General features: G+C 57.9%; 8 protein-coding genes across 23 annotated transcripts; 5 read left to right on the forward strand and 3 right to left on the reverse strand.

Annotated features, from left to right (window-relative positions):
- Window positions 1-8945: 8945 nt before the first annotated feature.
- SRCIN1 (SRC kinase signaling inhibitor 1) lies at window positions 8946-68211 on the forward strand. Of its 11 annotated transcripts, none has more exons than XM_055697783.1 (21): window positions 8946-9287; window positions 9508-9683; window positions 20083-20366; window positions 33828-33851; window positions 49851-50043; window positions 50391-50589; window positions 50771-50864; window positions 51293-52122; window positions 52488-52580; window positions 52780-52823; window positions 53183-53361; window positions 53516-53691; window positions 53966-54096; window positions 55509-55656; window positions 56504-56816; window positions 57161-57410; window positions 57616-57770; window positions 57891-58043; window positions 60715-61944; window positions 63848-63988; window positions 67143-68211. In XM_055697783.1, exons 2-21 carry the CDS (start codon window positions 9566-9568, stop codon window positions 67650-67652), a joined length of 5265 nt encoding a protein of 1754 aa, XP_055553758.1. In that variant the 5' UTR covers window positions 8946-9287; window positions 9508-9565; the 3' UTR covers window positions 67653-68211. The 11 variants fall into 11 exon arrangements, with proteins under 11 accessions (XP_055553758.1, XP_055553760.1, XP_055553761.1 ...); XM_055697785.1 differs by having other exon boundaries at window positions 66605-67261; XM_055697786.1 differs by lacking the exon at window positions 67143-68211 and adding an exon at window positions 66346-66716.
- Window positions 68212-70542: 2331 nt separating this feature from the next.
- Window positions 70543-108999, reverse strand: ARHGAP23 (Rho GTPase activating protein 23). 2 transcript variants are annotated; one of them, XM_055697693.1, is made up of 24 exons: window positions 108874-108999; window positions 88148-88327; window positions 84661-84685; window positions 83688-83780; window positions 83222-83300; window positions 82851-82905; window positions 80385-81846; window positions 79507-79662; window positions 79255-79366; window positions 79104-79161; window positions 78816-78953; window positions 78415-78714; window positions 77106-77167; window positions 76680-76807; window positions 76382-76500; window positions 76145-76300; window positions 75561-75639; window positions 75157-75230; window positions 74954-75043; window positions 74624-74749; window positions 74463-74504; window positions 74255-74348; window positions 72684-72715; window positions 70543-72570 (listed from the first exon to the last, which is right to left on the reverse strand). In XM_055697693.1, the coding sequence occupies exons 1-24, from the start codon at window positions 108880-108882 to the stop codon at window positions 71557-71559; spliced, it is 4683 nt and encodes a 1560-aa protein (XP_055553668.1). In that variant the 5' UTR covers window positions 108883-108999; the 3' UTR covers window positions 70543-71556. The 2 variants fall into 2 exon arrangements, with proteins under 2 accessions (XP_055553668.1, XP_055553667.1); XM_055697692.1 differs by lacking the exon at window positions 108874-108999 and adding an exon at window positions 101339-101989.
- A 4130-nt stretch (window positions 109000-113129) lies between these two features.
- On the reverse strand, window positions 113130-136189 carry SOCS7 (suppressor of cytokine signaling 7). 4 transcript variants are annotated; one of them, XM_055697572.1, is made up of 10 exons: window positions 135236-136183; window positions 129815-129879; window positions 126545-126649; window positions 125612-125713; window positions 124689-124819; window positions 124093-124261; window positions 120888-121016; window positions 117862-117997; window positions 117394-117551; window positions 113130-117091 (listed from the first exon to the last, which is right to left on the reverse strand). In XM_055697572.1, exons 1-9 carry the CDS (start codon window positions 136093-136095, stop codon window positions 117431-117433), a joined length of 1818 nt encoding a protein of 605 aa, XP_055553547.1. In that variant the 5' UTR covers window positions 136096-136183; the 3' UTR covers window positions 113130-117091; window positions 117394-117430. The 4 variants fall into 4 exon arrangements, with proteins under 4 accessions (XP_055553547.1, XP_055553548.1, XP_055553550.1 ...); XM_055697573.1 differs by lacking the exon at window positions 125612-125713 and having other exon boundaries at window positions 135236-136184; XM_055697575.1 differs by lacking the exons at window positions 125612-125713; window positions 126545-126649 and having other exon boundaries at window positions 135236-136184.
- Window positions 136190-137136: 947 nt separating this feature from the next.
- GPR179 (G protein-coupled receptor 179) lies at window positions 137137-150820 on the forward strand. Its single transcript, XM_055697695.1, is given in 13 exon segments — window positions 137137-138187; window positions 138965-139073; window positions 139958-140060; window positions 140217-140413; window positions 140610-140678; window positions 141101-141210; window positions 141291-141529; window positions 141958-142096; window positions 142310-142415; window positions 142503-142649; window positions 143005-143820; window positions 143822-145279; window positions 145281-150820. Coding segments are annotated over 13 exon segments (8088 nt in total). The 5' UTR covers window positions 137137-137345; the 3' UTR covers window positions 149034-150820.
- A 1060-nt stretch (window positions 150821-151880) lies between these two features.
- MRPL45 (mitochondrial ribosomal protein L45) lies at window positions 151881-156095 on the reverse strand. Its single transcript, XM_055697694.1, has 8 exons — window positions 155978-156095; window positions 155515-155710; window positions 154912-155029; window positions 154427-154525; window positions 153748-153796; window positions 153371-153520; window positions 153114-153287; window positions 151881-152593 (listed from the first exon to the last, which is right to left on the reverse strand). Exons 1-8 carry the CDS (start codon window positions 156032-156034, stop codon window positions 152534-152536), a joined length of 903 nt encoding a protein of 300 aa, XP_055553669.1. The 5' UTR covers window positions 156035-156095; the 3' UTR covers window positions 151881-152533.
- A 5716-nt stretch (window positions 156096-161811) lies between these two features.
- NPEPPS (aminopeptidase puromycin sensitive) lies at window positions 161812-201544 on the forward strand. Its single transcript, XM_055697448.1, has 23 exons — window positions 161812-162117; window positions 171550-171634; window positions 180250-180327; window positions 181372-181493; window positions 182390-182497; window positions 183441-183641; window positions 184094-184190; window positions 184296-184329; window positions 185789-185903; window positions 188266-188430; window positions 189208-189312; window positions 189621-189681; window positions 190496-190605; window positions 191227-191290; window positions 191909-192048; window positions 193571-193705; window positions 195254-195473; window positions 196092-196234; window positions 197067-197123; window positions 197610-197717; window positions 197975-198130; window positions 198238-198285; window positions 200142-201544. The coding sequence occupies exons 1-23, from the start codon at window positions 161995-161997 to the stop codon at window positions 200292-200294; spliced, it is 2628 nt and encodes an 875-aa protein (XP_055553423.1). The 5' UTR covers window positions 161812-161994; the 3' UTR covers window positions 200295-201544.
- A 7241-nt stretch (window positions 201545-208785) lies between these two features.
- KPNB1 (karyopherin subunit beta 1) lies at window positions 208786-234018 on the forward strand. Of its 2 annotated transcripts, XM_055697507.1 has the most exons (22): window positions 208788-209098; window positions 209360-209418; window positions 212665-212847; window positions 214269-214469; window positions 216110-216262; window positions 217374-217433; window positions 217754-217843; window positions 218250-218360; window positions 219841-219942; window positions 221136-221360; window positions 221765-221956; window positions 223234-223364; window positions 224586-224733; window positions 225062-225133; window positions 227539-227683; window positions 229375-229457; window positions 230055-230162; window positions 230421-230564; window positions 230667-230772; window positions 231111-231225; window positions 231855-232016; window positions 232671-234018. In XM_055697507.1, coding segments are annotated over exons 1-22 (2631 nt in total). In that variant the 5' UTR covers window positions 208788-209058; the 3' UTR covers window positions 232672-234018. The 2 variants fall into 2 exon arrangements, with proteins under 2 accessions (XP_055553481.1, XP_055553482.1); XM_055697506.1 differs by lacking the exon at window positions 232671-234018 and having other exon boundaries at window positions 208786-209098; window positions 231855-232020.
- A 6845-nt stretch (window positions 234019-240863) lies between these two features.
- TBKBP1 (TBK1 binding protein 1) lies at window positions 240864-254745 on the forward strand. Its single transcript, XM_055697794.1, has 11 exons — window positions 240864-241005; window positions 243184-243448; window positions 245024-245248; window positions 245322-245444; window positions 245524-245628; window positions 246138-246291; window positions 246379-246539; window positions 246628-246677; window positions 251654-251772; window positions 252645-253390; window positions 253621-254745. The coding sequence occupies exons 3-11, from the start codon at window positions 245027-245029 to the stop codon at window positions 253747-253749; spliced, it is 1809 nt and encodes a 602-aa protein (XP_055553769.1). The 5' UTR covers window positions 240864-241005; window positions 243184-243448; window positions 245024-245026; the 3' UTR covers window positions 253750-254745.
- Window positions 254746-268291: the final 13546 nt, after the last annotated feature.

Genomic DNA, 268291 nt, shown 5'->3' on the forward strand with positions numbered 1-268291 from the left:
CATAACTCCTGGCTGAGTGGGCATTTATCTTTCGGAAGGACACCCTGCCTCGGTGCAAAGGTGGGAAATGATGGAGAAGCCACCCGGCTCGGCGCAGGCTCTCCCCAGCCTCGTTCAGCACATTTGCCTTCTCTTGTCTGCGTTTCTGACGCTTCAGCTTCCAGCTATCAGATCTTGTTCTGCCTTTGTCTGAACAAGATTAAAGAGCCCCCGCTCTCAGAAGCTGCATCCTCACGGAGGGGAACATACAGACAGTTATAAGGTCATCCCGCAGCCGTGCAATGATGCCAGTTAATAAGCTTGTCTCCCATGGAAAAAAGGTGGTTTTGACCCCTTCTGAAAGGTTGCTAGCACCTGCTTAGGCTAACAGACCTGTGGCTCAGCGACGGAAATCAGCACCGTTCTTTCATCCCATTCAGGTTCCGGCAGTGACCGGGTTCAGGGTAACCCTGGAGGCAACTGTGGAGGTTTTTGAGCTGTCTCAGTAGCGTGGAGGTTTGGCTTTTGTGTCCTAAGTCTTGTTGCAATCCAACAGGATGCAACAGGGACTTATTAGGTAGAGCTGAGCCCTGGGACTGAGCGGGGAGAAGTGGGGGATCATCTGTGACGGGGCTGAGCCGTGCAGCCGGGATGCTGGGCTTGTTGCTTGCCCAGGTGAAGGGGCAGTAGCTGCGGGCAGGGATGGTGCTGGGTCAGACAGACCGGAGGGCAGGGGCTCCCAGCTGCCATCGTGTCCCCCTGGGACGGGGGAAGGGGCTGCCCAGCGGTTCCCACTCGCCTCTCCCCCAGCCAGGCTCCCCAGGTCAGGACGCTAAACCAGCTTGTGTTACCTAAACGCTTCTCCCTGTCAAGCAGCCCTGGGAGGAATAATTCAGAGCCAACAGCTTTTTAATATCTCCGTGCTTCAAGTCAATTTTCAATGCAGTCATTTGCCTTTTAATTAAAATTATTGCTTCTCCCCCTACATGCATCTTCTTCCTCCCTTTTAAAATCAGCAAACAGCCAACCTGCTTCCCCCCCCCCCCCACCTCCTCCTCCTCCTCACTCGTGCTGTCTGGGCTTCCCAGGCTCCTGGGCTGGAGCCTTACCGGCTCTTGGCCCTGGTTGCTGCCCGGCCACCGCTCTGGCTCGCCGGCAGCTGGGGATGCTCTCACCTCTGGTTTCCTGCCTGCTTTAATAAAAGAAGTGTGATGGAAACAGATGCACCGAGATCCTTCCCTGGTGTAAATCAGGGCAGAGCCACTGTGGTAAGCCAAGCCACGGTGATTTACACCAGGCAAAGGTCTGCCTTGCTGCCCTTTGTGGTCAGGGGATGTTGCCAGGATCAGTGCGTGGGCTGTGGGCAGCCTTCTCCTGGGTGCTGGGGGCAAGTGGCAGATGCCTGTTCTTCCCTCAGCACCAGTGAAATCCCAGTGTCAAACCCAGCAGATGCAAGAGCAGCCTCCTAAGCACGGTCTGGGGCTGTGGAGACCCACAGGTGATGACATTCCCCCCCCTCTTTCCAAACAGCACCCAGAGAGGGATGGAGCTGGCGGTGGCAAGATGAGCCCCGGTGTAACGGGGGGTGCTGGGGGACCAGGCAGTGCAGAGTGATCCCCAAAATAGAGCTGGAGGTGGGTGGGAGAGGATGTGGCCCCTCTGGGCTCCCAGTGGGGTGTCTGCAGCGCAGTGCTGACAGGTGCCGGGCTGACGAGCTCCAGACTTGTCAGCGCTGGTGATGTACCTATAATTACTGTCTGATGTGCCAGAATTAGACTGGGAGCTGAGTAGTTTGATGCAGACGTGAGTGTCCTTGGCTGCCAGCAAGAGGTTTAACAAGTGCGAGGCTGCGGGCAGAACAGATCCCCACCCCCCCACCCTTGCTGGCATGGCCGCTCTCCTCCCCTGTTGGGATCCAGCCTTTGGGAAGGGTGGGATGGTGAGGAGTAGGGTGGGATGGGGGAGGAGCATCCCAGGATGGCGGTGGTGGTGGCAGGAGGGCTGGAGGCTGCTGCTGGGGAATGGGCTGTTGTATTCAACCGGCTGTTCTGTCGTGTGGTGCGCGACCACCCAGCTCCTTGCCGTAACGGAGGGTGACTGAGCCGCACGGGGGGCAGAACAGGGGTGCCTCTCCCTGGCACCCACCAACCACAGGGCTGAACTTCCCCATCCTCCAAACTGCATCCCAGCACCAACTGCTCCCCAGAACTTGATCTGTGCAACCCCCTCAGCCCCTTATTCAGAGCTGTGTAAACCCCCCTGGGATGGCTGCATGCCCTGTAGCATCCCTCGGCTCGAGGCAATTCTCCCAACCACCCTTTGCTCCAGCATCACTCGCCTGTTTCTTGTCGAGATTTCTGGTTTCTGTGCTCCCGTCCGTGGCTCTGGCTGTCACTAGCCATGCTCGGCGTGACGGGTACCCCCAGCCTGCGCCAAGGTATTAAAGCCTTTATCGTAGTCCAGGGCCTGTAATTCACAGCACAAGAACCAATAAATAGGAATGATTCAGAATCATTTAGCAGCTTCTGCTTGGGAAGAGAGAGACCAGGACCTCAATTAAGCTATTTGTAAATTGTTAATTTAAGCATTTCACTCAGATGCCTTAAATTGTTCCCTCCTGCAGTTTACAAATGGGTAAAGAGCACAGAAATATAAATGGAGCGGTGGGGAAATGCCATTTAGTTACTGTTTTTGGCAGTGGTAATAGCATTGTAGCTAACAGCGCTTTGATTTAAATCAAAGTAAACCAGGGCCGCCTTTAAAGAAAGATCGATGGGGGACCAGTGGTCTCCAGGTAATGGGGGACCCAGCGTGGGGGTGTCAAGGGTGTGATGCTGCTGTGGGATGAGGAGCTGGGAGCTGCCAAAAAGCCTGGGCAGCCCTGGGATCGCTAAGCCCCCATGCCAGGGGTGCTTGCTTGCATTTTTATTTTTTTTTTCTATGCCCTGCAAAGTAATTGTTAAAAACCCCTTTATTTTTTCTCTGGATTTAAGCTGGGTGACTGCTTCCCTTCTGGCACGGCAGTCCTGGAGAGGTTTGGCTCCCCAGGTGGGTGGGCAGCAGCATCGTTGGCCGGTCCCAATGGGTGCAGCTCCCAGGGGCTGGTGCAACCCCCCTGATTTCCACACCCTCCCCCCCTTGTTCTGCCCCCAAGCACTGGAAGCACAGGACAGGAATGGTTTGCCAGCAGCACAGCTTGGCAATGCCAAAAGGTTTGAGGAGCTCTGAACCTCGTCAGTGGCACTTGGGAAAGCTGCCCCACCTCAAGCGGTGCTGGGGAGGGGGGAGCTTGTGGCCCCCCCAAAGCCAGCGCTGCTCTCGCCGCGCAGGAGGGTTGCTTTCTGTCTGCAGAGCTAAAGCCCAAAGCTCCTTCCAGGGACCTGGCCCAGGACCTGGCCCTGCATCAGCCACTGCTGCAGCTGGTCCTGGTGTATGTGCCTTCGTGTTTCGGGGTGGCAGCTATTTTAAAGCAGGAACAGGGCACATCTCCCCATCTCCTGTAACGCCCCCCCCCCCCCAGCTGGGGTGGGACAAAGCTCAGCTCCGAATCCTGCCCTGGGGAGTGGGATTTGCTGCATCTGCGCTCAGCAAGTGAGCAAAGGGAGAAGGATGCTGAAGGACTTGGTGCTGTGCCACAGCGCCGGGTGGGAGCTGGGTGCTGCGGGCGCCAGCCTGGCCCCGGGAGGTGTTGCTGCAGCAGCTCGGGGCCGGGCTGCGCTGCCAGGCATCGCTCGGGTTGTGCCATTTGGGGAACAAATTCTCGCTTGCCGCTTCTCCAGGCAGGTTTTGGCTTCCTCACCAGCTGGGGAGCAAAGCCCCAGCCCCACGGGCTTGCCGAGCGGGTGCCGGGGCGGCCGCGGGAACAGCTTGGGCTGTGAGTGGAGCCGAGCCCCGAATGCGCGGTGGCACTGGTCCCCGTGGGAGGCTGGCGGGGCCCTCCCGGTGCCAAGTTCTCCCTTCGGCTCCACCTGCCACCACTTGGCAGATCCCGGCCGGGATCCGGGCGATGCCAGCCTCGGCAGATGTTGCCGCAGCCTCGGCAGGCGGCACGGCCACGTGGCCCTGGTTTCTCTCCCGCAGATCCGTTCCCTTCACTCCTCCGAGGAGGCTGAGCCATCTTCTGAGCTGCCTTGACACCTCTGGGTTCGTGCTGGGGTTTAAGGAGTTTTTATTACTCGAGAACTTATCAGCCATCAGTTGGCTGAGTTTAATAAGAAATTACGCTCCGTGGCCCTTCAGCTGTGAAATGCATTGAGCTGTGTGATGTCAAAAGGTCTCCAATGGATTTTTTTTTTTTTTTTCCCTTAATCTGGTTTCCTCCCCATTTCTGATAGTAGCAGATACGTCTGCCAGCACGGTACAACCACCAGCCTCTGAAATGGAAAAGGCTTTTCTGTCCACTGAGCTCTAAGCTACCCTGAGGCCAGTGCTCTGTCGTGCCTGGGCGAGAGTCCTATTCCCGCTTGCAGCACCTGGAGGATTGGGATAAAGTCTGACCCACAGACAGTCCCCACAGCCGCCAGCCATCCCACCCCTCTGATTTGAGGCAGAGCTCGTGTCCTGATGTGCCCTTTTCTGGCCCAGCAACGAGCGTTGTCAGGTGAGGTGGGGAACTCGAGCACGGGAAAGCGTTTCCTGATGAGACACTGATTTCCCATCAGGTCTCCGCTGCAGCAGCTCGGTGTCGTGCTTGGGTGGGTGCTGTTAGCAGAGGCTCCTTCTCCTGATCCCCCTGGTACTTCAGACGCCTGGCTGCAAGCAGGAAAAGGCTGGCTGGCTGGCCGTGCCCCTGCTCGTGAGGATGGGCAGACCAAAAAGCCCAAATCCTGCATCTTGTTCGCCCCAGCCATGGGGAAAGAGCACATCCATTCACACGGGGGGTGGGGGGTGGGGTGGGGTCCTGGGTCCTGCAGCCCAGCACAGGGCGTGCAGGTGATGCTGAGCGTCCATCGCACAGGCAGATTGAACTACCCGCAGCACAGCTGGTTTTCTTGCAAGACCCACTCCTGCTTAACTCTTCCTTGCCTCTCTGAGCATCCTTGGCCACTCGGCACGGCAGGTCCCCGCTCCTCTTTCCAGCGCTGGAACTCGGTGTTGCTGCCGGCTCCCGAGCAGCATTGCTCGCCCCAGGAGCGGAGTGCTCCGTTAGCCCCCGATGGCTTGGCATCTGAATGATGTACAATAGACCTACTGTGTGCGGTGTGTTAGGGCACTGCATGCGTGAATATTGCTGTATAGACTGCGTGCCCTGAGCCCGGCTGCGAGCAGACACAAAGCTGTGCTGTCTGTCCCGGCTTGGGGTGGGCGGGGGGAAAGCAGCCATAATTCCCACTCAATGACTGTCCCACTGTTGGGATTGTAACGGCAAAGAGCGAGGCTTCATTGTGCTGGGGGCTTTAGGCAGGTGTTGTGAGAAGCCGTTGTATGTCTGAAGGGCTTACAGCTGAAGCAGGAGCATGGAGAGGTAGCGGGGAGGAATTGGCAGGTGTGTGGGGAGGGGAAAGTGCTGCCCAGCAAGGGGAAGGGGGCAAGGGGGCACGGAGCAGGGCACCAGGCATCCTTCTCCCCTGCAGGCAGGTCAGGCGCTGGTGCTGTCTGGAAACAGCTCCTTGAGCAGCTGCTGAGAGCAAAACCATGTCTGGTGTTGCAGGTGTAAATGCAATGTCTTACTCCGACGTGTTAGCTGCTTTTACCAGCCTCTCACTGGGAATTGCCTGGCTGACACACAGCTGCTCTGCCCGGCTGATCCCGGCCCGGGTGAGGACAAGGTGTCACCTAGCAATGGGATTTTTTGCGTGCACAAGTGACTCTTGCCACCACCCTGCCAGCTCAGGTTTGCGCTGCAGGCAAGTCATAGCCTTGGAAATCCCCAAAGTGGGAAGACCTACCTTCGGACTTAAAAGCTGGAGTTTGTTACTGAGCAAGCCTAGGTGGGCTTTTGGGGTGCAAGTGTAAAGGTGCCCCTGCCCACGGCGACATCAGGACCATCCCTGTGGTGTTGCTGCCCCAGTGCCAGGCACAGGGGATGCTGCTGGGACCTGGGATGGTGCCTGGCACCCGCCGTCCCTGCAGTAAGGGAGGTGGTGGAAGGGTCCTGGGATAAACCTGGGTGCTCGGTGCTGCCTCTGGCTCCTGCCCCCATCCTGCGGCACCTTAGTACCCTGTGTGATGGGGATGTGCTCCTCTGCCCCCCAGGATGCTCAGCATCACCTGCATGCCCCATGCTGGGCTGCGGGACCCAGGACCCCCTCATGTGAATGGATGTGCCCCTCAGGGCGAGGGATGTGAGACAGCGATGGCTGTGCAGGCGAGCCCTTCCGAGCAGCTCTTAAACTGCAATAATGCTTATTTACTCATCATCGGCAGAGCAATCAGAATTGAAAGGTCACCCCATCCTCTGGCCCTCCCTGCAGCGGGACTGCGGGAGTGAGCCAGGTTTCAGGGATCAGCAGGAAGGACAATTAATCCTTGCTGCCAGCGGTAATCATGTTTGCTTTTTTTCCAGCATAGCATCCTCCCATCACTAGATGCTCCTTGTGTTTCCAAACCTTCAGCTTTAGCTCTAGCAGCCCTGTACTGTCCCTGTGGCAGGGAGCACAGTGCATCTTCCCTGCTGCTCTGGGTCCTGTCATGGCTTGGCGAGCTTCCCAGCCCTACCACTGACCTGCCCTTTGGCCTTGGTCATGTCTCCTCACCTCTCTCCTCCCAGCTGCGTTGCCTGCATCGACTCAAAGCTCTTTGGAGCAATCCTACCTCTTCCCCATGGTGTTGGCCCAGCGCAAGGTGCACTGATTCACATAGCGCACAGGCTACAGGTAATATAGTCACAATATAAATGCAGAAGGAGAGATGCCCTTGGCCCCAGGCTAAGGGAGGGAGGGGGAAAAAGCTCACCCTGTGTGTGTGCGGTGTGCGGGAGCCAGCTCAGCGCTCTCCAGAAGTGCTCAGCAAAAAGAAGCGTCATTTTCTGGGGGGGGGTCGTCATGGCAGAGCATGCAATGAATCCTTGCCTGCCTGTGCCAGCCGTGACTCATGGCTGCGGCTGTTGGAGAGCCTGGAAGGGCTCCAGTCAGGAGCTCAGGGCTCTGGAGTTTCTCCCTTCTTGCCCTGCCACTGTGGGGCTCTGAGTCAGGAGCACTTCTGTCACCCCATCTCCATCTGTGCCTCAGTTTCCCCATCTGCAAAATGGGAATCAAGCCTACCTGTGGGTCTTTGGAGTGAGGTTTCCTGAGCCCTACAGTCCTTCCTACCCAGGGCTGTCCGGGCTGCGGTGTCAAGGCTTGAGTGGTTGCAAGTCCCTGAGATAACTCTTAGGACACCAGGATGAGCTGGCTGGAGAGAAACACTGGGAATGGGGGACAGATTAAAAAAGAGGTGAGTTTGCAAAGCCAGCACTGGAATAGAGGGGAGAGACCTAGAAAAGTGGGAAGGACTGAGGCAGGGGGGGCTCCATGGCACGAGGGACCGGCGCTGGGCAGAGCACACGCTGCCACAAGCTGGAATTGCTCTGCTGCGGGTGTCGGGAGAAACTCCCTGGATAGGCAGGCAGCGTGCAGGCAGCACACAGGCAGCAGAGAGCCATCGCCTGAGCAGGTGAGCCATTTCTCTCCAAACAAGGTGGTTTAATTGGCTTCCATCTAGTTGACGAGCAAAGAGCCCTTCGGTGGGTTTTTAAATCTGGGCAAGTTTGGATTCTCAGAGCAATGCAGAGGCCACCGTGCTTTCAGCTGGATATTTAATACTTTTGGCAGGTAGAAAGGCAGCTCTTGGCTCTCCAGTAATTGTGACTGGACACCAGGGTGTAAGTGTCCCCACAAATGCATGTGCAGGTGGTTTTGGGGTGCAGCTGGCATTGCTGCTGCCCGGGGGGCTGCTGGAGTTTGCTCTTAATTGCATTGCATCGGCGTTTGGGTGCTGTGCGGTGGCAGCTCAGCTGAAGAGGATCCTTGCAGGACAGGTCAGGGCTGTGCCGGGGCGTCGTGGTCCTGCAGGACTGCCGTGGGTTGTGCTATGTCTGAGTTTTGGGGTACCCGTGGCTGGGTCAGCATCTCCCCAGGACTTTGGGGGAAGAGACATGTAAAACCATGGGCACAGCAACTGTCTTCATTAGCTTGGATGGATGAAGAGCAGCTGGCTTGTGTCTCCAGCATCTTTCAGGTCTTCATTCCTGTTCCTCCCTCCCTGGGGGCAACCTGGGCAGCCCCCCCCCAGGGCCAGCCTGGCCACGGGGATTTCTGGGCAGCTTTGAGAAGGGTCACTCCAAGCCGTACAAGACCCCTTTTGAGCCAAGTCAGGTCACGGCATCGTCAAGGGCCAGATCCAGCGTCGTGTCCTGGGGACAAGACTTTTGCAGAGGGGTTTTTCTGTGAGCCCTGGGCGGCAGCTTCGGGTTTTCCTTCACCTGAGCCCCCCAGGGCTGGCACAGGAGCAGCTGTGGGCCGCCCTTGCAGACAGAGTGGGACTCAGGGTGGCCGTGCCCAGAGCTGGGCAGCTTGGTGGCATCGGGGAGGCAAATGTGCTCTCATGTCCCCAGCACCACGCGGTCCTGGTGCCCTGTACACGTACACCCTCCAGGCTTGCACCCAGGGCCGGGGGGGGTTGGGAGCATGGGAAGGGCTCAGTGAGTGGCACCGGCAGCCCGTGGCACGCCGATAGCCGGTGGCACGTTGCTGGTTGGTCCTTGGTTTGGCAGGGCAGGGAGGGGGCAGCGCGGCAAGCTGCAGGCAGTGATGGCTGTGCATGGCTGTGCACTGGCTCCTGGCTCCCAGCCCATGTGATGTGTTTGAGGGGGCACAGTGACATTTCAAGAGGAAGAAAAAAAAAAAAAATACCCAGAGACCCACTGGGAGCTCTGAAAAGCCTGAGCCAGAAAAGAAAGCAAGAGAGACAGACATCCGCGCAGAGCGGAGGAATAAAACTGGGCAGGGGGGGAAAAGTTGCCAGGGCAGGGAAAGGATGTGAGCGAAAGTGCTGGCTTGGAGCCGGGAGGATGCGATGGCCGCTGGCAGGGGAACTGTGGCGGTGAATGTCAGCCATGGAGACAGCCCTGCTGCCCACCCGCCGGCCGTGCGCCCCTCGCTAACCCGGGCACAGAGCGGGGGACCAGCAGCCACAGGGAACCGGGGGGCAGCAGGCTGCTGGCTCGGGATCTTCTGCATCCATCCGCCCGCCCGGGCACCGGCACCGCTCCGGCTCCGCTTTCCCGTGCGGAGGATTCGGCGCTGGATGTAAGGGGACAGTTGCCGCACGGTTGAGCGCCGACCGATTGCTGCGCGCAGGCTTCCTGGAGGTCACTGCCGTGTAATAAGGTCGGTAACAATCCACCTAGCTGCTCACTTGCGCTGCATACATGTTTAATAATGAACTGGTTCTGTATTTAATTAACATAAACAGCTAACGCAACTTGATACGTCTCCTTAGATTTAACTTGACAGAGACGGCATGTTGCTTTAAATACCAAGTGATTAGTAAAACCATCTTTCATTTGGTTTAAACATATGCAATAAGATGCATGTGTTTGTCACACAGATTTTGGAGCCGTGCTCCGAGCTGTCTCCCAGTTCCTCTCGGCTGCCTGGGTACCACCATGCTTCCTCGCTGGGCAAAGCATCCCTTTGGCGCTTCCCCCAGAGCGGTGCCGAGGCTGCCGGAGCAGCAGAGACCCGCCGAGCCCGGGGACTACAGGCTCTCTCCGTTGCTCATGGGTATGGACTTGGGGGGGGACACGGGGGGGATGCAGGCTCCGGAGCCACCGGGGGATGCTGGTCCCTTGGGGATGGTCCCAGCCCTACGCAGGTGGGCTTTTCCCCGGGAAGCGATGGCGAGGGCTGGGGTGGATGCTCGGCGCTGGTGGGAGGAGGCGGGCAGGGCTGCAGGCAGCTGCTGCTGCCCTCCTTTTGCTTGAATAAACCTCGTTGCCTGCACCGCTTCTGACTGGCGCTGGTGGAAGGGCTGCGGGGCGGAGGGGCTGAGCTCTCCCTCCGACGTGCCCCGGTGTGGGGGTTAGGAAGGGCAGGAGGGGGCACGAGGGTTTGCTCAGCGCCAGCAGGAACAGGCAGGGGGATGGCATCTGCCTCTGGGGACGGTGCGGTGGCCTTGGCCTGGTGTCACCCACAGCATCCCACTCTGAGCTGGGGTGTACTGGGGGATGCGGTGCCAGCCGGGGAGCCCTGCGGGGGCTGGGCACCTCGGTGTCCTCACGCCTGCAGATGCGGAGGGACACGTCCCAGCAGCACCCCTGTGCCACGGTCTGTGCACCCGGGGTCTCTGATCAGCTGACAGTGAAGCCCCGTCTGATCTTACCACCATGTTTTCCAATTGTGAGTGCGTTTTCCTGCATTGTAAGAGGCTTTAGACGCAAATCTGAGCAATTTTTTCCCCAGTATTTTTGATTTTTAACTAGCTGTGACTAACCAGGCTGGCACAGCAGGCTGTGACCAAACGCCTACATGCTACCTGTGCGCTTATAAATAGGGTCTGTTCTCCATACCCCATTCGGAGTGTTCCTGGGCTCCTGACCCCCTCCATAACACCAAAACAGCTTCTTCCAGCCTCTCCCCCGCAGCCGCCAGAGCAAAGCATCACCCCATCTCCTGGCAGGAGTCACCCAAAAAGGCACTGCCCCCCCAATTCCTGCCCAGAGGCTGCGGGAGCAGGGCTTGGTGCTGTGGCCAGACCTGCTGAGCTCCAGGCTGTGTCCAAGTACCTCGCGATGGCAGCAGGAGCCAAGTCTTCAGAAGAGTTGGCTCCCCCCGTGCCAAGGCAGAGATGGGCTGAGGGTGGCTCTCCCTGCAGCAGCCGGCATCGCTGCAGCCCCCGACATGCCGAGCCGGGGAAAATCCCCCTCCCAGGTGCTTTCTCCTGGAGCTGAGCACTTCGGTGACTCCAGCTGGAGGCTGTAACCCTGAGCTGCAGGGCAAGGGCTGGAAAAGCCATAGGTTTGGCTTGAATTCTTGCCTTAGTGGCTTTCTTCAAGCCCCTCTCCCAGCAGGGATGCTGGAGGGGTGGTTCCCTCCCTCAGCCCTGCCGTGCTCTTACAGATGAATTTGCTTTTGACGAGGTTGCAGCATGTAGTCAAAGCTCCTGTCAGGCGGTTTCGGCCTCCCGCCGGCGAGCGAGCGGTTAGCATGGCTGCACTAATGGCAGGAGATGAGAGGAAGTGATTAGCTTGCTTGAAAAATTGCACCAAGTGCATTTCGCCAAACTGCAGGGCTGGCGCGGTGCATCGCCGCACGCCGGGCAGGAGCATTGCCTGCTCTGCCAGCCTGGCCCTGGGCTGCTCTGCCCGCATCTTTCCCCTGCGTGGGAGCTTTGTGTCTCGTCCTGCAGCCTTCCTCTCCATCGACTTGTTGCGTTTTGTCTCTGCCTTTGATCTCCAGCTCTCCGAAGCAACGCTTGCCCGTGTTTCCAAGCCAGGGCTGCTGGCGTGCATCCCTCGTGGCCGTCCCCAGGAGTGGGATGTAGCCCCGTGCCCAGCTCTGGGCTTTCACCCCACCAGGCTGGAGGGTCCTACCGACAAAGCCCCTCTCCCACTGCCAGACCCACTGCTCCTTCGCCTTTCTCCGGTCATGGAAGCGACAGTGGTGGCCTTGCTCTGTTGAGTGACTTCGCTCAGGGGCTCATTAGAGGAAGAAATAATCCTGGCAGGAGTTGGGTCTTGACCTCAATGTGTGTCCCCTCCAGCTCACTTTCCTCCTCCTCTCTGCCAGCCCCCCTCATGGCTACTCCCCACGCCTCTGCCCTCTTGCTCTGCTTGCAGAGAGATGAGAATAAGAAACGAACCCAAAGCCCAGCTTGTGGGCTCGGATGAATTCCTGCCTCCAACCGAGCAAACCCACGCAGCTGCAGGTGATGGGTGAAGGCTGGAGCAGGAGCCTCCTGCTCCCAGGGCACCGGCAGCCGCTTTCCCGAGCAGTTTTGCACAGCATGCGGACACACATCTTCCCTGCCCTCTGCCACATGGAGAGCTGGTTTTGGGGCCGTTTCCTTCGAACCAGCCCCAGCCCCCCATCATCACCATCACCCCGCCGTGCTCTCTGTCCTCCTGCTGACTCTCCCCACGTCCCTCCCTCTGCTCTGGGCTAAGAGGAACCATCGATTTGATGTCTTGAGAGGGCAGTTTATCGCTTTCCTGATGCCTGATAGATTGGAATTGATTTCCAGAGCAATTTGCTCGAGCAGCTCAAGGCGGGAGTGCTGGGAGCCGTGCTGAGACCCGGCTTTGCAGGAGCGCGGTGGGGACGGCGTTGTCTCTGGGGCCGTTTGGGAGCTGTGGCACTGGTCAGTGTGGGAATCCTCCAGAAGGACCCGTGGGGCAGGGAGGGTTCTCAGAGCAGCATGAATTCACCTGCCTGCAGGGGAAGAAGGGATGGATGGAGACGGCAGCTCTGCACGTGATGGGGGCTGCAGGGTTCCAGGGCCCACTGTTGCCTTGGGCTCATCCCAAGGCTTTGCCCCCCAGGCTGAACAAAAGGGGGGACCCGGCTTCGCAGGGAGACTTGGCTCTGCTTCGCTGCATGACTGCGGGTGAGTCACTGCCCCGTGTCCACGCACACCCCACATGGAGGCAGACGCTGCACTCGCCTGTCTCGGTGAGGCCGTGGGAGTCAGCAGGTACTGCCAAGATGCTGGGAAAACTCTGGGTCCTTTCAGGAGACTGTAAATACTGATCCAGCCAGGGCACCGTGCTGGACACGGCGGTGGCATGTGGCTCTGCTGGTGCTTTCCTGCTGCTCCAACCCTGGGTTTGACCTCCTCACGCCTCAGCATCCCCATCTGCAGCATCCTCAGACTCGTGCTGTCTGCACGTACCTTCCTCCGGGGCAGAGCCTTTCCTCCCCCAGCCCCGTGCCTCAGTTTCCCTCTCCCATTCAGGGTTAAGGGGGATCCCCAGCCTTGGACCTGCCTGGCACAGCCTGGGCTAATCCCATCCCAGTTGCCAGGCTGCCGGCTGCGCCGCCTCGAATTGCTGCTGCTGCGTGGGTGGGAGACGAGACCACAATGTGGCTTGTGTTTATGCTGTGAAGAGCCTGGTCCCTTCAATCCTCCCCTCTTCTTTATTTTTATCTGGCGTCCCGGAGCTGCTGGCATCTCCCCAGCCACTGTGCCATCCCCGCCAGCTGAGGATGCGGCCTCTTGCCAGGACACACGGGGCTCCTTTCTCCTCTGGTCCCCGGTGGGGAGGCTCTGCCTGGCTCTGCCCTGGGCAGGGATGCTCTCCACGTGCAGAGGATGCCACTGTCATCGGCTTCCTGCCAAAGGTTGGGGATGAAGCTGATGGCAGGGGAAAGATTTGCCCCAGCTCTCCCAGCTGTGAGGCAACATTCACACGCCGCTTCACCCTCTACCCATCTTCCTTTCTTTTGCCTAAGTGAGGGCAGGTCCTTTCTGCCTCCCACTGCAGTAGGGATTCATGCTTCCCACCGCTGGGGTGTCCGAGGGGGCCAGGACAGGTGGGGAGGAACCTTCACTGAGGATGCCCTTCCCGCAGGATGACGAGGGCATTCCCAGCCCCCGGCTACATCCTGAGTGATGCCTGATGCTGCCAAGCTCTGCTTGCTGGGCCCATGGCACAGGTCAGGTCACATCTGTGCCACCACGTGTGTTTGGAGTGACCCGGCTCTGCTCTATCCCGGAGCTCGCCCTGGCATTTGTAGATTTGCCAGCTGCTGAGCTCAGCGCTGCAAGGTGGAAGCAGAGCCGTGTAGCCACCGTATGATCAGTCACACAAGGCTTGTGCACTTACGGACCCCCCGATAGCATTGTCAGCAGAGCCCACCCCACCGGGCCTTTGCTCTTCAGCACCACAGCCATCTCCTGACCCTCAGGGCCATCTGCCAGACAGCCACCATGCGAGAGAGCTGGGACGGGGCTGCCTTGGTGCTGTCCCCTCTGGTCCCTGCCCTCCTGCAAGGAAGCACTCAGCTGAGGGTAGGGATGGCGCCCAGTTGGGGCTGGCAGAAGATGTTGAGCAGAGGAGATGGTGCGAGGAGGAGGAGGGACAGGGGCCAGTTCGTGCTTTTCAGCTGCTGCTGCAGTGGGATGACCACGCTGCGAGTGGGCAGGGGACAGGCAGCGTGGTGGCAGGGAGCCCTGCCTGCAAAAGCAACCCCCAGGGCAGCTGCAGGCTGAGGTGGGCAAGGCTGGAGGAGCTCCCAGGGTGTCGAGTCCCCCTTCCCTGGGTGACAGCATGGGAGCCAGCCTGGCGCATGTGTCCTGTCTCAAAGGAGGGATGTGGGGATGGAGCTCTGGGCAGGAAGGTGTTGGTCCCGATCCTGAGCACAAAACGAGCAGTCGGGCGTGCTGGCTCTGCTTTTGGTACTGCTGTCCATGGGAGTTAGGAGGTGAACTCATCTCCCATTTCCCTGTGCACGCGTGGGTGTGATAACACCCGGCGAGGTGGGAAGCAACTGCTGCTTTTTACAGGGCTGGCCAGATGGGATTTCTCCTTCAGTTTGGGTTTTGACAATGACATGGGAATTTATCGGGTTGTTTCTCTGCTCCCAAAGTAAAGGACCTGCTTGTCAGGGCAGTGTGGCAGAGAGATGCCAGCTGGACCTCCCCAAGCTCCAGCCGGGGAGCAACCAGTGTGCACCAAAGCATTGCATGGCTTGTCCCCGCGCAGCTCCTTGTCCCCGCGCAGCTCCAGCAGCATTGGCAGGGCTGGCACTAGCGGGGTGCAGGCAGGGTCCAGGGCACATAGAGGCTGGGGACAAACAGAGCTGGGTCTGCAGGGTCGCATCCAGACTGGCATCGTGCGTGGGCACCGTGCCCCTGCCCGCCATCGAGGAGCCAAGCAGTGTCCTGGCTGTGGGGCCGTGGGGTCTGCGCTAGCCCAGCTGGGAAGTTCCCAATGAGGCGGTCGGCGGGTGGTGTTTTATTTTCCTCGGTTCCACTTGAATTTGGGAGTGAAAGGCACGGCGGGGAGCCCGCTGCCTGCTGCTGAGCCCAGGCTAAACAGCAGGATGGTGCTGCAGGGAGGGATGCTCAGGGATGGGGAGCGGAGATGGGGGAGCCACAGCCCCCACCTCCCAGGGGCTGCCAGGCACAGCGCGGGCATGGGGGCGATTTGTCCCAGGACTGATGTTAATGGTCCCTCGTGGGCAGCTTTGGCGTCACCCGGCTTTTCCCAGCAATATGGTGCCCAGTCTTCATCAGCCTGGGAGCAAGAGGATGGGATGGTGGGGAAGCTTCTGCCCGGCCACCCGCCAGCTTTCGCTCCCCGTGTTGCTCCCTGTGCGAGGGATGAGGAGGGCGTGCAGTGCCCTCGCATTGGCAACGCTGGGTCTGTCCCACTGCCGGCATTCCCATGGGACAGGGACATCGGCCGCCCATGGGCTGGGGCCAAAACAGGGGTGCATTTGATTTTAAATGAACAGATCTGGCTGTGTAAAGCACTGGTGATGGTCGAACCCGTTCGGCACGTGGCGGTGGTGTGGGCAGGGGGTGCGTGGGTCCCCCCACAGTGTGCCGGCTGCCTTGCCGCTGCTGCTGGGCACGGCTTCAGTAGAACACTGGTGGCTGTGCAGCTCCCAGTGCCTCTCGCCGGTGTTTGCTGGCCCCATCATGGGGGTGAGATGGGAACCTGGGGCAGGTCGCTTGACCACCATGCCCCCCATCCCGAAATTAGTACAAATAGAGTGTGGTTGAGCCAAGGACAGGGACCCCCCAGGCAGCAATGCCTCTGAAGGCCCCTTTGCCCCAGCAGGTCCCGGCTCGGGCAGGGGTGGGGGATTTCTGGGGTCCCCCACCGATGTCAGCTGTGCAGCACGACAGGAGTTAAGCACAGCAGGAGCCGTGTGGGCTCTCCCTGCGCTGCCCAGCTATCGCTTCTGTGGCGTGGCAGGGAAGGGGTTAGTGCCGAGCAGGGCTCTGGGTGCTGGGCAGCCTCTGTGGGTGCTGTGCAGGCAGCGGGCTGGCAGTGCGGCAGCCGCAGCCTCTGGGAGGAAGGCGAGAGCATCCTGCTCTTCCCACTGCCTTAATGGCTGGGTGCGGGGGAGGCGCATCGCTCCGAGGGGCTTCTATTCTTTCGCCTCCCTTTCTTCCCAAATGTACTCCCCCCGTCCCCTCCCCTCGCCCCTTTTTGTACAATTGCTTTCTTGGACTATTTTTCATGCTCCGCTAACTGCCATTGCTTTCACGACCCGCGTGAGCCTTGCTGCCTCATGAAGATTTATGAAACTGCAGTAATAAACTGTGTTTGAAAGATCCTTTTTATGATAAAACCCTACGAAGCTGCCGGAGGGGGGGATCCGAGCAGACTATGCCGCCGGCCCTGCGGCCGCTCTGACCCGGCGTGGCTCTCGGGGGGCAGCACCCCCAGCACGGGGCAGGTTTTTGGGGGCCTCTCCCACCCCTGGCTCCCGGAGAGGGAGCAGGGAGCTGGTGGGAAGCTGATACTTGGGCTGCAAAGCACCCGCCTGGAAGAGCATCACTCAAAGCACGGTTGGGTGCTGGTGCCGCTGCTTTCCCAGGAAGGAGGCGATGGCCGCATCCTGCTAGGAGCCTGGGCTGTGACCCTGGCGCGGGTGACACCTCTGCTGGCAGGTAAAGATGGCTGGATGAATCGGCAAAGAGAGCCTCGTTCCTTTCACTTCCCGCTGCTTGGAGAGGGGCTTGCCAGGATTTACCGTGGGATTTTGGCTGTCGTAGCGGCCCTGCACCCGGCCAAGGAGCCGCCTCCAGCCCCTGGAGACCTGGGGGCTGCCTCCCCCTCCCCACCGGAGCAGTCTGCCGGCCGCGGTGGAAGCTGTCCTGCGCCCCCGGGTAAGTGATGGGATGGTCCCTGTGCGGGGGACACGTCCCAGAGGGGCACCCCGTTTGGCTGGGCTGGGGCAGTGCCAAGATGGGCACCCCAGGCAGGATGCGGCCATTGGCTCTCCCACCCCAGTGACCTACTTGGAAGCAGCCCTGGGAAGCACTTTCCCGGGATCTGCTGTCGCTGGCAGCGGGGCAGCCCGTGTGGGTACCACTGCTCCAGCATCCCTGCACAGGCCCTGCCTGGGAGGAAGAGCAATAACTTGGGGAGGGGGGATTTTGGGGGGCAGGATGCGATGATGCCCTTGGGCTGAAGCCAGGAGGGAAGGATTAACACCCTTTTCCCGGGCGTAGCGCCAGGGAGGCATGACCCTGGGTGCTTTAAGGTCTCTTTCCAAAGGACCCCCCAGTTGTTGGCGGTTCCTGTATCAAATTGTCTCTGCCCGCTCCAGGCTGGGATATCTGGAGGGGAGAGGTGGCTGATGTGGGGACAGGTACACGTGTGTCTGTGGTGGCTTTTCCTCCTCTCGCCTTCGTGGGATTCATGGATCACGGGGTTTGTGATGCCGGCGCTGCTTCCCCCCGGCTTGCTCCAGAGCCCAGCAAGGGGTGCGGGAGCGGATGCAGCGCAGCCGGGGCTGGAAGAGCCCCCGATGGCATCCAGCTTTGCTCTGCCCCTGTGCAGATTGTGCAGGGCTTTTCAAATCATCCTTTTTAGTAGTCGGCAGAGAGACAGTGAGCTGGCGCGTTCCGCTCCCGGAGCATGTAATTAGGGAGCAGGGAGCTGCATGCTGATGCGTGGCTCGGCAGCAAGAGGAGGAGGAGGAGGGTGGGAAGGAGCCGGGAATGTGGACTCATCCCAGGGCTGATAAACCCGGGGTTGGTGGTGGCACCGAGGAGGCAGCTGCAGGGAACCAGCCCCTCTTGCAGCCCTCCGGCCCCCATCCGTGCACCTTGCTCCGGCTCAAGGCCGCAGCGCTGCTGCTCTCCCCAGCGAGAGAGAGGAGCTGCAGCTCCTTCCTCCCAGCCTTGCCCCTGCTGCAGCTGGAGGCTTTCAGGGTCCTCTTCATCCCTCTTTCACAGCTTTCCCAGACTTGCCATTCCGATGGGACGTGATAAGGCCTGGGGGTCCCGGTGGCACTCTGGATCCAGCACTGCAGAGGGGCTGGTTTGGTGGGGACGGGCCACGCTGGCACATTGCCTGTGCCAGGGGGATGCCAGGGGTCCTGCTGCCCCCAGTCCAAGCTGAGAGCTCCCTGCCCGCTCCCAAGGATGCTCTAGGGCACCGCCAATGGGCGCCCAATGCTGGGATGGGTGCTGGGTGCTGGATGTGTGCCCCCCCAGCACATCTCTGCTGCTTTGCTGTTGTAGAGCAAGTGCTTGAGCAACCGGCTGAGGGCAGGAAGGGGATTTCTGCCTGCTGGCAGCAAGCCCTCGGTGAGAAACGTGTGTTACAGGGAGCGTTACATGAAAAGAGAGGTGGGAAGGCAGCTGCTGGGGCTCAGCAGGGTGGTACAGGAGAAATTGCTCCGTCTGCGTTTCCCACCAGTGCTGGAGTTGAGCAGAGGCTCCTCAGCCAGTGGTGCCCGGGGACCCCAAGATGATGCTCTCAGCCCTGCACCACACTGCCTTCCCTGCTGGCAGAAGGACCGAGGTGTCCCCTCTGGCATCTCTCCTGTGCTGCTTTCCCTGGGGGATCTCTGGGTGTTTTGCACGTGGCAGATGTGCCACCTTGACCTCCCCTGTGCAGCGGTGGCACGGGGACCCAGCTGAGCGAAGCGGCAGGGTGGGGAGGGACCAGGAGCTTCAGCTCTTGCTCAAATTCTGCCGCCGTTTTCTGCATAAGGGGGTGACGGTCCCCTGGGTAAGGTTGCATTTGGTGATGGAGCAGTGGGGGACAGGAGCTGGACCGGTTGTTTTTTGGAGGAGGGAAGCGGGGACGGAGCTTTGGCGGGGGTAAGGATGTCCCCGTGGCACTTGCTGGGTGCGTGGTGTCCCCGCCTGGCTTGGAGCAAACCCCCTTGTATGACCTTGAGCAGAGGAGTTGTGTCTGTAGCACACGCTGGAGTCCTGTCCTACATTAATAACACAATCGGTTGATATAAAGCTAATATGTTGGGCTGATAAATAATTAAGGGAAAGGAAAAAACCCTCTGCGACTTGCTTAACAGGAGCTTGGGAAAGAAGGGAGGGGGGGAAAAAAAGGACAAGGAGGGAGATGAATAATGAATCAAGGTTAAATGGTGAGCGAAAAAGGGAAGCCTGAACGCGGTGAATCCCTCCAACACACATGCTGCAGTTGCCAAACTAGTTAGTGGCGGCTCGTGGCCTCGGTGCAGGCACGGCGGTGGCAGCTGGGACCAGCAGGGCTGTGTGACATGGGCTCAGACTGCGTGAGACCCTCAGAAGTGGTTTCTTGGGGTGGGGGCCGGTGCCCTGGGGTTGCTTTGCGGTGGGCGTGTGGGCTGGGTAGGGGCTGCGGGCTGGGGGGTGGCCTCATCCTGCAGCCACCGAGGAGGTGCCAGGCGCTGGCAGCGTGCGGGGACTTCCAGGCATTCATTACCACTCGCATTGTGCACGCTCGGCACAACTTCCCTGGAAATTAAAATCACCACATGAAGTTAATGAATTATTAGCAAAAGGGACAAGTCCCTTTCGCCTCACCGCACACAGGACTGCCTACCTGCCCCCTGCCTGCGCTCGCTGCCTGCTCTGCCTGCCCGGGATGGGGTGAGCTCTACGAGAGGGCTGGGATGGGGCAGAGCATCCCTGCGGTGCCCGGTGGTGGTGCTGGGTTTGGTGCCCACAGGCTGGACTGATCCCTGGGAGCAGCAGCTGCGGGGCGGGGGGCTGAGCCCTCCGGCGAGGGTCTTGATGGGCAGACATGAGCCTCCCCCCACCTTGGCCAGCATTTCATTTTCTTTTTGATTTGTCCGTGTGTCCGTGTCTCCCTGTCTGTCTGTGCTCCGGAGCGGTGTCCATCTCCTGTGTCTTGTCTGTGTCATTTTAATGACCCAACGCTGTTTTATTCATGTTTCAGCCTGAACATCGTGGTCTCGGTGACATCCCAGCCCCTTTGTCCCTCCCTCTGCCCCCTGCCCCATCCATCTCCTGCCACTGCCAGCCCCTTGCCCGGGAGCGGGGACACCGCTGCCATCGCAGGATGCTAAACCCTGCACCCACCAGCCCCCCGGTTGTACCCCGTTGAGGGGTGACCCTGCTCCCAGCTAGGCTCAGCTATCAATTCCAGCTTAAAACCCCCTCCCCATCCCCAAATCTTAGCACCCCACCTGTGCCCCACAGCAGCGGGGCTGGCCCTGACGCCGCTCTGCTCTCCCCCCCGTGCAGATCCCGAGAGGACAAGCACCCACATGATCTCGGCAGATGATGCCGAGTACCCACGGGAGTACCGGACCTTGGGCAACGGCACCCGGCGCTTCTCCAACGTAGGGCTGGTGCACACCTCGGAGCGCCGGCACACTGTCATCGCCGCCCAGAGCCTGGAAGCCCTCACTGGCCTCCAGAAGTCGGAGATGGAGCGCAAACGGGATGCCTTCATGGACCATCTAAAGAACAAGTACCCACAGCATGCGCTGGCGCTCCGTGGGCAGCAGGAGCGCATGCGGGACCAGGTAAGGGGCGTCTTCTCGGGGTAGCAGGGGGACATGGGGACCCCATCTCACCCTTTGGGGCTTTCTGGAGGAGAAGAGCCTCACGGGGGGCTCAGATGGTGCACAAAACGGGTGGCTGCTTGCAGCAGCCCTGGCAGGGAGCATCCTCCAGGTCTGAGGAAGAGCATCCCCCATCCCTGGTGGGGAGCATCCCCCAGCCCCAGGGGAGAGCACCCCCTGTATCGCCAGAGCTGGGGGGTCCCATGTGAATGTACCCTGCCATAGGGGGGGGTTGGCTCCTGCTGGCTGGTGGCAGCCATAGGGAGGAGAGGGATGTTCCTCCATACAAAGGACATGCAGAGGGGTGATGTGATGGCCATGAGGGGCAGCTGGCCTGTGGATTTGCCCCATGGGGGGGTGACACTCAGCTTAGCGCTCTGCAGGTTTTGGCTGGGCTGCAAACCCCAGCCTTGCTGGGAGAGGGACAGACTGACCCATGGACTGGTGTCTGCAAACCCTGCTGCATGCCTGGCGCTGCACGGCTCCGCAAGCCTCGGCCGCCCCACGCCGCACCTCTGCAGCCCCCCAGCCCTGAGGCAGTTGCTCCCTGCCTTAGCTCACATGGCACAAAAAGCCTAAATAAGTAGTTTGCCCAGGCAAAGCTTTGCCCCAGCCCGCCCTCACCCCCAGGCTGGCTCTGCGGCACATCCCAGTGCCAGCCCCTGGTGCCCCGGCACAGCCTGTCCCCGCGCGTCTGGGGTGAGGATTTAGCATTAATGGTGTTTTGGGCAGGCTGCTGGTGTGAACACAGGCTTAAATCCCCCCTGCCTGCCCAGCCCCAGCACTCTCCTCTGCGTCCTGGACCCCCCCAAACCGAGGACATTGGTGAAAACCCACAGCCAGCCCTGACCCAAGCAGCCCAATCACCAGGATGGGGATGCTCTCTCAGCCAGGGGGGGTCGGTGCAGCTCCTGGGGCAGAATATCTTCTCCCTCCACTGCCCAGCAAGGTGCCAGGCAGTCTGGTGAGCCTGGGGAGCAGGACGGCACAGGCGTGTGCTGCTGTGCCGTGTGGGATGCGGCAAGGTGTGCCTGGGGTTTAGTACCCACGTCCAGGCAGAGGTGGCCTTTGGTGGCCTGTTCCCAGGTCTCAATCCTACCCCAGGGACCAGCTGGTCCTCGGAGTGGGACAGCAAGTGACACATCCGAGCACCCTCACTGAAAGCAGCAGAGCCCACGGGCCGAAAGGTCCCCAGGGGCAACGTCCATCCCTCGTACCACGGGGTGCCCCCCAGGGCCAGGCAGCACCCCAGGGTGCTGAGGAGCCCACCCCCTCCCCCAGGCGACGGCGATGCCCCGGTGATGCTGTTAGGGCGGCAATAAATCCTCACCTCAAGTGACACTTTTTATAAAAAGGCACAGGGGAGGGTGAGCGCGGAGGAGCCGGAGGAAGTGGCTGGAAAGAAATCTTATATCATCTCCAACTAGACGCCTCCCCGAGGGACGGAGGCGACGGCTCCCAGCCCTAGCGCAGCAGAAAGAAATCCAGCTTTGTAAGGAAACCCAGCAGGCCCCCGGCATGCCGCCCGCGCCGAGGCGGCATCATCATCATCATCATCGCTGCCTCCTCTGAGCTGCTGCCCGCCTTGCACCCCCCCTCACCCATCGGGGCTGCTTTGGGGAGCACCAGGGGTCCCCCCCTGCTCTGCAGCCCCTCTCCTTGCAAAAAGCTCGTGGCTGGATGCAAAGAGGAGCGGCCAAATCCTGCACAGCTGCGGGGATTTGCACCAGCTGAGCATCCAGATTTTGGCTAAGGGCTAATTATGGATGGTGGCTTTGCCATCGCCGTCAGCCCAGGTGCTGCGCAGGGTGCACGGTCCCCATCCGTGTTGCCGCTTGTGAGACGGAGCCCTGACATTTCTAGCCGCAGAGTGATATTTCTCAGTAAATAACTAGGAATCTTTCTCCTATTATTGCAATGATTTAAAGACTTTTTTTTTTTTTTTTTTTTTTATAAGCTGCAGCTATAAAAAATCCAGCTTGTGTTGACTCGGGGTCTGATGAGCTTTGGAGGGTTTTTATAAGGTGAAGGAAAGATGATCTGGGTTCTGGAATTATCACCCGCAGGGCTGTGGGTGCCCAGTAGGACCAGAGAGGGGTCCAGGCATCTACTGGCACCGCTCCAAACCCAGCCAGGTTTTTTGGGGCTCGCTGGCGAGGGGTGAAGGTCACAGCCCTGGGCTGGCTCCCCCCTCCCTGCCCCAGGCAAGGTGCTGGGCAGGGGCACAGCTCCATCCATCAGCCCCAAGCATCTCCCGTTTGCAACTGGTGGGGAAAGAAAAAAAAAACCAACCAACCCAAAACCTATTTTTCTTCTTTTTTTTTTTTTCTCCTTTTTCCTTCTCCCTGCAGGTGGTAAATAATAATGGGGAGAAAATGAAACTAGAAACACAGGAAACCCCAGGTGTCAACCTTTAAATGACATTGGGATACAACACTCTGGGCCTGCCTGAAATGTTTGAAACTCGTTTTGCTATTCTAGGGGAGCCTGGCATGTATTTCAGATCACAGGCTTCGCTATTTTATTTTATTTTTTTTTTAAAATTACATATGAGAGAGTTTGCAAAATCAGAGGTGAATAGAAACATTTCATAAATGTCAACATCCCTTTCAGTGTGGCAAAGCCTGCAGCAAAACGCCATTGTACTCATGCATAGGAACTGGAAAGTGAGCGCAATATTAATTTTAATCATATGTATATATAACAGAGCAGGAAAAAAAAACAACAAAAAACCCAAGCAAATAATTGTACCAACACCCAACAGACTGCTAGCAAATCTGCGGAGAAGTCCAAGGCGGCAGCTAGCTAATTTAAAACCCAGATGGGAGAACACGCTAAATGGGCATGTTAACAATAAAGAGAGGAATGGGAATCGGGACGAGGTGGCTGATGGAGCACATCGGCTGCTAGGCTTTGGGTCTGCTTTTGGGGTAAATCCTGCCCTCGGGGGGGGTAAATCCAGCTGGAGAGGGATGGCATGGGCAGGTTTCTCATCTCTGTGTGCATCGGTGCTCTAGGATGTGCGATTCAGCCAGGGGCGCCCCCGTGGTGCCCAGTGATGAACGTACAGAAGTAAAAAAATAATATTAGAAAAATAATTATATGATGGTGTAAGGGGGTGACCCCATCACCCCTCCCTATTTCTCACTGTTATCCACATTCCTTTTGGATATGCTTTTCCGCACGGGACTCAGAGGGTGCGTTACCAACTGGGAACGCGCGGTTTTACACAGACAAATTATAAACCCCAGAAAATAAGGGATTACCAACCCTCCCTTGCCCGTGACCACCTATGCATGGCAGCTGTATTGCAATTCAGCCCTGTCTGCTCAGGCACCTTGCAGCTCGTAACCTGCAGCATGGGGTTAAATACCGCAGCGGAGCTGGAGCAGAACCGTGCCTCTTTCAGGTCTAAATAAAAGTATATAAAAGCTCGGATTGAAGCTTGTCCAGTTCTGCTGCAGGGGAAAAAAAAAAAAAAAAAAGAAAAAAAGGAAAAGGAAAAGGCTCGAGCTGAGTGTTAACGTGTTGGTGGCTGCCTGACAGCAGCAGATTTGCAGCTGCCCAGAATAAATCCGACTTTGGAATAAATAAATAACAGCCAGCACAGATGTACGTACCCCCAAAGCCCAGCCCTTGCTCTTTCTTGCCTCGCCAAGGCTGCCCTGCAGCATCGCTGCTGTGTAGGGCAGGAGTGATGGTGCAGGCAGGGGTGCAGGCAGGCTGGGGCGGTGCTGGTTTGCTGCAATTGGCTTTGTGCCTCAGTTTCCCTGAATAAAACAGGGGGTCTTGGCTGCTTCCCCGCTCCGCAGCAGGGTGTGCTGCCACATCGGGGACCTGGAGGTGTGGGGGGGCTGAAATGTGGGGCTGGGGGTTTGTGGGGCCAGGGCCGCAGGCAGGCAGGGCAGGGCAGGGGGAGCAGTAATTTTTTTGCATGGGTTATTCTCAAGAGTACTTTGCCCTTCTTGATAGCACTCAGTGCAGCAGCTCCTGGGGTTCGGGCCAGGTACGCAGCAGGGACCGGGGGGGGGCAGGCGGGATGCCTGGGTGCAGCATCACGGGGCTGCTGCAGCCCCCGCTCCTGCCTGCAGATGCTGGGACCCGGCTCCCACTGATTAAAGCGAATATTAACAAATCCTGGTGATTTTTATTAGCCTTGCAGTTGTCAAGCCTTTTGGGAAGCGTGCGCCAATGCATTTCTGCATAACTGGAGGAAAGAAAATCTCCTGGGGAAGTTGGGATGCCAGGGGCACTGACAAAGCCTTGCGGGTGGGCACCCCGGGTGCTGTGCACAGGATGGCACTGGGGCTCCTGCAGCTCCTGCATGGGCTGCAGAGCCCCCCCAGGGGTGCTGGCATGGGGTGGGGGGACCCCAGCGGCACCCTGTGCTGCAGCAGGGTCTTACAGGGGGTGTGCATGCGGGCTGCATGCATGCACGGTGCTGCCCATGGCCACCCCCCAGCCTGTCCACAGCCCACCCTGCCAGGGTGCATGGGGGTAAAAATGCTGCCAGGTTGCTGGGTCTGGGGGGCTGCCCCCACCCCTGCCCCCACAGCCCCCGAGCACGCACCCCTGTTCCAACTGCCCCATTGCACCCCCAGCACCCATCTCTGTCCTGTTGAACCCCAGCACCCACTCCTGTCCCATTGCACCCCCAGTTCTCCCCAGCACCCACCCTTACCCCACTGCACCCCTAGCACCCACCTCTGTCCCATTGCACCCCCAGCACCCACCCCTACCCCACTGCACCCCTAGCACCCACTCCTGTCCCATTGCACCCCCAGTTCTCCCCAGCACCCACCCTTACCCCACTGCACCCCTAGCACCCACCTCTGTCCCATTGCACCCCCAGCACCCACCCCTACCCCACTGCAACCCTAGCACCCACTCCTGTCCCATTGCACCCCCAGTTCTCCCCAGCACCCACCCTTACCCCACTGCACCCCTAGCACCCACCTCTGTCCCATTGCACCCCCAGCACCCACCCCTACCCCACTGCACCCCTAGCACCCACTCCTGTCCCATTGCACCCCCAGTTCTCCCCAGCACCCACCCCTGGCCCATTGCACCCCCAGCACCCACCCCTGCCCCATGGCACCCCCACCCCCCTCCCCCTGCCCCATGGCACCCCCCACCCCCCAGCACCGCCCCCGCCTCCCGTTGCAGCCCCCGCCTCGCCCCCCCCCCGGCAGCGCCCCCCAGCGGCCCGGCGCAGCGCGGCGGCAGGTGGAGTCGCCGTTGCCATGGCGACCGCGCCCCTATCAGGGCGGGCGCGCGGGGCCGGCGGCGGCCGCAGCGGCGGGAGGTGGTGGCTCCGCTCCGCGCTGCGCGCAGCGGCCGCGGCACCGCCCGCCCCCGAGCCGAGCCGAGCGGAGCCGAGCCGAGCCGAGCTCGTCGGCGCTGCGGATCCCGGCCCGGGCTCACCTGCCGCAGGTACCGGGTCGCGCGGGGTCCGGCGGGGCGGCGCGGGGCGCATCCCTCCGGTGGGGTGCGGGTCCGGTGTCGCGGTCCCCTCCTGCATCCCGGTGTCCGCCCTCCCCGTGCTGCGGCGGCCCGACCTCCCCTTCCCCAGACATCCCGCTGCCGCTCCCGCCCATCCCAGCATCCCCCTCCCCCCTCCCCGAGATCCCGGTCCCCCCGGTCCCTCACCCCGTCACCAACCCATGCCCCCGCCCGCGCCCATCCCCTGGCCGCGGGGCTCAGCCCCAGGGAGGGGGCAGCCCCCCTTTCCCTCCAGCCCCGCGCCGTTCCCTTTTCCCGGGGGTCTCCCGGCTCGCGGGTGGCGCTTTGTGGGTGCCACAGTCCCTGCGTTGCCCTTTGGTGCACCACCGGGGGCGGGGGGGCTTACCCTGCACCCCCCGGCTGCACATGGGGCTGTGCAAAGCCCCCGGTGGTGCCGGTGGCAGCCCTTCTGTGCAGCCCCCTTCCTCACAGGGTAGCCCTGCGTTGTCACCCGTGTCCCCTGCGCAGGGGACACCCATCCCCTCTGCCCTTCTCGGGCTGCGCTGCGGGCAGCCGGCGAGGGGCAGATGGTGGCCTGGGCACGCAGCATCCCTGCGCCATGCAGGGGCTTGTCTTGCCTCCGGTGCACTCAGTCCAGCATCCTTCCCGTGGGGGTCCTGCCGGCATCGCTAGGACCCCCCAGCCTGGACCTCCAGGACCTCCACCATGGGAGGAGCCGCTTGATACCATCTCCCTTCAGCCCCCCCATCCCCCCCCCCCCCCCCCCCCCCCCCCCCCCGTTTCCAAGAGGTGCTGGAGCCGGGCACATGGAGAGTGCCCATGGCCTTGGCATGAGTTTGGCATCGTCTTGTCCTCACAGGGTGCCTGACCGGGCTGGGGGTGCCAGCACAGGCACTGGGGACCAGGACACTCTGCTTTTTGTAAAACCAGTGGTGATGGTGGATTGTGGACGTTGCCCAGAGTGAGCCGGTCACTGGGAGCTCGTGGGAGCTAGAAGTGGGGCCTGTTGGTGCTTTGCCCAGGGTCTCATCCTGGTCTCCAGAGGTAGAGCGTGTTGTGAACCGTTGCAAACTGCTGTAATGGTGGAGGAGAGCGTGCGTGGCTGTCGGGAGTAATGTGAACGAGCGTGTGTGTGTGTGTGTCCCTATGACTGCAGCCAGAGCTGTCTCTATTGATTCTCTTGTTTTTCCCCTACCGGGAGCAATTCCTGGCTGATTAAAAGAGACCTGGCCTACGGTTTGCCTGGGAATCAGGTCCCCGGGAGCTGGGAGTCATGCAAAGCTCTGTAGGTCACCCCACTTCTCCTTGGCTTTAGGGGTGGAGCAGGTCTTGAAGTCCCTGAGAAGTGGGTAATAAATACGGCCGCACTGGTGACACTGATGGCATCCCTAGGGAGGGCATCCACGAGCCTGTGGTGTGGTCCAGCGGGGGGATACCCAGTGGATGCCCACCAGGAATTGGATCCAACTCCATTCCCTTGGCACCCTCACCGCGGTTCAGGGGAGCACAGTGCCAGCGCTGCTGTCGGCGAAGGGCTGTGCGTATTCCTGCCTCTCCGGCACAAACAGATGCCACGATGTGAAGGTGCGCATCCACCCCTGCCCTGCTGCCCAAAGTTTCCTGCTGTTCCTAACCCAAATTTGGCTCTTTTTTTGCTGGCAGCCTGGAGGGTCCTTGTGAGGCGGCTATGGGCTGCTGCTTGCCCCGATGTCATGGTGCTGGGCTGGCACTGAGCGGGGTGAGGAGGGAGAACACCAAAAAGCTGCAGCAGCCAGAGAGGCAGCTCCTGTCCCTGCTGCTAATGCAGCCCTGGCTCCGGCGGTGCTGGCAGCAGTAGGCAGGGAGTGCAGGAGAACAGGTCAGTCTCCGTCACCAGCTGCGTGCCAGTGCCCTCTGTGCCCAGCCCCCCCCCCCAAAAAAAAAAAAAAAAGCTCTGCTGCTGGCTGGCCAGGGTGGGAGCAGCACCTGTGCTGTACCCTGAGGTGCTGGTACTTGCTGGGGACCATGTGGTGGGAGGCAGGGCTTGCGGCATGGGGGGGATGTGGCTGCTGGACCCCACGGGGTGATGGTTGCAGTGCTGCTTTGCGGGTCCTAGAGGTCCAGGGGACCCTGGGCAGGATTTGTCCCTCCTCGCCCTTGGTGTGGGGTTTCTCTGGGATTTACCTGCAGGGATGAGCTTCCCTGGGTTTGGAGGCACCTGTTGGGGGAGGGGGGGAGCAGGTCCCCCCAAAGCTTTTGGGGGTCTGTGCGGGGGGGAGCGGATGGATGCTTGCTGCCTGCTTGCTGCCTGCTTGCCTCCGGGTTTACCTTGCACGTCCCTATTGTGTTGGTCCACCTACGCCGTGCCGTTGCCATAGCTACTCTGCAATCTGATCTGCCCAACTTCTGCCTGGTTTTCCTGCCTTCCCCCCCAAAACCTTTGGCCCTGCTCCCTGGCTGCCCACCCCCGCCCCCCCCCGCCATGCCCCAGGAGCAGGATGGAGACCTTGGCCCCTGTGCTGGTGTGCACAGCTGCTGCCGGTGTCGGACAACGATGGGGCAGAGACACCCCCATCCCCATCCCATCATGAGCAGGCTGGGGATGTGCTGAGCACCAAGTCCAGACCCCAGGGGAACCTGCAGCGCCAGAGGAGTCCCTGTCCTTGAACGTGGAGGCCACAGCAGGGAGATGTTCAAAGCCCAAGCCGGCTTTTGCATGGCTGATCCTCAGCAGAGCGTTTGTCCTGATGCGTCGCTACTTGGGGATGCATTGCTATAAACAGATGTTGCTGGTGTGCTTTGTATTGGCCTCAGGAAAGGAGAGGGCTTGAGGAAGTGTCAGGAGGGCAAATCACTGATGTCCAAAAGCATTTGTGCTCGGTAGCATCACCTGGGCTGCCCCGGAGGCACTGCATGGTCGGTCAAGGCTGTGATTGCTGCTGGAGAGCTGATGGATCTCACCTGGGGAGGGGGCTGGTACGTGGGACGCTGTGGTCCTGCAGCAAACTTCGAGCAGTGCATCTGGGCCACCGTCCTGTGGGTGATGCTTGCCATCCAGTCGCTGTGACAACCTGCTATGGCATCTCTGTAACATCTCTTGGTGGCCATCAGAGCCTCTTTGGGCGGGGGGGTGGAGAGAGGTGTAGTCAAACCCAAGTCACTGCCTAAAGATGCCGGTGCCTGAAAGAGGAGCAGCAAAACAAGCGTCTTGGTGCCCTTTGCGCCATGGGCTCTGGCTTGGGTGGCTCGCTGAGGCCCCTTAGGAGCCCAGGTCTGGTGGCAACTCACCCCAGTGCCCCTGCATCTTGTCTTGTCTTGCCTTGGCCTGTCTCCCGCACGCTGGGATGCTCAGCTTTGAGAGGTCCTTCCACAATAACTGCGAGACCTCAGATGACAGGACCTGCGGTGCACAGTGTCGGCGTCGCTCTTCACTCTGTCTGGCTACTGTTTGCATTCGCCTCTCTATCTTGTCATGTTGCTATTTCCACTTTAATCCAGTTTCTCTCGTACTGAAAAGCATTAAAAAAACCCTTAATAAGGGGAAACAGATTAAATTCACTTTACTGTTATTTTTCAAGGAGATTTTTGTTTGTCAAGACATTGTGCCGGAGGGGGACTCTATCGGAAAGTGGAACTCCTGAAAATGAGTTAATTAAAAAGCCAATGAAGCTGCCTCTGTCCCTCCCTTCGGTGGAGCGTGCTGGGGCTGCTGCTGCTGCCCATTTTGGAGGGACGCATTTGGTCCTGCCTTGTTAATCACTAACAGATTTGTGCTATAATTGCTAACCAGGGGAAGTCTGCCTTGGTCAAGGCAGTGACTCACTTGGATTTCATTTACCTCCTGTCTTTTCCTGGGACAATCACAAAGATTTTTTTTTTTTTTTTTCTTTTTCAAACTTCAAAATGTTCTTCACTCCATTCCCCCAGCGCTGGTTTTCCCCTCTGCTGCAGCATGTACATGTGTGTATGTGTGTGCATCCCTCCAAGCATTTGTGCATGCACGGGTCCCCTCACGGCTGTGGGTTCACAGGAGCATCTCAACCCCCCTTTTGCACTTGCACAAGCACTCCAGCTCCTCGGTGCACGCCTGTGCACACGCTTGTGCTTCGGAGGAGGGTGTGGGGGGCAGTCCTAGTTAGTCCATCATTTTGCAGCATCACAGACATGACTTTCATTGTAATTATAATCTCAGCCTTTGTAATTCTTCATACCTTCTGCACAGCTCTGCTGCAAGCGAGCTGCCTGTTTTATCGGTTGTAACAAGGCTGTCGCTTCAAATCCTCTCTCAGACCATTATCTCCCTTTGATGCTTCTGAAGAGCCAGCGATATGTTAATTCTACCTTGGCCCTCTCCTCTTCCCTTCTCCTTGCGCAAATCCACCCTTGCCAGCCTGGCCGGCTGCCGTGGTGCTGGCAGGGGTGCTGAGCACAGCGCTGGGGCTGTCCCTGCTCTGTCCCCTGCCTTTGGGGCAGCTGCTGGGGGGTGGCTGCGCTGAGGGCTGTGGCTGCTAGTGCTGCCCTGGTCCCCTGTCACTGCCATCTCCTTGGGCACAGCCTGTGCCCATGGCGGGGTACCTGAGCTGCGGGAACACGTCCTCTCTGCTCTGAGGGGGATTTGGGGTGGGTGGAGGACAAGCAAACGGCAGGACGTGCTGGGCAAAGCGCCGGTGCGGCAGCAGTGCCTGCAAGGACAGATGGAGCCCCCCCGAAAGGTCTGCGTGGGGGTGTCCATCGCCCACTTGGCCCTGGCAGACAGCACCAGATTGTCGGCTCTGGGCAGTCCTGCCTCCCGGCGGGATACAGGCAGGGCAGGCAGCGCATCCCCCATCCTGCCCACCGCCTGGCCAGCCCCAGGCAGAGCTTGGCTTGGGGGGGTCCCGCACCGCTCCTGGGGCTGCTGGAAAAGGGGCTGTTCAGGGGCCAGATCCAGGGACCTGGGAGAGGGTGGGTGCTGTGCCACCCTGGTGCATGCTCCAGGTCCCATTAAACAGCCCAAATCACTTCCAGAAGATTCTTGATTCCCTCCCATGGCACTTGGGGTTCAGACAAGCTCATCGCCAGTTTGATGTGGAGTGGTTGTGTGCAGTGGGGATGTAATTTATGGACTTTGTGATAAGCCTGTCCAGTCATCCTAAAATAATAAATAAAATACATACCAAGGGCTGGCATGAGATAGGATCAGTAATATCAGGGTCTGAGGAAAATTACTGAGACTCTTCAACAGCAAAATAAAGAGCGTGGAAGAAAAAAAAAAATCACAGAAGGAAAAAAGTCAGGAACGTCATCTCCTGGCACAGACAGGTTCAAGGCCCTTTGGGGACTGGGACAGACTGGTTTGGCTACAACTCTATGGAGTATTTGGCTAAAATATCCGATCCCATTGTGGAGGCCCATTGCAGCCATTCAAGCACAAATGAATGGAGAGGGGGGTGAGCATCCCCTCGGTGTGAAGGCAGTACATCCATGCCTCCAGGGACCTCCGGCGGGCCCCCCTGGGCAGGGGTCTCTGGCCCCCTTCCTTGCCTGGATGTACTGGTGGGGAGAAGCAGCTGATGGAGGCGACGGTGGGGGTGCTGGCAAGGCAAGGGGATGGAGGATTTCCTCCTGTCCCTTTGGAACGGGCTGTGATTTATGAAGGGTCCCTCACACAGACGTTCCTGGGAGCAGGAGCAGAGCCTGGCCTTGGGGAGTTTGGATGAGGGCTGCTGAGCAGAAGCGCAGTTACAAAACCCTGCGCAGCTTAAGAGACGTCTCCAACTCCGCAGCGTGCGGCATGGCATGTCAAACCCTTCAGGAGCTGATGCAATCCTGCTCACCTCTGGGAGACAGCGGGATGAGCTGTGCTTTCCTGCGGCTCCTCGAGCCGAGGAGGAGCACACAGCATCCTCACATCTACCTGGGATGAGATGCTTTGGCTTGACCCACGGCAGTGGTACAGCTTGGGCTGTGCCCTGGCACTGGGGGGGTTGTGCCCTGCCTTGCCTTGTGCCCAGCACCTCGCCCCGGCAGCTCGCCGAGCGCAGAGCGGCTGGTGCAGCTGATGTATTAATTACTGGGTGCGATGGATGGCTTCATTTAGTACCAAAAGGCGTTCTGAGGCGGTTTCTCACTGTCAAGCTCCTGGTGTTTTGGAAAAGCTTGACGTGCCCGGGATAGGCTTGGATCCTGCTGGTTGTTATCTAATAGTGCCTGGTAATCACAGCTCTGGGCTTCTATTTCTGGTTCTGCCTCTGAGTCATGGTGTGCCCTTGGAAAAGACCTTTGTGCCTTGAGGCTTGTCTGCATGAAAACGCTGTGCTCGTTTGACTTAAATCCCTTTTAAAAGTTTCGGTTTGGTTGAGGCAGAGCTTGGTTTGGGTCTCCTGATGTCCTATGGGATGTTCACGTGAACTGCATCTTGAATTGGAACGAGAGCATCCTGCTGATGCTTGAGACGAGTCTAAAAAGTGAATTTGTGTTTATACACATAGATCAGACCTCTATTTACCCTGTCAGCCGAAGGGTTAATATCCCAGCAGCACATCTGCTAAGCGGATATTTAAAGTCCTTGGATAAATACTCCGTGATGGTCTAAACTTATTGCAACTTCTTCTTCTGCTCCCTGAGCATTGCAATAGGAGGCTTCTTGGCAGCTACTGGGGCATCGCAGGGACTGGTGGGGACTGGGAGCTTGGTGTGGGAGCTTACTTTCTATTTAAAATAATGATTAAACCCAGCATCCTCTAAGTAACAAACTAGGTTTGCAGCCACGGTGATAGCGGTGGAGAAATAAATGCTGTAAAAAAGCAAGGCGGTAGGTGGGTGTGAGAGGGGAGAAAAGGGTGGTCAAGACCTTCGATCCCAGTAACAAGACCACTGGGACAAAAGCTGCTTTGCACCCGTTTCTCCCACCCCATCCATGATCCGCACATCTCAGCGATACTGAAATGCTTCCCCTTCCAGCAAGGTGGATCACCCTTCTTGTCACTAGATCCAACGTCCCTCCTGCTGCGCACACCACCTCCTCCAGCGCCGCCTCTGGGTGCTGCTGGAGCCAGGGTGCTGTGCTGGGGCTGGGCTGTGTGGGTGCTGGGGGACCGGCTGCGGGGTGGGATGGAGCTGCTTGCCGTGCTGCTGTGCCAGGTGCATGCCGTGCTCCGTAGCGCTTTGCTTTGCCCGCAGCGGTGGGGAGCTCGCCTGTCCCCATCCGGCGGTGCGATGTGCTGGGGTGCTCCATCCCAGTCGGGTCCTGAGTCCCTCTGAGCACTTGTTGGGCTCCTGCGGCCCCGTCCCAGCTGTCCGAGCCCACTGCTGCCCTGGGAAAGGTCCTGAGTCTCTAAGCCACTCACCGCTCCGCTGCCTCCGATATACCTGCTGGTGGGGATCGCAGTGAGCCGCAGCTCTGAGCATCCTCAGGACTTGCGGGGCAATCTCCCACTGGTGATTAGCAGTGGGTGGCTTGGGAGAAGGAAGCTCTCGAGCTCTCTGGCTGGCTGGGCTGCAAGCGATGCCAGCTCCTGTCATTCGCTGTAGCACATCAGCTTGACACCGGTGGAAACACTGTGAAGAAGCAACAGAGGGAGGTAGCGGGGACCAAGAGGGGAGATGGCAAGATCCCTTTAAAAATGAAAAATATTCCGGCTTCCAGCACTGATTCCCAGGGCAGCAGCCTGACCAGCACGGGCCAGGACAGTGTGGGCATACCGGTGACTCCAGTAGCGATGCTGGGCTGCCATCCCGCTACTCCCTTGAGTTACTTTGCACCCCAGTCTGCGCTGAGCACCCATCGCCATCCCTGCCCGCCTGCATGATCCTGCTTCCCCTTCGCCAGCCCTTCGCAGCATGAAACTTAAGCGACCCATTGGGAGGGGACATTAAGCAGAAACGAGAGCAGGTTTAATATCGCAGTTTAAAGTCAACAATTCTCAAAAGGAAAGCAAAAGTCAAACCAGAATCTTAATGGTATTTTTTGTTTTCTTTTGTTGTTTTATTTTTTGTTAGCAACCCAACTACTGGAGCTTTAAGGTCAGTATTTCTGATTTTTCATGCTTCTGTTTGAAATGCATGCACTTTGCCACCCTTGCCTCATCTCTGTGTCTGTGTAGGGGGGTGGGAGCTCGGGATTTTTTTTTTGTTGAGGATTCCTGTGCCACAGTAGTTTGTTCTCAGCTCAGCAGCAGTTTAAGCTTGTGAGAAGGATCTTAATGCTTTTCGGTCGAGTCGTTGTCAGATACAAACCTGTTCTCCGAGTGGAATGAATCTGTGTCCTGCCCTCGTTTCAACCACTGTCACCCCACAGCTCAGTCCTGCTGTGTGATTTATTTAGAGTGATTTATTTCATTGCAACAGGGACCTTAATTCTGGGAAAAGGACAGGAAAGAGCCTGTTCTAGGTGGGCTTGGAAGTCTTACCTGTGGAGCTGCATCCAGGTGCCTGCTCCCAGGCAGGGATACGAGGGTTGCTCTGATTTCCAGTCTCTGGGAAGGTGGCCCTGCTGGGACTTGCTGTGCTTCCCATCCCACAGGCCGTCGGTCACTTCTCCGACTTGACCCTTTGCCCAGCGTTGCTTCCCCCTCCAGGCTCCTCATCTCCCTCTCCCAAGCCCCTCGTTCCCTGGGGAGCCCAGGCTGATGCCACGCTGTCGGGCAGGAGAGGAGCTCGGGGATCTCGGGCCGGGGGTGCTGTGCTTGCCCCTTGCAGGAGGTGGTGTTGGCAGGGAGGGAGGAGGAACAGGCTCTCCAGTGCAAATGCCATGCCGGACCCCCCAAAACCAGTTTGTGTTTGGTGTGTTGAGGGATGTGGAGACCAGGCCGCAAAGTTTTTTGTTTGGCTGGTGGTGCTGAGCCCCGCAGGAGGGGAAGGGGCAGCTCTGTCCTGCGTTGGCCATCACATCTCTGTCTCCATCCCCTGCCCTGGTGCTTTGGCATGATGGTACCAGCTGCTTCGTCAGGCGGCTGCTGCCGGAGCGGCAGAACGGAGAAATCATTAGTGGTTGCTTTATTGCACCAGGATCCTCGTGCCTGAAGCCACCTTTTCCAGGTTACACAAAAGGGACCCTGACGGGAGCCTCCTGGCAGCGCCGAGGGTCGGTGCCTGCCTGGCGATTCCTGCCAGCACCTTGCAAACAGTTGCACTATTGTCTGGCAGGGTGAAGTACGCATGTCATCCCAGCTCCCCTTCCTCCCTCCTCCTCGCCCAGGGATGCGGTGGCAACACTTCAAGGTCAGGCATGTTGCTGGATGACCTTGGCGTGTCGTCCCCAGTGGGTTTGCTCTTCCTGTGGAAAAAACAGGCACTTTCCTTGGTTGGCAGCAGAGAGCGGAGGAGTCGTAAAATGCATAATATGTGCACTTGTCCCGAGTTTTCATTCTTGAAGTACTTGCAGCGTAAAACGCGTGTGAGCAGCGGCTCCCCAAATATTCAGCTGTCTTGAGCTCTCACCGGCTGGTTTCAGCCATGTGCTCTCGGGGACATTCCTGGGACTGGTGGAGTGGGGAAGGCACAAAAGCCTCGATTATTTTATTTTTTTCCATTTTTTGTGAGTAAGAAATAAAACGGGGGTGAACTTCAGGGCTCCACCCACCCCAGAGGGGTCCTCCTCAGCAGCGGCAGGGGGTTTGCAGCCACAGAGGTGGTGCGTTTTCTATAACTACATATTCTTCTGAGCCTGGAAGTACTTTGCATCGCAGGCAGGAGCATCTTTCCTGGCTGTGGGAATTGCATTACGGGTTAAATCACCCTCCAGCTTCCAGCTGCCTGACCCTGATACCCAGTGGGGCATGAGCCAGAGGCAGCTGGGGATGGCTTGTCACCAGGAGAGCCCTGTGGGGAGGCTGATCCTGCCAAGCAGGTGCTGGGGGCTTCCTTGAGGCCACCGCAGCCACCTGTGTCCCCTGGGGTCTTCTGTAGCTGCAGGCTTGGCATTCAGCTGGGAAAGCTGCTCCCACCTCCCCTGCTGTCTCCCCAGAATAAAACTTTCATGACCTTTTAGGTTCCCTGGCTGTGTCCAGCTGCTGTCCTGCGCTGCTGGGGGTGTGCAGCCAGCCCTTCTCCATCCCTCAGCCAAAGTGTGGGGGGGCTGTGGCCAGAGCCCCAGCTGGTGTGGGATGGAGGGGATCAGATGGTGGGAAGGGCTGTGCCAAATTCCCAGGGATGTGGAACGCTGCTGCTGGTGATGGGCCCCCAGGGCAGGACCTGCTCTCCTCTTGCCCTGGCATCCCTCATCTCCCTGTGGACAGGCAATGGGGGGTTCTGGCTGCGGTCGGGGGCTCTCCAGGCATGGGCTTTTGGGGAGGGGGGGGGGGGGGGCCTGCATTGCTGTGTTTGTTGGCCACGGTGCTGGAGATGAGCAGATGCACTTGTGTGGTGATGCTGTCATTGCAGAGAGGGGTTCAGGATATCGCGCTGTCCCCAGCCATTTCATCCTCCACATCCCCTGGTGTCTGCAGGTCCTGCCACAGCCGCTCCGTCCTCCTGCCCCGTGCCCCAGCGCATCCCTGGGATTCCTGCACTCACTCCTAGATTGAGCCAGCCACGCTCGGCTCATGAATGTCCCTTCCCAGCAGCTGGGTCAGGCAATGTGCTCACACGGAGCCATCGATCCAGCTGCTCCACGGCTATCGTCACGCTGCTGCCAGTCCCCGAGTCCCCAGGCAGATGCCCGAGTCCCTCAGCCAGGACAGCCTGACACCCACCTGCCTTTCCACCACCTAAACCGCGTCGCAGCTCACAGCCACCATCCTCCCGTTTTGGGGTCACCCAAACCCATCTTTCTGGGTTGTCAGCCTCTCCTGTGTGGCAGCATCTCAGCCCTGTGGTTTGCAGGATTTGGGGGGCTCCAGGGACGCATCCCTGGATCTGGCGGGGGTGGGGGGGGGCACATCCCCAGGGATGCAGCGGGGAGGGGGCTTCCCTGCAGCAAGGCAGTGCCAAGGGCTGGGGGCTCCAGCTGTGCTAACAGAAGGGTGGGCTGGCTCCTTGCTGTCACTCCTGGGCTGGGAGAGGAATGGGAAGAACCAAAGGTAAAGTCCTTTGGTGCCAGGACTTTAGAGAAACATCAAAGGGACTAAAGCAAAAGCTTCTGGGGAGAAAAATGACTGGGATGTGGAAGGGAGAAAGCGAGGGGGACAGGAGACATTTGTCTTTAGAACAAGTGTCTGGGGCTGTGCTGGAGCACACAGCTCTGGCTCCAGCAGTGGCTGGTGGTTTGACCAGGGCTCTGGGCTGTGGCACCGCGTCCTTCGCCCCAGCAGGGCTGCGGCACGGGGCTGGGCACCATTTTTCCCATTTCCATCGGCCAGCCGGGGAGTCGAGGCGTTTGCCCAGCCGGTATTATAGGCAGGCAGCGGTATTTACTTGCAGGAGACGAGCAAATGCCAGGCAGGCTTAGCTCCTGTAATCCTGCGGCTCCTGCACCAGCCCTCCTCCCTGCGCCCTCCCGGTGGCCTTGGCATCCGCCTGATCCTCGGGGACAGGCGTTTGCTGCGTAATATTTTATTGCTTGCTGGAGGAGGGCATTGGGGTGGACCCAGGAGTGGGGAGCAGCTGCTGAGCACTGGCTCCCACCTCCTCCCGCCGTTCTGCTCTTGGAGCACTCACTGGTTTTCTGACCTGTCCGCGGGAGCTGCTCTCCAGGGTTTGGTTATCTCTTGGTCCTGGGTGGTGTCAGTATTTTTATTACCGCAGCAGTGGTGAGAGTAGCATCCTTGGTGTAAGGATGGGGAAACTGAGGCACGGTGGGACTAGGTGACTCACCTGAGAGATGCATCAGCAGGACCTGCAGCAAGGTCTGGGCTGGCGTCCCATGTTGTGGCTGTTTTCCTCCGGCTGTTGCTGCTGAAGTTGGGGGTTCTTTTTTTGTTGTTTTTGCACTTTAAATCAGCCCCTTCGTGCCTTTTTCCCTGACAGGCGCCTGCACATGTTACCCGGAGCACGGCCTCCCCATGCACAGCTGTTAAAGCAAATCATGCTTCAGATACCAGAGAGCTGAGCCTTGTCACCTGTCACTGTGAAGTCCCTGTCACTAATGCAGCTACCCCGTGTCCCCACTGGTTTGCAGCCCGTACTCCCTCCCTGCAGCCCTGCGATACCCAGCAAGGGCTTGTCCCTTCTCCCCTCCGTCCCCTTTCTGCTGCTCTCTCGCACTTGGCTTTGCTTCCCATCCGCCAGCATCCCTGAAGGATGCAGTAATTTGCTTATTTTTGGAAGATGCTGTCACACAAGGCAGCATCGCCAGAAAACAGGGATTGAACGCGGCTGCCGCTCAGCCCCGGCGAGGAAGGGGATGGTTGGGGTGAACGTCCACGTGGGGTCGAGGTAGCAGGGATGGAGGCAGGACTGGCACCCTCACCCCCAAAAGTATCGCCACCCACATATCCCTACAAAATCCATCTCCTGTCTCAGGGAGGTGCTGGATCAGGCCTGTTTCTGGACCCTCCCTGCCTGTTTGCCTGGGATCTCATGGCAGGGATGCTCCTCTCCCCACAGATGCCAGGCTGGAGGTGCCTGTTTGAGGCACGGGGGGAAAAACAACTCCAGGAACAAAAGCACAGCTGCCTTTGCTGGGAGGTTAATGATTACACCCTCCCCAGGGGAGCCAAGGTTGCATCCAGCACCGGGAGATGAGGATGAGTGGGCATGACGTGTCCCCTCACCCGGGGCTGGTCCCAGCTCCAGCCCTGCCCGGGGCACCAGGACCTCCTGCTGCCCCACTGCTAGTGATGTGACTGCTCCACCCCTGCGCTTTTGGGAAGAAAGTGAGTATTTTGGGGACTGAACACAGCAGGGTCCTCAGCATGGCTGGATTCACAGCGCGGTGGGGACAGCCCTTTGGAGCTGCCATCTCCCGTGCGGGCATCCTGATCCCCTCTGCCAGGCAGGTGCTGATGCCCACCCGGCTGCCCATGCTGGGAGAGGGACCGAGGGACACTGCCACCCTGGAGGGCCACCAGCATCCGTCAATATTCATGAGGCTGCAGAGGATCCAGGCTTTTAAATATTCATCAGGCAGGCAAAGGCAGGAGGCTGTTGGTGCCAGTGGAAAAGGGGAAAAAATGCAGAGAGGGGGCCAGCAGCCCCCCCGTGTTCCCTGTGGAGCCAACTGGGACATGTCCGAGGGCAAAACGGTGTTTTCTGCTTGGAAATGGGACATCCGAGCGTCGGGCTCCTGCTTGTCACCTTCAGAGGGTGGCTGGTGGGCTGTGCAGGGCAGGCGCCACGGATGCTGGTGATGCTGGTGTCACGGAGATGCTGCTGTAGGGATCATACCATGGCAGGGCAGCGAGCTCCTGCCCGGCTCCCGCTCACAGCTGGCCGCCGGTAGCAGGCTGTGCACATCTGGTGGGGAAGGTCCCTTTCTTTAGTCAAGGGGTCCGGTTTAAAAAACTAATCCGATTTTAACGCTAATCCTGTTAACATTGAGATCAGGATTAATTCTGGGTTAATCGGGATAATCCTGACAAAATGTTGAGCATTAGACGTTGGATGAATTATTGCTGCCATGAGCGGTACGCTTTTAATTTGGCAGCAAGACACAGGCGGGGTGCGAGGGGTGGGTGCTGGTGGAAGGGGATGGATAGGCTACAACCCCCTTGGATGGGGGAGACTCGGATATATCCCTAGTATATCCCTTCATGTGATGCTCAGAGCACCCTGCACCTCTCATTTCTTCCACCTTTGCTGCTGCAGCCCCAGTTACCTCCAGTCTTTCTTCCTTTTCTTCCCAGCTGGGCATCTCCTGGCTCCTCCATGTCAGGATGCAGGAGCTGGGCTGCTGGAAGTCCCTCCCTGCATGGAGGCTTTGCTGAAGCTCAGCATTCCTGGCTGGTGGAGCTGGTGTGAAACGCTGCACAAGGATGCAGAAGGGTTCAGCTGCATCTGCTCGGCCCCCGCTGGCTGGGATCAAGTGCCTGAGCTGGGGTGTGCAGGAAGAACTCAGTGTGTGTGGTACTGGGGCAGCTGGGCTGCCCTCTCTGAAACTGGTTTGAAAGTTGAGAGCTGATACCTGGGCTGGGGGGGCTGGTGAGGTGATGCCCAGGTGCTGGGGAAGCCGTATCTTGGTCAGGGATGCTGTATCCCAGTTGGAGATGCTGCGTTCTAGTCGGGGATGCTGCATCCTGGTTAGGGATGCTGCATCCTGGTGAGGGATGCTGTATCCCGGTCAGAGATGCTGTGTTCTAGTTGGGGATGCTCCCCAGGAGTGATAAGCAGCCAGACCCGAGGTGAGATGTTGTCTGCTGGGGACGTGTCCTGTTACCTGGGCTCTGCTCCTCTTACAAAACAGCCGGCAGCTCTTCGCTGACTCACTCTCCGGGAGCATCAATAATTAAGGATGAGCAGAGTTTGTTAGGAATGAATGAATGAATGAATGGAACAGTTTGCGATGTACTGGCAGCTGTTTGTTTGCAGGGGGGTCAGTGCCACATTGGGTCACTCCTGATGTGAACTGAGGAGTCTCAGAGGGGTTGTCCAAACTGGAGTTCATTTGGCAAAGATCCACTGTCCCACACCCTGGGGCACTGACGTGTGCCCTCCGTTCCACAGGAGCCCCTCCAGCCATCACTGGGGCCCAGGAGGGGCCCGAGGTGGTGGGCTCTCAGCCCAGCATCTCGGAGAGAGGGATGGGCAGGTACCACTGTACTGAGAGCTGGGCTGAATGACCCCCAGGCAAAGAGATGGGACCAGGCTGGCCTGGCTGGAGCCCCCCAGTGATGTTGTGATGGGGGCAGGCAGGCAGAGAAATGGGGTGGGGGGTTGGGTGGGGTGTGACATTGCAGGACAAATACCTGGAAATCCCTCCCTCCCTCCCCTGCTTCTCTCACAGCTCTCAGAGCTGCTTCAAAAAAAAAAAAAAAAGTTTCAAATTTCAATTAAAATTTTCCTTGGAAATGTTGACAGAAGCAGAGCTGCAGGAGGGACAGATGTTGTTTTTCTCCCAGCTTTGCTAACGGCTTTATTCGCCGCTGACCCTCGCTGGCAGCGCAGGCGAGTGGCCAAGGCTCCAGCCCCACTTCCCAGCACATCCTAAGGGACCCCTCACCCAGGGGGGGTCCCAGGGGGGCCAGGGGCCCCAGCCCCTTCCTCTGGGCATTGAAAGCATCTCCACAGGCATCTCCCCGCTGTGCAGGGAGAGGCTTTCCCAGTCAAGCTCCCCTAACACAGACACAGATCTCTAACAGATGGATGGAGGAGGCTCGGCTGGGATGGAGGAGGCTCGGCTGTGTCCCTGAGCAGCCCGGCGAAGCAGCACTGAGCCTGTGTGTTTGGGGATGGGGGTCACACTGCAATGTCCATTGAAAGGCTTTTCCAGCTGTGAGGAGGCAAAGGGACCATGTTGACTGTTTTTTCCCCGCATCCCTTTGTTTCTGAGATCCATTTACCTTGGGAATGGTGCAGACTGGGAGCACTGGGCTGGGCCAGGCTTTCCGAGATGCTCCCCTTCAGCTCTGGCTTGTAAATATTGACTGTCCCCTACAGCTGTTGGCAGCTGGCCCTGGAGGAGGGTGGCCCTGGGGTGTGCTGCAGTGTCGCAGTCCTCACGCTGCCAGGAGGGATGGTCCCTGCTAGCTCCAGTGAGCCAAAGTCTGGGAATTCAGGACAGGAGGCCTGGAGCACCAGCATGAGGGAATGTGGACACGGGCAGGGGTAGAGATGCAGGTAATGCCTGAGAGAAATAGATATTTTTATTATTTTATATAGAAATATTTTTTTATAGGTAGGGAGACAGGCAGGGATGGAGAAGACTGATGGAGAGCAAGGGTCCAAGAAGCATCAGGTAGGACCTCACATGAGGGGTCCCGTTACCCTCTCCCGTGGCTCTTTCCCGATGCCGGCTCCAAGGGATGCTGTGCCAGGAGATGGCACAGGAAGGTGCAGTGGCTCACCCTGGTCCCACAGCAAGAGCACGGGGTGACTCCCAGCACAGCTCAGCAACAACTCGAGCATCTGCACAGCAGTGATGCCAAAACATCCTTCCCCACTCCCAGCATTGCAGCTGGAGGCTGCTGGGGTCTCCCCAGCCCCAGCACAGCCTGGACCATCAGGGTGCTGAGCTCCAGTGCCCATCCCAAGAGCTCAGCACACCACCAGATGGGACCTGTAGTCAGATGCTGGATTAAATGGTGAGAGGGGGATTATGAGGAATTAATCCAGATCAGTGTCCAACCAGGGGCTGGAGCCGGGGGTTTATGTACTTGGTAAATAAGCGGTTGCGTTGCTTTGCCAGGGCTGGGCTCGCCAGCACCATGCCAGCTGTTTCCCAAGCTGCCTGGGGTGGATTTTAGGGGGCCCTCGCCTTTATCCCCATCATGTGGCATGGCAGAGGAGATGCAAACAGGCAGGGGCTGGCAAGGTGGCAGCGTGGCAGAGCCGTGCGGTTGCCCAGGACCTTTGCAGGGCTCCATCCACCCGTGCAAGGGCGATGCCCGGCCAGCCCGGACACACTCCAGTGCATCATCCCTGCCAATGGGGCAGGATGGAGCGTGAGCTGGGGGGGGTCCGGGGGCTGCTGCCGGACCCAGCCCCGCAACAGCTGTCCGGCACAGCCCTGGCTGCTTTGCCTGGTGACAACGGGCTCGTGGGGAGAGGCTGAGCTCGGGGCCAGACGCTGCCTGTGGCATTAGGACAGCAAGGGCTTATCCATCCCAGCTGCGACTACAGGTCTGTATCGGCGCTTGTGGGCTGGGTTCTGGCTCTCCCAGCTGGTTTTTGAGGGGGAGAGGGGCTGCGGGGCTGGGGCTGAGCTGGGCTGGGTGCTGGGTTGAGGGAAGAGGAGCCGTGTGCCCTGCGCACGTCTCAGCAGGGTGCTCAGGCACCCCCTTCTGCTGCCCGTTGTCCTTGTTGCAAATAATATTCTTACCATGGCTGAAGCACCCCGGAGCACCACAGGTTACTGAGCGCTGGCGGGGTGTGATGTACAGAGGGGCCAAGCAGAAACGGGCCTGAGATGGCTGCTTTCTTCTCGGGTCAAGTCCAGCACCACCCTCGGAGCCCACTGTGGGTAGGAACGAGGGGCTGGCAGAGGCTCAGCTGCCTCCGCTGTGACAAACCCTTTGCTCCGTCTCCGAGGGTCCCTTCACCGGGTCAGGGTTGCTGCCTGTCTTAGCGAGTGAGTGGAAATACTAATGAGCTCCGGTGGCTTTGAGTTTTGCATGGGAACAGCTGCAGAGTGCCCTGCTCCATCCTGGAGCAGGATCCTTTCCCCACGCATTCTTTCTTGTTTTTTTGGTTGGTTTTTTTTTTTTTCCCCCTCCTAGCTTCTTTGAAGTGCCCTGCGGGAGGTCCAGAGCTGCTTCTCTGCCCCAGCTCCGCTCCCTCCAAACTCCTTCTGCCACGCTCCTTTGTGCCCCTGATCCCTCTGCTCAACTCCCTCCCTCTTCCCTGCAGCCACCTCTGCTCTCCATCCACACCCAGCAGCTCGGCTGCTCGCCCCCATTCCAGCGGGATAACGGGGGTGCCCATCACTGCCAGGTCCAGAGAGACAATCCCACTCCTCACCCGCATCCCCCAAACACTACTGGCTCCTTGGCTCCTTCCTTCCTTCCCTCCAGCTCTGCACATTCAGCCCTGCAAGCTGGGGAGGGTAAATAGGAGAGGGGTGTGGAAGGAGGGGAGGGGGGGATGAGGACAAGAAGGGAGGGGAGAGTAGAGAAGCATCCTTATCTAGCCAGGCAGATATAATGAAGCTGCTTCTGCACTGACAGTAAAGGGATTGTTGGGAGTTTTAGGAGCTAAAAGAATCGCTTAATTGTATCTTTTTTTAGCTCTGGGGAGATAAAAGACAAAGCCCCCAAGTCTCCCTCCATTCTCCATCCCACCTCTTTTATATAAGATTCCCCGGGAGGCACGGGGGGTGGGGGGGGCGGGGCTGGGGATGCTCCTGGCCCCACTGGTGTCAGGGGGGTTCCCAGTGCCGTTCGCAGCCTGGCTCCGCTGCCTTCCCCAGGAGGGGCTTGGGGGGAGCCGGGTGCGTTTGCACGGGGAGCATCACCCAGATCGCACCCGTGGTGCACTCCCAAGGTGCAAAGTTTTGCTGATGCTTCTCCGCCAGCGAGATTTCCGTGGCTGTAGCATGCAGAAGGCTCCCAGGGGGTTTGAAACTGCTCCCCGGCAGATAGCACGAGCAAGTTTTGTCCCCAGGGTGGGCTGCAGACACCCTGACCTTGGTGCCCGTCACCACATTCGCCGCAGCTCTGCGCTCCCAAAGGGGGCTGCTCGACGCCTTCCCTGCCAGCGGTGCCAGCTGGGGCCGGAGCTCCTGCCCCGCTGCCCCCTGGCCTTGAGCAGCTTTTGTTTTGTTTCTGGGCAGCCACATTCCTGCGCCTTCCCTTTGTGCTCTGCCCCTGAACCCGCTGCTTCCCACGCTGTCGTCCGCGGTGCGGGGCAGGTGTTGGGACCGTGGGCTTGGGGGTGCTGCTGCTGAGCCAGCCCCGCGATGCTCCCAGTACAGCTGCTGGGGCAGGAATCAGCCCAGCACAGTATTAACCCTGTGCTGTGATGCTGGCCCAGCAAGAAATGGGTCATCTCCCAGCGTGGCATCGCTGCGGTGCAGGGACAGCAAGCGGGAGAGCTGCGTCCCCTCCCCTCCAGCTCCTCACTGCCACCGTGGGTGGGTTTCAGATGCCACGGGGAAAGATCTCGGTGCCCACAGGGGGTGCTGGGCTCTTCTGAAGTTGCAGGAGCCCTTTGTGGGGGGGGTCTGGGCTTGGGCAAAACTGCCCCTGCCGGGGGGTGCAGCTGAGAAGCAGGAGGCAAAACACCCTTTTTTGCTGGCCACCTCCCTGCAAAGCACTGGGATTTATCCTGCACCCCAAGAGCCTTCCCCAGCTGGGAGCTGTGCGGGGTGGGATCTGCGTGGTCACAGCAGCGTGCAGAGCAGTGCCCTGGATAGGTGCCAGCATCACCCCTCGCCACGGGCTGGCCGTGGGGCTTTAATATGCAGCAGGCAGGCGGGAAGGTGAGGCGTTTGGGATGGAGGGTGCTCCCGAAACAGGAGGATTTTAGGATCGTTGTTGTCTGCTCAGTACTTGCCTGTTGCAGCCTTTGATATCCTCCTGGGCTGCGGTGCGTGGTACGGTCTGGGCCAGGCAGAGAACACCCTTTCCTTTCCAGAGATGGCGGCGAGGGTTTGATGTTTATTTATATCCTGCATCAGATTGAAAGCTCAGCCCACGCATCCTGAGCACGGGTCCTGGCCAGCACCTGGGGAGCCCCAGAGCCTTGCGTGCCCCCAGGACCAGGGAAGCACCTGCAGCCCCACATTTCCCCCTCCCCTGGATGGACAGCGCTCAATGAGGTGACATATTCCCCCGTGACACCAGGGGACATCCACCCTGTCAGTGTAGGCACTGGCACAGACAGGTCCAGGCACTGCTCATCCCGTGGTGGCACCCAGCAAAGCAGGATTGCCCCCCCCGCCCCAAGCATCTGTGGCAAAGCAGGGAGCTGAGCACCCCTTTTAAACTCCATGGTGATGGATGAAGCTACGTGAGTGTGTCAGGTCCTGACATGCTTGGGGTGAGCCGTGGCCTCGGTGACCAGGTCCCACCTGCTCCAGCAAGGCTGCAGGTGCTGTGAATGGGGCTGAGGGGCAAGCGGAGCTGCCCCAGGGCTACCAGCCGCTGGCAGGGGCAGGAGGCAGGATGCGGGGGAGCTGAGTTGTCAGTTAACCTATTATCTTATAGCAGCGTAAGTCATTAGTGAGGCAGAGCAATAAAAAACAATTCCCTCGGAATCAGCTCATTAATGGGCTGCACGGTGCAGCCGCCGTGCTCCCCCCCCCTCGCTGGGCATCCTGGCTCCCCGCCGTGGCAACGCTCCGTGGGCACCCGGCTGCACCCCCCGGCAAAGCCAGTGTGGCCAAAATGCCACAGGCAAGCAATGGCACAGACCCCCCTGCCACATAGCGCTTGGAGTCCCGTCCTGTGTCGTCCCCCCCCAGGGTCCGTCCTTTCCAGCTCGCCATCATCCTGCCTTGGCTGGGGTAGGCGGGGGTCCTGTGCCCAGCCACGGAGGGTCCCGTGCCCATGGAGGTGCCCTGCAGTGGGGGGTGCTGGGGAGGGGGGTACAGCGCTTCCCCTGGGGCCAGCCAGGGCTTTGTGGGGCTGCTGCATCCCTGCTCGGGCTGGGAGAGCACATTGTGCTGAGCGTCAGCCCAGAACTGTCCCTTCCAGGCTAAAAATCCATTAATTTCCATCTTGCCCTTTTTTGCCTCTTTTTTTTTTTTTTTTTTTTTTTTTTTTTTGATTGATACCATAATTAGCTCCATCAGGTAAACTTAATTACTTCAGGTCACCTGCAACCCTGGGGCAGAGGCAAAAGATGGGAGGGGTCTGGGCTCACCTGGAGCAGGGCAGCACTCCCCACTGCCCTGCTCCCACAGCCATCCTGCAGGCTACTATAGGGACAGCTGTGCACGGGGGTGTCGTGCTATAGGGGCTGTAGGGGCCGCTGTGCATGGGGGTGTCGTGCTGTAGGGGCTGTAGGGACCGCTGTGCATGGGGGTGTCGTGCTGTAGGGGCTGTAGGGGCTGCTGTGCATGGGGGTGTCGTGCTGTAGGGGCTGTAGGGACCACTGTGCACGGGGGTGTCGTGCTGTAGGGGCTGTAGGGGCTGCTGTGCATGGGGGTGTCATGCTGTAGGGGCTGTAGGGGCTGTAGGGACCGCTGTGCATGGGGGTGTCGTGCTGTAGGGGCTGTAGGGGCTGCTGTGCATGGGGGTGTCGTGCTGTAGGGGCTGTAGGGGCCGCTGTGCATGGGGGTGTCGTGCTGTAGGGGCTGTAGGGACCGCTGTGCATGGGGGTGTCGTGCTGTAGGGGCTGTAGGGGCCGCTGTGCATGGGGGTGTCGTGCTGTAGGGGCTGTAGGGGCCGCTGTGCATGGGGGTGTCGTGCTGTAGGGGCTGTAGGGACCGCTGTGCATGGGGGTGTCGTGCTGTAGGGGCTGTAGGGACCGCTGTGCATGGGGGTGTCGTGCTGTAGGGGCTGTAGGGGCCGCTGTGCATGGGGGTGTCGTGCTGTAGGGGCTGTAGGGGCTGCTGTGCATGGGGGTGTCGTGCTGTAGGGGCTGTAGGGACCGCTGTGCACGGGGGTGTCGTGCTGTAGGGGCTGTAGGGGCCGCTGTGCACGGGGGTGTCGTGCTGTAGGGGCTGTAGGGACCGCTGTGCACGGGGGTGTCGTGCTGTAGGGGCTGTAGGGACCGCTGTGCATGGGGGTGTCGTGCTGTAGGGGCTGTAGGGACCGCTGTGCATGGGGGTGTCGTGCTGTAGGGGCTGTAGGGGCCGCTGTGCATGGGGGTGTCGTGCTGTAGGGGCTGTAGGGACCGCTGTGCATGGGGGTGTCGTGCTGTAGGGGCTGTAGGGGCCGCTGTGCATGGGGGTGTCGTGCTGTAGGGGCTGTAGGGGCCGCTGTGCATGGGGGTGTCGTGCTGTAGGGGCTGTAGGGGCCGCTGTGCATGGGGGTGTCGTGCTGTAGGGGCTGTAGGGGCCGCTGTGCATGGGGGTGTCGTGCTGTAGGGGCTGTAGGGGCCGCTGTGCATGGGGGTGTCGTGCTGTAGGGGCTGTAGGGGCCGCTGTGCATGGGGGTGTCGTGCTGTAGGGGCTGTAGGGACCGTTGTGCATGGGGGTGTCGTGCTGTAGGGGCTGTAGGGACCGCTGTGCATGGGGGTGTCGTGCTGTAGGGACCGCTGTGCATGGGGGTGTCGTGCTGTAGGGGCTGTAGGGACCGCTGTGCATGGGGGTGTCGTGCTGTAGGGGCTGTAGGGGCTGCTGTGCATGGGGGTGTCGTGCTGTAGGGGCTGTAGGGGCCGCTGTGCATGGGGGTGTCGTGCTGTAGGGGCTGTAGGGACCGTTGTGCATGGGGGTGTCGTGCTGTAGGGGCTGTAGGGGCCGCTGTGCATGGGGGTGTCGTGCTGTAGGGGCTGTAGGGGCCGCTGTGCATGGGGGTGTCGTGCTGTAGGGGCTGTAGGGGCCGCTGTGCATGGGGGTGTCGTGCTGTAGGGGCTGTAGGGGCCGCTGTGCACGGGGGTGTCGTGCTGTAGGGGCTGTAGGGACCGCTGTGCACGGGGGTGTCGTGCTGTAGGGGCTGTAGGGACCACTGTGCACGGGGGTGTCGTGCTGTAGGGGCTGTAGGGGCCACTGTGCACGGGGGTGTCGTGCTGTAGGGGCTGTAGGGGCCGCTGTGCACGGGGGTGTCGTGCTGTAGGGGCTGTAGGGGCCGCTGTGCATGGGGGTGTCGTGCTGTAGGGGCTGGGGTGTTGTGCTATAGGGGCTGTAGGGACCAGGTGTGCTGGAGTGATGCACTGAAGCACGCACACTGGCACAGCCCTTAGCAACAAGGATGCTACATGGCAACACCGTCTCAGCCGCCCCATCATGCCACGAGGAGGGGGAGGCAGAAATCCACCCCCCCTCAGCTAAATCAATTTTTCTTATGATTATTGTCTCCAGACAAAACACGCCCTGGGGAGGGGGATGAGCCAGCACCTTTTGTCATCCCACCTGAAAGCTCAACAGCTGTTAAGGTCCAGCCAGATGTGGACTCTGGCTGGGGGGAGCAGGGAGGGATGGATGGGGCCGGGGCACGGTGAGACCCCGCTGGTACAGAGCACGAGGAAGGGGCTGCTGGGAGGGCAAAGCCAGGCTGAGGTGCAGCGCTGGCAGCGTGGGTCGTATCCTGCCCCATCCCTGCGCTTCCCTCTGGCCAAGGAGCCATCCTGCATCGGGAGCTGGGGGGCGGCACGGCAGCTGGAGATGGGGGACCACCAGCCCTCAAGCTTTCCCAGGGCTGTGCAAAGAGGGGGACCCCCAAAACCTGCGCGCCATGAACAGGGGGGAGAGGAGACCAAGTCCCTCCATCACCTGCTCACTGCAGCTCCCTCACCTGCTGCAAAGCCCCCCTGGCCCCCCGCGGCCGGCGCTGGTGGCTGCGCTGGCCCAGCTTCAGTCCAGCCCCGCTTCCCTTTCTTGATGTAAGACTTTAAGCATCTGCGCTGCCAGCATGCTTTGTGCTAAAACAACAACAACAAAACGAAGCAGTCAATTTTCCAGCAATTAGCTAGAGCGAGAACATTTCAAGTGCTAGAAAACCCCGCCCCACAGGATTAATTAAATCTTCCAATTAATGTCTAATTTGAATCATGATGATGGCTGTTATCATTTCATATTGATTTTTCTTTTTGGTGTTAAAATAGAGCTGTTGTCCCTTCCACGCCGCCTTTTCCACACCCCAGGAGCTGTTTGTTCTCCCCGTTTGATTTGCCAACGTTAAACATGAGTCTGGAAAATCGAGTATTCCCGAGTATCGGCGGGCAGCATTCGCGGGTACCTGTGGCAGGGGGGTCCAGCTGCCAGTTTGGAGATGTTTGTGCATAAATCCTGTGTCTGTAGCTTGAACTTTTTACGCAGTGGCTACACACTTGGCCGTGTGAGATTGGACTCCTGGCATATTACATTTTTACTGCTCTAAACCCAAACCCATTACTTTCCCCTTGGCTCAGGCAGCCATAAACCTTGCCGCTGCTTTGCTTCCAGAATAAGCCAGGCATTTATGTTTCCCGGGAGCTGGTTCATTGGTGTAATGGATGTGTAACCTCCTGTAATTGCTAAGGTTATTCCAGTGCTTGCATGTGAGCCCTGGCTCTGTCACCAGCTAGCTAGTGCTGGTTTGATTTCCAGTAGGTTGCTGGTGGGGGGGATTCAAAGGTGCCTGGAACGATGCTGGGAGGCTTGGAAATGCAGCGTGCTGCCAGCCTGACGCGGAAAACGTGAGCGAGCAATTGCAGGAGGCAAGGGGACCGTACAGGATTGTACCTGCCTAGAGCGGGAGGTGGAGGAAGCCTGGAGCTGGTGCTGTATCCGGACCACAGTGTGCTGACTCAGCCAGGGATCCAGGACTGAGCATCCCTGGATGCGGCTCAGCCTCACCCGAGCCTCTCCATCCTGGCACCGGGCTCCGGAGGAAAGGCAGGAGCAGCACACCGGGGCTGGGGTACCCAACGCCGCTCTCCCCTGACCTCTCTCCTCTCCCCTTCCAGACGAGGAGCTCCCGACACTCCCAGGGCTCCCAGCCCGGCTTGGCCGATCAAGCCAAACTCTCCTTCGCCTCGGCCGAATCCCTGGAAACCATGTCGGAAGCGGAGCTGCCCCTGGGGTTCAACAGGATGAACCGATTCCGGCAGAGCTTGCCCTTGTCCCGCTCCACCAGCCAGACGAAGCTGCGGTCGCCAGGTACCCTCGGGACCCCATGCCCCCGGGACGGGCAGCACGAACGTGCCCGGCCACCCCCAAACCCCTCTGCCTGCTGCTGCGGGCAGGTGCTGGCATGTGCCAGCAGTGGGATCGGTTTGTATCTGCCCAAATAACCAACCCCAGGAGGAGTGGGGGGCACCACACGCCGTGAAGGGTGGCTGAGGGGGATGAGCTGCCTTCGGCCTCGCTGCTCCAGGGTGACCAGAGGTCCCCAAGCCCTTGGCTGGGCGCACATGGCAAGCATCACTGGTCCCGGCACGTCTTCGGCGCTGCGTGGCGAAGGGATGCAGGCACACCTCACCGCTCTCTGCTCCCTCTCCTTCCAGGGGTCCTTTTCCTGCAGTTTGGGGATGAGACGAGGCGCGTCCACATCACCCACGAGATCAGCAGCATGGACACCCTGCACGCCCTCATTGTCCACATGTTCCCCCAGAAGCTCACCATGGGGATGCTGAAGTCCCCCAACACTGCCATCCTCATCAAGGACGAGTCGCGCAATGTCTTCTATGAGCTGGAGGATGTCCGGTGAGGATGGGGGGGGGGGCTCAGAAATCCACCGCAGGTTGATTGTCCTTTCTTGAAGGGCATCACAAATTAGTGGGATGAAAGCAGAAGGATGGGCACGGGTGCAGTCCGGTGGCTGGGACTTGCTGGGGGCTCGGTGGCTGCCTCTCCAGGATGCTCACGGCTCTGCCTCTCCTTGCAGCGACATCCAGGACAGAAGCATCATTAAAATCTACCGGAAAGAGCCGCTCTACGCCTCCTTCCCAGCCTCGCACATCACCAACGGGGACCTGAGGGTAAGGGGGAACAATGGGGTGTTGCGGGGAGAGCCCGCAGCGTGGGTGCACCCGGCGGGCTGGGACCAGTAAAGAGAGAAAGTGATGGAGACAGGGACTGGTAATTGCGTGTGTTTGTGGAAGGAGTAATGGCTGCGATTTGTCTTGCCAGGTTCCAGCATTGTTAAGTGTTACTTTAAGAGAATGGATGTTTGAAGCCTGACAGTAGGGTAATAAACATGATAATTAGGGGATTCATCAGAATAAATCATCCCACTCCTGGGTGGGAGTGAGGGAGCTGCTGTTTGCCAAGGCCAGGTGAAGGTGCAGGAGCTGGAGATCCGGGTGGTCGGAGGGGTGCAGCGAGGCAGGGTCCCAGCAGGGCAGGGCGAGGGCAGGGGGCCAGCCCGCAGGGACGTGGTGCTGACACCCCCTGCCCCTTTCCGCAGCGGGAGATGGTGTACACCTCCAGGGAGTCATCTCCCACCCGCCGGCTGAACAACATGTCCCCGGCTTCCCACCTCACCTCCGGCTCCCCTCCGCCGGTGCTCCAGTCCTCCTCCCCGTCCCGCTCCCGCATGTCCTACAGCGGGGGTCGCCCGCCCTCCTACGCCGGCAGCCCCGTCCACCACAGCGAGCGTCTCTCCAACCTGCCGCCCGCCCAGGGCGTCTCGCCCAGCCCCAGCGCCATCCTGGAGCGCCGGGACGTGAAGCCGGATGAGGACCTGGCTGGGAAGAACGTAGTGCTGGTGAAGAACGAGGGGCTGTACGCCGATCCCTACGGCATGGTGCATGAGGGGCGGCTCAGCATCACCTCCACCCAGTCCCTGGCTGGCATGGGAGACCCCTTCGGCTACTCGGGGGGGCTGTACAAGCGGGGCTCCGTTCGTTCCCTCAGCACCTACTCGGCGGCCGCCTTGCAGACGGAGCTGGAGGACAGCCTGTACAAGCCCAACGCGCCCATTTACAGCGAGACGTACGGACCTGGCCTGGGTTTCCGCATGCCCCCCTCCTCCCCCCAGAAGATGGCTGATGGCCGGCTCATGGACGTGCAGCCGGGGCAGAGCCCGCACAGCCCCTACTCGGGACCCCCCAGCCGCTCCTCACCCGTCCGTCAGTCCTTCCGCAAGGACTCCTGCTCCTCCGTCTTCATGGACAGCCCCGTCAACAAGCCGCGCAACCCCAGCTCCTCCGGCCCACCGGAGCTCTTCCCCGGCCCCGGCGACCGCCCGCTCTCGGGGTTCGGCTCCCCTGGACCGGCCAAGGACACCGAAACGAGGTGAGATGGGGCACAGGGGAACCCCCCACAGATATGAGCTTTGCTGCTCTGGTAGTCGCCCCTTGGTGCAGCTGGGGAGGGAGAGGAAGAGCAGAGGAAGGCTTGGCCCCATCACCACCGCTGCAGCGGTGCTGGGATGGGCAGTGAAGCACCGAATTGTGCTGAGGGGAGCGATGCGGCGGAGCCGGAGGCAAGGAGAGGGAACGAAGGAGGTGGATGTTGCTGGTGACAGCAGCGCTGCCACCTCCCCAGTGTCCCTCCGGGGACATGCAGGGACCCGGTGGGTGCAGGGCAGGATGACCCTGAGCGTGTTGGTGGTGCCGGAGCCACCTCCTGACCTGGCCTCTCTCCCTTCCCCACGGCAGGGAGCGGATGGAGGCGATGGAGAAGCAGATCGCCAGCCTGACAGGGCTGGTGCAGAGCGCGCTGCTCCGTGGCTCCGAGGCTGAGACCCCCAGGTATGGAGCGGGACAGCAGGCGTGGGACCCCGGATCTGTTGCGGGGAGGGGGATGCCTCCAGCTGGGCTGCTTGCTGTGAGGCTGGGGGCTCCTGCTCCCCTCCCAGGGGATGCCAGCCCCCCCCCATGCCCCTGCAGCCCCCTGAGCCGGTGAGGATGGAGGCGCCTGGTCCACCCTCGCTCCTCTCTTTCATTGCAGCGAGAAGACAGAAGCCACCAACGGTGGGACCCCCCCATCAGCGTGTAAGTGACTGGAGAGCCAGCCCCTCACCCTGCAGCACCCCCTCCCCCTGCCCCGCAGCTGCTGGGAGTCCTAGGGTGGGTGCAGGAGCAGGGGTCTGCAGCCCCCACCACCTGCCAACAACCAGCGGGACCCCCCCCGCCCCGTGATGCTAAGGGGCAGCTCTGGGGTGGCCTTTCTGTGGAGCCAGCCTGGGGGTGCTGTGGATGGGGTAGTTTTGGAGACCACCCCAGAACGGCTGGACTGAAGCAGGGGCTAGGGAAAGAGAGGTCTTTCCTGGGAAAAGCAGAGGAGCGGAGCCTGCAGCCTCCCCCGGGGTGGGATACCTTCCCTCAGCAGCCTCTGCTTGCCCTCCCCGCAGCGACCAGCCGCAGTGGCATGGGGACACCAGTGCCTGCACCCCCACCGCCCTCCGCCACCAGCACGCCGGCGGGGCAGCCCACCGCCATCACCCGCTTGCACATGCAGCTGCACCTCCACGACCTGCAGCAGAACACCAGCGACCTCCGCAACCAGCTGCAGCAGCTCAAGAAGCTGCAGGTGGGTCCCGGGGGTGGCGGCAGGGGGGTCCCCAACCTGGCCCAGCTCTTCTTGGCATGGACAAATCGCCCTTTCCTGGTGATTTTGCATGGGGTTGGTTATCCATCGCGGGGGGATCTTGCCCAGCCTGAATCCCCCCTCCTCATCCCTGCAGCTGCAGAACCAGGAGATGGTGAAGACGATGCTGCGGCGGACAGAGACGGAGATCAGTGTGCGGGTGACGGACACCATGCGCAAGCACGAGGACCCGCTGCAGCGCCAGCGCAGCTTGGTGGAAGAGGAACGGCTCCGTTACCTCAACGAGGAGGAGCTGATCACCCAGCAGCTCAAGTGAGCCAGGGCTGGCGGCAGAGCTGGGCACGCAACTGGGGAGGGGGGTCCTTGCCCACTGGCCTCAATGGGCCAGATCCTCCATGGGTGTAAATCATCAGCTCTGCACGGTGCCAGGTCACATCCTTGACAGCATGACTAGCATGAGGAGGGGTCCCCAGCCCAGCTGTCCTCTCCCCTCTGCTGCGTGAGGACCTGCAAAGCTGGCCACCCCTGGGGCTCCCCAGCATCCTGGAGCAGCAGTGACACCCCTGCCCTGCCTCTGTGCTCACAGTGACCTGGAGAAGTCGGTGGAGAAGATCCAGAAGGATTTGGCCCACAACCACCGGCTCATCCCTGTGCAGGAGCTGGAGGAGAAGGCGGTGGTGCTCAAGCAGCTGGGGGAGACACTGACAGACCTCAAGGGTGAGGATGTGGCTGGGGCCAGGGTGGGCAGCAAGCAGAGCTTTGTCTGCATCTCCTTGCTCCATCCTTACACGTGGGATGCTCCAGGTTGCCCATTCCCTCTGGGTTTGTGTGTTTGCACCTACTGGTGTGTTCGCCTGCATCCTCAGGGCAGGTTCCCCCGGTTCTTGGTGGGGTGTGCGTCCTGCAGGCTTTGGGCTGCTGCAGGGGTGAGGGCTGCACTCCGCACGCCTGTTGCCTGCCCGTTGCTCTGCTAGCTGTCCAATTCCGTCCTGCAGCCCCTGCCTGAGTCCCCCTGACATCTCACCATTGCTCGGAGCTGCTGCCTGCCTCTGTCCTGCAGGACCTTGTGCTTGCCCACCCCCATGCGTGCTGCCTGTGATTTTACTGCTCCTGCAGCCTCCCATCCCTGGGCTGCCCCCATCCTGCCTCCCGCAGACGGCCAGCACCTCGATTCGAAGTGGCAGAGCTCCTGCCTGCCAGAGCCAAGGCAGACAATAAACGGTGATGTGGCAGCAGTTGCTGAGGTGGCAAGAAGAGGGGCCATGGGGGGGCTGTGGGGAGGGCCGGGGGGCAGAGGCAGGAGCAGCTCCACTTTCCCACAGCATTTCCATAAAGTCAGGCTGATGCTGCGCAGCCGGGAGGGCGAGCAGAGTACCGGGCAGGGAGCCAGGAGCAACCTGCTCCACATCAGCCCCTGCCACCACGTCCCCGATGTCCTGGGTACCAAAGACCCAGCTCCACAGCAGTGTTTGGCACCCACAGATGTGGAGGGGACACCTGCAGGGGCGAAAATTGGTGCCTGCAGGTGGATGGAGAAGGGATGATGGGTATGGGGAGCCGAGGAGATGCTAGCCCAGGCTCCCCAGGATTCATCCTGCTCCGTTTGGCAGGGCACCCTTGCCATGGGTATGATGGCCATGAAGATGGTCAGAGGGCTCTCCTGTGAGGACAGGCTGAGAGAGTTGGGGTTGTTCAACCTGGAGAAGGCTCTGGGGGCACCTTAGAGCACCTTCCAGTACCTAAGGGGGCTTGTAAGAAAGATGGTGACAGACTTTTCAGTAGGGCTTGTAGTGACAGGACAAGGGGTAATGGTTTTAAACTAGAAAAGGGCAGATTAGATATTAGGAAGAAATTCTTCACTGTGAGGGTGGTGAGGTGCTGGCACAGGCTGCCCCAATAAGCTGTGGATGCCCCATCCCTGGAAGTGTCTAAGTCCAGGTTGGACAAGTCTTGGAGCACCCTGGTCGAGCAGCAGGTGTCCCTGCCCATGGCCAGATGGTCTTTAAGGTCCCTTCCAACCCAAACCATTCTATGATTCTGCGGTGGTTTTGGTGGGCGCGGGGTGCCCTGGCACTGCCAGCTGGGCACCGGGAGGGGCACCCTGGTGACCCCCACCTCTCCCACCCCAGCCCAGTTCCCCAGCCTGCAGAGCAAGATGCGGGTGGTGCTGCGGGTGGAGGTGGAAGCCGTCAAGTTCCTCAAGGAGGAGCCGAACCGCCTCGATGGCCTGCTCAAGCGCTGCAAGACGGTGACGGACACCCTCACCCAGATCCGCAGGTGAGCACCAAGCCCCCAGCCCAGTCCCCTGAGCACTTTGGAGGACACAGTTTGTCCCTTCAGTTGTCCCTGTGCCCCTGGCACGTGTGCCTTATGGATGCAAATCCCAAGGGCTGTTGAAAAACAGACTCATTTTTCTATTAAAGCATTAAAAAATGCCCTCGGTCCTTCGCAGTGTGTGTGTGGGAACCCCTTTCCAAACTGACTTTCCCTTATCACCTTGGAAAAAAGGTCTTTGTATATCCAGATAGAAAGGAGAGCTTGATCAGAAATCTCTTTCCTGAGGAGCGGAAAAACATTCAGCTGGAGAAATATCATCTTCCGTGTGTAATGATGGTGGCAGGCTGGGCCGTGCCCCCCGGCTGAGCCCACCTGCCTCTTCCTATTAGGAGACCTTTGGGGACGGCTTACGGCTCGGCCACGCTGCGGGGGGAGCGCCCGGCTGGGCTTGCCTCGGGCTCCTTGTAGCCTGGTTTTCTACGGGAAATGAGCTTGTATGATCACGCGGTGTCTGAATCTGCCTACCTGTCATTTCCCAGCCCTAATAACTCCTGAATCCAAAGGGCAATGCCAGGCAGACCCGACGGAGGGGCAGGATTCGGAGGGATCCGATTTCCTATAAGCTTCATGAAAGCGGACAGCCAGGTAGAGGAGCTCATTCATGTGCTCCCCCAAGACAGGCTGTAGCATCAACTCCAACCCCTTCCTAGACATCAGAGAATCTAAACCTTCAGCCGTATAACGCGGTGTTGCGGGAGAATAAGCTTTTTGTGACGGGGCTTGGAGAGGGGGCCGTAACCCCCCCATACCGTGCAGCCACCCAGCACCTTTGCTCTGTCCCTGGCAGGCAAGTGGACGAGGGCATGTGGACCTCCCCCAGCAACCTCAGCCAGTCCCCCAAGAAGGTGGCCCCCGAGACAGACTTCAGCAAAGGGCTGGATTTGGAGATGCCCACCAGCCCCCCAGTGAGCCTCCACCACCTGACGGCTGCCACCGAGACCCTGGGCATGCCCAGCTTTGGGCACAGCCCCCCTCAGACCCAGACCCACCCCTCCAAGAGCAATAACCCTTCCCGAGCTCCGGAGATGGTACCCGCCAAGACCCAGACGGGCCCGGAGACCCCCAGCAAGAAGAGTGCGGATAAAGCTGTATCTGTGGAGGTGAGAGCCTGGAATGGGGAGAGCTTTTCTAGGGGGTCTGCCCCTATGTCTCCCAACTGAAACTGGGAACAGGAGCTGGGTCCATCCTGCTCCTCTTTGCTGCGTTTGCAGCCGGTGGGTTGTCTGGAGGGGGGGCGGGGTTGCCAGGTGATGCAGCCTTGGGAGCACCCCCAATTGCACGCTGCCGGGGGGGCAGCTTGGGGATGGGGGCAGCACTGGCCTCCCTGCTCCTCCCCGGGGGAGGCTGGGGGGGGGCAGCAGGGCTGTGGGTCACATCCTGCCTGCAAGGGCAGGAGAAGCTGCGTGCGGCTGGGGGTGCAGCGGGCGCTGCCTGCCGTCCGCAGGCTGCCGAGCGGGACTGGGAGGAGAAGCGGGCAGCGCTGACCCAGTACAGTGCCAAGGACATCAACCGCCTCCTGGAGGAGACGCAAGCCGAGCTGATGAAGGCCATCCCGGACCTGGAGTTCGCTGCCAAGCACAAGCAAACCACGGGCAGCGGCAGCACCGCCTCCACGCCTGAGCACAAACCCTCCAAGCCGCAGCATGCACCGAAGTCGGGGGGCAAGGGGGACCCCAATGGCCGCAGGGGCTCAGGTACGGCGTGGGGAGGGCAGGGGTCCACCTCTGGATCCCAGGGCTGGGGGTGCCCTGGCTGTGCCATCGCTGGTGGGTCTCCCTGGGCTGAGCCGTGCTGCCGCAAGGGGAGGTTTACAGCTGGGGAGGCAGTGGGAGAGCCTCGGGTGTTGTATTAGAGGGGCAGGGAAAGGTCTCGTGCCCTCACAGCATCGTTTGTGCCCAGACGAACTGACGGTGCCGCGGTACCGGACCGAGAAACCCTCCAAATCACCACCGCCTCCCCCTCCGCGCCGCAGCTTCCCCTCGTCCCACGGGCTGACCACAACCCGCAGCGGCGAAGTCATCGTCACCAGCAAGAAGGAGCCCGGTTTTATGAAGGTAGGGAGCGGGGCCACAGGATGGCTGCGGGGCTGGGCTGAGGGGGTCACCGTCAGCAGGACCAGCCCTGCCTGGCCCCCAGTGCCCCCCACCCCTCACCACCCTGCTCCCCCCTGGCAGAAGGCCGAGTCGGAGGAGCTGGAAACCCAGAAGCCCCAGGTGAAGCTGAGAAGGACAGTGTCGGAGGTGGTCAGGCCAGCGTCCACCCCCCCCATCATCGCCTCTGCCATCAAAGACGACGACGACGAGGACCGCATCATTGCGGAGCTGGAGGTGAGCGCGGGAGGGGCTGCGGGATGCCCCAGCTTATCCGCATTGCAGGCGATGCCCACCCTGCCCTGTCCGCTCACACGTGGCTGTGCCCAGCTCCGGGCAGCTGTGGGGAACACCTTGGGATTGGGTCTGGGGAGTGACATCCCACACGTCGGCACAGCAGTGGGCTTCCCCCTCCTCACCTGTCTCCCAGCAGGAGCGCGGTGCTGTGGGACGGGCAGGATGGAGCGGTTGCACCCTGCCAGACCCCTCGCTGGGTCCAGGTGCTGCATGCCTGGTTCACCACCTGTCTTCAGCACTTCTACCCTGTCTTGAGCTTTAAGCCAAACTCATTTGGTTTTTAATGGTACGCAGCTTCAGCTGGAGGTTCGTTGGGGTTTGTGCACAGGGCGCTCTGCAGAGATCCCACCCGAGACGCCGTCCCCAGGCTCTGAACTCCCCCAGGCTGGCAGTGCCCCACGTCCTTGCCCTGTTTGCTATGGTCGAGGTGCCCAAGTGGGTAACAGATGGCTTTTCCTTGACTGGTTTCCCCAGGAGGCAGGGCACCGGCGACGCTGCTGGCAGCAGAGGACGGGGCTGCCCCTGGCTGATGAGAACAGCCCATGTTTCGCTCGCTGCCGAGCCCCGGTGCTGGCGTGACCATAGCAAGCATCCTTGCAGGCATGGGCTGCGTCATTGTTCCCCACAAGCCTCCCTCCTCCAACCCGCCCGTGTTTGACTCCCCAGGTGTTTCAGAGAAGCTCTGCCTCCCCTTTCCTTCCCAAGCTCCGTTACGATCCGCTCACGGCTGCCGTCTCCCCTGGGCACGTAGACTCGTGGCCCAACGGAGCCTCCGTTGCAGCCGAAGGATGGAAGGTAACAGCTCGCTCTGAGCACCGATCCTGCCGACGGGCTGCACTTTAACCACCTCCTCTGCTGCTTCTTTTTAACTCACTTCTGCTTCTTTCTCTGATTTAACAAACTAATGGCTTCTCTCCACTCCCTCGCTCACCGCCACTGCGCGTGCGGCACTGACATGGCACAGGACTGAGCACTAACCCATGCAACAGCAGCATGGGGCTGCTGCAGTTCCATCAGGGCCAGATCCTGCACCCACATGGATGGAAGGAAAGAAGGGGCCACCCCAGCACTGCACCAGGCAGGGCACGGAGGGGCCTCGCCACTCTCATAGTGCACTGGGTGCCTGAGGGGGGGTATCACTGGAAGGGGCAGTGGGGGGTGATGCATGTCGTGCCCTGTGCAGGGACACCTCGTTCCCCGTGCATGATATGGGTGGAAGGTGAAGGACTGGACCAGAAGCTTGTGGCTGCTGGGACTTGCTTTGGGCTTGGCCCCATCACCCCTCCTGGCTCCCTCCCAGCCGTCCTGCCCTCCATCCTGCCCTGGGCCCTGGGAGTGGAGAGAGCAGGAGGGAAGGAAGGTGCCTGAAGAGTGGATGGGATGGAGCAGGGGATGCCAGGGGAACAAGGGGGCAAAGAGCAGGATGGGGGGTGCTGCTGAGCCCCTCACCAGGAAGCATCTAGCGAGGGGAGCTCTGCCACATCCAGGGCGGCTCAGCTGCTGGTGAGGGTCTGGGGACATTGCAGGGGTCCCGCTGGGACCCTCCCTTCTCCTGAAGACCCAGCACCATGGCTGCCCCAGAGCAGCATCTCTTGTCCCTGCAGGCAAGGACCCCTGTCCCCAGAGGTCGGATGGGTCCAGCTCCAGACCCAGAGCTCTGTAGTCATCCCAGCACTTGTGTCTCCTTCCCTCTCTGCTGTGGGTGCTACTCAGACCCCCAGGGCTGGGGCACGAGTGAGACACACCGAGCCAGGGCACATGTCCCTGCTGCCCATCCTGTGCCAGCTGGCAGTGTGGCATAACCGCCATGCCACCCTGCTCTGCCGTGAGGGCAGGGGGCCAGGGACGGCTGCACGTGAAGCCCCTGCAGAGGTGGCAGCCCCCTTGGCCAGCACAGGGCTCGGGTGCCAGCAGCATCCCCATGGCTGCAGCTGCAGGGGGGCAACTTTTCTGCCAGAGCATCTCTCCAGCTCACCTTCCCTCCCCTCCATGGAGGGCATGGCCAGCTCTGGTTCCCTGGGCATTGCACAGCTCGTTGCGCTTCCCCTGGGACAGGAACAGAGAGGTGGGGGATGAAGGACATATTTTCTAGGTGTCTTCTCGCTACTCAGGGCTTTTAAGGTCTGATGCCCCTTGGCAGCTTGTTTGCGATGCCTCGTCCCTTGCCTTCAGCTCCGCTGGGAGCTGTGGTGTCCTGCGGGGCTGAGCAGGCTCTGCTCCTGCACCAGTGCCATACCAGTTTGCACCAGCATGGGAGAAATCCGAGGCGGATGGTGGCAGTCAGGTTTCCAAAGGCGTTCGGGAGGTGCAGCAACACCAAATCATTTTTGCTAATAAGTCCAGGCAAGTTATTTCCAAAGTCTCCTAGACCCAGGTTGCCTTCAGCGCAGTAGAAAACCGGTCCCTGTCCATGCTGCGGGTACCGATGGGACATCAGGGCTGGGCAGGAGGGAGCTGAGCATCCCCCTTCCTGGCTGAGCACCTCCCTGCAGCGCTACGATGCCCAGAGGCACCAGCAATGGGGGACCCCAGTAGTGTGTGCAGGCACATAGTGCCCCCCGGCAGCTCCTGCTCTCCCCTGGCTCTTAATCTGTCTGAATTCTCTACCTAGGAGCCGCCAGCCCTGGCAGCCCCGGGGAGCAGGGCTTTCTCCCTCCCGCAGATTGTGCTCACCGAGTGGGTGTCTGAACCGCCATCCCCCGAAGCTGAACCGGAGGTGTGGGTGGCAACTGGCTGCTCGGAGCACGGGGACCCCCAGAGCGGAGGAGCGGGAGGGGAGCGTGTACCCGAGGTGGGAAGGAAATGCCCTGTGTCTCCTGGCATCTCCGAAAAGTCCCCGTCCGCAGCGGGGTACCCTCCAGCCCCAGCCCCACACCCCCTGAACAGCCCATCTCAGGGCCATGCCCATGCAGCAGGAGAGACTCGGAGGTTCCCTCTAGTAGCCAGCAAGGTACCACCTATCTCAGGGCACAAACCGAGCCAGCCCGTGGTGGGAGGAGGAGGGGACACTGCTCCGAACGCTGCCAGCAGGCGAGAAGGTGGCAGCAAGACATCTCACCGAGGTCCCTTGGCTGCACAGCCTCCTCGTCCCCGGGGGGAAGCCAGGGGTCCTGGATCTGGAGAGGCAGCGCTCCCCTCCACCGGTGGCAGAACGCCCAGTGCCGTCCCCCAGCTTCCCAATGATGGGGACCCCCAAGGAGGAACCAGGCGGAGCACGCAGGAGGCATCACTCCCTCCTGGGCATTCTGCTGGGGCTTGCAGACAAGCCTGGAGGGAGGACAGCTCACCAGTGCCAAATCCCAGAGCTTTTCCAGGCAGGGATCCAGCCCCGCAGGGAAGCGGACAGTCCTGGGCTGAGCATCCCCAGGAGCAGGTTGCTGCTTTCTGGAGGCCAAACCACTGCGCAGCTCCTGCTGCCGGGGGAGGAGGTGGCACGGAGGACGCCGGGGTTGGGGGGAAGGCAGCGGAAGGGCTCTGCAAAGGGCAGGTGTCCCCTCGCCGCTCCATGGCTCCGTGCAGCAAGGAGATTTACGAAGGCACGTACCAAAGACTGGACAGCCTGGAAGAAACTATCCGTGAGCTGGAAATAACCATCAGTGAGATCAGCAGCCATCCCTTGGTTGAATTTGTATTCCCTAAAGAACTGCTAGGACAAGCGGGATCCAAGGATGCCGGCAAGGAGACCAAGGAAGGTCTGAGGGATCTCAGACACAGTCGCTGTGATGACGGGACTGCCCTGGACCTCAGTCAGGCCAAAGATGATGCTCGTGAGAGTCCATCTCCAAGCAAGACCAAGCCACCTCTGCTACCCAAGCCGCAGCTCTCCCTCGACACTCCGCAGGTTTATTTTCTATTATCCCTCTTGCTGTGCTCTGCCCCGGACTCACTCTGATGTCTCTCTTCCTCCACCTCTACCTGCTCCCTCTCTGTGACTCTACCTCCAGGCATAGCCAAGGTGGAAAACAAATCTCCGTTTCTCCCTGTGGCTTGAAGGGGTTTGGGAAGCGCAGGCAAGCAGGAGCGAGACTGCAGGCAGCAGTCGGCAGCGGAAAGGCAGGCTGGTGCCAAGGCAGAGCTGCCGTCTGCCCCTCGCCGGTGCTGGTGCCACCCAGTGCCATCCCTTGCTGTGCCCTAGCACCGAATTAGATCCCAGCTAAGCTGGTATCTTCTACCCTGGCAGGTCTGGGGGCTGAGCACGCTGCTGGTGATGAGTACAGGGCCAGTGATGAGCATCCCACGGGGCCGGCGAGGGCTGGGTGTGCTGGGTGACGAAGCAGCGTCCCTCGTTTTGCATAAGCACTTTTGTAACGAACTGTGGTTTGAGCGTGGCAGCTGTTTCTCCTAATTAAATCACAGCGCGGGCTCCCCGAAGCCATCCAAATTGGTTTCTGCCGGAATCTGTGGCAGCCGCTCGGCTGGCTGAATAGCTGGGAAAAGAGGGGAGAAAACGCCCCCAGCCGCTCCGATGTCAGCCTGCTCCTTTATTAACGCTCAGCACTGGGGAATAAATCTCCTTTTTCATTTGCAGCAATTATCTCAGCCCCGCTTCTCAGCACCGCCGCGGTGCTCTCACTGGGTGAATGGGCCGACAAGTGGGTGTCGCTGCCATTTCTCCCGTTGCTGGCTCCCGCTGCACCACTGGAGCCTGGCAAGCTAGGAGCAGGAGCTGCAGGATGGATTTGTGGCACGTGCACGGGTGCGCAGAAAGCAAAGCTCAGCTCGGGGTTCAGCAGGAGAGGCTGCGCAGCTCGGTCGGTGCTGAAAGCCGAGGCGGGAGAGGGCAGGTCTTGTGCCGCCTTTCAAGGATGCTGCGAGTTGGTTGCGAAGGCTGGGATCCAGTGCCTGCTTGTGCCAGGGATGCTGGGGCGCCGGGGAAGGTGCGGCGCAGGCAGGGGCTGGATTTGTGTGTGCTGTGGGGTACAGGAGTCCCCACGTCCCATCCGTGTGCCCACCGAGGGTCACAGGGCAGGGCAGGCAGGACAGGCAGCATGGAGAGCCACGTAGCCATCGCTACAATAACCCGTTGGCCTTCTCTCGTCGGAGGTGCAATCTGGGCAGCAATTGCACATCTCTGGGGCAGCGTCGGTGCTGCTGGTTTTTCTGCCTGCGGCAGCTGGTCCAGACTTGGTATGGGGCAGGCAGGAGGCAGCAGTGATGGCAGGGAGAGGATCCAGGGTGCCCCGGGCAGCGGGGGGACGCGTGCCGGGCACCGCTTTAGGGACCCACAGTGCCAGGGGATGTGTGTACAGGTACCGCTTCCCTCGCTGCAGCTCTTGCAAGTCTTTGTATCTCCACCTCTACACAGCTAGTTAATAAAACCCTCTGTATTCCCACTGCCGCCGTTTCCACCTGGAGTTTGCTTCTGCCTGCCGTCGCCTCTTTTCCTTTCTCTTGGCCGTGCAGCCCTGCCCTGGTGGGGATGCTCTCCTCCTGCCCTTGGTCTCCTGGTGTTTGCCGTGTCTGCCCCAAACTCCCTCTTTGCCTTGCAGTGGTGGCACTCAGTAAGTCCTGGCTGGTTTCTGAGCTCGCCAAAGCATTGCCCGGTGACAGCTCCTTTGGCACACAGAGCCGGTGACCTCGTCCTTGCCTGGGTTTGCCACCACGGGCTGGTCCGGGCAGGGATGGCATGGTGGTGCCGCAGGGGCTCGGCACAGCTCCAGGCATCCGATGCGCTGCCAACGGGGCCGGTGTGGGCTTTCATCTGCTGGTTTTAACCCCTTCCCCAAAATTCTCTGTCCCGACAGAGCGGTGGCGTTTCCATCCCAGCCATGAAGGTGGTGAACCCGGCATCCCGGCTGAAGCAGAGCCAGCAGCAGGGCAGTCCCGACAAAAGCAAGCACATAAAGCAGCGGATGGAGTACATGCGGATCCAGGGCCAGCAGCAGGTAGTCTATCGCTAGCACCGTCCCAGCCAGCTCTCCTGGCAGCAGAGCCAGCCAAAGGCTGCCCACAGCCCTGGCATCTCCCTCACTGCCTCCTACAGGGCCAGGGTGTGGGTGGTGGGCAGGGGAGACCCTACGGGTGCTGCTTTCAGGGGCTGGGCTTTCTCAGTGCCTTTCTTTGCTGAGCCTGGTGGGGCTGGGGGTGCAGGGACCCAGCTGTTGGGGTGCAGGAGGGGGGTCTTACTCCAGTCTGTGCCCAGCACGGTGGTTTCCACAGCTGGCTGCTGGGGATGGGGACATGACTTTGTGCTGAGAGTGGCAAACTCATCCCCAGTGTGGTGTGAGGCTGAAGCTGGAAGCATTTGTCCTCCAGCCCTGTCTGCCACTGCTGCCCTGAGGGACAGGGCTGAGCCCCAGCGTTGGTCCCCTCTCCCCGAGGGACCCCCCCAGGCCTCCTTGCAGAACGTCTTGGCCGTGGGGATGAGCACTGCAGCGCCGTGTGCTTGGCACGGGGGCCCCAAGGGGCTTCACTTACCCGGGGCTGGGGCTACCCAACCCATCCCGGGAGGTTTTGGAGAGCCAGGACCCTCCATGCACCGCGGCACCGCATCTGCAGAAGCAGCTCGTTCCGGGAGGGGGGTGTCACAGGCAGGGTGATCTACCGGGTCACCCAGCAGCATGGGGAGAGGGTAGGGGGGCCACAGCAGCTGGAAGAGGGGTGCTTTGGGATGGGATGGGATGGGATGGGATGGGATGGGATGGGATGGGATGGGATGGGATGGGATGGGATGGGATGGGATGGGATGGTGTGTGTCCCCTGCCCCAGCCCAGCACCCATCCCTTTCCCATCCCCTGGGACCACTCCTGCCGCAGGCAGCGGGGCTCCCTTCCCTCTGTCCTTGCCGACAGCGTGGTGCTGGCCCTGGCTCTCCAGCTTGCTCAGGTCACGGGCAAAGTAACCACGGCCAGCCCGCTGCCCTCCACCCCCCCTCGCCTCTCCTCTCCCCCTCCCAGCCCTCCCCTGCCACCTCCTGCCCCCGCGGTGGGCAGCAGCACCATGAGCAGGTTCACCCCATTCCCTCCTCCCCGCTCCCTGCTCTGTGTGTCAATCCCCTTCCCTGCGCCTGGCGTTACCGAACCATCCAAAAAACCCTGATTTTGCTCATTCTGTTGGATCCATAAACCCTGTCAGATAAAACAAAGGTTTTTCCCACCTACCTGGAGTTGGGTTTGGAGGGGGGATTTCATGCAATTTAGGCAAATGGCACATGAGCAAAACGGGCACCTTGCTCCCCCCTGGCTCCAGCAAGAGGGCTCAGCCCCCCCGCCCCCCCCCCCCCTTGACTGCCCCACTGCCAGGTCGGAGCCACGCAGGTGCTCTTTGTCGTGACCGCATCTGAGATGGTCCCAGGGTGGGCAAGATTTCCCCAGGCAAGGTCCATCCTTGAGGTCAGGGGTCTACCTGCCACCCCCTCCCCCAGCATACATGGGTGCACGTGGGTTTTCACACCCCCACAGACTCGGGGAGAGACAGGGGGGTTCCCTCTGCCCCCCATCCAGGGCTGTCCCATGGGCTGGGGAGCAGAGAAACACCGGCCAAAAGGGCTGTTACAGGAGCCCCGAGGGGCCAGGCAGCATCTCCTGACCCCAGGCACACCAGGGAGGCCACCAAGTCCCCTTCCCTGGAGGCCACACACCGGCACAACCCTGGCTGTCCAGCGTCACCATGCCCCTCGCCCCCACCGTGGGGCACAGCATTGGTCACCTGGCCCCTAGCACCCACCGGTGGCCTCACTGGGGTGGCCGGACCAAGAGTTTTCTGTGGCATTTTTGTCCTCGCTGCCCTCCTTATGCAGGATTTGGCCACCCCCCCTGACCCCAGCAGTCCACCCACCTTCCAGCGGGGACAAGGCAGGGCTGGTGGAGCCCACTCCCCATTCCGGGAGGGTTTCTGAGCACCCTTCCTTCCCGGCGCCCTGGCTCCCTTTGGACCAGCTTTTGCATGAGGAGGGTTGGATCATGTCAGTGCTGGTGGTGATGACGCCAGCACGGTGGGCACAGGGGGCCGGGGTGGGCACTGTCACCTCTCGGAGGAGCCGGGGGTGCCGCGGGGCTGCCGAGGCTCTGCCCGGCTCAGCTGGACGGCACCTCGGTGGCAGCCCCAGCGCCGGGCACTGTGCCGCGTGGCGTGCGTGCCCCGTCTAACGCTGCCCTTCTTGTCCCCCTCCCCACCTTTCTCCCCTCCCCCCTCCACCCCCCCGCCTCCGTATCTGTCTGTCTGTCCACGTCTCCGTCTGTCTGTCCATCCGTCTCTCTTGTCGCTCTCCTCCTCCTCTTGGGGACATCCCCTTCCCATCCAGTAACGCGTGGGACCAGCTCATCTCCTGCTCTTTGTGGTGGACCTTTTCCAGCTGCTTGACCTCAGGCCTAACTCAATGCTGCTTCTGAACAAACTCCTGTTTGGTTCTTGGTTGTTTCCTTTTGGTTTTTTCTCCCCTTTTTTTTTTTTCCCCCTTCTTTCTTTTTCGCCTTTCTTTTCTCTTTTCTTTAAGAAACTGTTTGACTTCCCTCCCCTTTCTCCTCCTCCTCCTCCTCCTTGAATCTTGCTTTTCTTTCTAGGCCGCTAGACCATCTAAAGAGGCTAGTGAGACTTCCCCCACGGTCTCAGAAAAACCCGCATCTGGCAGAACATCCATCCCCGTATTGACTTCCTTTGGGGCAAGGAACTCCTCCATCTCATTCTGAGCATCCTTGCCAGCTCCACCCAGCCGCTCTCCTGCTCCTGGGGCCGGGCTTCTCTCTTCCTTGGGCTCCTCCTCCCCGGGACTTGTCTTCTTGAGGCACCTGAAGGGATCGCCACCCGTCCCTCTCTTTCTGTTTTTTCAATGTCTTGCTCCAATGTGGCCGACCTCGTGTCTCGCCTCCGCTCCACCACGGCCCGACTTGTGTCTCGCCTCCGCTCCGCCACGGCCCGACTTCTGTCTCCCATCTCGCTCCGCAATGGCCAACCAGCCACTTTCTGTTTCTCTCTCTCTCTCTCTCTCTCCCTCTCTCCTCCCTTTTCCTTGACTTTCTCCTTTTCGTTTCGTGGGTTGCTGTTGGTTTGGGTTTTCTCCCTCCCTCCCTCTTGCACCCTGCCATTTTCTGTTTATTTAAGAGCTCTCAGAGCTTCACTCCACCAGTTTCACCAGCTTCGAGCAAGGAGGACACGGGGCAGTGCCGGACCCCGCTGCCTGCACCAGCAGCACCCCTTCCACCACAGAAAGGTGGGAAACAGCGGCTGCTGAAGATGCCCCTGACACCCCCAGACCCGACCGCTCGCCCGCCGCTGAGCATCCCGGCAGCCACGACACCCACCCGCCCGGAGGAGAGGATGCTCAGCGCTCCAGCCAGGTCCTGGCGGTGGGTGCTGGGCGGCACCGTGGCCGGGCTGCGTCCTTCGCTGGCCGAGGGGTCGGTGCCGTGCCAAGGGGGTGTCCCGCCAGCCCCCAGCCCCAGCTGTCCCCGGGGATGGGGTGCGATACGAAGGCTGGCGGGAGGGGGACCCGAGACCGGTGCCACGGGGTGTCCGGGCGTGCCAGAGGGGCTGAAGGCTGAGGGTGTAAAATGGGGAGGGGGTAGAGACGGGTTGAGTCGGGCTGCCCGTCGACCCGGGGTCGGAACGTAGCACTTTACATGGTCTCCGGGCGCGATGGCTGGGGCAGAGGGATGCTGTGATGCTGGGGGGGTGTCCGACAGCACAGGGACACCCTGCCAGACCCCTGTCCCCTTCCCGAGTGCCACGCGCCCTTGGGGACAAGCAGGCAGGACAGATCCCCGGACCCCCCTGCTCCGGCAGAGGTGCCGGCTGGGGACCCCACGCCGCAGCCAGCGCCCCGTGGTCCATCCCTGGGGGAACAGCCTCCTCCAACCTGGGGGACCTGGGGGGGTGTCCCCAGGGTGCGGATGCCCACCTGAGCTGGGTGTGCGTGTGCGTGTGTGTGCGTGTGCGCTGCGGGCGCCTGTACCCAGCGCTGCTGCCGGCGCAGACCAGCCGCAGTGCAACACGAGATCGAATCACTCCTTTCGTTGGCTAGTTCGTCCTTGGGTTGGTTTTTGGTTGGTTTTTTTTTCAAATTCTTTTTCTTCTTTGCCCCCCCCCTCTCTTTTTTTTGTATATCAATGATTTTTGTACAGAAGAACGAGCCTTTTTTGAATAACAAAGAGGAAAAAAAAAAAAACACAAAAAAAAAATAATAATCATGATGCAATTTCTTTGGATTGCAAAAAGCAACTCTTTACATTTAAGTGAAGTGTCTTAACATTTTATATTGTTTTAAAAAATATATTTACATATTATATATATATAATATACGTAATATAAATATATATAAAAATATTTAAAAAGAAAAGAAAAGAAATAAATCTCTTCACGTCTGGTATATTAGGGGGTGGATTTTCTTCCCTGGTTAGACTATAGGTCCTTGTGATTTTGAGAGGGTCGGTTCCCTGCGGCTTGTTAGCCCTCGTGCTGAGCTCGCATCATCCGTCCAGCACCTTCCTTATCCCATCCCCATCCCCCGCCGGAGCAGGGGGTGGAAGGGGCCGGGTGCCCCCCGGGGCCACTGACACCCATGGGTGACAGCCCCGGGGTCAGGATAGCACCCACCTCCCGGCAGCAATAGCAGTCACTTGATGCGTTTTATTTAATTTTTAATTATTTTTTCTTGGTACCAAAGTGAAACACTGTAGCAAAGCCGCAGCTTCTTATGGCCCCGGGAGGGGGGGGGGGGGGGGTACCCTCTCTCTCCCAGCCTTACCCCCCCCTCCCAACCCCCCACCCCCTCCCCGTCCCGGTGCTCCCACGGGGCTGGACATGGCACCCTCTGTCCTGCCAGCACCCATGGGGGGGAACCTGCAGACAGCCCCCCGCCCCCACCTTGCTGTCCCGGGGGTGTGAGGGGGACAGGTGCCACCGGACCCCTGGGGACATGCGGGTGCAAAGGGGTCAGGGGGGCTATAGTTAGTGCAGCCCCATCCCCGTAGCACCCATGGGTGTGCTGGGACACCCATCCCGCTGGGAGCAAGCTCGGGGTGTGTGGGGGTCCATGCTATTGCCCCGGGAGCCCCCTTGCAGGCATCACTGCTGGTGGGTGCCATGCTGGGGGCCCCCCCACCTCCAGACCACTGGGTGATGGGGTGCATGGTGCTGGGCGGAAGGGTGCTCGGCACTGGGGGAGGGGGTGCAAGGTGCTAGCTTGCACCCATTGCTCCCCGCCCCCACCCCCACCCCCCGCCCTGCTGCCCATCAGGCTGGTTTCTCTGTGAGCGTGTGTCTCTGCGTGCGTGTGCGTCCGTCCTTTCATGGCATCGTGCAAACGTCCGTGAGCACCGACCCTGGTGCCTTCGCTGAAGCAAGAGGACAAAAAAAAAAAGAAAAAAAAATTTAAAAACAAACAAACAAGCAAAAACTTGATTCTGGTTTAAACCAGGAAAAAAAATAATCAAATAAATAAATTAAAAAAAGGACAAAAAAAAGGAAAATGTTGCAAAAACGATCCCAAAAAAAAAGCGCTGCCTGCATCGTGCATGTGTCGGAGGCGCCCGCTGCATGCGCACCCCGCTTTACTCGTCTGGATGTTGTTTAAAAAAGGCTAAGACTTTTAAAAGGAAAAAAAAAATAGAAAAAAAAAAGAAAACAAAAATTCCTAATACTCTTTAGAGGCTGTTTTGGGGTTTCTACGACGTTGTGTGTCTCTTAGCATGAATTTTCTTGTGAACTGTTTTAAAAGAAAAAAATAATTAAAAAAAAAAAAAAAGGCCTTGCACAGGGCAGAGGCGGGGGCTGGGGGGGGGGGCTGGCCCCCCGCCGCCCCCACCCTGTGCCCATCGCTGTCCCTGTGTCGCTGTGGGTGCCATGGGTAGTTCTGTGCGCAACGTGACCATTGTAACTTGCAAACTCTGATGACAAAGGGTTGCTTTTTATTTTTTCTTTTCCCTTTATTACTTTTCTTTTCTATCAGAGTGTCTGGCTTTAATAAAATTACTTTTTTTTTTTTCTCTCTGGCACTTTTTTCCCCCCAGGTTTGGTCTCTTGTTGTGTCGCTGTGCCGGTGATGGGGTGGGACATCCCTGGTCCCAAGACCACCCCGGTGCCACATCCCCTGGGGAGGGTTATGGGTGCAGGGGGGGCAGCTCCTTCCCCCCAGGCTCATGGAAAAGCCAGGATAAATCCTGCCCCAGGTGCTGCTGGTGCTCCAGGACCTGCAGCGCAGGGAAACGGGGATCCGTGTACTGACACACACACACACACACACCCCGAGCAGGGGAAGCAATAACAGCAGCAAACCACCTCCTTGAATAACCAGTTTATTTCCAATATATAGACCAGGACTGGAAGGGGCAAAGCAGGGGGGGCTTGTTGGATTTTTTTTTTTTTTTTTTTTTTTTTTCAGTTTTGCATATACCGGCTCCACGGCCGACTCGTACAACACGCCGGGGGGGGCACATGCAGGAGGGTTTAAAAATTCAACACTGGTTCAGCACATCCCCTGCTCGGGGCTGGCCTTTCAGCTGAGCAAAACTTCTTAAAAAATCCTTATAAATCCTTTGGAATATGTTACACAGTCAGAGACGATATTTACAAAAAAAAAAAAAAAAAAACCAACAACAAAAAAAAAAAACTTTACAGCAAATATTTGCATAATGGATGAGAACGACACGGAGAAGAAACAGTGACGTGACTTGACAACCCCCCCCCAACCCCGCAGTGGCTGCCCAAGCCTGTGGCACCTGTGTGCCAGCAGGGTGAGGCTGGGGGTCCCCACATCCCCCCCGCCGCGTCCCCTCCGGTGGCTGCACCGCGTCCCCTTCCTAAAGTGCTTCTGGGATGGAGGGGTAGGAAGGGGAGCGGGGCTGGGGAGGGGGCTGCACCGTGCCGTGCTGTGCCATACCATGCCATGCCGTGCCACACGCCAGCTCCCCAGCTGCTGCCAGATGGTGGCTGCAGCTCGTGGGGGTGTGGGGGACAGCGGCGTCCCCCCGCCGCAGGGTGCCCCTTTACGCCAGCATCGCTCGGGTGCAAACACCCACCCCGTGGGGACCCCGTCCATCGTGCCAACGGCCAGGCCAGCTGGCACAGAGCCCGGCACGCGCGGCACAGAGCACGGCCACGCCAGGGCAACAGCACTGAGGTCCCCAAGGTCCCCAGCACAGGGAACATCCCCGGCGAGGGCAGCCGCAGCACCCAGGGAAGCGCCCGCACTTCGCACGGCTGCGGCTGGGGCCACCACCACCCTGGGTGGGGACAGTCCCCATGACCCCCCCCTCAACCCTCCTGGCACTGCCCGTGGGCCAGGGTACCGTGGGATGGGGCCAGGCTGCGGCATGGGACCACCGTGGGACCCTACTGGTCCCCAGAGCAAGGAGGACAGGGTGGCCTTGTCCCCCCACTGCGGCGTAGGGGGGGCCACAGGGACTTGTTAAATAACAGCAGCTTGTCCAGAGCACAATTAAATACGAGAACGAAGGCGAGTCCTTAAATTAAACACTGGCTGGGGAGGGGGGAGCCGCGGCGAGCACATCCTGGGAGGTCAGAGACACTGGGGGAAGCGCAGGGGGGCTGGGGGGCCGGGGCTGCCCGGGGGGGTCTTGGTGCCCGGCCCCGTGCCGGGCTGTGCCGTGGTGGGTGCCGGTGGCCGGGCTTTGGTGGACTCCAGGCTGCTGAGCCCCGAGTCCTTGTCACGGCAGGGTCCCGGGGCCACCTCCAGCCCCCGCGGCTCCTTCCACTCGTTGAAGTTGAGGTCCTTGAGGCCCCCCGGCACCACCACCGTGTGCCGGCGCCAGCTGCTCTTCTTGCGGCGGGTTTCGGGGGAGTGGGCTCGGCGCAGGTGGACCCCCATGTCGTCAGCAGAGACCCGCAGGTGCTGCCGGAGCTGCTCCCGCAGCGAGGGGCGCCCAGGGGGGGCCCAGCCCGGCTTCTCCCCGGTGGGTGCCGGGGTCTCGCTGGCCGGCCGCGGCCGCCCCAGCTTCCTCCGGGCCAGCGTGTCGCACTGGATCAGGCGGTGGGAGTTGAACGAGGGGCGGCCGAGGGGGGCCTTATCCCCATCCCCTGTCCCCCCATCCACCTGCCCCGGCCGAGGACCCTCCCGGCTCTCCGTGTCCGTCTCCATGTGGCTGAGCTCGCTGCGCTCGTCGTCCGCCTCCTCCCCGCGGCTCCCGGCCACCGACTGCACCTCGGAGCAGAGGCTGCGGTCCATGGTGGACAGCGTGGAGTAGCCCGACACGATGGAGCGGGCGTCCGGCGCCAGCTCAGCCCCAGCACCCCCAGGCTCCAGGGAGCTCTCCCGCTCCATCCTAGCTGGGCTGGGGTCTGCCGCCTTGGTGCCGGTGCCGCGGGGGGCTTTGCTGGGTCCTGGCAGGGCAGCCACGGTCCCCTCATCCTCCTGCTCCCGGCCCGGGGTGTCCCTGCGCTCTGCATCGTCATCGGTGCTGCTCCCGACACCCTCGGCCTCTCTCCTCTTCTTCCTCTTGCGGGCAGCGGCCGACACAAAGGGGATGGCGAGGAGCTCCCGGTGCGGCGGTGCCTTTCGCGACGGCCACGTGCCCTGGGAATACGGTGACACCGGGGTCAGGGATGGCGGTGCCAGGGTTTGGGCCAGGCACTGTGCCCCAGCCATCGCATCCCACCCCGCCAGCCCCCAGCCCGGGACCCTCTTACCTTTGGTTTGGCGGAGCCGCTGCGGGTTGAGCCTGTAAAGCAGAATGGAGAGGAGGGGGTTAGCCAGGTCACGGGGGTGGGTGCGTGCTGGGGAGGGGGGTTGGTGGGTAGAGCTGGGGGATGCTGCTCCGTTCCCCCAAACCAGGAGAGGAACAGAGCGGGGCAATCAGAGTGGCTGGCCCCTGGCAGGGATGCCAACACCGAGCAGGTTGGTGTGCCGGCAGCTGCAGGAGGGGCTGGGAGGCTTTGGGGGGTTGGGGGGGGGGTGTCCGGTGGTGCACAGGGGTCCCTGGCACTGCTTGCTGGCTGCAGAGCCCCAAGGTGAGGAGTGGGGATAAGGGGGAGGAGGGACACAGGCACACACAAGTGGGAAACACAGTCAGGACCCCACTGGCAGGACCCCAACCCTCCCACGGCCACAGGGCACGGAGGGGACTGGGGCTGGGCACTGGGCACGGCACTGCCACCGCCACCACCACGGCCCTGGGACAGGGCATGGGGATCCGGCTTGATACTACATCCAGCCTGGGAGTGGGGGCTGGGCCGGGCTGTGCCAGAGGGGCTGTGCCAGGCCATGGGGCTGCCCTGGCTCCACGGGGGGTTAGAGGGCAAGTGGGGACACAGGGGTGACAGGCAGCGCTGGCCCCGCTGCCCAGGTGTGAAGGACAAAGACAAGACAACAGGCACCCTCTCCCGCCCCGCACGCCCCGGGATGGGGTTAGCAGCCACTGACGACGAGAGAGGGGGAGGCAGAAAGGGGGTGCTGACCCTCCCTGGGGCACGGGGACCACCATACCCCGGCGTCAGAGCGCGCCGGTCCCGGGACACCCCGCACCCATCCCTGCCAAAGGATGCCAACTGCAGCCCCAGTGCCACCGCAGGCACCGGGCAACGATGTGGGCAAACCAGGGTTCAAGGATCTGGGGCTCCCCAGGGGCTCGGCAGCCCCTCCTCAAGCTGGGAACCCTGGGGACAGTGGCCAAGCAGGACAGGGTCCCCTTCCCTCCCGCCACCCCCTTGCTCCCGCTCTCTCGTGGTCACCCCGAGGAGTTAGTGCGTGAGCAATGCACCCAGCATCAACACTGTACCCGCTCTAGCTCTCGAGGAGGTCCGCTGGAGGAGGAAGAGGAGGAGGAGGAGGAAGAGGACAGCACAGAGAAGTTCAAGGAAAGAACGTAAGAAATCAGTCGAACATCAAAGTCTCCCAGTCTCTGAGTTGGCAGCGTGGGCTGGGGCAGGGGAGCGGGCGCAGGCAGGGGTCCCATGGGCCGCCAGTGTGCCGCAGCCGGCTGGGTTTGCAGAGGGATGAGGAGCAGCCACCGGAGAGAAGGGTGACGGGAGAGGGTGGGGAGGGGGCTACACTGGCACCCTCAGAGGGGGTGTCCCCGCTTTCCAGTGAGGAGGGTGCCGGGATGTCCCGCTCCAGCACGCAGGGGTTTGCCGTGGCCGCGGCGAGCCAGGCTGGTGCCCACGGCGGTGCAGGCACGGGGGGATGGAGCGGATGGAGCGTCGCCCTGGGGTGCCCCGGTGCCACGACCAGAGGGACCGTTGCCGTCGACACTGCTCCTCACCTGTGGCATCACCGGGCGCCGCGGTCCTGCCAATGTTGGGGAGCAGGTACTCGATGTTGGGCACAGACTGCGCCTCCTTCTCATCCACGGGGGTCTGCAAGGGGAGGGGGCACGGTGGTCAGGTGGCTGTCGACAGCACCCCTGCTCCCAGCCAGGGGTCTGCACCCCCCCTGTCCCACAGTGTGTCCCCCACGGGGACAGGACTCACCTTCTCACCCTTGTCCTCCTTGTCACTGAAGAACCAGTCCGACTGCGGGGGAGATGGCAGAGGGGTTAGGGACCGGCGAGGAGCGGTGGGAGGTCAGTGTGGCCGGATCAGCCCCTTCCCCCGGCCACGCCGCTGCCCACCCACCCACCGATGCCGCTTACGTGCTGGATGAGGGTCTCCACAATTTTGTAGCGGTCAGGCATGTGCGTCACCATGTCGGTCATGTTGTCCTCGGACGTCCGCACCAGTGTGGGGCCGAACACCAGCGCCAGGTTTCGGGGCTCCATCTGCAACCGGAGCCGGGGTCAGTGCCTGCCTGTGGCCACCCCTCACCATCCACCGCTCCATCGGGCACCATCTCCCTTCCCACCCCGCCGTCAGCTGCAGCTCAGCCCAAGCTGGGGGGCTCGAGGTGGGCCGGGGGTCCCGGAGAGCCTGCCTGGCACTGGGACGGTGCCCGGGGCTGGGTGCCCAGGGTGGGTGGACGGTACCTTGTTCTTCTCCGAGTGGTCAGCGATGGTCTTCAGGTGACCCACCAGGAATTTGAGTGTCTCGTAGTAGTGACCTGGCAGGTCCCGGATCTGTGGGGAGGCACTGGGTCACCTCTTTGCTTACCCTCCCCACCTTTCCCACCTGCACAGCCCCCAGGGTGGGGGTCCACAGCTGTGCCCCCCACCCCACCCCATCTCCCTACCAGCTTCCGCAGCGTCCTCATCCTCTCGCTGGCATCCTCTATCCGGTTGGCCTCGATAAAGTCGTTGTACTTATCTGAAAGCGAGACACGGGGTGGGGGGGATCAGAGCTGGCAGAGGGGAGAGGAACCCCCCAGGGCCAGGGACCCCTGGCTGGACCAGCTGGAGATGCTGGGGACAGGGCTGGGTGCTGGTGGGCCCCCACTGGGATGGGGCACAGATGGGCAAAGGAGGGACAAGGAGGGGTCGCAGGGTCTGGGGACCTGTCCCCAACATGGAGGGGAGGGCGGGGTATGGGCTCTGGGGCTGCCAGGCAGCCGGGTACCACCCATCAACACGCGGCCATCGGCACAGGGTCACCTGCGGCCACTCTGGGGGCTCCGCTGGCCGGGGTGCAGCGACTCACCGTCAGTGAAGAGGGGCTCGGGCAGCTTTCGGAAGAAGGATTTCAGCAGGCTGCTAATGACGTTCAGATCCTGCCAGCGCTGCGGGGGAAAGAAGGGGCTGCTCAGAGGGACCACGCCAGGCAAGGCAGGAGCCAGCAGGAGAATGTCCCCAAGCCGGGGGAGCCCCAGGCCACCAGCACCAGGGGGGACACCAGCCAGCACCACCACGACTGTGAGGATGGCAGGACAACTTTCCCCAGTCTGCGTCTGGCAGGGAAAGCCCTGTGCCACTGCAGCACCGTGGCGAGATGTGAGGGGACAAATGTGTCCCCAAGGTGCCACCGACACTGCTGCCACCGACCACTAGGCGGCCCTGCCACCCCAGGGACGGTCACGGCGATGGAGACAGGGATGGTGATGGAGACAGGGATGGTGATGGAGACAGGGATGGTGATGGAGACAGGGATGACCACGTTGGAGACAAGGATGATGTTGGAGACAGGGATGGAGACAGAGCCATGGACCAGGACAACAGCCCCAAGAGCATCCCAGAGGTGTAGGGATAGGGACGGGGACAAGGACACGAAGCCTGCCCTGCCCTCACCTCATCCTGCAGGTTGATCTCCGTGGCTCCCTTGTTGAGCTGCTCCTGCAGGCTGGACACCACGGCGTTGTTCCCGGGCACGCGGTAGATGCCCATGTACTCCAGCCCTCGGTCCTCCACCACCTTGCAGCAAGCTTCGACGATCAACGGGACGTTCTGCAGGGACAGGGAGGAGGTGACGGAGGTGTCAGGGCTGCACAGGGTCCCCGAGGGCTGGCACTGCCGGTGCGGCCGTACCTTATTGTCCGGGGCAGGCTGGCAGTCCTCCAGCCTCACGCCAAAAGCCCGGGGGGCAGATTTCTTGTTCTTCTTCATGATGTTGATGCCCCATGGGGCTTTTTGGGAGCTGCTCTCATCTGGGGAGAAAAACCCACAAGATCACTTGCTAACGAGCCGGGATAAATGGGAAGAGCATCCCTGCTGCCCTATGGGGACGAGCACAATGGCAGCCCTGGGGCGAGGCACCCCCTCCTTGCAAAGCCCCCAGGGGTGTTTGCCCTGCAGGGGTGCCCCCCACCGCAGGGGTAGGACCTACCTTTTGTGACGGCTGCATCCTGCCTGGGGGACCGGGGTGCGCTGGTTCCCGTCTGCTTCAGGAACTCGGCTCGGATCCCCAGCCCACGAGGGCCCTTGGGTGAGGAATCGGGCTTGGTGCCCGCGGGGCTGCGGGGAGAGCGGGGGGCTCAGGCAGGGCACCAGCCCGGCGCAAAACCTCCCGGCAAACCTCTTCCAGGCTGCCTGAATCCTACGGGAACCCCTGGGGAGCACTGAGCCGCTTTAAGCCTTTGCTTGGTACCAGTTTGGCCAAACCGGACCCTGCTGGCACCCTGAGTGATGCCGGGTGCCACCGGCACCTCCGGCACTGCCCCATCAAGGGAGGCACCGGCTTGGCTCCATCACCGTGAAACTGAGATGACTAAAGCACGTGGGGTCTCAGCGCCCACCGCCCCGGGGTCCGTACCTCACTTTCCGGTAGTCGTTTAACTTCTTGTTGATAAGCGCCTGGCTGGCAAAACCGGGGTCCTGGGGAGGCAGAGAGAAGAGGGGAAGGGAGAGCTTGAGCAGCGCGTCCACTGGAGGCCCCGGGCGAGTCCACGCTCTGCCGGGCACCACATAGGGCCAGGCAGGACCAGGCAAGGGCAGGATCGGGTCCCCACTGCCCCGAAACGGCTGGTGCCCGCCAGTGCTCGCCGCCCCGTTGGGGTCTCCGGTGCTCCGTGCTGCGGTGCGGGGCGGCACGCGGGGTCCGAGCCGGACGCAGAGGCTCAGGGACAGGCGCATCCCTCCGTGGCACACACACCTCGATCTGCCCACACCGGGCGCACCCGCTGCACCATGCAGTGTCCAAAGACACGCATCCATCCCTGCGGGACGCTGCCCACAGGGTCCTGCCTGGCAGCACCGTGGCCCCGGCAGGTACCCAGATGGCTCCACATGTTCTGACCTGGCAGTACCTTCCCTGTGCTGGCACTGCCAGCCCCACCGAGCCCCCTGCACCCTGCAGAGCGGGGCTGTGCCACAGAGAACCAGAGACCACTCCGAGCTCAACGCACCCTCCAGGGACGGAGCCTGCCACAACCCTGGCACGATCACCGCAACCACACTGAGGCCATCCCGGCACCACCGGGAGACGGCACGCAGCCAGCCCAGCATCGGCACATCCAGCCCCACGGACAATTCTCTGCTGGAGCCCGCAGCCCCACGGAGCAGCTCTCCCCATCTCAGACCCGACCGACCCATTGCACAGACCATGGCTGCCCAGCGCGGGCTCAGCCCTGACCCAGCACCAGCCCCGGCAGCCGGCAGCACCGCACGGGCACCGTGCCCAGCGCCGGCAGGGAGCTCCCTGCCAGATCTCTCTCCACAACAGGAACCACAACACGCCACGGCAAGAGCCACGACACAGCACGGCAGAGCCACGCGTGCTCCTCTCCCACTACACGACCAAATGCTGCCGGCGGATCCGGCACCGACCCTGCCTGGACGCGCTGCTGCGGCGCACGGGGAGCCACACCATCTCCACCAAGCATCCCGGCGCACCCTGCCCTGGCCGAGGCCAGCGGAGCCGCGCTCTTCTTGGACACCGCGGTGCCCACAAGCCCCCATGCACCCCTGGGAGCACGGCACGGGCCGGGCGAGCCCCACAGCAGCCGGCCGCGCAGGGGCTGGCCGTGGCCTGGGGAAGCAGCACAAGGCAAAGAGCCGGAGAGAGCCGAGGCGGTTAGTGCCGGGAGAGCCAGAGGCAGCCAGGAGCCCCATGTGGCTCTCACCTCGCCCTCAGCCTTGCTGTTCTCCCTGATGACTTTGATCCAGGCCAGCATGTCTTCCCGATCCTCTGCCTGAAAGAGATATTCACAGAAGTCAGCGGTCGTCAGGCGGAAGACGTGCTTCCTCTTGGTCTCGCTGTAGGAGATGTCCACCAGGCACGCTTGGATGCTGATCGGCGGCTCCTCCTCACCTGGGGCCGGGGCGCAGGTCACCGCCTCCCGCCTGTCCTTGCACAGGTACAGCGAGTGAGTGCGCAGCACGGCGAAGACGCGCTTCCACTGCCGGATGCCTCCACCGACCTTCTGCGGGGAGAAGGGATGGCGCACGGACCTCAGGGATGCTCGCGGCGGGGAGTCTCCCCTGCATCGCCGGCTGGGCGCGGGGAGGGGGGGCACCCGCCTACCTTCCCCTTTTTGGTGAGGATCTGCTTGCAGTGGAGCCAGCCCTCCTTCCTCACGGCGCTGAACGGGACGTCCGAGAGGTCGGAGGTTGAGTGTCTTTTGGAGCGGGCGTCTTCGGACGTGCCAAGGCTGTCCAGAGACTGCGGGAGGACCGGCGGGCACTGTTGGGGTGATGCCATCGGCACCCCCTGCTCCACCAGGCAGAGCAGCCCTGGGCTACCCTCCTATAGAGATGCCCAGGCAGGGGGCACCCCCGGGACCCCCAACCCTCACCCCCACACAGCACTCACCCCATCGGTGAAGAAGCTCCTCAGCATGCGGAGGCTGGGGACCCGGCTGGGCATCCTCCTGGGGGGAGAGCAGCCCCCGTGAGTGGGATGCTGGGGAGGCGATGGGAGCCAGACGGCGGCAGCACTGGGAAGGGGGGGGGTCCAGCCCTACCTTAGGATCTTCCCCTCATCCCGAAATGCATTCAGACCATCGTCGCAGGACTTGGAGCGCTCGGTGGTGATGGCCAGGAGGTAGGACGAGCGACGGCCGGCCTTGATGCTGCCTGCGAGGGTGCGAAGGGCGAAGCACATGCTGCTCAGCCCACTGGGCTTGAGGCACAGCTCCAGGGTGGGGGGCTGCTCCTCCCCATCCTTCTGCCCACTGTGGCCCCCAGGACCATTCTCCCCCCTCCCCAGCACTTACTGCAGTCCTGGGAGTAGTGCCGGTTCAGGGCAAAGGCAAAGGTGGGCGAGGAGGGGCTGGTGGCGACGGCAGGTGCGGAGTTCATGGCACTGGAGACCACCGAGGAGGCGGGGACGTGCTTGGCCTTCAGGTCAATGCTGGGGCTGGTGGGTTCATCTGCGAGATGGGTGGGCAGTTACAGGAGGGGTTGGGGCAGGACGGGGCTGGGGATGTCCCTGCTGGAACCCCCCCAGCACTTCTGGCAGCTGGTGGGTTTGTTGGTGGGGGGACATGCTCGCACCCCCAGCAAAGCCAGGGGCCACCAGTGCACCCGGAGCCTCGTGCAGAGCAACCCTGTGGCTCCCCCATCCCCACCCCGTCCCCTCCCTCCCCATCTGGCCCCAGGGTCCCTTCCTGGGAGCAGGCACGGGGCAGCCTGCGGTGCGGGAGGGGACAGAGCTGGCAGCTCCCCCCAGACCCATCTGGGTCCCCAGGGGCAGACGTGGCTGGGCGGGGAGGTCCCAAGTGAGACAGGGGAGGGTCATCCCGGACACATCCCTGTCAGGGCTCCAGTTTGCACCCAGCTGTGCCCAGTAAGAGGTACCAGGGGCTGGGCAGGGGGTGCAGGTCAGCAGAAGGATGAGGCTACTCAAGCCCGAACCCTGGCACCCCATCGCCAGCGCCTGTGGCCCTGCTCGGGGACAGCGTGCCCAGAAGGATGTGGGACACTGTGGGGTGCTGGGCACGGCAGGGTGCTGGGCACTGCGGGTGCTGCTGGCGCACATCCACGGATGGATGCTCTGGAATTGTGCAATTCACCCTGTCCCCCACATGTGCCCACCCTGGCACGGGACTTGCTAACGCCCTGTCCCGGGGGCAGCCACCCCCCACCGACTCACCGATGAAGGGGATCGATGCCAGCGAGTCTTCAGGGGCTGCCAAGGGAGCCACACGCCGGCCTGGCCGCTCGCCTGCCGGCCTGTCCCCTTTGCTGCTGGCCGATGGGGGGTCGCAAATGTCCGTCTCCTTCACCCCCTCGGGGAAGACAAAGTTCATCTGCCGCAGCGGGGGTGGCATCTTGCGGCCCGTGGGTGGCTTCTGCCGCAAAACCACCTCTTCCCTCCGCTCCTCTGGCTGCTCGGGCACCCGGCTGCTCTCTGGCCGCTGCTCCCTGGGCACGGTGGGGACCGGCGGGGGGCCGGTGGGTGGTGGGACGGCAGGGACCACGCTCTCTGGCAGTGGGGCTGCCGACCGCTGCGAGATGCTGAAGGTGGGCAGCCCACCGAAGGCTGGGTCACGGAAGGAGAGGGCGTGCAGCAGCCCGGTGCGGCGCTGGAAGGATGGGCTGTAGCTCCGGTAGCCGATGTAGCCCGAATCATCTGCGCTCTGCAGGTTGGGCTGCGACGGGTGCTTCTGCACCGGTGCTGGCTCCCGGGAGGAGGAGGAGGAGGAGGAGGAAGGCGCAAAGGAGGCATGCGGGATGGGTTGCCCGACGGCAGCGACGGTGGCCCGGCAGACCCTCTCAGGTGGCCATGCGGAGCGGTCGAGGTGGGGCGAGAGCAAGGCGCTGGGCTCCAGCGCCTCCATGGAGCGCCCGTAGCGCCCCAGGTAGTGATCGGAGCGGGCGCGGGGCGCCCAGCCCTCGCGGGAGGGCTGCAGCAGGGTGTCATGCGATGCGCTGTGGGGCCAGCCCCGGGGGGCCGCCGCCGAGACCCCCAGCCGGTCCTGGGACACGCTGCGGTAGCGGGGCGGCATGGCGTGCCGCCGCTCCTCCGAGGCGCTCCGCCGCGGCTCCTGGCTGCAAAACCAGCGGGACAGAGCCTGCTGGCACTCCTGCCGGCCCGGCACCCGCTGGCTGCCCGGCACCTCCCGGGGGGAGCGCCCAGCCCCCACCAGCCCCCCAACGCCCTCCTTGAAGCCACAGTGAGTCCGGTGCTCCGGGAGGTGCCTGGGGACTCCGTAGCAGGAGGCGGCGGCGGGGGGCATCCCATAGCGGTCAGGCAGAGACGATGCAACGTTGCTGGGGCAGCTGGTGCAGGAGAAGGAGCCGGGGTGCCCGTGGGGTGCGGTGGGGTGCGGTGGGGGAACCCCAGGCTGCGGCTCGTCAGGGCGGTGCGCAGGGCTGCCGCCCACCTCGCTCCGGGTGCTGGCAAGCGTGGCGGTGCCAAGCGGGGACGAGGGGCCCGCAGCAGTGGGGCGGTGGGCACGAGTGTCCGGCGGCTGGCCCGGAGGGGGCTCTGCACCCCGCGCCTGGAAGGGGTACGTCTTCCGCGGGTAGCAGATAGGAGGGGGCTCAGGGATGCTCTGCGCCCCACCGGAGTACGGCTCATTGCCCTTCAGGTAGGCATCCTGCGAATATGCCTGTGGGGGGACGGGGACGGGGGGGGGGTCAGCGTGGGGGGGCCAGAGCTGCAACCCCCCGTTGCCACCGCAGAGACGCTTCCCGCTCCTCCCAACCCACGAGCAAACCTCCCTGCCAGGGCGAGCTGGGCAGGGCTGGCTGCAGCCCCCCCGGGTCCCACTTTCCTCTGCCGCCCCCCCTCCCCAGCATTGAGCAACTGAGCACCAGCACCAGCCCCTCTGCTCTCCCCAGTGCCGTGCAGCACCCGGCCGCCCTCCCCTCCTTCCTGAAATGCCCCGGCACAGCTGGCCGCACAGCTGGCCGCACCGCTCTCCCTTCTCACTTTTCACAGGCACCTCCGACTCCACCCCCGGGGGATCCTCAGAGCCCGGGGCAGGTACAGACATGAGACACCCCACCCTTGCCAGGGCTGTAAGACCCCCCAGCCCCATGGCAGCGGGTCACCCAGGCTGGGGCCAAGCAGCGGTGCCAGCTTATAGCCAAGCCGGGGGTAGGTGCCGGTAGCTCCAGCAGCGGCACCACCGGGAGAGCCCTGGAAGGCAGCTGGGACCGGGGAAGCACCAGGCAAAGCCCCACGGACACCCCTCGGCTTGGGCCACCCTGCCGGGGCCATCACTGCCCCCAGACCCCAGTCCACCAACGGCAGAGCCACCTGGGGTGCTCCAAGGACAAGCCAGACCCTGAGAGCCAGAGCAACTGGCCCTCCAGCTACGCCCAAGGATGCCCCCCCCAAAAAAACAACCAGGGGCCACGTTCCCCATCCTTCCTGACCTGGACCCCCTGGTACCTCCATTTATGCTCCTCCAGGGATGCTGGTGGGGGTCCCCAGCAAGATAAGGGCACTTGGCCACCCCTACCCAAGGCACAGGAGGAGCAGGGGCAGGAACAGACTGGCCCCTCAGGTCTGGCAGGGCAGGAATGCTGGCACAGCCCGGGGGAGCCTTGGTGGGGAACCCAAGTCCTGGAATCAGCCTGGTCCCTCGCACCCGCCTGGCAAACTCACCAGCTGGAGGATGTCCTCGTCCTTGGGCATGATGGAGAGCTCCAGCACATCGTCGCTGTGGGCAGAGGGAACAGAAGGGTCAGGCTGGCCACGGTCGGTCCCCACCTGCCCCCAGCGAGGCCAATGTCACCCTCTGCCAGATCCCCCCCGAGGAGATGAATGTCCCCATCCCCACATGATGGTCCCAGCACACTGCTGCCTGTCCCTGGTCTCCTGCAGCACCGCTGCCTGCGAGTGCCCGAGTGGCTCGCAGCTCCTGCCAACCCCAGTGACACCCAGGGGGACAGCACCCGCTGCGACGTGTCCCCTCCACGTCACCTCCCCAGCTCTACTGTCCCTGTGCTCCTTCCAGCCCCAGGAAGGGAACTCACCTGTTCTGGATCAGTGCAATGACCTGCGAGTAGGTTTTCCCGATGATGCTCTCCCCGTTCACCTTGACCAGGCGGTCTCCTGCAGAGCAGGGGGAGAAGACAAGTGTCACCGCATGCGAGGGGGGAGGTGGTGGCACTTGGCTGTCCCCACGGTCGCTCACAGCTGGGTTTGAGCTTGGCCAGGGCTTTTGCCAGGGGCAGAGCCAGGTCCTGTGTGTCGCAAAGCCAGCCCGACCCACGGGGACCCCAATGCTGCTCTGAGCATCCCAGGCCAGGGACAGGAGAGCAGAGCCCTCACAGAGCCAGGGAGCAGAGGGAAGGGGGAGAAAAAAGAAGGAATGCAAGAAAAAGAGCAAAATAAGCAAAAAAGTCCCCGGCAGAGCATCACGTGCGTCCCATGAGCGGTCTGGAGCCATCTCCAGCTCCGAGACCCCACCAGCCCAGCTGCCCCAGTGCCCCCACTCACCAGTGCGCAGCCCAGCCTGGTGTGCCGGCCCGTCCTCCCGCACGTTCTTCACAAAGATGGTGTCCATGGGCTCCAGGCGGCTCCGGGGGGGACCTGCTCCCCAGGGACAGGGTGTCAGGGAGCCACTGGCACAGCCGGACCCGTCCCACAGCAAGAAGCATGCCTGGCCCCTTGCGGTGACCCCCTCGTGGGGACCCTCTCGCCACCCCAAGCCCAGGCGCGGCAGCCCAGCCTGCACCTGCAGAGCACACATCCTGCCCGGGGCACAGCCCTGCTCTCAGGGCAGCCCCCCGGCCCCCAGCTCCCCCAGCCGTGGCCACGCTCTTTGCAAGAGCAAAAGCCATCGGGTGCTGCAAGAAACCAGAGGGCAAGGGGGGCCGGGGGGGTGGCAGAGGGATGGTGCCAGCACGGGATGCTGAATGCCCCCCAGGACCACCCGGAGTGAGGGCAGTGTCCCCCCAGCCCCGCTGGGCTCTGGGTGGCAGGTCTGGCCACCGCTGCCTGGGGAGCACAGCCCCGGCGCCGTGTCACCCTGCCAGCGTGCCGATCCGTTCTGACACCTTCACATTCACTCATGTCACCAGCCTCCGGGAGGACAGCAGGGCCATGTCCCTGTCCCCAAAGACCCCGCGCTCAGCCGAGCCACCCGCCGCGGGGGGCCAGTGCTGGCCATGCCACAGCCCCTCCAGCGATGGGACAGACTCCCCCCTTGGGTGTGAGGTCCAGCAAACCTGCCAAGGGCTTTGGGGACAACAAGCCCACCTGCCGTGCCAAGTGCCACCGCGCTGCCACCGAAGCACCACGCCAGCCGATATCAGGGCTGCGGTGCCAGCCAGCGGAGACGGCAGGCTGTGTCCCCCAGCCACAACACCCACAGTGACCTGTGACAGCCGCGAGTCCCCCAGACTCCTGTGCCCACCGATCCCAGGGGGGTCCCCATGGGTCCCCACGGCGGCACAGCACCAGTGCTCACCTGCTCGGTTCCCGTTCTCCTCCTCCTGCCAAAAGAAGAGAAAAACATTTATTTGGGCAGCCGTGGCAGGGGACCGGGAGCGGACCGGAGGGGTGCCAGCCCCATGAAGCCCCTTGTGGGACCTGCGTGTCCCTCTGTCCTCCGCCGCCCCCGGCTAAAATTACCTCCTGACACCGGATCTGGCTGTGCCACCCTTGCAGCCTGGTGGGCAGGGAGAGACACCCACCGCAGCCCCCCCGGTCCCCAGCTGCTGGGGAAAGCGGCTGCTTTTGGGGCAGGGGAGCGGGAAGGTGCCCAGCCGCCCCTGTGGTGGCATCTCACCCTTCTCCTGGGTCACCAAGCCTGGCCAGGGAGAGCCTGAGCCTCCACAGGGGGGTCCCAGGGGAGGGACGGAGGGGTCTGCTGGCACCCAGGCAGCACCCAGGCAGCGGGTCCCAGTGGCAGGGACCCCTGGGAAGGGGACAGCTTTGCGCAGGCGTCCTCGAAGGGGCACCAGCCGCCAGCAGGGCTATATTTAGCCCTGCAATTATTCGGCAGCGGGGAGCGTGTCCCTGGGAGCGGGGGCACCTCTGCAGCCTCCTGCTGCACGGGGCAGGCTGGCAGGGCTGTGGTGCGCATTGCAGGGGGGGTGGCGGAGGGGTCCCAGCACCCCCTTCCCAGCCCTGGGCAGGGGACAGCCCTGGGAGCCACACGGATCTGTCTCTTGGGGTGGGAACTGCAGGGACCCCCCTGCAGAGCCCAGGGGGGTGCCCAAGCCAAGGCAGGGCACAGGGTGCTGGCACCCACGTGGGGCTGCACCCACACTGCCGAGCCCCCAGCGCCGCCACCCCGGGTGGCTCTGCCCCCTGCCCGTGTCCCAGGCAGGGACCCAGGCACCGGGAAGGGGATTCCTCACTTGGCGAGTGCCAGATGCTGCCGTCTCCGTGCTCGGCTCCAGCCGGTGCAGGGCAGCGGGGACACAGCCCTGACGTCCCCAGGGCAAGCAGGTCCCCCTAGGGTTCTGGGAAGGGACCAGTCTCCATCCTGGTGTGACAGGGGGACATTCCCAGTGAGGAGGATGAGGGGGCTGGTGGCATCTCTCCACAGCGCCCATCGCACGGTGGGAAGGAAAAGCCACATCCCGTGGCGTCGGCACACGGCCAGCACCGTTGCCTGTGCACCGAGTGGCTGCCACGGTGCCACGGCAGGAGCGTGGGGCCACCGAGGGCCCCTAAAGGCACAGAGTCACCCCGTCCCTGCCCCTCCCCGCCCTGTGGCACCTCGGAGCCCTTCCCGGCCCTCGGGCCAACCCAGCGGCCGCGCTCCCAGGGCTGAGGCCAAGGCTGGGTGCGGCGGTGCCAAAGCCCGGCACGGTGAAAGCAGCTCTGCCGTCACCTTCCCTTGCTGAGTCAACCCCACCGAAACTCAGCCCCCGGACCTGGCTGCCCGCCGGCACCCGCGGGTGCTGAGCCAGCCGCACCGCACCCTGCCCCGCCGGCCCGGGAGTGCCGGCTTCGCTCCGGTGAGTGCCGGGAGCTATTCCCAGCCTCTTTCCATCAGCATCTCCACCTCCCGGCGCTGATCTGGCTCCTTCCCACGCAGCCCCATGTGTTCCCGCCCTGGCGGGGCTCAGCCGTGGTGCCCAGCATCGCAGGGCAGGATTGGTCCCTTGTTCTTGGAGGATGAGGCTCAGCCCTGCTGCCCAGCATCATGGGTCAGGATCGGTCCCTTGTTCTTGGAGGATGAGCTTCAGCCCTGGTGCCCAGCATCACGGGGCAGGATCAGTCCCTTGTTCTTGGAGGATGAGGCTCAGCCCTGGTGCCCAGCATTGCAGGGCAGGATCGGTTCCTTGTTCTTGGAGTATGAGACTCAGCCCTGGTGCCCAGCATTGCAGGGCAGGATCGGTTCCTTGTTCTTGGAGGATGAGGCTCAGCCCTGGTGCCCAGCATCGCAGGGCAGGATCGGTCCCTTGTTCTTAGAGGATGAGGCTCAACCCTGGTGCCCAGCATCGCAGGGCAGGATCGGTCCCTTGTTCTTGGAGGATGCCATAGGAAGACAGTGGAGACATGGAAGCGAGTGGGTTCGGAGCAGCTTCGGACCATCCCCAGATGAAAGCTCCTTTGCAGAGTTAAGTCAGACGGGTCAGGTCCGTGTTCCCAGTGTGGGCAGGGAAGTGCAGGCAGGAAGGATCTGGGGAAGCAGAATCAGGAGCCTGGGAAAAGTGCCGTGACACTGAGCGGGGACTCCAGCAAGTTGCTTCTCTCCACCCTGTGACTCACTTCCCACTGCAGTTCCCAGCCTGCTGGGGAGGAGGCAGCCAACGCTGGAGCCGTGGGGCACCAGGAGCCGCGGGGCAGCCAACGCTGGAGCCGTGGGGCACCAGGAGCTGCGGGGCAGCCAACGCCAGCCCGTGGGGCAGCTGGGGCCATGGGCAGCTGTGAAGCTCCAGGGGTGATGGGAGCACCCAGGTCTGCCCACTGCGGAGCCGGGAATGGGCTGCGATGGACCACGCGCCTCACAGACACTTCTCCCTTCATCTGCACAAAGCTGCCGCTGCAGAAAACGGGGTGAGAGGGGGATTTCAAAGCCTGGGGGCTTGGAGCTGGCACAGCAGGAGCTGGCTCGTCACCTTGGGTGCAGGGGGCACGGTCCGTGCTGGAATCTGCTGGGTTTTGCATCCTGGAGGGGAAAGGTGCTACCTGGACCGGAGCTTCCGGACGGCTCAGTGGGTGCTGGAGGCGATGGCCAACACGGGGTTGTTTCCCCCCAAAAGGCAGCACCTGGGCAGGGTCCAGGCTGCTGCTGAGCCAAGATGTGATCGCAGCCACCGCATCCCGGGGCAGATCCAGCCCAAAGCCTCCCGCCACCAGCCAGGACACTGGGAGCCAAAAATGTGCTGCGCTAGAGGCGGTGAGCACCGGCGGGGCTGGGCATGTGCCCCTCGCTGGGTGAGGATCTGCCGGGAGGGGATGAGCTGATGCTGGTCAGAGAAGGAGGAGGACGGTTGCGATGAAGGGCTCAAACAGCATCCTCTGAAAGACCCTCTCCCAAGCTCAGCTTCCCGGTGGCTCTGCGCGGTTCGCTTCAGCTCGAGCAACATCCCACTGTGCCAAGCCTCTCCCAGGTCTCGGGGTTATGCAGTGCCTTTTCCTTTTCCTGCCATTCCCGGGGATGCTGGAGCTCTCGTTCGGCGCTGAGGGATTCTCCCCATTGCCACAGACAGCCGTGTCCCCACCAAAAGGCTCTGGGACATCTCCAAAGGCGCTGCTGGCTCGCTGCTGGCTCAGGGCACGTCTCCCAGCAGCTCTGTGGGGTCCTCCATCGCTGGGCCACCCATGGGTGGGGGCAGACCCAAGTACCCAACAAAACAGGTGATGGACGGTCCGCTCCCTGGATCCCCCCTGCCCAACCCCACCATCCTGCATCCAACCACAGCACCTCGGTGTCCCACTGCAGCAGCCCCGGGGGTCCCCATGCCCCCCCCCCCCCCCCCGGGTCCCAGCTGTACCTTGGTGGTGGAGTGCACGGCTGACTCCGGGGGGTAGACGATAAAGTGGCGGAGGGTGAAACCAAACCCCCCCTGCGAGCTCTTCCGCAGCACCACCGTCTTCGGGCCCACCCAGGGGAAGGGTCCCTCTGGGGGCACGTTGGCATTCGGGGACGCCCCATCTCTCCGGCCTGGTGTCGGCTGTAGGGGATGAGGAGGATGTCAGTTCTGGGGGGGCAGGGGGTGCAGGCAGGCAGCCCCCCCCTGCCTGCCCATCTGAAGCCCCATGCTGGGGGCTGAGATCTGCCCAAAAACCTACTCCACTCCTAGGAATCCCCCTCTGGACCCTACGGCAACAAATTCCAGTCCCCCTAGACCACCCCACCAGCATCCCCCAAGACTCCTCACATGGGACCTTGTGGGAGAAGATGCAGGGAAAGGAAATTTAAAAAAAAGGGGGGGGGGGGGTGAGGGGTGGGAATGAGCTGTGCCTGGAGGTCTGGATGGGACCCAGGAGGCAGTGTGGCAGGAGGAGATGGGGGGGACCGGGGAGTCAGGGACAAAAGGTCCCCTTCCGATGACGCTGCGGTAATAACCTCGGGCAAGCCGGAAAGAGCCGCCCGGGAGGTGGCTGGATGAGTGATGCTTCCCAAGACAGGGCAGGGACCTGGCACCACACTGGGCTCTGGCAAGGGACACTGCCCGGAGCGGCCGATGGGACCAAGAGGGACACGGCTCCATCCCGCAGCCCCCAGTGCTGGTGTAGGGAGGGGAAACGGGGCCGTGGCAGAGCCCGAGCGGCCGCTGGCATCTCGCCTGGCACAGGGAGCGTGGGGAAGCAGCAGGAATCCTGACACCTTGGCTGAGTTCGGAAGCGTTTAGCGAGGGATGTCGCTGCTCGGCTGTGGCTGCACATCTGGCTGCACATCTGCCAGCCCTGCTGAGGCAGGAGCAGCCCTGTGGCCCAAGCCCCATGCCCCAGCAGCACCGAGCTCTGCCAAAAACAAAAAAATGGCAACCTGGGAGCTGGTAGAGACAGGCAGGGCAGTGGCAGCGGGCAGGAGGGGATCTGCTGGGATCCTGCCCCAGCAGCTGGAGTCAGCCCATCCTGGGGCGAGGGTGTTAAAAATTCAGGCACTGTCTGGATGGAAGCGATGGATGGGGAGCGGGGAGGGCAGAGGGACGCACAAAGGGATGAGGCACAAAAAGCCTTTGTCTGCGCCTGTGCTGAGTGGGCCTTTTCGCTGCCGGTGGGGAAATCTGATGGCAGCTCAGGGGGGCCAGGCTGCACCCCCTGCGCCGGCACGTCCCGCATGGTGCCCGGCTGCAGGTGGGGCTGGGGGTCCCATCCGCCTGGGAACAGGGTCCCCGCGGTGAGGGCATGGCTCTGGCACTGCAGCCCAGGAGGCATCACGTTGGCACAGCACCTGCAGACCCACTCCATCACCGCACAGCACCTGCAGACCCACTCCACGACCACCAGAGCAAACCAGAGTGGGGATACAAGGACTTTGGGCGCTCACAGACACTATAGATAACCCCCAAAAAAACCCAGAGCTGCAATGCTCCCAACACCGGCCCAGGGGAACCAGAAAACCCCACTACCAGCACCATACGGGGGGGCAAAGCTCCCCACAAAGCCCTCCCTGCACCATGCACGCCCCAGAACCAGATGGCAACGGGCACCCCACGCTCCCACGGGGACCCCCATCCCTTCGCCCTGGGGCCATGAGCATCCCGACGCCGGCGCCTGTCCCCATCTGCGCCCTCCATTGTGTCTGGATTATTTTTAAGCTGACAGCTGAATGTGCCCTGCTGATTTTAACCGGCACAGACAAGCCTCGGAGAGGGGTAAGATCGGTGGAAACACCACCAGCAGCACCGACACGCAGGGATGGGGACGTGTCCCTGTGTCACAGGCTCCGGCACGCCTGTGACACAGGGACACGTCCCCAGGTGTGGTGTGACCATTGCAAGTGGTCCCCAAGCCTGAATCCAGCCTTCCATCCCAGCAAAAGGAGATTCCAAACAGCCCCCCTCAGGCTGCATCCCATCTCCATCCCAAGGTCCCGTAACGCACGGCGGAGGAGGGATCGCTTGGGAACGTTCCCATCCTGCAGGGACCCAGCACCCTGACCCCGCTGCCAAGGACATGCGTTCGCCTTGCCCTGGTTAAGTGTCCTTTGGGATTTTTACAGCCTCAACGTGGTGTCCCTCCCCCTCCGGATCCTGGCACACACACCCCCCCCCTTGTCCCGCTACAGAGACCCTGCAAAGGGCTGGGCAGAGCAAACCATCCCAGACCACCGTGCCTCAGTTTCCCTCTTCACCCAACCCTGGCTCGGAGTGTTTTGGGCTGCAAAGTCCCCAGCTGCGGGCTCGGACATCCCCCACGCTGGCTGATGGCCCCACAGATGCTCCAGCTCCTGACAGCAGGGTCAGCACCCGATTTGTCACCTCAGCCATTTGTCCCCAGCGCCTGTCCCTGCTCCCCACAGGGGGCCAGTTACCTCCCAGCTTTTTGGCTTTATTTTAACCTCAGCCTGGCCGTTCCTGTGCTCCCACCAGCCCGGCTCCCCCAAGCCCCCATCCCACCAGGGCTGCGGGCAAAGAGGATGGGGGGAGCCCCTTGCTCCCTGCAAGGTGTCACCGGGTCCCTGTACCCCACTGTCACCGAGCCACCTCACTACCCCTTGGCGACATGATGGGACGGGTAGCTCCCACTAGTGTCCCCCTCCCTGGGGGGAGGATCTGTCCCCCCTCCCGGACACGGTGAGCAAAACACCCCGGCACAACCCTGTCCTTGCTGGCGGCTGCCAGCCCTGCCTTTGCAACCACCAGCAGGAGCCCGGACCCCCACCCCCAGACCACGACCCCAGCAGAGGAGGGGACAAGGACGCACCCCAGGAGCTGTGACAGCCCCAGACCACAGCCCCCCTGCACCGGGGGAGTCCCCATCCCTCGCCCTCCCCTGCAAAGCCCCCCCCCCCCCCAAACAAGGCACAACACCCGGTGGCCCCTGCATGCGGTTCTCACCCGGCAGCACTTGTCGGTGCGGGGGGGCACACGGCCGGGCCGGGGGGCTGGGGGCTCTGGGGCAGCAGCGTGGCGGCGCAGGCTGCTCAGCCAGATGCAGCGGGGCTCGGGCGAGCTGCAGTCCACCCCCACGGCACGCTCGAAGCGCCAGCCCTTGCCGGCTCGCTCCACGCTCCACAACCCCTTGCTCACCACCGCCACGGGGCTGGGGGCTGCGGGGGGCCGGGGGGGACCTCGCAGCACCCGCCGAGCCCCCCGCTCCCCTCTGCTCACGCTCTCCTCCACCATGCGGCCGGCAATCCAGGCTTCGGCAGGTGGGGGCTCAGCCGGCGGCCATGGGCTCAGGGCCTCCTTCAGCCCCCCAGCTGGGCAGCGTGGCGGGGGGGGGCGGCGGCGGGGGGCGGCATGGCTGGGGTGCCGTGCGGTGCTCCCGGCCCGGCGACGCCGCTGGCTCGCACCCCGCTGCCAACACAGCCCCCCACCCAGCCGCCCGTGCGGGGCAGGGATGGGCGCAGGGTGGGATGGAGGGATGGAGGGATGGACGCAGGGGGGGGATGGACGAGGGCGGGCTGCCACACGCCCCGGCGGGCTGGGGCTCAGCTGCTGGCAGGGATCAGTGTGCCCAGCCCACCGGCCCCCCCGCGCCGAGCCAGCCCCCCCGCCCGCAGTGTCACTTTGCCCAGACTTCCCCTTTTTCCTTTCTGTCTTTCTTTCTTTCTTTCTTTCTTTCTTTCTTTCTTTCTTCTTTTTTTTTTTTAATCCACCCCCTTCTTCCTCCATCACCCCGGGCAGCATCCCACCCTCCCCGCTTCCTCCTCTCCCTCCTCCCGGCCCCTTCCTTCCTTCCTCCACTCACTCTCCACAGGGCACCGGGCGATGCCGGGGACAGGGAGGGGGACAGCCTGCGGGAGTGGCAAGTGTCCCCCCTGCTCGGCCAGGGAGCCACCGCCAGGCTCGGCAAGGGGGGAGCCAGTGGGGGCTCCGAGACACCCCTGGTCCCCTCTCCGTCCCTAGCACCCAGCAGAGTCCCTGCAGCAGAGACACGTATCCAGCCCCAGGCTCTGCTGATGCAACCCCCCAGGGACCGACACAGCCCCCCCAGGGACCAACACAGCCCCCTGGGGACTGACACAGCCCCTCCGGGACCAACACAGCCCCCCGACCCCCCTGCTCAGTGCCTGTGACAAAGGGCAACGGCTCCAAGGACACTTCTCAACAGCAGCCAAACCAAAATCCCCCCCAGCCCCATCTCCCATTTCGGGGGATACCCAGGGCTGCAGGCACAGCAGGTCCCTGTAGTCCCCAAGACACAGAGCCACCACCCCCCACGGTTCAATCCTGCCTCCCCAGTGCTGAGCCCACAGGCTGGGATGGCAAACCGCCCTCGTCACTGGTGCCTGGGGACCCCCACTGCTCCAGGGGGAAAAATGCCCCTTCCCCAGCCCACCCTGCACCCCTTCCATGCCCCCCGAGCCGCTCTCCACCACCAAAACGTGAGAGGAATAAGGCAAAAAGCAGCATCTTGGTGAGCCCAGCACCCACAGCCACCCAACCCAGGCAGGGTCTGTGGGTGGGCAGCGTCCCCCTGCCCTGCCTCCCCCCAACACTGCCCATCCCTGTCCCCACACGAAGGGGTCCCACGCCACATTCCTGCCGTGCTGGAGGCCGAGGAGAGGCACGTGCGGCCGCGCCGGGGAAATGCCGGGCATTACTGGGATTGCAGCCCGAAGCCTTGCGGCCGGCCGCCCCGCTGGCCCGCAGCCCCCTCCTCTCCTCTGCCCCCCTCCACCCCATCAGCAGGACCAGCCTGGCAGCACCGTGCCGTGCACCCACCTCCCGCAGCCACCAGCTGGGCTGGCAGCACCAGGGGACGGTCCCCGGGGTGCGATGCCACATGGGCCCCCTGCACGCTGCCGGTGCTCTGGTGTCCAGCACGTCCCCAGCGTCTACCCTGGCCAAGGTGCCATGGCTGTTTCCCAAAACAGCCCCAGCGCCTGCCCCAAGCCCCACTGCGGGGCTGGCTGGACTGGCTTGGTGGCAGCCGTGTCCCCAGGGACCCAGCTCACCCCACGACACCATCCCAATGACACCACACCAGCAGCCAAGGGAGAAACTGGGACGGGGAAACGTGGGAGCCAAATCCCTGCCATCGCCTTCCCACCCCCCAGGGCCACCCCGACGTCACCGGCTGCATGTGCTGGGGGGTCTCCCACGGGAGCCACCCCGGGGGCAGCCCCACACCCCTGTCCCCAGCCTGGGGACAGGCAGCCGGCAGAGCTGCTGGCATGTCCCAGCAGGCAGAGCTGCCCGGCCAGGACAGCGGGACGGGGCTGACACAGCTGTCGGTGCGAGCAGCACCCGGGGGGGGGCTTCGCTTTCCAGCTGAAAGGGGGCAAAGAGCAGCCTGTCGCAGTGGGCTGGGGGTCCCGGGGCAGCTGGAGCGATGCCAGCCGCCCTGGGCACGGCGGGTCTGATCCTGCCATCTCTGCTCACGCCTTTCCCAGGCAGTGCTGAGCAAGCAGTCAGGGGGGCTGGTTGGGGAAGGGGTCCCCAGCCCCCGGGAGGAGGGTTTTAAAGGGAGGACGGGCCCCAGGATTGTTCCTGCAGCCCAAAGCGGGAAAGGTCAGGCGGCGTTCGCGGGGGCAGATTCCACCCCGAGGAATGCGAGCGCGCCTGGACGCCTTCCAAAATACTTGTGTTTTGCACAGGAGTGTCCTAAATACGCAGCCAAACAGGAGCAAGGGGGAAGGCAGCGCGCTCCCGGCGTGCACCGCCGCTGCCAGCGTGCCGGGGCAGGCGTGGGGACATGTGCCCACACCAGCGGTGGGCTGCAGGGCCCTCTGCCGGCATCGCCTCCCTGCCCCCCGCCAAACCGCCGGGGAAACTGAGGCACGGAACAGCCACGCCAACCCCAGCCCCCCTGCACAACCCCCGCCCAACACCCCAGGCAGCGCTGCCTGCACTGGGGGTCTCTATTCAGCACCCCCCTGCCCCACGGCTGCTGCTCACAGCCTGGTGACACCCCCAGGATGGAGCCAGCGGTCCCAGCTGGGGGGTGACACCCCCGGGCCATGCCCTGGCCCCACCAGCTGCGGCCGTGGGTCCCTGCCAGCGCGGCCAGCGCAACCCCTGGCACGCAGCGGGGGTAACGTCACGCTGCGGGCAGGAACAGAGGACAGAGGGACAGGCAGCTGCCCGTCCTGCTGCCACCATGGCGTGCTGGGCTCGGCCCCACCGCCCTCCTCCGGCATCGCTTTCCATGTGGGAAGGAGGTTTCTCCAGCACGGAGCCAGCAGCGCTCAGGGCCAAGGGCTGAAGGGGGGGCAAACACTAATCCCTCCTGAACGGCGAGCTGAGATTAGGGTCAGAAAAATGAGGTTTTAATAGGATTTTTGGGGAGGGGAAAGCCATGTTGAGACAATAACCCGTTTCCAGCCCTTTACACAGCAAAGCTGTTGCTCGCTCCCACCTGCGGCAGGTCCTGGAAGGAAAGGGGGGGGACGGGGGTCCCACCCGCTCCCCTCGGTCCCAGCCAGCCCAGGCAGCATCTGGGAGGGCAGCACCCCCAAAGGGAGCAGGGACCTACGCGTTCTTAGGAGCAGGGGGTGCCTGCAGCCCCCCCCACACACACCAGGAACACGGGGATGCTCCAGCAGCGGGACCTGGCCTGGGGGACGTGGTGACAGAAGAAGGGGGGGCAGCCCCCAGGTGACCACGCCAGGAGCAGCCGGGCAGCCCGCCTGGCCGCGCCCCAGCCTGCGGGATTACGGCTCCGCAGGAGAAAGCATTTTAATTCTCTTTAACCCAACCCAGGGCTGAGGAGCTTTGCAGCTCAGCGGGGATTTGGGGACATGCTTGCTTGCTTGCACACAGCCAGCGCACGCTCCCCGGTCCCCTGGGACACCCCTGCCCCAGCACGGCACGGCTGCGTCCCCCAGGGAGCGGGAGGAGGCAAACTGGGAGCCACTGGGAGCGGATGCGCACCCCACGCAGGAGAGAGCTGGGAGCCACTGGGAGCGGATGCGCACCCCACACAGGAGAGAACTGGGAGCCACTGGGAGCAGATGCGCACCCCACGCAGGAGAGAACTGGGAGCCACTGGGAGCAGATGCGCACCCCACACAGGAGCAGCAGTGCTGGGAACAGGAGGCAGCAACACGGAACCACCACCACCCCCCAGCAGCCCCCATGCCACATCCCAGCCTGGGCAGGGACTTACTGGGATGGATGCACGGTCTGGTCCGTAGGCCAGGTGGGAATCCCGGGGACGGCTTTCGGCTGTCAGGATGGGGGATGCCAGCTGGGTTTGCTCTGAGCATCCACAAAGATGCTCAAGTCTCCTCTTTTCCCACTGGTCTCACAACTACTCGGCGGTGCGCAGCACCCAAGCACCCACTGCACCGCTGCACTCTGGAAAACCCCACGGACCCCCCAGGGACACCAGAGAGAGTCAGTGGGACCCACAGCTCGAGCAGAGGCGTGGGGTTCCCCGTCCTCACAGCCAGCGCTGGGGACGGCACAGGACAAGTCCCATGGGAGGTGCTGGGCTGGCAGCACCGAGCGGCTGGGTGGGCTCTGCCAGGGATGCTCCCAAATCCCACCCCATGCCAGAGCTACCTGCCCGGCTGGGGACCCCCACCTGAATCCCCATCATCCAAAGCAGCTGGGATGGAGGTAACACTGTCCAGGTGACACCGAGCCAAGTGCCAAAGAGAAGCGGAGGAGTAAGGAGGCCAGAGGAGCCGCAAACTGGCTCTCTGACATTCCTCCCGCTCCGGTTTGGGTGTTAACACGGGGAAGGAAATCGCCTTGTTCCTTCCCAACACAAACTTTTATCTTGACAGCGACTCCTTCACAGCCCGGTCGTCAGCCCATGCTGGGTCCCCGCTGGGCTTCGTGTGTCCCCCCCGGCTGGATGGTGACCAAAGCCAGCTCCCTTCTGGCAGCCTTCACACTGGGGACGCCAGCCCCGCATCTGCAGGGCCGTGTCTCAAAGCGGCACCTCCAGGGAGCTCCGGCTCACCCGGCCAAGGAGTCCCTGGTGCCACGTCAAGAGAAATTTGGGAATGCGGCCAGAGAGCCTCATCCCCTTTCCTGACCTCTCCTTGCGAGGCTGCCAGCCCTGGTGCCGCCGTGGCTCTCCGGCTGGTCCTCACCACTGCTGGCATCCCTGGCTGTGCTCCTGGGGCAGCATCGTCCCCGTTCACAGCCATGACAGCAGCCACGACGCCGGCTGATGCCACCGCATCGATGCAAGCACGTACACATGGAGCTGCCCACGCTGCCGGCTCATGTGCCACCTCCACTCACCGCCCCACATCATGATGCTGGGGCAGGATACGGCCCTCCCGAACGCCCAGCACCATGCTCTACCTGCGAAAGCCACCACAGCACCTCCAGCCCCAGAGCGGGGGCACCCACAGGGTGCAGACCTGCAGTGCTGGGGATGTTCACAGCTTCCCAGGGCAGCTCTGCCAGCCGGAGGCAGATTTGGCAACACCACATCCCCCATTAACGCAGCAGCTCCCTACGGCACCGATGGTGCCACTGTCCCTGCGGTGTCTTCCCTCAGGGCAGCCCCCAGCCACCCCCTCCGTGCCCCCAACCCCAGGTCCTCCGCACCCCCAGCCCACAGGGATCGTCCTTAACACGGGGCAAGTGGTGCTGAGGCAGGGACAAGGGCTGGCGACATGCACTGGAGCTCAGTGGGGACATGGCCAGTGGTCCCCATGCTGGACACCGAGCCGGCCCAACACCGAGGAGGAGTTTTATCTCCCATCCCACGAGGATGGGGGATGGAGAGGGCTCACCGCCGGTGCTGCCTTCATCCCCAGCTCCTCCTCCTCATTCTCTGTCCCGTCCTAAAAACGGTGTTATCGGCAGCAAGCCCTAGAAAAGTAACAGGATTCTGTTTCCTGTTTTTCCCATGGAAACCCTCAAATAGAAGCTGGCCTCATTATTGCAATTTTTTGGGTTTCTTTTTTTTCAGCAGGGCTAACAATGAGCCATTTCCTCTGGCGGCTCCGAGAGGCACCTTGCGCTCTGCTCCCGCTTCTCTACGGCGGAAAATCCTACCCGGGGAGGTCAGGGGAAGGCTGCCTGCTTCTTCCAGCCTCTGTCCCACTCAAGCCCGGGGGCCCGGGGTGGGGGCCACAGCCGTGCACCCCTTGCACACATGGGGGGAACCCCTCGCCCCTTCCAGGGGTGCTGCCTGTGGCCTAGGGCCAGACGGAGCGCAGGGGTGGGCGATGCTCGGATGAGGGGATGCACAGGAGAAGCACCGAATCCTGCATCCCTCGCTGGATGGGCGAAATAAAGAGCCGAGCAGGGTCCTGAACCTCCCTCCAGCCACAGCAAGGACAGGAGGCAGCTTTGGGGACACAGCTTTGGGGACAGCCATGCTCCTGCAGCACCTCCTGCCCCACTGCAGCCCCAGCACCGACACCCGATGACATTTTCCTGAGATTAGGAGCAGCCTAACATTTTTCCACAGCCCACATGCATCCATAAGCCAAAGACCCAGCCCATCTCCTCTCCATCACCGCCCCCCCCCCCCAGGGACATCAGTGTCCCACCACTGGTGCCACACCAGTCACCGCCAGCCCCGGCAGGGACCACGTTTCACCCCGAAAGCGCTGGCACCACAGCCCGGCCCCCCGCCTCGCACGGCAGAAAAAGAGCCCACTATGTGCCACAATAGCGCGATTGTCCCCCAGAGCCACCGGGCTCCATCCCACCCGCCCCGGGGCTGCCCCACGCGCTCGGCCCCATCAAGGGACCCACTGTTGCCATCGGGGTGGCTGGTGGGTAGGGGGGGCACGGCAACCACGGGCACCCCCACGCCTGCACCCCGCGGGTCTGTGGGTTCTGCCCCGGGGGTGCCACTGACGGCGGGTGTTTGATGGCAGAGCCAGTCCTGCCCGGTGGATGGCAGGGCATGGGGGGGCCACAGAGCGCCGGCACCTGCCTGGCTGCCCATCGTAGGGGGATCCAGCACCGCCGGGCTGTGCCAGCGGCTGGGCTCTGGCATTATGGCAGGAACCTATTGCCTGTCCCAGCCAGACACAGCTCACGGCAGCCCCGGCTGCCTCCTGCTGCAAGGGGGGCTGGTCTTGAGCGAGCAAAGCACTTGCAGGCACAGGCCTGGGGACCCCACTGGGTCCCATCCTGGCGTGAGAGCAGGATGGGTCCCCACAGTCACCACCGTTTGGCCACTTCGCGACGATTCTCAACCCCCCTTTTCCCTGGAGAGGACCCAGCTCCAGCTTTGCTCTCCAGCTCCCATTTTCCCAGCATGGCTGCGGAGTGGGACCGACCCCCCCATCCCAGCATCCTCCCACCTCAGAAAACTCAACTTGCTCCAGGGGCTGGGGACCCCCCGGGCTGCGTACGGTGGAGACCAAACCCACCGGGCACGTGGCCGGTTCCCACCGAGGCGGCAGCACCAACCTGCTGGACCACGCCGCCGCGGGTCTTGCAACATACGCAGCCGCGTCGGCGGAGGTGTGCTCGCTGTGGCACGGCCCCAGAAGGCAATTAGGGAAGATTTAATGAAATCCTGGGGATAAGCAGCCGCGGAAAAGGAGTCAGCCACTTCAGGTGCTCTGAGCCAGTGCTGGAGATGTCTGGGCCACAGCCAGGAGGTCGGCGGCAGGTTTAAAGCAGCCACCCTGGTTTGCAACCTGGGGCGTCCCAAGCCGGGCCGGCTCCTGGAAAGCTGGACAGGTTTTGGGAGCAGGCAGCACGGCACAGCACGGCACAGCTCGCGCAGCCGGCCCCACCGCTCACGGCCCGGAGGCAGCCAGGTCGATATTTTCCAACTTGAGAGCTTAAAATAGGTCATCTATCTCCATTCCTTTTAAATCAGGTCTTGCTGCCTGCTGAAGACAAACTTGGTTTATTAATGGGACGGCACCGACTTGAAACCTAATCTTTTTTTTTCCCCCTTTAATGAGAATAAAAGGCCATCCCCAGGGCTCAGCAGCTTCCCAGCACAACACCCCATCCCTCCGTGCTTTCTCCCAACCAGTGGCTCTGCATGAACCGAGGAGAGGTCCCAGGCACCGGCTCCGAGCGCTCCCGGGAGCTGGTCACAGCACCCACACGCCGCGAGCCAGCCCCCATGCTCTGACCCCAAACCAAGAGCTGTCACCACGTGTCCCCTCTGCCAGACTTGCAACGTCAAACCCCTGCAGACCACAGTCCCCAAGCCCTAAAAACGCCCAGCGGCGGTTCCTTGGCAGTCGATGCTGCAGATGACGGCGCCCGGGCAGCGCTGCCAGCCCTGGGGTGGGTTTAGGACACCACACATCACCCAGCAGTCCCCCCGCGGGGCGAGGCACCGGTGCCAGAGGTGCCGGCTGGGTGCAGCGCATGATGCACGTCAAGGTTAAAACCACAGTGGTGGCAAGGTTAGGGCCCTCCGCGTGGCTGGCGACCCGTGGCTCCAAGAAGCCCAATGTGGCCAGCCAGACCCCGGCATGGCATCGCGCCGCGTGCCCCAACCCGGCGCCAGTGCCAGGTTTCGCGCTTGTAAGGCAGGATTGCGGCAGCAGCCCCGAGCACAGGCTTTTCCTGTCTTTCAAGTTCAGGGTTCAGAAAGAAAGAAAGAAAAAAAAAAAAAAAAAAAAAAAAGACATTAAGAAACTCAGTGTGCCGAGCAGTGCCAGTAAATAGGGACGGAGGCAGCAGCCACACCGGGACGAGGGCAGCAGCCGCCGGGCAAAGGCTTGGGGCTGGTGGGGGGCAGCCCCTGCCACGCAGCCCCGGGGGTGGCTGTCGGGCAGGATTTCTGCTTACGCAGCACAAAATCCTTGCTGGAGGATTGCAAAGCGCTTTCCTCACTGCCGTCCTTCCCAGATGCGCAGGGGGAGGCTGTGGCGGTTAAATAACTCCCCCCCCAAGTCGCCCAGTGCCCCCAGTCACACAGGGAGCTGGGGGCAAAGGTGGGCACTGAGCAAAGCCCCCACGCTCTGGCTGCTGCTGCTGCCCCCCCGGAGGGCACGTTTCACCCCAAAATGCAGCCGATTTCAAGAGACTTGATTTGATCCCCCGCCCCCAAAAATCCGAATGCCAGCACCCAGCGGTACGGAGTAAGCAGGGAGGAATCTGAAGAGAAACCATGATTAATGCTCAGCCGCTGCAACGAGCAGCACTCCTCATATCTGAACCATTTCGCACACCCCAATTAATCCTTTGAGGATGGTTATTAGCCCCATCGCCGGGCTGAGGAAGCCGAGTTCAAATAACCAGGAACTGAGGAACAGAGGCCGAATTCAGCTCTGGGGTGAGGACGTGCAACCTCTGCTCAAATTAGCAAGCGTTGCGCCAGCCGGACACCGTGGCCTGCACCCCCGCCTGGGCGCTACCCTGGTGCCCCCTCCACCACCAGCCCCCCCAGCACCATCCCCATCCCCACCCCACGCCTTCGCTGGGATCTGGCACAAAACGGGCAGGAAACGGGGTTTTAGCCGGCGGCTCGGCTGGCCTCCCTTGGCACCATGCTGCTCCCAGGGGAGACGGGAATGGCCCCAGTGCCCTCCAGTGCGGCGCTGCTGGGTGATGCTGGTGGCCACGGCATGGGAGGAACACGGGCAGCGTGGCTCAGCGGTGCTGCAAATACCTGCGCGGCCAGGGGGGCTGTCCGAGCTGGGGGAGCAGGACACGACCCGGAGGGGCTGGGGGGGTGTTTGGGGGCGGGGGGGGGGGGGCTGCTGCCTGCCCAGTGCCAGAGCTGGCCGGGGTGGAGCTGGCAAGGATGGAGCAGCCGGACCCACAAGGAGAGAGCCCGGCTGGGGGTCTGGAGGAAACACGCGTGGGCACTTGTGGGTCTTGTCCCAGGGAAGGGGGAGGTCAGCCCCAGGGTCTCGCCTTCAGCCCCCCTGGCCGGATCCAGCCGCCTCAGCCCCACCGCCCTGCCGTGCCGCCGTGCTGGCCGGGCACCGGGGACGAGCCACCGCGGCCAGCATTGCCCGTGGCACACAGCCCTGGGCGGGTGGCTGGAGCCCCCTGCCCCGCTGCTCCTGCCCCACCACCCAGCCCCAGGGCGCTGGCTCTGCCCCCACCCCATCCCCTGGGTGCCCGGGCATCGCCCAGCACCCAGCCCCGCACCCCCAGCCCCTACCCCCGCAGCCCACCGCCTCCCCAGTCCACCCAGTATCACCCAGCGCCGCTCACCGCGGGGGCGGGCGGCGGGATCCCGACCAGGCAGAAGGCGATCCCATTCATCGGGGCGCGGCGGCCGGCCTCGCTCGGTCCGGCCCGGCTCAGCACGGCTCGGCTCGGCTGGGCTCAGCACGGCTCGGCCCGACCCGGCTCAGCACGGCCCGGGAAGACGCGGTCCCGTCCGGTCTGGCCCAGCCCGGCCCCGCACGGTCCGGTCCGGCAGGGCTCGGCTCGGCTCGGCTCGGTTCGGGCTGGGCCGGCCGCGGCCCCGGCCCCGGTTGCGGCTCCGCCTCCTCCGGGCGGCCGCGGCGGCGGGCGGGAGCGGGCGGGGCACGGCACGGCACGGCCCGCCCCGGCGGGAGGGACCGCGGCACCGAGCGGGGCGGGCCCGGCCCCGGGACAGCGCGGCAGGAACCGGCGCTGCGGGAGCGCCCGGACGGGGAGCAGGGCAGGCACAGCCGGGATGGGAGCGCCGGGGAGCGGGATGGGCAGGGGACAGCCGGGGACAGGGATGGGCGAGGGACACCCAGGGACTGGGACGGGACACCCGGGGACCAGGACCGGGCAAGGGACACCCAGGGACTGGGATGGGACACCTGGGAACAGGGCCGGGCAAGGGACACCCAGGGACTGGGACCGGGCAAGGGACACCCCGGGATGGGCAGGGGGGGACACCCCGGGATCAGGACCAGGCAAGGGACACCAGGGATGGGCAAGGGACACCCAGGGACTGGGACGGGACACCCGGGAACAGGGCCGGGAGGACACCCAGGGACCCGGACTGGGCAAGGGACACTCAGGGATGGGCAGGGGGGGACACCCAGGGATTAGGAACAGGCAAGGGACACCAGGGCCGGGCAAGGGACACCCAGGGACCGGGATGGGACACCCGGGAACAGGGCCGGGACACCCAGGGACCGGGACCGGGCAAGGGACACCCAGGGACTGGGACGGGACACCCGGGGACCGGGACCGGGCAAGGGACACCCAGGGACTGGGATGGGACACCTGGGAACAGGGCCGGGCAAGGGACACCCAGGGACTGGGACCGGGCAAGGGACACCCCGGGATGGGCAGGGGGGGACACCCCGGGATGGGCAGGGGGGGACACCCCGGGATGGGCAGGGGGGGACACCCCGGGATCAGGACCAGGCAAGGGACACCAGGGATGGGCAAGGGACACCCAGGGACTGGGACGGGACACCCGGGAACAGGGCCGGGAGGACACCCAGGGACCCGGACTGGGCAAGGGACACTCAGGGATGGGCAGGGGGGGACACCCAGGGATTAGGAACAGGCAAGGGACACCAGGGCCAGGCAAGGGACACCCAGGGACCGGGTGGGACACCCAGGGACCGGGGCCGGGCAAGGGACACTCAGGGATGGGAAGGGAACACCCAGGGACCGGGATGGGACACCCGGGAACAGGGCCGGGACACCCAGGGACCGGGACTGGGCAAGGGACACCCAGGGACTGGGACCAGGCATGGGACACTCAGGGAGCAGGATGGGACACCCAGGGACCGGGATTAGGCAAGGGACACCCAGGGACCAAGAACAGGGATGGGTAGGGGAGTCCCAGGGATCAGGACCAGGCAAGGGACACCCAGGGATGGGCAGGGGACACCCAGGGACCAGAACAGGGATGGGTAGGGGAGTCCCAGGGATCAGGACCAGGCAGGGGACACCCAGGGACCAGAACAGGGGACACCCAGGACAGGATAAGCTGGGACAGAGGGACAGGGACCAGGAAGAGGACAGAGCAGGGCGGGCAGAGGGATGACAGGACAGCCGGACAGGGACCGGCAGGGCCAGGCCAAGGCCGGGCGATGTGGGAGGAGGACGGAAGGACACACGGACAGGAAACGCCAGGACAGGGGACAGGAGCGATGGGGACTGGCACCGGCAGGCACGGGGACGGAAACAGCCGGGTTGGGGCTGACGGAGGGACAAAGGCTGACACAGACCCACGGGGAAAGGAAACGGCGAAGACGGGAAACAGCAGGACAGACGGACAGAGTCTGGGACGGGGACAGCCGGACAGGGCCTGGGACGGGGACAGCCGGACAGGGCCTGGCCCGCAGAAGAGCACCCTGAAGCAGTCATTAAGCAGCCGCCGAGTCAATTAACTCCCACACCTGAGTCTCGGGGTGCAAACGGCACCTCAAAAGGCGTTTCGGCGGCGGCCAGCAGCCGCGATGCTGCGGCGCGAGCCCTGAGTCACCCTGGACTTGGCCGCAAGACGCGTGGTGGGCACAGCCGGGACCCAGCGCCAGCCCTGGGGGGCAGCGGGCAGCGCCGGGGGGGGGACGGAGCCGCACGTGATGGGAAAGCAGGAGGCGGCGCAGGAAAGCAGGGAGCAATGACAGCCACAGGGACATGGGGACGCGGGGACAGCCAGGTGCGCTGGACCCAAGTGGGGGCTGAACCCAAGGGGGTTTGGGACAGGGCACAGAGGGACACTCGGGGATGGGCAGGGGACACCCAGGGATCAGGACCAAGCAAGGGACACCCAGGGATGGCCAGGGGACACCCAGGGATCAGGACCAGGCATGGGACACCCAGGGACAGGGATGGGACACCCAGGGATCAGGACTAGGCAAGGGACACTCAGGGATGGGCAGGGACACCCAGGGACTGGGACCAGGCATGGGACACCCAGGGACAGGGATGGGACACCCAGGGATCAGGACTAGGCAAGGGACACTCAGGGATGGGCAGGGACACCCAGGGACTGGGACCAGGCATGGGACACCCAGGGACAGGGATGGGACACCCAGGGATCAGGACTAGGCAAGGGACACTCAGGGATGGGCAGGGACACCCAGGGACTGGGACCAGGCATGGGACACCCAGGGACAGGGATGGGACACCCAGGGATCAGGACTAGGCAAGGGACACTCAGAGATGGGCAAGGGACACCCAGGGGCTGGGATGGAACACCCGGGAAAACAGGGCCAGGCAAGGGACACCCAGGGACCGGGGTGGGACACCCAGGGACCAGGACCGGGCAAGGGACACTCACGGATGGGAAGGGAACACCCAGGGACTGGGATGGGCAAGGGACACCCAGGGACCAGGATGGGACACCCAGGAACAGGGCCGGGACACCCAGGGACTAGGACCGGGCAAGGGACACCCAGGGACTGGGACCAGGCATGGAACACTCCGGAACCAGGATGGGACGTCCAGGGATCAGGACCAGGCAAGGGACACCCAGGGACCAGGATTAGGCAAGGGACACCCATGCCACATCATGGCACCCTGAGATGGCTCCTCCACCGATGGCATCACCATCCTCACCCCCGGTCCCCACCATTCCCTTGGTGCCACCCCGTGCCACCCCAGTGATGCCAGCCCACGCCACCCCGTGCCACCCCAGGGATGCCAGCCCATGCCACCACAGTGATGCCAGCCCATGCCGCCCTGTGCCACCCCAGTGATGCCACCCGATGCCACCGCGGTGATGCCAGCCCGTGCCGCACAGCGCGGACCCAGCCAGCAAGCGCAAGTTTTCCGTGACACAATTAAGAAAGTCTGTGTCAACAACGACTTCCTCTGGGCGCCTGGAGAAACCTCAGCGCCACCAGGAAAAATAAATGACCGAGCCGTCAGCCACTGCCACGGAAGCGCCAGGAACTCAGGGCTGGAGCGAAGCTGCAGGGCCTGATCCTGCTTACGGGCACGTCCCGCTGGGCTGGCAGCTCCCGCACAGCCGCTCGCTTCCCACACAGCCGCTGACACACAACCGCAGTCGGACGGTACAGTCTGCCATCCCAGGATGCTGAAACTGCCACCCTGGGGTACAGCACCCACCGCCCTGGGGTACAGCACCCGCAGCAGCAGGGGTGTGGGATGGGGGGGATCTTGCACTTTGGAAACACGTGGGTGCCAGCACCCAAAGGGGACCCCCGCGAGTGCTGCCACCACCGCTGTCCCCTGCCCCGGCCTCGGGAGCCGTCCCAGCAGCTGGAGGGAACAAACAGTCGGATGTGAGTGACGGGATGTTTCCTCCCCGCGAGGGCGCAGCCGGACGCCCGCACCCCGTCTCCGGCCACCCTCCACCCACGCTCAGCACCCCCTGGCCCTGCGGCGGGTCCCTCTGTCCCCAGCCCCGCTGCACGGGCCACCTCCCACCCGCGTCCTGCCGGGATGCGCTGGCCGGCTGCCCTCTGCCTGCCCGGTTCTGGCAGGACTCGCCATCCCGGCCGGCTCCTCTCGCCACAGACACTTTCCAGGAAACGTCCCATCCAGTGGGTCTGGCACCAAGGGCCGCCCCACCAACATCCAGCCTTTCCTGGTGGTGGATCAATGGGAAGGAGCAGAAGCCTCCTCCGGCTGTGCCCACCGGCCACCCGCTCCTGCTCTCCAGCTGGTCTTGGGGGTCCTTGTTGTGTCCCCTCACAAGGGGACGCAAGGTGACATCCTGCCCACAACCCTCCCCCTGGGCCTGCCAGGAGCCTGGTGCAGAAAAGCCATTGCTGGCAGGAACCAGCCATGGATACCAGGACCCTGGGGTCCCCAAGCGACCTCCCCAGAGCCACCCCCACCAGGGAGGTGACACGACCCAAGCTGGCTGTGGTGGCCCTGACCCCTCCCTCTGTGCAAGTTCCAGGGACAGGGATGGACCCTCATGTGAGGTCAGGGAGAAGCAGCCATCCCCAGCGAGGGGTGACCCCCGTTCTGGGGCGCACAGTCTGGGGGGGGGGGGGCTCAAGGAGAGCTCCCAAACCCCAGCCCCCCTCCTGGGGCAGCTTTTCCACGGGGGTCCCCAAGGAGCAGGGTGCCACCATGCACCCAGCCAGCCGATGCTCCCTCCCTCCTCTGAGCCCTCTTTGTCTCCCCCAGCCCCACCCCAGCACCAAGACCCCATCTGCAGCCCCCCCGGGGACACCCAGCTCCCCATCCCCATGTGCAGGGACAGGATGGCACCCACCGCCCTGGCAGGGCGTCCCCGAGCTGCCATCACCGCGCATCCCACACCCCATTCCATAACCACCCAAAAATCACCATCCCAGCTCCCGCCGCCAAGCCAGCCGCCCGGTTTAGCAGAGCGGATCCATCATGTCCCATCACATCTCAGCCCCCCCGGCCCCCAGCCCTGACCCCAATCCCGGGCAGCCGGAGCTGGGGGAGCAGGAGCCCCCCGCCCGCCTGGGCTGCCGCTCCCTGCGGAGCCGCTTCCGCAGACAAAGGGAGCCAGAGGGGAATCCCGGCTGGGCGATGGGTTTTAACCTAATCCTATGAATTAAAAGGAAGAAAAGCAAAAGCAGGGCGCTCGGCAGCAGCATCGCCCAGCCACAGCCCCCAATGCCAGAGCAGGATCATGCCCTGCCCATGCCAGCTGGGGACAGGGACATCCAGGGTGCCCCATTGGGGTGGGGTCTCACGCGGACCCCGCTCGCCGTGGCATGGGTGGCAAAGGCGGGTGCAGACGCGGCGCTCAGCACCCTCCCACCCCCAGGCAGACGCCTGCAGGCCAAGAGCTGCTTTCCCCTCTCGGCAGCCACCGCCTCGCCTCGCGAAGCCATTTTGAGCCAGCGGCAGAGAGACGAAAGGGTTACGGCCCCAACCCCTCCTTCCCACGTCCAGACCGCTGGTGGGGATAAACACGAGCAAGACCAGGGGGATGTGGGATGGGATCAGCCAAGAAACCCAGCAGCGAGGCAGAGCAAAGCAGGGCAGCACGGCAGGGGGGGCGCGGGGGGCCGGTGCGGACTCACATGCTCATCCCGCATCAGGGAGGGGCTGAAATCCTGCTGGGAATCGGGGTACCCAGGGGACCCCTCGCTCTGTGCATCCCTGGCTGCCATGGCCTGTCGCAGGGCATCTCTGCCAGATCCTGCCCGCGCTGCCCGGGTGCCGGCAGGCACATGCCAACCTGCTGCCGCTCACAGCCTAAAATTATCATCAGCTCCTCCGAAGGCATCGCCGCCAACGAGGGCGGTGGGGAAGGCGTGCGGGCTGCTCGGGAGCTCCTCTGCATTGCAGCTGGATCTGCGCGAGAGGGGATTTTTCCAGCGGGAAAGGCAGCCCCCGAGACACACGGCGGGCGGCGGGGGCTTTGGGTGCGGAGGGACCGACGCTCGCAGCCCCAGGGAGGATGCTGGACCCAGGTCGCAGCCCGTGGATGGGGATGTCAGCACGTCACGTGCAGCCCCCACGTTGGTTTTCATCGCTTCGGTGGGGCGGATGCGCGTGAGCTCCCGGGGGTCCGGCGGGGCTGGCGGAGGCACCGACGCGTGTTCACCCACGCTGCCGCTCCCGGCCCTTCCCCGAGCTGGGGAGCTGGGGGGGGGGGGGGGATTTGCAAGCACGCGGCCCCCAACGTGCGGTGAAGCCTCGCTGGGGACGCATTACGCCCAAAGCGGTGGGTCTGCCCTGGTCCCTGGTGCAGCCCCAGACCCTTGTGCCCGGGGACACACACACACACACACGAGGCATTAAATCCTGCACTCGCATCTGGGCCAAGCCAGGATGGGGCGGGGGGTGAACAGGCGAGGCAGAGGCTGCGGGAAGGGTGCTGGTCCACTCACCTGGGTGCACAGTGGTGGGGGGAGATGCTCAGAGGGGGAACAACCCCCCATCCCAGGGAGCAGAGCTGGGGAAGCACCATCCATGCAGAGCCACATGGGGGGGGGGGGGGGGGCGGGGCACCGAGAGCCCCTGGGTGGGCAGCAGGGAGGGCCTGGGCACGGCAACCAGGATGGCTCCCAGAGGCGCTGGCTGGCGAGTGGTAAGATGGGGGGCCAGAGGAAGGACCAACAGACACAGCCTCAGCCCAGCCCCCCCCCTCGCCCCGGGCTTTTTCCACACCCCACAGCAGACACCCCACAGAGGCTCCAGCCCCCTTCCCAAGCAGAACCCCCTTCCCCAAATCACGCTGCTGATAGCCCGCGGGGCGAGACACACCTCAGGCTGGGACAGAAACCTGTGGCAGTGTGGGGACTGTCCCCTCCCAGCCACCCATCCCCTCCACCTTGGGCGAGGGGCTAGAAACCATGGCGGCGGTGGGCACCTGGGCAGGGTGAGCACCCATGGGTGCCCACGCAGGGAGCCCACGCACATGCCATGGGTGGTGGGAGCGCTGTCAGTGGGGCAGGGATGGGATGTGGGGGACCAGGGTGGGCAGGGGCTCAGCCCCAGGGCTGCGCATCCCGGTGGGAGGGAGGGTTGAAGCAGGTGGGTGATGCTGGGGGTGCCAGGATGGTGATCACGGGGCAGCTGCTGGTGATGCTGGGGTGGGGCGCTGGCGGTGCTGGGGACGTGGGGGGGGGGATGTGGAGCTTAGAGGCAGAGGTGTGTGGGGGGGATGCCAAGGCAGCAGCTGGGGGGCCTGGGGAAGGGCGGAGGGCAGCCGGGAAGGCAAAAAGGGGTCCCTGAGCAGCAGGTGGGGAGCGCGGGGGGGCAGGCGAGGTCCCCTGCCGGGGGGGGCGGCCGGGGGTCCCCGGAGGAGCCTTTCCCCAGCCTCGGGCACCCACGGGTGCTGGAGCTGTCCCGGCCCCGGTCCCAGCCCCGGTCCCGGCCCCGGTCCCGGCGGCTCCTACCTGCTCCATGGGGCCGCTCAGGGCGCCGGCGCGGCGGGCCGGCCGCGGGCCATGGGCCGGTGCCGGTGCCGGTGGCGGAGCCGGCGCGCCCCGGTGCGGCCCCGCTGCCGCCGCCGCCGCCTCTCGCCGCCGCCCACGCCCGGCGCCGCCCGGCGCATCCCGGGAGCGGCGTCATGTGAGCGGCGGCGGGAGGGGGCCGCGCCCGGCCCCACCCGGGCCCCCCCGGCAGCCCCCCCGGCAGCCCCCCGGCCTCCCCCTGCCCCCGCCTCCCTCCAGCCCCCCCTCCACTCCTCACCCCTCCGGCCAGCCCCTAGCCGCCCGCCCCGGAGCCCCCCACCCTCCTCCCCGTCCATCTCTCCATCCAGCCTCCCCTGCAGCCGTCAGCCCCTCCATGCCTCCCTCCATCCAGCCTCCCTCCATCCAGCCTCCACGCATCCTCCCATCCCTCCTTCCTCCATCTTTCCATCCATCCCCATTCACCCTTCCATCCTCCTGCCCATCCAGACATCCTCTGTCCGTCCAGCTCCCCATCCCTCCATCCATCCTCCCCTCCATCCCTCCATCCTCCCCTCCATCTCCCCTCCCTCCATCCCCCCTCCCTCCATCCCCCCCTCCATCCATCCCTCATCCATCCCTCCATCCTCCCCTCCATCCCTCCATCCTCCCCTCCATCCCTCCATCCTCCCCTCCATCTCCCCTCCCTCCATCCCCCCCTCCATCCATCCCTCATCCATCCCTCCATCCTCCCCTCCATCCCTCCATCCTCCCCTCCATCTCCCCTCCCTCCATCCACCCCTCCATCCATCCCTCATCCATCCCCCCCTCCACCCATCCTCCCATCCATCCTCCCCTCCCTCCCTCCATCCTCTGTCCCCCCAACCCCTACCCACCCATCCATCCGTCCATCCACCCACTCTCCCCTCCATCCCACCCCCTCCTCACCACCCACCCACCCTCCTCTCCCGACCCTCCCCCCTGCCACTCACCCCACTCCCCTCTCCCGGGGGCTGCCGGGGGGCACAGAGGTCCCAGGGGTGCCAGGGCTGCTGGCTGTGCCCAGGCTGGGGTGGTGCCGGGGCAGCGGGTGGGTGGCACTGGCTGACCCCCGCCCGTAGCAGCTCACGGCCCCTGGCCCAGCTGTGGCATTTCCCCGCAGCCAAGCCCTCCAGCCTGGGTAAATATTAGCTCGGAGGCAGCGCCGGTGCCAGGCCCGGCATGGCCCGGTGACCCGCTGGGGCACTGCCAGGCCCTGCGCCTGCCCTCGGCTCCCCGGGCACGGGCTCACGCTCTGCCTCGGCCCCTTTCGCACAGCCCTGGACCGTGCCTCAGTTTCCCTCACACCACCCCAGGCTGTGCCTCAGTTTCCCTCGCACATCCCACGCCTCCCCCAGTGCATTGGGACGAGCAAGGATGAGGAGGGGCACAGCACCCACCCCCCTCCCTTCCACAGGTCCCAGCCCCAAGCTGGTGCCATACTGGGGGTACAGGACACCCCGTACCCCACCTCCAGCCTCACGGTTCGGGCAGGGCTGGCCGAGGAGGGGGTTCAGGGTGGGCGCGCAGTGACACCCCCATGGGATTTTTTTGGCTGGGGACCCCGCCAGGCGCAGACCCGGCACAGGGTGGGCAGCACCAGGAGCCAGCGATGCTCGACCCCCCAGGTCTCCCCACCTTGCCTGAACCCCCACCCCGGGGCCACCGCACCCCGCTGGCCCTGGAGACCCATCGAGGCTGGGGGGACACACGTGGGGGTGCCGGGGGCCACAGCAGCACCCCAAGGGGGTGGGAGGTGGGGGGGGAGGTGAGTGGGGAGCCCGAGCGGGAAGAAAGCGGCTTTTGTCTGGGGGCTCTGAACCTCGCTGGGGGCCGGGGGAAATTTGCTGCTTTCTGATGCTAATGAGATGTTAAAAATAAGCTCTGCGCAGCGCAGCCATGTTGGGGCTTTTCCAGGGTGGCTCGGAGGCGGCCGGACAAAAGGGGCTTTATGGGGCCGCGGGGGGCACCGAGGGGGTGCCCACCCCTGCCCCGGGCACATGGCCGCCCACAGCCCCCTCCCAGTCGAGGGCGAGTTGTGGGGTACAGCCATCCCTGCCCATCGCAGCCCCCAACACAGCCCTCCTCGGGGCTGGGGGGACCCCAAACCCTCCCCGGCCACAGCATCCTGCCCGCGGGGGTCACGGGCTGCGGGTGGGCGATGGAGGGGGCCGCCGGCATCCTGGCCGCAGCCCCCCGGTTTGGACCAGCTGAGAAAAAATGCAAAGCGGCCCCAGATGTCTGCTCACGCCGGGAGAGGCCGTCTGGCCCTGTCAATGGGGCCTTTGTCCCCCCGCAGAGCCTGGCCTGGGGACCGTGCCCATGGCCGGGGCAGTGGGGCAGACCCCCACCCCACCCCTGGGGCCAGCATCATGCTGGGAAGACCAGGGGTCCCCTTCCCTGCTGCACCCCAAAACCCCCTCCCCATGCCCAGTGATGGAGGAGGAGGAAGGATGCAGGCTCCCCAGGGCTGTGAGCGCCCCCCCCCCCCCCCCCGCCAGCCCGGGGGGGCTTCGTGCCACCCGCCTCAGCCCCATTCTGTCGCTCCACACTCTTTGATCTGCCAAACTCGGGGGCGTTCAAAGCGCCTCGGCACAGGGGAGTGGGGGGAAGCGCCGCATGTGGCTCCCGCAGCTGGGGAAGGGGGAGAAGGTGGAGTCGGGGGGATGCTAGAGCCAAGCCCCCACCCCACAGGGATGCTGGAAGCCGGGGAGCAAAGTGGAGACTGGGGGGGGGGGGGGGGAAGACGGAGACGGACACGACTCAGTGCCTGCGGACTCAAGACAACACACAGCACATATAACAATTTCCAATTATTTTATTTCAAACCCCTGCTATCTCACCTTCCCACCCCCCCACAAAAAAAAAAAAACCAACCCAAAAAAAACCAACCAAAAAAACCCCCCAAAACCCATCAGTCCATATGACAATAGAAATGAGTTACAAACACACAGAATTCTGTCAGTCCTCACTGACAAATTAAAAAAAAAAAAAAAAAAAAAAAAAAAAGCAAAAACCAAACCAGGAACTTCACACCAGCTTCCCCAACAGGACCTGCAGCAGTTACTAATGTCTCCGCACGAGAGGCCAAACATGCCTATTAATACAATATATACAGACAAACCCCCAGGTACAGCCAGGCTCCCCCCTCCCCCTCCCCAAAAATAACCAAACACACCCAAAAGTGCATTTGTTGCGTTTATATCAAAAACATTTTTTTTTTTCTTCTGAAAGATTGGCCTGCAAGTCTGTTTTTACCATTTAGTAACTTTTTAATATAGTTTATGAAAATAAATTATACAGCAACTATTTTAATAAATTAAGCACACACCAAAAAAAAAAAAAAAAAAAAATTAAATTAAGCAAAGCTGCATTTCTACCAAAGGGTGGTTGGACAGTCCTGGCGATGAGCAGCGCGAGGTCCTGTGCTCGGAGCTGCCGCTGTCTGCTCCTTCCTTCCCTAAAGGCAAGCCTGGACCCAGCCCTACTCGCTGCCCACCCCCCATTTTCAGAGTAAAGCCCCGGCTAAGGGTGGGGGGAGCACCCTGGGGGGCACCGGCGGCTCACCCCGGTGGGCTGATGTGTTTCTGGGCACCGGTTGTGCTTTTCAGCTGGAGGCACGGTGGGAGGCAGCGCCACTGGGACCCCCCGTCCCAGGGAATGCTTGGGGGGGGGGGGGGGGGGGGGTCCCGCCTGCCCCATCCCACCTGGAAGACTCTGGATGGGGAGCGAGGGGCCAGGGTGGGAGCGCCACGGGGGCCGCTCTGAGCATGCTGATAAATCCCCCCATCCCTGAAAGCCGAGGGGGCTCGGGCGGGGGGCTGGGCCCCCCACAAGCCCTCCCAACAGGCAGGCTCGGACCTGATGGTCAATTTTAAGGATAAAATCAACCCCACGGGCTGATCTTAACTGCGAAGAACAAAGGCCAGCGGCCAGCTGCCCTTCTGCTGGAAGCAGGAGAATCCTTCCTTTTGCCAAACCTGCTTTCCAGCCCTTTCCTCCCCAAAATGCTCCCAAAAATCATCAGCCCCATCCATCACCTGCAGCAGAGCCTGCCCGGCCAGGGCACAGCCCTGCGCCCACAGCCCGGTAACGCAGGTCCCTATGAAAAACACTTTTAGGGTTGAAAAACTGGCCAGGTATGTAAGTGCCACGTGCCTGGTACTTCCAAAACCACCGATTCCCTCCCACCCTCAGGATGATTTTTTTTCCGCCCCCCCCCCCCCCCCCCGCCTTCTTCTGGCCCCAATGAGGTCAAGCCCAAGCTGAAAACTTCCACGCAAGAAAATCATCCCGGCTTATCTGAGCGTCACAGTGCAGGAGCGAGCCCCCACCCCGAAATGCTGCAGGGAGAGGGGTGGGAGCCACCCCCACCCCCCGGAGCAAACGGTGCCGGGGGATCTTGCCAACCTGATACCAGCTACACTACACGGCTGAAGGCTGCACCCATCCAGCTAAAAAAAAACCCACCATCTCCGGCTGGAAAATGAGCTTTTCCATGGGCACTTTCTGCACTTTGGTAGTTTTCACGGTCCATTTCGTTGTTCGGCTGCCGCCGATCCCTGATCGAGGGAGAAGGACGGCAACAACCTCTGCAGAATTCAAGGTTGGACAAAGGAGGCTATAAAATTTTCTTCCAAATCAGCAGGATGAGCGCAGCCTCCAGAACCAAGCCACGAAACCATTCCAGGCAGGATACAAACGGGGCTGGGGATTTGCAGGACCTCTCGGAGAGGTCACCCACGTCCACGAAGACCATCACCTCCTCGGCAGAGACCGCTCCGTTTGCTCCACTCGCATCCAGCCTCGGAACAAAACCTCCGAACCTTTTGCCATGCCCAAACGGCAGAGCAGGTCCCCCCCTCCCCTTATTACACCTAGATGGGAAGGAACTCGAGGAACAGCTTTATTTTAAACGGATTTCAAGAGGAGGCTGTTAACTACAGTTAACCTTGGGATCTTATCCAGCGCTACCAGCCACCGGCAGCGGGCTGGTGCTGCCCACGCTCCAGCTCTCCTGCCTGCCTCGGAGCAAGGAGAGGTGGAGCAGAGCCCGGGGAATGCTCGAGAGCATCTGCCACCTTCATGGCCAAGCAGACCCCCGCCCCCTCCCCGTGCGTGCGGATCCATAGGAGGGTCTCGTGCAGCTACAGCCGACCCCAGGAACATCAGCAGGACACGCTGGTGTCCCACCATTCCCTAGCCAACATCCCAAAGCACATTCCCTCCGTCATTTCAGCTGCCACGGACAGATCCAAAGCCTTGGGGCTGGCCTCCACCTGGGGGGTCTGCTTCCCCCCGCCCCTTCCCCCGTGCACATGGTTCAAGTAACAGCAGAAGCACCGGCAGGCTGTGGGGAGAAGTCCTCCCAAGGACAGGGACAGCCGACCAAACACACGTAATTCAAGTATTGCCCCTAAAGTCTGGCTGCTCCTTCAATAGCTCCAAAGGCTGCAGAGCCATCCCACCCACCCCCACGGGGAGCCCCCCGGCGGGGCAGGGGATGGAGCAGCGCAGGACGGCTCTCCTGACCCACCGCGGAGCAGGGTTGTGCGTTTTCACCCCAGGCATGGGCAGGACGGGCTCTGCGGCGATTCCTGATGCCTGACCAGCATGAGTTTTCCCTGCTCTGCTCCCCAGCTCGGCTGCTTTCCCTTCCCAAACCCAGCCCGCGCCCCGAACGGAGTGAAAACACTGCCGCCACCGTCACGCAGGGAGAGGACCAGCTTCTCCCCAGCTTCGGCAAGGGGAGGCTCACGGGTCCCCCATCTCACACACCCCGGCCCACGTCATCGTTTCCTCGCCTCTAGGGTCTCTTTTTGGAGAGAAGCTTGGCAGGATTCACGTGCACCAGGCGCACCATTCTTGGCTGGCACGGAGCTGGGACACTTCAAGCATCAGACCAGGCTTGGCTCTTAGGAAGGTTTTCCTTTCCAGCATATGGATCAGTTGGAAAATTGGGATCTTCAGCACACGGCCAGCCAAGATGCAGCAGGGCCAGGGGCGCAGACACTGGAGTCTCACCTGCACAAACACAGAGGCTTTTCCCTCCGCCAACGTTTGCCCGACGTGCTGTGCGCTTTAGCCAAAGCCCTTGCGTCAATTCACAGGCTCCGCTGATAACGGTGTGAGCTGCAGGGCTGCAACCCAGGGGAGGGGACGCGGCGGAGGATGCTGGTCCCCGCACAGAGGGGCCGCGGCGGAGGATGCTGGTCCCCGCACAGAGGGGCCGCGGCGGAGGATGCTGGTCCCCGCACAGAGGGGCCGCGGTAGCCGTGGACTCAATTAGCTCCCCCCTCCCCGAGGGTCAGGATATGCTGTTCAGCACGTCTTGGGGCAGCTCCCCCGTCCCGATAACCACTGCCCCAACAACGCAACACAAAGTCAGTAGCGAGTAGTGTCCCATGAGGTATTTCTACAGATTTTGAAGCTTAATTATTAGTTTTCTCTGGAAGCCAAATCCTTTTTAAAAAAACCGTACTTTTTCTCCAAGACCAAAACTGAGGCCAGAGGTGACAGCGATGACAGGGAGGGCAGGATTCGTGTAGCACCCGTTGTAGCAACGCTTGGCAGAGGCAGACAACCGGAATTTTTCCAAGCTGCTGTAAGATCCACAAGGCTGTGTCTAATTCAAGGACACAGATCACTCGGCAGGGCAAGACCGAAGTCCTCACAGCTCCCACGCGACGGCAGCCGGCTGACAGGGCACGGAGCTCAGATCCGCAGACCTGGACCACGCGTCGCATCTTCAGACCCTGCTGCTGCAGGATGGAGCGTTTCCTTCCCTCGGGTCGAGGGCATGGGAACATTTGCTTGTTTAAATACAGGAGGAAAGGTGCTTCTCCAGACTTCTTCTCAGCACCGCTTCAGGAGAACTTTAAAACTTCATGAAATGCAAACTCTTTGCAGTTGGCTGCAGCGGATGGAACGGCAGACCAGGATTTGAGGGGGCAGGGAGGGTATTTCAGCCTGTGCCAAGCCCAGAAACACAGCGAGAGCTGCCACCTCTCTTGGCTTTACCGTTTCTGAACTGCTGTGGTTCCACGGACAGCCCAGGGAGAGGAGGAAGCAGCAGGCAAGCTCAGAGATCAGATACTGTTCCGGGAGAACTCCCAGTTACCTGCTCCTTGCTCCGAGTCATCCTAGAGATTTCTCTTAATGCCCCAGCAGCTCCTGATCAAGGTCCTTCGCAGCTCGACAGAAAGCCACTTCATTCACAGCTTCTGGAGACAGCCAGAGAAAGGCTAAAAGTGCACGTCCCACGGCTCTGCAAGACTGAGATCCCTGTAGCAAGTCCCTTTGGTCCGTGGACTGCTGCCACGGCCACAGCAGCAGCTCTGCCACTTGCCTGCCACTTCTCACGGGGTTTCAGCGAAATCTTCCAGTGTTTGCTAAGGGAACGAGGAGGAGCAGCCCTTGCTCCCCAGCGCAGCAGCAACCATTCCCCTTTGGCAGAAGGCTCGGCGACATCCAAACGGCTGATATGCTCTTTCTTCCTCGGGCCCAACTTAAAAAGCATATAGGGTCACCCTGCAAATCCAGTTGCAAAGCTCAGCTGCCCAAGACTAGGTTTGGCCCTCTTCTTCCAAACCCTAGAGAGCAGAGGAGCTGTGCAGCTGCCTGCTGCGCAGAGCTCCATGCTCCCCAGGTTATTCCACAGAGCTGCATCTCATTCCGGCTCAGCCTGCCTCCAAAGCAGCTCTCCAGCTGCATCTCCTCTTGGTGAGGACCGACGAACAGTCTCGCCGTAACGCCTGGGGCGGATCTTCCTAGAGAGTCCCCTTCTCTCTTTCTATCTCCCCACCTTGAAGTTTCCAAGGGAGGATCATAAAATTCAGCTGATCATAAGACAGTATTTCTCATGCTGAAAATAATAATAATAATAAAAAAAAAAGTAGACGACATCAAAAATAAAACTTTCAAAAAATTGTAAATAGTGCCATGACATTCTTTGATCTGCAAGGAGTCCGCGAGCCAGGCTCAGCTGCCTCCGAGACCCCTCTCCCTCAGCCGGGAGCTGAGGCTCCTGCTCCCGTCCCGCTGTGCTTCTTAGGAGTCTTGAACCCTCTTCTCTGTACAAAAGAGCTTGAGAGCAGAAGCGGCACCGCAGAAGCAGGCTTCACCGTCGCGTGCCTCCTCCCCACCACAGCCTGACTTGGGCTACAGGATGGCAACAATCAAACTCCTGGTGGGGAAGACAGAGGGGACGGGGATCAAACACCCCGCTTGATGTGGCAGGATCTGCCCCAGACTGCAGCTGCTTTGGCAGGAGAGCGAGCACAGGCTTGTGTGGGCACAAATAGGCACAAGGAAGTACCAGAAGCCTTGTTGCCCTCCCCAGGGAAAGCTGGGCAACGGTAAGAGACCATGGAGTGAATAGCCACGATTCCGTCGGGAGGGTTTTGTGGGTTTTTTTGCAATGAGGGGGAACCACACGACTTACGTTTGACCCCATGGGATGGGGGACGGACCAGGGTGCGCACGTACCATCAGTGACAGCAACAAGATGGGTGAGGCAGCCTCGCTACGTGGAGGATTCAGTCTCCTGCTTCTGTTTGGAGATGAGCTGAGCTTCCTTCAGCGACAGGTACACCTCCTCCTGCGGGTCGTAGTAGTAGAACTTGCGGATGTAGGAGATCAGGGGCCTGGGGAAGGAACGGGCAGGACCTTTAACCCTGAGCCACAGCCATGCCAGACTCCACAAAGGACGACCAGAACCTCCCCCACCTCCCGCAGGAACAGCAGCCTGCACCCCAAGGCTGCGGTACCCGGCAGGTAACCCCACACCCGAGCCACTCCCGCACGCATCCCTACGCACCACGGGACATTTATCTGGTTGTCCCAAGGCTGAAGAGGTGTCAACCATTCCCTCCCAGAGCCCCTGCTGCGGACGCAGATGCTGTCACAGCGGGGAAACCGAGGAGCCTTGCCCCCCGGCCAGCCCTCCAGACTTACTTGGGCAGCGGCAGCTCGGGGATGTGATCTATTCGGACCAGCTGCCTGATCCGAAAGCGGCAAAGGTGCTGAAGGGATTTGACGTTGCTGAACCTGGAGACTGGATACAGGAGCTGGACAGGCGTTGGAGGCAGACCTGTGGGGGGCGGGGGGGGGAAGAAAAGCAGTCTTTGAGACAAGGGTGATATTAGAAAGGAACCAACTACTGATCCAGAAAGGAAAAGCTGGTGCTTGGGAACCGGAGCTCTCTGCAAGGCTGCGGCTGACAGCGCATCTGCCCAGGAGCCCCCTGCTTGGGACTGGGGAGTCAAACCTTCCAGGGGTGATGCCCCTTTGGCTGCAAGGTATCTCCAGCCTTCCTCGCAAGGCCACAACAGTTCTGATGTCACGGGATGCCCGTGGAAAAGCAGATCCCGGGACCCTGCAAGCGCCTACCACCCCCCTTCGCCCAGGGCTAGTAGACGAAGCATCGCTTTATACTGAGAAGCGACAGGGTTTCCAAAGGACGCAGATGAAAACCAGAGGAGAAGGCAGGCAGCCTGACCGGCACGTAGGCTTTGCTCTGCACAATCCTTCGGGTAGTTCTAGCAAGGCATTAAAAAGCTGGGGGATTTGGTCAGCTCAAGCCACGCCAGAGTTGCTCATTCTTGGGGTCACGAGGCTGGGCACAAAGGCGGAGGCGGCGGCAGCTTCGCTCGAGCCAGCGCCCCACGCAAGGAGCAGCTTCGCAGGGCTGGAAGCGAGCTGCATCCCGCCACCCCCCCCAAAAACCTCCTCCTCCCCCAAAGTTAAGAGCAACAATCGAGCCCACAGAACCCGGAGGTCAGCGGGAGCACCAGGAAGGATCTTTGGGAGCTGGGTTCATTCACAGCACAAGGTTTTATCTGTCTTTACAGAAGGATTCAAAGCTAGTTACACTCTAACCCCCTCCTGCTGGCTTGTCTCTGAGGGCAATGGAGTGAAAGGAGAAAAGGGAAAGCTCTTCACACTAAGATGGGCTCAAAACTGCTCCAGGCAGCTCAGGAAGCTGTGAGCCAGCTTTTGAGAAAGCAAAGAACAGCAATCAATTGAAGGCTGGGTTCTCCCCCCTCCCACCCCATCCTTATTCTCCTACCAAAAAGGAATTAGCCTCTGGGAGCTCAGCCAGCAGCTACGGGGACGCAGCACGAGCTCCGCACGCTGTGCTAGCCACATGCCTCGCTGCCAGGAGCCAGACGCGAGCTGGAAACAGCCCCCTCCTCCGAGCAGCCGTTAACATTTCAGCAGGAGAACAGCACTAACGAGCACACTGGGGAGATGCAGATCCTCGGTGTTCTCCCGCTGAAGATCAGGCGTCACTGCGAGACTTGGTTTTTCCAGGATCAAGGCGCAGCGACTCTTTAAGAAGCGCCCAGGTCCAATGCTGCACCCCGATGGAGAGGTGCTGGACCCCGACGGAGAGATGCTGGACCCAGAGCCAGCAGCACGGCTGGCTGGCGGCTCAGAGCGGGGACCAGGCAGCAAGGGACTCCTCAGCAGGTGCACTGCACCGTCTGGGGGGGGGATTATTTTCTTTTTCCACGATATTTTCCTATAGCAAGTCCTTTCTAAGGTATTTGCTTGGAGTCCTAAGCCCTCGAAGCCCTGCTCTCAGGGGGAAGCGATCTCAGGATCTGAAAGGTAAAGGATCTTGAAGCTGAAAGTGTTTTTTGAAGGTAGGATACATTACAAAGCTGGCTTTACATCCCTCTCCTCCCCAAAGCATGGCCACGTTATAAATCAGCTTTCCAGTTACTGGCGGTGTCTGCAGCAGAGGGCAACACCGAACAGCTCCGGGCTGCGACTCCAGCCCCGCCAGGAATCCTGAGGAGGCAACATCCCATCCCTCCTCCCCTCCAGCCTCTTCTAGACCCAAAACTCTTCGGGCCGAATCCTGTCCATGCTGCGGTGCCATGGAGACGTTACAGTCACCAGCAGGGCCTGCAGGCACGATGGCAATACGGATAGGGAGCAAATATACTGTAATTTCACTTGCAGATGCACTGCAGCAATCCTCCCACGCTTCTCAGTCCTGCCCCTCTTTGCTCCGCTGCTGCCACCCGCCTCACCGCAGCAGCATCCCCGCTCCTGCTCTGTTCCGTTCAGAGCATCGCCGCTCACCCGCCCTCCCAATCCTGTCCCCCACTGTTGCTCTCTCACAAGTCAGGGGCACGTCTGCCGATTTGGCACGGACTCTTCCCTTCTTTTCACGTTGGATTTTTTGGCTAGCTTTCTGGTACACCAGGACAGAGGAGTGAAAACCAGAAAAATAAACAAATACAGAAGATACCGGTCCCGTCGCCTGCCCGGATTTAGCCGGAGGGAGATGTGAGCCCATTTAAGGAACCAGAGCCTGACGGATGGGGAAACAAGCCCTCTGCAATCCCAACAGCACGCAATCAAACACGCTTCAACAAAGCTTCACTAACACTCCCCTCCTCGTTTGCAAGCACCTGCCTGTCGATGGGCTCCGGCACCACGGTCCCCCCCAAGGGACCCTGAATCTACAGTATCTGTTGCTTGAGGCTCACTTTGAGCTCACGCTTGGAAATGCTCCCACACGCTCAGCTTAACGCGTCTCCTCGACAGCCCCCGGTGGGTCTCAGCTAAGGGGGAGCTGGGAAACTACAAAGCATGGAGCGGTTCGTAAGGGCAGCGCCGCTGAGACTGGGGGAGGGAAGACAGCAAGAGTTTTAGTAGCCAAATAATTGCTTGTGGAGGGAGTAGTTTTCCAGTCTCCAGCTCCATTTGTCACAGTGCGAGACGGTACCACGTTTCCATACCGCTGAAAAGAAAGGTTGGGGAAGTCACCTTAGCACCACGAGCAAGCGGCGCAGCTGCCGAGCGAGGGGTCTGCTCCTCAGGAGCCTTCTGAGAAGTCAGCAGGCGAGGATGCAGAGCAGGGCACTGAGTGCAGCAGACCAAAGCCACCCGAGACGGGCTCTCTAGGACAGACCGGCAGTAATCACAGAGCAAAGCAGCCCCCAGGCTCAGCACAGGAGACTCACCTGGAACCCTGGATCGGAGGAAGTAGAGAAACTTCCCGTTTTTGGAGTGCATGATTGCTCTCTTTATGAACTCCACCACAGACTGGCAGCGGTCTTCAAACTTGGGATGGCACCACAGGCTGAAGGTCCCTTCCAACAGAACAGAAAAGGTTTCACGTTATAGGAGCGCCAGTGGCACGAGGAGACATTGAGTCACGAGCCCGATGTTCTCAAAGGCCAGGTGGATGCCCCAGGCTGGCTGCTTCCCGTAGAGCTGGGACAAGGCAGGGCACTAAGAGGAAACACCAGTGGCACCAGCTTGCAAGGACGCTGTCCCACTGGATCCAGTGCTCTCCAAGAGCTGAGGATACGCAGAGAGAGACGACAAGGTGAGCGCTGGAACTCACGCACGGCCGCAAGCCAGGCTTGCTGGAACTTGTGGACAGCCTGCAGTGACAGCTGCGCCTAAAACTTCAACTACTAAAACAACTACCAAGAAAAAAAAAAAAATCCTTTAACAGGGCATTAGCAGATGCCCCTGCTCCTCCACAGTATCCCACCACCAGCACTCCCAAAGAAAGCCAGTGCGTCACGGCAAAGCCTGTGCACAGAGGGGTGCAAAACCAGCGACCCGGGTGCTGCGGCCCTCTTCTGCCAGCTCTCCGGCTGTCAGCGATCGCTTATTTCAAAGCGGACCCGGGAGCAGCTTCACGTTCTTGCCAGCTGTTCCAAACACCTTAATTCAAATTACCATCAAGCCAGAGCCGGGGTCAAGACACAGCGATACCGTCCTCCCCGTGCTGCCACCCGACACGGCGTATGCCTTGAGCTCAAGCGGCAAACACTGAAACTGGAGACAGGCGGCACGGGGAAAGTGGGCCCTCCAGCCTCTGTACGGCTCTCTAAATAGGTTAAGCTTAAGCCTCAGAGCAGCCCAGTCTCACCATCCCTCCCAGACGCTCCCTCCTTGCAACAAAACGCAGCCGCTTATCCCCCTCCCCGTGCCGAAGCGCTGCCCACAGCCCCGCCGTACCTCCCCTTCTGTCCGCGGGTCTGCCAGCGCCCCAGTAGAGCTGACACGGAGCGGAGCTTCACGGGGAAGAGGAAAAAAAGGGGAAAACAAGGGCTCTGTTGTGGATGGAGCCCAGCAGGAGCCAGGCAGGAGGTGTGCGACACCACCAATCCGCACCAGCGCCGGAACCCAGAGCGAGAACGGCGGCGGAGTAACTTTGCAAACACCCTGTATCCACGTAAAGAACTTGTGCTCGGGAGAAGGGGCAGCCACATCGGAGGTAGCCAGTTACATAGTACAGACCAAGGACATTTTTGGAGGAGCAGCTCCCCCAGCACCATCCTGTTACAGAAAAACCAGAGGAAGCAGCTCCGCAGGGAATCCAGCACTCGCGGCTTTCTACAGGGTGGAGAGGGGCTCCATCCAGCCCACAAAATTTATAACACATCTCCTTCTTCCCCCACAGCTAGGTCGGGTAGGCTCTACTGGGAAAAGATGCCTCTCATCCCTGCCCTGGGCCAGCCTGCTAAACATCCAGGATCAACAAGCAGAAAAATAAGTAATCCTTCCTGGGAATCTTGGATCTGAACGAGCCCTTAAAAGTGGCCAGTAGATGCAAAGGACAAAGTATAAACCAGCCTCCCCAGCCCACCTGAAAAAAGAGACAAAGAAAATCTGGTTTCTTCATCTGATCTACCTGAGACCTGAAGGTCAAGCATTTCTCTCTTCCCTGTTCCCCCAGCCTCACCATTTGTCACCTTCACGGGTTTATCGAAGTGCTCAGGTCTGCAGTTTTCCGTGGTGCCGCAGCACATTCAGCACAAGGCAGCCAGTCCTGGGGGGCGGGGGGTGGGCACAGGGCTGCCGACACAGACCGAAGCGCTGCACCCAAACCTGAAATCCTTGATGCAGTGCCCCGGCTGGGAGCGCTGCTCTAGGGAAGGTGGCAGCACCAACCTTCACCCGTGCAGCGAGGGCAGCCTGAGGGAAGGGAAGGACACCGGGCTAAGGCAGCTCCGAGAACGGATGTATCCCAGCCCCAAAATAAGAAAGCAGAGCAGCAGCAAAAGAAGTTTGCTCCAAAGATCAATTATGAAAAAGCACCCACTGTACAGGCAGCCTCACATCTCCTCCAGCTGCAAGAGCTTCTTGTAATTTCTATAAAGACAGGGTGATGAAAATCCTCCTTACGCAATGGTCAGGGACAGGGGAACTGGCTCTAGATGGGCAAGAATTACTGCTGGGGCATCTTCCCATCAGAGGGGCTCAAGACCAGAAGTGCTGCCAGGTTTTGCTAGCAGCGGTGGAAGACGACAACAGTGGCATCCCCGGGGCAAGGGCAAAAAGGAGAAAAAGAGAAGCTTTGCTCTGAAAGGTTGCAAACCACTGTTTTCTGCAGCAGGTTGGCTGGGAAGCCTCAGAACCCATTATTTGCAGGGCCATTTAATGACAAGGCGCTATAGGCAGCTGTTATTAAAGCTTGCCCACTGGTTACAGGGCAGATTCCCCCTGTGCATTGAGCCCCTCGGGCATTTCCCTCGGCCTGAGGTCAGGTGTCTGTACGACAGCTCAATGCAGAAAACCACATGTGAAGACGAGCAGACAAAGCGCGTGGGCGAGGTGAGAAGCAGCCCGACGCAGGAGGGTGAGCGCAGCAGGAAGAAAGGGCACAAACAGCACGCCGAGAGTTCTCGGAATAAAAACCCACCACGGTGGAGCTAAAGGCTCAGCCTGGGACCGACTGCAGCCAGTACCACCGCCGAGCATCCCTCGAGCAGCGGGAGAGCAAGGTGAGGTGACGAGCCACAATGTCAGGAGATCATTTCTCATTTCACGGGGAAACAAGCTCTGTTTTGGGAAGCACAGACAGCCACGAGCGATGGCTCCTGCTGCACATCCCATCTCAGTGACATCGGATCCCAACGGCATGGGATCCAGTTTTCCAAAGCAAGGCCTGAGGACAGGCACAGGGAATTGTATTCTCCAATTTTTCAGAGTCAATAAGGACAGTCGCTGCTTGAGGCATAAGAAGCAAAGTCAAATGCAGCTTCTAAGGCCTCTTGCAGAACCTCACCACAAGAGCGAGGACATGCTGCTGCTGCTCCCCCTTCTCCTGCCGGCCCTGTGCCCCGAGCGCCGTTCTTGGGACCTTGAGATCAGACTGGTCCCCAGCCGCAGGCCTCCGCCACCCCCAGAACCACCCGTGGCTCTTACCTCTGTAGTGCTCCATCCTGGTGTGATGGGTGATGCCCTGCGACCGAAAGCTGAGGCTCAGGATGTAACGGGGGTCAGAACTGTCTCGGACCAGAAAGGATCCGTCCGGCTTCCCCTTCAGCTTCATCTCTGCATCCTCCCAGTTCATCGGTCCCCAGTACCACCCGCACTAGCAAAGGAGACAGCCAGAACGTCAGCAGAAGCTAGCAAGGAAGATTTTATCAGCAACCAAACGCAGTATGATTTGTTCTTGTTGTTAATCCCCTTTAAATGTCAAAATGGAAGTGCCTGGTGATACCTGCCCAGGAGTATGGGTGGTCAGGACTCGTTGCTCCTGGACACCATCACATCCCTTACCACCCAGAAGTGGGGAAAGACCAGACGAGACCACGCCACCCCTTCCATGCACAACAAAGTGCTCGTCTAGACTCAAAGGCCTCACCGGGGGAAAGGCAGGAGGCTTTTTTTTTTTTTTTTCAGTCCCATCCTAATCTTACACTCCTAAGTCTGTAAAAGGGATGATGCCCCCAAAAACCAGAGCCGAGACACACAGCCTTTCCCTCCCGGCTGCTGCCACCAGCCCACGGCGCCGTTACCTTCTCCAGCTCCCGCAAGCTGGCCGCGAAGCTGCTGGAGTCCGGGCGGTAGAGGGGACACTGCAGGTGCGGGGCGGGCTGGCCGGGCATCGCCTCCATCGGCCTCAGCGGGACAATCCGTGGGAAGGCGTCTGCAGAGGGAGAGAGCGCCCAGGCCACGGTCACCCGTGGGGAGCTCACCCCCCCCAGGACCGGTCGCCCTGTCCCCCTCGCACAGCTCTGGAGGGCAGGAGGGGCAGAGCTGCAGCGTGGAGGAGGGAGCTGGGCTGACCGACGCGAGGACGATGTCCTGGTGAAGGACACAGCGGGAGTCACTACCTGGCCCTTCCAAGGTGACTCGGTGCCTTCACCTGCTATTTCCTTACGCTAGCTCGGAGGGAAGGCAAGGGATGATGTGCCAGGTGGCACAGACTGGAAGGAACGAGCGCGCATCCTGAAAAAGGGGGCAGTTAAAGCCCCCGGGGTCCTGAAGGAAACCGAAAGCAAGAGGGTCGGGGCGCAGGAAGCATCCTGGTGTGCCGTTAGGCTGGCTGTCAAAGCTGGGGCTCCTGCCCTGACCCCTGTTCCCACCTTCCGACATCGCCGCCTCTCGTTAGGTGACACGGCACAAAGCGGGGTGGGCTGCGCTTCGGCCAAACCCCCCGGAGGAACCCGAGAAAACGGGAGATGCTGAACTGGGGATAAAGCTGCTGCAATCACGAGCTTCAGCAAAACTACCGCGGGCAACAAGAGCCAACGCCACAGAAACCAGAGCCTGGACACCACAGTGCCTGCGCACTCGGCGGCGTAGGACTGAGCAGGCGATGCAGGCGGCACCGTGGCTGTTGAAGCCTGAAGCGCTGCCTTCAAGTTTACCAAGAAACCCCCCAACGTCCAGACCCCTGAAGGGGAAGCCAGAGCCTTGCTGCTAGAGCTAAGCTGACCTGGGGCATGGGGCGGAGGAGGCGGAGGCAGAGGGAAAGACTGCAAGGAGGAACCCATTGGACCCACTAGGACAGATGCAGGCAGCGTCCCACTGATATCATCTAGGAGAGAACAGAGGCAAGAGAGATTCAGAAAACAGGAAAGCGAGCGAGCTCTGCGCCTGACAACACGGCTCCAGCAAACCGGCCCTCAGCACCGCCTGGAGAGGTGAAGATGGAGCTTCCCACCCGCAGCTCACCATCCTCCTCCCGCTCCTGAGCGCAGGGGCTGCTGCTGCTGCTGCTTCCCACCAGCTCGGAGCCTCGCACACACACATGCACGCCCACACGCGCTCCTGGACTGAAGGAGACTGTTTTCCAGCCCAGCCAGCTCCTCGCATGCAGCTTGCAGCACAAGACAGGCGTTAACAGGAGACGTCACAGGCTCAGCACACGGGATGTGCAGGGCAAGGTGCTGCTGGCTCAGGCTGACTTCACCCATCCTGAGCTGCTCCTGTGCAGGGGAGCCTCCTCCAGCGGAGGGTGCAGAGCAGCTAAGCCAGGCTCCTCGTGCAGCAACAACCCGGGGAACCTCCACTTCCACCGACTGGAGAGCACAGCAAGGAACCAGCCCCGCTGGGTGACGGGTAGGAAGGGGCGGAAAGTTTCCAAAAGCAGCAGAAATGCTACAAAACCAGCACTTTCCCTCCCACCTCGCATCGCTCCACCAGCACCCTCCCTTCCTGGCTGAGCTAAGAGAAGCTTTCAGCCAACAGCAAAAAAATCCTATTGCCAGGGAAGGGTGAGCAGGCACGTTACGGGGTCAGACGAGCAGGCAGCGAGCCCGCCACCAGCGACCCTCAGGACGCTCCTCCGCCATCCCTGCGCGGGCACATCGGCAGCCGCTACGCTCCCGGAGGGACACGCGGCAAAGGATGCTCTCCGGGACGGTACCTAGCAGGCTGAGGCTTCTTCGCGGCGGAGGCGGTGGAGTCGGAGGGTGAGGGGAGGTCAGTCCTCGCTGAGAGATGTCCACGTCCACTAGTGACACTGTTTCACCTGAAGGTTGGTGGAGCAAGACCGTTAGTACTGCACCTCCGCCGGGGCACGCAGAGGCTCAGCGTGGGGAGTGGGGGGAGAGGGGAAGGGGCAGTGACCTCCGCAGGGTTGGGAAGATGATCCTGTTGGCAGTTTTCAAATCGAGTCGCCCTGCCGCATCGCTTCAGAGACACTGCTCAGCTCTGCTACCGCAGCCCGAAGGTCAGGCAGAAGGGAACGACACCCGTACGCGGGCCCGATCCCAGTCCGAGTCCGGCAGCAGCAGAGACCTTTCCAGCGCCCGCACTTTGCTTGGGGAATGGTTGCACAGGTCTGCGTGGCACCCGCCAAGGTACCTCTCCTGTTAGTGCTGATCTCAGCTGCCCTACAAGTGCCTTGGCTGATCAGACAAATACCTTCTACCCCAAAGGCTGGGACGGTCCCAGCTCTTAAAATTAATACCAGGGAGCTGGACAGGCTTTTACATTAAATCCCTGGAATTCACTGAAGCCCCAAAGCTTTGGATCCAGGAGACCGGGGAAAACAATGACACAAACTAAGAGGTCTAACTGAAAACCAGAAAAGCTTAAAATTAGTCTAAAATCACGGCAGAGAAACAAAGCCATCAAATCAAGGTCAAAGCATCAGCCTTGATAACGGACTGATAGAGAGTCTGAAGGAAAACACCTAAATCCTAAAGACACCCCTAAGTGGTGCTACCGCAGCCATGGCATGTTTCCCCCCCCCCCCCCCAAAAAAAAAAATAAAATTCAGTCTAACCAGGCTCTGATGAACCACCGCCACTGAAACCAAGTTATCCCAACCATCCGAACCACAGTCTCAAGGACAACAAAATCTGGCTGCCTTAGATTTCAATTCCTGTGGGCAGGGAACTCCTCTTCTGCTCCAGATACCGTCCGCAGCGTCGCCCGCCTCTTGGCAAGCGCCTGGCAATGTATTTACCGTCCATAACACAGGACAACATTGACTCAGCTTCCCCGCCCCCCCCCCCCCCCCCGGTTTTAAAAGTCCCGTCTATTAATAAGCGATGCTAAGAGGAGTATTTAGGGTGGGTTATTATCCGAGGTGCCTTCTCCCCGGGGGACTGAAGGGTGTGAGCACACACGGGTGCACACAGCCAACTCTTTCATTTCCACACCTTCAAAACGAAGCGGCTGGCCCGCGTTCACCTTGTACAAACAAAACCGAAGGGTAACCAGACTAACAGGGGCTGCGCTGATTCCGCTTGCAAATCCTGCCAAACGCAGCAGGGGCTGCGGCGGGATTACGGAGCCAGCGTTTCCAAGAGGTGCCCAAGGAGAGGTCAGGAAAGGGGAGCACAGCCTCCCCGAAGCCCTTCCCTCATCCCACACACTAAGCTGAAAGCAAATCACCAAAAAAAACTCATCCAAGTTGGGCCCAGCGTTCGAATTCTGTCCCACTTTGGCGGTCCCAGTCTCAGAAAATCCCCTACAGAGCAGCTGCGAAAGAAACCGAGAGCTCAGCGGTGTAAACCTGAAGTCAACAACAAACCAAAGCAATTCAGATCCAGATATTCACTTTGGAGATGCTTCCACCATCTTCTGCAAAGGAAAAACTACTATGAGGGCATTGCCACTGTCCCACCAACGGGCAAAAATTGCTGTCAGTAATTCTAAAAACAGCTAATAGGATAAGCTAACAATTAATCAGATCAACACCACAAATTTAGAGCAAAAATTTGCCAACTCCAGGTTCTCCTGTGTTGTTCGTTTGGAGGAAAAGCAGCTCTGCGCACACATCCATGCACCCCTACCACCCGCACGCAGAATTACGGTTTTTACACCCACAACTTCCCCTAGCAACAGCTGACAAAGCAGCAGAAGCAGCTTTTGCTTTCAGCAGCTTCGATTTGCTAAATAAACGCACACGACACTTCAGAGGAAGCCACATCACACAAGGAGCACGTCCTCGTGTGCCGCCCCGCGATCCAGGCATCGGCTGGGGGGGATGCGGGAGCGGAGGAGAGAACAGGCACCACCACCACGGCTGAGTCACCCCCAAGTGACTCCGCTCTGCAAGAGCTGAACGAGCCACGAGAACCCGCAGGAGCGGATCAGAAGCTTCCAGTTACTAGTTTTGGGCAAGTCAGACACATGCTCTGCCTCGAAGGTCACTTCTCTGCAATTCCAAGCGGTTCCCAGCACGGCTTCACCACTGCTCTCCACAGCGGGTTTCGCCCTCCCTGGGAACACAAACCACCCACCAGCCCCTGCCCTGAGCCCTCCAGCCTCCTGCCACGCACCGACCGAGCCGCAAGAGGTGGCTTCCAGCCCTACCCGCCGGCTTCTCCGAGGGCGGCTGCTGCTACACGTCACATCTTGGTCCCCTTGCTCCGCAGCAAGACCCTCAGCGTGAACTTACTTCGAACGCGACCTTCCCAACACGCCACGTAAAACCACACGCAGCTGAGAAATACTCACTTGTGACTTTAGATTCCTACTCATGTTTTGAGACGCGGTTCTCCCGAGGAAGCCCCTGGCCCTGTGGCTAGCGCTGTTTTGGCTACGAGCCCACACCAGAAGAGGCACATGACTGTGACTGGGAGCTTTTTCAGCAGGACAGCTTTCAGCTGCCAGCAGAGCAGGACTCCCCCCTCACCCCACTCACCGACCAGCCAACTTCCCCCTCCCTCCAGCAGAAAAGGGAAGGTCAGAAACCAGCAGGATGCAGGGAGACACATGCAGCAGAAGGTAATGCTCCCCCAAAGAGGTTTCAATTCCCAGAGCTTGTCGTGCAGCAGAGCTGCTGATGCTGCCGTGCCATCCAGGAGGGAAGCTGGGCTTGCCCTCAGCCCCCCTCAAACCGCAGGATGGAAGCACCCAACTGCACTTGCTCTACAGGGGATTTTCCAAACCACTTGGCTGCAAACAGCCCTGCGTGGAGAAAGGACCAGCACCTCCCAGAGCCCGGCTCGACCCGGCGTTTCAACAGGACGCATTGCAAAACGCTGACTTGCAACAGCCACGTTCTTTACAGCTCCTCTTGGGCAGGGTTTGAGGGCGAGCAGGGCAGAGGGACACCTCACAGAGATCCCGGGTTGCACGCGGAGGCAACATTCAGCATCCACCATCGAGCACATGCTGCTCTTTTCATAGCAAAATGAAACGCCACGCTGCAAACCTTGCAAACCCTGCAAATCCTTACCTGTGAAGAGGGGGCTGAACACAACCGGGGAAAAGGCACTTTGAGTTCTTGTCAGTCTGTGTTTCCTATCGGAAATAAGAAAGACATCGTTAGTAGAGGTGAGGAGACGCCAGGCATCCCACCAGAAAGCAGCTTGACCTTCTCAGACCAGAGGAACCTTCACCATTCTTTACAGAACCTTGAGACGGCTCAGCGCTGCGTGTTTATTCAACTCCTAGAGCAGCGCTTTGGCTTAAGTAGGGCAGCCAACCAGTAAAGCTAGGTCTCCGTCCTGCTACGAAGCAAATCTCTAACTAGGTAATTAATAAAGTCATTGGAAAGAAAACCCCAAGCAAGTATGGTGAGCGGAGCCAAGAAGCTGTTTCACAACAGGCATCACGCTATTCCTCCGGATCAGGCATTGCCAAACGCCTTCGACAAACAGGTTCGGTCCCTGCGCAATGAGGGGCTGTGCCTGGAGCGAGCGCGTCGCTCGGAGGATGCCGTGTCCCCAAAGGCATTCAAAATGCAGGTGCAGGGCAGGCGAGCTAAACCCAGAGCACCGAGATGGATGGAACCAGCTCAAAACACACCTCTGAGGCCCCAGGAATACCAGCAATTCCCGTGAAGCTCGTTTTCCAAACCCGCAGTTTTATAACAACACTGTAGCCAGCCCTGTGCTCTCCCCACACAAAAGCACTCCTTCCAGCACCTTCCTACTGCGATGCTAAAGGGCTTTATCCAGATTTAGGCAGAGGAAACGCTGGTAAACTGAGGCACAGAGTATGGCACCCTCAGGACTTGAATCCGCGGTTGAGGCGAGGCGAGAAACGTGTTCCCGGTGCCAGAAACTCGCTCCCGCCGAAGAGAGGAGCACAAGAACAAAGTTGAGCACAAGCACAGCCCTCACGAGCCGCAGGTTCGACAAAGGCAGGTCCTTCCAGCACCCACAGCGTATCGTGCAACGCCCATCCCGGCACTGGGCAACCTGTAGGTCTGTACTGGGAGAGCCAGGGTTACTCCAAGTTCAATAACACAACCGCACTGCGCTGGCCAGGGAAACTGGTCCCATGGCATCCAGCCCAGCAACTGCACCACCAAGACCTAGAGCTCAGAGACCAGCTCTGCCCACCGCCGGGACACACCACCCAGCAGGCTGTCAGGGGCTGGCTCTGTTCCTCTCGGACGTCTCCTCGCGCCCCAGCACGCGGCTGCCCCTGAACCTGCCCCCGAAGCCTGCCTTGCGCTTCAGACCCCAGCTCTGCTCACAGCCTCCTGCGAAAGCCGGACAAAATTTCGGGTAAAACCAGCTCGGAGCAAGGATCTGCCGCCCGCCTGGAAGGGCTGCACGGAGCAGATGCAACTCAGCGGCCCCACAGGGAGGAGAAACCCAAGCTCCGGGCTCATGTGGCTGTGCACGACGAGCCCTGGCAGCGCAGAGCAGACGGGTGCACCCTCCTCTCCTCCCAGCACAGACCAAATGCTTCTCGTGTCTGCGTCCAGACACATCCCTGGGTCGCACAGCTGTGAAGAAAGGCTGAATACTGTAAGTTTTCAAATAAAAATACTAAGGAACACTCATCATCACGATAGATAAAACCCCATGAAAATGTCTGGAAGCGTTTTCATTTTAAGGCTCTCGCACCTATTTGAGGGCTGGATTTTTTCCCCAAAGGAGAGCAATTCACCAATTATCAGCCACACATACACAAAATTACACTTCTGGACTAATATCAACTAACATTATAGTAACAGCTCTGTTCCCACCCACTAAGCCAGATGGAAAGGAGCACTGCTGGCATTTTGCTGTTACCAAAACAGCTATGTTTTATGCCAACATTTTACAGTCATTGATTTTGGAGATTTCTCATCTCTTGCAAGCTCACATCAGCAGCAGGGAGAGAACAAGAAACTATTCACGTGGACTGAATCCTCCACCTCCCAACTCAGCCTCCACCAAAACAACATACTTCCAAACTTCCTCCTCCTGCCCTCAAGTTCAGCAGTATCCAAACGACGCCGAAACCCACAGAGAAGCAATTACATGTGACCGGTACCCGAGTGCCGCTGCCTTGGATCAGCGCAGCCCTGCAGAGCTGGAGAAAGCCAAAGGTGGACGTTGCCGTGAACGCCATGGTCAGATTCTGCACAGATTTGTGCACACAGAACTGGGAAACCCCTCGAGCTCCGGCAAATAAGGATTTTTAGGGTCAGTTACCCACCAGTTCTGTAATAGCGGCCGGCATTTCCCACGGTGCTGCCTTTGCTCATTCCAAGGCACTGCCTCGTTATCACTACGGCAAATCTTACCTGGCCACCCGGGCTGGCTCTGTGCTACTTTATACATGTAATAACGTGGAGACATGTTAAAAAACCCAAGGTCACCACCACAACTAACTTACCAGACTTGGGTACCCAGCGAGGGATGCGCAGCAGATGCTGGCCGGCGCCGAGATGTCCCTGCGCCCACCCATCTGCAGAGCCTCACCCCGTCCCCTTTCCCTCCAGCTACCTTGACGGCCAAACTGCTTCCAGAAAGTTGTTTCACCGACAGAGTCTTTACTGAACACCCAAGTCCTGGCTGAGAAGCCACACGTTGGTATCTCCACACTGAGTTTCTGCAGCTCAGCAGAACCCCGCTATTCATTTTAGGTAATGGGGCTGGTTTCTTTCCCAACTGCTGCTGCAGGCGGGAGCCAGTGGTGCACCGATGCTGCCTCGGGGACCAGCACCACCATGGGAAGCCCAGGCAGCAACTCCAAATACCAGGAATTCGGCTCCTTGTGGATGTTTAAAGGAAGAGCCTGACTAGGTATCGCCCATCGCAGATGAAGGGAGCACTTCACCAGCAGCCTGCAGAGAGACTTGCAAGTCAGGAATAAGAGCCCGATAGCAAGCAGAGCTGTGAATTAACCCAAAAATCGCTCTGAGCCCACCTCATCAGCCACAAGCGATGGCAGCAGCGACTCACAATGAACGCCAGGCCCATCCTATATTAATGGGGGCCATGCATTGGGAGGCAACAACCTCCAGCTCTTTGCAGAACCCAGGGAAGGTCATCGTCTGTGTCCCCCCCTCAGTCAAGCCGTGAAGACGGGTGCAAAGCAGCAGACAGCACGCAGCAGCACAGTATAAAGTCTGGCAAAAACCACAGCGGGAAATCAAGTCGCTGCACTACACACCTCCAAACCGAGGGACCAGGGCAACAGGGAGGGGAGGAAAAGAAAATCACCATCTGCCGAGGCCGAAAATTCGCTTCCCAGCAAGCCCAGCTTCCCTAAACCGTGTCTACCCTCCTCAGGAGACCACGAGCATCCCAGCATCCCAAACCACACGTCCTGGCTGGCGAGAGCGGGGCCAGACCTCGGAGCCAGCAGACACCATCCCACCGAGGTGCTGGAGAGATGCCAGCACACCAGCAGCTGCGTTCCACGGGCGCAAAAAGCCCGGCTCAAATAAGCCAGCCCTCGCCAGCAGGAGAGGGACCGCTGGAACTGGAAGCGGGGAAGTCATCCCTGAACCGCTAGAGTTGCTGCATCAGGCACCTTGAAGTAACCTTTGTTAAAATATCGCCTAATTAGCGCTGCAGAGTTGCACGATGCCAGAGCAAGAAGTGACCACGACACTCCCCGAGCGGAGGGGGGACCCCGATGGTGATGGGTCCTGCTCCACTCCCAACCGGCCGGGGCACCGGTGCCAGCTCCGCACCAACGCCAGCGCTGGGAGGTCCCGGGCGCTCCTCAAGCGTAAGGACGGAATAAACCACGAGCCCATTAGCAAAACATTATGTCATTACAGGCAACGCGGCTCGCTACTGTTTGAGGCCCATTTAGTCATTTGTGGGGAACGAAGCCGTTGTATAAAATGGTTTCCCTACCCCACATGCAAAAGCGGGGCTCCTCGCGGGCACAGCAGCTCGAGGGAGGACTCAAACACCCCGAGCAGCTGCGGGGCTGGGAGCTGACACCCGGAGCCGTGGCTGGCCCATCTCAGAACCCATCCTCTGCTTCCAAGGGGAGGTCACTTTGGCCTCTGCTGCAGCCCGGTTGCCTTTTGGGCTGCCAAAGTGCCCAGTGGGTCACACCTGACCCAAGGCCAACATCTTCAGAGCAAGCCTGGAGAAAGTTTTCTGTTCAGCCCATCAACAGGTCTGCAGCTGCACTAAGGAGGCAACATCCCCGACAGCCTCACAGGAGGTTAATTAACCCCGCAGGGGAAGTACCCTGCTGTCACACTCAAGGCTCCATTCAATTATTTAATGCTGCTGCCGGGCGGGCTGTCCCTGCCTCCTCCATGAAGAATTCCAGTTCTGCTGCTGGAAATGCTACAGAAAGTGGTTTCTGGAGCATGGGACACCCACCCCAACCAGAGCCGGGTACAGCTCAGCCCTTCACCCTCCGCAGCCGGCATCAAGCAGCTCGTGTCTCCCGCTGAAACACGAGGCTGGAGCAGGCAAGGCGTGCCGGAGCCAACGGAGCGGGGCTGAGGAACAAGGGGGTACCCGGGATCCCACAATTTGTCCCTCCAGCCTAACGCACAACCCAGCCAACCTCGGGCTGCCAGCATTCCCTCCGGCCATGGCACAGGGGGACAGCAGAGCCACCACGGCAGCACCCACCGCCACCACCGACGCCGGAGCCCAACCGTGATGCTCGTGAGCCACAGGAAACCATTCTGCGCGGTGCAGGAGGGTGAGAGGAAACACCAGCCCCTCAGCTCTGGGCACAGCACTTCCTCGCTCGGCCGGTGCCGTGGCATCCCGGGGCTCCGGCCGCCCCACCGGGCCTGCTCCCGGATGGTTTTCCACCATCCGCTTTGCCAGGAGCTGCATGTGCCTCCGCCAGGCTCCAGCTGCGCTCGCCCACCCCGTGCACAAGACGAGGCCTCGGCAGCTGCTGGAAGTGGCCCAAGCCCAGCTCGGAGCCGAGGGACGGCCGCGGTGCCCAGGGGGGACGGCACCTGCGCCGGGCCACCAGCCTCACTGCACTGCCATCCTGTGCTGCCATCAACCCGGGGGTCCCCCGGCTCCCTGCAGCGCCTGTCCTGCCACCCTGGAACGCCCCCAGGCCAGGGACCCCCCCCAGCCCAGCTCAGCCTTTAGGGCCGGGGACACCCCCCAGCCCAGCTCAGCCCCTGGGGCCGGTGACACCCCCCCAGCCCAGCTCAGCCCTTGGGGCGACCCCCCCTCAGCCCAGCCCCTTGAACCGGGGACCCCTCCAGCCCAGCTCAGCCCCTGGAACCATGTATCCCCCCAGCCCAGCCCCTGGAACCCCCTACCCAGCTCAGCCTCTGGGGTGACCTCCCCCAACCCAGCTCAGCTCCCCGGGCCGGCGACCCCCCCCCAGCCCAGCTCAGCCTTCAGAACCGGGGATCCCCAACTCAGCTCAGCCCTTGGGGCGAACCCCCCCCCCCGGCCCTGCCCAGCCCCGGGCCCCCCCGTACCTGCCCGCCTCCTGCTCGCGGCCGCGGGCCCCGCAGACGTCGGTCAGGCTGCCGGCCGAGGCGGGCAGCTCCCCGGGGCGCCGGGCCTCGCTCCCGCCGGCGGCATCCCCGGCCGAGCCGCCGCTGCAGCTCTTGGTGCGGAAGAGGCGGCTGAGGCGGACCCGGAGCGAGCCCTTCCTGGCGCCGGGGCCCCCGGGGCCGGCGGGGGGCGGGGGGGCGCCGGCCCCTCTCCCGGCGGCGCGGGCAGCCCCGCGGCCGGGGGACCCCGGCTCCTCCTCCGAGCAGCTCCCGGCCTCGTCGGGCTCCAGCGCCTCCAGCACCAGCAGCGCGTCGCTGGTCTCCTCGGCGGCGGGGCCGGCGGGCGGCGGCGGGCCCAGGCAGGGGCATGGGCAGCCCGCCGGCCCCTTCGCCCCCAGCCCGGGCGGCCGCAGCCCCAGCGCCGCCAGCTGCAGCTCCAGCCCCCCCGGCGGGGCCGCCCCCCACCTGGCCGCCGCTTTGGGCTCCAGCGCGCAGCGGTGCCGCGGGCACAGCAGCTCGCCGCCGCCTCCCGCCGGGCCCCCGCCGCCGCCGCCCGCCGCCGGGCCGCCCTCCTCGCCGGGCCGCCCCTCCGCCGCGTTGCGGAACACCATCAGCTGCGGCGGCGGCCGCGGGGCCCGCAAAGCCCCGCCGCCCGGCAGCGCCGCCGCCGCCGGCCGCCCGCCGCCGGGGCCCGGCAGCCCCGCGCCCGCCGTGCCGGTAACGGCGCCGCCCGCCGCGCCCGCCTCCGGGCCGGCCCCATAGCCCAGCAGGCGGCTGAGCACCCGGTAAGAGGCCGCGGCGGCCGCCGCCGCCTCCCCTTCGCGCAGCTCGGCGCGCTGCATAGCTACGGCCGCCGCATGGCTCCCCGGGCCCGGGCCGCACCGGGCCCCGCCGCCGCGGCCCCCGCCCTCCCTCCGCCGCGGCCCCGGCCGCGCGCCGCCACACCCCCCCCACTTCCGCCGCCGCCCGGCCCCGCCCCCGATCGCCGATACCACGCCCTCCGGTAGCCGAGGTCACGCCCCCGTCTTGAGGCTGCCCGCTGCCCCCCCCCCCCCCCCAACCCCCAGGTGGAGCGCGGCCGCGGGGTCCCGCTCTCTGCCCCGGCACCCACCGGCGGGCCGGGGGAGCACGAGGGGTCCGGCGTGCCTGGAGCAGCCCCCTGCCCCCATCCCGCGGAGAGCGGGGTGCAGTAGGGGAAACTGAGGCACGGGCACCCAGCACCTTCGTACTGCGGGCCTGCACGGCCTTGCACAGCTCTCGCACGGTTGCAGCACGGCTCTTGCACGGCTCTTGCACGGCTCTGGCAGGCAGTGCACCCCACGGGAGGAGCGGGGCCGGGGCCCAGCTCCCCCCACCCCCACCTGGGTGCTGGCAAGGAGGGAGGTCGCTGGGGGGGGGGGGCTGAGCAGCCTCCCGTGCCTCAGTTTCCCCTCTGTAACCGAGCCAGTGCTGCATGGCACCCCGCACACCGTCCCCCAGTTTGGGAGTGGGGGGTGGGCATCAGGCCCCGCCGGGGGGCACCGTGCCCACCCCCGTACCACACTCCCCACCCTCAATCCCCACAGGGACATCCCACATGTATGCCAACCCCCCCCCCCCCATCGCCATCCTAAGGCTGGGGGGGCCGGGGACTGAAGCCCGGGACCATATGGGGACCCAGCGGGTGACCTTCCCCCCCCTCGCCCCCCCAGCTGCTGAGGGGGCCGCGGGGAGGGGGATGCCGGGAGGAAAATTCCCGGCTGCGTTGCCATGGCTTCCCATCAGGATGTGCTTGCATCATGGCCAGCCTGGGTGCGGGGGTCCCCGCGGGGCTCAGGGTGGGGGGCTCCCCGGCAGCGCGACCTGCCCAGGCGGCAGCGCGGGGGTGGATGCGGGGGGGCTCCAGGCGGGCAGCGCCAGCAGCTGAACACGTTTGGGAGCCGCTGACGTCTGCTCCGGCATCGCCCACGGAGGAAAACAGGCGGCAGAGCACGAGTCTGGCCCCACGGAGCAGAGCGGGCTCCCGGCCGGCTCGGGCGCTGTGCCCACCATGCCCCCCCCGGGCCGGCCGGTGGCACCGCGGGGGGCCGGGGGGCTCGACTGAGCCCCCGCCATGGGGCCATGGCGGTGGCTGCTGCTCTGGTGCTTGCGCATGGTGCTGATCCAGGGCACCATCCTGGGGGGGGCCCAGCGCCCACCGGAGAGACCCCCCCGGCCGGCAGGATGGTCCCCAACCCCGTCACCCTCCGGGGTGCCCACAGCGGAGCCGGGAGCGCCGGGGGACCCCGAGGGCTCGGCGGCGGCGCTGGCTTTCCTGCAGACGGGCGATGCGCAGCGGCTGGCCCAGGCCAACTGCAGCCGGGGGGTCCCCGCGGGGGCAGCGGGGCTCGGCCCCCCCCCGGCGCTGCGTGCCGCCCTGCGTGCTGCCCCGGAGGCGCTGGCCCACGCCGCCAACTTCCTCAACATGCTCTTCCAGACCAACGACATCCGCGAGGCCAGCGTGGCCGAGGACGTGGAGTGGTACCAGGCACTGGTGCGCAGCCTGGCCGAGGGGCACCCATGGGTGCGCCGGGCGGTGCTCGCCCTCGACGCCCACCCGCTGGCCGCCAAGCCCCGGCTGATGCTGCAGGCCACCAAGGGGGACAGTGAAATCCTGCTGCAGGACGTCTCCGCCGCCGCCCCCAGCCTCGGCAACCTCAGCTGGGACAACGAGTGGTTCAACGCCCTCAAGTCCCAGCGAACCCCCCCTCTCCGCAAGCGCGTGCTCAGCAATGACCTGCGCAGCATGGAGACCCCCAAATGGCAGCAGGGGGACAGCTACGTGGGGGAGCCGGGCCACGTGCGGTGGTCCCCACCGTTCCTCGAGTGCCGGGACGGCAGGTTCTTGCCTGCCTGGGTGGTCACGCTCTCCTCCGCTTTCTACGGGCTCAAGCCAGATCTCAGCCCCGAATTCAAGTAAGTGGTACCCGGAGGGGCTGTGGGGGGGTGTAAGAGAGGGTTGGGGGGTGCCCTGGGTGCGTGCTGGGGGGGTAGCTGGTGGCATCACCCCAGGGTGCGGGGTGCGTGTCAGCACCCTGCCTGCATCCCCGTGCGTGTGCGCGTGGGGGTATCTGCACATCCACAGGCATGGAGCTGCCCCCTGTCCCCCCTCGGCTGTCCCCGCGCTGCCCACCCCGGGCTGACACCCCCAGAGCCCCCTGTCACAGCCGCACTGGAGCGGGGGGAGCTGGGCTGGGGGTCTCCCTGGACTGGTGGGTCCCAGCTGCACCCCAGCACCCCCTGTGTGAGCTGGGGTGGGAGGCACTGGCGAGGGAAGGGGGCAGCTGGGTTTAGTCCCAGAGCGGGGGCACGGTCCCATGTCCAAGCCGTGTCCCCCTTGGAGCACCCAGGGGAGAGGATGGGTCCCTCAGGGTGAGGGGTGGCACACAGGGGCCACTCCAGCTCCTATTTTCCAGTTTGTTGCATTAAACCCCTGCCCCAGCTCCAGCCCCCCCAGACACGGCTGCAAGGGGGGGACACCCCTGCCCGGGGGTCCAGGGACATTGCTGGCACCTCGCATTGTCCCAGTAGCCCAGGCACCAGCACACCAGCCACCCCCGCGGCTGCCCCTTCCCCTGCTGTCTGTCCCAGAGGCAGCGGTGGGGCACGGCCACCCTGGGTGGGGGGCGTGGGGAGGGGGGGGCAGGGGGGATGCCCCACACAGCCCCCTGGGCTGACCCCATCCCTCTGCAGGGGCGTTGTGCGGGTCGACATCGAGCTGCGGGATGTGGCCATCGACCAGTGCGCCAGCGGGCCGGGCTGGTTCGCGGACACCCACCGCTGTGACCTCAACAGCACCCAGGTATTGGCACCCAGCACCCTGTACCGCAGGGCTGGGGACCATCCCTGTCCCCCCGGCCAGGCTGTCCCTGCCACGTATCCCTCCCTCTGGGCTGAGCTTTATCCTCTCCTGGCTGATCCATCTGCTTGGTTCAGCTGCTCTGGGTGCCGCAGCCGAGGGGTTTATTGTGCAAATCTTCCTTCCCCACTGCCAGCGGCAGCGTGTGACCCGGCTGCTCCCTGCCCGGGCACCGCAGGGACAGCCGGGCTCCGGAGCCTGGCAGCCGGTGGGCACAGCACCCCCACCAACAGCCCCCAGTCCCCCCTCGGCGGTGCCCACCCAGTGATGCCTGAGCTCATTTCAAGGCTTGGCATAACCGGCAGCATCCCCAACCCCCTCAGCCCCCCAGCTTGGTGTGGGTCAGGGTCCCACCCCGCTGGCAAAAAGCTGTCCCCAAGGGAGAAAGGTGTCACCAGCTTCCCTTTCCCACGGGTGATGCCCTCTGGATGGACGGGCTTTGCCACCGGGAATCTCTCCAGAAAACAACAATACCCAGAAAAGCTGCCAGCCCGGCCCATGCGGGGCAGGATCTGGCCACGGGGGATTAGGGTGGCCATGCCCTGCCTGCCGCTGCCGTCATGGCTGGGCAGGATTAGTGCGCTTTGCTGCATTAGGTGTCCATTTAGGTTTTAGGGAGGGATTTGGGGGCCAAGCTTTGGTTTTTAATTCTGAAATGTTTAACCACTGATTCCTCCTGGGCATGGGGGAGGATGGTGTGGAGTCGGGTACCCACAGGCTGGGGGCTGCTGGAGCCCTGGGTGCAGGGGGGACATGGGGCTGGGGGGAACATATGGGGTGCAGGATGAGCCCTCGCTCTTCCGTGCATCTCAGCCTGTCTCCTTCAGTGTGTCCCCCAGGAGAGCCGTGGCTTCGTCCTCGGGAGGTACCTGTGCCGGTGCAAGCCGGGCTTCTACGGGGCTGGCGGAGTGGCCAGCGGTGCCCGGGCAGGTGGGTGCCATACCCAGCCCTGGGGTCCCTGTTTCATCCAGTGGCACATGACTACAGCGCTGGGGTTGGGGGCTGGGGGGGGGGGGGGGGGCTTTGGGAAAGTGCTGCCGAGCCCCGGGATGTGGTGATTTCACCTGGCCGCTGCTCTGTCCCCAGGCATGGCGGGGGCAGACGGGGGGTCCCGGCTGGCGTGCCGGCCCTGCCGCCAGGGATGTGCCACCTGTGAGGACGATGTGCCCTGCCTGATCCAGGAGGACTGGGCGCTGCGGGCGGCTGTCCTGTCCTGCCAGGCCTGCTGCATGCTGGCCGTCTTCCTCAGCATGCTCGTCTCCTACCACTTCCGACGGAGCAAGGCAAGGCATCCCCGGCATCCCCGCTGCCCGCCGCCCCCTGCCCTGCTCCCCTCCCAGCCCAAACCCCAGGGTCTCAGGGGGACTCAGGGGGATGTCACAGCCTGGCACACTCCGGGGCATCCTCGTGCCTTGGCTCCATCCCTGCCGGGCACCAGCCGAGGCTCCTGGCTGCACCCTGACGCCTCTGTCCCCGCAGAGGATCCGGGCGTCAGGAGTTGTCCTCCTGGAGACCATCCTCTTTGGCTCCCTCCTCCTCTACTTCCCGGTGAGTATCCAGCTGCCCCCAGGGCTGAAAACCTCGGGGCTGGGGTTTAAGAGCTTGTGCAGCCTGGCCCTGGCCGGCTGCCCCCCGGGGGAGGGCGTCGAGCTGGCCCTGAGCAGGGCACGGGCACAACTCCACCTAATTGTTAATTTTGCTGGCACGGCCCCGGGCAGCTGCGGTATGAACCTTCTCGGGAAACCAAATCCCTTTTCTCCTGCTGGCTGCAGGAATTAATCCCTGCTCAAATCCCCTCTCCCTCCCGCTGGGGCGGATGCTGTAGATCCAAGGGGGAAGAGCAGCAGTGGGGCTGCCCCGAAAGCGGGTGATTTCTGAGCCTTTGGCTTGTGCTGCCCCCCCACCCCCACCGCCGGCAGGCAGGACCCGGCCCCCTGCCCCCCACCAACCCCCCTCTCCCACCACCCCAGGTGTTCATCCTGTACTTCAAGCCGAGCATCTTCCGCTGCATCGTCCTGCGCTGGGTGCGCATGCTTGGCTTCACCATCGTCTATGGCACCATCACCCTCAAGCTGTACAGGTACCCGGGATGGGGGGGATGGGTGCTTGGGACCCGCGCGGTGGGGACGGGCTGGGGGCTCACCCCTCCATGCCTCGCAGGGTGCTGAAGGTGTTCCTGTCCCGCACGGCTCAGCGGGTGCACTACATGTCGAGTGGGCGGGTGCTGAAGATGCTGGGGCTGATCCTGCTCCTGGTGCTGTGGTTCCTGGCGGCCTGGACCATCGGGATGCTGGAAAACGCCGACAAGAACATCCCGCTGGTGATCCGCACCCAGACCACCCACGGGCTTCACTTCTACATCTGCAGCCACGACCGCTGGGACTACATGATGGTGATCGGTGAGACCAGCCCCCGTGGCATCCTGGAGGGGTCCTCACAGCCCCAGGACCCCGTCCTGTAAATGTGGCATGTGCTGTCTTCGTTTCCTTGTCTATTTAATCTGCCTGGAGCCTGCAAGCAGGGCTGGGGCACCTGAGCTGCTCCCCACCCTCTCCCCTGAGCGTCCCCAGGGCTCACCCTGGTGCAGGGTGAATCACCCAGTGCAGGCAGTGGGTGCCAGTGGCCGTGCTGGAAGATGCTCTGCACCAGTCCTGGCTCCAGCCACGGCACGTGCCGATGGCAGCCAAGCTGAACGTGCCCATCCTGGCAGGCAGCAGCACCCTCCCTGCAGCTCAGCATCCAGCAGTGCCACCCAAGAACACATGGTGATGGCAGCAGGGTGATGGGGGTGGATGCTCAGCATCGCTCCCCGGTTTCTCTCCCCCAGCCGAAATGCTGTTCCTGCTGTGGGGCAGTTTTCTGTGCTACGCCACGCGCGCCGTGCCCTCCGCCTTCCACGAGCCTCGCTACATGGGCATCGCGCTCCACAACGAGCTCATGATCTCGGCTGCCTTCCACGTGGTCAGGTAGGGCACAGCACCCCCAGGGTGCCCGGAACCCCCGCTCCCACCCCCGGCGATGCAGCGGCAAATCCCTGCGCGGGTCCCTGGGCAGGGGGGACACAAATCCCTGCGTGGGTCCCTGGGCTGGGGGGACACAAATCCCTGCGTGGGTCCCTGGGCAGGGGGGGCTGCAGGCGGCTCGGTGGGACCTGGCGCTGCCCTCCTCACCCCTTCCAGGTTCATCATGGCCCCCTCGCTGCACCCCGACTGGACCCTGCTGCTCTTCTTCGCTCACACCCACGGCACCATCACCATGACGCTGGTGCTGCTCTTCATCCCAAAGGTAACGCCCGGCCCGGGGACTCGGGGAGACGGGGCTCCCCGGCGTTTTGGGGACCCCCTCAGCGAGCTCCCCCCTTGCCTGCCCCAGTTCCTGCACGCCGGCTCGCCGCTGCGGGAGGAGATTGCGGCCGAGGTCTACGAGGACGAGCTGGACATGCGGCACTCGGGCTCCTGCCTGAACAGCAGCATCGCGTCCGCCTGGAGCGAGCACAGTCTCGACCCCGATGACATTCGGGTGGGTGGCACACTCAGGACCTTCTTTTGACGCTAGCTATGCAGCCCCGCGCAGAGTAAGAGGTGCCTTTTGCGATCTTTCTCCTGATGCAAAGCAGAAGTGGGGGGGGGGGGGGGGGGCGCGAAGGGGGTGTAGGGCAAACCGCCACCTGCCACAGGCGGGGGAAAACTGCTGCTCCCCCCGGGCCGGAGGGACGGGCAACGCTGGGGCTTTGGGGACACGGGGACAGCCCGGCTCAGGGGGCCAAGCTGGGGTTTTGCTGGGGTCGCCCCAGCCGCAGCCCCCGTGCGGTGCCATTGTACGTGCTCTCCTCTCTCCCCTCTCTCCACCGCGTCCCCCCGCCCGCGGCACGCAGGAGGAGCTGAAGAAGCTCTACATGCAGCTGGAGGCCCACAAGACGTGGAGGATGGCAGCCAACAACCCCCACCTCCCCAAGAAGCGCAGCTCTCGCCGCAGCCTGGGCCGCTCCATCCTGCGCCGCGTCGCCGAGCTGCCCGAGGCGGTGGCACACCGGGGCAGCAGCAGGGAGCGTGGGGTCACCCCGACACACCGCGGCTCCTCGGCCAAGCGGCTCCCCGACGCCGGCGGGGCCAGCCTGCGGATGCGGGATGATGGCTCCCGGCGCCGTGCCACTGCCCTGCGCAAGTCGCACAGCACCGAGGGTCCCACGCAGGTGCCCTGGGGAGGCTCGCCCACCTCCAGCCACCCCGGGGAGCCGGCGGGGGGGAGGAAGATGATGGCAGTGACAGCCTCGGAGCAATCCGACAGCGAGTCCCTCGACGCCACCCCACTTGTGTGCAAGTCAGCTAGTGCCCACAACCTGGCAGGGCACGGGCAGCCCCCCCTGCCCCGCGCAGCCCCCTTGCAGAAGTCGCTCAGCGTCGTTGCCGGTGCGTGGGACGAGGCCCTGCTTGCCGCCAGCCAAGCCGCACGGGAGGAGTGGCACGCCAACCGGCCCCCCTCCGCCCCAGCCTCGGGGCACCCCACGTGCCAGGGACCCCCCAAGGAAGCCAGGAAGCCCCAAAGCCCCAGTGCCTCCCTGCCAGGCGGCTCCAGCCCCACCGAGGGGGGCTCCCAGGAGGACACGTCCCCCCCTGGCAAGGTGCAGAAACACGTCACCTACGCACCCATCAAGAGCATCAGCGTCGACAGCTCCCACTTCCCAGGGCGGGGTGCGCGTGGCTGTGAGAAGGACCCCACCACCACCACCCATCCGCTACCAGAGCCTGGGGCAACGTGCCACACCAGCTGGGGACAGCCCAGAGCCACCCACGGAACCCCTGGCACAGGCAGGAGAACCGGAGGGAACACCGGTGGGGGTGGCGGAGGAAGATCCGAGGTGCACGTCCCCCCAGGGGGGGAAGGGCAGGCTGCTGACCGCAGCCTCCATCCCGGCCCAGGTCTGCCCCTGGGAGCTGGTCCAGGAGGAGATCCTGAGCCGAAGGGAAAAAGCTGCCGAAGCAGCAGAGTCAGGGACCCCCGGTGACACACCAGCCACCCCCCCCAGCTTCAAGCTGTCCTCCCAGAAGTCCTCCATCCGGGGTCTGGGACTCGCCATCAAAGCCTTCAACCGCTCCAGGGGGAAAAGCATCTTGAAGGGGAAGAGGGAGGGCGAGGGGAGCCTCAGGAAGAGGGGCAGCAGGAGGGAGAGGCCCAACCTAGCAGAGACAGCAGTTGTGTCCCTTGGGGGGATCAGCCAAGACCCCGCCGCAAAAAGCCCTGAGTGGAGCCGGCAGAGGCCCGGCAGCGAGCCCCCTGCCCACTCACGGCAGGGGGCTGTGGTCCCCTGCCAGCACAACAACAACGCTGGCACTGCTCGGGAAGCCGTGGGCTCAGGGGATGGTGGGGCAGGACAGTGGGACAGCCCAGCCCCAGGGTCAGGGGATGGGGGGACACTGGCAGAAGAGCCCAGCGCTCCCTGGGGGGAGGCAGATGCCGGTGGGGGTCTGGAGCCATCTTTGGGAGTGCACAAGGTCCCACCCAGCGTTGGCCACCAAGGAGCTGAACACCCCCGAGAAACCCCGGTGGTGGCCGGCAGCGGGAGGGCACAGACCCATCCCCAGCAAGGGGCCGAGGATCCCACGGCAGAGCTGGGCAAGGACAGTCCTGCAGCCATCGTGAGACTGATGGCACCAAAAGAAGGGGGGGCCAGCAGGTCCATCCACCCCTGGGACCACGCAGAGGTGGAGCGGCCACATGCAAAACCTGCCCCAAGCAGCCCCTGCCCATCCCCTGAGAAGCCAGGGGCTGAGGTTTGTCCCCAGGGAGCTCCAGGTGTCCCACCAAGAAAAGGAGCTTTGCTGCACCAGCAGGCGATTGCTTCCCGGGAGGACATCGGCATCCCACTGGGCAAGGAGAGCCTGGCCAAGGCATTGGAGAAGGGGGGCAGCCAGCCCGAGCCCCTCATTGCCAGGGGGGCCCAGGATGCTGAGAGGGTCCCTGCAAGGAGCCGGAGCGTGGAGGTGGCCCTGGCTGCAGCAGAGAAACGTGGCAGCATGGTGGGCAGGCAGGCAGGGGTCCGTCCTGAGGACACCCAGGCAGATTCCACCGTTAAAATAGACACTGGCCCCTGGGAGGGGAGCGAGGGGGGAGCGCTGGGACCCGGGCAGAGCCCTGAGGAAGGGCAGCAGTGAGGGGGACCCCCGGCACCAGAGGGAAGAGCTGGGCACGGAAAAGCCAGCAAAAACCTCGGAGCTGCCACAAGCGGCTTTGGAGAAAGCAGGCAGCGTGGTCTGCCCATGGGAGACGGGGGAACAGGGAAGGACCATCAGAGCAGAAATCTGCCCCTGGGACGCAGAGGGGGCTGAGCAGCAGCCGGCCAAGCGGGTGAAAAGTGTCAGACCAAAATCCCTGGGTTTGCCGAGAGCGCAGGACAGTGGGAGCAGCCTGCGAGCAGCCGGCCAGCCCTGGGGCAGCGCCAGCAGCAAGGGACCTCCACCGAAACCTGCGCCCAGAAGCTCCGAGCTGCCAGAAGTGACCTCGAGGAGCCCAACACGGGCTTCGGTTTGTCCCTGGGAAGTGGCAGCAGCTGACAGCGATGCAGAAGTTTGTCCTAGAGAAAAAGGAACAGCCTTACCCAATGCAGGAAAGTTGGGTGATGGTGAGATTTCCCAAGCGAAAAACGGGATTTCCGCAGACAAAGCAGCCCCGAGGAGCACGGGAGAGACGGCTGCAGCCACGGCCAAGGAGAGCGGCCAGCGGGGACCCCCCTGCCCTGGGGAAGGTGCAGAGCAGCTAGGCACGGGGCTCACAGCAAAACACCCAGCTCTGCCCAAAACATCATCCGAGCAAGCAGGAACTATCGATAGCAAAAAGGCCAACATTTGTCCATGGGAAGCAGAGGATGAGCCACGCGCTAAAACAGAAATATGCCCCTGGGAAGAGCCTGCAGCTCCGCTGAGGAAGGATAGACCGAGTCAGGACATATGTGGGATTTCCAAAGAGGAAAACAAACCAGGATCAAGAGGACTTGCAGATACCAAAGCAAAGCTGACGGACACCAAGGGCCATCAACCAGTGTGCAGGGACACAGGGATCTTAGGAAAGCTCATTAGCAAAAGCCTGGAGAGCACAAAAACCGAGTCCAAGAAATCCCAGAGTGTGGAGAGCATTAAGGACGAGGTCTGTCCCTGGGAGAGCCTGGGCACGGAGCAGCCCCCAGCAAAACCCCACGCTGGGAGCCCAGACATGACCAAATTGCCTTCAAAGAAATCCCAGAGCGTGGAGAGCCTGAAGGCAGAGGTCTGTCCTTGGGAGGTGCAGGAGCTCGAAGCCACCGATAAAGCAGAAATCTGTCCCTGGGAGGTGACTGTCCCACCATCAAGTAAAGAGAAACCAAGACAGGGCAGAGATGGTCTCTCCGCAGTCAGCAAAAGCCCTTCCACAAGTCAAGACCTATTCAAAGAGATGAGAGAGAAAATAACTGGAAAGAAGGAGAAATCAAGCGCAGACCGTGAGTCCATCTGTCCCTGGGAGAGCCTGGGCACGGAGCAGCCCCCAGCAAAACCCCGCGCTGGGAGCCCAGACATGACCAAATTGCCTTCAAAGAAATCCCAGAGCGTGGAGAGCCTGAAGGCAGAGGTCTGTCCTTGGGAGGCGCAGGAGCTTGAAGCCACCGATAAAGCAGAAATCTGTCCCTGGGAGGTGGCTGCACCTCCCTCTGCTCAGCCAAAGGCAAAGCCGGGTGCTGGGGGGAGTTCAAAGGGGGAAAAGCGCATCACACGTCAGGCAGCGTTAGCCAGCCCGGAGAGATCCCTGGAGAAGGGCAGCAGCGAGCGAGAGGCCGTTTGTCCCTGGGAGAGCCTGAGCACGGAGCAGCCCCCAGCAAAACCCCGTGCCCGGAGCCCAGATCTGCCCAAATCGCCTTCAAAGAAATCCCAGAGTGTGGAGAGCCTGAAGGCAGAGGTCTGTCCTTGGGAGGTGCAGGAGCTCGAAGCCACCGATAAAGCAGAAATCTGTCCCTGGGAGAGCCTGGGCATGGAGCAGCCCCCAGCAAAACCCCACGCCCGGAGCCCAGATCTGCCCAAATCGCCTTCAAAGAAATCCCAGAGTGTGGAGAGCCTGAAGGCAGAGGTCTGTCCTTGGGAGGTGCAGGAGCTCGAAGCCACCGATAAAGCAGAAATCTGTCCCTGGGAGAGCCTGGGCACGGAGCAGCCCCCAGCAAAACCCCACGCTGGGAGCCCAGACATGACCAAATTGCCTTCAAAGAAATCCCAGAGCGTGGAGAGCCTGAAGGCAGAGGTCTGTCCTTGGGAGCTGCAGGAGCTTGAAGCCACCGATAAAGCAGAAATCTGTCCCTGGGAGGTGGCTGTCCCACCATCAAGTAAAGAGAAACCAAGACAGGGCAGAGATGGTCTCTCCACAGTCAGCAAAAGCCCTTCCACAAGTCAAGACCTATTCAAAGAGATGAGAGAGAAAATAATCGGAAAAAAGGAGAAATCAAGCGCAGACCGTGAGTCCATCTGTCCCTGGGAGAGCATAGGCATGGAGCAGCCCCCAGCAAAACCCCGCGCTGGGAGCCCAGACATGACCAAATTGCCTTCAAAGAAATCCCAGAGCGTGGAGAGCCTGAAGGCAGAGGTCTGTCCTTGGGAGGCGCAGGAGCTCGAAGCCACCGATAAAGCAGAAATCTGTCCCTGGGAGGTGGCTGCACCTCCCTCTGCTCAGCCAAAGGCAAAGCCGGGTGCTGGGGGGAGTTCAAAGGGGGAAAAGCGCATCACACGTCAGGCAGCATTAGCCAGCCCGGAGAGATCCCTGGAGAAGGGCAGCAGTGAGCGAGAGGCCGTTTGTCCCTGGGAGAGCCTGAGCACGGAGCAGCCCCCAGCAAAACCCCGCGCCCGGAGCCCAGATCTGCCCAAATCGCCTTCAAAGAAATCCCAGAGCGTGGAGAGCCTGAAGGCAGAGGTCTGTCCTTGGGAGGCTCAGGAGCTCGAAGCCACCGATAAAGCAGAAATCTGTCCCTGGGAGAGCCTGGGCACGGAGCAGCCCCCAGCAAAACCCCGCACTGGGAGCCCAGACATGACCAAATCGCCTTCAAAGAAATCCCAGAGCGTGGAGAGCCTGAAGGCAGAGGTCTGTCCTTGGGAGGCACAGGAAGCTGAAGCCACCGATAAAGCAGAAATCTGTTCCGGGGAGGTGGCTGCACCTCTGCTTGCGAAAGGAGCAGTCCCGGGCAAGGCAAGCCTCCCACCACAAAAAGCAGGTGCCTCCAAACCACCAGAGAAGGGGAGCAGTGAGCACGAGGTCATCTGTCCATGGGAGAGTGTGGGCACAAAGGAATTCTCCCCAAAGTCTTCTACAGAGAAAGAGCTGCCCAAGAAGTCCAGCAGCACAGACAGCAAATCTGATATTTGTCCCTGGGAAGCAGCAGAGCCTACCACGTCTGAGAAGGAAAGCTTCCAGCCAGGGATGCACCCACAGGGAGAGCACAGAGCATCTCCCGCTGCAACGGGAAAGTCAAAGCTGGTAGCAGGAGCTAGTGCCGTGTCTCCAACAGCCCTGCTGAAAAAACCCAAGGGCATATCTGATGGCAAGGCTGAGCACAAGCCCCTGTGTCGCATCCTGCCAGGCATCCAGCCCCCGCAGGGCCGCAGGGCAGAGCCACTGCCTCGGGGAGCAAGTGCAGCTCCCACGGTGGGCAGCAGCCTCAGCCCAGACGCCAGCATAGCCCAGGTTTGTCCCTGGGAAGCAGAAGAGGCTCCATCAGCATCTGACAAGACCAGCACAGACACAAGGAAAACCTCCGAGGTGTGTCCGTGGGAGGTGGAGAGCGTGGATCCCACTCCGACCCTCTGCAGGCAGGGCAGAGCCAGGGCGAGCCCCCGGGACGGAGGCAGGGGGGTGAGTGAAACCAAACCCGCCGTTTGCCCACGGGACCACGAGTAGCTCCCTCCACCTGACCACCAGCCGGCTGCAGACGCGGCTTTCACAAATGGAAAGCCCTGAGCTGAAGGCTGGTGCCTCCCTGAGTGGGGACAGAAGTGGCCACCAAAGCCAGCAGCATGGCCACGCTCCCAGCGGGCTCCAGCAGTGGCCACCAGCCAGCCAGGCCTGGGGACCAACGCAGCGAGGGGACAGTTAACATCTGCCTTCATCGACACTCAGGCCGGGCAGCAGCCTGCAAACACCATCCGTCCTTCACCTACAGGCACCTGGCCCAGCACAGGGTCCCCTCGGTCCAAGCCCGGCACCCGAATACATCGGAACAGCCCTGGTGCCAGCCTCGCTCGCTGCCACCAGCACAGCGGACACAAAGCTGCGGCTTGGTGGCTACAGACCCTCACCCACGAGCTCCCCAGCAGCTCAACAGCCTCCTACCACATGGGGAGGTTTACAGCGAGGAGGGGCTTGCTTGGCACCCCGAAATACGCAGCCCCACAGTCTCAGCAAGCTGGACCCTGAAACAAAGGGAGTCAAACCAGGGCAGCAAAACAATGCAGCTGGGGAGGAAAACAGCTTTCCAGGGTTCCCGCAGCCCAGCTGATGTCCCCCAGCACTGCTGTCACCTCTATTTTAAGCCAGGGCGGTTTCTGTAAGCGCTGCTAGGTCCAGGCAAGTTCTGAAGCCTGGGATAAAGACCTGTTGTTCCCAGCCAGCCCCACATTTTGCTTCCTTAAAGTCATTTACCTTTAAAAGTCCTCTGAAGTCACCGAGCCAGCCACAAGACTTCCACACACACCAAGCAAACCTGTCTGCTGTTCTGGTCCAGCGCCACCAGCCCAGCGCTTGCACGCCGCGCTTTGGCGATGCCCAGCACCATCTCTGTTCCCAGACGCCTTTGCCTATCGCTTGACCCGGGTGGGATAAACCCAAACTTCGGGCCACCCCGCTGCTCTGCTTTTACAAACCTCCACATCCACAAAGGCTGAGATGGGTATTCCTGATACTAACCTCTCCTCTAACTTTACAGCACTGCTACACTTCTAATTCTTGCAGCAACTCAGCTGTTAACATGTTTGTCTTAACTAACAATGTCACTAACTTTTCAAAGCACTTTGTCGTTACTGGCTTCTTCACTCATCCTGTGTGTGCACGTGTGCAAACACGCCCAGGGCTCCCCTTCCCATCACAGGAGAGTTTTCCCCATCAGCATTTCCACCGGCACTAGCAAGCCTTCGCTTTTACAGCCCATCTGTAGAAGAGCTGGATGCCTTTTGCCGTCCCACATTTCCACTTCTCCCTGTGTTGGCAAGACCCACTCCTTTGAGGCAGATGCAAAGAGACTCCTGTACGACCGAGAAGGTGCTGAGCCCATGGAGGCACTACGACCTCCAGAGCATCAGACAAGGCTCCCAGGTTTGCCATTACTCCAGCCTGCCCACTCACAAATGCAGGAGGGAAGGGATGCAGCCACACGCATGGGGAGAAGCCTCAGGATCAGGAAGGCAGCGGCTGGGAAACAACAAAGCCTCCAGTCTCCCCAGATTTGTCCCTCTGCTCCACTTAGATGGAAGCAAATAAAGAGACAGCTGAAGTGAAGGTTTTGGCTCTCCCTCTGATCTCCACGCAAGGCTGGGGCTCATGCTTGTCCTGCCGTTCTTTTGTCCCTTACTTCCACTCTCCTTAGAAAGTGGTGTTGCTGTTGTCTGTGGTCTTCAGCACTGAACGTCAAACGACCATCCAATCGTGTAAGTAAATGTACATACAGAAAATAAAAAGTGTTATCTACAGAGCGCATGCTTAGTGGCTGATTTATGGGGTGTGGGTAAGATACTAAACATGCTCAAGGAAGAGGTGCAACAGAAAGCAGCGAGGCTGTAAAGGAAACCCAGGAACAGTAGTGGTTTAGATGCAACGGTCTGAATATTGGCAGAGGAGATGGGGAGCCAAATGCTGCTAGACTGGCAGGAAAGGCCGTTCTCCCAGCAAAGCCGGTCACTCCACCAGAAAACACGCTCTTTTCATTCAGAGCCAAAGCTGAAGAACCTTGTCTGTAGGTGCTGGTTGAGGAGTCGCATCCATACCTGCTTGTGAGCTGCCTGAGTCACACCAGACACAAACCAGGCAGCTCACACTAATTTATTTTAGCTCCTAGCCCTGCTCGCACATGCTGGAGCACCGAATCTCTCTTCAGCTCATGAATGAAGCGTAGGCAGAAGGCTCAATATAGTAGGTTCTTTCAGGAAAGGCAGACAGATTGTGACACCCCTCTGATTTCCAAAAAGATGAAAGGGATTCCATCGCTGGCTCCTCTCCTAACAGAGCATGAAGATGATATTCTGCCCTTTCAAAAGAACATCACAAGAAACACTGAACAACTCTGCAAGCATAAGGAGCCATAACCCTTTTACAGCACACCCTGTAAAATCTCTGTCAAGGAAGAAGAAAAAGAAAACTTACTTAACTCTTACAATCTCTGGAAAATGACTGGTTAAAAAGCAAGCCAAAGTTGAAAAAGAAAAAGCTTTGTTATGCGACGCCTAGTGAATATGGTGCTCTGTGACTAGAACTGAATACTGAGCAACACAGAGCAGTAACAGATCAGCACTCACTGGCTTACTCCCAGTCCCAGAAAAAGGTAAACCTCTGCGTACATGTTTTCCTCGACCCACACAGCCACCAAAACCAGGGGACCTGATGCTAGTGTCATCATGTCCACAGGATGGTGCCAGCCACTCACTAACACCACGCCATCGCTGCATTCATGAGCATCTATAAGGAAGGCACCAAACCCCATCAGCTACGAGAAATGCTGCCTTTCAAAAAGGCAGTGGTTGACACAAAACGCTGACCTTAGGAGTAAACGTTTTATTATTGAATTATTGGTGCTGTGCTGCAGCCCCTTTGGGGAGCATGGCCACTAACAAGCACCCATTCAGCAGGAGTCCAATTGCAGTTCCCACCCAAGAGAATTTGATTTAAAGTGTGCTGGTTGCTCTTCCCTTTTTTCTGTTTAAAAAAAAAGAAGCCTGGGAATCAGTACAAAGAGGGAAAGAGGACAGGAAAAGAAAGTGCCAACACCTACTGCTGCAAGTTTTAACGAAAGCCCACCAGGTCTCTGGCATTTCCCATGGAAGTGCCAAATATTTTATGTCTGGACAGACTTCTGCTGCCAAAGGGCTCGCACAATGCAAGTTCAGGACAGAGGTTAGCCTAGAGAGCAGTCCCAAAGAGAACAGACTTCTTGTCTTTACAGAAACAAGGGAGTTAAGCTGCAGCACACTAAGTCTTCTTGGACAGAGTAAAGCTCTTCCCAGAGCTCTGAACTCCCCTTCCAAGCCCCTCTTGCTCCTTTAACGACAACTTCTCAGGGACTTGAATTCATTTCTGAAGCCACTTCATTTGTTGACTGCTCACTGGAAAGGCACAGCCGTATCCAACCCGCTACCTCCGCAGACATTCTCCACTTCTTCACTCGAGGCTGTCTGCACAGGCTCTGGCAATTCTCACTTCATTTCTTCATACTCTTGTGAGGGATTCAAGGTTGGGCCAGGAATCATCACCGTCTGAAAAAGCACGGAACAGAATCAGCACGACACACGAGCAGCTCTGAACTGCTGTAACAGGAATTTTTTGCGTTACAGAGCATGAGAAAGGGTGAGCAGGGGATCTGGCAGTGCAAAGGCCTTGCACAGGAAGATGACCAGATGGCGGCAGCACGGGGGAGGACACAGCGGGGGAATGAGATGACAGGCCTCGTACTACACTACAGTTCTCACCTCCTTCCTCTCTAGGAGCTGTTTTTAGTAACACAGGAAGACAGAGCACCTGCAGCACTTTGCCAGGCTGTGTACAGGGAGCAGTTACCCCCTAAATTATCACATACATATAAAATACCCCCAGCCTCCTGCTACAGCTTCCAGGTGCTAGAGGCTGATAACACCCCATGAATAAATACATCTGCTTGCAGATTAATCCACCACCTTCCCATTGCAGGAAGCTCAGCTTTGGTTTTGTCCAGAATTAACTAGGGACCTGTGTTTCACAGCCACAGGCCATGCTGGTGTCTTTTCCTGGTGGCATTACCTTAATAATGGGGCCCTTCGGTGGAGCCCACTCCGGAACGATCTTGCCGTGCATCCTCCATGTGCCGTATGGGTTGACCAAGTATTTCTCAAACACGACATACTCCAAAACGTCCTTGGGCACCTGCTCCCCACCATACATCAGCCGCCCAAAGCGGTCATAGATTGCCAAAATCTGTAAAAAGAGCCAAGAATCTATGTTGGGCTGGCAGCAGGTTGGAGTCAGCTGGGAAATGCAAGGGGCACAAGGGGACGTACCTGCTGCGTGTGCATCCGCACTGTCACCTGGCCGTACAGGTTGCCTCGATTCACGATGCTGTCACATCGAATATGAACCACCCTTGGAGGCTCCAGTGACTCCACAAAACTCCACCGGATGGTCTTGTACCTGTTCCCACGGACCATTTCCTATAAAGACAAAAAATAAGCACCAACTTAAATAGGATGTGACTTGAATGATAAGCAAACTACTATATACCACGAAGCATGTATTCACTAGCTATTACTTAGGCTTGTGCTTTCCCTCCCAGCTCTGTCTTTATCATATCCAGATAAAAAGAGAGATAATCAGGTTTAGAGAGCCTTAAAGAACATGGAAGAGATCAAGGACACGCTAGGTCCAGATAAACACTTACTGGGTAGCAGCGCTCTGTCACCAGGGAGTGAAGTTTCTGCTTGTTAAAACTGCAAGTGAAACACATCCAGTTACTTGAATACAGATGTTGCAAAGAGGCTTACTCACAAATTCCTGCTTCCCCAGAAGACACACAATCTACTGGCAAAACAGAAAAAGTGCAATTCTCAGCTGTGATCTCGGCACAAAATCAAAACACGAATGCAAGCTAGTTGACAAGACTTCAGGGAAAGACACAACATCCTTGAGAAGCCAGTTTGTGACCTAAATGTTTTACTGATGTTTGGAATTGTAACCAAGAGTGATGCAGTTTTGAAATCTGTTCTATTACTGGAAAGTGGAGCAAGCCAGTGGAATATCATTTCATACCCAAACAATCCCCTGCAGCATGATCCTGAACAGCACCAACCACCCACTCACCCGCTGATAACACCAGTGCTGCAACAGCTCATCTCCTCTGCAGGTCGAGCCAAGACGAATTTTCTGCAACCTGCTTTTCATTATCAAGAGTGGGAACTAATCAAACCTCCAACACGCTACTCTTCACAGAGATGGGGGCAGAAGAAAATAAAGTACTTGTTGCAGGGGAGGTATAAGGATTAGAAAGACAAGGAAGAAACCAGAGCGTATCAGCAAACGGAAGCAGGCCCCATATAACCACATCAGAGAAGAGGTCTTACTTTGCCAGGCAATTGTGAGCTTCAATAAATATCTCCTGTGCCTTCTCTGGGAAGGTTTTAGTGCTGAAATCTGGATCATGATCTTTTATCTTCCGCAGACTGAAAAGACAAGAAAAGCTCTACAGTGAGTAGAGAACAACTTGGAACCATCTTGTACGTTTCAGATGATGACAGTAATCTTCAAGGCCAGCTTTTACCAGGGAGCAACCGAGACAGGAAACTCCCCACTAAGACATAACCGCTCGGTGCTCACAACACATAGCGCCACAAACCCAAAGAATCCTCAAGGAAATGACTGCACGCTGTATCCGTTTGTGCCAGTACAGGTGCCTCGCGGTCATTCTCACATCTGGGATTCCCCATGAAGTGGTACAACAGCAACAATGGAAGAAGTGGGTAGAGAACAAAACACACCACCTCACCACTGCCTGACAGAACCGAGCAAAACTTCTGCACCACAGACTAATTAAAAAGAAGGTACGTACGCTAGCTGGGAGACAGCGGTCTGCTTCATCTTCTCCATCTTTTGCTTAAGCCCATCTTTGGATAGGGAGGTCAAGCGGGCATCGCCCTCAGGAGGGATGTACGGGTCTATAATATCAGCTGCATGAGAGAGAAGAAAGCTCAGGAGGGGGCTCAGAAACAGCAACACAAAAGAAACAAAGAAGCAGCACCCTGACTTCTGGGGGCTGGAGCAGCAGGATTCTACCCTGATAATGTTTGTAAGATGAAATTTGAGCACACACACAATTGTTGGTCTAACACAGCTTGTCAGCAGTGACAGGTGTCTGCTATCTGCTCTCCTCTTCCACACAGCCCAGGATAGGAGGATTAAACACATTCAGCAGCGGGGAACGTGACCCCCCCCTTGCTACTCCTTGTCCCCAGGGACGCAGGGGCCAACAGCTTGACACACTTCTGAGGTAAAGCAGGGCAGCTACTAGCCCTACCAGGAGGCAGTGTGTAATTCAGTCTACTGCAGAAAGGCACTCTGTCACCATGGCCACACCGCTTAGGCTAACTGCTCCATGCTGCTACTTGGCACTAGTTTTGCCCTTGAGAAGAGACCAAAGCAGCCTTTCTACCACCTGTGGAAGCCAGGTAGAAAGTCCGTTCTACACGTTCCTCAGGAAGTACTTTCGCCAAAGCCTTGAGTCTCTTCTCTTTCGCTTTAGGGGACGGTTCTCTGGCCCATTCGGGGACAAAATATCGCTTCTTCGTTCTCACTGGGACAACAAGACAGGCCGAAGCTGCTCCAGCAGGACGGAGCACAGACTCCGCAGCCTAAGGAAGAAAAATAACAAAGCGGGGGTGTTAGCTCAACGGCCAGGAAACACCACCAGCATCTTTATTGCTCTTCGCACCTCCCAGACACAGAGCAGCTGTAAACGCACCTAACGCCATTACTTGTAGCCCTCCTCGTCCCATGGCCCGCCCCATATTCTTTCGGCCCTGTGCCCCCCACATCCCTCATCCCGTGGCTCTTCGGCCGCCCCAGGCCGCCCCCCTCGGCCCCCCCGCCGGTCCCCCAGCCCCGTTCCCGGTCCCCACCTGCCAGCACACCCGCAGGCCCAGCCGACCCAGGCCCGCCTTCATGGCGGCCGCCATCTTTCAGCCGCGCTGCCCGCCGGGACAGGGGCGGGGCCGAGCGGGGAGGGGCGGGGCCCGGGGGGCCCGCGCGCTCGAGGGGGGGCCGAGCGGGAGCCCGCGGCGCCGGGTGGAAAATTCCACCGGCTGCGGAGGGGGCGGGGCCGGGGGAGGCTCCGCCCCAGCGCGCGGCGCGGGGCCCGCGGTGCGTGGTGCAGTGTGCGGGGGGGGGAGGGGTGGCCTGCGGCGTGCGCCGGGAAAGGGGTGGGGGACGTGGCAGGCGAGGGACCCTCCGCATCGCCCGGCGGATGTCAGGACCCCCAGCCCCCCCGGGGACCTGCAGAGCTCCCCAGCCGCCCCGCGGACCTGCAGGGCCTCCCTTGGGGCCTGCGCACCCCCCAACCCGGGAGCCTGCAGGGCCCCCCCGGGGACCTGTGCATCTCCCTCAGCACCACCCGGGGGCTTGCAGAGCCCCCCAGCCCCCTCGGGGACCTGCAGGGCCCTCTAGGAGCCCAGCTTGGCTCTGGGCACAGCAGCAATGGGGGCCTGATGCCTTGGCACTGCAGCAGCACTGGGGGCTGTGGGTGGGTGGCTCAGGGGGCTTGGGGGGCTCTGAGGCCCCATGGGACAGCCCCCCCATACCACGCTGCAGCAGCTCTGGGGGTGCAGCACTGACTCCCTCAAGCCAACCTAAACCAACCCACGCTCATCCCCAAAACCCTTTCCCTTGAAATTCCGGCTCGGGCAGCCCCAAGGCCACCCCCAGGGATGCTCAGCACCTGCCCACAGCTGCAGGATGAGGCCTTGGTCCATCTTGCTGACCCAAAGACAAACCCACATGAGGGTGCAAAGCCCGGGGTGGCCCCAGGGGAGTGGGGGGCTTGTTGGGAGGCTCTGGGCTGGGCTGGCGGCACCTGGCTGGGCTCCCAGTTTGCTGTGGGGACTGTTGATCTTGGCGATGGGGAAGCGTTGCTCCATCGGACAGCTGGTTAATGTGTAGTGACGGCTCTGCTGCGCCTGAGACCGTTGATCCCAGCCCACGCTGTTATCTGTGCTGGAGGCAGCATGGAGAGCCGGGAGTGGCCCTTCGGAGCTGTGCTGGGGGGTACAGGGGGAGCCGGGCACATGGAGGGGGGGCGGTTGCATCTGCAGCAGTGGCGGTGGCTCTGGAAGTCTGCTGTGATGCTCAGAAGGGGGCCAAAATGGGAGAGGGGGGATCCTCCCCGCTGCACCCCTGGCAGGAGCACTGGAGCCTGTTTCCCTGCTGAAAAACAGGGCTGAAGCCCCAGGGCCACCGAGCCGGTCCCAGGGCAGTTGGGGCTGAGTCACCAGCCCCAGCACCCCATGGCCCTGGCACTTTCCCACGGCTCAGGACTCGTGGGACTGGATTTTCCCAGCCCAGCTGGCTTTCCCAGCTGCTGAGCTGCCCTGCGATGCCATCTCAGCTGGTTTAGCCACCATGGGCAGCCGTTTCAGGGGGCCACATCCTCACCGTGGGGGGGCTGCTGGGGACCACGGCCCCGGAGCATCCCTGCCACTGCGGTTCAGGCCAGGGCTCGCCCAGCAGCAGTGACCTCTGGAGATGCCACTTGACGGTGCCACCAACCCACGTGTGACCTTCCCTTTGCAAAACCATCGCGCAGGGATTTGCCTCATGGGAGAGCAGGACCAGGGCTGGGATTTGGAGTGAGCATCAGCAGAAGTGGGATGTGCTCAGCACCCGCCCAAAGCTGAGCTGTCCCTGCCAGCCCCAGGCAGGGGCTCGGCCACATTTGCCTCCATCCTGGTGCAATGCACCCCAGGCAGGTGGCGAGGCAGGAGGGCGATGGGCAGCCCTGCACGCACGCATCCCCATGCAGCGAGAGGGGGAAATGATGTAAAACACTTCCCAACCTCCTGGGAACAGCAGAGCAAGAGGCCCCAGGAGCCACTTTGCAGCTTCCAGTGCTGTTGTCCCTTGTGCTCCTGAATACCAGAGATTCCTGCCCTAAGCCGCCGGCCCAGACCTGTGAGGCAGGATTAGCCGGTGCCCTCCGGCTGCTCCCACTCCCGGCAAAAACTCCAGCAAAAGAGAGAAGAAAAGCCTCTCCGGGGACCATTCTTTTTCTTTTCTTCCCCCCTCCTTCCCCCCCCCCCCCGCCTTGTTTTCCTAATTAAAATGGTGCACTGGCAGCGGTTGGTGGCTGCAGAGTCTCTGGGCTAATTACAGCTCCTGGCTCCCACCCCATCCATGTGTCCCCAGGCCCTTCCCAGTCTGGCACTGCAGGAGAACCCGGTTTGATCAGGACACGGCGGAGGAGGTGGCTTCCCCCCGGCTTTCTCGGTGGAGGCTCCCCCTTTCTTCCTTTCTTTCTTGCTGGATTCTTGCTGACAGCAGCATCTGTCATCTAACAATATCTCAAGCGCGGACCAGCAGCCGCAGAAGGCACCCGGAGCGTTTTGCCAAGCGCCAGCCCTTGCGGCCGGTGGGACCACCGAGCCCGCTCGCTGCCCCCAGCACCGGGCACACACCAGGAGGGCACCCAGCACCCCATACAGCCAGCGGGGACGGGAATTAAAGCTCAGAGGAGACAATCCCCTGGTCACCCTCCTGCACTGCGAGCAGCTCTGCTCCAGGAATAGGTTTATCCTGCCCCTGACCTTGCTGCCCGCCCGGTGGCTCTGCCGGGGAGAGCCCCCCGTGGCCACTGGCTGTGCCCGGGCATGGAAAGCGGGAGCAAGGCAGGAGGTGAACGGCTTTTTGCTCCAGCAGGGCTCCCAGCGTGGCTGGGCTTCTTGCCACGGTGGCTTCAGAGTATCCCCAGGGTGGCACGGCCGGGCTGAGCTCTGCCCCATCCAACCTGGCTGCAAACCACGCACGGAGGGTCCCCCCAGTGTGGGCTGAACCGTGGGGTCCCCGTTTTAGACCTTCCCTCGCTGCGGGGTGACGGGACTTTCGCCCTAGCATCCCACCAGCATCGCAGGCGTGAGCTCACCGCAGCAACCACAAAACTTTCTCCATCCCTACGTCCCAGCACCGACGTGTTCCCCCGCAGAGCCAACACCCCACGGCTGGTCTGTGTGTCCCACGGGGCTTCGTGCCCTACCAAGGCACTGGGAGGGGACAGCGGCAGGAGCAAGGGGAGGGCGGCAGCTGCCTGAACCCCCCGCGTGGCTCCGGCTGTTTCCTTGTCTCCCTTTCTCTCCTCCGGGCTCTCCAGCACAATGCGGCCCCGCAGAAGCCCCAGCTGAACCCAGGCTCATCACCCATTTGGTTTTTATAACAACGCGCTAAGAGCGGTCTGTACTTTCTCTGTGCTGTTCTGGGTCTCAGCAAATCCCTCTCTCGCTTGGTGCTAACTTGTGTTCTAAACAGCAAGGTACCACTTTTAGAAAAAATAAAATCTCTTCGGGGAGTTGGGGCAGGGGGGAGAAAAAAAAAAGGAGCAATCACAGCCTGTAGCGGTGGAAGGTGATGAATGATCCTTCCTGCCTCTGCGAGCTGCATGTCCTTCTTGAAACGAGGGAGGCTGTGGCACACATGGATGCAGGGTGCGTCCCTTCAGGGGTCCGGGATTGAGCCAGGTCCGTGCCCGGCACCACACAGAGCCAGGCAGGAGGCAGCAACTGAGCTGCCGGATCTCACATTGCCGTGGCAGATCCCAGGGCAGAGAGCAGGGCTGGATGCAGGGAAAGCCACTGTGGCCGCCAGCTCCCCTCTTCCAGAGGAATTCAGTTTTTTCGCCCTTTTTTTTTCTTTTCCCCCATATAAAGTCTTTATGAAGCATTTTTAAACTTCCTGCTGGTGTTTGTCACAAACCCAAACAGCCATCTGACATCACCCACTTGGGACATCTATTACCCTGTAAATACTCTGGCTGTATTGTGTACATCACTTTTTAAGACAGATTCCTTACATAGCATCTTCCACAAGCCTCAGTGATGCTCTGCAGCACGGGGACCCCAGGGGACCCCAGGGTGGGCTGCTTGGCCATGGGAAATGGCAGAGAAACCTCATCCTGTTCATGCGCTTCCAAGGTTTTTTGGCTGAGGAGAACACCAGCCTGGCCAGGAAGGTTCTACTGGGAGCCCCACAACACCCAGGTTGCACCTTGGTGCTGCAGTTCATGCACGGGGAGGAGGAGGAAGGTGGCTGTTAGCCTGGAGTAGGGAGAAAAGCAACGCCACGCAGCTGTCCGGGCAGGTGAAGCAAGCCTGGAGTAGAGGACACCTTGTCTCTACTCCACATCCGCACGTTGTTGTATCTTTACTGCAAATTCTGGGAGGTTTCAGCTGATCCCATGATTTTTTAAGGCTGGAGGTTAGCGATACCCCACGCTCCGTGCGCAGCGGCTGCCTTACCTGGAGCTGGGGAGCGCAGATGTGACCGAAGCCAGGGAGAAAGTGACTCGTGTCCTCCAGATCCAAGGGCCAGATGCTGCACAGTGCCCAGCGGGTGCTCCCAGGATGGGACAGGGTGATGGGCAAGCTGGGAAAAACCCGGTGCGCACACAGGGTACTTGCCAGGTGCTCAGCACTAGGGAAAATTAAAAAAAACAACCATACAGAAAGAGAGAGCTGTTTAGGTTGGGAAAGACCTTGGAGATCATCAAGTCCAACTACTCTCCCAGCACTGCCCAGCCCATTCCCAAACCGCGGCGCTCCGCCCCGCATCCACCCGGTTTTTAAACACCTCCAGGGATGGCGACTCCACTGCCTCCCTGGGCAGCTGGTGCCAGGGCTTGGCAGTCCTTTCCATGAAAAAAAAGTAATATTTTTTTCCTAATATCTGATATAAACCTCCCGCGGTGTGATGCGAGGCCGTTTCCTCATCATGTTGCTTGTTATCGGGGTGAAGAGACAGACACCCCCCCCGCCCCCACAGTCCCCTGCACCAGGGGTGGCTGGGAGCCAGCGGCAGCGCCTGGGATGTGCCGGAATTCTGCACGTGCGGCCCTGGCACCGCCGGAGCTGCCACCGGCACGATGGCACCCAGTGGCAATGGCGTATCCCGGAGGACACGGGGCCAAGCAGCCTCCGAGGGCCTCCCAGCCCCGGCTGCACCCATGGGTGCTGCGTGAGGCCCGGGGGGGGGGGCTGCCCCGCTGTGCCCCAGGCCTGAGCGAGGGTCCTGGCTCTGGGATGGACCCCCCCACCGTGGGGCACCGGGAGCCCCCCCCAGCTTCTTGCCCCCTGCGGAGCACCTTAATGGGGTGCACTGCGAGCTCCCGTTAACGGGGTGCACCGTGCCAGCCCCCCCCGGGCAGAGGGGCCCCGTTACGGGGGTGCACGGTGCCAGCCCCCCGTGGCCCGGTACACCGTGCCCACCTCCTCTGCAACACGTGCACCAGGAGCCCCCATTACCGGGGTGCACCCTGCTGTGACCTCCCAGGCCTGGTGCCCCGTTACTGGGGTGCGGGTGCCAAGACCTCCCCCAGCTGGGGTACCCGTTACCGGGGTGCACCGTGCCAGCCCCCGCCCGCGGGTGCCCCGTTACTGGAGCGCACGGTATGACACGACACCCTCTCAATGACACCAGCCCCGCCCGCCCCCCCGCCCCCCCGGGGGCCCCGTTCGGTGCACGCGCCCAGGCGCCGCGCTCTCCCCGCTCCCCGCACCACCGGCCGCGCGGGGCGGGGCGGGGCGGGGCGCACGCGCAATCCCCCGCGCCGCTTACGCAACGCGCTCGCGCCGCTTTCTACGTGCGCGGCCGCGTGGCGCCGCCGCCGCGCGCACGCGCACGCGCCGTTCCTCCTCTCTCTCCCCCCCCCCCCCTCCCCTCACCGGCCACCTCGTGCCGGGAGCGCGCGCGCGCCCCCGCCCCTCCCTCCTCCTCCTCCGCCGCCGCCGCCGCTCGCCCGCCCGCCCGCTCTCTCGGTGTGCCGGTGCAGGGCCGCCGCGCCGCCGGCAGGAAACCTTCCCGCTCCCGCCCCTCGCCGCTCCCTCCCCCGCCGCCCCGCCGCGGGGGGGCGCAGCCCCGCACCCCCTGCCGCCGCCTCGCCATGCCGGAGAAGCGGCCCTTCGAGCGGCTGCCCGCCGACGTGTCCCCCCTCAACTACGGACTCTGCCTCAAGCCCGACCTCATCGACTTCACCTTCGAGGGCAAGCTGGAGGCCGCCGTGCAGGTAGGGCCCCGGCCCGGCCCCTCAGCCCGCGCCGCCCGCCGCCGGGCCCTGAGGGAGCCCCGCCGGGCCCTGAGGGAGCCCCTTACCTCAGCCCGCTCCGCTCGCCGCCGGGCCCTGAGGGAGCCCTCCTCCCCCCCCCCCCCCCCGCCCCGAGGGAGCCGCCCCCCCCGAGTGGAGCCCCCCATCCCCCCGAGGGAGCCCCCCCCCCCCCCACACACACTGAGGGCCCCCCCCCCCCCGAGGGACACCCCCCCACACTGAGGGACCCCCCCCCCCACACACACACTGAGGGACCCCCCCCCCCCCACACACACACTGAGGGGGACCCCACACACACACACACACACTGAGGGGGACCCCCCCACACACACACACACTGAGGGGGACACCCACACCCCCCCCCCCCACTGAGGGACACCCCCCCCCCCACACACACACTGAGGGACCACCCCCCCACACACACACACACACTGAGGGACCACCCCCCCCCCCCCCACACACACACTGAGGGACCACACCCCCCCCACACACACACACTGAGGGACCACCCCCCCCCCCACACACACACTGAGGGACCACCCCCCCCCCCCCACACACACTGAGGGACCAACCCCCCCCACACACACACACTGAGGGCCCCCCCCCCCACTGAGGGCCCCCCCCCCCCCCCCACACACACACTGAGGGAGCCCCTTCCCTCAGCCCGCGCCGCCCGCCGCCGAGCCCGCCCCCCGAGGGAGCCCGATCCCCCTCATTCCCCGTCCCCTCCTGTCCGCCAGGCCCTGAGCGCCCCTCGCCCACGCCAGCCCGCCGGGGCCCGGCCCTCGGCGCGGTGGAGCCGGCCAGGCAGGTGCAGGGAGGCCGCTGGGGGCCGGGCGCCCCCCCCCGCCGCGGTCTCCGCCCTCCCTTCCCATTCAGGCTATACATCTGTACGTATACATCCCCCCCGGGCCGGGGCCGGGCGGTGGGGAGGGGGAGAGGGCAGCTCGCGGGCCGCGCCCTGCCCCGCTCCGGCCCCCAGGAGCCGCGGGAGCGGCCTGGGAAGGGCCGGGGGCCTCGCCCCGCCGCCGCGGGCCCCGCCGCTCCCCCTGGGGCTGCGCCGGCGGTGCCCGGGCCGCCCCCCGCCCGGACGGCCCCGTTAGCCGAAGTCTGTATGTAGGTTAAGCACGGAGCCGTCTGGAGGCACGGGTAGCTGCCTCGTTGGGATCCCCGGCTTCCCCCAGAGCCCCAGCCTGTTCCTGATTCCAGCTTCCAGCATGCTGCTTTTATCCATACCCAGCCACTCAGGCGGCTCGGGATTTTGCTGGAAAGGCAAACTACCCCAAATACAATTAAATGAGGACTCCCCCCGGTGTAGTACCGTAAGCTGGTAGGCCTCAGTGTCATGAAAAGCTTCAAATCAGTGAAGCAAGAGGCTCTTGGAGTGTTGCACACCCTTCCCACTGCTAAGGGGTGTACAAACTTAAAACACCAGGTCTTCTGCCCTTTCCGAAAGGCAAAAGCTTCCCCATGTTCGTGCTTCAAAGCCAGAATGTTTGATGAAAGCCCTGAAGTCCCATAGTCATTCTCAGGCTGCTCTGCCAAGATCTCCTAAATTTGCTTTCACGGTTTTCGTTGTGCCGTGGTTTGAAAGAGATAGGGAATTGTAAGGGCTTACTGGGCTTCTTCCTTAAAATGGGATGACTGTATTGAGAGCTCAAAAATGTTTGAGGGAGATTTTGAATGCTGAGATGTGTACAGATTGAAATTCTGGTCTAAAGAGGTGGTTAAAACCTGCTTTGAAAATGAGGTAAGATCAGGGTGCTAACACTGCTGAATCTGAAGCACAGGAGCAGACAGCAGTGAGTCCCTCACTGGGCATCTGGTGTCTGTGGAAGCTGGGGAGGGCAAAAGGCTGTGGATGATAGTGAACCTTGTGACTTTTGGGACCTGGAGGAAGATGACCGAGATGAGTAAGTTTGTGTCATGTGGAAGAAATACTGAAAACGTAAATTGCCTTGTGGATTTTGTTGTAGCTCAAGTCCTCGGGCTGCTGCTGTCTTTGGGGTCTCAGCCTGCCAGTGCATCAGCCTGGCTGAAAATGCTAGCTTGAGAAATTCCCAATCTCTTCCATTAATCCTAGCCACCTATTCCTGTCTTCGCACCCAAGTTGCTGGTCCTCAGTCCTGTTACAGCTGTGGGGCTGTGCTGTAAATGGGATCACTGAAATCATCCAGGTTAAAAATAACACTCGGGGGGAGGGGAGCGGTGGCTTTTTAAGCCAGCATTGCTGCTGAGTTGAGAGTAGTATTGAACAGCAGCCTTGAAAACTTAGGTTAAATCGAGCAACAACGAGCATTTGGAGGCTTCTTGTGGAGCTGGTACTCGGTTTGCAGATACTAGTCCTGTGGAGGTGTTTTTAATATTGTTTGCTGTTCAGGGGATTGCTCAATGAATTCCTAGAGCAATGGATACCACCTGACAATGCGAAATCCTGGACTTTCCTACCAGCTGAGGGCATGTGTTAAGGAAGAACACTGATCTGTCAGGTTCAAGGTTGTAAAAAACTCTTGTTCACATCGTGGTGAGCTGATCTGATGTTCCCAGGGTAGAGAGAATTCAAAAAAATGTAGGGCGAGGTTTTTAAAACATATCTAAAGTATCTATCTTTGTTTTTAAATAACTTCTACCAACCATAGACTGAAAAATCATGAGGCCACATCCCAGCTGCATGCAAGCAAGTACAGGAGAGGTGTAGGAAGGTGTGTGGGGTGAGTGTTCTCATGCTTGTCTCGAGTTTCTGGAGAAGTTTACTGTGGCTGCCAGTGTCCAAAGCATGCTAAAGGCACATTCCAGAAAATTAGAGGGTGGCTATTCTGCACCTTAATGGAGAGAAGAATAACCAGCTCACCTACAGTACTAGGTAGACAGGATACTTTTTGGACAAGGGAATGGCTTATCTAGCAGAAAACTAGTAAATGTTAGCATGTTCTTATTGAGCTGGAATTAAATCCAGAAAATAAATCATTTGTGTGCTTTTAGATCCGGTTGGTTAATTAAGGACCTGTTGGCCGTTTCTGCTAGCACCTTGTAATAAGGTGGAGTGCAGCTCATCAGAGGCATTCTGTTTTCAGCACATGTGAGAGCTTTGGCATGCATCGTACAGTCATCAAGGTGAAAGTGATTTTATTTTAAGACAATTTGAATTTTCCAGATTTTGGGTAGGGAAATGCATGCACTGCCTCCTCTGGAAGATCCAGGTATTGCTTTTTATAACCAATCAAGAATTATTAGTCCCTCTGCTCCATTCCAGTATAATAATGGCTGGGCAAGCGATAATCCGCACCAAGTACTTAAATCAGTGATGCTTTCTGACCTGTGGTGTGAGTACTTGAACTCTGACACCGGAATAAATAATGATTAATCACAGAATTAGGAAAACTTTTCATTATGTACATCAAAAGTATTTGTTTGCTTTCTTATTTTGCATCTTTAATAGCAAACTGGAGTTAGCGAAGGCTGTGATATTTAGTCAAGGTATTGCAAATAAACCCTTGATCAGTCAGTTTGTGTTTCTCACTCTCAGCCATTAAATAGGATTTGGCAGCCCTCTGTGTAGAATTTTGGTGAGTCTTTTGACTTGAGCACCAAGGCCTGAAGAAATTTTAAGGAACCTTCTAGTCTTGCCTTTGGGGCAGTACACTTGTGTTGGCTTTTGTAAGTATAAATAACTTAACAAAACATTTTGTCTTTATGCCACAATAAAGAATATTATGCTTATATAGCAGCTTCAAATAAGCTTCAGAGGATAAAACCATTTATGATTCAAGAGACGAGGCTGTTGCTTCGGTGTCAGCAGTGACCAGGTTGATTTCAAAGCCTTAAAAAGAAATGTTACATGTTTGTAGTTTATTGTGGCACTTCTGGTTTTCAGGTTAGGGAATTGGCCCCTCTGTTTAGTATTTGTTGTTCCTTGATAAAGGAACGATACTGAATCTTCTGTCTTAATAGTGCAATTTCAGAGCCTTTTGAAACCACGCTTGTTATGTATCTGGTAACCTGCGTATTAAGTTTGGTCCAGTTACTCAAGACTTTTAAATGATGTAAATAATTGTCATATAAATATTTTTGAAGTCTGTAGAGTTGTGTAACAATCATGCAAACTGATAGTATATAACTGCCATTTTTCACGATAAAAACCCCAAAAGTCCTTAAATGAACTATTTCACAAAGAACCCTTATCACAACTAGGACAAAACGTGGTTGTGGGAGAATTGGATACTACATGTCAGTAGCAGATCGGGAGCTGAAAGAGTTGCCTGCTCACAATCCTGTGTTCACTCTGCCAGTTATGTCATATTCTAGCATTTAAAACTGTTGATTTGTTGGGGGTGTGTGGATGTTTCTGAATGAGCACAATTCAGATTTTTTTTTTTTAAATAGTTCATCCACTTTATTCTTCTGTTAGCTTGAGATTTAATTATTATAACCCGGATTCTCAGGGTCTGGTTATCAGTGCAGTGCACTCATATTACTCAGTGTCTAGGTCAACTTTTTTTCCATTCTGTTTTTGACTCCTGGGAGGCCTAATGGAGGGCTGGAACAAAGAGGGGATGTGGGGCTGTTCATGTTCTTCAGCATCGTACTGGAAAGGCAAACATGAGTAACTAGCAACAGAAACAATCATTTGGCTCCCAAAGTTCAACGGTTCTTTTAAGCTTCTAAATGAATGTTTTTAGCGCTGTTGCGGCTCCAAACGATCACCTGTCCAGCACAGGGTGTAGTGCTGCAGAGTTTCAGGAAGGTGCATGGCTGTCTTCTAACTTCCTGGTATTTACCTCTAGGTAAACTACCTTCTTTGGAGAGTGTTGGTGGGGTGATTCATTTCTTTCATTGAACCCTACAGTGAGGTGTTCCTTGGTTGCAAAGCAACCTATCGTTAAAGAATTTACAACCTGATGTAAATGGCTGTTTTAAATATCTTTTTGCAGTCTCTTTAATGTCTGAAGGATACTCTGTTATATTTAGCAATGTTTAACCTGTATCTGTTGCTTTTTATAGGTTAATTATGCAGTATCTGCTAGACTAAAGAATATGTAGTCTTCTGATCCTGCTGCATGCCAGTTAAAGGTTAATTGTGACACTCTTGCATGTAAAGCTTGAAAAATTAAGCTTAATGGGTGTAGTATTTGTGCTCAGTATCTCCTGCATGGAGGGTGAAGTCATCTAGTGTAACTACATGGTCATGTTATCCACCATTGCAACTTACATTTTCAGCACATGCAATTAAATCTGAATTTGAGTGTTAAAGGTGCATGCTGAGTGTCCAAGCCTGGCACTTCAAAATCAGGAGCTTAGGGCTCTCTTGGTGTATCCTTACGCCACCAGTTTGAAAAAAATAGGGATGCCTTTGCTCTTCTCCCCCACAGAAAGGCTTCTTGCAGTTCTGTAATTCATAAGGCTGAGATGATTGCATTGATCATAGTTACGAAGGGATTTGCTTGTCTGTGTGAATTTGACACCTCTGAAGTGTGTGTGACTGCTGCCTATGAATGTTAGCTGCATGCTCTTTGGAATGAAGCGATTTTTTTCCAGTGGGCCAATTAGTCGTGGCATTGGTAATTTTGCTGCTTGGTTACCATAATTTGCTCAAGGTGCAGATTAATAAAACTCCTTATTCCTTTTCTCACTGAAGTTTTGAATTCTTAAAAAGATACATCCTAGAACATAACTGAGGTAATTTTAGTTGTGTGGAGTAAAAAATGCTAAACGCATACATTCTTGTTATAATGCCACATTTAGAAAAGGACTCTGAAGCTGAGTGACAAGATTTTGAATATCTAGTCTTATAAATGGCTCTAGAGAATTAGTTTTGACTATAGGAGATGTCTTTTGGTGCACCTCATTCTGTATTTCAGGTAGGCTGACATTCTACTGAAGCTCTTCAAATTCTTGTTTCTAACATCCTATAAAGCTTTTTCCATCAAGTCCTTTCCTGCTGTGATAACTGGTGAAAATCAAAAGCTTTACATCATCTTTGAGTCCTATTTGGCAGAGCCAAATAATTAGCCTTTTTAGCTCTTCTGTCAAATGATGTTACCTTGGAAAACTTCTTGCAGGAACTTAAGCTGTTATCCCCTATTGGGTGAGATTTTTTCCTTCCCAGAAACAAGTGCTGAGCACAAATGTGGATATGTAGGGCGTGGGGAAGTGTGTGTTGTCTTGTCTAACGGCAGGTTACTGACACAGTTAAAACATCTTCAAGGTCTGCAGTTTTATTACAGGGCAGACCTGCTTGTAGTATCTATGTCTGGCTAATCTAATAGGTATTTGAATTCTCATTAATGTTACCAGAGTTTCATTAAAAGCAGCAGGTTTAAAGTTTTGAAACGTTCCTTCATTCCGGATATTGGTCTTAGTTCATCTGCTGATTTAAGCGTGTCAGCCTTATGGCGAAACTACTTTCATTGTGGTCATTTGTAGCTTGCTGTGGCCTTGATTAACCACCTCTTGTCGAAGAGTAAATTTATTATATTATAGAGCAAGGTGAAGCAGGGTGACAGTTTGCATATTGACAACTTTGTATGTAATTGGTCATACCTTATGCAGTGAGATGCTTTTTTGCCTTTTAATATGATTGCATTCATGAAAAGCACTGCATGAGCGGAATATCTGTCTTCCAAAACATAGTATTAGCAGCAATGTAAAAGCAGTTTCAAGGTATCGCTTACAGTAAAACACACACATGCATCTTCATGATGTACGTGGTCTTGTAAGCATGAGGCTGTCAGTTCTTGTGAGATAAAATGGTTTTAAGTTAAGTGTGCTGGCTGGTTTATAGTTTTGTTTTGGTTTTGTTCTTACAGGTGTATCTGCACCGTCATTACTTTTAGTGGATCAGAGGAAGGAGGCTCATGCTAGAGCCTATGTACCAACATGAAAACACTTTTTTTCTTTTTTTCCACACTGAATTAAATTGAGAGCCTCTTAAGTGTGGTGTGCCAGTACACTGTCAGTAGTCATATCTGCACACTGAATTTTGCCCTTTGTTTTTTGGGAGTTGGAGGATAAGCAGTTTTAAGGCTACTGGTTCACTCAGGCCTTTTAAATGTTTTCTAGTTTGTTGCTCTGTTTTGTAAAGCCAGCTTGATATTTGTAGCAGGTAGGGAAAAAAAATCTAAAAATAGGTAATTGCCTTTCTAAGGAGCCTCTGAAGTTGTCCCTGCTTAAACCTAAACTTTCTTATTTTGCAGGCACAGTGCCGAAAATTCTTCTGTCCTCAGAAGAGGTTGTTTTTTAAAGACCAATCCTATTGTTAAACCCAGTATTGTCTGCAATTTGGACAGTTCTTTATGCATCTTGAATTCTTAATCCAGAGAGATTTGGATTTGTAGATTGAATAAAGGTCTCTATGAGACATTTATAAAAAGCCTTTCTCGTTCTGATTTTTCTGTGTTTTAGAAGACCTTGAAAAACCCCAAACCCTAATATTGTGATGAAAACTGCTGGGCTTTGATCTTAGGTTTTGGGAAATGTTGTAATCCTTTAGTTTCATGCACACCAGATTAGAGGGGGGAAAAAAAATATTTTTTCAGATTGTGAATCTTTTACTAGAAATCTAACCTGTGTCACTCCTGCTGTTACACTTGCTTCTTTTATGCTTTGCAAGCATGTTGTTTTTAGAATCAGGTTAAATTTATTAGGTAACATTGTTTTGGTTTTATTACTATAAAGAGGCAACGTGGTGAAAACAAGGCAGCTCTTCTGTACTGGTCTGTAAGACACCCTGCTGCAGGGTGACTGACAGGCAGGATTTGGAAAGGTTCACTAATAGTTATGCTTGTCAAAAAGTATAAGCCCTTACCTAATATTTATTATACAAACAGTTCTGTTTAAGGATTTGCTTCAGAAGTGAAGTTGGTGGCTGAGGTTAGAATGAAACTTCTGAGTTAGGTTTGTCTTGTTAACCATCCACCATGGGGGTTGGCTTTCCTTGGAGTATCTGGTATTAGCCCTTTGGTTAACAGATTATTAGACTAGATGCACTGTTCTTATGATGTGGGTAAGCCTATTAAGTTGTACATTTAAATTTCTTAAGCCTCTCTTATCACTGACTGGACTTCAGTTTGGCTTTTATGTACACAATGACTAAGGAACCATTCCTTCAGCAAGCCTAGGCAGAACGGCTTAGGACTGAATATCTGCTTCCATTTACTCATCTGGCGTAGATACTGGCTCCTTTATGGTGGAGGGATAAGTATCCGCTTCAACTATGACACTTTAGCTTATTATTTTGGCTTTACTTGTGATAAATGCATTTACATTCAGATGCTTGAATGGTGAGCTGTTGCACGCATGCAGAGCAATTTGCTGATTGTGTGACAGGGCAAAGCTCTTCATTTGTGGGAGCCAGTTTCCATCACAGAGAGGTCCGGTTGGCTGCTACTGTGTTCAAACATGGATAGTGATGGGTACGGGCATTAATAAAGCATTTTAAACTTACAATAGTGAAAAACCAAGGAAGGGATATGTCTTTCTACTCTAAGGAACTTACTGTCTGGGGTAGGAAGCAGTTCCTTTGTGCATATGTTAAACTTCAGTTGGCTGTTATAGAAATTCTTGCTCCTTTATTTAAGGAACTGGTGTTGTCTACTGCCAAAAATTGTATCCTGGACTAGCAGGATTACCAGCTCAATCCAGTGCGATGATTCTAGTGGTTTCAGCCATAAGTTTCTAAATAATTCCTAGTTTAATTCCCAAATATTTTACCCCTTTGTAATTAATTGATATTTAATTTGAATTCCTCTGTATTCAAGCGCTTGCATCCAAATAGAAATCTGGCACAGCGAGACAGTTTATTACTACGCTGGGAGCTGGCCACTTGTTAAATAAAGCAAAGTGTGTGTAGCCAAGAGCTGGCAGAAGGAAAGCTTTCAGGAAAATGTAAAGGCAAATGTCTTGGCAGATGTTTTCAACCTAAGAAGTTCTTATAGAGTCGACAGTTTAGAACACAGTACCATAGGTTGTATTTCTGATCATCTCTGAATGATGCAAGTTTGCATTCAGAGGCTTTTACTATAGTCTCCTGTAGGTCATCTCTAAAAGGAAGCTTACAGGCTCTCTATTTTTATTGGTCTTGGATTCCCAGGCATGTACAAGGGCCCTATTGTCAAGCTTTCATACCAATTTTTAACAGGCAGTTCATTCCCTTAAATAATTTACAGTGTTGATAAGTAGGCCTAGATGACTTGAACATGATTCAAGTATGCGTGTTCGGAACAAACGAGAGCAGTCGGTGGAATATAGTTTTCTTTTTTTACCACTCTTGAGGCCTAAATTTTATTGCAAACACTTGATGATGGAGGGCTCTTCAGATTAAAGGGAGGTGGGAAGGGAGCTCAAGGGGGTAGGGAACACTATTTCTTCTTAATGCTCGTCAAATTTCTCTTCCAGGTGAAACAGGCAACCAACCAAATTGTGATGAACTGTGCTGACATTGACATTATTACAGCTTCCTATGCGCCAGAAGGAGATGAAGGTAGGATTGCTTTTTTGTTGGAGTTTTTATGTGTCAATCCGCTTCATTTCTGACATGAGGTGCTGTTGCCAACAGTTAACAACTTTGATTGCAAAATTACATAATAGTGTGGTAAGCTAACCTACCCCTAGAAGCCAAAACTAACCTTCATGCTCTTCTCATCACTACCATTTTCATTAGATTTTAAAAAGTCACCTGAAGGTTCCATGAAGTCTGTGTTCTACTCCATCATGCCTGAGCGTTGTAGGCATAAGGATGTCTGACTGTTTTTACATGATTATCTTGATACCAGATAACTCTGGGAGAACATGATCTGTACCTATGGACTTTGTAATATTGACAAAATCTGTGACAAGGGCTTAGATAAGGAATGCATCAGTAATGGCCTGCAGTAGGAAATACTCATTGAGAGGGAAGGATTTGCAAAAGTGCAGAAGACAATTGACATGTAGCAAGATGTTCAGAGTGTAGGGCACCACTGAAAAAGGTGATTGTGTAGAGGAGACGACTTGGATCCAGTTCAGTCAAAGGGTGAAAGTTACTGGAGAAATTGAAGAAGCAGTACCTGTTTGTAACACATAGTTACAGTCATTGACATCTTCTCCATTTATATTTTGAGGAGGTCTGGCAGATACAAAAAAAGTTTTAGCAGCTGAAGCATGAAGTGGTTGAGGCATGAAAAATAAGCTCCTGAAACAGAGTAATGGTCTAATAATGTGCAAATCCTTTCTGGTTTTTATGGAGCCTTTGCTATTTCAAGTACAGTAGCTATTTGGTCTGCTGCATATGACTGTTTCTTAAGTCCTTCAGATGACAAAAGGCTCTGCGGAGCTTCCCTTTCTGTGCGGAAAATGCCACAGTGATGTCATGGAGCACTTTAAAACCATGATTGTGAATTAAAAGCGTGATCTTGATGATAGGAGAAAAGCGTTCCTTTGATTGGCTTCAGACTCCTCTAGTATGCTTATGTAACAACTGAGTAAAGTTTGAGACAAGGGCTGTGTTTGAACACCTGAAGAAGAAAAAAAATAATCTTTATTTTCTTTGGTAGGGACAATTTCAGTTCTTTTTGCAGTGACGTTCTCCTACGGCTAATAGATTCTTATGTGACAAGTGGAACACCTGCAGTGAGTCTTGGCATTTAAATTGGTTTGACCTCTTTTACTTTTAATTTAGTATTAAAGAAACCAGGGGGCTGCTTAAGTGCAGTTGAGAGCAGCTGAGCGGTGCTTGGATGGTTGGGGAGCTCTGTCCTAAGGAAGCAGCGTTCGGTGGGTGTGTTGTGGAAAAGTAGAGCTCACTGCAGGAAGCGCAGTCGCAGCGAGAGAGGGCGGCAGAGAAGAGAATTACCCAAGAGCCTGGAGCCTGGCCACCGACTTTCGATAGTGAAAGAATAGAGCGCTGTTTCCTATGTGCTGGATTCGGGCTCCTGGGTTGTACCCTGGTGCTCCAGTCCTGCTGCCGTTAGTGATCTTTAGTTGATTGGATGCACTGTGTTGCTAAGTGCTCTTTGGAGCTATTTCTTATACTGAGTAATGAGGCGATAACGAGAGTTATGCTAATAGCAGAGTGTGCTTGGAGTCTGTGCCATCTACTACTGTGCCATAGGCCCAAACCACCTATTAATTTTTTATTTTGTCATTGACATTGAAAAAATGAAAATAAATGGAAAAGGTACCTAGGAATACAGTCTCTTTCAAGTCAAATCAGGAAAAATAAATAAAATAGAGATAATCTCTATTTCAGTGTGTTATCTTTGTTTTCAGAGCTAATTTCCCTGTCATAGGGGTCTGTTTTTCTATTCTTTAACAGTGATATACTCTCCTTGTAACCTCAAATAGTAAATTAATAATAAATTAATTAATAGTAAAGCTTCATGGAGACTTAAAACCAAGTACATGGGAACTGAGTTTCTGTGGCTTAAATTCCTTCATTCAGATTTTTCAGATAGCTGTGAATGTGGCACTCTGGACACAGAGGAACACGAGTACAGCACTCTGGCTATAGTATAGACATTCACCTCTCAACTGTTGTGTTGTAAATACTTGAGGCACAGTTTTGTTGCGTGTTTATTATAATTATACTCAGGCTTCATGGGGTTAAAACATCTTTCAGTTTGGTAAACTGCCAACTAGTATAATGGCTTTGGAAGTAAAATTGCATGAAATTGGCAGACTATTTGCTGGCACCTGTTGATACAGATCAAGTCAGTCTTACTAATGCTTCTATTGTGCACAGCTTTTGGATGGTAATTGTATAACTGGTCTCAAAAACAGAGCACGAAACACAGCCCAATGAACTAACAGAAATATCGGCCAGATCACTTGGATTTAGTTACTTAGGTGAGCCTCGTACCAATTACCCATATAGTATCTTTGAAAACGGGTGAGAAGTGAGTGATGCTTTCTCCTTTAAAGGCTCTGGTGAAGAATCGTTACCTCTTTTAGTTCTGTACCTCAGTGAGGAAGAATTTGCCTCACACTTGTCTGTAAATGTGAGACAAAAGATAATCGGTCACTTACGTTCTTTCAAGTGTAGTTCTGTTCCAAAAAGCAGCTGTGTAAAAGAGACCTCCTTGTTCAACAGATACCTTTCACCTTGTTTATGGAGTAATTTGTTGACTTTTGTGCAGATAGTTTGTTCTTTTCCTAGTAATTCTTGTTAGTCTTGAGTGCCTACTGCGCTGTGGCTTGTACAACAGAAATCTTAGCTAAAACTGTGGGCTGTGTTTTCCCTCCCCTCACATTCACTCTTCTAAAGATGGATACAACAGAGGGTAGAACTTGGTATTTGGAATTTTAATGCAGATTTGCCAGGAAATCAGATTATTGCCCAATATTTGACAGGAAGCTGAGGGAGGATCTCTGAAGTTTTAAAGTCAAAGTAAAGAAAAATTTGCTGCGTAATTCACAATTAAATAATAGTGAATAATAAACTAGGAGAGATTGCTTACGCAGTGATTTGGAGTAGAAAGATTCTCTTTTTCGTTGTAAAACTGGTGTAGTGGTTGTAACTGGAGGTTGTGGATTTGCTGTTTGTGCCAGGTATGCTGTAATGGAACAAAGCTACTCAAAAGGCTGAGTTTTCCGTTGCTGCGTTTATGCCTGACTCCTCCCTCTAATTATAATGAGCAATTGTTTTTGTTTTTTCCAGCTAGTTTTTAAGCATTTGTAGTCAAATGTTTTGAGTGCAGCCTTAGTGTTTAGGTGTGCACGTGCTCTACTATGTTTTGTCCCAAGTAGTTGACTTTGCTCAGCTAAATGAAGAACTGAAAAGGCATTCCTAAGCGAGTTGGTTCTTAAATTCAGTTTTAGGGGATTGAGTTTCATGCTTTCTGAATGCTAAGTAGTTTGAGCTTCCTGTAAATTTCTCTTTTAAGGACCTGTGAAATAGTGATAGAGTCATAATCAGTGAATTACATTGTCTTTAGTTTGGGAAGCTTTTCAGATACTGGGGGATCTGAAGCAGCTTCTTTAAATTTAGAGTTGCTTGGAGGGTTGTGATTGGCAATTTTGCATAGAAAATTACAAGCAACCATAGTGGTGTTTGTTTAGCATATGTAGTCGAGTGAACTTTGATCTGTACTTCAACCTTTAAAAGATTTTAAGGCCGGAACTCATTATTTTAGTCTTTTCCTTCATAGTATGGTAGGGACATGCTTGGATGGTAGTGCTGGATGCTAGTTATACCAGAGTCTCACTGATGCTTAAAAACAACAAGAAAAGGTCAGTAATGCTTATGGAAAGCTAAGCAGTGTGACCAAAGTGTGTCTAAGCAGTGCTTTCCCTTGGCCTGGGAGCACTCCCATTCCACGGTGATCGTCAGGCAGTCTGAAATCATGCTGCCATGGAAAGGGACAATGACGCGTGTCCTCCCTCCCTTCCTCCTGTTGGCATTCACATTTTCACTATTGAGCAGCCATGTGGATCAGGAAACTGCACGGGCTGAAAACTGCCTCTACAAGGGTGGGGGGGAAGAAGGCAGCAGCTTGGAGAGTGATAATCTTCCTGATCCTGATGATTGTATCTGAGTGCCAATGGAAGGAAGGGAATGGGGACATGCAGCTGGGGCCAGATGTGAAAAATGAGACTACTGTCTGTGCCTGTAGCAGACTAGATTTAAGTCAGTTGTGAAACCTTTCTTTGTTGTAGAAAAGCTCGTCCTCATCCTTTCTTCTGGAGAGGACTTGATGTGACAGATTTTTTGACAGTACGTTTTTTTAAGGAGGCCTGGGCTGCCTTGGCATGGACAGGTTGGGAATATCTGATGTGTGAGAGCACTTCTGACTTCTTTAAAGGATTTTACAACTGCTGGTTTGAAACACATGAAAAGATGTGAAAGGGCTCGAAAGCATTAGCATTCTCAGGAATTTCATCAGCATAGTTCAGTGGCTAATGCTGAAGGAGGACAAGGTATTGCTATATCAACGTGTAGGTGTTTTAAGCTAACGTGTTTCATTTGCAGATAGAGCAGGCAGAGTGCACACAGTCACTGCAGCTCAGTTGATGAATGCAAGTTCATTGAGCCACCATACCTTAATTGCCTGTGACTTCTCCATGCCACGGAATGAGGGCTACTTGAAAAAAATTCCATTTCTTGCATTGGGCTTTGTCTTTACTTTGAAATACATGCACATCTGACAACTCCTAAAACCTCTGGCTAGGATCCACGCTCATAAGCATGTAATACAGAAATTTGGATCATTAATTGATGTATCAGTCTGATTATTGTGCAATTTCAAGTAGTACTCTGTAGAAGGACTGTAATTTAGTTAAAATGCTGTTGTAAAGTTTGATATGCAGTGCTCTGAGTTTGGGAGGCTTGCTAGATCTGATTTTTGTGCATTTTTTTTCCCAAAGACATGGAGCACTAGCAGCTTTTTATTTTCTCGTGCGACTTGGTCCAGACTGCGTACTAATGTGCTAGTGATTAACTTCCAACCTTGCAGTGCCAAAATCTCCAAAGTTAGTAGGCTGCCAAAATTGTGTTGTTCTCTTCAGGAGCTTTTGTATTCAATGCTGTTAGGAATTCAGACAGCCTTTTACTGCAATTACATCTTTGTTATAAGCAGTTCTCTTAAGCTCTAACAAAAAGTATTGTTGATGGCTTTCCATGGTTCTTTTGCTCTGGATTAAATTATTGGCACTGAATAGTCAGTTAAAAAAAATAATATAACTTTGACTCTTTCATTTATATTCTGCTGTTTTGGAAATTGATATATAAGCAGCTGCTTTTAGAATTGCAAAAAATTGCTGGAGATGAGCATGGAAAGACACTCTTCTAGACACCAAGTCCCCAGTGAGTACACGTCTTGTGAAGCTGTAAATGAGTTGTTACCTTTTGTCTGAGGTGTGCTCTTGCCGTTGCTTTGAAGGTGCCTCAGAAGCTAGCTGTCGCGGCAAGTGGGGCAGTCACGGGCTAAGACCAGACTCTTCGGCCTCCTTTAGTGGAGATTGTGATGAGCATGTGCTGGGAAGCACAGCATTGCTCTTGAGATGGCTGCTTCCAGCCTATTTAAGTTGTAACTTGCTTAAACCTTGTTTCTAATGTTAGGGTAATTGGGATCTAACACTGTCAAATTAAGGTTGAGAAGCTCTTTGGAAACAAGGTTGCTTTCTGCAATGTGGTAATATGTTTTCTCAGGCTGTTGCAAGCAGAGGAAGAAAACACCTGAAAGTCTTCACCTCCTTCTAGCACTGGTAACATTTACCAGTATCTTTCCTATGGTTTTCCTAGTACAAGTTAAAAAGGTTATAAAGTAGCAGAGCTACAAATTCAAATACACTTAGGAGGACTTCACATTTGGGAGAGGCGGAGGGCGAAATTTGATATTCATTGTCGACCTTTGGCAGAAGATCTGCATAACATGCATTCTTCTGTATTTCTCAGTTTCAGTAGGTTAGAACTATGATCTTGAAGTCATGGTGGTGTTTGTCTTTGGTATCAGGCTGTTTCCATTAGAAGTTGTAAAAAGATAAAAATGGTTTTGGTTTGCTGTGGTCATTTTAAAGTACGTGGGGGGAAGTGTTTCTGCATTCTTGTACTGATCTTTATCAGACATTTCTCAGGTTTTCATTTAGCCTCTGACCACAGGCTGACAGCTCAGCATCTGCAGGTTGTCCAGCAGTGGGATTCCTCCCAGGCAGGCTAACATAAATTTCTGACAGGTATTCAGCCCGTCCTTCCCTCAGACCGAGGTCACTCACATGCTGTTGCAGAACAACAGGTTTGCTGTCTGTTGAACTCTAAAGATAGCCAGGGTCAAAATTCATTGGATCCAAACGATGTAGTCGACAATCAACCCTGCTCTCTGTTGCTGGGAAGCCCGCTTTCAGGCTCATATGTTGTACGTTAACATTGCTCCCCTGAATATCTTCTCTCGAGCTTTCTTATAACATCTCCTTTTCTGCCTCAGTATTCCCCAGAGTTATAAGAAGAAAACTAAACCTTTACTTTGTGTTGCTTGTTGTCCAACACTTGCTGGCACTCTGATATCCTTGGCGTGTATTCTGTTTAAATGGTCTATCTCATCTCTCTTATTTTTTTAAATCCTTGGAACTTCTCAGTACAGACCAGTAGTCTAAAGTTCTACTTGATCCTGTAAAGTTGGTTTTTTTCTTCAATTTGTTTCTGTATGTTTCCCTCCCTGCCCCCAGCTAGAATTGTTTTATTGTAAGGATTTATGTATTGCATACCCTAGCATGGTGGTTAACTCTGATTAAATGCTGAGCAGAGCACTGTGAAACCAGTAGTTAAGACTAATGCATTCATGCAGTTTTTGCATTTATGTTCTCTGTGAGCAGAGGTTGGTATTTAGTCTGACTGAAGGCTGAAATCATACTATTCCAGAATAAATAGCATTTTAAATTTTATTAAAAAAAACACCAAATTGTTTCCAGTTACTTTTGTTGCATATGCAACAAGTTAGCTGAACATCCTGTGAGTGTGCTTAGGCTGCCTCTGAAACAGAATACCTGGATTCTTGTCATGATACTTCAGTGTGGAAGGCGGGTCATTCTGTAAATTAAATTGTTGCTTCAAATAAACTTTGTCATTCAGAATTCCTGGTAATAAAGAAGTTGACATAGTGGTACATTTCTCTTTTAAGATGTTTATCTCTGTATCGCAGCACTTTCCATTATTCTTTTTTGTCCTTTTTTCTGTGACATTTGAAACTAGTGTCTTGTTCAGTAGATAACTGAGACTATTTACTGAATCTTTCTTCATGGGTCAATTTTGAAAGCACCCAAAAAGGTTGCTAGACTCTTGCTAGCATTTCCATATCCTAGGTGTGTGTTCCCTTCGATTTGCGTGGTGTAAGTGGGATGGGACAGGTAGCTGGTACTGGGAATGCATTTCCTGTGTCTTTCAAAATGATACTGAACTGCCAAACGTTTCTTGTATTTATAAATCTAGAATTATTCATCAGTATGTCTGCAGCGGAAAATGAATTGTTGTGTCCAGGCGTACCAAGTTTGGTAGTGCAGGATGCTGACATGTGGTAGAAAGCATTGCTTGTTTGTTTTGGTGTGGATTTGCATTTCTTAAAAATAGTTGGTTGTTGTGGTGGTAGTGTATAGAGTGGCATAGGTAGCAGAAGTTGCAAAGTGAGGTCCTACGTAGCTATTTTAGATATTTCTTTTGGTTGAAGGAGCATGGATGTGCATCACCTCGGATGCGGCGAGTGGGGCTGGATGAATTGGGAAGGAAGAAGCAACACCGGGTGTTCCCCTTGGCTCCACTTACTCTAGGCTGTAGGACAGTTTAATTCCTGTGTACCAGTTCCCTCCCCTCATCTATCTAGCTTGGCCTCCTAGTTCGGATGTTTGCATCTACAAATAGATCCAATGCTGTGTAAATGCCATACTGCTTAATATTCTGGTTGATTTTAGATGCTCTTGGGGAATGGTATATGAACTTCAAGGTAGGTCCCTGGTTTTGAGGACAAATTTTAAATAAAAAATCAACTTTGTGTTTTTCTTTGTGGTTAAAACCAAACAAACTCACCTTGCTGTGGATATTAGTGTGCTTTTCAAAGTGAGATCCACAAATTAGTTAAATCATAAGTATCCTGTTTGGACTAATCAATAACAATCCTGCTGCACTGATGTAAGCATTTAATATTAAGGGGGAGTTTTGTGCAATACTTTACCATTTGTCAGGATTGTAGGAGTTGTTACCAGCGTTCCTGGTGTTGTACAGGACATTGTTCTTACAGTAAACTGTACTTACTTACAGTTTAACAGTACAGTTTTCATTACTGAGCGCAGCAGATGACTTCCCTGCCACGTGCGAGTGCAGCATTCTGATGGACGGGAGGTGCGGTGGAGGTGGAGGGAGCATGGAGGTGGTGCTTTGAGTCTGGCTGTATCGTCTGGTGTAAATGTGGTAGATTGATTTGTCTGAAGCAAGATAACAGAACATGGAACTCTGGCAATGGGTCGTGTTTCTTTTGCATTTATATCATTCTGTGTTATTCAAAATCTTCATTGATTTATTCAGTAACTACAGCATGTTGTTAGATTCAGCTAAGTCAGTTAATTTTAAATGTTCATGAGTTACAAAAACATCTCTGTGGCTTATTTTGAACAAAGTAGTCTGTGTTTCTGTTTCAGAGGTACATGCCACAGGGTTCAACTATCAAAATGAAGATGAAAAGGTTACTCTCTCCTTTCCCAGTACTCTTCAGAAAGGTAAGAGCTATTTTCCTGCTTTCTGCTGGCTTCCACCATGTGTTTAAGATGTTTGCATTTGAAAAAGCTGGAGGGTAGGACAGCTCTGTCTTCCCTGAAGTTTCTGGCTGCAAATGTAGTGCTCCCTAGGGAGTCTGTCCACTATAAGGCACTTTGTGTGAGCCTCTGGAATTGAAAATGTTGTTTCCCTAATGGTGATGTTTCCTTCCAGCACCTGAAGTGACTCTAATTATTTACCTGCTCTTGGGAGTTAGGTTCAGAAGCTGTTTATGTTAGCTACTGATGATCTGTTTTCCTCTTACCAAGAATGAGCTAATCTGAATTACTGCAATGTTTTCCTAGGTGTGAATGTACTAATTCTTTGCAAACTGCTACAGGTTTTTGCTCTGAGTTTGTTGATGGAAACTCATCTCCTCAGTTTGAATAAAGCGGTTTTATTTCATGTTGACAAATACAAATATAAAGACTCTAGGGTGATAAAACTTCCGTGTTTAATTCTGTGGAATATTGGCATCCTGCCTCTCTGATCAAGATTGGGTTTCCCCTTTTGCACTGAGACATGGAGGGCAGAATAAATCCTGAGACTAATTGACTTAGGGGCTTGAATGCAGCCAGTGCTCCATCTTGGCTTTTGTAGTAGATTTCATAGGATGCTGTTCTTACATAGTAGCCATCTGATATATTTTTGCAAACCTTACTCAAAGGTAAGGATTGTAGGATCAGACTTCTCAAATAGCTTAAGGTAGGTCTCTCCCAGTTATTGCATTGTGTTTAGAAGATGAGAATGAGTACTGCAGCAGCCCTGATCTCCGATCAATGCTAAAACACTGTGGTGAGTCTGGCTTTGCCTGCGTTGCTCCGCTGGAGCTTATTTTGTGTGAGGAGTGTGAAGGGGTTTGAGGGGGGCTGGCGGGGTGAGTTGAAGGGACATCTTATTTCAGAAGGGCAGTGGGCCAGCTGAGTAGCCTGGCCTGAAGGTCCAGACCAAATAAATGTTCTGTCTGGCACGTGCAAATAACAATGTCCCATCTGTTTCTATTACAGGGACAGGGACGCTAAAGATAGACTTTGTAGGGGAGCTGAATGATAAAATGAAAGGTTTTTACCGAAGTAAATATACCACCCCTACTGGAGACACACGCTATGCTGCTGTCACGCAGTTTGAGGTATGGGCTATATTTTTGTTTTCAGGGAATGCCATCCTTAATACAGGAGTTACGCTTACAAGAAGCAAAGACACAATTTCCTAGCTTTAGCTATACCCTCTGGGTGAATTTCAAAAATCCATATTTTTTTGCTTCTTGCTGTTGGTGTGGATGGGTAATACTAAAAGCAGCCTTTACATTGCAACTTCAAGGTCAGTAAATTCTGACCAAGAATCATGGTGATGTGTGATGCATCATGTATATACAATAGCTGCAATGTTTAAGAACAGCTGTTTATTTAGATGTGGTCAAATACCTCTGTATAACTTTCCCTTGTGAAGTATATTAATTTTTTCAGTAGGGCACTCTGCCTTTATCGCAGTGTCTTAATGACATCCAAAATGTGAGCCAGATTCTGTCTCAGGTATTATGTAAAGCCTGGACCTAATGACAGAATTTTATACCATATTGTAATTTCATAGTTATCTGCCTGGTTACATAAAAACATGGAGTACTTGCCTAGTACAAATAGAACATTTCTTGGGTGCAGTCTACTGACGGAATGTAAATAGGTGGTCTTGTGTTGTATGGTCTGTGAACGCCTGGGTGCCCTCTCTGCTTTCACATGACTGAGCTTTGCCCCTGTCATGACTCTGCTAAATTTTGCTCAGACTGTAGAATTCCATCAGAGCACAGAGTGCTTTTCATCTGCTTTTTTTTTTTTTTTCCTAACCAAGAGTGAAATAAGTAAGACTAAAATGCTCTGATGGAGGTCAAGAGTGTCAGTGAAGCAACTGTACCAGTCACTAGCCATCGTTCACCCAACTCCTTGCCTGTAAAATATGCTGAATTTTTGTGTGTGTTTTATTGCCACAATCTCTTGTGATTTCTTTCTTTAATGCTTTTATTTCCTTCAGGCTACTGATGCTCGCAGAGCTTTCCCTTGCTGGGATGAGCCTGCTATTAAGGCAACTTTTGATATTTCTTTGGTGGTTCCTAAAGACAGAGTAGCTTTGTCAAATATGGTAAGTTTTTGATGTGCAAGTGAACAGTGTTTTAAATAAAACCACAGTAACATGAGCTGATTGTTTAGTAGTTAATAGTGTGTCTCGGTAACAGACAGAATTAGGAATATAGGCTGTCTTGTTAGTTATTACTAAGCTGCAATAAATTGAAAAAGCTTTTAAAAATATGAAATCGTTTTGTCAGATGTTAGCACAAAACCTAAACAGGTTGTACAAACCATGGTGGTGGTTTAAAAAAAAAAAAAAAGTCTTAGCATATGTCAAGCCACGTGCTGCTTGATTAAGAGTGACTGGAAAAAAAATAAGCCTTTGTGTTTACATAGCTGTTATAGCTACATAAGCACTTGAGATAAATAAGCTTTTTTTCTGCTCTAGAGAATTTCTGAGCAGAACTGGGATAAAATGTGCAAGTCTAAGTACCTCTGCCACAAATGCAAGTGGGCATTTTCAGGTTGCTACTTTATACATGGTGCGCATATTTCTAGTGTAATGTTACTGAGGAAGAACAAGTCTGTTTAAAAAGAGCCTTTTAAAAATTTATGTATTTATTTAATTAATTCTAGTAGCTAACTTTCATAGTTACCTGTAAAGTCTAGCCTTGTCCACTGACCACATGGTTATGGTTTCTGTTTCAGAATTTAAAGTGAAGGCCTGGTGCCTTGTTGGGGTGTGGGTAATACTCTCTTTGGAGGACAGCAGTCGATAGCTGATGTGTTCAGATGCTTTTGCAGTAATGGAATATAACTTAGAAAAGTGCACCTCCATGCGTGACAGAGCATTTTTAGTTAGGAGGGGAACTACATTGTGATCTGTGTTTTAAAATGGTAAAAGAAGTCCTTTCATTTTAAATGCGTGACTCATAATGATGGACTAGTTAGCCAAATGTATTACGTAATGCAGTTTCACTTCCATGAAACTAACAAATTCCCTTTCATGTTAAAAGAATGTCATTGACCGGAAGCCGTACCCAGACGATGAAAATCTGGTGGAAGTGAAGTTTGCTCGCACCCCTGTAATGTCAACGTATCTCGTAGCATTTGTGGTGGGAGAATATGACTTTGTAGAGGCCAGGTCCCTCGACGGAGTCTTAGTGCGCGTTTACACTCCTGTTGGCAAAGCAGAACAAGGAAAGTTTGCGTTAGAGGTAAATGCACTCAGTGTCACTTCATTATGGCTGTAGTGATCTCTGACAGCTGGACATGGTGCTCTCCACTCTGCAGTCACCTTAAATCCATGCAAAGCTTGTGGGACTGGTTGGTTTTTTGCTTTAATGGCTCGGAGAGACTGGGCTTGCTATGAAACAGAATTTCAGCTGTGGACAAACTGATGTCTATAGTAACAAAAATAATATGGTTTAAGTCAGTTGTGCTTTGGTGATGTAGACTTTGGTCCAAAGACGATGAGAAGTACTGAAGGGTAGGCTACAGCCTGGGAGAAAAAGAGCATGGGAGTCTTCCGGACTTGTGCTCTGGATGCTGGGAATGGGACTTCCGGAAGAAATCCTGTGTATGCAGCTTTCTTAGGCTCGTGTCAGTCATAAATTTTCAAGTTTTGTCAGTTGTTCCAAGTTAACATTTTTCCTCTTATTTCTTACAGGTTGCTGCTAAAACTCTGCCTTTTTATAAGGACTACTTCAATGTTCCTTACCCTCTTCCTAAAATTGATCTCATAGCTATTGCAGACTTTGCTGCTGGTAAAGTAACTCACTTTGTTGATGAACTGTATTTTATTTGAATTTTAAACATTTAGGAAGAGGTGTGTATCAATATCAATAAACCTTTGTATTTATTTTATAAAGGTGCCATGGAGAACTGGGGCCTTGTTACTTATAGGTATGCTGTTAAAATACTGTCTTTCCCCCTCTTTGTTCACTAATTCTTGGAAGTAATTGGATTAGTTTTAGGGAGCTGTAATTACTGGGTATCATCCCAAATAAGACTGAGTAAATACCTTCAACTCTTGCTTCGGTTTGGATAATTTTGACTTCTGCAGCAGCGTGCGTTATTGTACAAATCTTAGGAGGGCAAGAATGAGCTATTACGACTACTGTCCAAGAGCGTGAGATTTTTTTAAGTGTCTGGCAGCAGTGCCTGTTCTACAAGAGAATTTTCTTGGTCCCTTTTTCCCCCGTAGAAGTTATTAACTTACTGACACAGCGAAAGAGTTTCTTATTTTAATGTTGTAGGCAAGTTGGTAAATATAGCAGCCACAGTATAACCATGTGGATGTGAGTAAATCAAAAATATTAACTTGCCTTCCTTTTCAGTTATTTTTTTCTTCATCTGATCAAGCTTTTGTACTTTTGCTTGATATTATTACATTATCTGTGCTCATTGTTAGAATGATTTTCCTTCATTTTGTACAACGTTGGTCTTGTAAGCTTTGGACTTTAAATCCTGAAATAGTTTGAATTTCTTCTGCTAAATTTGGCCTTAAAAAAATGAAATGGAAATTTGAGCCTAGGTTTCAAATCTACTTGTCTGCTTATTGCAATCCTGATGAAATCTGATATTTTACTCCCTGTGGAAAAAAAAAATATTTGTCCTTGATGAGTAGAATTTTTGGAAGCCTTTCTTAATTGCGCTGTTAATTTTCCTCTGCCCCCCCCCCCCCCCCCCCCCCCCCCCCTTATGCTTAGCTTGGCACGCTTGCTTTATCCCTTTGGGGACAGAAGGTTGGCATAATCTGCAGGCACCATCCATGTTTTGAGACATTTTTTTTCCCCTTTTGAGTTGCAGCAGTCCAGAAGTTCTTTCTGACTGACCCACTAAGTCCTGATCGTGACAGGGGTCTCTGTAGCGGAAGGTTGTGGGCCTGACCTAGGGAGCACTTGCGTGTGTGGATGTGTGCCCTGTGTGGAGAACCTTGCACATCTGCAGTGGCGAGTGTAGCGCGGCTGCTTGTGCACTTGGAAGAGTTGGAATTCCTTTGGGGATGAGGGAGGCAGAGAAGACTTGCTGTGCATACATCGTGCAGTGCAAAGGGAGTTACAGTTAAGGTTCCTAGATTATGTAGGTGAGCTATTTTATAAATAAAGGATAAACTTTCTTGTTCCTGCCTGGGTTTTTGCACTTGTCTTCTTGCATGCCGTAAGGAATTATTGCTCCAAAGCCTTCCAACAGCTGTGGAACTTACCAAATAATGTAATGTCTAAACTGAAATAGCTTTTGGTTTTTTTCAGTTGTACTGATCACTTTTTAGCTTGCTTAGGTAACTTAACCTACTTTTGATTGTGTTTTTTTCCTTAGGCATGTACCGCTCTGTTCAGTTATTTTTCTCTCTTAAATACAGGGAGACTGCATTGCTCATTGACCCCAAAAATTCCTGTTCTTCATCTCGCCAGTGGGTTGCTCTGGTGGTGGGACATGAACTTGCTCATCAGTGGTTTGGAAACCTTGTGACCATGGTATCTAACCATTAAAAGTTTGCCTGGTTTTCTTTGACATGTGCTTCATATCATGTGTGTGTTTAAGTGCCCCTTAGTAGCAGGCATGCTATCTTTAACATAAAAATATATAAATATTTAAACAGTGCTTTATTACCACTTCCTTCTTTACTAGTATGTTCTTTAGAAGTATTCCTAGATATTTTCTGTGTGAAGTATGTTCGGTTGTTTGAGTATAACCCTAGTTAGAGTTGAGCAGGTGTTCCATGGAAAGGATTTTGGCTAGTTAGATTACTTAGAAGGAATAATCCACTCTTTTCCTTTCAGGTAGGCATGATTCATTCATCAGGCTTTTATACCAAGCAGGTGTAACAGTACCAGTACCAACATGGCAAATTGTTCTGGGCCAGTAGCTGAAAAGTTGCTCAGTAGGAACTCATATGAATTTCTTTGGATCTAGCTGTCTGAATAGTTTGATATTTAAGTCATTTTGGTGGGGATAAAAGTGTATGTGAGACAGCAGGACTGAAATCTTTAAATAAATTCTGTTTAGTGCTAAAATCTGAAACTTTTATCTGTCAGAGCTTCTGCTGTTAACAAATGGCTTCAGCTTACTCTGTTAATTAGATCGGACATTCCTTTTGCCAAAACCCTGCAAACAGATGCTTGAATCCAAATATTTCACAGGTTAGGTATTTTCTTGTATTGCAAGAAACCAGTGTGTTTAGTAAAAAAAAAGCATGGCCTCTGGAGCCCCAGATCTGCATTGTTCTGGCTTTTTGGCTGCTTAAATTAAGTGTGATTGGATGGAAGAAAGAACACAGTGTAAATACTAATTACAACGCTAAGCAAAGTTTGTCAAATTTTGCTATAGCACCATGCCTCTTAAAATCTAGTCAACTGTGTCCATTCCTGTATGTGGTAGCACAAGTAGCTTCCATGTGAGAGCAACACAATATTTAAACACAAAGGTATTATTAGTGTATTTTTAGCTTTTAGTACAGTTGAGCAGCTGGAAGCAAAGAGAGCCAGCATCATGTGACTAGAGAGCACTGTAGGATGCCAGCAAGTGCCTTAGAGACCATTAGTGACCCATGAACCATTCGTGGTCCTTTTGACCGTTGAGAACTGTGTTAGTAAGCTAAAGAATGTCTAAAATTTATATGGAATTAGCTTTTTATTTTCCTTTTGAAGTTCTAAGTCTTCCAAAAATTTTCTTCTGAGAATTTTTGATGCAACTGTGAAATATGAAAAGTTAGGTTGCCAGAGGAATACGGGAGAAAAGTGGGGAGGTGAAAAGATGTCGAGGTCCATCCTAATTGCCCAAGAATCTGTTTTGCAATTGTATTAATCCTTTGGTACCAATTTGCAACCTTGAATTTGCAACCTTGAATTTGGAACCTTGTTTTGGAAACAGATGCAATCAGAAATCTTGAAGAAAATTGGATAGTCTCCACCCTGAAGTGGGGCTTATCTGTGCAGAGCTTTCCTCATGGAAATTCCGCCCTCCCTGGGGTAAATGTTTCATTCATAGTAGGAACAGTACTTTGTGGGGCAGCTTACTGGACTGATGCTGCATCATGTTTGGTTTCATCTGCTTAAAGGGCCTATATCGTCATAGCCATGCTTCTGAGTTAACCACCCCATTCACATTTAAAGAATGGTTGGTAGGTGCAGTTACGGAAAAGGGTGTTTTCGTCCTCAGTATCCATAGCTCATTTCCTTACCTCTCCTACTTCATTAAATATTAGAAGTGAAAGGAAGAATTTCAATGTCAGTGTGACATTCTTATCTTAAAAAAAACAAGCCCACCTCTGGCTGGTGAGAAAAAACTTTTAACTGTTTACTAGACTTCAGGTTTCCATAATCTAGAACACTTGTTCAGATGCCAGGTTTTTGTCTTTATGTAAGCATACTCTTTAGTGAAAAAAGAAACCTCAAACCAAACAAAATAGCAGGTGCTGCTGTTCAGTTTGGGAAAGAGACTGTTGCTGTGTTGCCCACAGTTGCTGCTGGACTGAACTGTAGCCTTGCATGTCACTGACACTTTTCCCTAATCTAGGTAACGTTCATGGCTGTTCCCTCAGTGGCTCTGCTCAGACCTCTAGTCTAGTCGCCAGGAATTTCCTTTCTACCTGATGCAGTTCTCCTCCATGCGGAGTTTCTAAAACTTAAGACAAGGGGAATGCAGTCACTGGGTGCTGATTATTCTTCTTAGGCCCATGACTTCTTTATAGAGAGGAATTTGTGCTTACAGGTGTTGCCTGTTTCTCTGATTTGTACTAAACTAGGCCGTTACCAGCTTCTCTTTGGTGCAAATGTATCATTAATTAAATGAAGCTGTTGGAATTTTGTTCTTTATTCTGCTTTCTTATCTTTCCAGGAATGGTGGACCCATCTTTGGCTGAATGAAGGATTTGCCTCCTGGATTGAGTACCTATGTGTAGATCACTGTTTCCCAGAATACGATATCTGGACTCAGTTTGTTTCTGCTGATTATACACGAGCTCAAGAGCTTGATGCCTTAGACAACAGTCATCCTATTGAAGTTAGTTCTGGTTTTGCTATTGATTGTCTCCTTTTTTTTTTTTTTCTGTTAGCTGTGTGTAAGCTTTTTTCCTATTAAGAAAAAAAGGAAACTTTGGAGTCATTCATGATGTAAAGGAAAACCTAAGGTTGCATTTACACTTTCTGGATTTTCCTCTACTTGAATTAGTATTTCAGAAGTGAGGTTTGAGGATCTAATGATGGCTCCTTCTGGAGTTTTTCTGCTCTACTGACTTGAAAGGGCAAGGTTGTGATCAAAAGTCATCATTATTTGTGTTTTGGTTTGGTTTCTGATCAAAGTGGGTAGTTTTCTGGCCCTTGAGCACAGTGAAGTGTAGCAACTGACTGACTTCAGCGCTCAGCAACATAAACCAAAGTGCAGCATAGCCCAGAGCCTGAGCTACCAAACCTTGCTGGGCTTGTACTGGTTTCCGTCTGAGGCCACCTTAGGTGTTTTCTGCGTTGTGCTCCCAGAACTGTGAGTGTGATGCAGACGGTTCAGAAATCAGTAGGATCTAGCTGGGCTTACAGCTTTAGAGACAAGCAGTAGTTAGGTGATGAAGAGAAGGTGGAAGTATGTTTGACCTATAAACCGGTCCTAACCCAGCCATATGTGAATAAGATTAATTGACTGGGTGCAGAGATTCCACGAAGACAATTTAGTGATGGATATGCATGCGCTTTCTTCAGTGAAAGAACTTCAACACTAGAACGAGCAAAATCAAAATCTTATGGCAGCTTAAATGGTTCTCACTGTTAATTATCCTGTTTACCACAGGTTAGTGTTGGCCATCCCTCCGAAGTAGATGAAATATTCGACGCGATTTCTTACAGCAAGGGTGCATCTGTAATCCGAATGCTGCATGACTACATTGGTGATGAGGTAAAAAGATTGTTGTTAAAAAGCCGAATGTAGATTGTCACATCTTTTTACAGTTAAAAAGACTACTTTTAAAAAGAAATGAAACCTGTTTATTCTCTGTTTTGAAAACTTTTCTCCAATTTGCATTTGGGCTCTATGTGAACTTACCTAGGAGAAATTAGGTACTGGGGAAAATGTGGAAGGAGTTACAGATGTACATATTGATCCTAAGGCACCCTGGCAGATTCTTGAATATAAATGCAGTGTGGAGGGACGATAGAAAAGACCTCTGTTTTGGTGCTATTACATGTTCAATTGTATGTTCCCAGGACTTCCGGAAAGGAATGAATTTATATTTAACGAAATACCAGCAGAAGAATGCCGCTACAGGTAACTGGTGGTTATTATATGCTTTTAAGAAAAGTGATTTCCAGGGACAAACTCTTTAGTGCTGAAGTGATGGATTGTTAAACAGCTGTTTTTCCATCTGAGATAACTGAGGTGCAAGGAAAGAATTGGCTTGTTTCCAGTTTCATACAATGTGTCCCCTGCACAGCCAGAATTCAGCATCCTCTAGGGGTTCTCTGTCTCAGGAGTATGTGGCTGAGGTAATCTGAAAGGACTGCTTTTACCGTTGATAACCATGTCTGCGTAGTAATCTAATTTAGAAATAGAGTATGTTGATTTGCCAAGTAAGCCTCTTGCAAGCTTCCTGTTGCAGTATTGATCGCATGTGTGATTAAACAGTTCAAAGTCTTGTCTAACATCTCGCAGCGCTTTCTTTACTTAAACCTTTTTTGCCTATCAGGCATAAATGTGGAACACTCTGCTCTATCAGCCAAAACAGTCCATGTGGTTCAGTCAGCTCCTTGGGCATAACATATGAAAAACTTAAGGAAAAAGATTCTTCTATTTACCATTTTGATTATTTAATGTTCACTTTCATTATACTGTATCACAATGTTTATTGATTGCGGGTTTTGTTAGTAAAGAAGCTTTCTTCTCCCCTTTCTCCCCCATGAGCAGTTCCAACTCTTTTTCTTGCCTGTTATCTGTTACAATCCCATAAAAACACAACCCAAAATGTGAAGGGCAAACTGGAGTAACAATACAGCCTCCCACCCTCTGGTGCCCATGTAGTGTCCTTAATCGCGTCTGACATGTCAAGACTCTGGGAGTCCTTAGTCAGACTTTTCTCCTGCAGAGGATCTCTGGGAAAGCCTGGAAAAGGCGAGTGGTAAACCTATTGCTGCTGTGATGAATACATGGACCAAACAAATGGGATTTCCGCTCATTTATGTGGAAGCCGAGCAGGTAAATATATCTGTGTCTTTTCCAGGACATGACATCAAAAGTTCTGCCTTTAACTGTGTTACGGGATCCAATTTAGTAGTATCCAATTATTTAAAAGATTCTTTTTGATCAGGAGGCAGTACAGTGGGTTGCTTTGTTTAGTGACGATTCTGTTTCTGAAGGGGGGAGAAGTGCAGCTTGCTTGAGGAACCGCGCAAAGTGATATGGAGTTATTCCACTAGCGCTCTAGATCGTGTGCTTTGAGTTTGCTGACATAGCCCGTTTGCTCTTTGTGTGTGAAATGTGTGTTGGGGGGAGGGAATATCTGACATAGCTCCCCATGCCACATGTTTTGATTCTCCGTCCAGTTTAATTATGCTTATTCTACAGGATTGCAGGGTGAGTGAGGATTACTGGCTGGAGGCTGAAGTCAGACAACAAATTCAAGTGAGAAATAGGGCATGTAACAGTGATTAATGCATTTGAATTATTCTTGAGGTAGCTCCTTTTTCTGGAGGAGAGTACAAGTTACTCGGCTTAACAGAGGGCACATGAATGTATTGTGATATACAGAAGCTGAGATTAGATGTTCTGATAATTCCTTTCTCTCTTTCTTTTTTCTCTCTTTTTGTCCTTCCTCAGCAAGAAGATGACAAAGTGTTGAAGTTAGTTCAGAAGAAATTCTGTGCCAGTGGACCATATACTGGTAAGATGAATGCTAAGACCAGGAATGGAGTGTGTATTACTTTTTATGCAACAGCAGCAATTTTGAGAGATGAAACAGCTGTACTGCAGAGCAGGCAGGTGCTCTGCTTAGGCTCAGGTGTTTAAGTATTTGTTAAACCTTTAGAAAATCTAAGGTTGAATGCTCTCACACATGTGGTTTCTATGTTCTCTTCGCATGGGAGAATGGCAGTCCTCTGCAATCTTTGGTTCAGTTTTCATCCTGAGATGCTTCTCTTCTGATGTCCAGTTTAAAGCCAGTGCTGCCATTTGAGGAGCAATGTAAGCTGCTGGGTTTATAGCAGTGCTGAAATAAAAATGCCTCATATGGAAGCCAGCTCTGTCTTAAGATGCAGATTCCACCCACCTTCCATGCTTTTAGAAACGAAAATGTTTTGGCTTGAAAAGTGATTTAGAGATTCTTGGTTTTTAACTCTAGAACTGCCATTTTCCTTCAGATGTGTGCCTTTTTAGATGTAAATTTAAGTAGCCTTGCTTAAACTGCTGCTGAAACTTGTTTGAACACCAGGCAAAGTTTCTCAGTGTTATGTGCATACTTTTTTTTTCCTTAGGCCTTCCTTTTTATTGTTTCTTCTTTTAGGGGAGGATTTCCCCATGTGGATGGTTCCCATAAGTATTTGTACAAGTGATGACCCCACCTGTGCCAAAATGCAAATATTGATGGACAAACCAGAGCTCACCCTGGTTTTGAAAGACATCAAACCAGACCAGTGGGTGAAGGTGAGTTGTCACAAAGGAGAACATGTTACTGGGAATACATTTGATTGTCACTGTAACATTCCCTTGCGTTTCATTTTCCTCTTTTCCTTTTTAGTTTTTCCCCCCATGGCCCACCCCCCTCCCATCCCCGTGCAGTCTTGTATTTCTTACGGAGGGGCCTCTCTGTGATGCTATTGAATATTGGCTCCTCTTTGCAATGCTTGCTTAGTGTAATCCTTTGCCTTCCAAGAGTAGTCTAGACAATGTAAACTTGAACCTTTTAGGAGTCCGAGCCCAGAAAAACAGTGTGCAATTAGAGGCAGCTTTTGAGTTTAAATGTGGTGGCTTTTTTGGTATCCCATAGTAACCACAGTTTAGTTAAAGTCCATCCTGAGCAAAAATAGTCCTGTTTATCTTTCATTATATGTAGGTTAAGGTTTTCGACTGGCTATTGCCAGACAAGTATAAATCTGTAGGCAAAAAATTTATTGTTGAGGTCCTGTGCAGACACCAGTCAACCTGAATTTAAAAACTGAAAGATGGTAACTGGCTGGGACTATTGCTGTGTGAACTACGGAGGTTGAGAGTAATTTCTAAGCTGGAACTGTATGCCGAGAGGTGACTCCATGAAATAAGAGTTAGTCTCTCTGTATATTAATCGAATCTTCTCGTTTAACTAACATGGGGATTCCAGCTGTTGTGCCTGGATATTCTCTCTGTCTGGGTCCTCCCTGGTAATAGAGGGGCATGAAATGAACAATTCTGAAAATGCCCTGTCTGAATGAGGGTAAAGTTTGGTATTTCTGCCTGCGAAGGCAACAGTTCAGCTCAGTCCAAGGTGAATTTGTGGGACTGCTGGCTGCAAAGTCATCAGTCTGTGAGGTTTTTCAGTGCCATAGACCTGAGGACTGGCAGTTGGACTGCTCAAAATCATAGCAGCAGCACAGGGAGTGACTTCCTGATGAGCTCAGCAGTGTGTTTGGTTTATGCCAGGTACTGTTGTTCAGCCAGCCACACTATTTGACCATCTACACTTAAATGCTAGTAGGCAGTAGCATGTAGCTAGTGTAGGTCGTTGAGCTTACTGGCCTTGAATTGCGTTTACCTTGGGCAGAGGTGCTTCTCCTTTCTTAAGAAAAAGGTTCTGTCAAAATCGAATGGAGCAGGCTGTGGGAGAGAGGTTATGAAAGTTAAGATTCTGGCACCTGCAGTCTCCTGCATTTTATCTTCCTGGTGCATGATTACCCTTAGGTCAGTTAGGATTTACCCCTTTTTTCTCCTTGCTCCTACTTTTAACTCTAGCCTCTGTTTCCTTATGCCAGCGTTCTCTCACCTTCTGTACCTCTTAGTGAGCATTTCCTCTTTGCAATCTTTATAGTCTTTCTCCTTTGGTTATGATTCATTTTTTCTTTTTATGTAAATGATAATGACTGACTTCTCTGACCTCCAGTGCTTTGAGAAATTTCTAGTGGTACAAAAAATGAAAAAGCATTTCCTTATTTGTTCTTTACCTTTAATTGTTTACCCTTTTGGTACTTTTCAGTTAAACCTTGGAACTGTAGGGTTTTACCGTACTCAGTATAGCCCTGACATGCTGGAGAGTTTAATACCAGCGATCAAAGACCTCTCCCTACCCCCTGTGGACAGGCTTGGCCTGCAGAACGATCTGTTCTCTCTGGTAAGCAACTCTTTGCTGTTTGCCTGGTAATGAAAGCTACAGTAACCGCAGAAATTGGTGTCTGAAGAGTCAGTCTCAGTTTCTGGAGGCAAAGTGCCATTGGGATTACTGCATACATCTAGCTATTAATTAGCTTGACAAGTTCTAACTTGTATTACAAGACTTAAATCCTATGGAAGCAGTCTGCCTATAACTCCTGCTGCACTGTTCTCTGTAGGGGTGTATTATACTATAGGGGTTTTGACAAAATTGTTTTGAGAACTTGCTTTCTTGCACCTCGTCAAAATAAGGATATTTTAATGATCCCCTCAATGACACTTATCAAATGCTATCAGCACCGTGTGCTTTATTCCATTGGGCTTGTTGTAACTGTCCTCCACTGGAGGAGGTGGCTGTTGGGGTTTCTTACTTTTAAAAAGCAAAGTGTTGCTAGCTCTGAACAATTAGTTACTGTACTCTGTAGTTCAGATTGTACTTTCTTATTCTTGCTAGTCGGCAAGTATATGGAAACTACAAAATGTGGGTTTGATACCCTGCCTCTCTAGCTTTAAAGGTTGTAACTCTTGTCGTGGCTTAGTTGAAGGGGTTTGAAACTGTACCCTAAGTCATTTCCCAAACACTGCAAGACTAATCGGACAGAAAAACGAGCAAATAATACATGCAGGTATATTGTGTTAGACTCCTAATTTGCCAGAATAATACAAACGCTGGAGAAAACAGGAAATTCAGTAAGTCAAGAGCAATGGGCAAGAATATTACAAGTTGGGAGCCATCACCCTAGGAATGAGGATCGGGGCAGCGTCAGTTTTAATCATGTTTTTATCACAAGTGAATATAGCTTAGCTAGTGACAACTGATCTTCACCACATTTTCGGTATCGTAAATTACTGGTCTGGTTCCAGATTAACAAAAGCCTAAGCATTCTGGTTGGAGAATACCTACTGTAGGTGTTATCAACCGATACTGTCGGTGTTATCAACTGCATTAAGCATAGAAGTGTTTTTTATGATGCTGTGGAGCAGTTAATACAAAATTTTTCTGGCAGAGGTGGAAAGGCAGTACTACTATCAATTAATGGGAAGCAGCAAGCAAAAATGACTTCTGCAGTTTTATACTCTCCATTTAGCAAAGAGCAAACCCTAAATCTCTAAATCTTTACAGTGTTTAGTTAAAATAAGGTTTTGGTGGGTGTAGTATCTGGCTGAGAATAACTCTGGGGGTTTGCTTTTTCTTGCAAGCATTGCTGCAGTTTTAAGTGACTTAATCTCCTTGTCTGTTTCTTGTTTGCAAAATGTCCTTATAATGACATAGCTGTCTCCTTGTAAAGTGCTTACCTGTGTATAAAAAGCATTGTGTGCCATGGAGCAGACGGCTAAGGTGCTTTGACTAGCGTTAACTCACCTCCACAGAACCCCACGACAGGGAAAATAGAGTTTATATGCAGGCTGTGCAAACTGAACAGGGAAGACTGTAAAATAATGTGATGAGCTATTAAATGTCTTAATTCTATTTGGTAGTAAGATTAATCTGTGTCTTTTCCTCTCCCAGGCCCGAGCTGGAATCATTAGCACTGTAGAGGTTCTAAAAGTCATGGAAGCTTTTGTGAATGAGCCCAATTATACTGTGTGGAGCGACCTCAGCTGTAACCTGGGAATTCTCTCAACTCTCTTGTCCCACACAGACTTCTATGAGGAAATCCAGGTGTTCGTGAAAGATGTCTTTTCACCAATAGGGGAGAGACTGGGATGGGACCCCAAACCTGGAGAGGGTAGGAAACTTCTGCTGTGAAATCCTGTAGTGGTTTTCGAAAACTCATGTGTAAATAAGCCATCAAGATTTTGGGAAAGGGGAGAGAAGGGAGGAAGAGGAGTCTGAAGTAGGCGTGCAGGGGTATTTTTATACTTAAAAACTTTCGAACACAAAGCCCCAAAACAAACCTCTGTTATCAGGCAGAAGTTAAAATGGTAAAACATTTCCCTACCTGATCACTGACTGATAAAAATTCTTTGCTTTAGCTTTGCATCTGTTGGAGTGCATGAAACTTCTTAGACTACAAGGATGGAAAGCCATGTACGTGCATGTTTACTTGTCCTAGTCAGCCCTGTTGTAGATGCAAAAGGTTAATATTACTGACTTGGCTCAGGTTACAGGCCTAGCCTGTTGTGTTTGGGCTGGAATCATATCCTGACTCTCACCGTAAAATAAAAATATCAATGTATTCTCCAGCTGGCACCAATGAGAGTGAGAAAAGGCCTTTAGATATCCTCAAGCATGTGGAAGGATTGTTATACACCTCTGCCCTGATCACTCTAGGTGGAAGAGCACTTAATTGTTGAATTGTGTCTCCAAATAATTTTTTTTTTTTTTCCTCCTACTCACTCATTAGGTCATCTAGATGCCCTTCTGAGGGGTCTGGTCCTGGGCAAACTAGGAAAAGCTGGGCACAAGGCAACGTTAGAAGAAGCTCGACGCCGATTTAAGGACCATGTAGAAGGAAAACATATTCTGTCCGCTGATCTGAGGAGTCCTGTAGGTTATTGTAAATTTTAATTCCGAAAAGACTGTCCCCCACTTGGCACTGTGTGCATCAAACTCTTTTTTTCTTTCCAAGAGTCCATTGAACCCCTCTTTCTAAGAATAGGGAAGCTAGAGGAAACCAGTGCCAAGGTATGAGACCAGCTGGTTTTGGCAGAGGTGGTGGGAGCTTGGATAAGTCCAGTTATGAAGCAAGTGATACTGTGGAGCATGGTAGAAACATCCCTGTGTTTCTTGAAGCAAGTAAGCCTCATCTGACCTGGCCAATACTTAGTTATGACTAACAAGTTCAGTTGTACCCATGCTGACTGCCACAGAACAACTCTGGTCTCTAGATGATGTTGCTTTTGGGGTTTTGAAGACTACTTGAAGTGCAGTGCCAAACCCGAGCTGACTTCTAATCATTTACATCCATCCATGACCAGCTTACATCCTCCAGGTTTAAAAGCACCGTGGTAAACTGCAGGGATTGTGGGAGAGCTCTGCAGGCGTCAGCTTGGTCCTGCAGAGCACAAACTCTAACTATGGTGGATGTGGATGGAGTGTATGTGAAGTACTTACTAGCTAGGTGTTGCGTGGCACAAAGATTTCTTGTTCTGGTGTTTTGCTGTGGTTGACATTACCAAAATTTTGCTGAAACTGGGGAAGAGGTAAAGGAGTTGATGCATCTCTCAAATCCAGTCTCAAAACATAAAGGGATCAGTGCTGGTGTCTTCCAGATCTGCTCACTTGTCTGAAATCTAACCCAAATATGTAGAAATTGATTGTTGCGTTTCTAGAAGTGTGGTTTTTTTGAAGGACCTTCCTTGTTTATGCTCTGTCTTAGGTATATGTAACTATTTTGAAGCATGGAGATAGTACTACTTTAGACACTATGCTGAAGGTGAGTGCGCGCTCTGTTGTTAACACTGCCAGCTTATGCCATGAAAAGCTAAATAGTCCACCCTGCAAGTTGCTTTAAGGTGTAGTTTATCTGCAAGCAGGCTCAATCCAATGTTTTGCAGAAGATGTGAACACTAGGGCTTCTTTACGTTGTTCCTTGGTCCATGTGTAGTGTGAAATTGCCACCTAGTGGCATCTCTCATTTTAGGATTATTTTTCATTCCTCGGAGGCACGGTCCTACTTGACCTTACATAAACAGCGGTGAAGATCAGTTTATTACTAATGGTACTTCCTGATGATGTACGTGTAATGAGGTCCATAACGTGGTTAGCTGTGCAGGATGATTCATGAACAAGTTCAATTTGTCACGTCCTAGGCTTGAAGGCTAACCTAGCAGCTCTAGCATATACAGCAAGGTCAGTAGTGCTAGGTTAAGAAGTCAGCGTTTAATACCATGCACTAATATTATTCACTTTGGCTTTGAAGCTTCACAAGCAAGCAGATATGCAGGAGGAGAAGAACAGAATTGAACGAGTTCTTGGAGCCATCTCTCAGCCAGAACTGATTCAAAAAGTTCTCACCTTTGCACTTTCAGTAAGTTATTGGAAAAGCTGCTGCTTCCTTACCTTGGGAGAATAAGTGCGTTCAGAGCACTCGGGGATAGAGCCCTGTGTGCATATAATGTGCTAGAATAGCAGAAATAGTCTTAACGATTAAATCTGAGCTGTATCTTAAAAGTATGTGAGGAAAAGAAAAGCTATTGTTGACAGATTAGGTGCAGAAATGCATAAAGACAACATGCTGTATTTGTTGTAACAGTCTTGAATGCTTGTCTACATTTTCCTCTTCAGGAAGAGGTACGTCCCCAGGACACGGTATCTGTTATTGGTGGAGTAGCTGGAGGCAGCAAGCAGGGGAGGAAAGCTGCTTGGAAATTTGTTAGGGACAATTGGGAGGAACTTTATAATCGATACCAAGGTGGATTCTTAATATCCAGACTAATAAAGGTATGTACAGCTGTGAGAAAAGTCCCATTCACCTACATGATCAAAACTAAACTGTTACATTTGAAATGCTAAATGCTTACCCTTCGTCAATATTTTTTTTCCTTCAGCTAACAGTGGATGGATTTGCAAATGATAAAATGGCTGCAGAAGTTAAGGTAAGAAATTTCAATTAAAGAAGCAATTAACCTCATCTCTGACAACCACTGTGTGCTCTAGACTGTGAGCACCTGATGGAAGGGCCATGAGTTTCTGTGCGGTTTTTGGTTTTGAAATGTGGCTCTGTCTCTGACTCTTTTGACTGTTGCCTAGTCCTCTAGTTGCACTGCTTTAGGTTGAGTTATTTTACTGAAATACCTTAAATTAGCATTTTCACAAAGTAATGTGCAGCTTCTAGTGATATCAGTTTCGTTAGTTTTAAACATTCATTTTAAACTTTTATAAAATCCAGCACAGTCTGTAGCGGTGGTGTTGAGACTCCCCAAAAGACAGCCTTTAAAGATAAATGTAGCAAAATTGATAGCAGTTACAACTTCCATAGTAAGCTGAGCCTTACAGCACCACTTTCTTTCTCCCCAGACTGACAGGGCACATTTGGGGCTGTCGGCGCTAGCACCCAGGGACACCCTGGGGGAATGAACGTGGCGGATTTTGGCTAAATTCCGTACCAGAGGTCCACATTTTATGTGGTCATTTGTTCTGTGTACTAAGAGCAAGGCTTTGACACAAGGCAAATTAATGGGTTTGCAGAGAGCCTGTCTTGAAGTCGGTGGCTCAAGGTGATGCGATTTCATCACCGGACTCGAGCATCCCCTCTGACCTGGGAGTGCAGGCACTGGTCTTGGTAGAGTTTTGAGAATGTGTGTAGATTTTATTTAGTCATTGCCCGCACTTCTACAGAGACTCCTTCTTGGAAGAAGAAACTTAAAAATACCACTTTCTTAAGTGAAACTTAATTACCACTTTCTGGTTAGGGAAATGCTCAGGAGGAATTCTTATTTCAAAGATAAGCTGAGCCATGAGCTCTATCTATTGTTTTTTATCATCTAGTGATGTCTTGTTAGAAACGATTCAGTAGCATAAGTGATTTTACAGAGAAATCTTGCACTATACTTTTTTTTTTCTTAGAGAACACTACAAAACATTTACCAGAACAATCATCCATAACTAAATCATAAGTACTTTCCAAGAGAACTTCTTGAGATGGTACACCTAGCTTTTAGCTAGAGTACTTACTGTGTCTGAGTCTCGATGTCACCTTGTAGTGTGCATTAGTGTGAGGTGATCTGCCAAATACTGGGAAAAGCCTGCTTGTGGGAAGAAGGGGATGAGTCTCGGCTATGCCAGCTTTACTCTACCCTTTCCCCAGTTGTAAAGTGCAGAGTCACGGCAGCCTCTGGTGCAGTTTCTTCGCAGGGATCAATACTGTTGATTCTGGAGGAAGAAATGTGAGACTATTCAGCAAAACTCTTGAGTGCTGCCGGTGCTTGGAGGTCATTATGCAGCTTGGCAAGAGGCCGAGGTAGAATGCTAAGAAATCTGATACCTGGACAAATGCTTTTGCAAAATGGCCTTGGGCTTCCGTTAGTGTCTTCTTCCAAGTATCCAGAAATACACACTTGATTTGCTGCTCGTTTGTTTGCCTCCCTGTGAGGGACTGAATTCATCTCTCCCAGTGCTGCTTGCTGTCCCTGGCAGCAAGGACAAGATGGGACAGGAGGCAGCGTTTGGGCTGGTTTGTAGAAATGCTACCGTGGCTTTCCTTTAGCAGAGAAACGGAGGCATTTTGCTGTTCCCAACTTGGGATTACACGTCTTGCCAACTCGGCAAGCACCTTGCACATCTTTCAGAGCCTGTGATGGTGGTGGGAACAGATAGCATGAGCTAGAGTCAGATAAGGAACGTAATTCACCAAAGCATTTCTATATGACCTAGGGAATTTGGGGACTTAAAAGCTGTAATTCTGTCTATGCCTGTTTATACCCTTATGGATGGTTGTGTGCTTTTTATACAGGCCTTCTTTGAGAGTCACCCAGCTCCATCGGCAGAACGCACTGTCCAGCAGTGCTGTGAAAATATTCTGCTGAATGCAGCTTGGCTGAAGCGGGACGCCGAGAACATCCACCAATATTTTCTGCAGCGCAAGGCCCCACCAGCCATGGTGTGAATCTGTGCATGCCACTGCTGCAGTCCTGCTGCCGCCTCATGGGGAGAGGGAGGAGCTACCCAACAGCTGATTCATATGCCAAGAATTTGGAGTCTTTTTCTCAAACCAATGGGGATTGGACAATGAATGTAGTTAACTGGTTCCTGCTCACACTCCAGATTTAAATTCTATTAAAATTATCAGCAATTCAGCAAAAAACAGAAAAAAAAAGAGAGAAAAAAATCTGTAAATATGATAGTAATAAAATAGAGCATAACAAAACTGTGAAACTTCCTCAAGCCTTGTCAGTGGTTAAAATATTTAACACCCCCCTCCTGACACTCTTATTGACAGATGTTCTGTTTTTTACACCCTCCCCCAGCCCTCCCCAAAAAAAGGAAACCAGTGGTTTCTAGGTCAGTGGAATTTTGTGGAGAATCTGGGGCAGGAATGGGTTAATGCCTCTGAGCGTTGTGTGGAACAGGTCAGTTGGAAAGGCAGGTAGCTGGTATAACATAGAGTCTGTGCATCATTCGAAGTGCGAGGTTTTGGGGAGATGTTCCTGCAACCCCCCCCCAATCCAAGGATAGTAGGTTCCCTCCCTTTTGTGTTACCTCTCAGCAAAAAGAAAAATGTTCTGTTGCTCTTCGGTTTTTCTCCTTGGTTCTACTTGCTGATGTCCTTCTTAGAGATAACGGAATTGTAAGGAAACATCTTTCATAGCCACATTAAATAAGAGAAAGATACATGCAATTTTTTTTTTTCTTACTAAATTGCACCCTCAAAATGCATGCAAATGAGGAGATGATTACTGTGTGACTGGTTCTCCTGGCTGCTGTTAGGGCAGGTCTCTTCTGTTCAAGACACCGTTACTTGTCTAAAAGATCCAGCTTGTTCAATCTCCTCATGGCCGTAGCAACACTAGCTTTTCGTTCCTTTCTGTGATGTTGATGGTAATTTGATTCAGAAGCCTTAAATTAGTTATGACTGGCGTGATGATGAAGTCTAAGCTGTGTGCCATCATTTACTTCACAAAGCAGCGTGGTCTACTAACCAGACACAACACCCTCTAATACAAAGGTTGGAGTTCCATATATTTTATTTTTTTTTCCTTTAACAGGAATTCGTATTTGGTGTGGCTTAACTGTATTTCAGAAGGTCATCAGACTAACTGTCAGACTGCTTCCCTGAAACATTTTTGTGCTATTGTTTAAAAAAAAAAAAAAAAATTAAAACAGTTGGCGTTAATAAAAATGTCAATGTGAAATTCATGTCCTGATCTTGTGTTCTGTTTGAAGCCTGAAAGAGTGTTGCTGCTTTCAAAGGACCTAAACCTCTGAGGGAACAGCGGAGGTCACGTGTCGATGGTGTCTTTAACAGCCCCAAGGAAACCCTTGTTCTCAGCCTTCTCCTCTTCTGCTATCAGTGCTAGGTCTTAGGGCAGCTGAATGAGCACATACCGTACTGATCGTAAGTAGATCTTGTGTAATCTGAATAAAGATTGTAGTCAAGCGCTAAAGAACTAACCAGGGCAGAATTTGGAAAGGAAGGGAAAGGAAAGGGGGGGGGGGGAAACCCTGTGAGTAAACAAATTTCTGTTAAACACTTGAAAAGCTGAGGGACTCTGCAAGAGGGAAATAGTATTGTGCAAATGCTGCTGATGCCAACCACGACGAGCCAGGGCAGGGCTACACACCAGAAATGGGCAAGTTTGGGCAGGTTTATAGTAAGTGGAGGTGCAGTGCTCCTGAATTTTATCGCACTGGTTGGTATCCCTTGGGCTAGTGTGGCTACATGGTCAGAAACGAGATCGAAACAGGAATTCTGTTTGTCCCGAGTCATATCTGTTAACTTGACTGCTGTTTTTTCCTGCTGTCAGCACTGCAGATCCAATGTAATTTCGGAAGAGTAAGCTGGTTTCTCTTCTGCTTCTTGCACATTGACAAAATAACATGCAAAGTTGTGATTCCAGCATGACTGGTGATGTATGAAATGAGAAGTACTGTAGCTGCAAGTTGAGGTGATCTTGTTTTGACTTTAAACAATGCAAATGACATGCAAGCAGTTGAAGGAGAGTGACAAAAATAACAAGCTTGTGGTCACTGAGCAAACTGAATAGTCTCGGCAGACTGACTAGTCCTAGTCTCTTCTGCATGCAAAGAAAGTAGATTTTAATTCTTCGTGAAAGTAAGTTTGGGATTTGTCCACTTAATAGGAAATAATTTTTTTTTTTTTTCCATTGGAGACAAACTGATGCTCAGGAGAGGGTCAGGATAAGAACAGCAAGAGTTATTGTGGATGAGGAAAGAGATGAAACGGGGCTCACATGATGATTAGTGAGGATATTGCCCGTAAGAACTGAGTGTATTCACTGGGGCAGTTGTGTGCTGGACACTGCACCTGCATCAGGGATACCTGAAAGGATACAGAAGCCGGCTCTTAACGAGGACTCTGCTGTATCTGTGCAGGTGAAACACATCTGAAGAAACCCTGACATATTCTTTCTAGTCCCTGGAACAGGCTCCCAGGGAGGCGGTTGGGGCACCAAGCCTGTCAGAGTTCAAGGACTGTCTGGATGATGCTTTTCATCACTTGGTTTCCTTTTAGGCAGTCCTGCGAGGAGCGGGGAGTTGGGCTCGATGATCCTTAAGGGTCCCTTCCAACTTGAGATACTTTATGATTTGTTGCTGCTTTAACTTACCTTTTTGATAACAGCGCTACTACCTGGCTCCAGGCTTGGCATTTACAAGTAACCTTGTCCTTTGGCTGCCTGTCTGCCTCCCTATCCCTCCTCCAACAAAACCACAAAAAGCTTTCATCAGTGAGCATCCCCCCCGCCTAGGAGGCGGAAGAGTTGTTCCACAATAAATGGCATGTGTCGCTGTTGCCTTGCCCTTCTCTTTACAGTTTCAGGTAGACGTACGGGAACAGCACTTCTTGCAGACCTCGCTCTTGATTTCTGGTGCAGACGGCTTGGCCGTGCTGTGCCCAAGGTGCTACCTTGCCGTAAAGATGCCCCTTTTAAAGAAGTAGGAGCTCGATCCCTGCTCAGGTGGAATGGTGCAACTCAGCTGTATCAATCCGTGTTTGAAGTCAGGCTTCTGCCTAGCGAGCTGCCTTAGTGCTGTGCCAAAGCTGCTCGCTTGAATTTCAGGTCTGCCCTTGCTGCAGGGGCTGCTTCCCGCTCACATGTGAACCGAGGCAGTAGTTTATGAAGAAAAATATATCAAAGCCATTTAAATTACTTGTCCTCGAGCAGAGGATGCGTGAGCGATTTGTGTAATGTTCCTTCAGCCTTGAGATTAAAGGGTTAATCTGTATTTTAAGATCATTTCTGAAAAAACTCCATGCTGCAGACTGTTGGGGGATAGTTTGTTTTTTACCTGTCCTTTTTTAAAAAAGCCTCCCTAATCGCCTTTTATCGGTCACGGTTAGATGTAGCCGCCTTGCCTAGGCAGATCTGCCGTTTGAGATGTGTCCGGTTTTTTTCTACCCCGTCAGCTTTAGATAATTGAACCTGAGTTTTAAGGAAATCTCAGCACATTCGTGTGTTCGCTTTCCTTAGGGGCAGTAAAAATCATGCAAGTAGTTAAAATCTAGTTGATGTTGGTTGCGGCTGGAAGCTGGTACAAAGCCAGTTCGGTACTGAGCCGGTACGGTCAGGCACCCATGCTGCGTTTGGCCCCACGACACCAGAACGCTGAGCTTCACGTCAACTGGAAATGGAGTTTTTTGAATTGGTTTTAGGAATGCTTACAGTGGGTGGAGGACGAGTGGCCTCCTGCCCTGCCGTCACTGACGCCAGATCCAGTCCTGCCACTGACACAGCCGGGTTTGCTCGGCAAGTGTCGCCTCCATTTAAAAAATAACAACTGCATGTGTGAACTCTCCGAAGCAATTTGGAAAAGGCAAGTTTTGCAATAACAAAAACATACATTCCTATATATAGTCATTGCTTTGATATTTGCAAGACTCTTACACGCAGGATAGAATAATATTTAATCTGTCAGGGAAAAAGGCATGAGCTTGCTAGGCAGATGTGGAATTAGCTGGGAAAGAAAGTTTCGGAATCCAGTTTACTCTCCAAAAATACCCAGATTTCGGACCAAAATTTTATCTAGCGTAAGTGGAACTGCAGCATCTGGAAGGACATATTTGCTTGCCCAAATGCCAGACTTTTTCCAAATACATTTGTATTTAGAATGTGCTCCATATTTTAAATTACAGTAAAGCTAAATGGTGTACAGCAAAAAGAAACCAGTCAAAAAATGAGCAAAACCCTAAACTTTACTTGCCAAATCCTTCTCTAACATGTACCTACTTGTTTCTGTGCAGGGTCATGAGGTGCAGTGAGGTCTCGGTGTTACCCACCACCGACTGTCGCTGTGCTTAGCCATTCTATCGCTGTGTTTCAGAGACTTTACACCCAGGTTCTGTTAAAGGTACCTTAAGCCACGCAAAATACCTGCACGAGTAAAAATGCTCCGTGGCAGGTGACAGATAAATGAGCCTCGGCCACCAGGAGCGGAACAAAGCTCACAGCAGCTGTAGGATTGATACCAACGTGAGCAAAACCCTCTTCTGTGACCACAGGGATTCTGGTTAGTGGAGGAGGATGGCACGTGGCTCATCCCTCGGTGACGATGTCAACACGAGCATCCTTCCACCCTGGTGAAGGAAGGTCCAAGCAGGATCAAACCATCCAAAATCAGGCTGAGCAGTGGCTGGCTCGGTGAGCTCCAATTGGGCTCTTCCAGACTTTCATTATGGGAGAGCTCAACTCACTGTGCTAAATTTGCGGTTTCAGGTTAAAATTACTCATGTTCAAGTGAAAATGTGTGGGGAAAATACACGTATGTGCCAAAACTCGGAGCCAAAGAGGACGGCGTGCTGTGCTCCGCTGTAATCTTTTTCACTAGGTTGATGTTGTGGACTCATTAACTTTTTCTTTTGCAGGAATCCAAACCAAGAAAGAAAAGTGAGGTTATTTTAAGGCTGAACGTAACCAAAGTGCTTTGAAATCATTCCCTGTAAGCAAGGAAAACCAGGTGAGTGTCTCTGCTCAGCCTTGTGTAACTTAGTCATCTGTGCCGGCTGGATTTCATCCAGGTTTTTGGGGTTGGTTTGTTTTTTTTTTTTTCAAAACTGGATTTCATCACCTGACTTAGGAAAATGCATCTTCTCCATGCAGCACGCAAGCCAGCCTTGGGGCTGCTCCAGCAGGGTGAGATGGAGCACACAGAAATCCACCACGCTGCTCTCTTTGGGGGTAGAGAAACGTGGAGCGTTAACGCAGCCTTTAATGTTGCTCCCCACAGAGGAAGGGCTGCACCTGGCGCATGCCTCATCCTTTCACTCCACGTGGTTGTTCGTGTAGACAATCTGATTCTGGATTCCTTTCTTAAACCTGGCATCACCTAAACTCTGCTTGATTTAGGGTGGTTTCCACTGAAGTCCAAGCTCTGGATATACACAGAATCACAACTAGCTCCTGTCTCTTGGAACTGACGTAGGATTTGCTGAGAAACCTGAAGGTACCGAGCATCCTCGGTAGACTCGGGAAGGGGAGACCTGGCCACCTAGTTCTGGTTCTAACCATTTGCATTTACTGAAATAACACCAAGTACCCCGTCTCTAGAGTCAGCAGCTTTTCAGCATTTCTCTCCCCGTTTCTGTAGGCACTTTCTGAAGGCAGGAGATGATACAAGCCTCTGTAATGTGAATGCTGAGTGTGCCATTTACGGCAGTGAGACAATCAGCGCATCTAGCTCGAGTTTACAGCTCCAGCCCGAGCACTACCAGGGGGAACTGATTCCACAGTCACTTACCCTGATTTTACACTGGGTTTTCAGGCTTTTGTTGCTATTGAGGCCAGATTTGTACAAAATTCTTTAATCCTTCTCTCCATCCTTGGCTTTCCTCTGGGAGCAGTCCCCTAAGGAAAGTCATCCTGGTCAGCAACGTGGAAGGGTTGTAACGGTCAGTGGAAGTGCGTTGGGTGAAGCACCGGCCGCTTCTGGGTCGTGTCCTGGAGCTCAGGGGTGGGGAGGGGAACGGAGAAGCAGGACGGCGTTCAGCTAACCCCAGCAGCAAGCTGCAGCTGCACGAGGCTCCTGCCTTGTCCCTCCTTCCCTCTGGGGAACAGCTGCAAGAGAGGGAATGTCACCCCATTGCAACCCAAATGCTGCTCAATGAGCTGGCTTTGATCTGCTGGCAGAGGCGCGCTGTCTACAGAGCGGGGAAGAGGCTGCAGGCAAAGCGAGCTCCATTCCTTCGGGCTGAATAACGCGCCCGTTCTGTTCCGTCGAGTCAAGCTGTAAATAGAAATTGGTCTTAAACGAGTCAGTGATGTGAAGCGTTTACAACGCTGCCCGGCCTGACTTCCCTGCTGGTGCAGGTTTCCCATGGAGCAGCACCCTTCTCCTCCTGGCCATGCCTCCGCATCCCGCACTCCCTCCCCGTCTCACCACGGAGATCTCCAAGCTTTGTAGCCCCCAGCGCATCAGTCCCCATCCACCTTCACGAGGTCGGTCGGTTTCAGCCTTGTTTTTCCAGCTGGAATGGCCGAAACGCCCCAAGAACACGCAACGAGGTGATGGAGCAGGGCAAACAGACATCACATCCCTACGTGCAGCCGTTTTTTAGCCCAGCTTGTAACTGCATTAAACCTGCCAGCGCGATGCTAGGTGCTCCTCACCCCGAGATCGCAAAGCGCTTTACAAAAGACGCTGATCCGGGTATGTCCCTGTTTTATAATCTGAGGCTCGGGGCACAGACAGACAAAATCAGTTTTCCCAGTTCTCCTGCAGGCAGCTGGCAAAGGTAGGGACAGCAGCTGGGTCTCCTGAGCACCACAGTGCTCATCTGTCCCTGTAACCGGAATTTTTTTTTAGGGGAACAATGAATTTTTTGTGTTGTGTGGCCATGGGTAAGCCCGTTTCCTAGGATTAGTCCTCGAGAGCCAGCAGTTGCCTGGCTCTGCAGCAGCAGCTTGTGTTTAGGGGGGGAGCAGCAGCAGACAGGGAGACCTGGAGCCATCCAGGAGGAGTTACGACTGCTTTTCCCCATCTTCCAGGTGGAGAGGGAAGCCTGCCCAGGACTTCAGCCCACAGGGAGAGGCAGCGGTGGCGACGCCGGCCTCTGGAAGCTGCTCCAGCTCTGCGTGTCCTGGGCTGGAGAAGGTCACGGAGCACCTGGAGGCTGGCAGGTGCCGTGGTGCTCACGCGTCCGGTACTTTTCTCGTGTCTTGGACCCTTCTCACAGCCGGTTGATAAATGCGGTTGTTTGTAACAGAAACTTGGGCCGCAGGATTGGCTCCGCGTGTGCCACACGGTGCAGAACACGGCCGGCAGGACAGGCCGTGACACCGGTAACATCAACTATTCCCAAGTATTTGTAACTCAGTTTTCTACAGCTGCCGCCAGCTACACGTCCTCGTCCCCCCTTCCCCACATTTCCCTGCTCGGAGGCAGCTGCATTTGACCCCATCCCCTTTCTGGAGTGCGGCCCTTTCCCAGGGAACCATGATGAGGAATCGGGGAAGCGTGGCTGCCCAGGAGAGCGGAGCCCCCCGGCCCCCCAGCTGCTGGCCCCCACCCGGGCCTGCCAGGTCATTCCCTTCCCCCCTGGCCCTGGTATTCATTTAGTCCCACAAAGCAGCCTGATTGTGTTACTAATTGCTTTCTCCTGATGAGCAAGCTAGAGCCCTGCCACTCACACAGACTGTCTTTACGTGCCTTTAATTATTCAGCTACACTTTTGTTCTGCCCCCCCCCTTTCCCCCCCTCCCCCCCAAGCTTTTCCTTTTTCCTTCCCCCCCTGCCCCCCAGTTTTTCATTTTTCCTTTATTTGCCCCCCAAGTTTTCACTCAACAGCCACCCCCCACCCTCTGGCTTTGGCTCCAGCCTCCCCAGCCCCGGGGGTGCAGCTGTGCGCTCCCTTTGCTCGGGCCAGACCGGGGGAGCCGGGGGTCCCCGCCGCCCCAGGGGGTCCCCGCATACACACAAACGCGGGACGCTGCCGGCGGTACCGCCGCAGCCACCGGGGCCTCGCAGGGGGGGCGGAAGCTGTCACCGGTGTCCCGTCCCCACCGTTCAGCGCCGGTTCCTGCGGGACGCCGTTACTTCCCCCCCGCTCCGTTACACGGCGGAGCGTTAAACCCGGCAGGGCCGGGTCCCTCCCGGGGCTCCACGCTCCCGGCTAGGGCCCAGCACGCGGCCCCCCGCGGCGGGCCGGGGGAGTGGGATGGGGGGACAGCGCGGTGCCCAGGCCCGGGGCCCGGTGCCGCCCCCGCCCGCAGCGCGGCCCCCACGTGGCCGCCGCCGGGGCGCCCTTCCCGGCACCGCCCAATCACCGCGCGCGCCGCCGGAAGCCCCATCCCCGTCCTTCCTTCTCCGCTCCCCGCCAATAGCCGCTCCCCGGTCCTATCCACCAATCAGAGCGAGCGGCTCTAGGTGCCGTCAGCCAATGAGCGCGGCGGCGCGGGGCGGCGGGCAGCGGATGGTATCCCTCCGCCGTCCGCCCCGTTCGGTGTGCGCGCGCGCGCCCTCCTAGTTCGCGCGGCCCCTTTTTCTCCCTCCGCCACCCGCAGCAGCAGGAGCCGCCGCCGCCGCCGCCCCCGCCCCGCCAGGCCGCTGCCGCGCACCCCTCCCGCGTCTGCGGGGCAGGCCCGGCTTTCTTCCCTTCCCCTCCCTCCCCTCCTCCGGCCCGCCCCGCTCCCCCCCCCCCCCCCCTTCCCCTCCCTCCCGCCTCCCGCCGCCGGCGCCGGAGCCGCCACGCCGCCGCCATGGAGCTCATCACCATCCTGGAGAAGACGGTCTCGCCGGGTAGGGCGCGGCGGCGGCCGGCGGAGGGGGGCGGGTAGGCCAGACCGGGCGGGGCGGGGGCCGCGTACCCCTGAGGCGGCGGTTGAGGCCCCGGCAGGGCGTGGGCGGCGGGGAGGCCGCGGGGCGGCCGGGCCGGGGGCGGGAGGGAGCGGGGCCGGAGTGGGGAGCGGGCCGGGCCGCGGTGCTACCGTTGGGGCCTGAGGGCCGGGCCCTGCGCTCCCGCTGACTGACGCCGGTTCCCCTCCCCCCCCCCCACCGCAGACCGATCCGAGCTCGAGGCGGCGCAGAAGTTCCTGGAGCAGGCGGCCATCGAGAACCTGGTGAGCGGCCGGGGGCGGTGGGGCCGGGCCGGGGACGGCGGGGCTGGGGCCGGGGCCGGGGCCGGTGGCGGGCGCTCCCCTCCCCCCCCCCGCCCCGCCCGGCCAGGCCGAACCGCCATGGAGCGCAGCCTACCCTGCCCGCGCCCGGCCGCCGCGCCTGGCCAATAACAACGCGTCCTCCTCCCCTCCCAGCCAATAGGAACGCGGCGCCGGGCGGGTGGGCGGTGCCGGCTGCGGGAGCGGCCGCGGGCCATGTGCGGCCGCGGCCATCGCTGCCCCGGGCGCCGCCCGGCCCTGCCGCGCCCCCCGGCCCTGCCGCCCCCCGGCCCCGCTCCCGGGCTCGGCTGCCTCCCCCCGGAGCCGCTGGGGGGTGGGGGTGGCCCCGGAGCCCCGCCGGCCCGGGGAGGGGGGGGGGGTCAGGGGAGGTCAGGGGCGGCGGGCGGGGAGGGGAAGGGGGGGGGGGCGCGCAGCCCGAGGCGGGGGTCCTGCTGGGCAGCCGCTGGGCATGCGGTGCTCCTCGTCACCCGCTTTAAAATAAAATTGAAAAAAAAAGAAAAAAAAAATCAAAAACCCCAAAAAGCAAAAAAAAATAAAATAATGGGGGGGGGAACCAACCCATTCCCCCCGGTGCCCCCGGGGTTTGGGGGGGGGTGGTGGGGTGGTGGTGCTGAGCTCGCAGGGATCCAGGGAGATTTTTGCTTAGTCAAGGTGTGATGGTGCTGCAGCTGCCCCAGGGCTGGGTTTGGTGCAGGGGACATGGGGGTCTCCCACTCACCTTTCCATGGCCAGCAGCACGGGCATCCTCCGCGGGGCTGGGGGGGGTCACGGCGCCTTTATTCCTATTGCTCCGCTTTCAGGGGTGTGCCATGTCCCCTGGTATCAGGTTTGATGGAGCCTTTGTGCTAAACCTGGGGTTTGAGTCAAAATTCCCTAAATTTCTGCTTCTTACATCTCACAATTCCCACCCCACCCCCCCCCACCCCCCCCAACAAGCCCCCTGGATCTGTGCATGTGAAGTTTCGGGGCGATGTGCTCGGGCTGCTCATCATCCTGAGTCGAGGGATGCACTAATTTCTGCAGGAAGGATGCACTAATTTCATTTAGACTTGCAGCCTGGCGAGAGGCAGGTCGGGGCAGCCAGCGGAACTTGTGCTGGGACCTGCATGTGACCTGGTGGGATTTGGGACGGTCCCACCTCGGGAAGGGCAGGGGCTGAGGGGCTCCCCGCAGGTGGCAGGGGTGCTCAGGGGCTTGGCGCTGCAGGAGGATGAGGCAGGAGGGTCAGGGTGTGGGGCTGGGGGCTGCTCCCCACCCCCCACCCCACCCCCCCCGGGTCTGTGGTGGGTGGGAAGGGGTAGGAGGTACGGGGTCAAGCCAGAGGTTCTGCGCCCAGGGCTGGGAGCGACCTCCCAGCTGATGGAGGTGCGTCTGCAGAGCAGCTTGTTCTTCCTCGTCATCCTCCTCCTCCTCCCCGTTGTTAATTTAGACCCTTTTCTGAGATTTTCATTGACACTTCTGTGGGTGTGGGAGCTGAGGTCGTACGCATCTGCATCTGCTTTGAGTCTCAAGGCTGGAAGCCTTAATGTGGTGCTTCTCTTGTTTTAGCTAAAATTATTCTTAAAGCTCCATGAAAAGACACTCTTTTTTTTTTTTTTTTTTTATTTATTTATTGCTAATTTATGAGTGAGAAATCCAAGGACGCTTCTTCACCTTTGCGTTTTAGTACAGTTTTCTTCTCAAAGGTGGCAGCAACATTTTTATGTCCTGTGAACTTTTTTTGAATGGTTCCCCACTTTCATTAAAATCGGTGTATAAAACATGAGCAATCCTGATGGCTGGGAAGTGGCTTCATGTGGTATATTTGTAGGGTTTTATCTATTGCATTAAAATATCAGTGTCTTTAACAGCCTACACCCATCACTTCAAGTGGTCCTGCAATTTTTGTTTCCAAATTCTGCAATTTCCATGTTGAAGAGCAATGGATAGCCCAAGTAAAAATTTTTTTCAATGATCAAGCCCAGCTTTTCCAAAATACGCAGAGTGCAGGGTGCTGGGCTTTTGAAAGTTAAATTAGCTTTAGGAAGGGCTTGGAGTTAGCTTTAGGAAGGGCTTGGAGTTAGCTTTAGGAAGGGCTTGGAGTTAGCTTTAGGAAGGGCTTGGAGTTAGCTTTAGGAAGGGCTTGGAGTTAGCTTTAGGAAGGGCTTGGAGTTAGCTTTAGGAAGGGCTTGGAGTTAGCTTTAGGAAGGGCTTGGAGTTAGCTTTAGGAAGGGCTTGGAGTTAGCTTTAGGAAGGGCTTGGAGTTAGCTTTAGGAAGGGCTTGGAGTTAGCTTTAGGAAGGGCTTTTTGGTGCCCTAAAAGCTTTGTTATGTGTCTGAAGTTGTTACAGAGGCTATAGACGTGGGTTACGTCTGACTATATATTAAACGTTTTCAGGAAAACTGTGTTCCTGCTTGGTGTGAGATGGCTTTGAAAGCGGTGCAGCTGTTTCCACTATTTCCTAGAAAGGTTTTCTTATTCGGCAAGACGCTTCCCAGGGCCAGCGAAATGGAAATGCTTCGCTGCTGAAACTTTAGCTGTGCCTTGTACCCAGCGGAAGCCTCTGAAATGTAAAGCTGTCAAATCGGGAAGGGGTTTAAATGCGGAGGCATTTCTCACTAGCTCTCACCAAAAGCAAGTGGCATGGATGTCAGGTATTTTTATCCCTGTGGACCCGTTTTTTGCGGGGAGCCGTCTTCATCTATGTCTGTGCACCTCTGAATGCAGAAAAGGGAGTTTGTCATCCTGCAAACCTATTTGTAACACGCCAGAGGAGCGTCTGACTTCACTTGGATGGTGGTTTGGGTGTTCGCTGTGAAGCGAGGAAGTAGGTGGCAGAGAGTTACCCTTTGCCACGCTTGATATCCATCCAGAAAATACATATCTTGGCATATGACCCCAGCAGTTTATTTAAAGGAATCCTTAAAGCAGGCAGGAGCACGGAAGGTAACAGTCTCTCGAATAAGCTAAAAAAGACCCAGCAAAGTCAGTGCCTACTTACGTTGCCTTCCAGCGGTTCTAATTAGGAGCTTAACGCCCGTAATCTTGGGATAGAGCCGCCATCCTTGCGCGGCGGCGGCGCTTTGCTGTCGGGCTGGTGGAGAAGGAGCTCCCCGTGGGTCACGGGCTCTTCGATGGGTGGCTGGGGAGGGGGTTGTCCCCTTGCGGGTGGGACAGGGGGGTGGGCGCTGAGCCCTGCTCTCTCCCCAGCCGACCTTCCTGGTGGAACTGTCCAGAGTGCTGGCAAATCCCGGCAACAGCCAGGTTGCCCGCGTGGCGGCCGGCTTGCAGATCAAGAACTCCCTGACATCCAAGGACCCCGACATCAAGGCTCAGTACCAACAGAGATGGCTCGCCATCGACGCCAACGCCCGCAGGGAAGTAAAGAACTACGTAAGTTTTGTGATTTCAGGTTCTTCGCCTGTCGCTTGCTCACGGGGGGGCGGTGAGCGATGAACGTCGCGCCCATCCTTTCCCACCCGAGGGGTCTTCTGCTGGCTGCTCCCTTTTCTGACACAAGCAGCATCACCTGCACTTGCTTGGGCGCTTTGGTGCTCGTGGCTTGTTTCCTCTGTGCATGTATCGGGGTAAAAGCATGGCAGCGGGTACGAGGCTGCTGCTTTTCAGTCCACACCTATAAAGGCTTTTACAAGGAGCCTCCGAATAGTTGTGCAGCTGTGGGAGCTGATGGGCACGGCTTCCCCATGGGGTGATGGCAGCTGAGCTGGGGTTGGCTTCTTCCTATACTCAAACAGCTTCCCCAGCTGTTTCACAATCCACGTTAACGTCATTGAGGCGTGCTCTGTGTCCGAACACACGTGTTTACGTGAGACCTAGCAAATTCTACGAGTAGAATAGGGTCAAACATTTGCAAGTTGTAAAGGGGAAATGATATTCTTGAATTTTCACGCAGCTGGGGAATTTGCCTGATGAATCCTGTGCTGTTGGATAGCTGACGTTCAGGATTTGCGATGGCAGAAGTGGTGCCTTGCTGGGTTTTGGCTGGTGGGGAGCAAAGGTGTGCAGCATTCTGTAAAGAGATATGAGTTGGCTGCACACTTTACATATATTTTTTCTGTTGATAGAATCTGCAGCTAGCAGAAGGAGGTGGGGCAAGCATGGTGGTGATAGCGAAGGGGCAACTTACACTGTGAATGGGAGCTGTGGTGGTGGGTACTGGTGCTAACAAAACCAGTTCATTACTGTTTTCTGTCAAGAAACAATAGGAGTACGGTATTTAAGTGGATATATGGAAAATGAAGGCGTATAACTGGCAGTGCTGAAAAATGCACGCCCCTCCATATTTTTAAGAAACAGTTATTGAAGAATACCCCCAAAAAATACCATTCTTCTAATTGATTGCTATTAAAATGAAAGGAAATTATTCAGCCCTATTCAGATTATCTTGGCATAAACAGCCCGGTATTTGAGGAGGGGGATTTTTAAACCATAGTTTGTTTAGCTTTCGCAATTTTGCTTTGTAGTATGAGCGGGGAGGAATTGTTGGGTGAGTCATCGTTGTGCGCTACGGCGTGTAGCATTGTGTCCGGGATTTAAAGGATGTGGTAGAAGGACGTGTGATGGCACAGCTGTATCTGGCTTCCTGAAAGGGGCAGCCGTGGCCACGTTCATTTCAGAGATGATTTGCCCGTGGTCACGGCTGTGTTTGCAGCAGGAGAAAGCAGAAAACCAAATTGCTTTACTGGGGAGGGGTCATGTTTGGGTAACACCGAGCGAAGGCTTCGGTGGGGAGGCAGCGCCCGTTTCCCTTCGGTCACTGACATCAAACCGTTGCCTGCTGATCTGTCCCGCAGGTTTTGCAAACGTTGGGGACAGAAACGTACCGGCCCAGCTCAGCCTCGCAGTGTGTGGCCGGCATCGCCTGCGCAGAGATCCCCATGAATCAGTGGCCTGAACTCATTCCCCAGTTGGTAGCGAACGTTACGAACCAGCACAGTACGGAGCACATGAAAGAGTCGACGTTGGAGGCCATTGGATACATCTGTCAGGATATCGTGAGTACATTTTACGTGTTATGGTGGGCACATTTTAAGTATTATCCTGAGCACGTTTTAAGTGCTGGCCCAGCCTCTCCCCAGCACAGTTCTCTCTTCCAGCCTTCCCTTTCTCCCACCTCTACGCCCCGTAGGCTCTGATGCTTCCCTCTGGCTGTCCTTTAATGTTTCTCCGGAGGATGCCTCTGTGCTGGCAGAGCGATGGGCAGTAAACGCGCGGGGATGCTGTCTGAACGGACTGACCCGCTTTCGCAGCTGAAATCCAGGTCACCTTCCATAAGGTGCAGATTTAAATCTATACGTCGCTGCGGCCGTGTGACGGTGAGGGCTGCTGTTGTAAAACTTCGGCTGAACGTCCACTTGTGTCAAATGTGATGAGTGATAATCATTTGATTCCTTTTTGTGTTGGGGAAGCCCGACAGCTCCCCTCGTCTTGCGTGGGGACTCCCTTTATTCGTAATTTAGGAATTTTTGATGCGCGGGCAGGAATGTTGAGCTCTGAGGCACCTTCTGCAAAAGGTCTCGCGGTTCTATCAGCGTAGCTTGCAGCATCGCCCTGAGTTGCATCAAGTGTCTTGTGTAGATTCCATGCAAAAACCCTGTGCGCTGCCTGACCACTGGAAAACAGAAGTGGCTGCTGCTTTGTTGGTGCCACTGAATGCCTGGGAGAACGTATGTGTCGCTGGTTGAACCTCCGGCGTAGTGAGGTAGAAAGAGAAACATTCGGTTTGGTGTTTTCATCAGGCTGCAGGGGACTGGTTTTACTGAGGGGAGGGGGTGGTTGCTTCGTGGAAGGGCGGATGGAATAAAAGAGGAGCTCCCCAGCTGCGTGTGGGGAGAGCTCCAGGTTGTTTGTAGCCAGTCTGGGCAAGGCGTGAGCGCGTGTTCCGTGTTTCTTCGGGTGGTTTGTATCCTTGGCCTCCAGAGTTTTGGATACCCTGGCTTGCTGGTTGGGTGTTTTGTAACCAAGATCTCTTGGAGCTTTGTCGTTTGTTAGTCACGTTGTGATACAGTTTGTGACGGGAGTTTGGGAACCTACTGCTGCATAAATCCTGATGTAACAACACCGTTATTTGGGCATCTCGCGGTTTTTAAATTCACCACCAAGAAAAATTAATCTTTAGTCTTATGTTCCCAGCTTTATTCTTGAAGCCATACATGCTTAACAGTTCCTTGTCCTTGCTGCTGGTCCCAGCAATGTGGTTTTGCCCTAGATCTAAAAAAATTGGCAACTTTACCGATAAAAATCTCAACCACAACTGCTGGCATGGGCTTCTGCCCAGCGTATAAAGGAGCTGGAAATGAGTCACGTGTGTTTTACCTTCCTGATGGAATGAAGTCAAGCAGTCTAGAGCTTGTTGGCTGTTATTTGGGACAGTGGCATTGATTTGGCATGGACACCTTGAGTGTCTGGAGTGTTTGCGCTCAGTTCAGTCTCCTCTTCCCTGTCCCAGAACCTGTAGAGGTGGAATGGTGTACGAATTCCTTGCAGTTGTCTTCTGGTCCTGCCAGTGAACAAAGGGCTTCTTGGCCTTAACGTCTTAAAACTTCGACTTGTAGATTTCAGGATCCAACTTAGTGCTTTAAAATGTGGAGAAGGCTATTCAGCTGGCAAATAACTCGATCAACGCTTCTTTTAGGATCCAGAGCAGCTTCAGGACAAATCCAATGAGATCCTGACAGCCATCATCCAGGGAATGAGAAAGGAAGAGCCCAGCAACAATGTGAAGCTAGCAGCTACTAACGCACTCCTGAACTCTTTGGAATTCACCAAAGCAAACTTTGACAAAGAGGTGAGGGGGTCCCGATTCTTGACCTAAAACTCCAGGGTTGAATCCACGGTCTATGATGAGAAATCATGCACCACGCTGAGTTTTGATGCATAATTCTGTTGCAACTGAGACTTGGATTCATTTCTGTAAAGCCGGGATGTTCTTGTGGTGGTGGAGAAACGCTGTGGGAATCTTCAGAGATTCATCAATGGAAAGGGAGCGTCGTTGAGTTGGGGTTTTTTGGGTTTTTTTGGTTAAATTTGAACTGACCTTAGAGTTTAGCCTATGAGACGCTCTGCTTCCTAATCAAACTCAACCCTAATGCTGCTGTAAGAGCACAAGCTTGGATCAGCACTTTCTTTCGAGTGGTGTGGCAGCAATCCAGATTTAACTTTGCCTCTGAAAATCGCTGGGGGAGGAAGGCCTGCAAGAGTCTTCAGAGCAGGGGCCTCAGAACCAGGGTCTTTTCAGAACAGACAAATCAATAGATTTTTTTTTTTTTTTTTTTTTTCTTGGATTAAGTCTATCCTCTGGGTCTCTACCAGGGAGAGCGTGGGGAAGATGGAATTAATGTTGAGCCTTCAGCTAAGAAGGTCTTTTAATGACACCTTTCCCTGGTCAACTGTTCAGTGGAGGTTGATGGGGATCCGCTAGAGTCTTTCAGAGTTTGAGGTGGGAGGTGCACGATCCATTCGGAGTGGATTTCTGTGGGGCTGCAGGACCGTAAAGAACCTGGGCCCAAGTCTGTTCCTTCCTACCCAAATGCAAGTATCCAGGTACGGCCCCGCAAGGAATTTATGTCCTGACTGAGCTTTGAGGTTTCTTGAACAATTCCTGAAATACTTCAGGAAACAGCAGGGCTTTCTCTTCTCCCCCCAAAAAGCTGGTGTCTTTAGGTCTGCTGTATCTATCTAAGGCTTTTTAAAATGGAAGCTTGGGATTCTCCTCTTGGAGAAGAAATTATTTAAAATACTGCAGTGAATAGTACCTGTACCGTTCCTTGATCTTTAGAAATGCTGCATGAGCGATTGTCTTAGTCCAGGCTCAAAGTCCACCCTCCACAGGAGGACTTGCAAGGACTTCTAATGATTTTTGTAAGGCAGTTCTAACGTTCTTTTATTTCTTCTTCTAGTCTGAAAGGCACTTTATTATGCAAGTAGTCTGTGAAGCAACGCAGTGTCCAGATACGAGGGTGAGTGAAATTAAATGCTTGATTTGCCGCTGCAGCTTTCTGGGGATCCAGGCTAGAACCTCCAGCATCAACAAACAGTTGAAAAGCGTTACCTGAAATAAACAGTAATTCTGTTAAACCGTTGGTGCACATGTAAGTGCTCAAACAAAATGGGTTGTAAAGTTAGAAGCAGTAAACTACTAGGAGGGTTTAAGTCACGTATGAAAGACCTTACTAGGTAAGGAGGAAACTAAATCAGCAGGAAGGCTGGGTTATTCAGCTGCTTGGTTTTGAAAGCGCTCGGAAAGGTCACGTCTTTGATCCATTTTCTACTCTGGCAGGTACGAGTGGCTGCCTTACAGAATTTGGTGAAGATAATGTCCCTTTATTATCAGTATATGGAGACATACATGGGTCCTGCGCTTTTTGCTGTGAGTATTCGGGTTTCTCGTGTGCGGTTGCCTGATCTCCCCGTACTCCTTTGTCCTAATGTCAGAGGAAAAGTTTCTTTCGATCCTGGTTTGTTCTTCTTTCTTCGGCTGCGACTGCACGCTGTGAATCCCTCTCCTAGCAAAATCCATAAAACCAACATCGGGGTTTCAGACTTGAGACTCCCAAAGTCAGGACAGTGCAGGTTGCTTGACTGGCTCTGCAGCCCTCCTGGGGTGCTGGTGGCTGGTAAACCTCGAGATGAGGAGATTGTTTTTGGAACAATAACTAACGTGGCATCCAATTTTAGGCAATCTTGAATCTCCTGTCAGTTGGGGCACGTGTTTCAGGAGAAATAACTTGTTCAATGTCCTTCTCTTCCCCCTCCTTGCTTTCGTGTTTCTCAAGATAACTATCGAAGCAATGAAAAGTGACATAGATGAGGTGGCTCTCCAGGGGATAGAGTTCTGGTCAAACGTCTGCGATGAGGAGATGGACCTGGCTATAGAGGCGTCCGAGGTGAGCTCCAAACGCCCGTGAGCTTCTCTTTGGGAATGCCGAGCCACATGCAGAAGTCCTGCTGCTCTCCCAAGTGGAATGGTGTGGGAGAGCCCATCAGAGCCCCCCGTGCGGCACGCCTGGGTCCGTGACGGGGCACCGTGCGCCACTCCGATGCGACGTGACGCATGGCTGTGACAGAAGCTGAGCCCCCAGCTGCGGGAAGCCCACCCGCCTGGGTTTGTAGCTGCTCACCGGGGTCCTGGCGGCTGTCGGAGCCAGGGTTCTGCTGGGGGTGACACAGACACAAAGCTCGTAGCCAACGTTGCGCAGGGGCTGCCATTTGGCGTTCCCTTGAAGGACTCTTTATTCTGTAGGCTCTGCAGCCTGACAAAGTTCTTCGTGTAGCTCGAATACAGCCCCTTTTGCTCACTAGATTACGAGCTGCCTTTTTAAGTGAGCAAAACGGTTTTACTGCCAGCCTAGCTGGGAATTGAAACTACCGGAGATAAAGCTTCTCTGACAGGTTTGATGAGAACACGCTGTGACACCCGAGTGCTAGCTTTCTGCAAACGGTACCTGACAGCTACCTGATTCCATTTTAGCCTTCAAAAGTCAACTCGAGCTGCTTCTGTGAGGTTAACCCAAACGTGCATTAAGCGTGTGTACTAGGCATAGTATAATACCAGAAGGTTCTCGGTATCCTGAAGATCTTTGAGCTGTTGCTTCATTAAGACAGCATCTTGAATGGAGATATACGTACCGCACAGAACGGAGAGCGTTCCTTGAACTACCTGCTCTCCTGGAGGCCTGGCAGACTCTGTTACACCAACATGTAAGAAATACGGGGTCTGTTACAGGCACGAGGGACTTGGCCCTACTCCAGTGCGCAAAAAGATTGATCGCATTCTAGATAATACATTATTTATAAGTATAAAATTATAGGATGAAAGTAATCATCCCATACAATGGATGGGGCTGGAGAGGAATTTGGGGTCTTGTTCTGCATGCAGATGCTGTTTGCATAAATTAGCTGTAGAGATCAATAATAGCTTAAACTTTGAAGGGCTCTAGATGAATCATATCCATCTTTAAAAGCGGCTAAATATATATTTATGTTGAATGCCCAAAAGAGTAAGGATAGCAAGGATAAAAGGACAGGCGGCAGCACGTAGGTCTAGTTTATGTGCTGCAGACCTTTTGCTGCTTCTGCTTGGGGTCATTTGTTAATTATACATAACTTCAAACTGAAAATATTTATATTTGTACCATGTGAGGAGGGGCTCTCTACGTGTATGGAATGCCAAATTGAACTTGCTGATGGAATATCTAACTGGCATGGGTGCAGGGTGTCCTTGAGGTTCCCGTGTCTTACGATAATGTAAGGTTTGTGCTGGGGAGGAAAGTGTGCAGAAGACAAATTTGCATCTACTGGAGTTGGTAATTCAGACCTCGGGCCTATGTAGCCACTGAGCATCATTTTGTAACCTTTTATTTCTAGGCAGCAGAGCAAGGAAGGCCTCCAGAGCACACTAGCAAATTTTACGCGAAGGGAGCGCTACAGTATTTGGTCCCGATTCTAACACAAACGTTAACGAAACAGGTGAGTTGCGAAATCCCCACTGCGTGTCCACCAAAACCACCTCCTGCGCCTGCTGGCAAGTTCTGGGGCAGCGATGCTGCTGTTGCGCGGAGGAAGAAATTGTCAGTGGAGGCCGTTGCTCCCTTGCATAGGTGACTCCTTGGTCCCAAAGGTGCTTTAGGTCCCCTTGGGTCGTTTTTGAAGAGCATCTGTAGTGGTGGTCCTCGGTCTGCCCCAAGGCATCACATCACGCACCACCGACCGAGCGATGCATCGTTTTTTAGGGCTGAGACTGCGGGCAGGGTCGTTTTCGTGCTGAATACTGTTAACAGATGCTTGTATTTATGGTTTCCGGAGGGGTTTGGTAGTTATCTGTATTCCTAATGAAACCTTTGTGAAATTAAAACCGACGTGCAGTCTCTGCGTCATTTGAGATCCAATTTCTGGAATTCTTTGGCTTTACTTCTTGAACGGTGAGGCCCGTGTTTATTTAGTGCCCGTTAAACCCTTCACAGGGACTTATTTGGACTGTGTTTCACAGTCTAATCAAAATTAATGGAATCGCTTGCTACAGCAGGTCTAATTATAAAATAAAACTGTTAATTAAGCCATACAGGATGGAGTTCATTTGTCTTCTTGCAATGAACTGGGAAAACGCACGGTCCTCTCAGTGAATCCAGGGAATTGTTTCCCTGTTTTTGTTGTTTAGAGTCCAGGGAATTGTTTCCCTGTCCGCTCGGATGCGGAGACTAAATTGCAGGAGGTTCTGAAGTGCTTGTTAAAAGGGGAAAGATAAAACAGATAAGAGAAGGCAGGTACACAGCTTCAAAGGAATTTGGTAAGTGGCTGAGCTAACACCCGGGGAAATGAGCTATTTAACCGGTACAGTGGGCTGCTGCGCCAGGCGGTGGCATGGATCAAAGGAACAAAATCCCAACCTCGATGGGAGAGGAGCAGATTTGGAAGATGCATGAGGCTGCTGTAGGTGCGTCGGTGCGTCACAAAAGCGCGAGCAGCCTCACGCCGGGGTGGATGAGGTGTGGCTGATGCGAGTAACTCGGGTTGCCGGAGATGTAGCTAGCACTTCCAGACCGGAATTAATTTCTAAATATAGCACTTGGTAATAAGGGAGCAGTAGATCCAGCAGGATGCTGCTGCCTGTGATTGGGAAGGGATATTTTCCCCAAGACTGACCAGGGGTGCTCTCCTCCTAGGATGAAAACGACGATGATGACGACTGGAATCCCTGCAAAGCGGCGGGTGTCTGCCTCATGCTTCTGGCGACCTGCTGCGAAGACGACATTGTTCCTCACGTGCTGCCCTTTATTAAAGAACACATTAAAAATCCAGATTGGCGATACAGAGATGCGGCTGTGATGGCTTTTGGGTGCATTTTGGAAGGACCAGAGCCTAACCAGCTCAAACCACTAGTCATACAGGTAAGATTTATTGCGTTCCCTTGGAGGCTTGTAGAGCGAAAACTTTCTGCTTTCTTTGGAGGACGCCTGCTTTGTACGTTGCTGTTCTTAATGGAAAGCAAAAGGATCCACCTTTTGATCATGCTTTAGAGAGATTTGGCAGGCTTAGGGTGGGTGGTTTGGTTATGGAGCTCTGATCCGCAGCGACGGGATGCCTGACTCCGTGTGCCTCAGTTCTCAAGTCTTACCCCTGGGAAATAACCTGATGAATCTTAAAATACCAGAACAACAGCTCAACTGGATCAAGACTGTCCCATCCGTCGGTAGCTCAAAGGGGATATGCTAAACCCAGAAACAGCAGCAAATTCATATTTCCAGATATCGCGCGTGATCTCATCTTTCTCCTGTCTGCGGTTCCGTTCCAGGCAATGCCGACTTTAATAGAATTAATGAAGGACCCCAGCGTTGTGGTTCGAGACACGACTGCTTGGACCGTGGGCAGGATTTGTGAGATGCTTCCCGAAGCTGCCATCAATGACATTTACCTCGCTCCACTGCTGCAGTGTCTGATGGAGGGTCTGAGCGCGGAGCCCAGGGTGGCCTCCAACGTCTGCTGGGTAAGGCGGCTGCTGGACCCGAGAGAAGTTTCGAGCACCGAGGGGAATGCAGCTCATCTTCCCATCCGTGAATACACACGCGGATGTGTAATGCACGCTGAAATGGATGGCAGAGGTGACTCATGGCTCGGTCACCCAGCATGCGCAAGTGTGGTTAACAGTGAATTATCTGGGGGCTGCTTTGTGGCTCTGGTAGGAAAGAGTAAAGGGGAAAAACGGATTTTTAATTTTTTTTTAAGGAGGAAACTGCTCATGTTCGCTGGGCGTAGAAGCTGCCCTCAGTTTGAGAATTCTATGCGAACTGGTGCGATGGCTGTTCAGAACAGGCACGCTGGGGTTTAGCTTTTTTTCTTGGGGGCGGCTGGGTTGTTCGCTTCATCTTAAGGGAGAGACGAGACACCTCGTTTTCCATCACCAAAGCCCGTGTCTGCAGTGGTTCCAGGGCCGAGCTGAGGAGCAGGAGGGTTTGGTTTGGTACACTTGGAGAGCTGCAGTCCCTCGGGCTGGGTTGCTAACTTCACTCCCATCGTCATCACGATACACGTCTACTACCGAGTAGCAGAGCTGATTTTTCGCTGTGAAGAGGCTGTGTCCCTTACTGCCTTTTACGAGAGCTGCTCAGTAAGAATTGAGCTAGAGATGAGTATTTGCGTGTCAAAACAAGTTTGAGAAATGAGAGAATTTGTTCTCTTCATATTCCAGAGGTTTGAAGGCTTCTAGTCAGCGCAGAAGCTTTTCCCCAATCCGTCGATCCTGGCAAAAGTCCACGTAGCTGTGGCTTTTGTCTTCTGAAGAGGACGACTGCGATGTGTTTTTTAGACTGAAATGAAAGTCAGGAGGCTTTCAGCTCCTCTGAGCCACCTGTCTCCGAGCAGTTACGAGTGCTCCGCAGTCGGGAAGCGGAGCAATCCGCAGCCCTGTCTAAACCGGGATTTTAACTTGGGAGGGTGATGATGCTGGGGAGGGGGTAGAGTCTGCTGTCCGTACCCCGTGAGGTCCAGTCAGTCTGCCCCTGACCCCGTTTGATCCTGGCAGCTACCAGTTATCGAGACCAGTAACGCTGCCTCGCCGTTAACGTTACCTCGGAAATCTGGGAAAATTTGGCCGCCGTTGCACCAAGTCCTGTGCCCTGGGCAGTTAGCTGTTGGTGACGGGAGCTGTTAAGCCTGCGTGTGTTTGGGGGGTTTCTTTGGGGTGGTTTTGTTAGAAAGCGGCTGGATCGTGTGTTTTTGGGGTGAACTCAGCTGGGTAATCGCGACGGTGCTTCTGTGTTTCAGGCGTTCTCTAGTCTTGCTGAAGCTGCCTATGAAGCTGCAGATGTAGCTGATGATCAGGAAGAACCAGCAACCTATTGCTTATCCTCTTCGTTTGAGCTAATAGTTCAGAAACTTCTGGAGACTGCAGATAGGTAATACAAAACTGCCTGGCTTCAGCTCTGCAAAGATGCTTTTATTTATTTTTTTTTAATTGTTATTATTATTACTTCAGGCTCTTGGTGCTCTTGCAGCTTAGATCTGAATGGTGTTTTATCAGAACCGGGCTTTTTTGGGATCATGTGGCATATTGAGTGCTAATCCCTGGGAAGGGAGCCGTTCACACGGGATGAGTTCTCGGTGGTTTGTCTCTACCTGCTTTAATAGGTCCGGGGTTTCTCCAGGAGTGCCCCTTCCCTGTTGCACTTCGAAGCCTCTGAGCACAGTTGAAGGCTACGCACATTTAGTCAGAGCCTCTTCCAGGTTGGCTTAGGAGGCCGCTGGATAATCAGAATTGCAGCAAGACATAATTAGGACGATCCAAATCGTATCGTCCAGTTGTTTTACTGTGCTTGCTCCGCGCCGTGGCTGTTGCTGTAGCGTCACATCCACCCCATCAGCACCGGCTGCTCCCGGAGGAGATGAGGACCCGGTTAGGCTGGGTACCCTCCTTTGCCCAACTAAACTGAAGCGTAAAGAGATGAGGCAAAATACTTATCTCAGTTCTGCAGCTGCAAAAACTAAAGGTAATACTGAAGTTTTATGCGACCTTCGAGGCAGGATACATCTTGACAGCTCGGAGTTCAATCCTTGGATCAGTCCAGGCACCTGTTGAAGCCTTTTGCTGCAGGACTCCTTCTCCTTACGCGGTGTCCCTGTCTGAACGGTTCAAAGTCTAAACTCTTCCCGTCTAATTTACATCCGACCAGCAGCGTGGTGTCTAGCTCGAGGCTCTGAAGCCCATCAGTCATCTTAGCGCAGATTTCAGCTGTCTTTATTTCAAATTTGACACCCTCGCTGACGGCTGGGAGGGATGGCGGTGTGTAATGTATGCTGCTCACCTCCCGAGACCATCTCCTCCCAGGCAGGGGAGGGGTGGCTTTGAGGCTTTTTTTTTTCTCTTCCTGCACTTGCTGCCGATGCCTGAAGATCCTGGAAGTCATTATTAACAGCAAATGGAAAAAAAAAAAAAATGTTCCAAAAGTGGCTTCACAAATTTCATTTACTTTCAAGTCTTGGAATACAGGCGTGCAAGTGCTTCTGCTTGTCACAACACTAAAATCTAGCTGTTACCGATTTACTAAAAAAAAAATAAAATCTCTGTTTCTAAGCAAGCTTGAGCACTGGGAGCTGCAAATGTATTCCTTCTGTTACAGGCCTGATGGACACCAGAATAACTTGAGGAGTTCTGCATATGAATCTCTGATGGAAATAGTGAAAAACAGTGCCAAGGACTGTTACCCTGCTGTCCAAAAGACAACTCTGGTCATTATGGAACGACTTCAGCAAGTGCTGCAGATGGAGGTAAGGCAACGGGGTTGTAAACCCCCGTTACGGTGAGGAGGTTGAGGAAACTCAGGTGTGGTGGTGGCTTTATCTGGTGTAGGGGGGTTAAAAAAAAAAAAAAAAAAAAAAAAAAGTTTTGGCGCTGACTGCGTATAGTATGGTATAAGGTGGTATTTTGGTTTTTTTATATCGATAGGTAGATAAGTTTCCGAACAGCACTTCTTGTCTTAAATTGGAAGAAACATTCAGAATTGAATCTCTGGAACTCTTAGTGCCATCAAAATCTGCTGGGCTTGCACGGACCATGGTGCAGGCTTTTCACGTGCGGCATTTTGTTCTTTTTCAGTCTCATATCCAGAGCACTTCTGACAGAATCCAGTTCAATGATCTTCAGTCTCTTCTTTGTGCTACTCTACAGGTAAGTTCCCATCTCCTGCACTCGTGGGTATGGGCGAGAGGTGATTTTTTTCGAGACGTTTCTATGCCCCTGGGGACGCAGTCGTGGTCCTGTTGACGAGCTCTGCGTAAGAAAATTGGATCTTGTGTCCCAGCTGATGTGTAGGAGGTGATGCAAGGTTCAGAAGGCTTCAGTGGAACAGGACTCGGGAAATTTAGGGCAATATGGATAAAGAACACCATATGCAGCATGGTAGAGATTGTATATGCCTTCAGATTGGCTCTTAGGTGGCTACAGGCTGAACAATCACTTTGGTTGGCACAGACGAAAAAACTCCATAATGGCTTTAATTTGTTCATCTGCCTCTTGTGGTTGGTGTTCTTATTTAAAACGGCACTAATTAAAATGCACTGAGTGCCCTTGAAATTAAACAGCTGGTAATGAAGGGCCCCTGTGACTCGGAGTGCCAGCGCATTGCAGTTCCTCCCCTTACTCCTACAAAACAGCCACTTTGGGGGGTTTTGGCCCCCCAAACTGCTCAGGCGAGTCCTCAGCTCGCCTTTTCTGAACTCACGTGGTGTCTGATGCTGAGGCTTTCCTGTCTGCGCTGCAGGAGGGGTGCTCCTGTGCTGTCATGCCTAGCTTATTAACGGTGACGAGCTTTAAAACTCTGATAAGACGCAGGTTCAGCGTCAGCGCAGCTCGGGGAAGAAAGGAGTGTTTTCTTCTGGAGGTGTAACCGGAGCGCTGTGTAACCTGAAATAAAAGCAGGGCAGAGCACTTCCCTCTATCAGATTTATCCCTTTGGGGGTGGGGTGGGGGTGCCTGTTCGCTGCGGTTCCCTGCCGTTCCTCGTAGCCCAGGCGCAAGAGCCTTTTCCTCGCCCACAGGTGACAACAGCCGGTTTGTACCTGGGTTTGCTTCCCGTCCTCTTCAGCGAGGTTAGGAGGTCTCCGGGGGGTTGTCTCCAGGTTGTTTTGAGACACCTTTAACTCCATCCTCCTCATTCAAAAGCCCACGGCATCAGCAGTTCCTTCCACTCGCCGGTTTTGGGGATAATTTATCAAATAATGGGTAGATGGGAATAATCTGCCTTTCCATGGGCTTTAACACGGAGGCTTCCATACTGGAATCTCCTTTTGGCCCAGCGTGATCACTGATCCTTTCAGGACGGCGTTGTTTGCCTGTCGGAAGCGTAGGACAGGTGGAATTAAACTGCTAGTTCTAATTTGTAAACGTTGTGGTTTTTCATTATTGCAAAATCCGAACCGTCAGTATTTCCATTAGTTGCAGCAGATCCTTAAGTACCACTCGGCGGAAGCCAGCAGAGAGACTCTTTTTGGTGTTACATAGTCAAATATACTATTTTGTTACATAACTTTTTCCTCTTCTGCTGGAAATAAAATTCTGAACATCCACCAGAGGAAAAACATTTGTTAATCTTTAAAAGGAATGAGAAAATCAAGACCAATTATTTAAACAGTCAAAGTCAATCTCTTCGGAGTGACTCAGTTCGAAGAAGCAGACTTGAAATCATTATTTTCCTCCGCAGGTTAAGCAATCAGTCTTTCTCGTTTCATAGGAAATGCAAATTTATTTGAAATCGGGATCCGTCAGAGCTGTGTTCTCTAGTTCACATGCTGGAAGGGGATGGTCAGAGCTGTGCCGTGGGAGCAGAGCGTAGGTTAAGCTCGGGATAAACTCGCCTGGGGATGCTGCTGTGGTCCTTCTGCTCTGTAACAGAGAGCACATGTGGGCTCACCAGCCTGCTCTGCTTGTGTCTAAGTGTGTAAGAACTGCCTCTGCTCTCTCCAGAAATCAGTTTTGCTTTTCGGTGCTAAACATGTTCCTGTAAACGTATTTTGCGTTGGTAGTATGTTAATTTATTCTCCATTCATCCTGGCTGGGAGAGGTTTGACTGCAGTTAGCGGTAAGGACACGCTTATGTCGGAGTTGAACAAGCAGCATTTCTGAAGTTTTAATTCCGTGGTTTAGAAGCAAAGCTTATGTGCAACCCATACTTGGCAGCCGGAGATCGCAGTCACGTTGCTGCGATGGAAAAGGGCTTTTTTTTTTTTTTTTTTTTTTTTAATGGGGCCAAATTTGGGCTGGTCGCATTTAATGCCAGCTTAGAAATGGAAAGCCTGGAGAATAGCCTATGCAGCAGGAAAGGTGGATTCAGCTTGTTCTGTAGCTGGAAAATTGAATGCGGCTAAAATGAATGGGACTCTGCGCTTGCACTGACAAAGCATATTTTTGCAGCCACAGAGTTCAAACAGCAGCTTCGCTTTTAGCAGCCCGACGTGGTCACGAGTGTTCGGAGCTAGCGCAGGGGATGTAAAGGCGTGAGCCAGCCTCGCATAGATGGAAGCGATGACAATACTTTTTTTTTTTTTTTTTTTTTTTTTTTCTCCTTTCCCACTTAGAATGTCCTCCGGAAGGTCCAGCACCAGGATGCTTTGCAGATCTCGGATGTGGTGATGGCATCTCTGCTGAGAATGTTCCAGAGCACAGCGGGCTCAGGGGGCGTGCAGGAGGATGCCTTGATGGCAGTCAGCACCCTGGTGGAAGGTCAGTATTGTGCCGCGGGGCGAGGCAGAGCTGCCTCGCTGCCTTCTCCGCTTGAAAACACGTTGAAAAACATTATCCTGGTTTTCCTTGAGGAACAGTTGTGACCACACGTCTCGCCACGTCTGTGGAGCCGAGGCTGGCTGGCTGGGCTAGGCTGCGGTCGGTGATTGGATGGGTCGGTTGTGGTTCATGATGTAGCTACGATGCAAATTCTGCCAGAAAAAAACACTGCGCAGGGCCAAGCCCGACGGGGACCTGGTCTCCTCGTGGTGCTGCAGGACGGATTCAACGTTATCTTAACGATTAGTGCTCGCTGCTGCCTGTGACCCACGGCAGTTTGGTCAGTGGCGGATTTACAGTCGTCGTTCTTGCCTAGAAGAAGTCACAGCAGCAGTGGTGGGCATTGGAGTGGGTTGGGCTAGGCAAAGGAAGTCCACTTTGGGCTGTGATGGTCCAGGCAGTTTGAGCTCGGTGGTTCAGGTTTAGAGGCTGGTGGCAGTGGCGTCATCCGGAGCTCTAGGGACGCACGTGTGAAAGCTGAGGCGCCGCTGGAAGGCTGTACGTCAGCTCGTTGCCTGACGCTCCTGCCTTGTCCGATGAAAGCCGTGCGTGATTTGGAAATGGCCTTCAGGGAGATGAGTTTGTAGAGATGCTGCTTTGAATCCTCCTTTTTTCCTGAGGCTGTTACCCTGGCTAGCCTGCGGGGCTCTGGGCAGGTGACAGGACCCGTTTCTGGTAGAATCACAGGATGGTTGGGGGCAGAAGGGACCTTTAAAGCCCACCTGCTTCCAGCCCCCTGCCCTGGGCAGGGGCACCTGCTGCTAGACCAGGTTTCTCCAAGCCGCGTCCAGCCTGGCCTTGGACAATTCCGTGCCTGATTGCTGAGGACACGGAGCACCTTGTAATTGTGGCAGAGTTTAATTTTGGCATTTTGGAGTTGGCTCCTGCCAACAGTAGCACGTGCCGGAGAGCCAGCCCGTGGTGGGTACCCGGGCAGCCTTCAGGGGGATTGCCTGAGGAGGCTGGGTGGGATCGTTGTGAGCCCACCAGCAAGTAAAAGTGAAAGTTGTGTATCCTCTTGGGACACAAGCCTTTTCGCTTTGGGATAGGTAAGGCTGCGTGCGTGGTCTTGGCAATGCAAGTGACTTGAGGAGGTAGGAGCTGGCGGAGGGGAGCTGAAGTATTTTACTTTGGATATTGCCTAAATGGAAACATCCCGCAGAGCGCCGGGCGTGACCTGCGCGGCTCTAACGAGGTCGAGCAGCTCTTTCCAGAAGGAAGATGTTAGATGCTGTGGCCATAAAGCCGTGTGAAAAGGCGTAGAGTTTTCAGCTGGGTGCAACGTAACCATACCGGGCGCTGTCAGAAGTGTGCTGCCACATCCCTCTCCCGGGTCTGCGCAGCTGGGAAGATCTCAACGTCCTTTCTGAGCGCAGGAGGGGGGTGTCTGCCTTCAGAGGCCTGCAAGGAATCGAGCGATTTCATCTCAAACGTTTAGTCCAGATGGACACGTTTCACTAACGCTCAGTCATCGCGTGGTGTCTAGTGGAGAATTAATTTCTTGTGCTTCTGTGGATGGTGCGGGTACCGGGTTTGGGTGGGATGGAATGGTGGGCTTCTGTCTTGTGGAACTCCAGCAAATATGTCACAGGTCGGGATTTTCTTCTAACTAGAATATTTTCCCTGCACAGTCTTAGGTGGAGAGTTTCTGAAGTACATGGATGCCTTCAAACCGTTCCTTGGCATCGGACTGAAGAACTATGCCGAGTACCAGGTAGAGGTCAAACCAGGCAGCCCCGTGCTCACAACATCGAAATCCTTCTCTGCTCCCAGGTGCTGGGTTCAGCAGGTGCATCCGTGAGACACCACAGCTTCTGGTGATGAAACCAAACCCAGAGCCCCCTAGACTTTTCTCTAATTACTGGCCACATGCGCAAATTCAGTCTCTGCTCTGTTTAATTAGTGGAAGGCTTTCGTCGTGACACCTTGGTTTTCACGGTGGCTGCATATTAGTCGGCCTCGGTGAGGGAAGAGGTGGCTGCCGGTGCTGTGGTTCCTTTAGAAGGCCAAGGCACGGCGCTCGGCGAGGGGTGGGTGTTCAGACCGCCCGGCTGCTGCGTTTGGCAGCGTTTGTTCAGAGCGGGGACCTGTCGCTTTGGCGGCTGGATCTCCTGCCCTCCCCCTTGGCTGAAGCTCTTTGCAGCTGTGTGACACAAACGAAGCAGGGACTCGTCAGCTAGATGAGATGAGGGTGGTTGTTCTTGGTGGTGCGATGGCTGCACCATTGCTTGGTGCTTTAATAAGCTGTTGAGGATGGAGCGTGGAGGCCTGACTCACTGGGTGGGTGTCTCTCTTGCTGTTCTGTTTGCAGGTTTGTCTGGCTGCGGTGGGCCTGGTGGGTGACTTGTGCCGAGCCCTGCAATCCAACATCTTGCCTTTTTGCGACGAGGTTATGCAGCTGCTCCTGGAGAACTTGGGGGTGAGTGTTTACCTTCTCATTAGCCAGTTAGTAACAGTTGGCTTGCACACTGAGAAGAAAGTGGGAGGTGGGAGAAGCAGAAGTGTTAGGCATGCTCTGAAGATCTTGTGTTTGACAACTTTTTTGCTTACTATTTGAATGGAATCCAGATTTATTGGGGGTAAGGATTTACACTTCAAGTCCGTGTCTTGATGTATTAGCTTCCCCCCCTCCCGCTTCAAAAGAAGTCCAACTGGAGGGCGCTGAAATCTCTTCCAGAACGAAAACGTTCATCGGTCTGTGAAGCCTCAGATCCTCTCGGTGTTTGGCGATATCGCCCTTGCCATCGGAGGAGAATTTAAGAAGTACCTAGACGTCGTGCTGAACACCCTGCAGCAGGCCTCCCAGGCGCAGGTCGATAAGGTAAGCCGCCGGGGCACGCTCCCGTGAAAATCCCGGACGAGCGAGGGCTGTGCCCGCGCCGCCGGGGCGTTGCTGCAGGATGCTCTCCCGTTGCCTTCCCAGTCCGACTACGACATGGTGGATTACCTGAACGAGTTGAGGGAGGGCTGCCTGGAAGCTTACACCGGCATCATCCAGGGACTGAAAGGAGACCAAGAAAACGTCCATCGTGAGTAGCCTGTGCTGCTGTGTCGGCTCTGTGCCCAAAATGACAAAGGGAGGTAGGAAGAACTCTGCTTGGACGAGCTGCTTCACGGTTGTTGTCACGTCCATGGGCACATCCTCGTGTATTCCCATCCGTGTGGGTGTGAATGTTCCGCTGCTGTGAGCAGGGAGTGGGTTTAGAGCCCTTCGCTTACGATTCCTCTTCCTCTGGCAGTTTTTCCCCTCCCCGTCTCCAAGAGCCTGCCTAGGGTCCGATCCTGCCTGCCCAGGGGTGGGCTGGGGTCCCTTTTGAAGGGCATGAGCCGTGTTTCACCCCGCTCTGACAAAGCTCTTTGCTTTCAGCGGACGTGATGCTGGTGCAGCCCAGAGTAGAATTTATTCTGTCTTACATCGACCACATCGCTGGAGATGAGGATCACACCGACGGAGTAGTGGCGTGTGCTGCCGGACTCATAGGGTAAGCATCCTGATCTGATTTCAACCGACAGCAGGCTCGTTAGGTAGATAAAAAAAAAAAAATCTTTGTACAACTGCCTTAAATGTTTGAGGCTGCGTTTTTATGACTGTCTGAAGCGTTTAACATCAGGTTGGAGTTTTTTTACCTGGTCTGGTGTTGGATGTTTAACCCAAGGTGTGAAGCGGTCACGCAGGGTGAGGGTCCTTCAGCTGACAGGGTGAGAACCAGTAGGTAGGAGTGAAAGTTGGACGTGTGTTCCAGGAATCCCGGCCAGATCTAGGGTTTTTCCAGGATGACCTGGGCTTAAAAACAAAACACCCCACCCTCGATGCCCTGGGTGCGGAGGAACTCGGGTCAGGGTGTTTTAATCTTTTCTATTGAATTTAGGAAGAGCTGACGGGCAACACTGGGGACATCGGTCTTTGGACAGGAGATTGAATGTCTCCGGTTAGTCACAATTTCAGAGAACTGTTCAGCTCTCCTCCTGCTGAAATTAGTGACCATATGCAGCATTTTAAAAAGGACATTAGCTGTGAGTCAGATTTCTTTTTGCTAGCAAGAGCCGATCGGAGTGGTGCTGGCACATCTGTTTGTGGTGCTCAGCCTCAAAGCCTCTCTTTCTTCTTCAGGGATTTGTGTACAGCGTTTGGAAAAGATGTACTGAAATTAGTAGAAGCTAGACCCATGATACATGAACTGCTAACTGAAGGAAGAAGATCCAAGACGAACAAAACAAAAACCCTTGCTACCTGGGCAACTAAAGAACTGAGAAAACTGAAGAATCAAGCTTGGTAAGGGATGACACCCACCTCTTTTTACACACCCACCCACCTTTTCATGTGGCGTAATTATAAAATCGGCTAAACTCCTGAGCCTGGGAGAGCCGCCGCACAAAAGCCTTGTTCTCTAGAAGGTTGGGTCGGGTTTATTTTGCTGTAAACAAGCCCCGTCGATCAGAACAAACACCAGCCCCAGGGAGGCGGCGAAGGCGCTTGGCTTTGGGCAGCCCAGGGGAGGGCGGCTGGCGCCGGGGGGTGCGTCGCCCTTGCGCGTCCTGCGCTCCTCCAGGCACGCTGGAGTCCAAGCCTCGGCTCCTCGGTCCTACCTGCAGTCCAGGGAGCGCCGGGGTGATGCTCTCAGCCTTACGGTTTAGTTCGAGCCAGCCCTGGGCGGAGGCAGGGTGGTCCTTAGGGGTCCCTTCCCACCTGAGATGCTCTGTGGTTCTGCCGAAGCGCCCTTTAAAAAGAGCAGATGGGGGGGGGGGGGGGGGGGTGTGATGGTGTGTCTGCTCCAGCTTCCTCGCCCCCTCCCGAGAAACTCCTCGGTGCCCCTGTCCTTTCTCTTCTGCAAAGTCAATTTTTCCCCACTCTCTGCTAGTCCGACCTCCCCGGCGTGGGCTTTCCTGGTGTTGGGGTTCTTGTTTGATGAGCCCTTTCTGCTTGCAGATCTGTTACCATTGGGATGACACCCGAGACCCCCACTGGAAATCTCCAATCTTTTGAAAAAACCCGGAAGTGAGGAGTGTGCACGGATGCTGAATGTTTGGGAATGAGAGGATGAGTGAGTGAGGCTTGAAACACACCACATTGAAAATCCCGCCACAGCCCCAGCAGCAGCACTGACCTGCGCAGGGAACCTGCCGTCGGCCACCGTCGGGAAGAGGGAGCGAGCGATCCCTGGCCGAGTCACGAGCGAGTCTCTTCTTCCGACAGACCAGGACTGGCTTCTCCGTCGTGGCCGGCGCAGAAGGGGGGAGCGGCCGGTTTGGAGGAGAGGAAAACTGGGTTCAGCTGTGGTGCTCTTGGGCTGAGGTCTGGTGTTGGCTGCTGGAGAGAGAGACGGAGCCGGGGTCTCCAGCCGCCTGCCGTCACCTTTGCCACACGATGCTGTCGGTGCATGGGATAAAAGGAGGGGGTGAAGGATTTTCAGTCTAGGAGTGAGTGTGTGTGAATGAGGCGGTATCCACATTCTCAACTTCAAGTCATTGCAGTTTATCTTTTCCCGAGAAAAAAAAAAAAAAAATAATAATAAAAAAGGGTTAGCTGTTGCATTTCATAAACTAACCGAAGTTCAGTCTACTGATGCAGCGTAAGAGATGTAAAAAAGAAAAGAGGAAAAAAAAAAAAAAAAAAGAGAAAAAAAAAAAGAAGAAAAAAAAAAAAAGGAAAGTCGCTCTTTAGGGCTTTTTATTTTAGGGAAACACTGACGAATGTTCAGAGCTCCCGTTCTGAGTGACGCTTTTCATGATCTCGTTTCATCAAAGCGCCTTTCCTTCCTTAATATTGTTCAACTGTGAATGTAGAAATGGGGGAAAAACAAAACTCTTGCGTTAGAGGGAATAGAAATAAATTGTCTAACAAGATTTCAGGCTTCAAACAAACACAAACAAACATTAAGTGCTCCGAATTGGCAGTGAGAACGCAAAGGGAAAGATCTCTCCTGACTTGTACTGTAGCAGCCCGAACACCCACAAAAATTGTGCCAAAGAGTTGAAAAACAAAATAAAACTTCAGGTAATATTTTGGATTGCAAAATGAGGATAAATTCAATGTTCAAACAAAATCTGATAAAATGCCATTTGGAAACTGCTTGGCCTTTTGTGCTCTTTATTTGATCAAATTTAATGTGGTATTGGTCTCTTGCTGCACTTCAAAAACAAAAAAAAAGGAAAAAATAAATTTATATAAAATATATATATACTGACTTGAGCTTACACAAGACGGCACTTGTAAAAGGTTATATTTTTCCACTGCAGTTGAAGATTAATAAAATGGTGTCAAACATTCCCCAATACTTCCTTTTTGTATTCTTGGTCTTTCCAGTAAAAGGGGAACCCATTAATTTTTTTTTTATTATTATTTTTCAATAGAGTAGTAACAGTCTGATGGGCAACTCGGAAATTAATTGGCTGTTTGCTGCTTCCCCAGTCATGCAACGTCTTTATTTTCACATGAAGGATCAGAATCTCTCATTTCCTCTTAAATGAGACTTTTGCTTTTGAGGAACGGTCCCTTGCTTATCCTAGATTGTCAGCAATAAGCCAAGAAAAAACGGAGGAGGTGCAGGGTTTTGAGACTATTTTTCATTTCATTTTTATTAATGCAGCTGTTGATATTACCAGCATTTGAATCTGCAGTTTAACATGGGCATTTTTAAAAGCTGCTTGTGGGAGGGAGAGTAGAAAACCTTAGCCAGTATTTTTTTTCCATTTTTCTTTTTTTTTTTCTTTTTTTTTTTTTTTTCTTTTTTTTTTTCCTTTTCTAAAAAGCAGGCAAGGATCTGCTTTATTCCCCGATTTCCTTTTCCCGGTCTGATCCTAGGATCCATGACAAATGGAATCCACTTTCGTTGCCCATCTGCACTGCAGCATCCACAATAGCTCTTGTACAGGGTATCAGATATGTGCCTTTCAGTGCTGGGTTCAGATTGCAGTCGAAGTGCCGACTTTGAACCAGTGTACAAAAAAAATAAAATAAAATAAAAAATCCCAGGTGTTTAGAGGAGAGGAGGAGCTCTGTGAACTGGGAGAGCCAGCCAGCTCTGGAGCACGGACTAGGGAGAGGCGCCTGGGTCACGTTTCTAGTAATGCCTTTTCTTTTTATTTTGTTTCTCGAGGTGGGGTGGGATTTCCTAAAAAAAAAAAATATAAAAAAAAGAAAAAGCCATTCCTGAAGTTGGGGAGGGGGCGTGGAGGGAAGAAATCTGATCATTCCTCAGTGCTACCTGTTTCTGTCCTGTGTGGCTGTTCAGCTGTAGACAGCAGGAGAATAAAGTACACTGAGACAGTAGTGGAAACAAACCTTGTGTCTGTCCTGTTTGTTTTGGGGCTTTTTGGGGTTGGGTTTTTTTTTTTATTATTTTGTTTCAAGGAACCGGTTGTGGAGAGCGACTGCAGCGGGGCAGGCTTCACCCGCGCCAAGTGGGGAGTGGGACCCGCTCCGCAGCCCGTGCCCGTCACCCTTGGTCCTTCTGCCGGCTGCAGAAGGAGCGCCAAGTACCGATTTTATAGACTTGTTTTATTTTTTAAGAGCTGGTTTCACTGCTTGGCAGATTTAATTAACGGAATAAATAATTGATTTGATTTTTTTTTTTCCTCCTTCCTCCCAGTGCCATTTCAGCACTAGAACTGCAAAGTGCGTGTTTAATGTGATCCTGAAATTCCAGCTCCAAAGCCAGTTCCTTTATTAACTTCATTTTGTCGGTTTGTCAGTCGCACCCGGTGAAGGACCCGGTGCTTCCACGCTCACCTGCATCCCCACCGCGATGCCTTTATCCCACCGTGACACCGACCCCGCGCCCCCTCGGTAATATCATTTGGAAAGGATCGATTACTAACGAATCGGTAGGACTGATTTATTTACCTTCTTAAAAAAAAAAATTAAAAAATAAAGCTTTATTTTTGTTTTTCTTACTTTTTTTTTTTTTTTTTTTTTTTTTTGCTGCTTCATTTTTCCAGAGCCTGCCGCGTCTCCTCCTGCCAGCATTCTTCCCCCGCCACGGTGGCTCGGCGAGACTGCGTGGGTGCACGGCGCTCGGTGGGTGACAAGCACCCGGTTCCTCCTCGGGGGAGCCGGAGGTGACAGCAGTGTGTCATCAGCCATATGTGCCACCCCGGCGCCCGAGGATAGCGGGGCCGTGCGGAACTATTCCTGGGAGCAGGAGCTGGGGCTCTTCTCCCAGCGCCGGGGTTTGGGATGTAGCATCTTTTTGGCGATGGGCACCCGAGGCGAGCCGGGGGACGTGCCCGGCTGCCCCCAGAGTGCTGCGGCCCCATGGGGAGAGGAGAAACCCGGGTTTTCCTGCAGCCTTGGTGGGGGTGGTGGAAAAAAACAACCAGCAGTTTGATTTTCTAGCCTCGGAGGTGATGCTGTGGCCTCGGCACCCCCCCGCTCGGGGCTGCGGTGGCTCCCGGTTCCTGTCTGGCACCGCCGGCACTTGCCGAACGCGGCAGTTTCCCACCCGTGGGGGTGGCACAGGGGGATGGGGGCTCAGCAGGGCCCTTGAGCTGGTGTCACCACTCTGGAATAAAAACTTGCCAGCCGAGGGGACCTGGATTTTGCAGCTCTCCTCCCTGACGCCACTGAGGTGCTGCTGCCAGCGGAGCAGGTGGCTTCACACGTGGTGGCAGCACATGGTCCGTGCGGCGGCTGGAGGGTCCCGCGCTGCCTGCGGCCAGGAGCATCCCTCACCCCAGTGGGAAACCCGGGTGCTGCGCGGCTACGGCGGCATCACCCCTGTACCCTCACCCAGCAGGACACGGGGCTCTCCTGCCACAGCCGAGTCCAGATAGCGGATGCGCAGCCTCCCTGCCGTGAGCACCCAGGAGCTGGGGGTGCTGCGGGGGTGCTGAGCCGGACTCAGCACAATTACGGATGCACTGAGCAGGACGGGCTCTGGCGCAGGGACTTACAGAGCTTTGGGCTCTCTGGTCACAGCTTTCCCCTGTACCCCGCTCCGCTCGTCGCGGCCACGGCCGGGGCAGGGGACGCGGCTGTGCGGGGACTCGCAGCCTTTCGCCCTCATCCTGCCACGCTGAGCTCGACCCTACGGCAAGAGATGGCACCAATGCAGAATCCCACCACCGCAGCTCTCCGGTGCCAGCGAACACAATGGTTTCCCACACCCACGCGTGCTCCGTGTTTTACCAAAGTCGCTCCACACTCAGAGCCACCAGTTTTGGGGAGCCCAGAGCGCGACGTGCCGGTCTGGCTTGCCGGGTGGCAGCCCCCCATCATCACCAGGCACCGATACCAGCGCAGGGCTGGGAACATCACTGCAGCCCTTGCACTGAATGCACGGGGGGAGCATCCTGCTGAGGATGCTTGGGGTGTGGAGCGGGTGCTCGGACACCCCCGGGGAGCCCGCGGGTGCCTCCAGCCAGCCCAGAGATGCTTTGTGCAGGTGGGAGACGAGCTGGCCGACGGCTTTTGGAACATGCAGGGCTCTTTTTTCGGATAAATCCAGTGGGAAATGGTCGGCAGTTTTCCACTCCGCGTGGCAGGGTGCTGAGGGTCTCCCCGCACAGACACCACTGCGCCGCTCTGACCCCTCTGCCCACGGTAGTGCTTCCACCGCCACCCCTGCGGCTGCTGGTGGGAAGGGGGATCCCTGTTCCAGTTAAACCCGGTCCATGAGCAGGAACTGACGGGGGAATTCACTGGCAGCCAGAGCTGGTTGGGGTGGAAGGGAAAACCTCAGCCAGCTAATGCTGCTGGGTGTCACCAGGGGGGGACTTGAAGTGTCCCCCACCAAAAGGCAGCCAGGCTCATTTTTTTTGTTGGTTATAACCGAGGAGCCCAACGCTGCCTCCACCATAAATGCACTAAATACTTTCACTCAGGCCTTCGCTCGAGGGATCCAACAGGCTCCTTCATTCCTCCTGAACGTGGTGAAGGGGGTAACAAATGAGAGGGGCTCACCAGGGGTGACGAAGGCCACGTTTTGGGGTTCAGCTGGCGTTTCTAGCACAGCACAGGCCAGGGAGTTTGCAGCCTCCAAGTAACACGGGCTGTCAGAGGAGAAGATGCGGGCTGGGGGCTGGGAGAGCTCTTCCCCTGCTCTCCATCACTCCCCGCCACGGGCACTGTGGAAGTGTGCCGATTAGCTGAGGCCTTGAGCATATCCAAAATGCATTAGAGTTAAATAATTCAGTTATGGAGTGAAGATGAGGATTTGGGAGAGAGGCAGGCACGAGAGATGCTTGGAAATGCAGGGGGAGGCAGCCCCCCGGCACAGGGTGAAGCACGGCCGGGCAGCAGGGAGGGAGCGGGAGGGACCATCCTTGGCAGGCGGCCGAGGCCGCTGGAACATCGCGGGGGATGGAGACATGTGGCTTTGGGCAGGATTCTGAAGCGGCTGAGAAGCCGGTGGAGTTCCTGGGCAGGGAGGTGGGTGCTGGTGTTTCCTCTGCTGCAGGCAAAGCCGGGCAAAGAAAAGCCAAGTCTGATGGGGTGAGTTTGTGGAGGCCTGCCCTCATCCCTGCCCGCATCCTTCCCCAACCTCCCTGCCCGCATCCCTGCTTGCATCCCTGCTCACATCCTTCCCCCACATCCCTGCCCGCATCCCTGCTCGCATCCTTCCCCCGCACCCCTGCCTGCATCCCTGCCCACACCCCTGCCTGCATCCCTGCCCGCATCCCTGCCCGCTGGTGCCGTTGAGCGCTGGCGGGTGCCTTTGCCATCAGGCTGGACTGCCCGGGGCAGCCGGCGAGCGGCACCACTGCAGAACAACCAACTTGCGACGGCTCTGCCCTGCCCGCCGCGCTCCCGTGCACGGACACTGCTGGAACAGGGGTTTTACCTGGTGCTGCAGTCGTTGCTGTGAAAGCCGGCTGCAGAGGCAGCTCTAGAGCCGTTCCCATCACTCTGGGCATTGCACCTCCCAGCTGCTGCACCCCAAATGTCCAGGGGTGCTGCAGGCTGGCCCTTGCCATTGGGGATCATCCCTTTGCAGGATGAGGCTGGTCCCCAGCACCACAGAGGCAGCAACGAGGGGACAAGGGACCTCTGATCTGATCCCCGACGCTGCCCTCGGCTTAAAACTTTGTGGAAACTGTTGGGAGGAGGAGAAAATGCCACGGGGGGGGATGCCCTGCACCCCCTCACCTCCCACCACCCACATCCCTGCTGCACTGGGGCGGGTACAGGGAGATTGTTGCAGCCTTGGGAAGAGCAGAGCATCCCGTGGGGCGGCCGGGATGGATCCAGCTTTGTCCATAGCAAACATCCTGGAATGTGCGTTGGCTGTGGGGGTGCAATGGGGACCCCAAATCGCAAGGCCTGGCTCAGGTGACAATTCCAGGAGCTTGGATCATTCCTCCTGCCTCCAAAGTCTCCATCTGCCTTCCTCCTCTCTGCAGCCGACCCTTCGACAGCCCCCAGGGTGGTGCGAGGCTGGTCCTTCATCCCCAGTGAACTTCTCTGCCCAGTTCCCTGCGTGCAGCCCCTCGGGGGGTCTCGGGGGGGTGGGGGAGGTGGGGCACTGGGCCGTGTCCCCCTGCTCCCCACTGGGCTCTGCGTCCCCAGCACCACACATGCCGCGTTGAGGCCATGCTGTTTTCTTTGCGTCACAATTAACTTCGAACCTGATGGAAAACCTTAATTTGCACTTCAAAGCGCTTTGCAGCAATCTGCCAGCCGAGCAAAGCCGGAGCTGGCACTGGGATTTTTCCAGGGCCCGGCTTGCGGCAAAGCCCGGCACCGCGGCTCCTGCCTGCCCCCCTTTGATCCCCTGGGATCAGGGATGCTCCCCGGCCTTTCAGCCCACCCCGGCGGCCCCCCAAGAGCTGTGTGGCTTCTCCAGGCCAGGCACCAAAGGCAACACGGCCATTCCCCGGTGGAAATTCAGATGGAAGCGGCCGTGCTTTGCTCGCTGAAGCCTCGGAGCACCCCGGTGCCCGCCTGGCATCGGTCTCCCAAAACCTCCTGGGCCTCATGTTGCATTTTCAGCTCCACAACCCCCCGTGCGGGATCCAGCTCCTGCTCCAGCTGTGGGAATCACACAGCACCTCAGCATCCCCAGAGTGGTACCCACCGATGTCAACCCGGGGCGGGTGGGGGGGGTCCGTCCATGCCACCGCCGGTGGCCCTGCTCCTGCGGCGATGCTCCGTGTGCTGAATCACCGCCGCGCTCTCCCGGCACAGCCCGGGCTCCATCCAAGCGATGATACATCTGTGCTAAACATAGTGCCAGGAAGAGGGGTCTAGGGTGGGGAGCCCCCGTGGGAGCACCTCAACTGGGGGCTTCACTCCCCTTGGGTCTGCCAGGGGGGGCCGAGGGCTGGGTGAAGCCAAGCGCTTCTGCACCGACACCTTCTCCCCCCGCCTGGTGTGGCCGTCGCGTGATGGAGGCAGATGGCCGGGATGTGGGATGGCTCCGTGCTGACATCTCCCAGCTCACCTCTGCTGCTGGCATCCGGGAAGGAGCGAACCCCTCCCCCCCCCCCCCCAGTCACCATCCCTGGGGGTCTGCTGCCCCCTCCCCCAGCTCCTCCGGTGGGGTGGGATGAGGCCTTTGCAGGGATGCTCGTGCTGTCTGGCTCGTTCGGTGCCGTGCTGGGTCCATCCAGGCCTCGGGGTCCGTGGGTGAAAAGCTGGCGGCAATCCCCCCACCCTGGGGGGCTGCAGGGGGCTGTCCCCCACAGCACGGGACTCGCCGGTGTGGCCTCCGGCAGCCACGGCGGCAGCGAAAGGAGAGCAGCTATTAATAACCCTGCGCAGCAAAGGAAAAAAAATGTAATTCCATAATGGAAGCAGCTCCCAGAGAACAATTCAGGGAATAAAATGTTCGCGGGGGGGGGGGGGGGGGGGGCGAGCCCAGCCCCCACTGGCTGCAGCTCTGCCATTGCCCCCGGGGGTGCCCGGGAAGGGAGCGGCCCCCAGCCCCGAGGTCAGCGGGGGGGGGACCCGGCTGCGGGAGGGGGCTGGGGTCCGGGGTGTCGTCCCCCCCCCCGGGGCAGGGCGGGGGTCGGTAGCTGGTGGGGGGCTGCTGGGGGGGTGGGCGCCGGGGCAGCAGGAGGGGTTCCGTGTCGCCGTGTGCCCCCAACCCGAGCATCCCGGGGACCCGCCGTGCCCCGGGAGGGGGGGGCGGCCCCGGGGGCGGCCCCGGCGCGGGGCGGGGGGAGGGGCCGCCCGGTGCCCACGTGGTTTCGCGGTGGCTCCGGAGCGGAAGAACCGGCGGCCGGGGCCGGGGCGGCGGCGGGGGCGGCCGGAGCGGGACCCGCCGGGGCGGGAGGGGCCGGGGTCCCGGCGGCGCCGCCGCAGCGCAGCCATCGCCTGGCCGGTGAGTGCGGGGCTGGGCCGGGGGCTACCGGGCTGCCCCCCCCCGGGCCTGTCTCCGCCGGCCCCGCCGCGGCCCCGTTCCCCTTCCCAGCCCCGGCCCCATCCCCGTTCCCGGCCCCATCCCTGGTCCCGGTCCCGGCCCCGTTCCCAGCTCCATCCTCATCCCCGTTCCCGGCCCCATCCCCGGTCCCGTTCCCGGCCCCATCCCCGGTCCTGGTCCCGTTCCCGGCCCCGTTCCCAGCTCCATCCTCATCCCCGTTACCGGCCCCATCCCCGGTCCCGTTCCCGGCCCCGTTCCCAGCTCCATCCTCATCCCCTTTACCGGCCCCGTTCCCGGCCCCGTTCCCAGCTCCATCCTCATCCCCGTTACCGGCCCCGTTCCCGTTGTTCCCGGCCCCGTTCCCAGCTCCATCCTCATCCCCGTTACCGGCCCCGTTCCCGTTGTTCCCGGCCCCGTTCCCAGCTCCATCCTCATCCCCGTTACCGGCCCCGTTCCCGTTGTTCCCGGCCCCGTTCCCAGCTCCATCCTCATCCCCGTTACCGGCCCCGTTCCCGTTCCGGCTCCATCCCCGGCTCCGCCCCGGGCCCCTCCTGCGGCCCCGGCGACCCCGGCGCGGTGCGGCCCCGGGCTGGGGGCGGGCGGCCCCTGGGCCCTCGGGAGGGGAGGGGGGGGTTACCGGGGGCCGCCGCAGGCCAAGGCCCCCCCCGCCGGGGCCCGCGACCCCCGCCCGGGCTCACCCGCCTGCCCGGCCCCGCGCCCCGCCCGGGGGGCACGCTCCCCCCCTGCACGCGCCTTGCACGGAGCTTTGCACGCCGGTCTGCACACGCGTTTGCACACAGGCTTGCACGTCGGTTTGCGTGCCGCTTTGCACACAGGTTTGCACGGCAGTTAGCACACCCGTTTGCACACAGGCTTGCACACCTAGTTGTGTGCCGGTTTACACACCGGTTTGCACGCTGCTTTGCACGCAGGTTTGCATGCTGCTTTGCACGCAGGTTTCTGCGCCAGTTTGCACAAGAGGTTTACATGCTGGGGTGCACGCTGCTTTGCACACAGGCTTGCACACCAGTTTGCATGCCAGCTTGCACACATGTTTGCATGCTGCTTTGCACGCCGGTTTACACACCAGTTTGCACACAGGTTTTCATGCTGTTTTACACACCACTTTGCACACAGGTTTACACGCCAGTTTGCACGTTGCTTTGCATGCAGGTTTACAGGCCACTTTGCACGCAGGTTTGTACACAGGTTTGCACGCCGGTTTACACACCAGTTTGCACACAGGTTTTCATGCTGTTTTACACACCACTTTGCACACAGGTTTACACGCCAGTTTGCACGTTGCTTTGCATGCAGGTTTACAGGCCACTTTGCACGCAGGTTTGTACACAGGTTTGCACGCCGGTTTACACACCAGTTTGCACACAGGTTTTCATGCTGTTTTACACACCACTTTGCACACAGGTTTACACGCCAGTTTGCACGTTGCTTTGCATGCAGGTTTACAGGCCACTTTGCACGCAGGTTTGTACACAGGTTTGCACGCCGGTTTACACACCAGTTTGCACACAGGTTTTCATGCTGTTTTACACACCACTTTGCACACAGGTTTACACGCCAGTTTGCACGTTGCTTTGCATGCAGGTTTACAGGCCACTTTGCACGCAGGTTTGTACACAGGTTTGCACGCCGGTTTACACACCAGTTTGCACGCAGGTTTGCACGCTGCTTTGCACGCAGGTGTACACACCATTTTTGCACGCAGGCTTGCACGGAGGTTTGCACGCCGCTTCACAGCCCATCAGCGCTTGCCCAGGTCTGTGGTGGTGGCATTGCCCCCCCTGGCCTCCACCAGCCCCACCGCGCAGCCCCCCTGGCCCCAGCGGTGGGGAGGGCACGCAGGGGGGTTACAGCAGTGGGGAGGGGGCTTTGCCCCGTCACAGGCCCCCCCAGTTTGGGGCAGGGGGTGCATGGTTGGGGGCGGCTGCCGGGCGCTGCGCTGGTGATCGGTTCTACCCCGCGCATCCTCGCAGCCCCCCCAGCGGGGCTGTGCTGGGGGGCCGGGCAGCTGCGCGGTGGCTGTCCCCAAATGCCAGCTGGGTGCCGGCGGCCCGGCAGCGTGGTGCGCCTGGCCCAGCGGGGCGATGAGCTGCAGCCCCGTTTTTGCTCTCTTTAAAGGCATTTGTAGGCCTCGAGGAGGGGCTGACCGCTGGGAACATGGAGGCAGCGTAGCTGGTGCGGTGCCGTGGGGATCTGCGCCGTTAACCCTGGAACCTAATGACGGCGCTGCCCAGCTCCCGCTGACCCTGTCGTGGCTGACGTGAGCTCCTGCCCGCCGCGGCTCCCTGCCCGCGCTGCCGACGCCTGAGACACGTGTGCCTGTGCCGCAGCCCTGCCCAGCCCGCGCCCCCGCGCCCCGCGCCCGGGGCCTGCTGCCAGGCAGGTGCCACAGTGCGATGGATGGGGAAACTGAGGCACGGCGGTCTGGGAAGCAGCAGGGCCAGACCAGGCGGCTCTGGGCCAGGCTGTGGGTGCAAAGCCGCTGCCCTGTGTGTCGGGGAGGGTCCCGTTCCCAGTTGACACTGGGGGCTCCCCCTCAGCCTCCAACTTGCCCCCAGGACCCCCAGGCAGGGCCTGGGCAGGGGACTGGGCACCCACCGGCCCTATGAGCCAGGGGTCCTGGTGTCTGGCTTTGAGGGGGTCACCTGGGGCTCAGGGAGTCTCATCTTGCCTTATGGGGGTGCCTCAGTTTCCCCAAAGGGGACGGTGATGGTACCCTCCTGCCTGTGCCGGGGAGAGGGTCCCCTCCATTGCTGCCCCGGGGGGTGGATTTAAGGCCCCTACAGGATGGGACAGAGGGGAGGTCGTGATGCCAGGAGGGGGGTGGGGGGGTGTCTGTGTTTCATGCTCCTTGTCCCAGCACTGACTGTGACAGCCCAGGCTGCCCGGCCCTGGGGTCTGCCCCCCAGGGCACAGCGGGGCTGGGGGGTGCCAGTGGGGCTGGGCTGGCCCCAGTGCTCGGGGGGGGGGGCTGGGCTGTCGTCCATCGTCCCCCCCACCCCATCACCCTGCAGATATCACCTTCCTCTCCCAGCTTTGTGCTATGAATTATTTGTGCGGTGGCTCCCAGATGTCTGCCCGAGCCGCGAGGCTGCGTGCGGCTGCCCCAGTGCCCGCGGGGTCCCCGGCTGGGAGGGGGGGACAGTGCCACGGCACCACTGGCACCGGCACCCGCTGCCGCCTCGCTGGCCCGAGTGTGCCAAAAAAACAGGGAGCTGCAGCAGAGCCACCGGTGGCCGCCCAAAATCCTTGACCGGGGACAAATCCTGCGGTGCTGGGCAGTGCGGCAGAGTGGGCTGGGCAGGATCAGGCCCCCCCGGGGCTGGCTGGGGAGCTGTGCCGTGGTGCAGGGGACTCCCGGGGGGGTGAGCGGCAGTGCCGGTATATAGGGCACGGCACGAGCTGCGTGTGCCGTGGGGGCGTGGGAGGGTGGGAAGCCGCTCGCGTGCGGTGCGGGGTGGGAGGCGGCAGCACCAGCCGCTATTCCTGGCACTTGCTCCCAGGGGGACATGGGGAAAGTCACCGTGTCCCCCCCGGGGATGTTCTGCCAGGGATGCTCTCTGCCACCGCAGCTCCCAGCCGCATCCCGGGCGGTGATGGTTACAGCTCTGGGGGTGCTGGGACCCCTGTGCCCCCCATTCCCCGGTGGGGACAGAGATGCTGGGTGTCCCCCCACCACCCAGGGAAGGCTGTGGGGTTGGAGCCACTGCCGGTGGCAGCTCCCAGGACCATCCCTTCCCCCATCGCTCTGCCACTGGGACATGCTGAGCTCCCGCAGACCCCGCTCCATCCCCAGGACCCAGCCAGGCAGCACCGGTCCTTGGCCCCCCACGGCCGGATCCTGCACCCGGTGTCCCCACAGCCCAGCCTGCTCCGGGGGCTGCCCCTGGCTGGGTTCATCCCTGCCGTGGGGTCACCGGTGGTTGTCTGTCCATCCGTCCGTCTGTCCCCCAGGCAGGACATGGACTCCATGTTCGAGGACGACATCAGCATCCTGACGCAGGAGGCGCTGGGGCCGGACGAGGACTGGCTCGACAGCCCCAACACCGACCTCTCGGGTGAGATGTGCTCGGCCTCCCACTTCGCCCTCATCACCGCTTACGATGACATCAAGAACCGGCTGACGGGGCTGGAGAGGGAGAACTCCACGCTCAAGCGCCGGCTCAAGATGTACGAGGTCAAGGTGAGGGGCCAGGGGGGGTCGGGGGGGCGCGGGGCCGGGGGTCCCCGCTGATGTCTTTGCCCTGCGGCCGCAGTACCCGCTGATCAGTGAGTTTGGGGAGGAGCACATCTTCTCCCTCTACGAGGCCAAGGAGACATCGCTGCTCAAGAGTGAGAAGGCATCGCTGCAGCAGCAGCTCAACCAGTTCCAGCATGAGGTGAGCGGGGCCGGTGGGGTCAGGGGTCCGGGGGGGGTCCCCCTGAGCTGCCCACCCACCGTCCCCACCTCCCTCGCAGCTGCAGAAGAGCAAAGAGCGGGAGGAGCAGCTGGAGGAGATGATCCAGGCCTACGAGAAGCTCTGCGTGGAGAAGGCTGACCTGGAGACCGAGCTGGGAGAGATGGTGGGTGCCGGCAGGGACCGGTGCCTGGGGACATCAGTGTCCCCTTCCCCTCTCTGTGGCAGCAGCTGGGCAAATGGCACCGCCATCGTGGTGCTGTTGCTGGGACGCGCTGGGGATGCAGGGCTTGGGGGGCCGTAGCTGCTCGCCCCTGTTACGGCCACGCTGAGGGGTTGTAGTGATGCACGTGGTGCAGCTTTATCCCTCTCAATTCCCACTCCTGCCCTGCCAGGGGATGCTCCTGGCTCCAGTGTGGTGCGTGTCCAGCACTGCTGGGCATCCCTGGCGTCCCCTGGGATGATGCTCCGCCAGCATCACCCGGCACGATGCTCTGCCAGCCCAGGGGGCCACCCCTGCCGTGCCACCCTCCTCTGGGCTGGCCACGTGCTGGGGACACATCCCCCCATCACCCCGCCACTGCAGCCACCAGCTCCGTGGGGACCCAGAGCGCCAGGGCGGGGGGCAGGATGGACCCGGGGGACGGGGTGCTCAGCCCTCCCCTCCCCGGGCAGCGGGCGCTGGTGGAGACGCACCTGAGCCGCATCCGGAGCCTGGAGCAGCAGCTGCGGCAGCGCGATGGCAGCGCCTTCCCTGGGCTGGGTGCCCCGCTGCCGGGCCAGGAGGTGCCATTCCTCACCCTGCACCCCAACCCCGGCCTGAGCCACGGTGAGCAGCCCCCTCCCCACCCCACGGGACCCCCGGACGGGGCAGCCGGGGCTGCGTGCCGGGGGCTGAGTCGAGGGCTGCCCGCAGTGCTGGAGCGGGCCGGGGGCTGGCAGAGCCGGGGGCTGGAGGCCGAGCTGGAGGCGGCACGGCAGGAGACCCAGCGCGCCCAGCACCGCGAGGAGCATCTCAAGGCCGAGTGCGAGCGGCTGCAGGCGGAGCTGAAGCATCTGCAGGACACCCAGGAGCAGGTACGGTGCAGGGTCTGGCCACGCGAGACCACCCCACATCCCCCACGGGTGGGGGTCTGGGTGCTCACAGGGTGTCCCCTCTCCCCAGGACCAGTCGGAGCGGGACATGGCCTGGGTGAAGAAGGTGGGCGATGACCAGTAAGTGCTGGGGGTCAACGGGGGCAAGGGCTGGGCTGTGGTGGGGGTCCCGGCAGGGAGGGCTGGGGGGCACACGGGGCTGCACTGCGGCACCACTGGGCTTCCCGTGCAGGGTGTCCTGGGGGGGACAGGGTCCCTGGGGGCTTCCCCCACTGCAGTGCTGCAGGTGGGTGCGATCCTGCACCCCAGGGACACCGGGGAGCTTGGGGCTGAGCTGGGCTCCGGGCGTGCGGTGGCCACAATCCGGTGGCCACAATCCGGTGTCCAGCACCGTCCGGGCTGCGCGGTGCTGGCTGGGCGAGCGCCGCCGCCTCCAGAGGGCACTGACAGCTTGTGGCTGCCGAGCAGCCACCGCACAGCACCCATCCGGCACCGCACAGCACCCATCCGGCACCCTACCGCACCGAGCCGTGCCATGTGGCCGTGCCAGGCTGCGGGATGTCGGCAGCACCGGGAGGCACCGGGAGCGTGTCCAGGCTGCTTGGCGCCACAGGCTGCCCCTTCTCCGGCTCACCGGCTCCACATCAAACCCCACCAGGGTATTTCTGGTGGCACTGGTGTAACTGGGTGCGGAGCCCTCGTGGTGCTGGGGGACCATCCCTTGTGCCTCTTCGCTGAGCCGGGGGCTCTGTCAGCGCAGCCCCCGGCACCGCGTGGTGCTGGACAGGGACTGCGCACCTGGGATCGGCGGGGTTTGAGCCAAAACACCCCCAAATCTGGGGAGGGCTGGGGCGGGGGGGGGGGGGGGGGGGGGGCAGCACCGCTGTGCCAGGGCAGGGGGGTGCTTCCCGTGGCCGGAGCCCTGCGCCAGCATCGCAGGGGGGGGGGTGCAGAGCAGCTCCGTGCCGGTGCTGAGCCTTCCCCTCAAAGCAGCTGTCCGTAACCTGGTTAATTAGGCAACAGCCTCGTTACCCCCGCTGTCTTCGAGGGGGGCTGCTGGGCGGCAGCAGCAGGACTTCGCACCTGTGCCCCCCCCCCCACTCCCCGCCGTGATTCCGGGCGGGATGTGCCGGGCTGGCATCACGGCTCCTCCGGGCACGTCGGGCTGTGCCGGGGCCGCCAGCCCGTGCCAGGCTGTGGACAGATACGAGGTGACACGCGGGGCCTCGCCTGGGAAGGTGCTGGGGTGTGGGGGTGAGAGGGGGGTGTCCCCCTCCTTTTTCCTGAGGTGTTGGATGCTTTTGCCGTTTCTTGTCTCCCCGGCGTCAATCAGCGGGGCGGGGGCGGCCGCATCCGCGCTGGCACCCCCGGGGGGCTGCGGCCGGGCGGCTGCCGCCCTGTCTCTCCCGTGCATCCCGGGGGGCGACCCTTGGTAACCTTCCCCAGGGGTGTGTGTGTGTGTGTGTGTCCCTTAATTCACTTTATTTGTCACAAAACTGAGCCCCACTGGCTGGGAGAGCTGACCTCACCCACCTGTGCCCTCCCCCCCGCAGTGCCCCCCCCCACCCCCCGTCCCCCTGCCCACGATATCCAGCCCCCACCGGGAAATAAAACTTCAGATTTATGTATGAATATACCCCAAACCCACCTTGCTCAGCCAGCCTTCCCCAGGCCAAGGTGGGGAAACTGAGGCACAGCTGGTTCCGTGCCCCTCACCCCCAGGCCTGGGGGCACCTTCCCCCCTCCCCGGGCACAGCCCTCCCCTCCCCGGTCTTTTCTTGGAAATACGGCTCTTTTTTGTAACCCGCTCCGCTCCACCACGGGGTTGGTGTGAAAGGTGCCTTCTCGGCGCTTTCCGTCGCTTTGCCGAATTAGTCACCGGGCTGCCGCGTGTGAGCAAAGCGGGGGTCCCTCTGGCCCCCCTTTTTTCTTTCTTTTTTTTCTTTCTTTTTTTTCTTTCTTTTTTTTTCTTTCTTTTTTTCTTTCTTTTTTTTCTTTCTTTTTTTCTTTCTTTCTTCTCCCCCCTCTTTCTCCCCCCTCTTTCTCCCCCCTCTTTCTCCCCCCTCTTTCTCCCCCCTCTTTCTCCCCCTCTTTCTCCCCCTCTTTCTCCCCCCCTCTTTCTCCCCCTTCTTTCCCCCTTCCTTTCCCCCCCTTCCTTTCCCCCTTCCTTTCCCCTTCCTTTCCCCCTTCCTTTCCCCCTTCCTTTCCCCCTTCCTTTCCCCCTTCCTTTCCCCCTTCCTTTCCCCCTTCCTTCACCCCTTCCTTCACCCCTCCTTCACCCCTTTTTTCCCCTCTTCTTTTCTCTTTTTTCCTCTTTGTCTCTGCTTTTGTCTCTTCTTTTCTCTTCCTTTTTCTTTTTTCTTCCTTTCTGAGGCCACAGCAAACCCCATCCACGCTTCCTCAGGAGGGGGCCAGGGAAAGGCCGGGAGCCAAATCACTGGGAAAGCCCCGGGGGGAGCCAGGTGGGGTGCTGGGGATGGAAGGTGCTGGAAGGCTGCGGGGCTTTGCAGGACCCCTCCCCAGGACATCGCTGCCGACACCCAGGGCTGACACCGTGCCCAAAGCTGGGGGTGCAGGAGGTCGGAGCACCCCCCCACCAGCCCCCTACCCTCTCGCTGCCCAGCTGCTGGCACCGTTTTGGGGAGATTTGCTGGGGTTTAATGACTCTTGCGCCCATGGGTGCCTGTGCCGGGGCTGCCGCCGTGCTCACCACCTCCTGTGCCAGCGATGCTGGGACATCCCCGTCCCTGCTCCCCCGACCCTGCGGCCAAGGGGGGGCCCGGCAGGTGAGGGGGTCATGCCTGGCCCCCCAGCCCACGCTCCCCAGCCTGGCGATGGCAGCTACGCCTGCGGTTCCTGATTTTATTTCAGTCTTCACCGGCTTCTTGTTTACCAGGTGTGACTCGCTCGAGGTCACCCCTTCCTCCCCGCCCCCCCGCGCTGGCCCCCACCCAGGGGGGCTGTGCCCTGGCCAGCACCCCCACACTGTGGGTTAACTTTGCCGCTAAGGGTGGGGGCCAAGCCCCAGGCCCGGCGGTACGAAGACACCACCATGTGTTGTCCCCCCCACCCCCAGGTTCCTGGGGACCACGCGGTGCCGGGCGGCAGGGGGGGGGGGGGCACAGCCCTGCGGTAGGGCTGGAGGGGTGTGTGATGTGGTTGGCATCTCTCCGGGTACCAGCTGCGCCGCAGAGGCGATGGGTATCATTTGCCGGGGCGAGGCTGTGCCGCTGCCCCCCGTAACTGGGTCTGGGGTCCCCCACTGGGTGCTGTCAGCAGGGGACACGCAGCACTCCGTCCCCACCGCGTGTCCCCAGCCCCTCGCTTTGCTGGTCCTGGCTGGGGGGGGTCTCAGCGGTGCTTGGCAGGCCCCCACCCTGGCCACAGCATCGCTGGCAGGGGGTGAGGATGGGGCGCGATGCCGGTGGTCCTGGCAGGGCCACGGGGGTCCCACGCGGTCCCGCTCCCGCCGCAGCAGCGATGCTCCGTGGTGCTTCGGCAGCCCGATGCGCGTAGGCGGCTGGTTTTCGGCGGCTGTTTTGTTCTCACGGCTTATCTGCAGTTGCGTATCAAACCCCACAGTCTACCCTGAAACAGAGGTTTTTTGGAGGCTGGGGGGCACTGAGACGCGCGCACCACCCCCCCCCCCCCCCCCCCATTTCCCTCCCCTGGCACCAAACCTCTGAAACCCTCGCAGCCCCCCTCGGCCACAGAGGGACCCATGGGGCAGGGTCCCTGCCCTCCCTCCGGTGCAGGCAGGGGGTCCCAGCAGCGTGGCCTGGGTGGGGGCAGGGGGCTGCTCACACCCCCCCCCCCCCCGGCAGCACTCGCTCCTCCGCCCCGGCACTGCGGTTTGGGCGCTTCCTCCCTGCACCTCGCTGTGACTGGGGGGGGTGGGGACTGGGGTGGCCCCTCTATGGCAGCGGCCACACTCCAGCGGTGGGGCTGGGGGAGCGGGACCCCCCCACTTCAGGGAGCAGCCGCAGACTCAGTGCTGGGTCCCGGGCTCAGAGCCGGGTGCCCACAATGGGCCACAGAGGGGAGACTGAGGCAGGAGAGGTGGGAGCCGGCGGGGCTGCAAGGGGGGGGTCCTGGGGGCAGCTGTCCCCAGGTGCTTGTGTCCTCGGTGCCACAGCAGCAGGGCCGTGGGGACTCTGGGGACACAGCATGGGGACCCGGCTGGGGAAATGGCTTTTTTCTTTTTCACTTTCTTTTCTTTTTCTCTCTTTATTTTTCTCTTTTCCATCTACTTTTTTGCTCTATTTTATCTTTTTTGCTCTGTTTTCTCTGTATTTTCTTCCTTTTATCTGTTCTCTTCCTTTTCTGTTTTCTTTCTTCCTTTTCTAATTTCTTTTTTCTTCCTTTTCTATTTTTTCTTCCTTTTCTATTTTCCTTTTTCTCCCTTTTTCTATTTTCTTCTTTCTTCCTTGTCTATTTTCTTTTTTCTTCCTCCTTTTTTCTATTTTTCCTTTTCTATTTTCTTTTTTCTTCCTTTTCTATTTTTTTTCCTTTTCTATTTTCTTCTTTTCCAATTATTTTTCTTCTTTTTTTTTTTTTTTTTCCCTTTCTTCTTCTTTTTCTTCTTTTTTTTTCTCCCCCCAGTGAGATGGCAGGAGGGCGGCCAGGGGCAGACCTGTCAGCTGCTGTTACGAGCGGCGGCTGCTGGGTCCCGGGGGTGTCACAACGGCTCAGCTGAACTCCGCGCACGGCGCGGGGCGCATCGAGCCCCCAGCCCTGGGGGGGCCTGGGGAGACGGCTTCTCCCTTCGCATCACCGCGGAGGATATGGGTTTGAAAAGCGACACCGAAGTTGGGGAAGAATTGATGACTTTGTCAGGGCTTCCAAGAGCTGGGGATGGGGGGGGGCACACAGCACCCACCGCCTTCCCGCTCCCGGCTGCTCCCAGTGCCGGGGGAGGCTGCGGGTACACTGCTGGGTGGTGCGCAGCCACAACTTTTTTCCTTTAGAGTTAAAAACCTGAATTCGGGTTAATTCTGGGTGTGCCCCACAGCACCCCATGGCAGGGTGGCCCCCCCCCGCCCCCGCTGGGGAACCGGGGCTGCTTTGCCCTCAGTGATGGTTCGTCCCTGCCGCAGAGTGAACCTGGCGCTGGCCTACACCGAGCTGACGGAGGAGCTGTGCCGCCTGAGGAATCTCAGCTCCCTGCAGAGCCAGATCCTCCGTGCCTTGCTGCAGGAGAAGAACCTCAATGGCGGTAAGCAGGGCAGCTGGGAGGGGGCTGGCACCCCGTGGTTGGACAGGGCCGTGATGCAAAAACCAGGGAGACCGTGCTGGCTACCCTCATCCTGCAGCTGGTGCTGAGCTCTTGTGTGTGTCTGTCCCTGGGAGCATCCCTACCAGGGAGCATCCCTACCAGGGAGCATCCCTACCTGGGAGCATCCCTACCTGGGGAGCATCCCTACCTGGGAGCATCCCTACCTGGGAGCATCCCTACCTGGGGAGCATCCCTACATGGGGAGCATCCCTCCCTGGGAAGCATCCCTACCTGGGGAGCATCCCTACCTGGGAGCATCCCTCCCTGGGAAGCATCCCTACCTGGGAGCATCGCTACCAGGGAGCATCCCTACCTGGGGAGCATCCCTACCTGGGAGCATCCCTCCCTGGGAAGCATCCCTACCTGGGAGCATCGCTACCAGGGAGCATCCCTACCTGGGGAGCATCCCTCCCTGGGAGCATCCCTCCCTGGGAAGCATCCCTCCCTGGGAGCATCCCTCCCTGGGAGCATCCCTCCCTGGAAGCATCCCTACCTGGGAAGCATCCATCCTGGGAGCATCCCTCCCGGGAAGCATCCCTCCCGGGAAGCATCCCTACCTGGAAGCATCCCTACCTGGGGAGCATCCCTCCCTGGGGAGCATCCATCCTGGGGAGCATCCCTCCCTGGCAGCATCCCTCCCTCGCTGCATCACTCCCCGGGAGCATCCCTCCCTCTGGGGACCTCTGCGGCCGCATCCCCCATCCACCTGGGGAGTGCATGGGTGAGGAGGGGTATTTTCTGTGCCGCTGAGCTGATGGGGGGTATTTTCTATGCTTCCCCCACCACCACCTCCTGCCCCATTTTCTTTGCAGGCCAGCGCCACTCCCCACTGTCCCAGTGCCACTCGCCAGCCCAGCAGCGCCGCTCGCCTGCCCCACAGTGCCCCTCGCCCGCTCCACCGGGACGTGCCGCGGCGCCCCAATGCCAGTCGCCAGCACTCCAACGGCGCTCGCCGGGCCCCCCCAGCCAGTCGCCAGCCCAGCAGCGCCGCTCGCCAGCCCCTGGTCCCTGCCAGTCCCCTGCCCAGCAGCGCCGGTCCCCAGTTCCTCCTTCCAGCCAGTCACCTGCCCAGCAGCGCCGGTCCCCAGCACCACCATCCTGCCCGTCCCCGGCTTCGGCATCACCGCACCGGCTGCCTGGCGAGAGGATGGAGCTGGGCTACGCCAAACCCTCCAGCCGCCACATCAAGGCCGGCTTCCAGGGCCGCCGCAGCTACTCGGAGGTGAGCAACGTGGCCCTGTACCAGCAGAGCCGCTCGCTCTGGCTCCAGCCCGAAGCCTCGACGCTCCCCAAGCACAGGCCCTATGGCGAGGTGTACCTGGGGGGCGCGGGAGCCCCCCTGAGCGCCCGGGAGCCCTTCGAGGAGCATGTGCGTTTCGAGAAGCAATCGTCGGATGAAGAGGAGTGGGCGCTCCCCAGCCCCCCCAGCCCCGAGGCGGGGGCTATCCGCTGCGCCTCCTTCTGCGCCGGCTTCCCCATCCCCGACGCCGACGCCGCGCACCGGACGGCTGCTGCCTATGCCCGGGCAGAACACGCTCAGTCCTGGCCCTCCATCAACGTACGTGGGACCCCCCCCACCCCTGGGGCTGTGTTATGGTGGGTTGGGGGGGGGGGGGGAAGAGGCAAGGGAACCCCCCCACCACGCAGACGGGGTGGTCACCCTGTGGTGTGCCTCAGTTTCCCCATTTCGGACCGGCTGCAGGGCATGGCAGCTGGTGGGGGGAGGGGGCCGGGGAGGAGGCGATGGGCAGCGGGGGGTGGGCTCAGCGCTGCCCTGTGCCCCCGCAGCTGCTGCTGGAGACGGTGGACTCGGAGGTGCGGAGCTGCCCGCTGTGCCAGCTGGCCTTCCCCATCGGCTACCCGGACGATGCCCTGGTAAAGCACATCGACTCGCACCTGGAGAACAGCAAGATCTGAGCCTTCCCCCCCTTCCCGATCTTTGGATGCTGCATGAAAACACACGAGGAGCAACACGGCTCCCGAAATACCTCCAAGTCTTCAGTAGCTACAGAAAGACTGAGCCCCCACCCCCACCCCAGAGCCCCTGGCCCCCCATCAGCGGGCCCCTCCGCTCCTGCCTCACCCCATCCCTGCATCCGCACCGGGTTTGGATGCTCAAATCGGGGCGCCAGGATAACGCCATCCCGGGTGGCGGCTGGAGGGGACCCCTCTGCACCCTTGGGCGTCATCTGCACCCTTGGGTGTTGCTGCTTGATCTCAGGGAGGATTTGAGGGGCTGGGTCCTGGATCCAGCTCCCAGGACGCAGGTGAAGGGAAGGGGCTGTGCCTTCCCCCAGCTCCTCGGGTCAGAGTTGGGTTTGGGGGGGTGGGAGGTGGGGGGCAGCTGCTTGTTCTTAGTCCCCCTTGCCTTGTCTCACCAGTTTAAGCATCTTTCCACTCTTTTACATTGAAAGCCCCCTCCCCATTTCTTCCCCCTCCCCACAAGGATGCTGCTGAGGGATAAACCTCGAGGCACAGCATGACACACACACACACCCCTTGCACTGGGCTCTGTGGCCTGAGGGCTCTCCCTGACCCTGACACACACACCCCCCCCCAGTGTGGGGACAGTGCAGCCCCCCAGCGCCCCCCCTCCCTTCCTGCTTTAGCCCAGGGCTGCAGGCGGCTGCTCAGCCTGAGCCCCCCGCCCTCTCACCCCCATTTCCCCCACGTTCAATCTACCTCACAGCTGCCGGGAGAGGGGGAGTTCACAGTGCCGTGCCCCCCCCCCGAGCTGCTCTGCGCTGCATGTGTCCCCCCCCATACCACGGCGTGCACCCCCCATGCACCGCCAGGGGCTTGACCAAGTGCGGCCCCCCCCACTGCACCGGGACCCCCGGGCAGAGGGATCCGTGCTCTCTGCAACACCACCAACTCCAATAAAACCTTTCCAGCGCCCAAAACGCTGTGGGGGGGCGAAGCCATCTCCTCTTTTTGGGGTCCCTAGGGAGGGAGCGGGGGGCCAGGCTGTGGGTGCACCTCCCCCCAAGGCTGGAGCAGGGGGTGAGCCTGGTGCTGGCACATCCAGCCCTGGCAAAGCCAACTGGTGTCACCAGGGCCCAGCCGCAGGGGTGACGGGGTTCAGGGTGCCCATTGTGGGTGACCTGCACCCGTGGCCCCGTTCCCGGCACGGTGGCACGTTTCAGGTTTAGTGGCCCAGCAGGCAGCAAGAAATGGGACAATCAAAAGCAAAACAAAAACCATTGCCAGCCCCACGGGTGACAGCAGGGACATGGCCAAACCCCAGCCCTGCCAGTTCCAGCACCGGCATGCAGCCACACGGGCACCTTCAGGGTCCCCTTGTAGCTGGGGACATCCCCCCCTGGGCTTGTCCCAGGCCTGGGGGGGGCTGCAGGGTGGGCGCGGGGGGGACTGTGGTTGTGATGGTGCTGGCATGGGTGCTGGGCTCGGCTCACCCACAGCGCCCATGGCACAATGGCACAGCCCTGAGCCACTTACCTTGGTGATGCTCGTGGGGTGGCCCACGGGGGATAAAATGGGCATGGCCCCCCCCCCAGCCCCACATGGGACCCCGGTGTGGAGCAGAGCTGCCCTTCCCTGTTATTTGGGTGAGGGGAGTGGAGGGGCTACGCCAAACCCCCCAGGAGGAGCCGACGGGTGAGCAACATGGCATGCGTCGAGCGTGCAGTCCCGAAGGTGGCAGGGCTGGGACCGTGGAGGAAGCAGAGACCCCCCAGGTGAGCAAAACGCCGAGTGGGGTGGGAGGGCAGCGCCGGGGGGAGTGCGGAGGGAGGGGATGCGCTTGGGCATGATGGCAGGGTGATCGTCGCAGAGCATCGCGGGCAGCTGGTGGGAGTGGGGAGGGCTGCCAGGCTTCACACCTCCGGTGTCCTGCTCGTCATCAGCCTCGCTAAAGCTGCTCCTCCTCCCCAACGGTGCCACCAAACCAGCCCAGGGTGGGGACACCCCGCAGGGCTCAGGGGGTGGGGAGTGATGGCTGGGGTGAAGGTGGCGGTGGGATCCTCCTGGTTGTCCTGGGGGGCTGCCCGGGGAAGCCCACTCCCACCGCCATGGGTGCCACTGCTCCGGCAGCACAGCCGAGACCCGCTCCTCCGTGTTACTGTAGGGCCTACAGCCCCCCTGCCTGCGGGCTGAGGGGCAGGGGGCTGCAGGGGCGGCCCTCGGGGGGTCTCGGTTGATTTTGCACCCTGGGGGATGTAGGTGCATGACCTGGGTGCCGAGACACCCCTAAACTCAGCCGCTCGTGGGAAATCCCAGCTCTCATCTAGCCTGGCTCCGGCAGGGAGCATCCATGTGATGAGTTGTGACCGTCCTCAGTCCCCTCTGCCCAGGGGAGGCTGCAGGGTGGGGAGGGGGCTCTGTCCCCACTCCCCAAGCAGGATACGAGCTGGTTCCCAGCCGCTGCGGCACAGCAGGCTGTGGGGCGATGGTGTGAAGGAGATAGGCTCGGTGCTGCCGGCGAGGCAGTGGCACGGCGGGCGTTATCGCCGGCTGATCTCTGCATCTGGCAGGGGAGGGGGGGGGAACAGCAGCCCCTACCCCACGGCTGAGCCGGATCTGCCCCCCAGCTGGGCACCGGCTCATGCCAGGCACCAAGGGGGCTGAGCCAGGGGGACACACGCCTTGACCCCCATGGGGACATGATGCTGCAGGGAAGGGTCCCAAAAAGAGCAAATTGGGCCGGGGGGTTGCACCCACCAAGGATGAGGCCTGATCCATACTCGGGGTGGTGTAGAGGATGGCCAGGCTCCTTCTGTCCCCATCCACCAGTTTAGACTGGAAATGCACTGGGATGGGGGTGGAGGTGTGGCCCAACAGCGGGCAGGGGGTGTCCAGCCCCCACCCTGCCCTGCCACCCACTCCCCCCCCCCCGGCTTCTCTCACTTTTTTTGAAATCACGTGATAAATGTCAAACGGCGGGTGCCGTTACTCATCCTGCCACCGACTCAGCACCGCTTTCCTCCGGGGGCGGCAGCCGCTGAGTCAAGAGGCTGCAGGGCTCCCCCGGGGGCACTGAGACCACCAGACCCCCCCCCAAAACCACCAGCCCCTCGCAGGCTCCTGGGCCCTGTAGGAGGAACCAGGCGGCTTGGGGACACGTGTCACCCCGGGGCAGATGCGCCCCCATCCCGAGTGCGTGATGCTCGTGTGACTTCGGGGGTCCCAGCACCTCTGCTTTGGGGTGTTCAGCTCCGAAGCCTGGGGGCTGCCCTTTGCATGGTGCTGGGGGGGGGGAGGGTGATGATGAGGGGCTGGTGGTGGCCCTGGGATGCTCATGCAGAGCACAAGGCTCCGTGCCCGGTGGCTGTGCTGTGGCCTGTGGTCGCGGTGCTGAGCAGCTTGCCACGTCCCGTGAGCAGGATGCGGGCACATCACCCCCTGCACACCCCACCCTTCACCAGTGGGGACCACCCTGCCTCGTCCCCGCTCTGTGTGGGGAAACCCTGAGACATCCCCACTGTGAGAGGGACCGCTCCCCCCACCCCGATGCCTCCCGCAGCCTGGGACCGCCGTGCCTCAGTTTCCCTCACCCACCCCGCTGCGGCTCCGTGGCCCGGCGTGCAGGGCAAGCGGGGCTGCCCGGGGAAGGGGGGGGCTGCTCTGTGTCTGTGTGTGCGGCCCCGTTTCCTCTGACCCCCCCCCCGGGTGCTGCCGCCTCCTCGACACCTCGCAGGAGGGAGCTGCAAACCGCAGCGCTGGGCTGTGGTTTTGGTCTCACCCTCACCCCCCCAGGGTGGCAGGGCTTTAGGCTGGGGCACCCACCCAAGCCTGAACCGGGGGCTCCTGGGGGCTGCTGCACCCTGGGGTGCCCGACCACCCCTTGCAGGGCTCAGGGTGCCACGATGCCACCCGTGTGTGACACCCCTCCCTGCAATCCCGGCCCCCAAACCCACCCTGCAGTGCCTCTGCAGCTGCCCTGCCCCCAGGGGTGCTGGGGGGGGGGCGATGTGGCCCTGCTGTCCCCATGGCTTGGGGCAGGGGACCAGGTGGCTGCAAGCATCCCCCTACTGCCACCAGCATCTCACCCTGCAGTGGTGGCTGGCGACCAGGATGGGGTGGTGGCCATGCCTGGGGCGGGGGTGGGGGGGTCCCGCTGGCAGCGAGGGGTGGGAGCACCCACATCGGCGTTCAGGGGGTCTTGGTGGGCGAGGCCTGTGGTCCCCAGTGCAGCTTGGCTGTGCCAGCTGCAGTGACAAGAGACAAGCCGCCATGAGGGGGCTGGGCAGTGGGGGGCTTCCCGCAGCGCCACGGGCTGGGGTCCGTCTCCTCCAGCCTGTCCTGAGGGCAGCGGGAGCATCCCCAGGGGAATCATCCCCGGAACACCAGGGATGTCACAGTGTCTGCACAGGGCACCGTCCCCAGGAGCCCCCCACGTGTGGGCAGCCCCCTCCCCACCCCGGGGCTGTGCCCCCCAGCCCTGGTGGGCCAGGCTGCAGCACGCCTGGCTCCGTGCCAGTGTCCCCGGTGTCCCCAGCCCCTGTGCCAGCCTCGCAGCAGGTCACACCTGCCATTTCCCATCCAGCAACTTTCTTTTTCTTATTATTTTTTTTTCCTCTCTCCCAGCAAAAAACCCCTCTTATTTTGGGCAGGTTGAAAAGTTTCTTTTTCCAGCAGGTTTTCAGGGTTGGTTGTGGGGTTTTTTTCTTTTCTCTTTTTTTCTTTTTTTCTTTTTTTTTTTTTTCTCAGCCTTTCTATCTTTTAGGGGGAAAATGAAACGCTTCTCACTACTCGGGTCCTGCTTTCTCCAGCAGCTGGGTCCTGCGGCACGGGGAGGGGGGCAGGGGATGGGACCAGGGATGCTCCTGCCCCATTGCTGGGTGTTCAGGGCCAGATCCAAGCAGGGAAGACAGCGTCCTGGTGTCCCTGGCTGTGTGTGCCGTGAAGGGGGATTCTCTGATGTCTAGTAAGGGTTGTGCTGATGTCTTGCCCTGGGTGTTCCGCACTCCTTCCCGCTTTGCCCGTCGAAGGGCTCCGTGCACTCATAGGGATCACCCACGTGCACCAGCCGATCCCCTTTAACCGAGCTGCAGGGATCCCCCCGGCTCCAGGAAGGCTCCAGGGGGGACCCCCGGGCTGGGGGGCTGTGGCGGCAGCGTGGCCTCTCCGTCGGGGTTTATAGGAAACGGCGCTGCAGGGAAGCGCCCGGCGCTCCTGCCCGGGTGAGCGTTTCTTTCCAGCCGTGGGCGCCGAAAGGCCCCTCTCTGCCACGGATCCGGTGTGAGTCAAAGCCGGAGCCCTGGGGTTTAACCACAAGCCCCAGAGCTGCCATGTCACAGGGGAGCATCGCCAGAGGCGTTTATAAGAAATGGAGAGGCTGCCCTGCCGGGGAAGGGACCCCAGCTGGCACGGGGGGCTTCGCCCGTGCCCTCCGGGAGAAGCCCTTTGGCCCCATGGGCAGAGGTTGCAGCGGTGGCTGCGGGCTCAGCTCCTGGCCCACATCTTCTGCAGAGGACCCAGGGCTGCTGCTTTCAGCTTCTCAGCTCAGCCCTTTCCCAGGGATGCTCAGTGCCCGCATCACCCCAGGGTGCTCCCATCACCCAGCTGGGTGCCTGGTCCCTGCATCACCCCTGGGTGCCTGCAACCGGGCTGTGCACCCAGTGCCAGCATCACCCTGCGTGCCCACACCAGCCCAGGGTGCTCCCATCACCCAGCTGGGTGCCTGGGACACCAGTCCAAGGCTGAAACAGGGGCTCCTGGGGGCTGCTGCACCCTGGGGTGCCTCACCACCCCTTGCAGGGCTCACGGTGCCACGATGCCTCCCATGTGTGACACCCCTGCTGCAATCCCAGTCCCCAAACCCACCCTGCAGCACCTATGCAGCTGCATCACCCCTGAGTGCCCATGTCCAGGCTGGGTATCTATTGCCAGCATCACCCTGGGTGCCCGCATCAGCCTGGGGTCCTCATGTCACCCTGGGTACCTGCACCCAGCTGGGTGCCTGGTCCCTGCATCACCCCTGGGCGCCTGCAGCCAGGCTGTGCACCCAGTGCCAGCATCACCCTGCGTGCCCACACCAGCTCAGGGTGCTCACGTCACCCTGGGTACTTGCATCCAGCTGGGTGCCTGGTCGCTGCATCAGCGTGTCCAGGCTGGGTACCCAGTGCCAGCATCACTCCCAGGCGCCTGCATCCACCTGGGGTGTTTGGGCCCTGCATCACCCTGGGGTGCCTGCATCCCCAGGGAGTCTGGTCCCTCCCCCACGAAGGATGCATGGCCCCCGGGGTGCCCAGCCCTCCTGCCCTGCAGGCAGCAGCTGCCTGTGACCCCCCTGCCACCTCCGGCTGTGGCGGTGGCACCGCTGGCTGCGGGTGCCCTTCCTGCACGTGTGCCGGCAGCTGCTTGGCCTGTCACAGATGCTCCTCCTGGAGAGACAGAAGGTTTTCGCACGTGCCTCGTCCTCCCCAGCCCCAGCTCCCCACAGCCTGGGGGGGCCGTGGTGGCTCCCACAGTCCCCGGGGACCTCCTGCCCTTCACGCCTGGGATGTGCTGATCCTGCTGCCCTGGGGAGGATGTGGTGTGTCCCCTCCCGGCCAAGCCACCCCGGTGTCCGTCCTCACCCCTGTGATGGGATCAGCTCTTTATTATCCGTCTGTGGTGACCCCCACCTCCATTCCCAACCACCGGGGGGGGGGCACAGCCTCAAATGACGGCGGGCAGGAGGGACACGCAGCCCCGGCTGCCATGTGCCCAGCGCCAGCCATCACAGATGCTGCAGAGAGACAAGTGCCACCAGGCCCCCCAGGGACCCACAGGCTGCCGGCCGGGGCCCAGCCTCGCGCGGGGGACCCGCCATCTCACTGCAGGGAGGTGACGGAGCCAACACGCCGTGACATGGGCCTCGTGCCCCCCCCCGCCACGGCCAGCGCCTCGCCAGCGCCCGCCGGGGGGTACTTCTTGGCTGTCACAACCCATCTGCGTCGGGGGCAGCGTCTGCTGGCGCCGTAAGTGGGGTTAAACTCGGGGTCACCCGGATCGAGCATCCAAGGCAGGGGGTGTCTCGTGGAAGACAAATGCCTCCCCAAGTCCCCCTGTGCCCTGTCCCCCTCTGTCCCTGGTTGTCACCAGAGCGGGATGCCGGAGGTGATGCTCTGTGGTGCAGGGAGCGCTGGGGATGTAGGGAGGGACAGCAAATGTGTCCCCAGTCCCTGCGTGTGTTTCTTGCGGTGGTGGCCCTGTGGCAGATGTGTCCCCAGGAAGCTGCTCCTCAGTTCTGGCTGCAGGTCCTGGCTCCTCACTGTGGCCAGGGGACACATGGGACGGTGACGGCCACGACCCGCTGTGGCCCCGCTCTGGCCGGTGGCCCAACATCCAGCACCAGGCGGGTGCCCGGGGCCATCGACACCCGCGCCGGCAGCCTGAACTCCCGGTGACCCACCACGGCCACTGCCAGCACAAGGCCACCCCAGGCACCAAGCCACCCTAACGGGGCGCACAGCCCCAGCAGTCCCTGAACCCTGCCCTGAACCCCCCCAGGAACCCTCGGGGTCCCTCTAAACCCTCCAGCGCCTGCAGGAAAGTGGCACTTTGGGGACAAATCCAGCCCTGACGGTGCCAGCAGGACCATCCTGACCTGACACCGAGCCCTGGTGCTTCAGAGGAGCCAAGCTTGGGGCAGGTGGGATTTGGGGCTGGGGTCCCACCACCCCGGCAGAGACACACGGTGCCGACGGCGCATCCCGGCCCCTTCCATCCCCATCGCTCCCCCCCCCTCATTTCGCGCCCCCACTGCCACCCGGGCTCACGCCGCGCCGGCTGGACCCACGGGCAGCTCTTTAACCGCCGGCTGAAATGAAACCGGCTCCGGCTCCTTCCCCCTGACCTATTTTTAACATTTGATTGGATATTTATTTTTTTTTTTTTTTCCCCCTTCTTCCCGCGCGCCGGCCCCGGGTGCGACCACGGTGTCAGCCCCGCGTCACATCAATTAACGCGCGCGGGGCATCATTTGTCACTTTGCATTTCCCCGAGACCCCTCACCCTGCCGCCACGGTGGCGGTGGGCACGCGCCAGCCCGGGTGCTCCCGCTGTGGGATGGGTGCTGGCCACGCTCTTCCTGCCCGTTTCGGGGTGCACAGCTCCGCATGGTGGGGACCCACCGGCTGGTGCTGCCACGCGCTTTGGTGGGATCCTGGTGCTGGGTAGGAGGGTCCCCGGCAGGGACGGGGACACCGGAGCGTGGCCCCCCCGGCCCCTAGCAGCCGGTGCCGACACCTCCACTTCCGTCGCAGGGCCCCCACGGGTATTTTTATCTCCCGGCTCTGCCGTTTGGCACGCAGTGAGTGTCCATCCCCACCACTGCCCTGCCTCCAGCTGCCTCCCCCAGCCCGCACCACCCCCCAGGGCAGGAATGGACCCTCTGGAGCTGCGTCGGACCCTGTAGGACTGCATAGGACCTGATGGGACCCCATGGGGCAGGATTGGACCCTATGGAGGATGATCAAGCCCTAGATAGCAGGATAGGGCCCTGCAGAGTAGGATGGGACCTTGCAGGAGTGGATAGGACCCAAGTAGGCAGGATGAGGCCCTTCCTGACAGGACAGGACCCTGCAGCGCAGGGTGGGAACCTATGGAGCAGGATTGGACCCTGTAGGGCAGGCTTGTTTCCTGCAGCGTGGCTGGAAAGCAGGACTAGACTCTCTGCGGCAGGATCAGACCCTGGCAGGGAAGATGGGACCCTGCAGGGCAGGATTGGACCCTACGGGATGGGATAGGGTCCTGTGTGGCAGGACCTTCCAGACCCAGCTGGGTTTCTGCGGGACACGATGGGACCCAAAGGGGCAGGATTGGCCCCCGTGGGGCAGGACCAGCCACCACCAGCTCTTCTGCTGGGCGGCAGCATCCTCAGCCCCATCCTGGAGGGGTCCAGCCCCCCACATCCCCATGTCCCCCCATGCCCCCAAGCCCGTGGGACCCCTGCATGGCCGGACCCCCGAACGGGGGCTCTCGGGAGGGCCGTGGCAGCGGCGTGGGTGATGCCGCACACGCGTGTGCCCAGCGGGGCTGCACGTTGTCAGAAGCTATAGCCCGTGTCGGAGCCACCGTCCCCCCCGCCCGCTCAGCACACATCACTCCCCGGCCTTCGCCTCCCGCTGACGAAGAGGAAGGGCCGGGGGCCTGAGCCCCCAGCCCCACGCGCCCACGTCACGCTAAGCCGGCCAGACAGGGGCTGCAGCCCCCCGGCGCTCCCCACAGCCGCGGCTTTTCACCCAGGATCTGGCTCCCGCTGAAGCAAATCGCCTCGTACAGGAGGGGGGCGAGGGGCCGTGGCGGGGGGTGACACAGGCTCCCCCCGGCCCACTGGGTGCTGGCGGGGGGGCCTTGGTATACCCAGCGGACACCCACCCCCCCCCCGCTCCGCTGCCGTGCTGCACGCACGCACGCGCACACGGCAGGCCTCCTGCGCGCACGCGGGCACACTCGTGCCGGCAGCCTTGCACGCACATGGCTGGCTCTCTTGCACACCCACAGCAGCCCCTGTGCACAACCGTGCACGCATCGAGCCCTTGCACACCCATGCATGCACAGGCTCCCTTGCACACCCACAGCACACCCCAGACCCCTCACACACACACTGGCCCCCTCGCACACCTGGGCACACACTGACACCCTCGCACACCCGTGTCTTCTTGCACACACACACTCCCTGGCCCCTTGCACACCCAGGCATACTCACACACAAGCTTCCCTGCACATAAGCACACAGAAGCTTCCTTGCACGCCTGTGCACAGCCCCCCCCAGCCCTCTTGCACACACCCCCACCCCAGACCCCTTGCACACCCACACAGCCCCATGCTCATCGATGCGCTGCCCCCATGCACGGGGGGGCGGTGGCACCCCAGACACGGTGGCACCCCAGACACGGTGGCACCCCGGACACGGTGGCACCCCAACAGGGACGCGGTGGCTGCTCCGTGCACACTGCCACCTCCCACGCAGGCTCCCACAGCCAGGGCGAGGAAGAGGAGGAGGGCCAGGACCCAAGCTGCGGTTCAGTCCCTGGAGCTGTGGGCAGGATCAGTCCCGCAGGCAGGTGGCAATGCACCCACCACCGCTGAGCTCCGCAACGCTGGGTGCTGGGGCTTCGAGTGGCCAGGGATGAAGCAGGGGGGGGCGTCCCTTGGCCAGACCCCACGGTGGCACCCCACGGCAGGGCCCCCGGCAGCGTGGCGGCGGTGGTGGCGGGGGCGCAGGGGGCGCGGGGCTGAGCACCAGGAGGGTTTTGGATGGCAGCGGCTGGAACGATGTTAATGACTTTTCTTCCTGTTGCTCTCCTTTTACACCGAGGGCAGCTCCGTAACCAGAGCCGCTTCCTTCCCCGAGATTAAGGAGCCGTCTGCTGGGCCCCCCCCGGCTGCTGACCCCCCCCGGCACTGCCACCAACTTGTCACCCCTGGCTGGCCCAGGCAGTGCTGGGGAAGGGGCAGCACCCATGGGTGCTCCCCTTCCAGCAGGGGCCGGTGGCTGGAGGCGCTGAGCATCCTCCCAGCCCTGGTCAGGATTTGTCCTATCAGAAGGTGGTTTGAGGGTGCTCAGGGGAAGCCCCACGGTGGGACGAGCTCATCACGCCCCCCCCCCCCCCCCCCCCCGCTCCCCTCCTTCCCCCCGGGCCCCCCCGTGGGGCTTCCCCCTGCAGTGGGGCTGCCGAAGGCTGGGGTGGAGGGTGGTGGCCGCCTGCCAGTGCCGGGTGGTTTGGGGCAGGAAGGAGGGCGACAGCGCCAGGGTGCAGGGTGAGGTGTGGCGGTGGGGGGATGACAGGGACCCCAGGACCCACCAAAGTGGGGGCTGAGCCCCCCAAACCGGCCACTGGCTCTGCCTCATTGCCCACCCATCACCACCCGTGACTCGATTTCCCCTGCCCGCCCTGACTCAGAGGGCACGGTTGGTGGCATGGGACCTGGGGAGGGGGGGGGACACACACACAACAGGGTGCCTGGGGTGCTCCGACTGTGGGATGGCCAAACTGGGGGTGCAGGAGGGGGCTTTGCAGGGTAGGAGCCCAGGTAGGCTACTGGGGGGGCTCAGCAGCATTGTTCCACTCCGGGGTACAGCAGGGATGTGGCTCCATCTCACCCTGTGCCCTTCAGCCCCTGGGCTGCAAAGCACCCAGGGCTGGATGCAGCCGGGTGCAGGATGCAGCCCCGGGCTGGGGTGCGCTGGTGGTCCCCCGGGTGGGTGGCAGGTGGCCAGCCTGGCCCGGCCGCGCTGCGGTTTGCATTCATGCCTCCATGAACTTCTCAGCAACGCGCTGCCTTCGAGCAGCAGCGAGATGCAAATTCCTCTGGGGTGGGGGGAGTATTTTTGGTTTTCCCTGAGACCAAATTTAGCCCCCGTGGGTGCCCGGTGCCTTCGCGCTCGTTTTAATAATGAAAACAGGAACAATGCCATTTACTCAGAAAATAACCCCCCAGTTTCCCCTTGGTCCCCAGCAGCCAAATTCCCACCGGGAAGGCAAATCCCCACAGCAGCACCGGCACCTGCCTGGGGTCTGGGCTGGAGGGTGGCATGGGGACGGTGGGATGTGGGGACATGGGGACATGGGCTTGCAGCCTGCGTGGGGCTGGCTCCTGCCCAGCACCTCTGCTGGGGGTTTGGTCCTGCCGGCACTGGGGCTGATGCCCAGGAACAGTGAGATGCGGGATGGAGCCGTGTTGCAGAGGTGACGTGGAGCAGGAGGGGTCTGGGGTAACCCACCCACAGAGGCTCTGACCCCCATCCCATGCTGGCACTGGAGACCCCAAGGATGGGGATGTTCCACCCTGCAGCTGCAGCAGGAGAAACTGAGGCACGGGGCGATGCTGGGGCTTGGCCCTTAGGAAACTGGAAATCCTGCTGGGGACGGGCACGGGCTCGGTGCTGCGGCTGGCTCGGGGACGGCTGCGGCCGGTGGGGCAGAGCCTGTGCGGCAGCAAGCGTGGCCCTGGCCCACGGGGCGTATCCTGCACCGTCAGCCACATCCTCCCCGGCCCCGCCACGGGCACCGGTGCTCGGCGAGCGCCGGAAACCAAGTGGGTGTCCAGGAGGGTCTCGGGCACAGGGGACACACGCTGGTGCCCACAGCCAGCAGCCCCACGCTCTCGGGGATGCTTGGATGTGCAAAGTGCAGGGTTGTATCAGCCATCAGCAGAGGGGAAACTGAGACACGGGGCTTGAAGCGAAGGAATTTGGCCCCGAGAGGTGCCAGGGGTCCTGCCCTCCAGGAAGGGCCCTGCAGGTGAGGGTGCCCGGCCAGCTCGGCTGCTGTGGAGCCGTTGTCCAGCTGGAGGGAGGTTTGGATCCAACTCTCAGTGCTCCCTCACCATGGAGGGCTGAGCTCAGGCCACTTGGCGCAGAGACTGTCCCATCCCAAGGGACATCGAACCTGGATCCCGGGCTGAGGATGCCCCAGAGCATCTCTGTCACCGTCAGACAGGGCCGTCGGAGGCTGTTCGAGGTGACGGCCAGGACACGGCTCCCAGCTCTCCTCTCCCTCCTGGCCCTGAGCGAGTCCTCCCTGCGCAGGGACACTTGTGACAACCATCGCCCCAGGAGTCCCGCTGTGTCTCCCAGGGAGGGCTGTGTCCCCGGTGTCACTTTACTGTGTAAGGCAGGGGGAAACTCAAGGACATGACACCCTGGGGACAGAGCCATCCTCCTTCCTGCACCCTGCTGGACCCCACTGTGGGCACCAGCCAGGACCGGGACCCCCAGGGGCAAGGGGGACATGGGGTGGCGGTGGCAGGTCCCCATCCATGGGCGCAGCGGGGATGCTCGCGAGCCCAACACCCGTCTGGGTGGCTGCCACGGCTGATCTCGCAGCGGGGGGGGTGCCTGTGAATTTATCCTCGCCGGCGATGGTATAACGGGAATGAATTAGCACGTCGTGACGTCAGGGAGCACATGTGCTGCAGCACTTGCTACCCCCCTGTTAATGAGTCGCTCCCCCCCATCCATACCCCCCCTCCACTCTGGCCTTTATTTTTCCTCCTAGAGAAATTTTCTGGAAATTTCCTTGTTTTCTTCTTTTTCTCACTTGGGAACTCAGCGGGGGGATTCCTGCCTGATGGCTGGGGAGGGGGTGGCGGTGCCCTGGCAGCCTGGGGGTGGCCGGGGAGGCAGGGGACAGCTGCCACGCTCTGCCAGGGACACAGAGGCCAGGCGCAGCTGTGCCGCAGAGGGGTGCACATGCGTGTGCGTGCACACACCAGGCCAGGGGTGAGCTGGGGGGGGGGGGCTGCCCTAACTGCAAATCCCCCCCCCCGCCCCTGCTGCTGCCGCATGCCCCACCGCTGGCCCTCTCCCCCACCGACTGCTGGGGGATTAGGGGCCAGGAGGAGCTGGCAGGGAGCCGGAAAGGCAGGGAGGGGGTCAGCGGGGGGGGGCTTTGCATAGAGATTGAAGCCCAGGACCCCTCCGAACAATGACACCCGGTGAAAAGCTGGTCAGAATGGCTGCTAAGCTGTGTCTGATGGGCCAATACACAACCCCCTGCGAGACCACCGCTCCTGCCCAGAGGTGACTCACCGTGGGGACGTGGGGGTCTCATCCATCCACCCCCCATGGCCCGGACACAGCCCCCACGCACCCTTAACTCCCCATTTCCTCCTGCAACACAGCCGGACCCCTCTGTGGGGGAAGCAGAGCTGTCTCCATCCCTGTCCCCTTCCCCATCCCTGTCCCCATCTCCGTCCCTGTCCCCATCCCTGTCCCCATCCACTCTCGCTGCCCCCTGGCAGCACTGTCACTGACCCCCAGGGCCACAGAGCCCAGGGGATTAGATGTGGGTTTGGTAGAGACCCACATGTGCCCCTTTCTCCCCCCTCCCCACACAAGACCCCAACCCCAGAGGGGTCCCACAGGCATGGGGACGGCTGGGCACATCTCTGCACCCAGGGGCCGAGCCAGGAGGAGGACACACAGGCGCATGGCAGTGTCACCCGTCCTTTCCCTTTCGTGCAGCGTGGGAGTGACAGGCGGGGGGTGGCACCCAGCCGTCCCCCACCCCTCCACAGCACTGCCCCACTGGGAATGGAAAGTATTGACAGGCGCTGAGCTGGGGAGCTGCCAAGGGAAGCGGCCCCTCCAGAGCAAAATGCCACCATGATGGCTCCAGGGGACATGGGGACTCCCCCCGGCACAGAGGGGTCAAGGGCAGGTGCCGGGAAGGCCTGGCCTCAGGGTGGGCACAGGAGAGGGCACGGCTTGTTTGAGCTCCCTGGGGAACTCGGACCCCCCCCCCAAATCCAGCAGAAGGGGAGGAGGCCAGGAACCGGACGAGCCCCCAGCCCTGGTTCCCAGGGGCTCGACCGGCCCAAGCCACCCCCTGTGTGACACCCCCTTACTGTGACACTGGGGGGGTGTCCCAAATATCCACGTGTGGTGGTGTGGGGGGCTGTGGCGACACCCAAGACCCACACAGAGGCTGCCCCAGTCACCCCAGGGAGGGAAGCCCCCCCACCTGCCCCTCCCCAGGCCCGGGCAGCACCTCTGGGCAAACAA

Source organism: Falco cherrug, chromosome 20 (genome assembly GCF_023634085.1).
Source record: "Falco cherrug isolate bFalChe1 chromosome 20, bFalChe1.pri, whole genome shotgun sequence".
In the NCBI taxonomy this organism is placed as follows: domain Eukaryota; kingdom Metazoa; phylum Chordata; class Aves; order Falconiformes; family Falconidae; genus Falco; species Falco cherrug.

Bases quoted from the DNA above. Each gene is read 5' to 3' on its own strand.
- SRCIN1 (XM_055697783.1), top strand. From the start codon at position 9,566: ATGCTTCCTCGCTGGGCAAAGCATCCCTTTGGCGCTTCCCCCAGAGCG. The intron at 9,684-20,082 runs GTATGGACTTGG...CCCCCCGTGCAG, and splicing joins GCTCTCTCCGTTGCTCATGG to ATCCCGAGAGGACAAGCACC. The intron at 57,771-57,890 runs GTAGGGAGCGGG...CCCCCCTGGCAG, and splicing joins AGGAGCCCGGTTTTATGAAG to AAGGCCGAGTCGGAGGAGCT.
- ARHGAP23 (XM_055697692.1), bottom strand. From the start codon at position 101,389: ATGAATGGGATCGCCTTCTGCCTGGTCGGGATCCCGCCGCCCGCCCCC. The intron at 78,954-79,103 runs GTGAGTGCTGTG...GTCCTCCCGCAG, and splicing joins GGAGCTTCTTCACCGATGGG to TCTCTGGACAGCCTTGGCAC. The intron at 76,808-77,105 runs GTACGGACCCCG...CTCTCCCCGCAG, and splicing joins AACGACTACCGGAAAGTGAG to CCCCGCGGGCACCAAGCCCG.
- SOCS7 (XM_055697572.1), bottom strand. From the start codon at position 136,095: ATGCAGCGCGCCGAGCTGCGCGAAGGGGAGGCGGCGGCGGCCGCCGCG. The intron at 129,880-135,235 runs GTACGGGGGGGC...TATTTCCGATAG, and splicing joins CGCGAGCAGGAGGCGGGCAG to GAAACACAGACTGACAAGAA. The intron at 117,998-120,887 runs GTGAGTCTCCTG...CGCCCCCCACAG, and splicing joins CCTCCGATCCAGGGTTCCAG to GTCTGCCTCCAACGCCTGTC.
- MRPL45 (XM_055697694.1), bottom strand. From the start codon at position 156,034: ATGGCGGCCGCCATGAAGGCGGGCCTGGGTCGGCTGGGCCTGCGGGTG. The intron at 155,711-155,977 runs GTGGGGACCGGG...TTTCTTCCTTAG, and splicing joins GCCTGCGGGTGTGCTGGCAG to GCTGCGGAGTCTGTGCTCCG. The intron at 153,797-154,426 runs GTAAGACCTCTT...TTTCACTTGCAG, and splicing joins GCTCACAATTGCCTGGCAAA to TTTTAACAAGCAGAAACTTC.
- NPEPPS (XM_055697448.1), top strand. From the start codon at position 161,995: ATGCCGGAGAAGCGGCCCTTCGAGCGGCTGCCCGCCGACGTGTCCCCC. The intron at 180,328-181,371 runs GTAAGAGCTATT...TTTCTATTACAG, and splicing joins TCCCAGTACTCTTCAGAAAG to GGACAGGGACGCTAAAGATA. The intron at 188,431-189,207 runs GTTAGTTCTGGT...TGTTTACCACAG, and splicing joins ACAACAGTCATCCTATTGAA to GTTAGTGTTGGCCATCCCTC.
- KPNB1 (XM_055697506.1), top strand. From the start codon at position 209,059: ATGGAGCTCATCACCATCCTGGAGAAGACGGTCTCGCCGG. The intron at 212,848-214,268 runs GTAAGTTTTGTG...TCTGTCCCGCAG, and splicing joins GCAGGGAAGTAAAGAACTAC to GTTTTGCAAACGTTGGGGAC. The intron at 216,263-217,373 runs GTGAGGGGGTCC...TTCTTCTTCTAG, and splicing joins AAGCAAACTTTGACAAAGAG to TCTGAAAGGCACTTTATTAT.
- TBKBP1 (XM_055697794.1), top strand. From the start codon at position 245,027: ATGGACTCCATGTTCGAGGACGACATCAGCATCCTGACGCAGGAGGCG. The intron at 246,292-246,378 runs GTGAGCAGCCCC...GGCTGCCCGCAG, and splicing joins CAACCCCGGCCTGAGCCACG to TGCTGGAGCGGGCCGGGGGC. The intron at 251,773-252,644 runs GTAAGCAGGGCA...TTTTCTTTGCAG, and splicing joins GGAGAAGAACCTCAATGGCG to GCCAGCGCCACTCCCCACTG.